The sequence below is a fragment of the Carettochelys insculpta genome, chromosome 12 (genome assembly GCF_033958435.1).
Source record: "Carettochelys insculpta isolate YL-2023 chromosome 12, ASM3395843v1, whole genome shotgun sequence".
Classification (NCBI taxonomy): Eukaryota; Metazoa; Chordata; order Testudines; family Carettochelyidae; genus Carettochelys; species Carettochelys insculpta.
In genome coordinates this window covers 24,842,562-25,095,109 of record NC_134148.1, presented here as the reverse complement: position 1 = coordinate 25,095,109, position 252,548 = coordinate 24,842,562, and the positions used below count along the sequence as shown (strand labels likewise).

The following is a 252,548-nucleotide window of genomic DNA, read 5'->3' as shown; positions in this document are numbered from 1 at the left end:
ACACTGAGCTAGTCAATTGACCGTAGGTCTCCAGTCAACAAGCAACTTAATCCACATGCTAATTCTGAAAAATTCATTATTTACCAGCTAAATTGCAGATGCTTCCAGGGAAGAATGAGTATCTTGCATGTATGAAGTTTTCTGAAGAGTTATCTAGGCATTTGTTTTAAAGTATGTTGACACCCTCGTAGGCCATGGTTTCCCAGTCAGGAACAGTGTTCCTCTAATTTTTCCAGTCCCTAAGCGGAAGGAATTTTTGTTATGTGCCCTGGTGTAGAGGTGATGTGCAACAACACTGGTGCATGTAACAAAATTAATGTGGTGGGGGCAGGGCTAAGGGGTTCTACATTTGGAAGGGGGCTCAGGGCTGTGGCAGATGTTTGGGGTGCAGGAGTGTGAGAGCTCCAGCTCAAGGTGCGGGCTCTGGGGCTGTGCTGGAGTTGAGGGGCTCAGAGCTGTGACAGGATTGGGGCCACGCGGCTCACAGGGAACTTAGTTCAGGGGTGTTGTGACCATATAATTAAATAGGACAGGGAACCCCTTTAGGTGTAAAATGATTCTTGGGGTGGGGTGTGTGTGCCAAGGTATGGAAAAGTGAGAATCACCAGCCTAGACCATCATGCATATAAAGTAAGGTGCAATCTCATTGGCCAAAGAGTGCTCCGCCTCTATGCTAGGACCTGCACAAGTCTCCATGATGCAGTAGACTCAACTTGCTGTCATAGTGGGGAACCACACTGTTGTAGAACAAAAGGGCTGTGTGGGGTAAGGTACTATGTACTGAAGATAGGAGATGATCTCAATCATTGAAGTCAATGAAAAGAATGTCGTCAACCTCCATTATCTTAGGCCCTTCATATCTGATGAATCCTCTCCTGGCCCTCAAAGACGAAAAATTCTGCTACCTGCTCCACGTTCTATTGTAATCTAAGTGCAAATTGGAGCCTCTCAATGTTCCTTTCGGCTTGAAAGGGCACCCGTAGATTTTATTTATTTATCATTTCCACCTTTCAATCAATAAATTAGGCTTTCATCCTTTTCCTTGTGGTTTTACTCCTGAGGGGTAGGAGTGGGAGAAGTCTGCTGTGCTATATATACAAAAATGTTTTTCCTTTTCAGGCATCTCCTGCCCATGAGTATTTTTCCTTGGCTCTCCCTTGTGGGTGTCAGATGACACTTCCTCTGTTGACTGTGTGCCTGCTCAACCTCTGTTCTCATTCGTCTGAAGTAATGTGGTATTTTTTTTGGTGTGGACAAGAGTTCACAAAGTTAAAAGCAGTTTTCAACACTTTTAGTTACAATTTGTGAAGTGTCAAAATCTATCAAGGTTTTGTTTTTTTTTTTTAAAGAAAATAAATAAAAACTTAACTTCTGCCGGTGATGGTGTGCCTACCCTACACAAGGCTGGAAGGGGCAAATTAGGCCAATTTGCCTGTAAGTTGCATCTGGAGGAAACTCAGAGTGCTAAGGCCTAATATGTTGATGAAATCCACCTGTGGGTTGGGGAGGAGAGGGGCTGGGCTTATAAAGCCAAAAAGCTGGAAGCAGAAATGGGGAGGGGTGCGGGGAAATAGGGTCCTGTCATTCCCTGGGCAAAGGGAGGTGTGTAGAGGCTACAGAAATGCATAGCCTACAGCTATGCCGAGGGAGGGAAGTCTTGGGGCTGGCAAGCCCGGAGGAGGGGTAGATCCAGAAGGTACAGAAGAGGTTCAGGGAAAGGCAGCCGAGTTCAGAAGGGTATAGAACTTGGCTGCTGACTAGAGGGTCCCTGAGGTGGATTAGAGGAAAGGCTTGAGGGAGTGTGCTTGGGGAAGTGAAGGAGAAGACTGCCCAAGATTGCTGAAGAAACACTTTGATATTCTGAAAGGGGATAACTTGTAGTAGTCTGGCTATAAGACCACGTCACAAAGAGACAGCAGTAGCTCCTAGAAAGAGAGTGACAGACAGCGTACAAGTGCAGAAGGGGGTGTTAGTGTGACAGCAAAACCCCAGAGCTACCAGGAGGTGCCATCCAGCAGTTGGTAATGTGCCCCCCACCAGGCCCCACTCCCTAAAAAACCCTAATATGAACACCAGATCTAGTGCTGGTAATAACAGGCAAGTCAAAAATTTTTGTTCTGCGAAACCAGTTTCCCCCACACTGGAGCCATCTGCATGTTATAATTGTCTTCCCCACTCCAAACTACACTCTTGGAGGAATTTGTATTAGAAATGTGTTAGCAGCAGTATATCACATAAGCAATTATTGTACAAACCAGGTTAACATAAAAATACCCTTTTACAGTTAGACAGTCTAGTATACTAAGTCTAATTCATCTCAGGTGTACATGTAGCAAACATGCTTTTTCTTTCAATACTACTAGGCGCTACATTTGGAACCCAGTCCCTCACCTTATCCATTTCCTTCAGTAGACCTGCTTGTACAAATAATGCTTCACTCCTGACTCTAATTGGTTCTTCCTTCCTTTTCCTTTGCGCAACTGCAGTATTTTCTTTATTACAGTATCCACACCTTTCATGCCAGTATTTTCAGGAATCATACTGTTGGTTATGAAATATAGTATACGTTTTTGGATACATCTACATTTGAGCTGTATGGTATGATTACATAGACATATCCGCATTACCTCAGCACATGCCAGTGCATGAAACGAAGACAACGTATCTGCAGTGGCACAGATGACCACGCGAGGTGGCTGCCCCAAACTGAACCCTGATGGCTGCCTGGGTAAACACTTGGGTGCCTAGCCTGAGATGCTGGGAACATGCTGTTGTTTTTAGGTGCAAGCTTGAGCAGAACAAGTGTGTGTGTTACAGCTGAGCAAGCTAAGACTTGCATCTCCCAGCTCAAATACAGACATAATTGAGGTTGTGTCTAGACTGCGGGGAACTGTTGGCAAAAGATAGGCAAATTGTGGTGCACAATTTGCCTATCTTTTGCCAACAGTTCTGTTGGGAGGGGCTTTTCCGACATTTGGCCCATCCACATGGGGCCAAATGTCGTGGGAAAAAACAGAGCCAAATGTCAGGGAACAAGGTGTACAGGGATATCGACAGAAGGCTCCCAACCAGCAGATCTCTTCAGACAGATCTGCATTCTGGACGTGCACTGTGTTGACAAAACCCTGCAGTCTAGACACAGCCTCAGAGTGTTTCTCTATGTCTGTGCGTAAGTAAATAAGACACATAACGAAAAAAACCTACACTAAAGTCAGTGGAGTTTTTCTATTGACTTCAGTGGGTTTTAGATCAGGACTTAGATGCACTTAGGTGGCAGTATTTTGAGTCCTGCATCCCATAATATAAGGGTGCAGAATACTGAAATATAGGCATTGTGTAATAAAGCTAAAACATGGTTTCTAGCACACTGCATGAAAGTTCTGATACTCTTCAAAGCAGTTTGAGGCAATGAGTGATTTTCTGAAGACTGGCTAATATCAAATCTGGATCTGATTCTTAATCAGAATCACCACTTGGCTTTTAACTCAAAAATTAGCAGCTAGGAGAAAAAAAATCCCCAAATGGGTTAACACCCAGTAACAGGTGATGAGACAATCTGATTTGGAGTCCACTTAGTTTCACCCGGTATCTAGAAAACTTGAGGACATGAGGTCATATTTTGGAAACTGTTACTGGAAAAGTGAAAGTGCAGGCTCCAGCAGATCAGCACTATGAACTGGCTGAAGACTGAACAGAGCTGTGTACTAGAGCATTGCAATTGCCAAAGTCGTGGCACTTGTGCTTCTCAAGTGAAAGGCTGGGCAGAAAAAGTTTTGTGTCTACAGGATCTAGTCCCAGGTCTCTGTTCTACATGTTGTTTAAACTAAGTCAGTGGGGAAACTCCCACTGAACTGAACCATCTCATTGCCAGAGGAATGCTGGGATAGAATGTTGCAGCAGAGACACCCAATCCCACTGCTGTCAGTGCTGTAATGAATGGTGCCTGGTCCTAAAGCCATTACTTGGGTCAGGGAGAAGTTATGCACGAATGAGAGCAGCAGAAACACACCTAGCAGTTCTCAAGCTGTGGGTCATGACCCTCTTTGAATTGGGTCACCATAGCTGGATTACACTTGCTGGGACCGCACTGCCCAGGGTTGAAGCCAAAACCTGCAGGATTCAGCCCTGGGCAACAGGGTTCAGGTTGTGGATCCCTTGCCTGCAGGTGAAATCCTTGAACTTCAGCTCTGGCCTCCCTATGCAGAGCAGTGGGGTTTGAGGTTTTACCCCCTTCTCACGCCCCATACCTTGGGCAGTGAGGCTTGGGCGGGCTCAGACTCTGGTCCCCACTCTTATGGTCATGAAATAATTTTTGTTGTCAGAAAGGCATAATAGCAGAATGAAATTTGAAAACCTTGCACTAGCAGATGTTGTCTTTCAGCTGTTTGGAATGTAGTTCTTTTAGTTGAAAAAGGAAGCCTCATCCCTTTTGTTCTGCACTTCAGTCTGAAAGCTCACCTAGTGGCAGGTATGGCAATTTATCTTTTGGCTCTTAACCTAGTGATGGTTGTCATGCTACAAAATGTTATCTGCAAGAGTCCAAAGTAAGTCCCTACCAGATGGCTATTACTTGGCTTAAGCTAATGCTGAAGTTGAGCATGCTGATCTGCAGACTTTAGTTGGCCTATATTGCCATGTAAGTCAATAGTATTTGTGTTTGAGTGATGACTGGAGGACCAGAGAGAACATGCAATAAACACTTCTTGTTTGTAGCTTACATAGTTCTCAAATCTGCATTTAACTTTTTACATCTAAATCAAAGAAACAGAGCGTGTAGGGATGATTCCTTTGTACACTGTGTTGTATTGGGAATATGTTAAGCCACCATTGAAGTTTGGGCATTGCTTTTCAACGCCTTCTCCAAGCTCCTTCTAGGAGAGTTTTAATTTTGTGTGTGACTGTGTCAAAGTAATCCAGTTAAAATAGGTGAAACTCCACCTTCCATGGGGGCTAGAAGTATCAGAAAAGCCCCACATGCTGGATTTTTTTCTGACTTTATTAATAAGCCTTTAGTGTAGGGATGCTCATGAATAACTATGTTGGTGTTAATAGGGGCTTGGATTATGTTGTCATCCACTACTAGGTGATGATGTAATTTCCTTTTCTCCAGAGGATAATGATTTGTTTTAAAAACGACCTAAGAGAAAAAACCCTAAAATGTGCTAATAGACCCCTAAATATAAAAATGTAGACGTGTTTCAATTTGGGCATCTCTTCTTTTCCCTGTTGCTTTTCATTGTTATCCTGACATGAAACGAGGTGTATTTGAGAATCAAATGCATTGGTTTTCGGTAGACCTCTGAGAGGGCAGTCAGACTGCTGCTTGCTTCTCCAGTTCTCAATAGGGAGTCATCCAGCTCTTTCAATTCTATAAAACTCAGGTTTGTTTTGCTTGAAGGAATACAAGACTCCAAGCTGTGCAAGCATTTCACCTTGCACAGGAAGTAATAGCAGAAGAGAGAGACTTTTTTGAGCTCCCTGTCAACTGGAACACTTTGGTCACAAGCGGGATAGAGCTCAGGGCTTGTTTGTGCTTTTGGATAAAGACCAGAAAGAGTGAGCTAGACAATGATAATCTTTACTGTTTTCTGTATTACAAAGGCATACATAGCACTCTGCTTAGCAGTCTGTCATTCAGTGTCACGAAGTGACAGATGTGCTCTCTAGTAGACACAGTCTAACAAATTGAATGGTGCTGCACTAGTGTAGGAGTTCAATCTCCATCTTTACCAACTCAGCAGAGAAGAAAACTTCAGACCAAAATGAAAACTCACAGGAAAACCATAAAAAATAAGTAGCAATGTGTAGCCTCAGAGCCACATGTCTCCAAGGAGTTTTCCCTGAAACTCATTCATATCTTCTTGTGTCTAGTTACAGATGATCTGGCTGTATGTTGTCAGGAAAAAGAATGATTTACTGGTGACTTTCAAAGTTCACTCTGGCTTTTGAAGATTTAAACCAGCCACTTAATCTAACTTTGCATTCAGGCAAAACCTGTGTTAATACTATTTGTACTTCTAGACTACTTACATTTAAAAAAATCTTTCCCACACTATTTGTTTTCATTGGCATAATCAAGGTTACTAAGAAATATGTAGCCAATTGAAGTAAGATATCCAGACCTTTTCAAAAGCATGAACATATTATTTCTGTCCATGTCAGTTGCAATAGATTTACAAAATTTACAGGTCTAAATGTTCAGGTAGTTGCACTTGAGGGGGAAAAAAAAGTACACTGCTAGCTAGCCAGAGACCAGTACTTAATTCTGTCCCATTGTCTCTATCACAGATAAAAAGCATTGCAGCTTAAAGTATAATTGTTTAAGTCAATATTTGGCTCTACAAGAGGGGAGAGAGATTTTTATGCTGGAACAAAATCAACTGTCTGAGCAGTAAAAGTTCAAATGGAGGGAAAGAGAGTGTAAGGAGACTAGCACTTCTGAACCACCAATATTCCAAACAAAAGTCTGTTCTGTGTCTTCATGAGACACGTACAACAGAGTAAATTAGGGGTATTTGTCTGAAGGGCAATTATGCGTTAAGCCTCTGTGAGCAATTTAATCGTCTTTCAGTCAAATCATGAGACCATCCTAGATTTACGGGTCCACCCCAAGAGAGTTTAATATTCAGAAAAACAGAATAATTATCAATGAGATGCCTAAGGACAAATTTCTTTTAACATATTCCATAGAACACAATTATAGACCAAGGTTTTTTTAAGTTACTACATAGTTGCCTGAGCAAAAGAATCTGTAAGATTTAGCCAGTGTAAGTGAGGGGGGGGGGGGGGGGGAAGCAAGTTATTTCCAGACATGCAGACTCCTAACAGAACTAAAATGGAATTACAATTGAGTTTACTTGGAGAGGTAGCTTGGTACAGCTGGTAGGGGGGAATGATTTTATTGTTGTTTTAATATCTCAGACACTTTATAAAATGACCCGAACCATTTATGTATAACTCGATTTGTGCTATGGTAGAGACTAGAGGCCCTATCAGTGTTGTGTTGGGCACTGTACAAACATGCAGCAAAGAGATGGTCCCTGCTTCAGACAATTCAGAGTCAAAGCAATGGTTGAGAACAAGAAGACACTAAGGAAGTTATGCTGATGAGCAAGTTGAGGCCTTCGATGATTGTGACTTTTCTTAAAGATGCAGTCTTGACCTTTGCAAAAATAATCTCCTCTCTTTGATTTCTGTCGGATCCATCACTCTGTTTCCCAGATGCTCGTGGTAGCACACACATTGTGCCACCCAAAACCTATGCATTAACTCAGTTAGCTGCCACTGTTCCTTTTTGCTGTGGACTGTGCCACCATAACCCACACCCTTGGTACCTGCAAAGCACTCTCTTTCTGGCTACTCCAGAAAAATCATCTGGAATTTTTTCTTGTGAGTGAGGTAAGTTGTCATGAGCATGCAATACTGGTATTACCAGACCTGCAGTGATTACTAGTGTACTTCCAGGTTCACTTCAAGGTGTTGTTTATGCTCTAAAAAGTCATCAGTTATCTGAATCTGTTATCCAAGAGAACAGTTCTTCCCCAGTGGACTGTCCCAGGAGAAGATTGAATCATAGGTGAATCTTGCTGCCTGTTCTCAGAGTGAAATAGTGAGTGGATGGCAGGGCATCATTGTTGGAGGGCCTAGCAAACTCTTTTCTAGATGTGTTCTAGAGTCCACATTTGTTTTAAGTGACTGTGATAGAGTTATCCATTCTGTATCTCTCTGGTTTTCTAGCAAGGATTAATTAATTTAGTAGCACAGAAAATAACTTTTCTGTTAAAACTTCTGATTTGGAGAAGGTATTTGCTATTGTTTGGCTTTCTTTTTAAAAGGGATCTAAAATGCCCAGATTGCAGCTACTGTAAATGTGTACAAAAGTCAAATATTTCTCCCTTAGTGAGTATACGCTGATGTCTTTAAAAATGCCATGCACTGAAAATTAGAGCGCTCTATATTTTCCTGTATTAATTGATGGGACAGCCTATTTATCATGTAATATTATCTCATATGCTGTAATCTACATTTCTGGAAGAATGTAAAATACCAAACAATCCATCATAAATGCGTCATCAGATATCAGTCATTAGATTTTGATTAACTTGTTTTGCAGGCTGGGTGACTTGTTCACTAGCTGACCCAGAACTCAAAAGCAGTTATAACTAAGAGACTCTGAGTCCAAATAAATAAGTACCTGTCAAAATAATACTTTTTATGTGTTTTTTTCCTTTTTGTGTACTTGTGAATGCTATACATTTGTATCTTTTCCATTACAAACCTCATTAGTCATTTTCTAACTGCATTTTTATATCAATATACAGTAGTTTGAAAGTGCTCAGCTTCCAGAGCCACTTTAGTAAGGAAGTATATTTTGCTACACACTGAGCAAGCCCAAAGTAACCAACGGAACCAAAGATGACTGCTCAATTGCACACTTTTGATCTGTAGTCTTCTGTAGTTGCAAGAATGCAGCTACTGCCCCAATCCCCCATATCCCATCTAATTTTCCTTTGTTAAATAAGTTTTTGTCATTACAGAAGGGAAGCAATATCCCATGCACAACCCCTTCTCCTCTCTTGAGCAGTTACACGGATATTTATTACTGCTCCAGAGGATAGTGTTTTGGGCAGGGGGAGATCAGAATGAACAGCTGTAAAGAAATTAGTTTCTTTTTTATGCTCAGAATGGGTTCAGTATGAGTTGCATTGGTGCAAATGTTCTCTGCAGTGTCACATGTAGATTAATGAGCTACAATAAAGTACAATGCTCTGTATCCCATTGCCCATGTAGCTGGTCGCAATATTTCAATTTGTATCCATATTCTACCTGTCCGTTGGGATATCTCACCGTTTCTGTAAATGTAGCCTATCTGGCCTGTGCATCCTTCTTTTTTTGTTTGGTACTTTCTGAGATGTCCAAGTTTAAGAGATGTGAACTGCAAGGTGTAAGCGATTTATTTAACATCAGAATGATCTGGAAGAAACTGTAATATTACTGTTTAAAGTTGGCGGATGATCTGATTATGGGGGTAAATAATAAGGACCAGGTGAATGATTCAGCGCAATCTGGATCACTTGGTAAACTGGGTGCAAGCAAACAATATGGCTGGATCTACACTACAGTGTTTTGTCGACAAACGGCAGGGAGTGTCTACACACAAAGCATTGTGTCAACAAAGTCGCGACAGAACTCTGCATTTTCCTTGACAGTATTGTCCCTCAAAAATTTGAGGCATAACGATCTCTGGACAGCATACCGTCGACAAAAGTGCAATGTGGACACTTCTGTCGACAGAAGGGGCTTCCAGTCGCCTGGCAGTCCTCTTTGAAGAGCTGCCATTCCACTTTCTAGCACCAGAGGGCAGTGCGGTCTGGCAGATCTCTGTCAACAGAGCAAATTGCGTGTAGATGCAATCTGTTTACAGAGGTTCTGTCGAGATTGCCCAGTCAACAGTAACGTCTGTCGACAGATGCTTCTAATGTAGTCGTAGCCTGCATGTTTTAATATGGCTAACTGTAAATATGAACCTGGAGGAACAAAGAATATGGGTAACACAGGATGGGGGATTTCATTCAGAGGAGGAGGCAGTGATTCAGAAGAAGAGTTAGGGGTTGTGGTGGATAATTTTCTGGACGTGAGCTCCCAGGGCGACACACTAGCCATACGAGCTAGTGCGATTCTGGGATGCATAAAGAGGGGAATCTCAAATAGAAGCAGAGAGGTTATTTACTTCTGTTTTTGGTATTGGTATGGTTTCTTCTGGAATTCTATCTCTAGTTCCATTGCCAACAATTCCAAAGGGTGCTGATGAATTGGAGGGGATTCAGGGAAGAGACCAAAATAATTGAGCTCTATCATCTTAACCAAAAGAAAATTAATCAAGGCAGACTTTAGTCTACACATATTTATAAGGGGCACAGATATGTAATAGTGGACTTTTATTTGTAGCAGTGAAAGGCAGACCACAATCCAATGGGTGGAATTTTATTAAGAGGATCAATTAACTGTATTTGTACACCTCTCCTTTCATTTTGATCTTTCAGCATAACTAATCAGTTAACACTAAAGGTATTGACAAGCATACCTATGAGACCATATCCCAAAAGGTAAACGTTTTTCATAGATTAATAAAACCATAAATTCCAAAGCCAGAAAGGACAATTGTAATCATCTGGTTCTAGTCTGTCCTCCTTAGAACTAATTCTTGGGGCATATCTTTTGGACAAACATGCAGGTTTTAAAATTTGTTGCTGATGAAAAATCTAGCACGATGCTTGGTAATTTGTTGCAATGGTTACTTTCACCATTAAAAGTTTAGGCACTCTTTCCACATTCAATTTGTCTATCTTCAGCTTCCCACCCGTTGCTGCGCTACCTGATTAAATCACTTTCCTTTTGTTTTTGCTTTATATGTTGGTTTTTGTTTTTGTTTTTTGTTTATGTTGCATAAAAATATTGTTTGGTGTTCTGTGGTCTCAAAAAGGTGAAGGAATGCTGACACAAAGAATTGCTGTAAAAGACATTTTGGCTCTCCACAGTCTTTTCAAGTGGCATTCATCGTGGTTTTGTTCTTTTTTTAACTATATTAGAGGTGTAAGCACATATGTGCAATATGTAACCATAATAAGCTTTCCATTATGTAAAATTATACTCATGGCACCAGATGTAGAATACTTTTACCTAATGCCTACTTTGGGCAAGGTCACATATAACCCGAATGCATGCTTCATGCAGACCATGTGAGGGTGGTTGGCTACTTGATGTAAGGTTGTGCAACAAAACCTTCCCCAGGGCTACGGGTGGGGAGTGCTGGCAGCTTCTGCTTTTCTGGGGCATGGAGCACCGGCGGCCGCCACTTCACCAAGGCTTCAAGCCCTTCATATTCCTTAAATTCAACATTCGTGAGGGTTCTCAACACCGCACCCTCGCGAATGTTGCTACCCTACTGTGCTTGTTGTAGGGCTCTGCATTAAAACACCTATGTAATGGTGTTCTGCTACCCTCCAGATAGCATGTATTCCAGGCTGGTGTCTTCTGAACAGATGTGATGGCAGCTCCCAAAAAGGCTAAAGGACTGAGCATTTGAGAATGAACAGCCAGAAGAAAGCATGTTGTGAACCCCCAAAAAGAATAAAGGCTCCAGTGGATTGGGGAGGGGGAGGGAGATGAGGTTTTGTTTTGCAAGGTGACATGAAAAATAAACAAAAAGCAATTATGTAGCACTTTAAAGACTAACAAAATAATGTATTAGGTGATGAGTTTCCATGGGGCAGACCCACTTTTTCAGATCTGGAGATAGTGCTGTACTGGAAATAGTGCTGAAAGTAAATTGGCCTGATGATTATGTAAGAGAGAAATACAAACAAAATGAGTGAAATAAAAACTGACAAATCAGGTACACAGGACAGAAGGGTGAAAGGGGAGACAAGGGGGGAGAAAGTTACTTACTGCAATTGTCTATTAGGTGACTTTTTGTGATCACTATGAATATCAAAGATGGGGAAATAGTCTTTCTAATGCATAAGGTAATTGCTATCTCTACTGAGGCCAAGGACTGAATCTGAGCATTAACTCCAATTCAGATGTTTTCCTTTGTAATCTGATGTTAGTCTTTGTTTTAAGACATGCATTCTCAGGTCTTTAACAGTATGGCCCACTCCAGTGAAATGCTCAGTGACAGGCTTGTGTGTATTCAGATTCTTAATGTCTGCTTTATGTTCATTCATTCTTTGTTGAAGTGATTGTCCAATCTGTCCAATAAATATACATAGCAGAGGGGCATTACTGGCACAGGAGCTGTGAGAGTCAGGCTACTGCCACTGACAGGAGCTGGGAAATTGACCAGGGCAGCCATCCTGATCAGTTTCCTGTCTCTAGTGAGCACCTGGGAGCCAGGCTGTAGCTCTGCGCCACTCACAGAAGTGGGGAAACTGTCCAGTGATGCTGCACTGGTCAGTTTCCTGGCTCCCCCACCTAATGCGAAATTTGATTTACGTGGAGTTGCACAGGAACACAACCTCTGCCTAAGTTGGGGGGTCTACTGTGTATGTTTTAGAGAACTTGTCTGTTTGATCAAGAACTCCTAAACAGTAAAACTAGGACTACCAATTTTGGTATTCAGCTTATCATAATGTAAAGCAACATAAGCATTTGGTTGTGCCAGAAAAATGGGATGTACCTGGAATGGGATTGCCTCTCCTAACACCAGGCAGACAAGACACAATCACCAAATCAAGTATTTGTCCTCAAAACTGACATAACCAAGTGGATGCTGAAAGAGACTAAACAAACATGAGCCAGAAAAATAGGATGAACCCAGATAAGGATTGCTTCTCAATAAACCTTATAGAAAAGAGATAAAGCAGAGAAATTTGGAGGAGTGCTCTGTTTTGGCACAGCTAAATCAGTGCTAAAGGTTTGAAGCTAGAAGAAAATATTATTGGAAACCAAACTGACCATAGTCCTTTTTTGTTAAAATATAGCGAATGATAAAAGTTTATGGGGATGAAGACAAAAATACACTTAATGGAATTCCCATTTAAAATTTACTAAAAAAGAAATCAGACAAATTTTAATAATCCCCCTTAAGGCATCCAAAATAAAAATTAACTTCATAAAAATAACACAGTACATACATTTTCTTTTTTTTTTTTTTTTTAAAGTAAAACCATAATTGCTTTAAGGACCCAAGCAATGCCAGGTAAAATCTGCTAGTTCCAATAGAAAGATAAATGGTGAGTTCTGAAACAAGCAGTGGATTCTTGGAGGATCCATATTCCACCTAGAATGCAGTAGAATGTGTGCAGACTTTAAATCAGTTAAATGAGAGATTGTATAGGCAGTTTGATTTTTATCAGTTTTAGGGTTCTATAGGGCACATGTAAGATTATTTTTATGTGACTGTCTTCACTGTAAATATAATTGGGTCAGTTTTAAGGGGTGCTAAAGTTGACTTTCTTGTGCCACCCTTCTCAGGAGGAATAATGCCAAGTTCCAATTTAAAAGGTTGAATTAATGCTAGTGTGGAAACAGCATGATTTTAAATCTATTTTATTGGCCTCTGGGGCTATCCTACAATGCCCCCAATGTGTCCATTGTACGTATTTTCACCTCTGCTGCTCTCCAGAGCTGCGTCTACACGTGCACGCTACTTCGAAGTAGCGGCACCAACTTCGAAATAGCGCCCGTCGCGTCTACACGCGTCGGGCGCTATTTCGAAGTTAACTTCGACATTAGGCGGCGAGATGTCGAAGTCGCTAACCTCATGAGGAGATAGGAATAGCGCCCTACTTCGACGTTCAACGTCGAAGTAGGGACCGTGTAGACGATCCGCGTCCCGCAACGTCGAAATTGCTGGGTCCTCCATGGCGGCCATCAGCTGGGGGGTTGAGAGATGCTCTCTCTCCAGCCCCTGCGGGGCTCTATGGTCACCGTGGGCAGCAGCCCTTAGCCCAGGGCTTCTGGCTGCTTCTGCGGCAGCTGGGGATCTATGCTGCAGGCACAGGGTCTGCAACCAGTTGTCAGCTCTGTGGATCTTGTGTTGTTTAGTGCAACTGTGTCTGGGAGGGGCCCTTTAAGGGAGCGGCTTGCTGTTGAGTCTGCCCTGTGACCCTGTCTGCAGCTGTGCCTGGCATCCCTATTTCGATGTGTGCTACTTTGACGTGTAGACGTTCCCTCGCTGCGCCTATTTCGATGTTGGGCTGAGCAACGTCGAAGTTGAATATCGACGTTGCTGGCCCTGGAGGACGTGTAGACGTTATTCATCAAAATAGACTATTTCGATGTCGCAACATCGAAATAAGCTATTTCGATGTTGGCTGCACGTGTAGACGTAGCCCAGGTGTGCAGGAAGTAGGTAACAGGAAGCATGAGAATTTGGATTCATTTTCTTTCTGGCCAACATGACTAGCAGACCTTGGGAGCACACCTCAGGAGTGATTGCATCTAGCCATAAGTTCTCAGGGTTGCAAAAGACCCCAACTGTGGAGCCATCAAGAGATGCAGGATCTCATTTCTGTGTGTGGGGGGTGGAAATCAATCTGTGCTAAGTAAACTGTGAACCAGTAAAAGAAATGCAGACATTTCTGGGAAGATTTCCCAAGTCATGCTGGGGAAAGGTTACACCAGCAAGGCTGGGTCAAAATCAAGAAGCTCAGGCAGTTTTATCAGAAGGTGAAAGAAGCCAAGGGGCCATCTGGGTCATCTTCCAAAACATGTTGCTTTTATGAGCTGCTTGATGTGATTCTGGGTAGGGAGCAGCCATGGTTCCCAAGAACTGCATGGACTACACAGGAGACACTGCTCAGAACTCTGGTGAGAACAGCAAAGATGGGGAGAAGTTGGCTTATGAGGAAAACTCTGAGTAAGCCAGTCAGCAATCTAGTCAGCAGGGGGCCAAGGAAGCTTATTCTGCCAGCCAGGAACTCGTCACTCTGGAGGCAGTCCCCTCATCACAGGATGCTCTGGAGTCCAGCAATGCCGGAGATGGCTCTTTTGTTGAGTATATTTTTTTAAACTGCTACAAGCAGGTTGTGGCTGGGCGGAGGTGGATCTATGAAGCTGCAGCTCCGGGTTCTTAGCCCAGCTTGTAAATGTTTCTGGGGATGGAGTGCTTATCCTTTTTGGAGATCTCCATACAGGTCTCAGCCAAGTACTCTTATTTTTCTCACAAGGTTCTGGGGGAGGCCTGATTTACTCTGGCTTCCATGATAACACAGTAAGTAATCTGGTATCAGGGCACCCCCCCGCAACATTCTTGCAAATTTTCCAGCCCTGTGCCTGCACATATTTTCTTTTTCACTCTGTTATTCTTAGGAGGCTGATGTCTCTCTTTACAACCTAGAAGATTGCTTGTGGGCCACAAAGAACAATTCCATCAAGGCTCAGATTGTGCCACACTCAAGCCTGGTAGAATGTGATATTAACTTTCCACAAAGGAAAAGCTTTAACATTAATCATTGGTTTCACTGTTCCATTTTATTTAATCTTCCGGTTGCAGGTTCCATCTCCTGGTTTGCCTTGTATTTCCACATGGGCTTCACTTGGACTCCTCTAGCTTCCAGTAACCTAGTCCATAGCCAGCACTGTATTCGTTATTCAGGATTCTCCAAGGTAAAATCAACATCTGTGCAGTTTCCCTTATAAGGGAAACACAAATGCTATTCTGCTTTTAAGCCACTAAATCAGACCTAAACTGTGGCACCTCGAGCACGCATGGTCGCAGACTGAGGCTAAGGACTCTTGTTTCTCCCCCGCTGGGGTAAGGCAACAGTTTTTAATGGGGGGGGAAGAGGGATGCTGCTGGGGGAGGCCCTGGCTCTGGCATTTGGTTATTACTACTTCAAGACAGGGGCTGCATCAGCAGCTCTACTCCCACCTGCTTTCATAGGTGGCCGGGGCTTGAGGACACAGGCGGCCTCAGCCCCGGTTGGATACTGCGAGAACCTACGGCTCTGTGCCAGGTGCAGGCCAGAGGTTACCGCCGCGCGCCCGCCCTCGCCCGCGGTGCAGGGGGAAGAGCCTCGGGGCGCTTCTGTCTCTGCTGCTCTGGTCCCAGCTGCCAGGCAGGGTGGGGCCCGGCGGTGCTGCAGGCCCCGGCCCGGCGCTCACCCCTTTCCCTGCGGCTCCCCGACGCGGCCAGCCGGCGTTCTTGGCGCAGGTGCCGTGCCCCCCTCCCGGCCGCGCAGGCGGCCGAACCCCTGCCTGGCACCAGAGCGCGCTCGGCTTCCCGCCGCGCCAGGCAGCCGGGGCCCGGGGCGCGGCGCGCGGGGCCGCCCCAGCCCGGGAGCCCCGCGGACGGTCTCAGGAGCCGGGGTGGGGGAGGCTGCCTGACCTGCCTCTCGCGAGACGCTGCGGCGCGGACGCTACTTGAAGAGGAGGGGAGAGGGAGACGGGAAGGAGGGGGCCGCCCGAGCAGCGGTGGGTGCAGCGGCCGTGGCGGCAACAGCGGCTCCAGTGGGTGAAGGCAGCGCTTGGAAGCGGGGTTCCCCGGCTCCTGGGGTGCTGTGGCCGGGCAGGGGTGTCAGCGCCCACCCGCCCCGTGCATGGCTCGCCCGCGCTGCCCCCCGCCTGACACCTCTCTCCTGCCGCCTTAGCTTCCCGGTTGGTTGGGTGCCGCTTTGCAAAGCCCGGCCAGGCTCATGCTTGGGAGACTGTCCCAGCCCCAGAGCAGCCTCAGCCGCTGCAGCCGCCGCTCGGTGCGCCGGGCGGGCGGGACAGCCCCGGCTGATGCTGGCGGAGCGGGGAAGGTACGGTTGCGGGAGCGCTGCGGAGCCCGCCGGCAGCCTGGAGCAGGGGACCGGGGCAGGGGTAGACCGCGCAGCGGAGCGGGGCAGCGGCGTGGGGAATGGCCGAGGTCTGGCTCCGTGTCACTGACACCCCTTCTCCCCTCTCCCTTCTCGTGCAGCTGATCGGGAGTCGGGCGGCTGGGAGGCAGGAGAAGCCCCTTGCAGCGCTCCGAGCCCGGGGGAGCCGGCTCAGGGAGGCGGCGCGATGTGGCTGGGGAGGCTGCTGAAGTTCGCCCTGGGATTTACAGTGCTGGTATCGTCCTATCCGAGCGAAGGTGCTGAAGGGAATTTGGAGCCCGAGAGCGCGAAGGAAGCCAGAGCCAGCAGAGCCAAGAGGCGAGGGCAAGGAGGCGGCGGCGGCGGGCACGATGCGCTCAAAGGGTAATTGGCTTGGGGCCGGGGGGGCTGTGTTCGGACCGAGCAGAGCCTGGCACCCTTAAAGCCAGACCGGCTGCGGCGGGCGCGGCGTTGGTTAGTGGGCTTAAGCCCAGGCTGGGTCAGAGAGTTGGGGACCAGCAAGCAATTCTGTGGCCCTTGAGAGACTACCACGTGTATTAGTGGGTAAAACCTCCTTCGTTAACAGAAGAAGAAAAGTCCCTTTTGTTAGCCAGCCTGGTGAGACTTTGTGCCGCTGCTATTCTGCTTTCCTGGCAGCCCCTGCTGTTGTCAGGAGGTGAGATCTGGCTGGCTGTTCCCTTGTGTTTAGGGTAAGGTGTTCTGGCCAGGGCAGTCCCCTTTTCAGCTCTGTCCTGCCAATCCTGTTTTGACAAAAACAGACATTTACTCTTGGAAAGAGCGAACAAATGCCCAGTTTACCAAAACAGTTGTGTCCCCTGAGCAAACTGTGGGGAAGGTGGCAACATGAGGCAGCAGGGCTGGTGGAGTCAGTCCCAGTGGCAACCACTGGCCCTATGGGCATTGGGTGCTCAGCCCCAGCTGTAGGCAGCATGGGACACAGAGGTCGGCCAGGAGGCGGCGGGGAGGCAGCACAGCTGGGGCAAACTCTGTGGGAGAGGAGATGGTTTGCAAGGAGACTTAGTTTAGGGAGACTTTGGTGGCAAATATTTCTCTTGAAATCAGAGGGAGTTTTGCCTGAGTGAGAAGTGCAAGCTTGAGCCTTATCTTTTTTCATTTCACTAGTTGCCTAATAAAGAAATGCTACAGTTTTCTTCTCAGAGTGTTAGATGCATGGAATGAATTTCCTTGCCAAATTACCCATATAATGATTATGATGAATAGGTGAGAATACAATGTGGTAATTTTATAGGTATTTGAGTGAGGAATTGTTTCAGGTTACTTTATTCTTTCTGAGCATCATCTTGCAAAAAACATACTCAGGTGATCAGTATTTACTCATCAAATAGTCTCAACAATCTGCATTTGCATGGTCAGGCCTTGTTTTATTTCCAGATGTCTTGTTACCATAGAGAAAGTTGGGCAGTACACTTTCTGACCTCTCTCTTACTTGCGTAAGACAGCTGTTGATGGCAAGGACTACAAGCAAAGATGGCAAGGATAATTGTAAATAATAAAAGCTCTCAAAGTGTTAGAGAATTACTTTTCAGACAGATATTTACTATTCATACCGCTTTTTTTTGTCCTTTGCGTAACTTGAGTTCTGATATAAAGTATCAAGTTGAAAAACACTGTTTCTTAATCACTGGGCCAAATTCTGCATTCCAATACATGTGGTGTCTCCATTGACGTTAGTGGGAGATGCACGTTTGTTTGTTGGAAGATATAATTGCTTTGAAAATAAGCATCACTGTCTCTTTTTTGTGGTTATTTAGAAAGTGATAAAAAACAAGCAAGACATTTGAAATCAGCTTTTTGGAAGGTGATATTGCAAGTACTAATTACAGCTGAAAACTGAAGAAATAACAGAACTGTCTTGCCTGTGATTTGCTTCATGACTTAGAAATCTTGCATTTATAAAGTATGTTGAAGCAATTACATATATACAATATTTGTATGTAAGTTTGTGTATTTTAGACAACATGAAAGTTCAGAGTTAACAGCAATATTAGTTCTAGACATTCCATTTAACCAAGGCTTGATTAATCATTTGGAATATTACAATTCTTATTTAGTGTCCTGGAAAGCAGATAGTTACACTTACAGAATTTTGCCAAAAGGGTCTAAGCTAGTAAAACTCAAAACAAATCATTAGCTCATTCAGTCATCATTACTCCATTTTTTGCACCTCATACTTCAAGCTGATAGTAAAATGTGACTGGATTGTTGAAGCATTTGGAAACCTTTTCTTCTGTTAGCTATATAAACATCTTTATCATTGTTATGGGAGTCCTGGTGGTCACTTCCAGTTTGGAAATCACAATGGCTTTCTTTGGTATTACAATCTAATGTACAAAATGGGTTTCTTAAAAAGAGCTGTCATTTTAGGGTTGGGACTAATTCTGTGGAGATCCATATGTAAAATAAGCATTGAACATGTAAGAATTGCAGATACATTAAAGAATCATTGGTTGTTAAATAGATTTAAACATTCTTAGAAACTTCATTTTATTGGAAGACTTATTCATATTTTTTTTTCATTTGTCCATCAGTGCAAATATCTTTAGAATGCAGAGAATTATGCTAGAAATTATAAGCAGATGCTTGTAGACTTAGTTTTCATATAACTGTAATTCAGATATTTGGGGGGAGGCAGTAAGTCTGAATTCGGGTTTACACAGTGTTTTCTGCTATTGATTGTTAGTGCGTGGATGTAGGAAATTTTCAGAAAAAAAATCAGTAGAAATTTCATTAAAGTATTTGGTTAAACTAACATTGAAAAGCATTTAGCTTTTATAAATATTAAGAGTCTCTGGGCAAATATTAGTCTTTTAAGAATACAGAGTTTATTGTCAATTTGTATCTAACTTAATACTAATTATTTACTTCCTCACTGTCATTGCTTCACCAGTTATGCTGAGGAGACGGCTGAAAGCTAAAAGAGGACTTTAACTGTAGCATTGATGCTCCTTTCTGTTAGCTCTATGTGAAGACTTCAAGCCTGCTACTGTCTCGTAATTTAGAATTCTAACTTAGCCATTCTGCCAATGGCATTTTAGTAAAAGCTGAATCCCTTGTGTATTTAAATTAGTTCCCCTAATCCAGTCTTTCGCAATTTTACTTGGCGATGGAACCTTTTTAAACTTGAAAGAATTTTGCAGAATCCCTGATGATAATATTATATACGGCTTAACTCCTCTCAGCTCCAAACCTGCCCCTCCATCTCCAGGATTAATCCGCGTCAGTCCGAAACCAGCCCCCGCGATTAACCCATCCATCCAAAGAGGCCCCCTGCCTAATCCCTCCTGAACAAACTCCACCTGAGTTAGCACCTCCTGTTACCTCACCCAATTTGTCAGACAAACCTACCTTAGCCACCGCTGCTCCGCTGACTCTAGTCCCAAGGGCCCGATTTCATTGGCTGCCCATGGCAATGCAAGAGGCCAGTTGCAGCCAATGAGAGGTGAGGATGACGCAGGAAGCTCTCCCCTTGCCCCACCCCCATTGTGCTCACCAGTTAGTTTGAAACTCTCTGCAGCTCCCTGTCCTGCCGCCACTGAAATAATGGAATTAAATTCAGCTGTTTTAATGGCTGGATTCCTCCTGCTGGACATTAAACCAGTTAAATTTAGTTTTGGTGTTTCAGCGGTTGCAAGGCTGGGAGCTGCAAAGGAATGAGTGGCGGGAGTGTCCAGAGCTGCAAATGACTCCTTAGAGCAGCATGCGGCTCAAGAACCATGGGTTGCTGACCCCTAATCATTTTCTTGTGAAACCCTTATTTTTGCTTTGTGGAACTCTGGGGTTCCACAGAACACCATTTGGGAAAACTGCTCTAATCTAACACGCATGTTTACATGCTGGTTTCATATTGCTATTAGTTGATCAGAAGACTATTGAGGTGGTAGTATTTTTTTTTTTTTTTTGGAAAATATAATTTGTGTTTAATATGTCAATTCCCCATCCAAATGCATACTTCTGTTTACCATATTGCTGTATCTCTGGGCTCCATTATTTTTTACCCCATGGTATGTTTTAAAATAAACACTTTACATGTATCTAGATAGATGTTTTATTCAGAAGAGTCCTAAGAGCTTTGAACACTGTTAATATATTCTGTTGCAAAGGTTTTATCTTGTAGCTCTTGAACTCCTAAAACTCTCATTATTGTCATTTGTGGTCTTTCCCAAGTAAGGATTGCAGGATTGCGGCCCCAAGGGGCAATTCTTCCTAAATAGTATACACTTGAAGAACATGATCGGTAAAATTAGCCCTTGGCTATAAAGCAAAATCCAGTTATTTCTTGTGATTTGATCCCTTTTGGACTAAGTGGCAGAGAGAGACTTTTTGTTGTTGTTGTTATAATTATGGTTTCCTACATTGATTAGAATTTCTCTGCAAAATAAGAACAACCTTGTAATTTTTTTTTAAAAGTGAAACAATTATTAAAGCAGACAGCAGTGGTTATTTGTGCCTCTCAAAGTGTAATACTTTGCTTAACAATCATTTGAAACTAAAATTTTAAAATGAGTAAGGTTTCTTCATCGTAGCTGAACCATGAGGTAACAGATTAGTTTAAAGACTATCAATAAATTCATACTAGAATTGTATGTTCTTTTAAAAAAAAAAAAAATTGGAAAGGATAGTGAGTATTACAGTACAGACAGAATTGTCACTGATCTGATTTGTGAAAATGAGTGAAACAAAATTAAATTGTCCCACAGTAGATTATCCTTCTGGTATTAAGTATTGCTTGCCCTACTTCCAAATGCAAGATGCACTGGTTTTACTGGGGCTAAATAAACTTGAATAAACCAGGCAGGATTTGGCCTTTCATTTGCATTACTGTTCACTGAAATAAAATAAGTCTAACAAATCTATAACATAAATTCAGTTTTCTAATATATAATTAAGGCTTCTGGTTTTCATTTAAAACCAATACTTGCCACTAAAAGCCTGTTGAAGAAAAGCAGACTTACCGTACTGGTAAATATTGGTTTATACCAAAAACCTCAAACATTTTTCTTACCACTTCTGGCCTGCACACCTCTGGCTGTCCACTTATACCACACCCAGTCAGTGTCAGACTCTGGATCTGAGTGAAACTGAAAGCCGAGAACTTTGAATTGGGAACAAAGTGGAAAAGAATGTAAATGCAGGGCAAATTGAGCCTTTTGGCTTCAGAGATATTAGCCAGTATGCATCTCATGTAAATTGCAGCATATAAGAGGGATCAACTTGAAATTCAGCCAATTTTTAAAAATATAAACAAACTGCTGAGGCTTTTTTTTTTTTTTTAAACAGCGATAGCAACCAGTCTGTGTTTGGTGCTTTAAAAACACAGAGGAAGGCATAGTCCCACAGATCTGACAGTTTAAAGCCACTTTGGAGCCCTATGGGTGCTGGATTCCTGCACTAGCAGATAAAGTAATTTTGGATAGTAAATCTGTTCCTGTGTCTACTTGCCATTGGTGGTGGTTGTTACAATTTTATCTTTTCCTCCACATGACTTGAAGTCTAAATTAGGTCAGAGTGAAATGAGTGAAGAGGTATTGGCTTTGTCCTTAATACACGTGTGGGTCCCTTGTACCTAAAAGGCAATGTGTGATACCACTAGTTAAATATGGGATGCAGGACTGGGGAGCAGGTACAAAGCCTTGCAGGAAAGCATGTGTGAACTCTACCTCTGCTATGGCTAGTGCTAACTGGTGCCAACAGTTTCTTGAGCACAAAAGAAAGCGTAGAGTCAAATGAAGTAAAAATCTTAAATGAACCAAACTGTACCACAGAGTCTGTATAATTCCGTGCTCTAATGAGAATATTGCAGTAGAGCTATATTATCGACCACCTGACTGATGATGGTGATGAATGTGAAATGCTCAGGGAGACTAGAGAGTCTATAAAAATAAAAAACTCAATAATAATGAGGGATTCTAGCTAGAGTACATGTCACCTCAGGAGAGAGAGAGAGAGTTTCTTGATACCTTAAATGAGTGCCTCCTGGAGCAGCTGGTTCTGGAACCCTCAAGAGGAGGGACAATTCTTGATTTAGTCATATGAGGAGTAGTGAATCTGGTCCAAGAGCTGAATATAGCTCTACTGCTTGAAAATAGTGACCAGAATATAATTAATACCCCGATGGTGGAAAAAACACCACAGCAGCTCAACACTATTGCATTTAATTTTGGAAAGGAGAGCTACACCAAAACAAGGAGGTTATTTAAACAGAATTTAAAAGGTACAGTGCCAAAAGTGAAACCCCTGCAAGCTGCATGGAAACTTTTTAAAGACAGCATAATAAAGGCTCAACTTGAATGTATACCTCAAATTAAAAAACATAATGAGAACCAAAAAAGTGCCACTGTGGCTTAACCAAGTGAAAGAAGCAAAGAGAGGCAAAAAAGAGATTGTTTTAAAAGGGGAAGTTAAGGTATTGATTGGATCACTAGCTGCCTGCCCAACAGGATGGGAGTTTCAATATGCATTGTCTAGTTCGATACCCTGGAAAGTGGGACTTCTCTTAAGACAACTCCTGGCTACCTATGACCAAATGATTGGCAGGTCAGAAGTGAGGTCTTGCTATGACTCCTCTTTACAGGGCTAGAGCTGTAATGGGACTTGAATTTGTCTCTACATGCCTGTTCCACTGGGTCATTTTCCTGTGGGGATGTGTAGGGTGTATGTAAAGGATTTTGGCTATCCATTGCTTAGCATCATGCACAAGCTATGGTTTCTGGTTTTGTATTGATGCCTTTTTACTTCCTCTATTGTCTTGCCCATAGGACTGTTTCTTTTGCTCCATGTCCATCTTCAGACTGTTTACTTGTTGCAGTTTATCCTGTTAGGTCAGATGCTTGCCCCAAAAGGGGCAAGTAGTAACCTGAGCATAGAAAGTGCAGTTATTTGTAGTGGGACTGGAGGAAGTCTAACAATGACAGAATAAAATCTGATTGTAGCAACCTGCATGGAAGGAGGAGCATCGGTTGCAGGAAAGAGGAGTTTGGGAAGGGTGTCGGGGAGTCAGTCTGTGTGCATGTGGCTGGAATGGTAGCTGCAGTTACAGCACCTGTTTGTACCTTTTAATAAAGAGACAGTTCAGTGTTAGAAACATGGAGGCCTCTCATGCTAGTACCCAGCACATGGTATATGAAGTACTAACTGTTCTGGGTTGGGGAGGGGGCAGTCTGCACACTAGCTTCTAGATTCAGCCTGACCTCATACTATAGTCTCATTACCAGGACCAGGTGGTCTGCAAGGGGCTTAACACACCTATGTTGGGTAGTCTGGGCCTGTATTTGGGCTCAGGGACCCTGTCAATTTGATACAGGCCTTGGTCCCTATATGGCTTTCTTGGAGGCTTGAGTTGTCTGCCTGCCTTCTTATATTGGCTATAGCCGAGTAAAGTTACAGCCTTTGTTTTTCCACTCAGGTTCACTTGTCCCCTCATTGGCATGCTGCCATTCAGCAAAAAAGTTGCTCACTTAGTACAAAGAATATCTTGTTTTTTATGACTTGTGTTCTATATTTAACTCTGCATGAACTTTATTAAAGTTTTCATCAGGATCATTTTGGACACATCTGTGCATTTAGCTGTGTCTGATTACTAGCACATTGACAACAGGAGAAACTAATGAGTACTATTGAACTGTTTGGATGACAAAGCAAAAGAGAAACATTCTCATGCAAATATAGTGAGCAAACACACTTGGGCCATATTCTACCACTGTTCAAAAAAACACTTATAGGAGCTAATAAATTTCTATTCATAAAGGCTCCCAGGAATCATTCTGGGGTGGGGGAGAAATTTATATTCCACCCAACTTTCCCTTCCCCACAGCTGGAAGCAGGCTCGTCTTCCCCTACACTTGCAGGTACCTGAAGATCCGTGAAGAACGATGGATACACAGAGGAGGCAGAAGTACATAGATGAGAGCCTATGTAACAATTTATTCTGGGTTGTTTGCTCTACTCCCATATCTAAAGTGAATTACAAAGTACCTTTCAATTACTTTTCTTGAGAGCTCCAGCTCAGTCCAGCTATTTCACTGCGTAATGTCATGCTGTAGCTTACAGCAGTATATCAACTTAGGAACAAATATTCTTTCCTTTGGTAGCTGGAAGTCACTTTGGGCACATGGCTGGGCTAAACAGAATGGATCACACAAAAGGTGAGAGAGAGAGATATCTACCAGTCTGCACAGATGCTGAAGTTACACCACCTCTCGTGAGGAAGGAAGCACTCCCAAGATGAATCCGTATAGTGTTTATGCAGTGATACATCCTCCTCCTGCTGCTCTTCCCAGGGGCCACAGATTCATCTCAAACTGTTGCATTTCATGTGGATCTTTTTGTTCTTGTTGGAGATAAGGGGAGAAGTATGGAAAACAGGTTCCTTGGTGTCTGCAACTGACTTTCAACGACAGGGAGGTTCCTAAGTGCTAGTTATGCCTTTGAAACTCCCTCTCAAAATCATGCTGTTTGGGCCATCTGTCTGCATTCTGAGCTCCCCTTGCCCAGTAGCTTGAAAATTCAACCTTCAGAGCACACACATTCAGGTCTCATTTCCCCTCTGCTCCTGCTCCCGAACTTACCTCTTTCCCTACCATTTCACGGCTGTGACCTCTTCCTGCCCCTCCTTGGCAGCTTCCTCCAGCCCTCCCAGTCCTATTCCTCGCTGCAACATCCTGCACCTCTAAGCCTCTGCCAGGCTCATATAGATACTACCAGACTCTACACCTCCTCATCTCCTCCTTGCCCAGCTTCATGCCCTATGGTGTAGATGAGGCTGAGGCTGCAGCTGCTGTCCTCAGTGAGGGGTTGTTCAGCAGTGTTGTGCTTTTGCCTGCTTCACTCAGATTACACAGGAAGTCTGAAAGCAGCCTCTACTGGCCAAAGTGGGAAATGCTGTCCAGATTCCACCAAATTCCTGACTTTTGTTTCCTTGGGAGGCTGTAAGACAGCGGTGTCCAATAGGAATTCAGAGATTGCCACAGTTGTTGTGGTCTTTCCATATTCGCCTCATTCCCTGCACCCAGCGCGGAATAAATGCTCTCTCCCTCCCCCTCAACCAGGCACCCCGACCTCCTCACCCCCTGCTCTAACTGAATGCACTCTCCTAGAGCCAGGCTCCCCCTGCCTTTCCATTCTAATTCAATACTGGCAACTCACTGGAGCCACTGACAGAACTGCTGTTGCAGCCCCCACGTGCTTCTCCCACCAAGCTAGGGTTGTGCACATGGAGCGGATGGACGGCACTCCCTGCATGCAGCTGTCGGGAGGAGCCACATGCAGCTCGAGAGCCGTATTCGCTGCAATACGGTGTCCTATTCGCCTCATGTGGTGAGTGGCAAGCGTATTGGACACCCCTGCTGTAAGAGATTCCCAAACATGATTCCAGTTCTCAACACTAGCAAACACTTTGAATTCTGGCAAGGGTGCAGAAGCCTAGACCAATCCCTCCCTCACTCCTTGTCTGGACCTGTGTTGGGATCACTCTAGCCCTGGAATTAGAGATCTGTCTTGGCTCCTAAAAGGTGAGGTGAGAGGAGGGGTTGGGGTATGCCATCCCTTGAGCATGTCTGCAGTTCTTGCTCATGGAGTGCATGGGGGCAGGGGTTTCATTTCCTTTTATAGTCCTTGTTTGGTTTTGCGTTATTTCCCATGGCATGCTGGGTCTAGATCTAGGACTGGGTGAGTGACATTATCATACCGAACAATGAGAGAGTGTGCCTAAGGATTTGTCATTCTACAGTGGAGGATGAGAAAAATGCCTGGCTGTCAGGTCAGATGAATCTGTCCTTACAAAATGATGACAAGAAGATTCTGTGAGCATCTAGTTCCCCAGTGTCAAATACCATCACCCACTTGTCATATTTGGTGGGCACAGTGTAATACGAGCTGGGTTAGCAGGATGTTCTCTGTTGCTGAAGGAAAGATCTTGCATGTCATTTTGAACTCCTGACATGTGCATTAGCCTCCGGATTGCAGAGCCAAGGACACCCGTGGAGCTACTAAGTCTTTTCTTTCTTCAGCTGAACCGAGCCAGGATTCTGGGACAGTAGTACCATTCTACAGGAGAAATATCGTGTTAAACTCACTGCATGGAACAGACATATCACACACTCACGCTATAGGGAAGAAAATTACACAGTCCTAAAAGATCCTTTGTTGTCACACATACATGTGCATGAGACATGGTACACAATTTTGGTGACATGGAGCAGATGTTTAATATCTTATTAATGGGATAATAAGTGCAGTGGCTGAGCACTTGGGTAGTTTTATACTCAGACCTGGATGTTTCTGTGGATTTCTCTTCTACACAGCTGTTTATAATTTTCAACATTCTCCCTCTCTTCCAACACCTTCCCTCCTCCCCCGCACTCCAAACATCTGAGGTGGACCAAAGCCCAATAGTGAAAAAGCGCCATTTTGCTAGTGGATGAAAATTGGTGAAATTAATTTGATCATCAGTAGAATGTAAGGAAAATACATGATTGTTAAAGCTCTAGTTCATTGCTTCACAGCTTTCTTGGAGCTGAGCAAATAAATTAAGCATAGACTAAAACTTCAGGACCAACATAATCAACACTCAGTAGCACCACCCTGGTTCACATTACCCATTGCAGGGTGCTGGGGAGCTCTGCATGTGGGCTGGCATATAAAAATGTTTGCAAAGCCATTTTACAGTAAAAGGTTATGATCTGATTACAGATGGCTTTAAACAGAGTAATAAGGCCAACCTGCACACATTTAGAATTCTTTGGTGGTATTTACTGGCATGCTGGATGTACTTCAACACACTGAGCCAAATTTGTGAAGACCAGGTACTTTTAACTGCATGTGTGAAAGTGGACACTTAGCCAAGGACTGCTTTTCCATTCATATTGAAGTAGCATGCTTAAGTAGTCCATGTTGTTTCTGAAGTTACTTTGTGGGTGTAGTAGTTGCAAACATCATCTTTGCTCCCAAAAGGAAGAGGGTAGATAGAGGCCCCTTTAAAAATCTGGCCCATCATATTAGTTTGATTTTTGTTTTTGGCACCAGGAAACTGCTGTTTTGCATGAAGCATAGGCCAACTGTTGGAGCTAAAGAGTTAATAAAAGGCCATCCTTAACCTCAACCAACTTCTCCTTGAAAACAGGTATCCAGGTGCATTTTTGTGGAAGAGGGTAATAGGGAGCAGAGAAGTTAGAGATTTCACCCTGTGTATTACAACATCCTGCCCCTTAGTCCAATTTAGCTAACTACTTTTTCTCCCTCTCAGTTCAGTCTTTATTGGGTGAGCAAACTGTCTCTGCTACTCTCCCAGCCTTGCTCTGCCCACTCTGTCTAGCCTCTAATTTATTCCAAACCCACGCTCTGTTCAGCACTGGGTTATGCCAGCTTTGACTAATGCATGGCAGGGATCCTGGCAGATTGTCTCCCTGTGGTCCGAGTCCCAGCAATGCCAGCAACTCTCATGCACAGATGGGTTGTGTCTTCCCCTGTAATGAGCTGTGCTTTCTGTGAAGGGTCATGGCCAGGGCAACTAGTGGATGTGAGCATTCAGCACCACCCTGGGCCAGACTTTTACCATGGGGCTTTTACACTAGTCTGGCTACATTTCAGAGCTGCCTTCTCCTGTCAGAACTGCGGGAAAGAAAGCAGCGTACATGCCACCTACGCTTTCCTGGAATCAAATCCTCCCCACTTCTGCTGCTGCTGCCCCATTAAGGCAGAGCTATTGAACACTTTCCTTTCCCCGTCACCCTGTGTTTAACTGTTTGCTGTGATATCTATCAGAGGAGTAGGCAAGTTAGTCTGTATCTTCAAAAACAAGAAGTCCCTTGGCACCTTATGCACTAACATAGTTTGGAGCATAAGCTTTCGTGGGCAAAGACCGGCTTTGTTAGATGCATGCATGATTGATATCAGAACAGTTCTGCTACCTGGGTCCATGGACTCTTCCTTTCTCTTGCAAATACTCAAATGGAATTTCTGTAAGCAAGTTCCATTCTGAGAAAAAGCAGGCAGTTGCCCCCAGCTGATATTTCATGGTGAAGGTGAAGGGGGAACTGGTGGATAAAAGGAAGGCAAAATGATGGGACATCGTAGAGAAGAGGCAGGTCGAAGATGTAAGGTAGAGACAGCTGACAAATACTATTGTGCAAAACTTCGCTGATGAAGGGGCACTGAACAATCTCTGCTCTCAAGCCGATGATAGGGCAGTAATAATAAAATACTAGTATAATGCTACAAAATAAATTAGGATTCATTAATGTCAAGCATTTCATGATTAGAGTTGGCTAGAAGGGTGTTGATTTATTGCTTCTGTTTTAGATCTGTGTTAAAACTGTGAAGAAGGAGCCCTGTATGTCTGTGCCCAGGTCCTTGCACATGCACCAAGTCTGAGATTTTGATTCAGGTTACTTCTGTGGCAGTGGAATTCTCACCTCCCAGTAGAAATGCTCTGCTTTGGCTCCTGCAGCCCTTTCTACTGCTGCACACCTCCACGGAGGTCAGTAGCTGGTGAATCTGCATACCAGTATGTCTTGTCTTTTTGCCACTGCTTCACTTCCACCCTACTCCAATTCAGCCATGTAGGGAATCACCACAGAACCAAGCATAGTCATACATAAGAGGGGAGTGGCCCATGTAGTGGCCCAAATCCTGTACCCTCTTTCTAGACTAGTTCTCCTGTGTGTATGTCCTGGCAGACTCACAGAGATGGGAGCAGGATTGAACTCACAGATATTCAAGATCACTTCTCATATGTACCTCTGTGGCTATGTCTACACTAGCCAAAAACTTCGAAATGGCCATGCAAATGGCCATTTTGAAGTTTACTAATGAAGTGCTGAAATACATATTCAGCGCCTCATTAGCATGCGGGTGGCCACGGCACTTTGAAATTGATGCGGCTCACTGCCATGTGGCTCGTCCAGACTGGGCTCCTTTTTGAAAGGGCCCTGCCTACTTCGAAGTCCCCTTATTCCCACCTGCTCATAGGAATAAGAGGACTTGCAAGTAGGTGGGGTCCTTTCGAAAAGAAGCCCTGTCTGGGCGAGCCGCGTCAATTTCGAAGTGCCGTGGCCACCCGCATGCTAATGAAGTGCTGAATATGTATTTCAGTGCTTCATTAGTAAACTTCGAAATGGCCATTTGCATGGCCATTTCAAAGTTTTTGGCTAGTGTAGACATGGCCTGTCTGTGGTTAAAAATCCTTCACTTTCACCTTTCACGTGTTCAGAGTGTGTATACTTGCGATGAGTCCAGATTACTAAACACGCTGCGAAAAGTAAGAGTGACTGTGAGCATTTACCTGATTAGAACAATTGTGACAAATTCCAGAAGGCTTTCAGAACTGTGGAGACCAAGCAGCAAGAGATGGAAGATGGATTTTAAGGTGGACCATGGTTTCCTTTTACTGCCAAAATACCTCTCCACCCACCTGTATGTATTCCCCAGACAACAGGAGTGTAAAGCTATGTCGACATGGTGGGCGCTGTCTTGGGACTACTATAAAACTTAAACTTCTAAAATGCAATGTCAAGAATTTAGATGGTGTTGATGTAAAAAGCTGAAAGCTGCTATCATGTCCCCTCTCAGCCACCCAGTTCTTTTAATCTTCTCTTATAGGTCATTTTCTAGAACTTTAATCATTTTAGTTGCTTTTTCTCTGGACCTTCTCCAGTTTCTCCACATCTTTCCTAAAATATGGGGCCAGTAGTCCAGTTGAGACCTAATCAATACAGAATAGAGTGGAAGAATTACTTCTCGTGTCTTGCTTACAACATTCCTGTTAATGCCTTCGAGAATCACGTTTGCTTTTTTTACAACAGTGTCACACTGACTCATATTTAGCTTGTGGTCCACTATGACCCCCTAGATCCCTTTCTGCAGTACTCCTTCCCAGGGAGTCCCTTCCCATTTTTTGTATATATGAAACTGATTGTGCTGCCCAAAGTGGAGTACTTTGCATTTGTCCTTATCAAACTATTTTCCTCAGACCACTTCTCCAGTTTGTCCAGATCTTTCAGAATTTTGGCCCTATTCTTCAAAGCACTTGCAACCCCTCCCAACTTGGTATCATCTGCACACTTGGTAAGTGTACGCTCTATGCCAATATCTAAATCATTTATGAAGAGATTAAACAAAACTGGCCCAAAAACTGACCCCTGTGGAATCCTGCTTGTTATTCATTTCCAGCCTGATGGTGAACCATTAGTGACTACTCTCTGTGAACAATTATCCAACCAGTTATACGCCCACCTGATAGTAGCCCCGTCTAGGTTGCATTTCCTTAGTTTACTGATAAGAAGGTGATGTAATATTGTATCACATGTTTTACTGAAGTATAAGTATATCTCACCTACCACTTCCCCTTTATCTACAAGGTTTGTTGTCCTATCAGAATAAGCTGTTAGGCTGATTTGACATGATTTTGTTCCTGACAAATCCATGCTGACTGTTACCTGTCACCTTATTATTTTCCAGAAGTTTACAGATAGATTCCTTAATATTTGCTCTATTATCTTTCCTTAGGAGGTTACTTACCAACATTCTAGGGTAAGGTTTTTAATTTATAATTAGTTAAAAAATATACAGTGCTCTAGGCAGCTTTCATGGAAATTAGCTGATTTCATATGCAAAAATGACAGCTTTGCTGCTGGTGATGCTGAAGGCGTCTGATTTATACAATTAATGGCTACTCCCAAGACACATTGAGCCTGTTGCTTCACAGAGTGCCCTCTGACGATGGTGAGCAGTGAAACCTCAAGTCTAGTCATAGATGGAGTATATTCCTTTTTTTGCTAACCACATACTTCTTTCATTCTTTAATGGTACTGTTATCAAAACAGTTTTCTTTGAACTACTGTTTTCAAACATCAGACACGTAAGTATCACCAGTTGAGCAAGTCAGTCTCATGTATCAGTTAGTGGAAATGGATAGAGAAAAACATTTATGCACATTTATCAGTTTTCCAGTAGATGACGAATATCCTTTGACATTAATTCAACTCATCTAGCTACTGCATTTTCACCCGCGTGTTATTAATTGAAGACAGAATTTGTTTACTTTGGAAGGCTTTGAATAAAGCTGTTGGCTTTAGTCATGGCTTTGTTTCGCCACCATGCAATCAGTGAAAGCTTTTTTTATGGTTTGTGAGTATATATGTAACTCTGAAAAATGTTTCTTGGTGGCCTCCTCCCCTACTTTTTTAAGGCTTTGAAAATCTGGTCATCTAAGTTTTCAAAAAACATGTGGTTCTCACTTTGGGCCAGGTTCTGCCATCCTCCCTTGTGCTGGATTGTGTCTCGCTGCAGGGGTGGTTGCGTTGACTTTGACGGAACTACTTGAGGGAGAAGATGAAAGTAAGAGTAGCAGAATAGGGCCTGGAGTTTGAAGATTTTGTGATGCTATTCATGTTTCTCATGAGCTATGGTGAGGGTGACTGTCCAAATCACTCTTTTGTTCATCAGCAGCTTTGGGGAGAAGTATGTGCTGCCTAAAATGGCTTTGTTCTTTTGTATACAAATTCTTACATTCCAACTCTAATTAATTACAGTTGTTCAAAAGGGTAAGACATGCACTGTGCTAGGTGCTAAAGAGACAGAGGAAGATGCCATCTTTGCTTTGGAAAGCTTACAGTCTGAAAGTTAAGGCCTAGACCCAACATGGGGATGTCTGTAAATTCAGGAAGATGGTTCATATTCTGTGTTTTTGAAGTACAGCTGATATTTGTGCTTAAGTGGGTTGTCTGTTTCCCCCACTCACTTTGCTTGGAACTGCTTGGAATAGATTATAAAAATAATAAAACATTTAAGATTACATTAACAATGCCTCTCACTAGATAAATATAAGTCAGTCGTTTGGGACATGCAAATAATTGTTTATAAATATCAAGGAAGTTTAGAAATCTGTCCTACACCAAGCAAGGCACATGTTTACTTAGACATTGTATTACTATGTCTGAAGAACTTTCTGTATCTATATTTCATAGTTTAAAAAAAAAAAGCTAAAAAAGTTCAAATAATATCCCCAAAAAGAATGTCATCAATCTCTATGTGTTAGAGTTAATGTCAAGGAATACACGTTTATCATTTTTGGCACACTTCACTCATTTTATTGCCTGATTAAGTGTTATAGGATGTGACACCTAATAATGTTGTTGTACCTAAAAGAAAAATATTGTATTCTTGTATTTGGAGCAATATCTGGTTAGTCAGCCTTACAGGAGTAGGTCCGTTGACTGGCTGGGACTGGGTGATATGAGCTGGCTTTGACTCTAGGCAGATACAGAACGGTGATTTCACCTTGTGGATTGTCACTACCTGTTAACACAAAACAGGAGGACCCAATCCTGCAAACTTCATCTTCCACTTCTCTGGGAAATATGAATTTGAAGGATTGCTCCCTGTGGTTCCTATGTCTAAGAAGTGAGTAGCAATAATAGGTTCTGTGTAAACCAAGTGCCTTTGTATTTAGTTTACAGGCATTGTTTTTGCTAATGATAACATTTTTGGTGAATATATATTTACGTGTATTGGCTATTTAATACACCTGATGTTATACTTTACTGTTATTCAGGTCAAGATAGGAGTAGTTTAGCATTTTAAAGCTGGATAAAGACATGGAGAAATTACATGAAGCTATTAAGAGTCATGGGTTATCATTCTGGGAACACTGACTTTCTTGATGATTACGCCTGGTCCCTCACTCTATTTTCAGTGGGAGTTCTGATGCATGAGGAGTGTAGGGTCGAATGCTGTACGCGATTCTGTTTCCTAAGTTAAATTAACAGTATCCATATGAACAGTAGTATCTGAGTTGCTGGCACTCTTTTGCATTTGCTCTTTTGCTTTCTAAGTAGGTTTAACTACACTGATGAATTTTGCATTTTTGCAATGTAATCTTTGGCATCACAAGAGGGTAGTCAATGTTAAAGTCAATAGCTAGTATAAATACTTTCTGTTAAATATTCATAGACATGTATGCTCGGTGCTGATTCCCATTGTGTACAACACTGATTTTATTTTTGACATTTTCAAATATTGGTTATTAAAATGTATTTTGGAGGAAAAACAAGAACCAATTTTTCTTCTAGACCCAATGTGTGTGGATCACGTTACAATGCCTACTGTTGCCCTGGATGGAAAACATTACCTGGTGGAAATCAGTGCATAGTCCGTAAGTTAATAACGTTGATCGTTATGGCCAAGATTTATCTTTTCTTGTAGCTTGTGTGCATGTTTGTCTTGAGTGTGGAGGTTAAATTTATTGCTGGTATTAGTCCAATACCTGACATGCTGCTTTTATTTAACATATGCAAGATAATACACAAACCCCTCTATGCTACCCTATAGCATATATGTGGTGTGTTGACAATATTTGGACGTGAGTGTCCCACAGGTATGTGCCTGCTGAGTCTGTGGTAAATCCTGTGAGCCAAGCCATATTCAGGCTCCTCAGCAGTTAGGAGCTATGGAATTTGTTCCTTTGTTCCCCCATTTAAACAAAAATGCCTTTTCATAATATAGGAGGGAAGCAGTACCACGTGGCAAGGGAAGTTATGCTATGCACAATTGCTGGACCACTTTATGTTATAGTCCTGAAATTTACGCAGAGGGATATAAAATACATTTGCAGCTATGGGGTGTGGGGCGGGTGTGAAGGTACACCCTACCAGCAACAGCTGACACAGGTGTTTTGACTGTGGATGTCCAAGGCAGGGAGAGTAGTCTATGAGGTGACAGCTACTACATTGCTGTGTACATCTCTGGTGCTGCATGAAAGGTGCAGGCCAGCATTCGTATCAGCACCATTCTTCACAATTGATGCAGTAAGCAACACTGCAGTGACACAGATCCTAAAGTGTGTTCTCTTTTGGGTATTTACTGTTGCTACTGGTGATCCTAACACTTGCCCTTGCCATGGTCATAGGGAGCAGGAATGTGAGCTTCCTAGCACTACACTACAAATAACAGGTTGCATCCCCTTTGTGCTCCATTCCTGCTTTCAGATTATGCCTTCTGCATGTTAAGATTTTGTTTGCAGTGTGTGCTGCACTGATCTTGATATTAGTGGGGAATGGTGAGTGAGGTATTATCTGTTGCAAAAGGAGAGGGCTGGACACTTCAGCACAGGTGATTTGGAGGAATACGTGGTGTGGGAATGTGTTGGTGTCAGTCACACTGTAAATAATATGGACAGTGAGTGGAAGCCTGAGTGGGTCTCTTGTGCTGTAAGAAGTTCGCTGTAGTCAGAGTGTCTGATGCAGAGATACACAGAGCACAGACTCTGAGTGTGATCTGCATGCTTCTCTGTGGGCGTCCTTGTTGGTCCAATAAAAGATATTACTTTGGCCACTTCATCTCTGTAGCTATTTTAGTAATTTTACTTGATTTGTACTGTGAATCAGGCACCTTTTGCGTTTTTTTTTTGTTTTTTTTTTTACAAAAAACATATTTTACAACCTTGTTTGTTTTATGTACAGCAATTTGCAGACATTCCTGTGGGGATGGATTTTGCTCAAGACCAAACATGTGCACGTGTCCAAATGGCCAGATAGCACCCTCCTGTGGTTCAAAGTCAAGTAAGTATTCTGCTGTGCCTTCTGTTCCTGATTTGAGTCTGTCAGACTATCAGCAGTTAATAATGTTTCAGACGACTAACCTCTGAGTCACTAGACTAGACCTACTTACCACAGCAAAGAAGGCCTAGTCCCCTGTGATGATCACTGAAGAATGACTCAGAAACCAGCTATGGGAGCTACTCCTTTTTGCCAAATTAAACCCAAATTAGTTGTATTAGAAACTGTGTTAGCTTGCCAACAGTATTTTTTTACTTTCTGGAAAATTCATTTTCTCTATTAGACACCAGACTTATACACATGGAGAGTACAAAATGCATCATGTTCGACATGATATTGCAGACAATTGGGCAAATTCTATTTACTTGTATAACCCCATTGACTCATATGGGACATTAGCAGGACAGAGTCTTTTCTTTGCCTGGTTCATCCCACTAATTTCAGCAGAACTAACTAGGTGTAATGGAGCAGAATTTGGCCATTTCATTTAAATACATTAAGCACTTGGGCTTGCCATCCACCTTCTGGGGCTGATCCTGCAAACTGTATTCAGAAAGGTGCTGTGATTGTCGCAAGTGTCCAAACCTGGCAAGGGGAGCAGTGTTTGATTAAGGTCTGCAATGTTACCTTGTCTCTTTGTTACAATACACTGAGCCTCCACTTTGTGGATCTCTTAATCTTCAGTGGGAGTTTTCAGGGTGGCACCTCCGCTTTTCCTCACTCTTGTTTTTATAGGTATAAGAGCTTTAAGATTAGCTGAGCGCTTTTGTCTGTGGTTTTAACCTCCTTTTCATGTAGAAGCATCAAAAGAAAATGTGGAATGTATTATAATAGTGATTGTGCTTAATGGCTCAAGCTCTGAAGTGCTTACTTTGGATTTTGTCATTCCTAGCAGGTACAGCCCTGCATTGGGAATTGTCTGAAGCCACATAGTCCCAAAAGAGCTCTGGGAGGAATTCTTCCTTAAGGAGGAAAAACTTTCCTTCTGAGGCACCCAGAGCTCTGGGCAGCGCTTGCTACTGCATTGCTACATAGGGTGCATTGTACTGCCCTAACTATGTGTATTGACCCCCTTTGAGGTGCACCAAGGGAGTCATCCTTCAGTCTCTTATGTTCTTACACGTGTGTAAGGGCCAAGCACGACCTATCCCTTACACTCCCTCTGTCCTTACTTGGGTAATGTGGACATGAGTGGAATTTTCTTCTGAGTTATGAATTAAAAAATGAGTGAAGAGTTGGGTTTGGTGCAGTAATTTTTTTTTCCTGTTATAACCTGCCATTGATTTCTGCACAGACTCCCAATGGCTTTCATGCAAGTTCTTTGCATGGCTACAAGAGGTGGGAGGGTCTGCTGAAGTTATGAATAATGTAGCATTTAAGGCCAATACTGTTCTGTTGTCAAGCTATTTCCTGTTTATATGCTAGGGTATTACACTAACCAGCAATTTTTAATCAGACTGACAATTTCCCCTTATATTAATACGTAGCGTTTGGCTGTTTTAATACTAGGGATTTCCTATGTACACTATAAAATGCTTATACTTTAACTTTTATATGCAGCTTATGTTTAAAAAAACACTTGGACTTTATTTAAATGGTACAGTACTTTTAGGCATACCTTTAGAGACACGCTGTTTTTAATCAGCAAAGCTAACCAGTGTTAGTAAGAAATGACTGTTATGTTAATTAGAATAGAGGGTACTGCCCAGGTTAGCTTTTATGTAGTAGCTTTTATCACCAAGGACTTCAACTGCACAAGGACTATACAATGTAGATTTTGTGTGAATGGTTGGCACCATAGGCAGATTCCATGAATATACATGTACACAATAGACCACACTAGTTTGGCGTAGCTGTTAAGAAACAAAAGGAAATGTGACATTAATAACCTGTTTAACATTAAAAGGATATAATCATTTTAAATCTGATTCCAAATTAAAGTTTTATATAAAAAAATCACAGGCAAGTAGAAATGCTCTGTGAATGAGGCTAACAAAAATAAATATAAATTCTGATTTAAACCAATTGTTAAACCAATAATTGTTGTCCTACGATTTTTGAAACCCAGATATTTCAGTTTAAGAACCTGAAACAGCGATATAAAGAAAAGTGAAATAAACTTCATTGATTTTTTTTTTCACTGTCCCAGCTGAGAGAGATGCAGAAGAAAACATGCGGTGGCAAGCTTTTTGGATTTAAGTGCTGATTTCTCATGGTGTACAGTTGGCCGGTGCAAACCTTATCACTGTTGAGAACTCACTCATCTGTGTGGTCTTGTTGACTTCAGTGAGCTGGCAGGTACTTACTTACTGACTCATACAAGACAACCTGAATAATAAATGCACAACTAGCTCTTCAAGTGCCATGGGTAAAGACCTTTGTTTGTTCACATCTTGAGTTTGATTCAACAGTATATAAGGTTGTAACAGATTCAAGGAGTAATTCAAAGTTAAGATTGATGTTCTGTCCATAATACATCCTGTGGGAGAGGGGAGTACACTATGGGGAATGGATCAGCCTCGATGTTAATCAGTTGGCATCCTGCACCCAGGCCTTCAAATTTCCTGGAACCTAAGTTGCTTAATGAAAGAAAAGGTATTTACAGAAGTCATCCTTCTTTCAGAAGTTAAGTGTTTGGGCTCCACTTATGGGAGTACTGTGGAAGAATACTGAAGCTCATCCTTCAGTGGGTCATAGAGTTGCTAATCTTATTTCCCTCAGAACAGGTTTAATGCCTGTGGCAGAAAAGTGTGAACCTCACATTTTCACATGTATCGATTTTTTTAACTAAATTAAATAACTACGTAAAATATAACATAAATACAAACAAATTAAATGTAAAGAAAGTAGGTTAATAGCAAATCATCAAATTAAACTAATCATCATGTTGATTTAATCATATCAAATAAACCAGCAGTTCCCTGTAAGCTTTATGTAATTGTTTGGGAAGGCACCATTCTTACTTATCAGCCCTCTCCAGCATGGAAAGGCATTCTCTAGCTCAGTGTTTCTTAATCTGTGTTCTGTGGAACACAGGTGTTCTGTGTACAACTCACAGGTGTGCCATGTGCGTCTGACACTCATTTGATATCATACACTGCTCATATATATTTTATGTTATTAAAACCATATGTAATGTTACTTTTTCATTGCTATGACAGCTAATTAAATTACTACTTTTTGGTTTTGCTGTATATGTTGCTGTTTGGAATTTTTTTTTTTTTCCATGTTGGGCTGACAGTTTTTTAAAGAACATTTTCATTAGAGTTCCACATTAAAGATGTTGTTGTTGGGTGTTTCGTGGTCTCAAAAGTTTAAAAAAACCTGCTCTCGTCAGTGCCAGTGGATATATTTGTGTCCCAGTCATATAGCTGATACAGGGAGAGCCCTAGCAAATGAGGCTTACAACTCTGCTGCCAGGTAAGGCAGCCTGCCCAAATAATTACTAGAAAGTTGAAAAAGAAAACCAAACCAAAAAAGGTTGCTGTTTATGCAGGATTGTTGTCCCAACTATTTTTGTTTGGTTGCATTCAACTTTAAGAATCTGGTTACATAGTTGAAAAGATCAGTAGGTGATTTTCGTGGCATAGATGTTTTAATCCAGCGATGGGGAACCTTGGCTAGTTAGTGGTCAACCTGAGTTGCCCTTCTTCTCAGTGGGCTGCAGGATTGGCTTAACCAAGACGGTTTCACAGAATACGGTAGTTTTGCTAGCTGTTCCTGTGTATCTAGTATTTGTGGCAATTGAACTGTAGCAGTGCCTGGATTGGATGCAGTGGGAGTCAGCGTTGTGTGCAATTAGCATTCACCTCACTTCAGATGTCCTTATTTTGTGTGCATGTCAGTTTAGTAATACCAGTAGAAAAAAACCTACACAGATGGAAACCAGTGGAAACTGACAACACTGCATGTGGGCAACAGTAGACAAAATGTCTTATGGGCCACACATTAAACCCCAATGGTCCACATGCAGGCCCTGCTTTAATTTCAGTAGATTTCCTGATGGACTAACGATTACTTGTAAATTTCAAATCTTCAGTCTTTAATGCGGCTGGATACTCACCCCTACAAGGCTGGAGGAAACACTGGCTTCTTGTCAGCCATAGTGGCATTCATGTCCTCAGGCCAGTAACTAAAGGCAGTTGCCATTGCAGTCAAGGAAGTCAAAAAGCAAAGGCTTCCATTTGATATTTTAAAATGTTTACATGAGTAGTTCCTCCCTCTTGGAAGTTCTCCTAAGGAGCCTCTTGGTGAATTGCAAAGGGATTCTCTGAGGTCAGTGACCTCACCTGGTGGGTTTTGATTTAAGTCACCTTTCTATAAATGACACACATCCTCCTTTGAGTCATTTTGCGCTTGACGAATTCCCCTATTCAAAAATGTATCCAGTCAATCAGAAGGTCTGTAAGCAACTGAGATTGTTGCAGGTCACGGGTCAATCCACAAGCATTATTGCAACCACCGCACAAAGCCATGACTAAATTGTCATATTAAAAATGCAAGGTGAGCAGAGAGACTTCACATTTTGGGTTAGGACTGTGCCTTTCTTCTTTTCTGCTTCCTTCAAGAGGAACGATCTAATCTGAAGTTATGAATGTTTCCAGGGCTTTTGAGGCCATCGCAACTTTCCCATTATGCTCTATAAAATGGAGTGAGTCGGAATGTGCTTTGTCTTGTGTTCAGTGGGTATAATTCCATGGCTTAATGTCCAGTGCCTGCAGAAAAGCATGCTTAGACAGTGCATACTGTGATGGGTTATGTCTCAGAGATCCTCCTGAGACTGTCATTTGACGGGCTGATCATATCACTGAGTTCACCTACCTGCCTTCTGGAGTGACTCACTTCTCATTCTGCTGAGCCAGAAACTCTGGTCTCCCCCAGCAAAGCACAGAAGTGGGGTCACAGCCCATATCAGAGCAGTGCAAACACTGAAAGCAAGTCAGCTCTGGGAAGGCTCAGGCATCGGGACTTGACACAGTACCCAGGTGCACAGCCCACTGGAACCAGGACGCCAGATAAGTTCATCTTACTCTGCAAAACAGTTTTATACAGAGCAAGCTCATAAATTGTTCATTACCATTATCTGTGAAAGAGATACACAGCTCTTCTCTCTCCCCATTGCAATTGTTTACACTGTGCTTATTAATAAATACAAATGCTTTTTATTAAGTATAAAACATAGGATTTAAGTGGTTGCAAGTGATAAGAAAGATCAAAGTATGTTACTAATCAAAATAAAACAAAACATGCCAGCTAGGCTTAATACTCTCAGGCCTTGTCTACCCTAGCCCCCTTCTTTGAAGGATGCATGGTAATCAGCCCTACATACATTGCAGCACCTCGTTAGCCTCCTCCAGTTGGGCTGATTGCCATGCCCTCTGCAAAGAAGAGGATTAGTGTAGACGCAACCCAAGGAAATTGTTACATTCGATTTCTGACACTTTTCCTCTTTCATAGTAACAGAGAGAGAGCTGTGCTAGTCTATATACTATCAAAACAAAAAAGCAGTCCAGTAGCACTTTAAAGACTAACAAAAACAGTTAGTTTTTAAAGTGCTACTGGACTGCTTTTCTTTTTCAGTCTTGCAACTGCCAACTCCCCCATAGTTTGGTCGCCTACCTATGAATAGATTTTGCCTAAGGTGGGAAACTTTTGTGTTCAGTTTCCACCTTTCACACCCTATGGAAAAGTACCACATTAAAAATGGGTTCTAGCATCAGGTGAGCTGGCCACATGTCTTAGCACGGTGGACCCTAGTCCATTGTCTTGAGCATGAGACCATTAAGTTCCTTAAGTAACACTAATGGCTTTCCCTAGCACACCTAAATCAATAAAGAGGTTTATACTTCATATTTGTAATTTCAGATACAGGAATGATACATTCACACATGTATGCATATTAATAGGATTATAAGCTCTTCAGTGATAAGTTACATGCCCCATTTTGCATAAAGCATGTTGGTGTTAGCCATACTGATATTTAAAAGCACGTTTTCATAAAAATATGTGGGCACAACATTACATATGCCTTTGCATTTGGATTCCCATGAAGATCTTATTCCACATTTACAGCTGCTGGTGGACCTCTTCTACACAAAGCTAGGTTAAAGTAGAAATGTTTTTTGTAACAGAATTCTATGTAAATAGCCACTAATATTTTTTTCTGATATCCCATGCTTGATCCTACAACATGCCCCTTTCCAGAGATATTGAGGCTGGTGCTTTCACACTCAACATCAAAATTGAAGACCCATATATTTCTCTGCTTTAAGTCATTGACCTGACACTGTGTGTATTACCTTGTTCACATTTAATTATCTTTTAAATGCGTCTTGGAGTGCATCAGTATGATGATATGCTATGGAAGCTGAGCGTGAAGCCAGATCCTGAGGTTCTTACTCATATTCACTAGAAGCTTAGTTAGAACTTGAGGATTTGTTACTTGTAAATTTGGTGCCCATTTTTTTCAGTTTGTATAGCAACTTGAATGTTATTTATGCATAATTTTGAGTATTACTTGACAGCCTTATCTGCAGATTTATAAGGGCCTTTTCTTGCAGCTACTGCTGCTGAAATCATGGGGAGCTCTGCGTGTTGATAGATTTCAGGTTTGGGCCTGAAAGAATAACGCTTTTGGGTCAGGAATTTAACCAGTGCCAGTAGCCTGTTTTTTTAACCATCTTAGATATAGTAAAACCATATGTACTAGCTCACTAGCTCCAGGTAATTTTTCTTTTTTTGTTTTGTTTTGTTTTTGTTAGTGGCCTAACTGATCAGTAACTTGAATCTTTCTTAGCTAGAATAACACCATTTAATACAAGGGAATTGTTGGTGTGGCCAAGGGAAGTGTCTGGCTCTTTATTAGTTAGGTTGGTTTTTAGAATTTCAAGCCTAGACCCAAACACTGGGCAGGCCACACAGATGTTTCTGCAAACATGTGGAAGATTAATATTCTAGAATATTCAATATGGCTTCTTACAGGCATTCCCAAAAACTTTCAAAATAGGATCCAAAGTCAGTGCTGAGATTCCCTGCTGTGCGCCACTGATTCTGCTGTATAACACTCGGGGAGACTGCCCGTGGTCTTGAATGGGTCATTTTAATAATGATGGCTGTGGGTACCCCCAAATCCCATCAGTGTATTTTAAAATGAGGAGAGGTTTCATTTTGGAAATGGTGCTTTGAAAAGTAAGACAAGTGATGGAAACTCTTATATTCAGGGTTATATGCAAAACCATTCCTTTTCCCAAAATGCAGCAATATACTTTTGCTTTCAGCTTGAACAAATAATATAAAACTTAGCAGTTAAGCTACTGTTAACCTTTCTTTATCTCAAATGTAGTTCAAAGTATTTAAATGGCTTTGGTGCTCATGTGGGAATGGAAATTAGCTTTTGGCATGACTTACTCTAATTGAAATCAGTTTGTGGTTTTTAAGTTCCTACCCTGCTTGACAGATGATATCATTTCCTATGCTTTTTCTAATCCTTTCTGTTTTTCTAAGATTGTATAAAACTAAGTTGAGCTACACATTTTAAAGTAACTATACACCTTTTTCTGACCTACTTAGGATGCTGTCCAAAAACCTTCACTGGACACTTACTCTGAATATTTTCAAATATTTTCACTTTTTGATGAGGAATGTTATTGCACTTTGTCTTGACTAAAGTACTTCCACAGCAAAACAAAGATGTATCACAGCTACTAGAAACATGGGAAATTTAAATTCTAGCTTTAACCTTGTACAAATTAAACATTAACAATATGTGTTTATATTGGTGGTTATATGACAGAGTGGCAGTATATGCCTAGGGCAAAATTTTTTGCCATTTATGGCAACAGTTATTATTTCTCCTCTTTAAAAAAGAAAAAAGAAAACTACAAAGCCCCCAAACCATCTCACTTTCATCTTTGTGGAACTTCCATTGCCAAGGGGTCTAAGGAGCTTTGGCTGCAGCAAACTTTCAGCAGTGATTTGCCATCTGTCAGTAACATTCACTGGTTGCTTGCTCAGTCTCTCTTCCTCAGTCCTTCTGAGCATTTCAGACAGCATAGTAGGTATGCTGTGCTCCGTGCCAGTCTACCAAAATGCTAATCTGACAGTAATCCTATCCGGGGAGGAGCCTTTCATGTGGTTCCTGTTAAGAAGAAAACCATTTCCTGGCTACATATTCAGAATGTCTGCCTCAATTGGAATCTGTCAGACAGTGGGAACTGTGAGGAGAATTAAATCTGGAGGCCTCTCTGCTTCCGTACAAACGAAGTGCCCGATATTTAAGTGGTTCCTGACATCTTAGTTGAAATAACGTATTTGTCATTATTAGAAAAGTGCAGTGCAGACTTTTCAGCTTTATTGGCCTTATATGGAGATTGCATGTTAACTGTTAATAAATGGCAAATGCTTAGGTATGGAGGAGCATGGGCACGCTTCAGGCGGCACTGCTGCGCACACACCTCCAGAACATCAGCACCTTTGTCTGGTGATGTGAAGACCCGTCACAGGAGAAAAGTTGCGTGGCAGTTCCCCCTTCTCCCACAAAAGACCCATAACCTTTCAGCTGCCCTTCCTGATCTGTGCATGTTAACAGGAACAAGGGTATTGCTGGCTCCCCCAGTGGTCCTGTTCCCCCATTGTCCTGGTGCTTCTGCCTGCTAGCGTCTGCCAACATCTTTACTTTGTGTTTTCAGCTGGCCTAGTTTCACCACCGCAAACTGGGGTTGTATTCTCTGCCCATCATTTGCTAGTGAATTTCTAGATGGTTCAGTGAATAAGAGCTGGAGGTTGGATCCTAGTTAGTCTCTGGCACTGTTTTGAGTCTCTTAATACTGAAACTTACTGCTGTTTTCTCTTTCATTTTCTTCATTATCAGAGACCTAATCCTAAAGGGTGCTAAGCACCTTCTCTTTCTAATGACTGCCAGGATGTTTAGCTCATCACAGAATCAAACCCTAAAATAATCACTGAGCCATTTAGTTAGTTCCTGACCATTTTGCTAACATGTAAATTATTATTTTTCATTCAAGTACAACACTGCAACATCAGATGTATGAATGGAGGTAGCTGTAGCGATGACCATTGTCTCTGCCAGAAAGGATACACAGGAACACATTGTGGACAGCGTAAGTAACCAATATTTACATTTGTAGATTGAACAGTTATGCAATATTAAGGCACATTGATCAGTTACAGTTCAAATCTAGCTCGTTTCAGCCAACACCGGACTCATTCTTGGTGGGCTATAGTGGAATTTTGCAGGAACACATGTGACTTTGAACTAGATGCCCAGTGAATTCTTTCTGATCAGAACTATTTAAAAACCATGAAGTAGATTCATAGTAATTGGATATAACCTGATCCTATAGTTCTTATGCTAGCAAAATTTGCATTGGCCTTCAGGGGTTTAAACATTGCAGCAGTAAGTCCTATTTCAGTATTATCAGGAGATTCAATTTCCATACAATAGACTTAAGATTTTTTAAAATATTATGCTTTTGTGTAATATTAGGATTTTTAAATATTGAATTATGTCACGTATCTGATTTGTTTATTTTGGCATTGTCTAATTCGGGTGCTTGACATAGTTACTTTCTTTGACCAACATATTTTGCATTGAATTATATTAGCTATTCTTAGTTGTTGTGTTCAGACTGGAGATACACCAAGTAGGCAATACATGTAACCAATAATGCCTTTCATGTAAATGCTACTCTGTTAAAGAAACCTATTGCTGGCTTAATTGAGGCAGCCCTGTGTAAGATCTGTACAAAGTATGACAGGTGTTCTTTATTTCTTTGACAGGATATTTTCTAGGACTAGTGAGATCCTGTATAAATTCACCCCTCCTCTCTAACAACCAAAAATGTTGCAGTCATGGGAGAGTCTCCACCAGCATTTCAGACTCAACCATTTGAAGAGCACCAAAGGCCTGGTGCTGATTATCTCTTTCCCATCAAGGCTGCAACAGTCCTAGTAAGCTCAAGTGAAAGTTCAGTGCTCACTTTTGAACCCAGCGCTGCCATGTTGCTAGTATCCAGTGAGCTATTAGTCCTGCAAAGAAAATTTATTTAAATAGAGACAAAAGCATTTCTTCCTTGGTCAAGAACTAGGGATAAAATCCTGGCTCCACTGATGGCAATGGCAAAACTCTGGTTGAGTCTATGTTGGACCAGTATTTCACCATAGGAGTTTGAAGGGGTGGGGGAAGAGAACTTTGTGTTGAATGAGCAAATGGAATCTGTGTGTGTGGTTTGGATGTGAAGTAATAAGTAGATGATGATCTTGCAAAGCATGCTGTAGATGCTTCCCTCCATAGAGTTAGGGTTACTATGACTCACGTCGCTTAAACTGAATCACATCAGAGAACAAAAACCGTGGGACTACTCCATCCAGAAACAGACAAGTTGTTGTTGTTTCAGTGGGTAGTAGAGCTACATATACGCTTCCAGGAAGATTGATGCTGCTGCGGTCTTTCTTCTGGAGTTCCATTTTGTGCACTTGGTAGGGATGTGCTAAACTGAACTTCAGCCCACTTCAGCGCTGGTACTCCTGCCCCTTGTTAGGAGTAAGGGAAGTCAATGGGAATGTTCACTTCCACTAACCTCCCGCAGTGGAGATGGTATGGAATTATGCCCATCGACCCCAGCTACATAATTAACGCAGCTGGAATTGCATGCCTTAATTTGACCTTCCCGTTGAGTATAGATCTGAGAAAACCCATGTTTTATAATGTTTATATGAAAAATCTAGTAGGTTTGTTTCATGTGAACACTGCGTTCACTGATTTTCTTCAACAATTGGAACTCTGTTTTTGGACTTCCGTAGATTCTTCATCTCATGATGCGTCCTAAGTGTCTGCAAGACCTGGTGTACCTCAGTTCAGATCCAGACAATGAAACCTTAACAGCTATCTGTTCTTATTAGCCTATCTGATACCATGATTTTCTGTCTGTTGACAGGAGACCCTGGGACATTTAATCATATTTCTGATAGGTCGGAGTGAAGAATTCAGTCTGTTAATTTGTCCCTGGACTGTACAAAGGCCTGGATAGAACTTGGAGGATTTGTAAATAGTTTCCCAGGCCTAGCCTATTTACGCTTTAGTAATTGAAATTTACTGGATTATGGAAAATGTAAAGGGATGTCTGAAACTATGATACAGTCTAATTGTACTACAGGGTAAACACCAGAAGCCCAGAAAGATTCTGATTTTTAAGGCGTTTGCAATAGATGCTCTTGGAAGAAATTAATATGCTTCACTCAGTGTGGCTGTGAAGTTGTGTAAAAACTGAAAAATAAAAATTAAAAATTCATTAGATCCCCAATTTTGAATATTTTACTTCAAACTGGTAAAACTGCATCTATCATGAAGACAAGTCATTTTGTAGGTAACATAGTTAATACATTCTTTTTTGCTCTCTTTCACTTGCAGCTGTCTGTGAAAATGGGTGTCTTAACGGAGGGAGATGTGTGGCTCCAAACCGATGTGCTTGTACATATGGCTTCACTGGACCTCAGTGTGAAAGAGGTAGGTGAACTAGACCACCAACGCTGGTGTGTACGTTAGCATTCTACTGATACTGGTTTAACACTTATAAATGTAAATTGAAAACACTGATGATGTGACTCAATTTAGACTGTAAAATTTTATTATTGACTGAATTATTAATGTGAATTACATTCTTCTAGGAGTACAGCAGTCCAAGAGAATTGTATATGTTTTGTTAGATTTATGCAAAATTATGCATGTGATCACTGAGGATGCATGATCTATCGGTTGATGAGATCCTTGTCTTCAGTATAGCGCTAACTGTTCCATCACATGTTGTTTTAACTTTCCATTTCATGATGGATGGCATGGTTCTGTAGTCCTGATGAAGTCTGATAGTTTTTTTGCAAGTCTCATTTTATTTTTCTGTTGCAAATCTTTCCATTTAATTGGAGTTGCTGGGGATGTGGATATGTCACATTTTCCCCACAATGGAATGAGGTTTTTTTAACATTTAGACTGAAAATAAATATTCAATGTTAGTTATAGAAGTATGTAAGTTTGGTTTAAATATAGGACCCAGAATGAAAGGCATATGACATCGATTAAGGCTTTTGTTTTGTTCCATTTGTGATGCTCATAAAGACACCTAGATCCAAGAGCTGTCAAATAAAAACATCAAAACATTTTTTACGTAAGAGTTAGCTCTGTGGTTAAATTATGGGAAAAGCTCTGTTGTTTTTGTATCGATCATACTGATGCATTTAATTAACAATGATAAGCAACATTTTGAATCACTTTGTTTTGTTTTGGGTTTTTTTGGCAAGATTTACTTAGTTCTTTACATCTTGTATGAATTTGTTGTTACTGATTTGAAACTTGTTGCTTAGAAGTATCCATAGCAACAAGCACAGCTGTTTCCAGATGAAAACACAGCCATGCCAACTGCCTTATCTGCAATACTGGGTTGTTTCAAGGAAATTAAATCAGTTTAATGGTTCACTGGGGACAGAGGCCAGGCATTTTTGTTGTTTCCCTGTAATCCTCAAGTTGAACACTTTGTAGTCTGGAAAATAACATTTATTTAAATTTGCTAAAATGATCTATTAATTTGATGCTTTAGAAAATTTCATATGTATCACACGTAAAATTAGAATTCATTATATGCTCAATATGATTAAAGACACACGTTGTAGATATTACAGAGGTATTTGGGGCCTGACCCCCAAGAGGTCTTGATCATCCAAAACCTGCTTTGACTTCAGTGGGTGTTCTAGATGTTTGTACCTTCAGGATCAGGCCCTTAATTGTAACTGGCTCTCCTGTTCCAGCAGAATAGATGGTTACCTAAAGCAGCCCTATTGTAGAGGCAGCAAAATATGACTGTTCTGTGTTTGATCATGGGGAGGACATCATAAACATTTCCCATCTTGCTTAGGACAGAAAAAGAACTCGTAGATGTTCAGTGAGAAAAGTCTTGCATAGCATTCACTTGGGTATGGTTTTGCTCCTGAGGTTTTTCAAAGCTGCTGGTGAAATATTTCTGCAAACTGCGTGGTTGCACCATACAAATTCCTGTTTGGTTTCTTTTTCCATCAGTATTTTAAACTGGTGATTTCTGGAGGTGCTTCTAGGTAGATTGATACTGATATATAAGAAACAACAGTATCAGCTTCTGTGGGAAGTCTAAAGGATATACATTTTGCATTTTTCCATGGCGCCCTCTGTATGCACACTGCACAAGCTTAGATTTTCACCTATTTGCTGAGGTGTAACTTGGGTTCCCTTAGCTGTCAAATTTCAATTCGTCTCACTTGAGTGTAAAGGAAGTTGGTGAACATGGCCAAGAGGCTGTAAGAGAGAAGACTAGCAGGAAATTCTCCCAACAGCTAGAAGATGTATGAATGTATTGGAGTGCCTTTCTCTAGCTTTTTTTTTTTTTTTAAGTCTTCTTTCCCCTCCTCAACATGGAAATTATGTGCCTCTGTAGACACCATAGATGGCTGTACAATATGTGTCTCTACAACATTTGACTTGCCACCTCTGAATTTGACCATTACCACTGTGGTCTAGATCAGGGCTCAGCAACCCCTGGCACATGTACCAAGAATGGCACACAAGCCTATTGGCAGATGAGGTGGGTGCTCAGCCCTGCCCCTCCTCTCCCACGCAGCCAGGAGCTTGCTCAAAGCCATGCTGCCTGTGGATTAAGAAAAGACCAGCTAGTGCTACCAACCACCACCTAAACGGTAAAGCTCTGCATCTTTATTTATTTACTAATGAAGTTATTGTAAGCAGGACTATTAGTTACTTTAAAAGCATCACTGGCACTCTTGCAATACACAGAGGTCAAAAGGTCAAATTTTAACACTCTGCCTTGGAAAGGTTGCTGACCCCTGGTGTAGATTGTCAAATTTCATTTGTACAAATAGGGTTTGTGTGGATCCTGTTTTGTGTTTGTGCAATGGGAAGTCCCTTGCAGCAGCTTTGGTAAATTGACTCAAGTGCAAATGGATCTGTGATTAAAGCCCACTAAATGTATCTTAGTGTTGCATTGTACTCATGAGTACAGGGGTACGGGCTGTTCATACAGCCTTGCCGATAGTCAGCTTGTTGTTGCAACCACTGGATAATGTTGCTTTGGATTTGTTGAGGCTTTGCCTGGTGTAGGACCTGAGGTCGGCTGCTCAAATATGGGTCTGGCAGTAAAAGCTTGCAAACCATGACACTAGCAGGGGGCTGTTGGAACCAACCAGCATTCTGGCTGTGCCCCACGTTGCCAGACAAGTTCCCTACATCAGCAGGGGCTGGAAGGGAGGGGACGGGAGGGGAGAGGGTAGAGACCTGGCTAAGCCAGTCTTTATGCTATTGTGGAATATGGTCAGGCATCTGAGGCAAATCTAACATACTTTGTGCTGACGGGGGGACTGGAGCAAAGCAGTTGCTGCAGGGGCTGGAACCTGGCTTAGTATCTTCACTGTGTATGCCTTTTCCATCAGGCTTTTCCTTAGCACATATGTTTGATTGTATTAGCATCTGAAAAAAGAAAACTGCAATTAATACACTGTAATTGTTCTCATTGATGACTATTGAACAATAGAGGCCAGATAATATTTTATCTATGGATCTTTGAAATTTGGTTTCTTTCAAGTATGATACACTTATTTCTTCGCTGTAGCATTGATATCTAACCTGAGGTAATATATTCCTGTTCTCCAAAAAGAGTGGGTGGGGTTCCAGATCTGAGTCATATTATGTCATCAGAAACAACACTTGGTTCTGAAGGGAACATTCTGAATATTAGTTAATACCGAGCTTAGCTGGAATAATTTGCATGGGTCAGCATCTGCACCTGTGTTGTCACTAGGGAGTTATCTGGCACTTTGGCTGCATGTGATTTTTACACATCTGTCAGTTGAATTAGAGATCGAAATGTGCACACCAGCATCAAGAACGTAATGTAGGTTTGTGATGCTCCCTGGAGGGTGTGTGTGTGTGTGTGTGTGTGTGTGTGTGTGTGTATCAAATATAAATTATGTGGATGGATGTGATCCAGTGAGTGGATTAGAGTGAGATGCATACGACGTAAAATGAAACAGCATTAATGTTGTTCTGACAAAACCTGACATGTCCAAGGGGATATCACCTTTATCTACGTATGAATAAAGTGAGCCCTATCTGTGTACCCATTCCTTTAAAATGTCTGATTTTTTTTTTTTTTTTTAGGTTGAGCAAAATAGATGCACTTTTCATGGCCGACAATGCCATTCTGAGGTGAATGCAATGGCAGATGGGATGACAGGGTTTTGTGGTATGTGCCTTGCGCGCACACACACACATTTGGCAGTGGTTTGTCTTCTGGGTTATGCCAATGTTCTAAATCATGTATTATGGCTACATATTATACAGAGGTTCTCTACAAACATTAATCATTGCAGTCAAAAAAGCATGTTTGTGGCATGCCGTTCAGTCCATGTAAGGCACATGCCAAAGAATTCTGTGGCCCCCTACTGCATAATGTTGCACAGAATAGCATTCTTATGCAGTGTGGTGTGGGACAAGTTAATACATTGTTTGAAAGAATCCAAAAAATCTGAGGTGGAAAACAATGAAAAAGATCCATTGTAGCAAAGACTGTGTCATTTTCTTAGATCCCAAGGTATGGTATGTGGTTCTTGTCTTTTAATATTATGCTTTTTTTAAAAGGAATTTCTGTTACGCACATTTTGGTCCATATGTGTAATGTGAGGTAAGCTGGATTTATATTATGAGTAAAATGCTGGCCATGTGCTTGCTAAATGAAGATCTATAAGCCCTTCCCAGAGGCCAGCTCCTTCAGGCACTGGGCCAAACAAATCAAAGGGCCTTTTACAATAGAAATCCTGCTAACATGATAGCAGAGTGATATCTGTTGAAATCTGTGGCGTGAGTACTTTTGATTTGGAAAGGGCAGCATCTGGCCCTGGAAATTAGCGCATACAAATTATATTCTGTATGGATCAGTGGAAGTCTTCCTGACAAGTTAAAAAAACATTTAAACTAGGTCAAAGGGAATGTTGTTTGTTTACTTATTTTGCAGGAAATCTTCAGCACGTTGTGGGAGGGTATGTTCTGTCACCGATGACATACATTTGCTTGGAGCCTGATTTATTTGATAGTTATGCCATGATTGCATTAGTCATATACCTTTATTGACAACTCCTAAACTGTTAACTACGGTACTTGGCTCCTTTCCAGAGCAGAGGACACCTACAGAGCAAAGTGCCAAATATATGCAGATGCATAGTTATAAATAAAACTGACCTGGTGTTTCTTTGGAATAATGTTTATCGGACAGATTGACATGGCATAAAGTAAGCAAGGAAAGGGTAATGGAATTGGAAATGGTTTCTAAAACCTTTTAAGGCAGCTTTAACATCTATTAACTAGGATGGAAAATATATTATGGTGCCCAACTTAGTTGAGAGGATTTCAGCTTTTAGGGCTCCATCCTGCATGGTGTGGAGTGCTCAGTTTCTGATCCAGTGAAGTACTTTAACATGTGCTGAACTTTAAACCCAAGAGACTTATGTGCTTGCAATAAAGCTTGTGCTTAAGCACTTTACTTGGTTAGTGTCCAAGTGCTTAAAACATGCTTAACTTTAAAAATATATGGAGATACACCTCTCATAGAGCTGAAAGGGATCTTATGAGGTCATTGAGTTCAGTCTCCTGCCCTCTTGGCAGAACCAAACTCCATCCCTATTTTTTAATCTATTTTCCCCAGATACCTAAATGGCCTTTCAGGGATTGAACTCACAACCCTGGATTTAGCAGGCCAGTGCGCAATCCACTAAGCTATCCAGTTTCTCAGGATCACATTGGTAGTGAAAATAAATTCCAAATAATAGATTAATAAAACAAAAATCAGATTTCCTTCTGTAATTTAAGATAGCCCAACCTGTCATAAAATTTATTTAAAAAAATGTAGTTCTCAAAAAAGCAGTATAAACGTAATGATCAGAAATCACCTTTAATCCAATATACGTTCAGATCTTCCACTGGCTGCTACTTACAGTAAACTTTCATATCCCGCAGCCCCGGGACTGGGAAGTTGCCAGATATTCAAATATTCTCGATAATAGTGAGGTATAACTAGCAATGCATAACACTAAAGAAACCCAATATTAGCTATTAAGAAATGAACAAAAAATATATGTAGAGTACTTTATTTACCAATAAGAGTAGTATTGTATACTGTAAACTTATACTATATTTGCTGTATATATTTATATTTGCTTTCGCTATGCTGAACTTTAGGGTAACATAACTAAAATTTACTTATAGATAAAATGCCGGTTATTTGAGAGTTCTGGATGATAGAAATGCTGGATATGAAAGAATTTACTGTACATTGAAAGCCCCCTAGAGTTTTTGAACATATCGCTCTCCCCATAACATTCAGATAACTGTATTTAAAGAGAGTGAACTGTATATAATGTACAATTGATGCTGTACGTGGTTGTGTACTTACCAGTACAAAAAGGACCTGAAAACCCTATTTTTGCTACCTAGACCCATTTGGAGAAACACATTGAAAGCTCTTAAAACATGATCAGCCCTGTTTATTTGTTCAGGTCCTTGCGACAACATATAGAATCCAATCCTGCTATGTGCTGGCTTTTTGGCATTGGCTTCAGGGGAAGCAGGATGGGGCACAAGGCAGTTCAACTATAATTTAAAATGTATCATGGTTTTTTCTACCCCTGTCCTCTGAATATGAGCGAATGAAGGCTTTTCCTGTACACCAAGTCATTGCTGTACGTTTGTCCTCATGCATATTTAATTATGTTTGGCCATTATTAAAAACTCCCAAAGTGAATGTCCTGTATAAAATAATCTTTCCCAGAGATCCTCTGTGGCAGTGTGAACACGGTGTTCAAGCTAGGCCTGAGCGCTGTGCATATTTTCTTCTATCTAAATATTACAAGTGCTACAATATGGTGTTACAGCAAGGACGCTGAATCCCTTAGTGTGCCCCGTCTCTGGTATTTAGTCTAAATGGAAAGTAAATAACAAAGTGTAGATAGCAGTAAAAGTATGTTCTCAGAGCCTTATGTTGCATTTAAAGTAGTATTGCAGCATATGGTAACTGGCAAACATTTGAATAAACTTGATTTTTGTAGCTGCCTTCCAAGAAACACATCTGTTAGCATAGACGTAATTTCTGCAGTCCATAACATTAATGCATGTACTGTATTGTAGCAGTGCACTCAAGCACAGCTGTAGTGGAAGGACTGTAATAATTGTAGTTATTGTAGACCCTTATTTTCACGAGTTTATAAGTCAATCATGAGAATTTGCCCCAAGCTAAAATTTAGTTGATTCAGTCTCAGCATTGGAGTGACTTTTCAAATCCTTTCCATTTTAAAACCAAACTTCCAAATGAGCTAGTGCTTTAGATTATTTTTGTGCATGAAAGAGACGTGGATATGTGGGTAATCCACTTGAGTTCTTTCACTTCTGGAATGGAGGTAGTAGCTTACTCTTGTGGACGATAGTCCACATTACAAAATGAACACGCCTAATTTAAGAAGTTTTAAAATACACAATAACATATTGACTCTTTAAGCCAAGGTTTGATAAATTCAGTTTTGATTCAGCAAAAGCAAAAAATGTTGCAAGAATTTTGAGTAAGGCAATAGCACACTTCAGACAGGGTAAATTGTAATAAGCACCAGTAATGCCTGAGTAGCGTAAGGGACTTAACTATTGTTTTCTTCCTTGCATATGTGTATCTGACATAATAATCTAATTCTATCTTACCCTGTACCTTGTGCATTGCCAGATATTAAGTAGCATCTTTTAAAAGTGCTTATTAAGAGAGATGCCTAGAGCTGATCGTGATGCACATGCATCAGTGCAGAGGGACGTACGACTTTGGGGAGGAAGTTAGTTCTTCATGCATAGTACCTTTTTTTTTTTAAAAATGTTCTGTTGATATCGAGGCACTCTTTGGAGAAAGGAGACATCACATGCATTCACCTGAGTCCCATCCAACAACCCAACATCCCCCCACCAAGACAACAAGAATTCCTGTGTTTCTTCACAACTATCACAATAAGGTGCAGAAGGAATTTCGTTATAAAAATCTCGACCTTATCGCTAGGTCAGTGACCTCCAGATACACAATGATGTACCTGGTTTTAGGGTTTTCTTAAATTGTCTTGGTAGAGCTGTGTGACAATTCAAATGCAGATCAAGGTTTCCACACTGGGTTCAGTGTAGAAAAGATGGGACCCATCATCAACAATTAAGTGTATCAGGGTATGCATACAGACTGCATACATCGTAATATAGATATTTTAAAAACAATAATGCGGTGAAATAATTCTAGGAGTTTTGTTGCCCAGATTATGAATCTAATCCTGCAAAAACTGAGTAGTTTACAAATTCCTTTGGGGTGTGCATGTTTGTGACTCATAATTTTTACATAAGGGTTGGCTTCTGCTTCCCCTGATGGCAGTGACAAAGCATTGATTGACTTGTGTTGTATGTCATCTAGACCTTAGTGTCTAAGAAGCCTTCTGTGCTTGAACATATTTACATCAATGGTTCTGTTGAAATTATATACAAGGTGTGCTTGACTGTGAGATTTAATGTTAGAACTGATCTGACTTACGTACAAAGTACAGAGAGGTGAAGGATGTAACTTCCCTGAAGAGCTTGCAGTGCTTGCCTTGCACTTTAAGTCCTATAGGTAATTTGGAGGTATCAAAGTACATTGTGTTATGAAGAACAGATTGTTCCATGCACTGAAGGAACTGCAGGAATGACTGTTCTTTGCTTTTGAGCTATCTCTGGCCTTCGGAATCAGCATGAAAAATTCAAGCTATTTTGACTTTTATTTTTAATCAGCATTACAAATATAGTCCCCAGGTGCCTACATTTCAGGTACCTCTCAGCTTATTACTCAGTACATATTTCCTATAACATACAATAGTGGAGGAAAATTTAGGAGCTTTGTCTAGAGAGGTGTTTGGCTTCCTAAATGGTAACTCCTTGGTTTCAAATAATAAAGGGGATGAATAAATAAGACTGAGACCCTATTTAACTGTGTCTGTAGCCATTTATGGGGAAAAGTGTTTGTTCTGCTCTTGGACTTTATGTGTTTTGCCATAAGAAAGCACAAATGCCTAGAATCCCTTGGTTTTTTTGCTGTGAAAATGTTTTCTTTGTGAATCACCAAGAAATTTTATGTGAATATTTTCCATTCATACTCTCCTACCCCACCGCGCACCCCCTTATTGAGCTATTAGGCTGCAAGTTTTCTTGCTTCTGCAACAGAAAGAGACAGAGTATTGAAATTCAAGTGCATAAGATTCTCAAGTAAGTGAACATATAAGAGTTTTTAGATGAAATGATCCAAGGCTTGAATAAGTTTGATAAAGTAAAGACAGCCTATTTCAGAATATCTCAGATCATGCTTTTAATGCGAAGATAAACTGACAAGGGCATATCCAAATAAACAACTCAGGTCAGTTGCAAAATGAAGGTTAATGAAATGAAAATAGATCTTAACCAGAGGTGGTCAGAATGGTCAGTGCACCTTTCCTGTCACAATCCCTTACAATCTAGTTCTAGTGAAGATGAATTTTTTCCCCCATCAAAGTCAATGCTTTTGTGCAGTAAGTATTTTCCTTGTTTTCATTTCAGCAGAAAAGTTGAAAATGAAGGTAGGAAATAACTACTTAAGGACGGTTACAACAGCCACATTCATGCTTCTCGTTAGCCTTGGGAAGTTTAGGAATAATGACTGAGTGGTTTTTATATTTTTCAGTGACAGCATGTACTGTTTGGCACTCTGGAGCTATGCTGTAGGAAAAGAAAAGAGGCCTAAATAAGGTTTAAAAAGGAAAGAGCCCTAAGAGAAAGATCTGTCTCCAAACTCTGCTCTGCTATAAAATAAAAAGCCTAGTTTTACATGCTTTAACCAGAGAAAACTCCTGTTGAGATGAATAGGCATTTTGCATGAGTAAAGAAATCAGGATCGGGTATTTCTGTTTGTAAAAAGATTTTAGTGCCCAAGGATAGGGGGAATAACCAATAAACCTCTGCTATTGTTTAAAAATGAACATAAAACTAGAAGTTTTATAAAAACATATTTGTTCTAAAACAGTATCCATAACTCTTTAGCTAGACTTTGGCAAAAGAGAGCCGCAAAATTCAGCTATAAACATCAATATTCATAGACAGCATTGGATAGGAAAACTATTCATCTAGCCGGCTCACTTACAATCATTCAAGTCCTAATGTTGAGCTTCATCATATGGTTCTCCACTGCATCTGCTTGCCACCTGTGTGGTTTTTGCATTGGAAAGACGTTTCTGTGCTGTAGCAGTACTCCAGTTCTCCACCGTTTACTCTGAAAATCAAATTTCTTATTCATTCTGTTTTATTATTTTCTTTTAATATGTTGAAGTAAAGGTAGCTGTTCAGAGAGAGCTGGATGAAGGCTTATGGAGACTAAAATCCTCTCTCAACAGTAAAAATCCAGTAAAGAACTCCAGCTGTGCATGGTGTCTTCACATCGTGATCCCAGTACCTCGGCTGTGACAATGTATGATTGTCAGATTTTCAAAAGTGATATAGGAATGTAGGCTCCTACATCACATTGAAATTCAGTGAGATTTAGACCAGTGGTTCCCAACCTTTTCAGTAATACAGCACACATTAATGAGATGAACAATTCCACTGTGCACCCATTTAGGTCAGCTGAATTGGTTGCTCGTAAACGCTACATTTACTATTTTATGGTCTCACTAGAGAGGTTCACAAAGTAGTAATGCATACAACAAGTGAAATAAGGATCAAATGCGTTAATGTTTCAAATCCACTGCAGAACACACCGTCTTCGACAGGTCAACAAAAATGCGGGCAAGTGAACGTGTGCCATGTTAGGGATATTGAGCAATCAAATAACTGCTGAAGTTTTCAGCAGTTACTCAATTGCTTTTGGGAGTAGGGCAAAGAGGAGGCTGCGGAGAAAAGGAAATCCTCTGCAAAGAGCCATGGTGAGGGGATGGTTTGGGGAAGGGGGTGGGAGCTGGAAGGGGAGGGTTGCTCTCATTTCTTTTGAAAACCAAGCGCCTAATAAAATTAGGGTGACCATATCTCCCTGTCCCAAATATGGGAAGCAGCCCCCAGTGATCCTCTGGAGCCCCAGGGAAGCTGAAGGTAATGGGGTTGGGGGTGGGACAGCCCATATACGGGACAGTGAATCCCTTTGAAAAAATAAGTCGGAATGCCTTTTTGGTGTCCAAATACAGGACTGTCCTGCCCAATATGGGACAGATGATCACACTGACTAAAAGGTATGTCTGCAGGTCTGTGGGGTGATGTCCATTCCAGAGATGTTTAGACCTTTATTTTAGTGTAAATTTTTGGAAAGTGTATGTCAGCTGGAAGAAAACAGAAGGGAGAGGATTATTTCAAAATAATACTTCAACTTTTGAGAATGAAACAAATGTTCATTTCCCTATAATTTGTGGTCAGCTGATGGCATCAGTGGAGTATATTAGCAGTCTAGCAAAGATCTAGTGCCCACGTTGTCAAACTGTTCATAATCCAGAATGTTTTGAGTTCTCTCCTGTGCATGTGCTGGGTTATCCAATGAGTGGAGCAATGATTCATTGAGTGCTGTGGAGGAAAAGCACATGTTATACTGACAATACCTAATACACTTGCCTAATAAAATCTTGAAAATTGAACAGCTACTTTTAAAAATTTTAAGCTGACAGAGTTACAGTGGTTGATGGGGGAAGGGGTCACCTGCTTTCTGACACGTGTAGGGTATGTAGTCCTAATGCCTTTTGACATCAGTGAGATTTACACCTGTAAACTTATTTGTGGTGCCGTTGCTTTTACTTTTGAGCCATTCATTTTGAGATCTTCCATAATCTAATATACTCGAACAAAAGAACTTCAAAATGGCCATACTGACTCAGACAAATGGCCAGTTTAGCTCAGTGTCCTATCTCCCAACAGTTGGCTGGTGCTTCAGAAGGAATGAACAGAACAAGACACATATCACATCTCTTGTCCAGGCCCAGTTTCTGACTGTCGTAGGCAAAGGGACACTCATAGCATGAGATTGCCTTCCTGACTAGCTTGGCTAGTAGACCTTGATGGACTGATCCTCCATGAACATATGATTCTTTTTGGAACTCAGTTATACTCTTGGCCAATGCCATTTTTATATGTATTTAAAAAAAAAAAAAAAAAGAGGGGGAGCCAGTACTCAGCCAGCTTGCCATTGCCACCCCAACCAGTCCCATGGCTGGGGCTGCAAGGTGCCAGTACTCAGTACCAGTGCAAAAAGCTTTGCTTTTGGCTTTTGTAACATCTCTTGGCAATGAGTTCTACAAATTTGTTTTGCGTTGTGTGAAGAAGTACTTACTCATATTAATTTTAAACCTGTGGCCTATTATTTTCATTGGATGACTCCAGGTTCTTGTATTATACAAAGAACTGAGTAACACTTCCTTATTCACGCTCTCTACACTATTAATTATTTATAGACTTGTGTCATATCTGCTCATAGTTGTTTCCTTTGTAAGACGAATGATTCCAGTCTCTTTAATCTCTTCTCATGCGGAAGCTGTTCCATATCCTCCTCATTTTGTTGCCCTTCTCTGTACTTTTTTCAGTTTTAGCATATCTTTTTGAGATGTGGCAAGCAATATTCAAGGTGTGCCCATACCACAGATACTATATAGTGGCATCATGATATTTTATATCTTATCTATCCCTTTCTTGAAATGTTAGTTAAGCTTTTTTTGTTTTTGTTTTTTGTTTTTGTTTTTTTTGCCAGACACTCCACTTTGAGTTGACGTTACCTGAGAACAAATCCATGATAACTCCAAAATCTTTTTTTTGTATGATAACAGCTAATTTAGAGCTAAGTTAGACATCGTTGTTTTGTATGTATAGTTGGGATTGCATTTTCTAGTATGCATTATTTGCATTGTAAATCCAACCATGTTGTTGTGGTTATGGACTGGTCATAGCATAGTAATGGGTGAAGGATGGGTCAGAGTATCTGTGGAATTCATCTTGGTAACAAGGATGCCGAAGACTACAATAACACCCTGTCACACTTTATTTTGATGTAGCATCTGTGAGTTATAGGAGTACTCTCCTTGAGTGCTGAGGGGCCTGGGAAGATCATTGCGTGTGTGTTTGCCTGATATTGGAAGTCAGTTGAAGATGAACACCAGGTTCAGCTTTGGTACTTGCTGTCAATCATTGTCGGCAATTGGTGCAGCTGAACATAATTAGCTACAAGCATCCAGATTGCACAAGTTACCAAATGAGAGTGTTCCGGATTAGAGAGGTTCAACCTGTAGTTGCCAAAAAGTAAAGGAATGACTTAAACTGAACTGAATTCAAGCTACTTAAATTCTAAGTGAAATTGTCTGCCCAGAAGTTTAATACGTTTAAACTAATCCACACAGTGAATTAGTTCAGATGAATTTTCCTGAGTGTCCACTCTAGAGAAGCTCTAAAAAGGAGGTTGGAATCTTATCTGAAATCACTTCTTGATTCCAGCTGAAACAGGGAAAGAACCTCACTAACTTGTCTGACTACATGCCTATAGGACAGCTCCTCAAATTGTGAGAGAATGTGTAAGTGAACTTCTTGGTGTATTGGTTTTTATAAATGTAGCCAGGCCAGGAATCCTCCTAGCATAATTATGGTAATAGTGAAGTGCTTTTTCCATGTGAATGAAGTTTCTCTTCTCTCAAGAGCATGATTTCCATTATGATTGTTCACACTCATCCTGTAGCTGAGGAGAACCTAGGTCTCTTTTCCCCACGCCCCGCCATGACAGGTGTCCATTCTTTTAGGAATAGCAACAGGCTGAAGAAATCAGAGTAACCCAACTTCCCTTCAGTAACATAGCATCAGAGAGGGAACAGAACGCCAGCCCAAGAGTAATAAGGGTCATATGGGTGATAAAGTAAACCAATATAGTGTTGACTGCTAAATGCCTGTTTTCATGCTATGGTCAGGTTTTAGATTAAAAGAGAGACAGTTGTGACCATATTGATTCTGCTCTTATTACAGTTGATTACACATATATATAAGGACACAACATGCTGAGTGATCAGAAGTTGCAGAAGACTGGGCATAAATGATACTTCCTTTTTATCAGCTTACTTGATCCTGGCTCTATTCCATAGTAATTGGGGAGGAGAGAAGATCTGAGTGACATGAATTAGTGCTTACTGTGGCCTTCAGGAGGGATTTGACTGAGAAGGCTGAGGATTGGGGTACAAGATGGTGTACTAGCAGGTGTCTGCTGCAGACCACCAAACCCCATAGTTATCAAAAAAAAAAAAAAAAAACACATATTTTTTGTGCACTGCTTGAAAATTGCTGAGGTCCTGGCAAACCATTTATTGATCTCTCCAAATGTCTCTCCCACTTGGCAGCAGTTACTGAGCTGGGAAGGAAGGGGAATCTCTCCAGCCAACCATTGCGTGCAGCCGAGACCTATCTTATGGGATATGGTTAAAAAGTCCTAATCTGATTTGAAGAGGAAGTGAAGTCAACAAATAGAAGAAATATATAAACATATAGAAGAAAGGGGATGTTTCTTACCCTACAAGTATGTCTACACTGCATTAAAAGACTGTGGCGTGGCTGAGGCTAGTCCAGACCAGCTCTTGTGGGACTGTGGGACTATAAAATTATAGTGTAGGTGTTTGGCTGTGGGAGTCTTTGAGCTCCAGCTCTAGCCTAAGCCCAAACGTCTGCACGGCTCTATTCAGACCCATGTTTGGAGCCCCATATACCTGCATCAGCTGATCTCGGTTCAGAGGCCCATAGTTATGGGGTTTTGATGGCAGTGTAGACGTACCCTTTGAGGCCTGGCACACTGGAAATGGAAAGTCGTTCTGTCAGTTGGGGGTACCATGAATTTGGGACAGAAACAGATGAAGGGAAAGAGAAGCAAAAGGGAGTGGAGTTCATAACAAAGGGGATAAGAGAGAAGTGATAAACAGGGAACTTTTGATGTTTACAATGTGTCAACATAGCTAGTGTCAGCCCATGGCAATGGGTGTCAGAGCCTAGGTCTACTGACTTGGGCTCGCAGGCTGATGAGGGGCTCTAAAAATAGCTGTGCAGATGTTTGGTCTCAGGCTGAGGCTTGCCTGCTTTGCCCCCATTCCTGGGTCTCTGAGGCTCACTGTCACGAGCTGTATAGACGTACTGTAGACGTGGGCAGAGCTCTGGGGAGCTTTGAATCATAGACCTGTAAGCTAGAAGGTACTACAACGGTCATCTGGTCTAATCCCCTGCCAAGAGACAGGATTTGTTGTGTGTAAACTAATACATACAGCTGGTTGTCTAGCCTTCTTTGCAAACCTCCAGTGAATGAGCTTCCTCAATCCCCCTTGACAGTCAGTTGCATTGTCTTACACATCTTATAGTCTTTCCTTAGATTTAACTGATGGCCACGAAAAGGAGTTTAGGCCAAGTGGTTAGACAAGCAGGAGGTGGGACAGGACAACTACCGGACATGCGTTCTACTCATGTAAATGACAGTTCTGTTAAAAACATTATTGAGACACAAACATAACCAATAAAAGATGAAAGCCTCTGCAAGCTACCTAGCTGGGAAGTTATCCGAGCCAATGTTTCTTAAACTTTTTGAGACCATGGAACACCCAACAATGATGATAATTTATGCAGAATGCCTCTGAAAATGTTCTTCAAAAAATAATGTTGTCAGCCGGGGGCTGGGGAGAGCACAACCAAACAGCAATATATAGAGCAAACACAAAGTGAAGTAATTTAATCAGGTATCATAGTAATGAAGAAGTAACACTGTATCTGGTTTTAATAGCAGAAAATATATACCATCAATGTATGATATCAAATGAGTGCCAGATGCTCATGGCGTACCTGCAAGCTGTTCGTGGAACATCAGTGTTCCATCGAACGTTGCTTAAGAAACACTGATCGTAATAACCTATGTGGTTATCCAAATAATGTGAAGTATTTCTTTTGGCCTGAGACAGCATGGCTGAAGTGAGGTGCCAAGCATTCTGCCTCATGCTGTCATGGTTTAAGGAAATGATCGCATCACTATTGCCTTCTTGTTCCAACAGGAACCTAATAAGACATGTCAATGTGAAAGGAAACTGATATACTAAAACAATCGGAACAAAATTAGTTCCAAATATGGTCCAGGGAGTCATGTGTTTTAGAACCCCATCTTGTATCTAGCACCCATGTGTCAGCTGTTTGCTGACATCCGTCTAGGACAGGAAAGAGCACTTATTATAGCTGCTTTCTGACAGGAAGAAGAGAGGTTCAATTAGGTTAGCAGAAATTTTCAGTGGAGTAGTGGAAAACGTGTTTATTTAATTTGTCATTAAATAACTGGATTTTTTTAAAAATTGTGGCAGTAAAATGCTCTACAATTTTACTATTTATTAAAAACAAATTATTTACTTTTTCTTTGTTTTTAAAAATGGTGAGTATCATCACATTCAGCTGTAGACTCTCTGTTAATCCTCTTGGGGTAAGACCTGAGCCACCAATGTGTGCGAGAATGATTCTGCTCTTATTACAGTTGATTACAGTGAGTTCTTCTATAAAGGGTGGAGACACTTGGTGGATCTCCAAAGAAAGTGAGTAATAATTGACCTAATGTACAGTGCACATGAATAACATATTCTTTTGGTAAGAAATTTATGTTTTACAGGGTGTGCTAGAGTTCACATCCCTTTTTTACGTCTTCAAAAAGATTTTAAAATACTCGGCTGCTCTATTAAATTTCTAATTCAACAAAGACTCAAATGCAAAGTATGCATTAGATAAAACTCTTGAGTCAAGTCCAAATGCTGAAAAATCTTTTAATCTGCCTGGAAAGCAGCTGTTCAGAATTTTGAATAGAAATAATAATTTTCCACGTCATATATTCTTGCTCTTCAAGTCAGTCCCCAGTTGAGATATATTTCTTTGTTACACGAAGTTGAAGAATTTCTGCTGTTACCAAATATCAGATGTCTTCTAAACATACCAGTATAGCTAGCTGGGCTCCAGTTAAGTCAATGAGAGTTTTGTCTTTGACTTCAGGGAGGGATGAGAAGCAGTATTTCACCCCACGTGGTTTGATTTTCTAAGACGACAGGAATTGACTTAGATTCCTTCAGCGCCAGGCTCATGAACGTGGCCTTGTTGAGGTGTTGTTATTCTTCATGACTATCTTGTTCGCTTTTAATAGTACTACTTTTAGTCCTTGTGAACACACACAAATAAGGGGCAAGTTCTTTAATTTTATGAGGAGCTGGCATATCAATATTTTTAAAAAGACTTCTCATTTATTTATGAAGAGGATTAAAACGAAGCTTTAATCTTCTTCATAAATAAATGAGAAGCCTTTTTAAAAAATATTCATGTACCACCTCCTCATGAAATAATGTTAAGTAAAGTTGAATTCTTAGGTGAATATCTATTACACTCAAAGAAATTACAAAGGAATTCAAGGTGGCTGATATGGTAACAGTGAACACCAAAAAAAAAATTATTTGCCCCTTGAAAAATGATGCCCTGCCCGTACTGGTCTGTCTTGCATTTATTTCACAGCTCTTCATTTTGTCACACCGAGGAGATAAATTCTACATATGTTTCAGAAAGGAATTGGTAGTATATGAGAACACATGAATACTTTTTAAAGACTGTGGAATAAAAGTCCTGTAATGTCAGGAGAAATAAAGACGGGCTTAAACCCATCTTTGACTCTGGCTCTGATTCCAAGCAGTGAGAGTCAGAGAAAGGATTCAACTTCAGAATAGTCAGCTTATGTCAGTCAACTTCAGTGAGAGGTGTGAGGGAGCTGGAGACCCTTTGTTCTGTGCACAGGCACCTGTGCACTTGCGACAGTCCATAATTTTGAATATGTGTAAGACATTTTCAAATGACATGTACAGTTATGAATATAAAATCACTTTAGGAAAGAAGAATTATTTTTCTGTAGGTAGCCAGATGGGGATTGCCATTGCAGGGACAGAGGAGCTTAGGTCATATAACAAATGGGTGGCTATATTTAAGGAAATAAAATGATGGCAAACTAAGTAGGTGTGCAACTGTTATAACCAATAATTGTCTGTTGGTTCTTTTGGGCCAAGAATCCTGCATTTGAAACATGTCTTCTTTGTGTTATGTGTGTTCTTTATAAATGGGTGTTTCTTGGGCGTTGGGATGGTTGTATATGCCTTGGAAGTCATGTAGAGAAATGTGAGAATGCAGTATCTGCATTGTGTACCCCAGACAATATCACAGCCCCAATGAAAAGCAGATAGCCAGTTAACTCTACAAAGGGGATATAAGCATTTTTACTAGGGCCCTGATCCCGTTGCATCTTTCTGCGAAGTTCAGTGAGCTTTGCATCGGGGCCTGACTTTGGCACATGGAAGAGTCTTGAGTTCTCTTCAGCAAGGACGCTTTAGTCAACCCAGTACCTGGTTTGCAAGTACACTTAGGCTTCATCTTCACTGCTTCAGAAGATCAGCCCACTTAGCGCTGAGCTGGGTTCAGTTCTGCATATCTACTATGGACACACTAATTCAACCTCTCGGGTCACAGTCGACCCCTGTACTCCTCGCAAGACACAAGGAGTAAGGGAAGTTGATGGGAGAATTTCTCCTATCAACCTTCCCCAGAATAGTCAGCCAAGTTGGCAGAGCACAGATATGTAGCTAGAATGGTGTATCTGTGGTCATCTTACTTTGCCTACTGTAGACGCACATACAGGGCACCCCCAGATGTCATTGGACCCCATGCATGCAGCCAGGAATAACCTTTGGTCCAAGACATGCAACATGTGCTGTGTTTTACTTCCCTGCAAACAGGAGAAAAGTTTGTGAAAAATCAAGAAGATCATTTCTATGAATAGGGTTGTAATTAGCTGTTTAAAAGATATGGATTCCACTTCTAATTCCTTATTAACTGAGTAGGAGGGAGTGGCGTATCAAGGCAGACTTTTTGCCAAGGGAGGGTTCCAGTCCGGTAGTTATCTCATTTTAAACATGTGGCTTAAGCTGCGTTATCTTTATAATTTAGAGTTACAGTATATTCACACACTAATAAAAGCTTTGTGTTTTGGGCAGCCTAATCACATCAAACTGATTTTATTTTATGACACTAAACAATTTAATGCTTTACAAGCATTTTTCTAATGCCAATTCAATACATCTATTGGAATTATGGCATGAAAAGTGAAGCTTAATTATTTAAATAAGGGTTCAGGTATTTTCCTAAGCCAAGCACCTCCTAACAGGAATGACATGGATAAATGACGTACTTCCTGGGAACTTGCCTTTTGGATAGAATGCAAAATAACTGTGATAAGTGAGAGGAAGATTTCTTTGCTGCTGCTGTTTCCCAAATTATGGGCTTTCTATTTTATGGGACGGTTTTTTTTTTGTTTAGCTTTTTAAAGCCATCTCAACTTTTCCCACGGTATTGATGTGAATGAAGCTGTAACTTAGATTACCAGACAAAATAGTCTGTTATGGGGTGTATGTGTGCGTCAGCCATCTAGTTTGAGGTGGGCAATGAAAATGTGATGGTCTGCCAGGGTTAATCCCAGTCAGGCTGCTGCTGCTATATTTACCTACACTTCTGCAAGTACAGGTGATTGCAACTCTCATTGGCTGCAGATTGCCATTCATGGCCAATGAGAGCAGCACAAAGTGGTGTGGACTGGAACACTGCTTCCTGCCATGCCCAGTGGCCAAGAACAGCAATCCATGGCTAAAACGAGCTGTGATCGCCCAGTCTGTGTGGAGAAGGAGCAGGTAGATATAGAGGTGGGGGACCACCTGCGACTAACTCTGGCAGACCAGATCTGACCCATGGGCCGGTATTTGCTCACCTCAATCTAGATTCCTAAACATTCCCATTCAATTACAAATTCAAGCCAAAAATTTCCTTTCAAACGTATAGTTAATTTTTTTTAAAGCACAAGTTTGAATTGACACTCTTATTGCTAAATCTTGCATTTCAGGCAAATGCCAGAGCTCCCACAGAGGAACTGTATATACTGCACTCTATAAGCTTGCTCACTTTAACACTTCCATTTGAAGAGTTCTGGTTTATTGTTGGTTAACCCCATCAAGTTCTCCATTTTCTCCACACTCTTGCTAACAATTGTGGGAAGCTCCTCTACTCTCCTTCTTGTAACTTCATGGTTCTCATGTTTTAAATCCCAGACAGAAATTGGCCCATAATAAGCATAATATCCACAGCCTCAAAGGATGAATCTGTACTGGCTGAGAGGTTGGGAGATTTAGATTTGGCTGGAACCAGGTTCCCAACTACTAAACACCATGGGCTTGAGTCGAAGCCTGTTAAAGTGATAGATTTTCACTGACTTCAGGTTTACTTTTGTTTGCCAATTTACTGCATTTGTGTGTGTGTGTGGGGTGGGTGGGTGGGGGTTATATCACTCAAGGCATATGTCATCTCTGCAGCTGGATTAAGCCATTCCTGATGTAGTGTGCAATCTGTTAACTCTTTCTTGATCTTGCCATATATCGTGAATGTAGCATTTATTTTTTCCATTATCTGACAATGAAGTATGAGAATAATATCGGGGCAAAACATTTGGACCACATCAGCTGGAGGAGAACAGGCCAACTGTCTGCAGATGGGATGTGGTCCTTTTGGAAAAAATGTAGTTAATAGCAGCAATTTATGTAACTTTGTTTATTCATATGTGGTCACCTAGTGCTAGCTAGTACATAGTATTTCAGAGAAAATAGCCAGATGAGATAGTCGAGTGTATTAGGTTAATCATCACAGTGCTTCATTGTTGTCAAGTGGATACCTTTCTGCTAGATGGAGGGTGAACAGAACCTTGCTTATGTCCCTTGCTTCCTTACAAATCACATCCATTAAGGCACGTCATTCCTCTCTCAGGGTAGAAACAAGACTTTTTGGGGTTAGTCTGATAATCAGGTTCTCTTCCTAGTTGGCTTGGTGTGGCAGGCTGCTCCTTGCACCTGGCTATGCCTCCCTGTTAAGCAATAGTCTGGCTGGCCTCTGCTGGTCGGCTTCCCTCTGGCCCCTCATGGTTGGCTGACCTCTCCCTCCTTGTTCTTCTCCCCGCATCCCTTCCTCCCTCAGAGTCTCCTCCTTCCTTCCAACACTTGTCTCTTCTCTTGCTCCCCTCACCACCTCCTTTACCTCCCCACCTGTTACATTCACTTTGATCCTTTCTCTCTTGCTACATCGCACTTTGCTAGGCTCTCTTTCTTTGTTGGCTGTTTATCCCTGTTTCCCTCACACCCATTCTCAGACCCCCTTTTCTCCCATATTTTCCCTCTTTTTCCCGCAGATTTGCCCTACTCCTCCCAGTGCACAGGGAGCACTGCCATGGGAGCCTAGCCTAGCAATCACTTTTAATAAAAGGGGAAATGATATTGTTACTAAAAGACTCTGAGAATCTTTGAGTGTTATTTTGGGGTGTGTGCAGTTTCAGCCTTAGTATATGCCTCCCTTTCCTGAACCTCATGTATTTGTGAGCCCAGGCTACACTCAGGCAAATCTTACTGTTGTACATCTGATAGAAACCCAGTTACCACATCACATACTTCTTTGTGTCTTCTTACCCATCATTGTTGTTTACCAAGAAATCTGCCTGTCAAATAACAGTTTTTTTCTTCTATAATTGGCTATTGTTTCCCACAGGGTGCCTTTAGAAATGTTTCAGCCCACTGTTTCGGACACTGCAATTGTGGTCTCACAAACACTTCATTACGCTAGTGTGGAACAAGAATTTTTTAGTGATCAAAATGATGGGAAAGGAAGTACAGGCAAAGGTCATGGCAGCTGAACAGAAGTTTGCTGAAGAATGTGGTATTTAAAACAGAAGCTCCTAAGTAAGATGAGGTGCTGCCTTTCATAGGTTATTACTTTCTCATGTATTTCAAGCTCAATCTTGCTCTCTGTACGCCATCAAAAGCTCCCACTGACTTCAATGGAAATGGTGCCTGATTAAGAACTGCATGACTGAGCTCCTTATTAGCTGCTGTGTAGGTTGTCACTTTCCCTCTGGCTGAAAGCTATGTACGTATAATCAATACTGATTGATGGATCAGCCCTTAGGGGTCCTATTTGGGCAACTCTCTCAACATTATGCTGAAAAAATGCCCCCAAAACTCTTCTGTCTCCCTGATTGTGTTAAGCTAGCTCTCCCGTCAGAAATATGAATCCCACCTGAGATGTCTCTCCCAGACGGCCATGCATCAGCAATGCCATCACCTGTCCAGCTACCAAAAGATTCTGAGGATTTGTGAATTTCCTTTCCACATATGCCCAGGCGAGGTACATTTTTGTGCAAAAATTGTTAATGCAATTTACCGGGTTGGAAAATTAATTAGACTATCTAATTGATTGCACATGAATTCCCCTGAGGAATGTGTTCTCTTGCTGGTGCTTTTGTACAACACAGAAAATCTCAGGAAATAATTCCTGTGGACTTTTGCGAGAAGCTGTTGACCAACTGTGAATAGAAAATCAGAGTATCTTAGCATGAAAAAATGTTGCTTGGAAGTTCCCACTGATTATTTGTATTACAGTGGTGCTGAGAGATCTCAAATGAGTTTGGAGCCCTATTGTGCCAAGTACTGTGTAAACATAGAATCATAGAATACTAGGACTGGAAGAGACCTCGAGAGGCCATCGCGTCCAGCCCCCTGCCCCAATGGTAGGACCAAGTACTGTCTAAACCATCCCTGATAGACATCTATCTAACCTGTTCTTAAACATCTCCAGCAATGGAGATTCCACAACCTCCCTTGGCAATTTATTCCACTGTTTGACCACCCTGACAGTGCGGAACTTTTTCCTAATATCCAACCTAAACCTCCCTTGCTGCAGTTTAAGTCCATTGCCTCTTGTTCTATTCTCAGAGGCCAAAAAGAACAAGTTTTCTCCCTCCTTCTTATGACACCCTTTTAGATACCTGAAATCTGCTATCATGTCTCCCCTCAATCTTCTCTTTTCCAAACTAAACAAGCCCAATTCTTTCAGTCTTTCATGTACTAGCTCTTTGCCCCAAAGATATTACAGTCTCATTAGAAGGAACTCGCATTTGGTATGTGTATATGAAGGAAGTACTGTTAATTTTTCTGTGCTTCTATTCTCCTTTTGTAAAATAGAAATAAAGTCAATTGTCCAGTGATGTATAAGAAGTCTGTAGCAGTGCTAGCAATTGAATCCAAGTGTCCTGAGTCCCAGCCATCTGCCTTAAACATAGGAGCATCCGTCCTCTTTAATAACTCACTCAGTAAGCAATTACCAGCGTATTACATACAACACTTGGTAAAACTATCAAGTGATACATGTGCATTAGACAAGCATCTGGACCTCAGTTCCTGCAGCTGCTTTTACCTGTTAGCAGCAGTATGCTATGCAGTTCATAACATTTCCCAAACTGCTTTTATCTATAATAGGTTTAGCAGTGGGCCATAAATAATACACATAACTATGACAAATTTGAAATGATATTAAAGGTATAAATGTATTTTAAATACACACTCATTACCCCATGTGCCCCCTACACATACTCCATGCTTTCAGTAGTGTTCATGTTATAAGTTCCTGCCAGAGCTCATTTCTCATGATGAATTAACCATGATACATCATGCCTGGCTAAGTACTACATGAGAGTCTGTTATGTTACCCTGGAGAAGGAGACAGACAGAGAAGGGAGAGGCAGGTTAACGCCACTCTACTTAAGTGTTAGGAAGTCCCACACCGGGATTTAGTGAGGTTTCCAACATATATAAGGCCTACATCTGAGAGAGTCTCTCCAATGGTATCAGCACTGAAGTGCAATTGGATTCTATGTATACCCATAGCATCATAATATATAGTTCAGTCAGAGTGTATATACTATACTATGAAAATAAATAGTACTACAGGTTGAACCTCTCTAGCTTGGCAAACTCTTGTCCGGCAACATCCATAATCTGGCATGATTTTAGTTAGGTGGACAAGTTTCCCATAATTCCATAAAGTTTGTTTACAGTCACCGATCCTAGGTCTCCATATTCTGTGCTGTTATTTAGCTCTAATTTACCTCCAGATGTCTTCTTAGAGCCCAGTAAGTAGTGGAAGTGTTGATAATGATGATGATATTGCTAGATGATATTGGCCTCCTGTCGTCTGGCAAATTCTCTCATCCAGCTCCGGTCCAGTCCTATGGGTGCCAAATGATAGAGGTTCAACTTGTATATACTATAATATATAGAATGTAGCAAAGAATATAATAAAATCAAAGCTTTTGCTTTAGTCACATTGTTCCCCAGCAAGTACAGGGGAAAGGAAACACAGCACAGGCTCCTTTGCATATATACTGTCCATTCTCCTTCAATGGGGACTTCATGCTTTTTAGTGTAGAAATGACAGTACTCTGTGTAAGCAGACAATGAACAGAACTCCATATTCATGTCAAATAGTAACAGAGGAAGCCGTGCTAGTCTATACACTCTCAAAACAAAAAGCAGTCAAGTAGCACTTTGAAGACTAGCAAACTAGTTTATTAGGTGAGCTTTCATGGGACAGACCCACTTCTTCAGACCATAGCCAGCTGTTCTGGTCTGGCTGTGGTCTGAAGAAGTGGGTCTGTCCCATGAAAGCTCACCTAATTAACTATTTTGCTAGTCTTCAAAGTGCTACCTGACTGCTTTTTGTTTTGAGAGTATATTCATGTCAGTGTAGTAACTGACTTTGTCCTGAGAGCATGCTTAGTTTCTTGAGCCCCCTGCTCTCTGCATCTGCATTTGAAAAAATGTTGCCATTTATTAGTTCCCATTGACATGGATTCTGGGAGCACAACCGTTCTGGATCAACTACTTGACTCCATTAGATCCAGATAGTCTACATATTTACATTGACACATTTAAATGATTGTCCTGGCAACAAAGAAAAAGTTCAGCTTTGAAGGAGCATTGGGACTTACACAGTGTGCAGGTAAGAAAAGCCTTCATTTTTCTGCAAGGGCTCTTAAAAATAAATAGCAAGGAATCATCCAGAAATAAACAAGGACTCATGCAATGGACCACTCAGTATAAATGAAGATTTCTAAGCTCTTGACATTTGCCCAGGATATGATCATTAGTAAAATATAATTGGACTATGTCATTTATGATGAAACAGATTATGAGCCTAATTTTCAAGAGCCTCCTAACATTAGGGGGTTCTGTTTTTGGATGCAGAACTGTTGTCCTATAGCTTGAAATCTTGTCCCACTAAAACGCACTTTGAGTTTTGCTTATGACTTCAGCGGAGCCGTGGTTTCACCCATAGGGACAGGTTGTCATAAGTATTGAGCACCAGCAGCTCTCCTTGACTTCAAATGGAAAGGAATATGCTTAGCATCTCTGAAAATGAGGATGTAGAGGTGATATTTAAATTGTTGTCTTTGCAACGAATTTTCATTGACTTCACTGAAGCCACAGACTTCACCACAGACTTCTGAAGTTGAGCGCTTTAGATGCTGACATCGCTCAGATTAGTAGATACATTTGAAAATGCGTCTGAGTTGTTTGTTTACAGCAATTAATTTTAGTGCAGAAATGAAATTTTGGCAAGTAAAAAATGTCTGATGTAGGCTCCCCATGGCAGCAACTGTCTTCTGGGATCTAGTGGCAAGGCCTGGCAACAAATGTGGGTCAAATGGAGTCTTGGAACTCATTTTTCCACCAGGAAGTAGAAGGAATTGTTTTGAATGCTTAGGTAAATGATAGTTTTGCAGCACTTGTTGTATAAGAGTAATGTAGACATAGCTAGCAAGAAGTCTAAGGAAAAGCAATTTACATCATCACAGATGTTATACCAAAGTCAGGAAATGTAAAACAATATTTTGAGAATGTGGAATTATGTGAACATACTGAAGAGCAACAATAGTTCTGCCATAGTCGGTATGCATGCAAAAACCCAAAGCCTTTAGGAAAACTTATCATTCTGCTTAAACCAATATGTCCAAGTTTAACAAATACTGAATACATTGCCTACTGGGAAATTCAGTAAGACCTCCCAGCCAGCATGCAAATAAAGGTATCGTTTGACCTGAAATTTGGTAACAGCCTATGGCTACAGATTCCTAGTTTGGGTTTCTATTTTGACTGGTGTTTAGTTTTGACAAGCTTTGATGCCTTTCTGACTCCTTAGAAAAATTGGATTTTGTAGGTTTAATCAATGGCAGCAACATCATTGAGAGTTGAAATCAGTTGGTTTCTTTGTCCCTGTGCACATCACATAGCTGCATTGGTCACTCAGATTATATAGCCATTCCCTGCCTTTGGAGCACTCCCTCACACAATAGCGCTTCACAAGCAGCTCTCCCTGAACTGCATCCCATATGCCTGCTGTGCATGACCGAGAAGTGAATGCCTATTAGGATCCTTTCAGAGCAACATTGCCACTTTCCACTTGTATGCAAGGTTAGTTTTTTCTAACCAAATATTAGTAAGTTAGAATAGTTTCATAGGTTGCTTCCAAAAAGTATAGAAATTCACAATCTCAATACATAACATAGACTTTTTAAAATTCATACACTCTTGTTTGTGGAGCAATATAACACCTTAGACAATATCATTGGACAACATTAAAAATAGAAAATAAAGTTACATGACAGTGCAGTTGGATGCACCGATGACCCCCAAAAGCCGAGGAGGATACAGAATACGTAATTGATATGCAAAGTTTTCACAGAGGTCCTTAATATCTCTTGGAGCAAGTCCAAAGCTAAATAGTATAATCGGTGCTTTTTTTGTGCTGGTACTGAGTACTGGCACCTTGGCAGCCCCACCTGTGGGAACCCCAACTCAGGAGCCGAAGGGCTGGGGGACCCCAGCTACCCCATGGTGGAGTGCTAGCTAGGGCTGGTGCCCTGCCAGCAGCCTCAGCCATGGGAACTCCAGCAGGGGTGAGGGTCTGGCTAGGTACCAGCTCCTCTTTTTAACAAAACAAATCAATAAATAAATAAATAAAGCGCTGAGTGTAATGAATCTCATTTTCATGCAAAGGGAGAAATCTAGACTTGGTGTAAGTGGGTACAACTCCATTGAATTTTGTGAAATCACAGCTACTGTTGATGATCCTGAATTCAAGCCTACATTTGTATAGGTTACAGTGATATGAAGGTGGATCAGCTCTTATACTAAAGAAGAAAAGGAAGCATTTCCTAATCAGCATATATAATGAACACATGATTTATTCTCCTTCCTGTTTTTTGCTTTTCAAATTTCAATTTGAAAAATCAAATTTCAAAAATCAAAAATCAAATTTCAGTGATTGTACAATTAAAGTTACTCAATAGAATTAAAATGTCATTACTACATGTATTCATTGTTAAAATATATGTTAAAATTAATCATACTTTCATGGCTAAATATGATAAAACAGATTCTGATTCATATATACCCAGGTAAATACAAATAACTCCTCTGATGTCAGTAGATTTACTCCATATTTGCAGCACTGTGAATGAGATCAACATCTGGCCCTATGATGCAGTGTTGCTGAGTGGTGTTAAACAGTTGTTGAGATGAATGGTGTTTAAAATTACTTGTCTATATAGCAGTTTTAAATGTGTAAGATGCTCCTGAGATTTTTTGGGATGCAAGGTGTTATGCAGATAGAAGATCATTACCAAGGACACACTGAAGATGAAATAGAATACTTGTATATTATCATTGTCTCCAAATAGTGTGTTTCATGCATTTAATCAACCAGTTACTGCACTGAATTTTATGAGTTTCCAGAAGCTTATGGAAAAAATGGTGATAGTTTATTGCTTATTGGCACTGATAATTGAACAAGTTGAATAATGAAGGACTTAAATAAGCACAGCAGATCAAATCTATGAAAAAAATCAAAAGTTTCTAAAATGCTGAGATTTTTAACATGAAAAGCTATACAACTCTGGCTAAAAATAGTTGGATGGGTGAACATGTGCTGTGTGTCAGAGAGAGAGTCTGCATTCCTGTATAGTCTACATGCTTATTATTTCTGCATAGGGAAAACTTTTCCATAACTGTAATTTCCCATGAGTACTTATTCCAGTTGGTTATGGTGAAGAGGGAGAGACTTTCTCTTCCCAATCCAGCTGATTTTTGGCAGCATTTAGAAGGGGTAAGACGAGTTTGGCGCTTGTTCTAATGATCTCATTAAGAGAGTGCCAAAAGTCTAGAAATTCTGTATTTCTGAGATGGGATCACAAAATAAATTATAGATCATGCAAACATACACCTATCAAAAGCTTCTGTACCACATATTTTGCTATCACTTTAAATCATCCAATATGAAATGTAAATTCTAATTTCTTTCCCACCATTTCCATTGTGCATTCACTCTCTGCATTTCACTTAGCTTGGACATTGAAACTGGCCAGTTCCCTTCATCTCACCTCCTTCTTTTGTTTGTAATCCGTTTTACTTCTGGACTGGGCCTCACCCCAGCATGCTACAGTTGTACTTGGCTTCACGATACAGCAGAGGAATATTTATATTTTAAAAAAGAAATGAAGAGAGCATTCTAGATTTTTTTTTTAAAACAAAAATTATCCCACCTCCTTTCAAACAAATTGCAGATGTAGCCCTTTAAGTTCTGGGTGTTATGTTGTCTGTATAAGAGCATTTCCTCATCTCTTTCCCTCCTCCTTCCTTCTGCCCTAGGGATTGCTCTGTTTAAACTACTGTTGCTCATTAGGATATATTTTTCTTACTTACTTTGCACTGCATTTGAATACTCTAAACTGTTTTAGAATCAACATCTTTTGAAGCCAAATAGAAAAACTGACCCCAAAGAATCAGTCTACTAGTGTTCTCTGTACCTTGCTGTTTAATAGTTAATATGTGTGATGTGTTGGGAGAGTTTCTATAACGTGGCACTTAACTCTTTTGAAAAAGAAGTAATAATTGCAGCCAACTTGTTCTTTTTAAGTGGAACTTCCAGACTATTTAAATTGAACCCATTCTCCTTAATAATCACACATGCTCGACAGTAAATATGTCACCAAAATTTGTTGTTTTTTGCAAAAGGCAGAGAGAGAAAATCAGTTCAAATTTTCTTCTATTATAATATTTTGAAAGGAATTGAAAAAATGAAAAGCTACAACAGAGCATTCCTTTTCAGGGTTTACAGGAAATGTGAAAGGGAGGAAGAATCTGTCAGGTAACTGATTATTCAGAAATGAGAAGGTCGCCGTTTGGTTGCATTGCTTACTGTTTTCTTCATCATGGAAAAGAATAAAATGTGGTAACAATTTTCTGTATTTGGACTACTGCCGCACATAATTGGGAACAACAGAGTAAAAGCCTTGATTTTGGTGAAATGCTTAGTCTGCATGTTGGATTAAAATGTGTGCAACAAATCACTCCAATTCAATGATCATTTTTGGATTTTTTTTCTTTTTAATTTAATGTTATTACTTTTTAGTGACAGACTTTGAGAAGTGGGTCACTTGCAAGAACAAAACTGGCATGAAGAAAGTTGACTACTTGGTCTTGAACATGGATTGCCAAAATACTTTTTTAAAAGGGTCAGCCTGATTTATTCTGTGCATCAAATGCAGCTAGTGACCAAAAAAAGAGTTAAGCTTAGGTGGTTAATAAACTATTATTTAAAAGTCCTGTACTTTAACCAGTAGTCAGAAGTACTAGATTGCATTTGCTAAATAAACATGTTAAAAAGATCATCTTGCAGAGATGGATTTTTGAAGTAGCTTACAGAATGGAAAATAAGTTTAGACTAAACTGTGCCAGTAATGCAATATATGGCTACAGTACAAGCAACAAGCAAAGGTGCTGGAGACATGGGGAAAGGGGGTCAATGGAGCTATAAATTAAGGGATGGCATTTGTGGCGCTGCAGTACATGAAACAATAAACAACTTCTGTGGCTGAGGAAATGCTGAAGCAGAGCAATATAAAAACAGCAAAATCAGTTTGCTGGAAGTACTGTGAGTGCCCACATCATGATAATTATTCCTGTTCTGAGTAAGGAAAACAATGCAGCAGCTAAGCATACTTAGAAGTTGTATTAAAAATATTTACTAATGTTGCTGTTTTCTTTTCTCACGAGTGTTTGAAAGCCCCTTGCTACTTCTGCCATGGATTGTTCAGTAATGATACATGTAGGTCCTGGCTAGGATTAGTGTATATGTTCAGCAATTATAATTTTTAGAGGAAAAGGCCCACGTAGAAAAAAGAGTGTTGCAGTTGGGTGCAGTTATCATCAAATAGAATTTCAGTGACATCTGTTACAAGATAATCATTTTAATTGGGTGTTCTGGGAGGTGATTGGTTGAAATGTTTCTTGCCATATAGTTTGATACGCTATTAAAAGGACTTTGATACAAAATAGGCCAGAGGATGAAAGGCAGGACAGGAGAACTCGTGACTCTCTGGTGTGCTGCTGACTTTGAAGTCAGTGGAGTAGCATAACCAAATTTAAAACCGTATATGTGGTAGTGGCATACAAGCAACTGAGGGGGATGGTTTTGTAAGGGAAGTAGGAGTGCAATGTACTTGCCTTCCCCACCTCTCTGTTGCAGTGAAATATATTTTATTGCATTATTTTTGGAGCAGAGGGGAAAGTTAATGTGTGAAGCACAGTATTTTAAAAAAAATAGTAATACAAGTTCACTCTTCTCTGCCACAGGACCTTGAGCATGGCTGAAATATCTAGAAACACTCTGAGGCTATGTCTAGATTGCTGGATTCTGTCAGGAGCCCAGAGGTCCCCCTACAGAAGTCTGCCACTCCGGGAGCCTTCTGCCAACATCCCTGTCATCCTTGTTCCACCAGGAAGAAGGGAGGTGTTGGCAGAGGTGGTTTTCTTGACATTTGGCCCCTCCTGACAGAACTGTTGGCACGAGATATGCAAATAGGTTGCACATATTGCATATCTTTTGCAGGGAGATCTCTTTAATCTAGACATAGTCTGTGAGGCTGAAGAGCACTGCAAACAGAGGCCCAGCTCCCAGTCTTTCTTTAACTATCCATAGTTACATTCCAATTTTCTGTCACTTTCCCATCAGTTCTCACCCTCACAGTAATTTGTACAATGCAACCTGATCTCATTTTACTCATAGTGTGCATATTGCTTTCCGGAAAGAGGCATGTTGTGATCTTCTCTGTCATGTATAAGTGAATAGCTCTTCCTTTTTGTTTATATTTTTATAAAGACTTGCATTAGAAATAATTGGAGCCTGATGGATGAATTTATATCATTTTGTTCCTTCCATGTGGTTATGTTGTTCTTTGAGTTCAAGAAAGAGACAGTTGTGACTGAAATGCTGATGGAACATGTGGTAACTGAAACTGTGTTTCTCTGTTGATATTGTAGCTGGTAAGTGTATATTATAAGTGAGAATGATGCAACTAGTATTTTACGATATTGGTCTTGAAGGCCTGCCTGGCACAAAGGTCCCCATGGCAGATGGCTCCTTAGTTCAAGACTTCTAGACAAGTAAGTCGATGGTATTGACTTGTTAAGAAATCAGCCATGACGGATGGATGATAGTGAGGTCTTGGTGTATGTGTAAGGCAGCTGTGCCCCAATAAATTATTGGAGCACACACTCTGCTGTACAACATGTATCCGATGTTCTCTATAAACCATAATGTTAATGTGCAAAACAACAGTTAGGAACATTCTTACTGCAGTTTAGGGGCAAACCTAATATTTTTTTCCAAGTAGGTTTCTGTGATTTAGATGGAATTACTTATGCTTTATGCTGGTTTGAGAGAAATCACATCCGTATCATTGCTTGCATTTAATGTTCATGGTTTTTCAAGACAAGAAAAGGGGAAAATAAAAAATTCTTTTTTTTTGTATTTGTATTTATTAATTTTCATTCTCAGACTAATATCCTCTGAGTTAAGAGCGAGTAGAAACAGAGTGTCTCTCTATGGTGTAAGGTCATCAACATCATCTGTTCAATAATTAGTGAACTCTACAATAAATCAATGGATTGGATATTTGCATTGTCTTGCCAACAGAGTCACAAACCACCAAATAGATAAAATACAGATTATTCAGAATAATATGATGGCCCAAGGAATGCACGTATTGTTTACACTATACATATATCTTGTGCTGAATTCTACAATTTTCACTCAGGCAAAATTTTCTTGTCCTTTGGGAGCTTTGTCTGAATGGGAGTAGCAAAAATTGTCTGCATATTTTTACTGTATGTGTAAAAGAGGGGCAGTTTTGCAACCCCCACCCTCCACAGAAACCTTGTAGGTTGCGTTCTTTTGGGGTTGTCAGTCATACCTGTTTTAATTAGTGTAAGTATATTATCGCACATCATAGGCCTTGCTACACGAGATTGTTTACAGACTGGAATTCTCTCCTACAGAATAAGTATTGTTCTCTAACATTAATTTGCCAGAAATGCCACTTTTGTGCTGCTGTATTTTTCATGCTAATTAACTCATTACAGAAAGCATTTTGTGCTTGCGGGGTCACCAGGGTTAGATTTATCTTGGCATGAGCATTTAGCTGAGATCTTTCAGTAGGAAGAGTCAAGTTAGGTACTTTTTTGGAGTGATATTTCCTTTTGCTCCAGTGTTTATACTAAGGTGTCCAGTGATTGATAGATTCTCACTAATATTTACAGTAGAAATGGGCTAAAGCCACAATTTTTGAATGTTTCACAGGAGCATTTTGAATATCCTGCAGCTCAGAGCTTTACAGATGTGCACTCTTGCTTTGGTTCATTAACAAGACCGGGATTCAGTTGCCAAATCAAGATCTGTATCTGGGCTTGTCTACATTTGTCCCCAGCGTCAAAGGGGGCATGTTAATCAGGGTGATGGGAGATTACTAATGAAGTGCTGAGGTTAATACGCAGCACTTCATTAAGCTAATTCTGCCCCGCAGCAACTTCGAAGTGTTAGCATGCGTGTAGCTGCGGGCACTTCGAAGTGCCTTTACTCCAAAATTTTTAGGATTAAAGGCACTTCAAAATAGCACAGGCACTTCAAAGTGCCCATAGCTACATGCATGCCAGCACTTCGAAGTTTGACACTTGGAAGTTGCCGTGGGGGAGAATTAGCCTAATGAAGTGCTGCGTATTCACCTCAGTACTTCATTAGTAATCTCCCATTGCCCTGATTAACATGCACCCTTTGGAGCTGGGAGCAAGTGAAGACCAAGCCTCAGTGTTTTTGGATTCGAAGTTTTGATTCCATCCCATGTCTAGATTGCAATACTGGTGTATTTGGTGCTGATTTTATTGAAACTTTGCATCTGATCTAGAGTCTTTCCTACAGTCAAAACCATCATCATCCCATCTCCATCATCATCAGAGAAGCACAAAATCAGAAAATTAAGAGAGCTCATGTTACATTGTTACGGGTGTTAACAATAATTTCAAAGTAACATGGAAATATAAGCTGTTTGTTAGAGAATCTTAGAAGCAACAGTGGGCCTGAAAGATTTTTAGTGGCTTAAAAATGAAGTAAGAGACTCCTTATAATGACCGAAGAGCTGAACTTTCCAACTCTATCAAGAAATAATGTTTTCCCAAAGAATCACAGCTGTAACAGGTAATATTTACAGCAACGTTCACATTACTGCTGTGTGCTCATTAGTTTCAAGCTCTGTAATAGTACATGATAGCATAATTATGCAGTTATAGCTTTGCATCATCCTCTGAGTTCATTTTTCTTTTTTGGCCTCTGTGAGCACTGTGGGATCAGGTCCTGACTTTGGAAATTCTATCATGTCATGGGTCTTCTTTGTAACAGTCTAGGTAAATGTAGATGTATGTTTAGATACATGTAACTTGCATGAACATCTGTGGCTATATTCCTTGTGTAATTGTATATTGTTTTTGAAGTACTCTGCTACTTTACAGTCAGACTGCCAGACTGCAAAAGTGGAAAAGGGGTATTAGTTTCTAAAGATGGCTTTTAAATTAGAGGTCCAAAAATAAACTTGGAAACGAGTCAGTTATCTTCTCTTTCAGCCATGCCTGAGGCTATGTCTATACTAGTCATAGAAGTTGACCACCAATGCACAATTTTATCTACTCTAATTGGCTATGTCTACACTTGCCCCCTTCTTCGAAGGGGGCATGGTAAGTGCTGTGATGAATATGTAGCACTTCATTAGGCTAATTCTCCCCATGGCCACTTCGAAGTGTCAGACTTCAAACTTCTGGCATGCCATGTAGCTGTGGGAATTTTGAAGTTCCTGCACTACTTCAAAGTGCCTTTACTCCCCAAAAATTTACCCCTAAATGTCTGCCACGAGCTCAGTAAGCAGTGGAAGTGTTAGTAATACTTCTAGACAGTTGGCCTCCTGTGGTCTGGCAAATTCTCTTGTGTTGTACTGATCAGATCCCCAGGGTGCCAGATGAGAGATGTTCAACCTGTATCTGTGAAGAAGTATCCTGTCCTCTCCTCACAGACTTTTCCATGTTTCTTTGCTTCCTTAAGCCGTTGAAATTGAAACAGAATTAGTTTGCTAGCCCTTTTTCTGATGAAGCAATAAACAAGGGTTCTGGTCCTTCTCCCATGAAATTCAGTGATAAAACTCCCACAGACTTCATTGCCATGCGGTTGGTTTCAAAGTGCAGAGTTAATTCTCTATCATCAGACTGTGCATTCAGGTGAAGATAGAAGATTCACCATATTCCGACATTAATTGTTAAACCATAGAGTGCCATACCTTGGATTTAAATAACAAATCCAGTTCAAAAGATGGACAGATATCATGTAAACTATACTTGCCTTCCTCTTATTTTTGACACTAAATGAATTATTTTGTACCCCTCCCACCCCTTTTTTTTTAAGCTGTACTGGAGAAAGGGAAAGTTAGCAGGTTGCATTGCTGATGCTGGTTTTGTCTCTTGTTTGTGGGGCATTCAGAATTTACCCCTATGGAATGTTGAAAAGCTATTCAGAATGCGCCAACCGTCCATGTGGTATAGTCAGTTCCTTTGCTCAGGCAATGGTTTAGCATGTGGTTCTGACTAGAAACCATAGTATTAATGGAAAAGGTGGCATTCATTTTATCATGCTGTATATCTTTATTACATCAAGACTTCTTATTTTTTATTCCTGTAATGTGACTTTGCCACAGCAAGAAATTCTGTGGTTTTAGGGTGCAGTCCTGGATGGTACTAAGCATTCATTAACTTGAGTATTCTTTTCTTGACAATGTCTGAGACAAGTAAACAGTAAGCAACTGTGTCAGGTTGCTGGTCCCTTTAAGGGGACTCTAACCCTGGGCTATCTGAGACAAGCTGATTTAAGGGGACTGAGGGGACTTAGTGGAATAATAAGCACTGGAGCCTGATGAAAGGCCATCGACGCTTAAGTATAATGAGAAGCTCACACAAAGAGAATTCTCTGGAAGGAAAGCCACTCCCTGAGAAATGCAGACCCCAAGAAGGGCACTATGCAGCCCTGAGCCCAAGGGAAGAAACTTAAATTCAACTAAATTTGAAATAAAGTAAGTAGAATCCCAGTAGGGATATTTTATCTTGGATGGTATGGAGTAATTAGAGGGCTCTGAGGAAAAGGGAAACTGAGGCAGACAGTGGCTATGACATCATGCTAGATCAGTAAAAAGTGCCGTAGGGCAGGCACGCCCCTGAGACAAACTGCCTTTGGAACTTACTTATGCAAATAACTAGTAGATGCATGAAAGGGGTAAAAAAAAAAATTGTCATGCCCACAAAGCGATTAATGGCCCTCTCCAATAATCTGGCAAGCCTTTACAGTAAAGTGCTGAGTCCCATTAACTAGAAGTAGGTTAAAATGTTTGAGTTTTCAACGGCAAAGGTTTGCAAAATTAAAATATATTTTTAAAGCTTTTTCTCTATTTTTTGGCCAGTTTATAGAAAGGGTCAGATGTTAACTGAAAATTTTCAGTGGGAAGGAAATTCTTATTCTTTTTTCCTGGCATTTTTTCAACTAGCTTTATTCTCAAATCTTAATTTAGGGCTTGATCATGGGGACCCTTGATGTACTTTGCTTATTAAAGTAGATCCATTGACTTGACCTCAAGAAGATTCCACATGCAAGGACAGATTACATATAAAAGAATGTGAGGAGGGGTTTGCAGGATCAGTGGTAACTGAGTGCCTTGTAGAAGGCAGCCCAGGATTTGTAACCTTTTTTGAAATCAGGATGATTTATAAAGCCAAATGCTTTTGGGGGAACAGTGAGGGGGCAGTAAGTAATTGCTAATAGCTCTAGTGATTTTAAATTAGTATGGGGTAGGTAGTTTTGTCATCCTCTGCGTGGAGGTGGGCCTGGACTAGGTGACCTCTCAAGATCCCTTCCAGCCCTACGTGTCTATGATTTTATAATATCTCTACTTATTCTGCAAGTAGAGTTTCTCCTCATGTTTTCAAAGGGACTGTTTTTAGTTACTTTTTAAAGTATTCACCTTGTACTGTGTCAGCATATTTTAGGGTCTGATCCAAACCTGACTGATTTTAGTAGTAAGAGTCCTATGGACCTCAGTGGTTCTTGGATCAGGCCCTTACATCAGAAACTGGACCTGAAGGAAAGCCTGGGCTCCTCTGTGGCAGCATGTTAACACAAGAATCCAAATTATTCTTTTACAAATCCTTTTTATTGGCCTGCAGATTTTTCCATTAAGAAGTAGTGGGGTGTTCAGGGAGAGTGAGGAATCTTCTGTGAAAAGATAAAAATTTTATTTGACAAGATGGGTCTGGCATGTTCTGGAGACAACAGGAACTGGTATTGTTGTTTTGTTGTTGCCCTGGGAGAATGGAACACAATAAAGGCACTAATATTTTATTAACATCCTGGGTTAATTCTGTCCATTAAATAAATGAACTGTCCTGCCATAAACAAATCAAAGCTGAGGTATTCCACATGCCCTCAGTCGGGCGGCAGGCAAAGTTTATCCATATGCTTGGTAGGGAACATGGCTGTATAGCCTTAAAATCTTCATGTAGAGAACAAACCCTTGAGACCCATTTAAATAAGAGATGTGGAAACAAAGAGAACCTAACCTGTTTTTCAGGGGTGCTATCAGGACTGTACTAAATATTAAAACAAATATCATTCAGTTTGATTTCAGTGCATTAGTAGAGATTAAATCAAGTTCCCAAGTGACTCCAAATGTAGAGCTTAAGGTCCACATAGCATGGGAGTCGTTCAGCTCCAGGCATTTTCCTTCTGGGACCATTGGAAATACGGGCGTACATGAAGCAAAAAAGGCGCACAAATGTTCCATCAGATTTGCACCTGAATGCCTTTCAGCAGTGCTTGTGTCTGTTTTCACACTGGCTTTCTGTAAACATTTGAGGGGTTGAATTTTTACTGATAAAACCATTCACACAGTGGGACCTGCTTAATTGCATTTGAAATAACAACTATGGAGACTGATTTTAAACTGACCTGTGTAAAGATGCATCCTCTCAAGGGACTAACAATATGATCTCACTTTTCTGACCAATTATAAATAAGCCTGAGTGGCTGCCATTTTAGAGATGTATGCCCTATTTAGGGTGGCCATATTTCCCTATGTTGCATATGGGACATCTGGTAAAATTACTCATTTTCAAGAGAGCTCAGTGGCAATCGATCGGAGCTATGTAATACAAGCGTTCAGATTTTGACTGAGACCCTGTCAACAAGAAATACTACGGAGCTGGAGTCTTTTATTTACCTTCTTATCTTTAAGGTTTGTGTGGGGTAAAGCGACACCCAAACACACCCATATACCTTTCTCACATCGGGATGGGGCGACTGAGTGACCTGAGCCAACCTGCCCAGCCCATGCTCCCTACCTGCCATGCCTGGCTGGGCCCCCAGGATGGACTTATCTCTCCTGGTACCATGTCTTTTCAGGGCAATGTGGGGAGACAGGCAAGGTCACTGGGGTCCTTTCCACAGATTCCTGTCGGGGTTCATTTCAGGAGTCTTTGGCCGCTGTGCAGGAAGGAAGTGGTGGGAGCTGCTTCCAGCCATAGGGGATGGGGTGAAGGGTAGGGAGCCTGTTTAACGAAGAGGTCATCTCTTCTCTCCTGCACCCAGCCCACCCTTCCCCGACCACTCTAGCTCCTCTGTGCTTGAATGCAACTTGTCCCTTCCAGCCTGCGCAGTGTTGAAAGGCAGATAAGCCCTCCAGGATGTTGCTGGCCACTAACAAAACCCAGCCACCTCCTGGCCCCTGGCTGAAGGATGGGTAGGAAAAGGTTAAGCCTCAATGATACTTTGTGCTTCAGGACTCATAGGATCTGCCTGCAGGAGCTTCAATGAACCTGGGCAGAGAGGTGGCTCAGAATAATAGGGTCCCTAGGGGACAGAGGAGTCCCACAGGCAGAGCCTAGGGCAGGGGTAGTGTGCGGAGGAGACAGAGCTCTGCCTTGGTTGATGCAGAAGCAGTCTGGAAATAGCTTCCTCACTGCTACTGCAGGCCTTAGCTGAGGTGTGGATGAGCTTCCCCAGGCCAATGCTGTGTGGGGCATTGGCACATGCGAGGTTTGGCTCCTCCTGGGCAGCAGTCTGGGCTGTGGGATCTTGAGATTTCCTGTAGCTTCCAGTCCAACCAGAGCCAGTGGGAGGAGGAAGAAGCCCTGCCAGCCAGGCTGCTGAGTGCCAGGAGCAGAATGTACCTTGCTGGGGGGATATGGAAGAGCAGTGGTGCTGGGGCGGGGGAGGGCAGTGAATGGACACAACAAGGGAGAGGACACTGAGGGAGAAGCATGTAAAGGGCCAATGGGTGGGTAGCAGAGGTGATGTGTAGCTGGCAACCACCAGCCCATGCTCACCAGTGCCAGCAGCCACAGCCAGCTGGAAATGGGTGGGTGAGACCCTGCTACCCAAGAAGCAGCATGAGCAGGGACCACACTCATGGACCAGCAGGGGAAGCTGCAGCTTTTGTCTAGCCGCCAGCCTTGCACTCCCACCCACTTCATCCACCACTGGATATCCCCCTCCCCCGCCACCGCCACTCACCACTGGTGGGTGGGCAATTGGTGAGCAAGGATCCAGCCATTAGTAGGATCCACCAGTACTGATGGGAGCAGAGAGACAGAAAATATGGGACATTTTTCTTCTCGCTTTTCCCCTGTCATTCAAGCACATGCAGGCTCTATGAAGAGCCATGGTAAGAAAGCTAAGCCAATGAAATGGGGCTTGTGTTTAATCCTGAAAATTCTGTGGAGCCTGGGAGCATATTGGATCTCAAATAATCATGGTAAAGTCATTGTGAACGGTGCACAGAGATGCTTATTTCATATTCAAATATATTGACTGTTAAGAATAAGCAAAAGAAACTATGTCCATAGACAATCACTAGTGTGGAAAGTGGGATGTGGGTGGATTTTTATGGGGTAGTAGCAAATTATTACCCAGCTGTGCCTTATTATGAGCTATGTAACTTATTTCTAATGTGATGCTGACTAGACTTCCTTTCTTTGGTTCAGATTATAGAACTGGCCCATGCTTCACTTTGGTGACCAATCAGATGTGCCAAGGACAGCTCACGGGAATAGTCTGCACAAAAACCCTTTGCTGTGCAACAGTGGGTAGAGCATGGGGCCACCCCTGTGAAATGTGCCCAGCTCAGCCTCATCCCTGCCGCCGGGGTTTCATTCCAAATATTCGCACGGGAGCCTGTCAAGGTAAGCTAGAGGCAGAGCTTCACCAAGAGCTGCTGAAATTGTTAATGGCTTCATCTTGATTGAGTTACACTGCTTTGTATAACTGTCCTGAGACATTCTCTGTAGTACATGGGAAGATTGGAAAGCCAGTGTCATATACATTACTTTGATTCACTGAGTGTATGATGTTCAAGTAAAAGCATTAGTAACTTACGTCATGTGAGAGCAGCCAGGCTTTTAATGAGTTTCTCACTGCCAAGAACTTCTTCATTGGTGTTTCTCTTGATACATGCAACCACTGTGAAGGTTTTGTTCAGTTTCAAACTGTACTTGGGGGGGAGAGAAAGCCAAAGAAGTAACAATATTATTCTCTGTACTTATTTATTTTTTTGACTTGTATTTGATGGCATTTGATTCAGTTTATGTCTTGTCTTTTGAGCTGCTTTCATCTGATCTGGAGAAAACTGCATTTCGTGCCTTTTAAATGGCCTGTAATTAAAATACCCAATTGTAAATTTTAACCAATTTTGGAAATATATTTGCATTTGTTTCGAATCATAAAATCCACCCAGATGTAGCTTGCTCCTTTCTGAGCATGCCTCATCCTAGAAAGTCCTTACACTGCCTTTTTTGGCTTTTATTCTAGTACTTCCAGCTGTACAAATTCTTTTATTGTCTGGATGTCTGGCAGGAAGCAGGAGAAAGTTAAGAGGGACAGCCATGTACTACACTGACGTGGATTATAAATTCCCAAGGCTGTATTGTTGCGATTTGTTCATTTAGACCCCTGAAACATCTTCTCTGTTGTGAGAACAGAGGAGATAAACATTATAAATCTATTACTAATTTTATTTAATCTTGGAATTCCCATGAATAACGTCAAGACATTCCATTACATTAAAACATTTAGACATCTTGTACCACTGGCCAATTCCTGTCTGGTACTGGTAAACAGGCATGGTGTGTCTCTAGATGGACACATGTTCTACAAGAGTAGCATTAATATGTACCTATGTTGATCTCAGCCACCCTAGGGTATGGTCCTCTCTCCCTACGAAAGAGCAGGGGTAAATTGCAGAGGGCTGAGAGTTGAAGTCTTTGGCAGGTTATAGATTGTACCTGCATGAATGTGTGACCCATACCCTGAGCTTGTTCCTAACACAGGGAAGCAGTAGTATGACCACTAATGATTTGTATGGTCCGGAGTAAGGTTTCTTAGCATGCATCAACAAGAAAATCAACCCAGCTTTGGCTCCTTAGGTTTGAGTTCAACAGTAGTGCTCTTCTCTTATAATCTGCCCATACTTTCAAAAGAGCAGCTATGGAACCATATGTTAGCTTTATTCTTCACAAAATTGCCTGGCATCCAGCCCTTTTCAAATCAGATAACATCCATTAACATCAAAAACATTTAAGTTATTTCACATCCATATTTCATCTAAATAGTGAAATTAAAAGGAAGTTCAATAAAATCCAGGCTTGTTTATCCAGATTCTCTGAAGAAAGAACAATCCCATGGTGTTCAACAGACAGTTACACAAATGGACACACAGATACAGGCAGACACGCACAAATATGAATAAATATATAAAATTGTTTCCCACTGTTCATATTTACTCTCTGTTTATCTGGCATATTTTAAAAATGCAGCTAGTTCCTTAATGAAGAGGCGTGATTGAGAAACACGTGCACTGCAATAATCTAGTTTTACCAGCAGCAATGGATTCCCCAACGAGAGCCTAGAAGAGACTGATCATGGGGCACAGCTGGTGCAAGAGTGGGAGGACCATTCTGAACGGCTTCCAAAGATGGTGGAGCTCATAGTCCCACTTGCAATGACCATGCAGCCTTCAGATGTATTCTAGATGAGCTTTCCCAAGGCTCCCACTCCTGCTTTGCTCCTCCTCCCTTCCACTGTCCCATGCAGCTATTGCTGAAAGGAACAGTCTAACCCAGGGGTCAGCAACCTTTCTGAGACAGAGTGCCAAAATTTGACCTTTTGACTTCTATGCATGGTCCACATGCCAGTAATATTTTAAAAAGTCACTAATAGTCCTACTTACAAACAGCTTCATTAATAAATAAATAAAGATGCAGAGCTTTACCCTTTGTCATTAGCTGGTCTTTTGTTAATTCACATGCGACATGGCTTTAAGCAAGCACCTGGTTCACAGGTGACATGTTGTTCTTGGCACCGTTGCCGGGGATTGCTGACCCCTGGTCTAGCCAGACTTTTGTACCGTAATATTTATGTGCAGACTTTCTTGGTTAATGTTGATGTGGGAACAGAAAATGGGATCCCTTGAAAAGTTCACATTTAATTTCCAACTCACAAGGTGCCATCAATTTTGCTGTCTCTCATTGTTAAAACCAAAGGTTAAATATAAAGAGGAGAAAAAAGGAAAAGTATAAAAGCCAAGTCATTAATGCCTACACATGGTAAGTCATAAATGTCAGTCATAGCATCTTAAATCAGGTCCTAACCATCACTTATTTAAGAATAGTTGGTGGCTTGCCATGTGGGGTGAAGAGTTAAAAATCCCTGTCAATATTAGACTGAATACCACAAAGAACAAGGATCCCATTCCACAGGTTATAGTTTGCAGCTCTCTCACACATCCAACATTTCTGCATATTCCTCATGTTGGATGACCTGCCAAAATTTTCAGACGGGCCTAGTGATTTTGGGGTGCCCAATTTGAGATGTCTTAGAGGTCTGATTTCCAGAGGATAGTGTTCTCTGCAGTGAAAATTTCCCAAATATTTTGAAAAACAGTTAAAGATGTTACAGCAATAAACTGAAAGACTGTGTCCACACTGAGCCCCAGTAATGACACTTTGATGCAAATAAGCAGTCTCAAAATACAAGTGTCTAATTTACATATACACACAGATAATGTGCATATTCATTAGGCTAATTTGCATATTTGCCGCAAAACTAAGGCCATGTAGACATGGTTCTTTCAACAAAAAACCCTTTTGTCAGCAGAACTACATCTGCGTGGGTTGAGTTCTGCTCTGAATATGCAAATTAGTCTCATGAATGTGCATATTAGCATGAATATGCAAATACCCACCATTTTGCATTTTCAGGTTTGTTTATTTGCATCAAACTTTTGGCATAAACACAACCAAAGGGTAAAACAATAGTAGACAAGCAATTTCTTATGGAAAAGTGCTTAGAGGATTGTAATTATTCTTTCTATAACGTAATAGAAAATCAGTCTCTTCGGTTGTCTCTACACTAGCCCAAAATTTCGAAATGGCTGTGCAAATATGGCCTATCTGCTGATAGGAATAAGGGGATTTCAAAGTTGGTGGGGTCCTTTTGAAAATGACTCCCATCTGGATGAGCTGCAGGAATTTCAAAGTGCCGCGGCCACCCACATGCCAATGAGGCACTGAATATGTATTTCAGTGCTTCATTAGTAATCTTCAAAATGGCCATTTGCCTGGCCATTCTGAAGTTTGGGGCTAGTGTAGACGTAGCCTTCATGGGCAAGAACCATAATTTTGTGATGGGATGAGCCACAGATTCAGGCCTATTTACTTAGCTTGTGCATGGACAGATTGTTATGGCTCTTTCTAAGAAATGAATTAAATGTCCTTATTTTTCCCTTATTATATGATAGATGTGGATGAATGCCAAGCCATCCCTGGGATCTGTCAAGGAGGAAATTGCATTAATACTGTTGGATCTTTTGAGTGCAAATGCCCAGCTGGACACAAGTTTAATGAAGTGACACAAAAATGCGAAGGTAAGAACTTTTGTCACAAAATAAGGGGGGGGAGGAAATCTTGGGTTTGACACCAGCTTTGTTTAGAACATTGTTGTAAATGTTTGTTTCTCGTGTTTTCTTGCATACACAAACAATACTGCAGGCAGCACATATGAACAATATGCCTTTCTCCTTCTAAATCAGGGAATCTTAAATATTGGCCCTGCAGCTTTTTCCAGTTTTATTCAGGTAACATTTTGCAAACTTAAACTCAAAGTACATCTGAATCAAATTAAACATGAAAACATACAATATTTATGAACTAATATTTTGTTTTGAAATATTTGAGGCACATGTCTCTGCACACTTTGATTTATAAGAATGCTTATATGACGTGCAGGATCCAATTCTTCTCTCTCTGCTCAGGGTAACACTCTATTTGACATTAATGGGAGCTTGGCTTGAGTAACAACAGCAAGATTAAGATCTAACTGTCCTTGGAATTTTATATATTTTGTGTGTTTTCTTTTCTGCCTTAGAGGAAGTGTTCTGTCTTCCTTTATCAGTGCTTTGGTCTTCTTCATGTAGATGAGTGACTCATTACAAACGTGACTGGATGAAAGTGGACAGGACCAGTGTCAGGAGCTTGGAGACAGAGTTGGTGTCAAACAGAGACTCAAAACTGGAGTCAGAGTTGGAAGTCAAGCATGGGTCAGAGCTCGAGACAGAGACAGGATTCAAGTTGATCCCTATTATCAGTATTGGCATTGGGGTTTTGGAAGTTGATCAGTGATCAGAATCCAAGTCAAAGTCTAGGTCAACCAGCAGAAGTTCAGAATCAGGGAAACAGGACAGTCATGGCAGCTAACTAGGGATCCACGTGATTATGATTTATTTCCCCTTACCTACAGCTTTTTATCCTAATAATGTTCGTTTATGGCAGTGATACTCAGCCCTCAGTGGTTCAGAAGCCAAATTAGCGATGAACCGAACGACAGTTGTGTTGAATTCTTTGCTTTATTTCCTATAGTTCTATATATTCATATTTAAACATTATGATAGGGGAAATATTTAGTGTGTGTATATGTATTTCCCATTATAAGAACATAAGAATGGCCACGCTGACTCAAACCAAAGGTCCATATAGCCCAGTATCTTCTGACAGAGGCCAATGCCTGATGCCCCAGAGGGCGTGAACAGAATAGGTAATCACCAAAGCGATCCCTCTCCTGACATCCATTTCCAACCTCTGACAAGCAGAGGCTAGGGACACCATTCCCATCTATCCTGGCTAATAGCTATTGATGGACCTAACCTCCAGGAATTTATCTAGTTCTTTTTTGAATCCTGATAAAGTCTTGGTTTTCACAGCCTCCTGTGGCAAAGTGGTTCCACAAGCCTTCACTGCACTAGGTGAAGAAAAACTTCCTTTTGTTAGTTTTAAACCTGCTACTCATAACACACTGTATACATTATGCTCAAACAGGAATACATAGGAATCTATAAATATGACTGACCAAGTATTGCTCTTTTATCATTTATAGTTGGTTAATAGCATAGTAAAAGCATCCTGACTGGCTAATCATTTAGATTGGTTAATAATTAAATCACAGTGTTTTATTACCATGTGCTGCAAGGAACTACAGGAGGCCCACTGAGGAGCCACTTGTAGTTAGAGAGTACCATAGATTTGGAGTGCTAGGTTTTAAAATAGTTTCATGTTAATAGATGTAGGAAACCAGGTCTACGCTTTTCAAAAGTGATTAATGATTTTGGGTGCCCAACGTGTACCATCTTAGAGGAACCTGATTTTGAGAGAGATCTATCATCTGTACGTCTGCCACCTTTTAGGAATCTTGGGTCGGGCACCCAAAAATGGAGGAACCCAGAATCACTGGTCATTTTTTAAAATCTGGGACACAGTCATTTAGGAGGAAAAATCCTTATTTTGAGAAATAAATATTTTACAAACATTTTAGTTCAATTGTAGGGTTATTGAAAGCTATTTCAGAAGAGTTGTGTACAGTATGTTATTCACTTTGGCTGGTGAGGGGGCCTGGCAGAATGTGGGCTAAATTCCAAATAGCAGAAACCAACATTGAAAGTATTTCCTTCTGGAGTCAAAGCACTTAGAATACGAAAAATAATAGAATGAACTTAGATCTTGTGAAATATCAGTCTTTCTAGTGGAAGAACCATCGGAAATGTACGTAATCTAAGTAGAATGCAGCTACTCGGGTTGAAAATTTGCTAGGACTGATGGGCAAACACGGTAGTTTTTAAGAGATGCCATGGGATAATTGTGATGGGATCCCTGAGGTACAACCTGGAGCTGAGGGACCAATCTTCCCTCTTAGTGCTCCAACCTGGACTGTCTCTGCAAAGCCTTTGCCAATAAAAAAGTAGCGAACCCCTCCAGGTATGGTCATTACTCAACCACTAGCTTGCAGAGGCACATACAGCTAAACTGTATGAAGGCTTCTTAAGCCTGTCATGAACTGTACACAGGGAAACACCAGCAAATCTCCCACGTATTGTGTAACTGCCTGGAGGCAGACTCAAATCTGGGACCTCTGGAGCTTTCAGTGCAGATGCCTCTACAGCTTGAGCTGAAGGCCAGCTGACTCTCCACTTAGGCCGTAGAGGACACTCATTCTTTCTCTTTGAAGTAGTGTAGCTGCCACTACATGGGACATACCACCTTGAACTGCTCAGCTCTTCCCTTGCATGGTGTAAGTTTACTAGCTCGGTTACCATTCTGTCAAAGGAAAGCAGGCGTGCACCAGCCTTTGTAATGAGCAGTTTTCTGAATCTCTTTAGACAAACTCCCTGGTAAGGATAAAACATGAAAATAAACGTATTGACTATAGAAAGTTATATTTTAAGTGATTATAACTGGTAGGCATAAAAGGTCAAATATAGTTGTCAAAAATGAAAACTAAATATGCAGACTAAATACTAAATCCACTCTAGATAGGTTACAGGCTTTAATAAACAGACTTTCCTTTTAACTCGTAGACCAGTAACCTTAGGTGAGGTCTTTGTCTTCCCAGCATTCTTGTTGCCCTCAGGATAGGTGGGAGAGGAGGAGGATAATCCCATGATGCTACTGTCATTACTCTCAGTTCATGTACCTGAAAAATATTAGCCCAAACATACCTTGTTGGGCCTTGCTAACTCACAGAGTTAAGCAATCCCCACTGAGGTGGCCTTGTGCAATTCTCTTAAAGAATTGTAAATCCTGTGCTTACAGCTGCCCTGCTGATTAATGATTGTTTAACACCTCCTGGGTGCCAGTCACCTCCTTGCTTGTTGTCACTGAGGAACTAGCAGAGAAAACTCTCAAACTTGTGAAAGATTTCAATAACAAACATAGAGCAAAAATGATAACTTCCTACTTACTAACAATATCCATATTTTGGGTTCCAGCAGCGTCATGACCTTTCCTATGATATCGTACATGGCATGCTTTGTATGGAATATCACAGCCATGTGAATAATGAGTATTGGGAGTGAAAGGGTGCAGTTTTGGAGTACAGTGTGTCACAGTCATTAATGATCATGAGTTACCAGCTAGGCTCTTGTATTCAGGTTTAATTTAAAATACCATACTTCTAGTTGCTTGCTGTCCTCAGTATTATGCTGAAGTTTGCCTCAATAATGACTGCATTTTCTGATAAATTGAACACCAAAGAGGAGACTGGCTTTGGAATACTATTATCTGTGTGTTTTTAATCCTAAATGATCTAAGTGCCTTGCAGACAGTACAGGTATTTATGCAGGAATCATTTTATTGAAAGGAAGGATGGTCTGCAGGTAAGGTCCTGGACAGGGACTCAGGATACTTAAGTTCACTTTCAGGCTTTGCCATGGACCTCCTGCTGTGTAGTCTTGGGCAAGTCATTTAATGTCTCTGTAAAGCAATTCTCCATCTTTAAAATGGGGACGATACTTCCTTTATCCCACCTTTTGTCTGTTTGAACGGGAAGCTCTGAGACAATGACAGAGTCTTACTAAATGATTGAACAGTGTCCAGCCTTATTCTCAGCTGGAGCAAAGCACATAATTAAAAATAACATTTCAGCTCCCTCTGGTGTGAAAGGAGATGGCTGCTGAATAGTTTACAGCGTTAGCACACCACATTTCAAAACACTGAAGAGAGCATGTAGCTAAGCACAACATACTTTCCTCAAATCGGAATCCTTTTTAGGATGCCCCAGGGAGCTGTAATTATCACAAGTGGTCAAGTTCTCGGTTCTGAGTCTTGTCTGTTAGGTAGCATCTCTGGCAGCCCTAATACAATCTCTGGCATTTGTACATCAGATCTGGCTCACCTAACTGCTGACTCACCAACATCATGTTTCCTGCAGTACTTATCGCTTCCATGGAGGTCTTCCATCCAAGTTCTGATCAGTTCTGACCTTTCTTAACCTGTGAGGTAACAGACTTAGTTGAAAAGCCAAAAAACTTTTAGCTGTTATGCTATTTACCAGGTCAGAAGATGGAAGATTAAATTTAGGACATTAAATATTTCACTGCTTCATGCCATCACTTCTAATTCAGTTTCACTAATGCTAAGTTTGGTCTTAGCATTAGTGATGGTGGGTTGGGGTAATTCTTTCTGCAGTAACTTTTAGGCCTCCAAGTACCTCAGGCATATTTACCTTTCATAAAACTCACCTGCTTAACATTGATACTGCTGTTTATGTTAATGTCAACAGTAATATAAACAGTGAAAGGCTGTTTGGGGGTGGGCTCCACCTAAAACAAAGAGTGGTGATTTTGCTTTTAAAAAGTTGTCTCTATAAACAGTGAGAACATGGACTTTAAACAGTCATGAACTTGATTCAGAAGATAACTTGAATCTGAGCTGCGTATGCCTGCGTTTTTCTCTAAGTGCATTTCTCTCTTTATTTGAGACCAAAATTCAATTTCTACATTTTTGTTTCCTGAGACTCTGGGGACTCCCATGGAATATAATCCTGGTGCAGAAGCCAAAAGTTTCTGAGCACTGCTCCCTGGGAGCTCAGATCCAAGGCTTGGATAACACTCTTTAAGTAGCCCTGAACAAGAAGTCACACCTTTCCCATACATCCATGTGTGGAGTCTGGCCCACACAAATGACATAACAGCTCACTGGGATGCTCAGAAGAATGTATTCTTGATAGACATGAGGCGGACTGTAGAATGAAGCACTCTCTCTATACTCTTAAATGGTCTGTACTCTCCTACTGCATTTCATTACAGGTTGATTTAAAGCACCTGATTCCAGGCTGATAATGGCAGGAACACATGAAAGACATTTGTTTTTTGCTAGCCTTGACACCTCTGATGAGATGTGCAACTGAGATCCTTTCTATTTGTGCACATTAAGATTCTGTGAAGATTTGTAAAGACGTTAGCCCAGCTGTTGTGGCCAAACTTCCCTCAAGTAATTTTTAATGCATAAAATACATATCTTTAGATATCTTTACATAGTGCCCTATCTTGTTGTGTGGTGCAGTTGTTAATCATCTTCAATATTTGACTAATGGGAGAAATTATTGCTACCTAGTACAGCCCCTTTTTGTCTTGAGAGAAGGTGGTTAACAGTGGTAGTCAGGATCTGTGGGCAGTGTTTGAGTCTGCAGCTTCTCTCCTGGCTTATCCATCCAAAATTGGATTTACACGGTTGATTGCAATAAACGCATGTCAGTCTATTTTTGAATTCTTGAGTCTGAGACTTTTCCTTTCTAAGACAAAGTTCTTTCATGTAGCTTGCCCATATACTATCGAAGGATGATGTGTCCTGTCGTAGCATTTGCTGCCAGGTATTTTGATCTGATGATGTAGATTCCCAGGATTTTGGATCGATGTTGAATTTTTTCATGGCATTTTTGCAAGTATCCTTGAATCTTAGTTTTGGTCTTCCTCTTGTTTTCAACGCACATGACAGTTCACCAAAGAGGATTTCTTTGGAAAGACATTCGTCATCCATTCTTTGCATGTGGTCAAGCCATCATAGCCTTCTGCTGTTGAGGATATCTGTATGCGAGATCTTGACAGGACATCTGCATCTGAAACTTTATCTTGCCAGTTGATATTCATAATTCTGCATACGCATTGAAGATGGAAGCTGTTCAGTTTTTAATCCTGGTTCGAGTTGGTGGTCCATGCTTCAGAACCATAAAGCAGGCTACTCAATACACATGCCTGGTAGATTAGTATCTTTATTTTCACTGTCAGCTTAGGATTGTTCCTTGCTCATTTTGTAAATCTGCCAAAAATATTAGCTGCCTTCCCGATTCTGATGTTCAGTTCTTCATCCATGGATAGGTTCATGGTGACAGTAGATCCAAGGTAACAGAATTGTTGACTTGCATCTAATGGGCTATTATCCAGAATGACATTGGATCACTGCGGTATACCTGGAGTGACTACAGTAGTTTCCTTCATGCTTTTTGTCAACGGAAAACAACTTGTAGGCTCTGGACAGAGAATCCATCAATCACTGTAGCATGTCTTCATTATGAGCAAAGGGAGCTGCATCATCTGCGAAGAGGAATTCCCTAATGAGGACTTTCTTGGCCTTAGTTTTAGCCTTGAGTCTTGCCAGGTTGTAGAGAGAGCCATCTAATCTTGAGTGGAGAAATACATTGCTGCGTGAGTTCTGAAATGTGCAATTTAGTAGAACTGCCTATGCATGTATTAAACTGGTTTGTTGAGTTGTATATCTTTGGTTGAAAGGTGCAACGTTGTCCTTGCCATATACTACACAATCAGACGCACAGAAGCCAAGGGCATTGCCCCTTCTTTTCCTTTGCTGTGCCTAACAGTAACTGTTCCTTCCTGAAGTTGATAAATTGGGTTAAGCTTCATCAGAAACATGATTTGAATTTGACACCTTTTAGTCACTTATTTTCCCTACCTTTTTGATTAATCTGAACCTTTCATGCTATGTCTGCAATTGGATTCTCATAACACTGAGGGCTGCATCGATGTTGCAGACATTTAAACAGGCATGTGTTATTGTTTTTAGTGCACCTTCTAGAATTCAGACTTCCTTTTTATGCCTGCCAGAACACTCTTCCTGTTTGCTGATAGGCATGTTTTCTTATTTTAAGCACTTGCCTGGCAGATGATGGGAAAAGTTTTCTGTCTTTCAGTTCCTGTACACTTGGGGTCCCTAGAGTCCTGACTGGTGCCAACTGAATACTGGGAACACCCACAGAAACACAAAGGGGTGACCAACTACTAACAGCTGATTATCTCCAGCAATTGGTGAACAATTGTTGTTGGCTTAAGTTGAAACTGACTTGACACTGCAGATCACAGAATCCCCTAGCTGTGGAGGGAATAGAACCCCCAACATTAGACTTTGTTATTGGTGTCAGCCATCATGATCAGTGGTAGGGAGGCACTGAAGATCTTCCTGTAAATGGTTTGTTGCTTGAAGATTTTGTATATGGGCTACAAATCTCCTGAGCAACATCTACGCTAGAGAGTTTTGTCAACAAAACTCGCAGAGCGTCCACACTAAAAATGCTTTCTGTTAACATGTGGTCGACAGAATTCGGCACTTTTGTTGACAGCCTTCTGCCTCTCCCCCATGAGGCAGAACACTTCTGTTGACTGAATCTGTCAACAAAAAAGCCATGTGGATGCTCTAGGGGTCCCTCTGTCGACACCAAGGCTTCAGGGTCACTGGGGAGCCCTGTCTGCTGTGCTTCCAGTTGGCCTTTCTTTTGAGAGACTGAATCGATCCACTTCCATGTGTGGACGTGATCTATTGACAGCAGCTTTTAACTTCTATCAACAGGTCGCTGTAGCATAGACATAGCTCTGGAGGTTGCGTCAGTTGCATGATCCTTTTGTTTAAAAGTGATGATGAATGCATGAGATGATCGTAGGTGTAATCTATCTTCAGCCATCTCTGTTGTGATATTTATTTCATTACTGTCTAGACATAGCACATGAAAACCGTTATTTCAGACCAATATTATAGACTGGTGAAAACATGTACAGGTGGTACTAGGGCAATCTTATATAAAGATGGAAGGTGTGGCAAGTTTGAGGTTCATTGCTTGCCTTGTGCTGTGGTGCTGACAGGTTTTATTAGTTAAACTGAGTCTGTCTGGTAATGCTTGAGTCAGAGGCTTCCAAGTAAACCTAGGCATGGTAGGAAGTGGTGTTGGTGATTCAGTGAATGGTATGCTTCCCTTTGCGCCAGGGTTGAATTACTGCCCAAGCATAGTGTTAATAACACACTGTGCATCTGGAATTACTAGAAGACATAAAATGGGGCTCTTGACTGCTTGTGGTCATTAGGTACCGTGGCAATTTTCTGAAAAGTAGAATGCTAACTTCAGTGTACTAGCTAAATTTAAATGTAGGATGCTTCATTTTGCCTACGTTCAGTAAGTTCCTCAACAGTTTTAAATCAAGTTTCAGAGTTGAGCCCATTGTTATTAACCAGGGAAATATACTTTCTGTGCATCTGGTATTGGAAAGAATTATGTTTCCTTAGATTCAAAGTATTTCAGAGCTAAGGCTGTATTTCATATATATTTATAAGATGCCTAACCATTTAAGGCTTTGCTCCCACTTTAGGGCTACTGTTTGATATCATGTTGTAAACATTGATGGCATAACTCCATGGTAGTAAAATAAATTGATCTTAAAAATAATAATAATAATAATTAATAATTAATAATAAATAACAATACTTGAATGCTGGCATCTTGATATTTAAGCTGATCAGATCTCTCTTTTTATTGTAGATATTGATGAATGCAGCGCTGTTCCTGGAATCTGTGAAGGAGGAGAGTGTTCTAACACTGTTAGCAGTTACTTTTGTAAATGTCCACCTGGTTTTTATACAGCACCTGATGGTACAAGATGTATAGGTGAGTATAAAACCATAAGTGTTGGAGCAGTAGACACACTCATATGCATAAATCTGTAAAAGTAGATAATAGCACACAACATATATTTAATAAACTATAGGAGTTCTCTTGAGAGCAAGGGCTCTCAGCCATCATCAAAGGTTACCGCTCAATAGTTTATTATATATATTAGATGTTTGTTTACACAAAACAATTCACATTATTATAGAGATGATGTAAGATCTGCATTTTCACTTCAGGGTAATGTTTGTTAATATTTTGAATATAACCTTACTGTAGTGCAGATCCTGCTCTTTTGTAGGTACTGTTGAGTCAAGGTTGTCTGATGCCATCACTCCCATTAGATTCCTACAGATTTTCAACCATACTTACTGTTCCCTCCCTCTATTTCCAGGCAGAAGTAGCTTAGTTTAACCATTTGGCATTGAAGTAATGACAAGAAGCCTTGCAAATAATCTACCAGGCCTGAGCTGTCATTAATGTTCAGCATTGTGTCCAAGGCAAAATGTGCTAAATGTGAAGCGCTGTTAATTAGCTGCACAGAATTTCAATTTGTCCAATATGCAAGCTGTCTATTTGCAATATGAGCAAGAATATAGTCAAAATGTGCATTAGAATTAGGAAGAACATCTACTGTTGTTTTAGTTGCTGTATACGCGTCCTCCAGGGGAAGAAAGCATTAGTTAATGGAGACAGGGAGAGGCTTCTGAAAATTATATCCCTTCTGGCCTACAACTAAAGGGGCCTGAAGGAAGGAGCAGAGATTAGAACTACTTCTGTCCCCTGTCATCTTTTCAAGTCATCATAATTCTGAAACTGCACAATAGAATGAACACAGAATGGAGTGCATTACATAGATGTTTAATCTGTATTTTCCCAGTCTGAGATTCATTTTAAAATGGTAGAATGTGGGAAAAAATTTGGGTTGTGGGTAAAAAAAAGATTGAGAACCCATAGGACAAATGACCTTATAAACTTTTTTCTATCTTAAATTTTCATGGATCTGTGATTTGAATTGGATTAACTTAGAGCCAGGGCTGACTGTTTGCTGTCAGCTGTAGTACGACTAATATCTTTGTTTAGGTTTCCAGCTAATGAAAGGCAAAGCCATTACAGACTGCCAATGGATCATTGAATAGTATTAGTTCCTTCAAAATAATATGAACGTTCCCTGGATTTTTGTACAAACTGTAGCATCTCAGCTGCTAGACGCTAGATAGCTGAGGTGCTGGACAGATCCTGGATGCCTGAAACACTTTGTTCATTATGTAGAAGAAAAATGTGGACATCTTCTATCAGCATGAAATTTTCTTACACTTTAAAACAATCTGATTTATTGTCCAGCCTCAAATCATACTATAACCTGTTTTAAACTGAATTTTGTTTGACATGATGTAACACACTGTGAAGGAATTGCTCAGAGCTGCAGACTGTATCAAACACTTTGAAATGATGTTTGGGTGTTTTTCTTTTCTGCCTTAGATGGGAGATGTTTGCAAAATTTTGCTAGAGCTGAAAAGGTGGGCTCTGGGTATGAGCTATTCTTTGTAGAACACCTGCTATCCCATTTTAGCTATTAAGCTAGCACGTCTCAATAAACAATTTAATGGCACCTGTTGTAATTGTATTATAATTACAATATACTTTCTTGCTCTGCCATCAATATGGAATTTTAGTCATCACTCATTTCAACTTTGAACACCAGGACTAATGAGAAATAAATTAATATGTGGCTATGTGAGCTCTAGCTCTTGTTACTGTAAATCCACAGACTTTAAATCAAAGCTGAAACAATAATTATTTGATGCTGCTTGTAATAATGTGGACAGTTACAGAACCATAGGAGGTTTCCTGTGAAGGCACTGAAATATGTTTTATTAAACGTAGAATGAACTTTTTCATTTCTACTTTTTCTCTGCTCCTGCAGTGCTGTTATACATGTATTATTTTATTACAATATGGGACTCTTTGCTCAAGTGTGGTGTGTTTTTTTTTTCCCTACCTCACAAGAATCCTTCAGGGATTTTCTTTGGTTTTAGTTCCTGTATGGTTTTCATCACTGGCCTTCAGTTTAGTTTTCAGGTGGCCATGGCGAACTTCAGAATTCAAAGCAAGACCATGGCAGTCCACCTGTTCATGAAGTGAAAACATGACTCTGGCGGTGGTTTGATAGCTCAAAAGCAGGTCCAAGTTGACACAAGGTTTGAGAATGTCTCAAGAATGCCTTCTTTATGCATTCGCAAATCAAGAATCAGGCCTCAAATGTTCTGAGGTTGGCTTAAAAATCATGAGATTCTAAAAACAATCCCTTTGGGATTCTTTTTATTTGCTTGTTGCCTTTTGAGTCCTTATGGTTTGCTTTGTCACACTTCACTCTGTAACAATGAAGACTAGATAATTAGGGATTTTCAAATGAAAGCTGAGATTTTCATGTAATCATCTAACTTCAGGGACTTTACACAAAACTTCAAATGTGTTGAAAATCACAGTAAAAAATCCTGAGAGTTGGCAGCACTGAGACCACTTGAGGAAGCCGTGCTGTGTTTTAAGTTTTTAAAACTCAAAATCTACCATATCTCACCCAATTTTTTGTTTTGCTATTAACTTTTTAAAATTAACATTATCGATACTGAATTGTTCCTGATCCTCCAAGAAAAATCAATACTTTTGCTGTCAAGACAGCATTAGGAGAACTAGATACTGGCTTTGTGAATCAAAGATACATATTTTACAGGACCGGTAATTCCATGTGCCTTTCTTTCTCTCATTAGATGTGCGTCCTGGGTACTGTTTCTCTTCTCTAACCAATGGCCGTTGTGGCAATCAGCTCCCCCAAGTTTTAACTAAAATGCAGTGTTGCTGTGACACTGGACGATGCTGGTCTCCTGGGGCAACAAGTGCCCCTGAAATGTGCCCAATCCGAGCTACAGGTATGGATCATCTTGCATTCTTACGGTAATGGTTTAGCACTTACGCTGTTTTGTAGGTGATGTTTGGAGTGTGTGCTTAGCTGAAATTTTATGAAAAGGGTCATGGCTAGTGATGAGCAATCTTTAATGGAATGCATGTTCACTCCTTTAGGCATCCTCAAAAACCCTGCTGAAAGGAACTAGTCACTCTTGCCATAATCCTGCAATAGGCTTAAGTTCCTTCCCATCTCTCCTCTGACCGTGACCTTCCAGTAGTCTTTGTCTCCTTTTGTCCAGTCTCTCAATCTTCTGATTGGCTCCTTCTCTCTGAAGGCCTGTAACTGCTTAGGGGTACTTTCATTTTAGCACCGTTCTGGAAAGGGAAGCAGCCGAGCTGGCTTTTATATTCAAATTCGGCACATTAACACATGGTTTAAATCGTGATGGGAACTTTCTGAGTCACTATAGGGGCTCGTCTGCATACTTGGCTCAACCTAATTCTTGACCTTCCCTCCCACCCCTCCACTCTCTGGTTTGCTCACCTTGATTATCTTTTTCTGATTTGTCCTCCTTGCTTACTGTTTTTGGTTCTCTGTGCCTTAAATATTTAGTCTGTTCTGGTCTGGCTATGGTCTGAAGAAGTGGGTCTGTCCCACAAAAGCTCACCTAATAAATTATTTTGCTAGTCTTTAAAGTGCTACTTGGCTGCTTTTTGTTTTGATAGTGTATAGGCTAGCATGGCTTCCTCTCTGTTACTATTCATTTTAGCTGTGAGAGTCCTCTCTGCTGGTCCTGACTGTCACTGTTGTTTGCTCCCCATTGCTTTGAGTATCCCAGAGAAAATGGAGTCAGAGCTTGGTAGGGCCCAGCAGAGGTGTAGTAGAAGTGAAAGAGAGTGGGAAGGCTCTGCTGGAAGGTGTTTCAGAGAGAAAGGGGACTGAAACCATACAGGAAAATCACAGGAAAGAAGAGTGCAAGAGATGAGGACGATTACAGGGGAGCACTCACAACTAAATCAGGAGCTAGGGAGAGGAAGGAGGTTGGAGTGGAGCTGGGGAGCTGTCTTTCTGCAAGGTGATGTAAATATGAAAAAGGCAGGTTTGGCTCACAGGATGAGGGAATATTTACAATCCCTATTTTTTAAGCATTTGAATGAGGGAGTGTGGGCTAGTGGTTAGGGTCGATTCGAAACTCAGAACCTGGATTTTGTACCTAGATCTGTCACCATCTTATTGAGTGATGTGAATAAGACATCACATTCATTTACTACTTTACATTTCAAAGCAGTGCACAGACATTTACTAGAATACTACATTAATATGAGGTATTATCGCCTGGCTATACAGTAACCCTTTCATATCCAGCATTCTGTTATCCAGAACTCTCAGATAATTGGCATGATAATCATAAGTAAATTTTAGTTACTTTTTCCATAAGTGCAGTATACAGAAAGTCAATACAAATAAATACAGCATAAATTTACAGTGTACAATACTACCGTTGTGGGTAAATAAAGTACTCTTCATACATTTTTGTTTATTAAAATCTAATCTTGGTTTTTCTTTAGTGTTATGCATTGCTATTTATACCTCTCTGTTATCCAGAATATTTGAATATCCAGCAACCTCCCAGTCCCGGGGCTGCTGGATATGAAAGTTTGCTGTAGTAGATTATAGGGGATTGTAAGAGATTGCATTTTCCAAAGACGGGAAGGAGGAGAGAGAGCTCCCATAAGCTTTTAATGCTGCCTACTTTTCCTTACACAACTCCTAATTATGCCCATTAAACAGTTGAAGAAACTAAGGCAGAAAATGATTTGTCAAAGACCACACAGTAACTCAGTGGCAGGACAGAATTTAGAACTTACGCATTCTTGACTCCCAAATTTATGCTAAGCCTGACAGCTCCTGCTTCCTTGAGCAAGTCTTTTAGCTTCTGTGTGTGTCTGTTGATGTCTTTAAGGCCTTTACTGGCAACAACGTGGCGGGTACGGTGAAGCAACATGCAGCAGTGGAAAAACAGGCTGTGCCCAGACTGTGATGTGTAACTACCCTTGGCAGTGGAGAAATTCCCAGCAGCCTTACCATACCTTACCTTACCTTAGCTATGCCAGAACCTTTTTCTACTGTCAGCCTTTTATTGTAGTGGGGAACGTCTCTGGCATGGGGAATGCTGTGGGACACTGAAAACAACACGTGGGTATGGGAAGCATGTAGTTTATAGTGTGGAGAGGGCCAAGCAGGGTACAAACCCTAAGATATTGGTGTATTTCTACTCTCCTAAGCAGTGTTTCACCTTCTGCACTGCTATTTATGCACAGAGCTCATGAAATATCTGTACTGTGTATGTATCTGAGTTAGTCTGTGTGTTCAAAAACAACAAGAAATCCTGTGCCACCTTCTAGACTAACAGATATTTTGGAGCATAAACTTTTGTGGGCAAAGACCCACCTCTTTGCCCATGAAAGCTCATGCTCCAAAATATCTGTTAGTTTAGAAGGTGCCACAGGACTTCTTGTTGTACTGTATAGAACAGGGATCAGCAACCTTTCCAAGGAGGAGTGCTGAAATATAATGTTTTGACCTCAATTTATGATCTGCATGCCGTTGATGCTTTCTAAATTCACTAACAGTCCTACTTACAACAGCTTCCTTAATAAATATATGAAGATGCAGAGCTTTACCATTTAGGTGGTGGTTGGTAGCATTAGCTGGTCTTTTGTTAATCCATAGGCAGCATGGCTTTGAGCAAGTTCCCAACTGCATAGGGGGGAGTGGGACAGGGCTGAGCTCCCACCTCGCATGCCAATGAAAACTGGCTCATGTGCCACTCTTGGCACCTGTGCCGGGAGGTGCTGGCCCCTGGTATACACCATAATGTAGAATTATCTGCAAAATGGAATTAGTTGTTTATATTCACCTTTCTAAACTGCTTTCAAATTCTCCTATGAAAGGTGAGATACACCCACAAATTCACAGGTGCACACAGACCATTATCATCAGTAGTATCACAGGCTCACTGATTCCTAAATATGTCCTAAAAGTGAGCCCAAACCAAGAACTTTTAGGGCTGTCAGTGAATGACATTCGTAAGGCCAAGTCTCTCTAGCTCTGATATGGAAACTTAATGTAATGCAGAGTAGAGCACAGGTTGCATAATTGGGCAGTTGCCTTGTCAATGTGGGCAGTAGACCCTCTTGCAGCTGTTACTATAAATAGGCTGTTTAAGGCTGGCGATTGTACATGGCGATTAGGGTGCCAGTAAAAAAGAGTTGCATGATTTTCTACTGCATACCACAGCAATAATTATTTATACTGAAGAGCAGGATTCACTATTAAAACTATAAACATTTTTAAATTGATATCTGAAATGTTCAGCCTAGTAGGTCCACTTCTCACCTGAACACTCTCTTAGTATTGTGTCTTGGCTCCATTGAGTGGACTGCTAGCAGAGGGTGCAGTGATTTGCTTTAGTGCAGAGGGGCTGCTGCAGTAATAGGTTATACTCAGCTCCTTCACTGATAGATAAAACACAGTTTTCCCTTTCTCAGAAATGGGTCTCATGGCCTACACACATTTTTTTTCTTTTCTGGTGATTTCACATAACTAGATTCCTACTAATGGACAATTTCAAAAATGCTGTGATCTGCTAAAAGCACGCTAGGCATCCATGGCATCCAAGTTCCTTGTGGTCTCTCACAGGTGAATTTTCTAAAGCAGACACTTAAAATAGTATATTCAAATGTAGGCCCTTCAAAAAGGGGATTAGATCACTTATTCGCTGATTTGAGCACAGATAAGGGATTAGGAGTTGCAGTATAGGGGTCTATCTTTTAAAGTTGGCCTGATAATCCATATTTACAAGGGGTTTCCAGTATAGCCACTTTTACACTTCAGTCACTGTAAGCTATGTAACAGCAACGAAGGGTCCTGTGGCACCTTATAGACTAACAGACAAGTTTTGAGCATGAGCTTTCGTGAGCACAGACTCAGTTCATCAGATGCCCAGACACGGCTACCCCTCCGATACTTGTAAGCTATGTAGTGTCCCAATGGGTAGTCAGTGTTGTTCTCTTGTTTCTCCATTTTTGGATACTTCCCTTGGTCATCTCTCCTCTTCCGAAGATGCCCTTGGTCATTAATAGATATTTAAATCTGTGTTTGCCTGCCTTTTTCTCAGTGTTCCTTCAGAATGTTTACCCTAAAAGTTATTTTATAGCAATTAGACTCACCAAAGCAGATTCAACCCATTTTCTAAATGAGGAATAAAAAAAGAAAAATACAACAAATCCCATAACCTTAAAAAAAAAAGACCAGAAAGAAAAACTAAAAATTTTGTATCTAAAAAAATTATTGCGACTTTACAAATAACGAGTAGTGAACTAGAATATAATGAAATGTAGGTCAGCCTGGCTGATCTACAGTAGCAAGACAAATCCAGTGGATCATGCTGCATGAGAGACTCTTAGGCTAATATCATATTTAACAAATCTACTTTTCCATATTGAACAGCATAAAAGATGTTGGACAGACAGACTGAAAACTAAAGCATTTAGCTTAACTTTCCTGGGATGTCCTTGGGAACAGGTTATACACTCAACCCTTGTTTAACAATTATTTTACTTATGAGTACTCGCTAAAATGAGGGATGCATATACTTACCAATGTTCACTATTGCAAGTGAACTTCCCCCACTCATACAAGCTGTCCCTGGCCGGGGCGCTGGGAGACCCACAGCCCTGTGGCTAGAGCTGAGCCCACCACAAGATCCTTGGCCAGGGAGTGGGGAGACCCGCAGCCCCCGTGGCTGGAGCGGAGCCCGCCATGGGGTCCCTGGCCGGGTTGCGGGGATATCCTCAGTCCTGCCCAGCCCAATCCCGACACTCCCCCTGTGGCAACTCCCCGTGCATCCCCACTCTCCACCCAGTCCCAAGATTCCCCCAGCTCACAGGTTCCTGCACAACCTCTCCCCGCAGCCCACTCCCAACACCCACCCCATCCCCTTCCAAACCTCCCTGCCTGCTGCATCACAGCCCCCGACCCAGGTACCTCTGCTGCAGCTGGGAGGAACAAGCCACCTCCTCCTCCACAGGAGCCGCCTACACGTTTTAACCCTCCCTCCCACTCATAGCCCCAAACTGCCCCCAGCCTTTAACCCTCTCCAAACGACCCCCAACCCGAGGTTCACTTGCCTTTCCAAAGCAGCACCACCTGCTGCCACTCCTTCACTGAGTTTGGAGCATTAGGAACCAATCAGACACTTTTACGTGTATTTTAATGGTAATTTAATGTCCGTCTTACAAGTTTTCGCCTATGAGCAGAAAGTTTGGAACCAGTTGTGCTCATATAGTGGGACGGGAGTAATTTTCTGTGTTAAATAGTAACAGAGAGGTAGCCATGTTAGTCTATACTCCAACAAAACAAAACAGCAGAAATGTAGTGCTTTAAAGACTAACAAAATGATTTATTCAGTGATGAGCTTTTGTGGGACAGACCCACTTCATCAGATCCATCCCATTTGCAATACAGACTGATATTTAGAAGTACAGAGGACCAAAAAGAATTGCAATAAAAACTGACAAATCAAGTACATAGGACTGAAGGAGGAGCCTGAGAGGAGAGGGGATATTAAGTGTCCTGCCTGAGATAATTACAAGCATCAAAGGAAGGGAAGCAGTCCTTGTAGTGCGTGAGGTAATTGATGTCTCTGTTCATAACGTGTTAGTGTTAAATTTTAATATGAATTCCAATTCACAAATTTCTCATTGTAATCTGTTTTTAAAATCTCTGTACTCTGGGACACAAATTCTCAAGTCTTTAACAGAATGGTCCACTCCATCGAAGTGTTCACTGACTGGCTTATGTGTATTGAGTTTCTCGATGTCTGCTCTGTGTCCATTTATTCTTTGGAGAAAGTTTTGCCCAGTCTGTCCAATGTACATATGACAGGGCATTGTTGGCACATAATGGCACGTATAATGTTGCTCAAAGTGCATGAGAATGTACCTTTGATCTTGTAACTAACATGGTTAGGTCCAGTGATGGTATCCCCAGAATAAATATGTGGACAAAGTTAGAAGCAGGGAAAGCTGTTGCAAGGAAAAGTTCTAGGATTAGTATTACTGTGGTGTAGCCTGTGATTGCTGGTGAGAATCTTTTTTAGGTTAGGAGCTTGTCTATAGGAAAGGACAGGCTTGTCAGCTAGGGCCTTCTGGGATGTAGCATCATGATCTAGAATAGGTTGTAGGTTTTTAATGATGCATTGCAGGGGTTTGAGTTGGGGGCTATAACAAGTGGTGTTCTGTTATTGATCTTCTCAAGCCTATCTTGAAGTAGCTGGTTTCTGCGTATTCGTCTGGCCGTGTCAATGAGTTTTTTTACTTCTTCCAGTGGGTAATTAAGTTTTATGAATGCTTGGGAGAGGTCTTGAAGTTTTCAATCTGTGAGTAGGATCAGATGTGTTTGTATCTAAGAGCTTGACTGTAAATGATGGATCGTGTAGTGTGTGCTGGATGGAAGCTGGAGGCATCCAGTTAAGTGTAGAAGTCAGTGAGTTTCCAGTAGACAGTGTTGTCAGTGTGGCCATCAGTGATTTGTACTGTGGTATCCAGGAAATGTACTTCTCGTGTGGAATAAGCAAGTCTGAGCTTAATGATAGAGTGTAGTTAAGTGTTGTGTTTTGTATATACACGTTATTACAACTTTATTTTTTAGGAATTAATGTATCTCTTAGCATTATTTTTACTGAACTCCATTATTTGCCCCAAAGCCTACAGATTTGCATGCACCAATGACTTTTAGTGTGTATGTGTTCTCTGAACATGAGTAAAAAGTCCAGTTGAAAATGTGGCCTTGTGATCATCCATTATACTAGCATATTATAGTTTGAAAATAGATGTAAAATTGTTTTTCATATTTTAGGTTTTGTTACTGTAAGTTAAGTAGCCTTCAGGTTCACTAGTCTCATTCTGGGCTAAAAATGGTATTTACAGCTTGAAATGCTAATGAGAGACAAAACTTCAACCCCGGAGCCTTAAAATTTCACTTGATACACAGCAACAAAGTTTTATTTCTTTTTACTTTCTTAACCCAACATCAGTGTTTTTCAACACTGCGGGACAGGATGAACTGTAAAGACTTCAGGGTGGTAGTTAATTTGGGGCCTAGTCCAAAAGTTCTTATATCCGTTGAGTTCATCAGAGATTTTGCCTGAAAGGGACTAAATAAATAGAACAGGATTGGTTCCTGGATGACTGCTCCTGGCTTTCAGGTGTAGGTTTCCAATTATATGGTCTCTCTTTATTGGCAGTATTTTGATGAAGCGTGTACTAATTTCTACTTTTGGCTGGAAGGACAATTCATAGATTGAGGTCCATTGTTACAAAACAAATTAATTTAGTTTCCACTTTCCAGGAGGGTATTTCATGTTTGTGATCACCAGATGAAAATGCTGTGTGTTCAATGTTTCAGAGGAGTATCGCAAGCTGTGCGTGGTAGCTGGTCTAACACCTGGGAGACCTGAACTTCCTCCAGTCCCTCCTGATGGAATCCCTCCTCGCCCTGATGTTCTTTATCCTCCTGTGATCCCTAGGGAACCATATTGGCCACCAAGTGTTGTTCCATCACGTGGTCCACCGCCACATGGTAAACATTCAATATTAATTCCTTCCCTGCAGAATACTGAGGGGTAGAGAGTTGGGAAGGGGGCAGTTTCATCACATTTAAAAATATGAATTTCTTGGGAGCAATGTGCTCTCTCCTGTTGCTCACTTGTGCTTGCTTTGGGTAATGGCTTGTGCACTGACTGAGTTATAGGGTAACAAGAAAGGAAGCAAGTTGGAGTTCAAGAACTACAGAATGATTTCCCTAATGAGTCATCTAGGCAAGGTGCTAATGACGATATGGACTGAGAAACTGAGATAGCCGATAGAAGAACATCTAGTGGATGAGCAAGTGGGATCCAGGAAAGACAGATGTACCAGACAGCAGATATTAGCACCAAGATTGAGAGCTTAGGAACGAAACTGAGTGTCTTGAAAATGTGTGTATTCAATGAAGTGTAGTACGAATATGAAACATGGGTGATGATGAAAGAGTCGAAGAGAAGGATATTGGAGTTCGAGAGGAGTTGTTATTATAGAAAGATCCTGAGAATATGAGGGATGCAGAAGGTCACCAACAAGGAATTATTTAGGAAGATACAGCCAAAAGATAACGTACTGCAGAAGGTTATACAACGCAAGTTACAGCTCTTCAGGCTTATCTACAGAATGAATGATGAATGAAAAGTCAAAACCCTGCTATTCCGCATAATGTATGGTTCAAATAGGAGAGGCAGACTCCACAGAGAATGGGTAGATGATATGGTAGATTGGTGTGGGGCTAGTCTATAGAAACTAAGCCACTCTGCACAGGACAGGGAAAGATGGAAGGAAATAGTGAGGGAGGCATCAGACACCAACTGGCACTGAGCCCATAGTTGTCGATGATGATGATGAATTAGCCTTTACTATTTCCTAGATATTCAGCAATTTCAGAGTAAGCAGGGAATCCTCTTCTTTGAACAGAGAGGGAAAGCCAAAGCTCCATTTTCCCCCAGCTTCACATTCTCCTCCGTGCATGGCAAGTGAGCCGTCATAGAGAAATAAACCAAGTTAAGGAGAAACTTCCTCCCCAGTCTTTGGTATGTCTGGTGCAAGGAGGAAGCAGGAAAAGAATTGGGACTCTTGAGAGGCAGTTGGTTCCCTGTCCTGTTCTTTACTCAGACTGGTTTGCAAAATACCAAAGCAGCCAACAGTAAGCACTGATACCACATAATTACCACATTAATCTTCTGAATGTCTGTGCAATTACTAGCTATAAAAATGGAAATATTTGAGGTATCGTGCTGCTCTGTAGCTGCTATTGGCTAATGATGAGTGTTTAAAGTCCCTATATAGTGCCGCACACCTACTTTATTCCTGATGTATCTCTGTATATGTGGGTGGGTTTAGCCATTATGTTGTGTCATGCACGATGGCAAAGCAGAATCATAAATGTCACCATCAAAAAAAATCAACATTTCTCTGCCATTCTCAGGTAGTGCTGTCTCGTACATGGTACCGTTTTTCCACGTGAAGTGTTAGCCAACTTCTCTGATCTATGTGGTGATGGGAAGTAAAGGTTAACTTTTAATGGAGAACACTGTATGAGTTGTCTATAACATAAAATCAGTATTTATAACCTATTAATCTACTTTTCTAACTCTTTTCAGTGGTTTTGCCAGTTAATTTCACTGACTATTGCCAGCTATTCAGACATCTCTGCCTCAATGGGCGCTGTATTCCAACTCCTGGGAGCTACCGTTGCGAGTGCAACAAAGGATTCCAACTAGATGTCAGAGGCGAATGCATTGGTATGAGGTTTTCCTTGTGCTCTGTAAATCAGACTGTGATAATTATATTAGACTGTTTTCCTATCTCACATGATATAAAGAATTCATTCATTTCTCTTTAAGACAAAGAAAAAGCCTCGGAAGCAGGCTCCATATTTATAATGGCTATTACACTTAATTTGATTTCAGATGTAAACTCGTATTTGTAATAATTTTACCTCTAGTGTACTCTATGTAAAATCAAATAAACCTTCTGATAAATTAAACTCTCAGTAGCCTAACTATGCTTAAAACATTAAATTAAAAATTAAAAACATTTTTTCTCAGACATATAATGTGGTAGATTGTGGTTAAAACATAATCAGTTTAAAGAGTTGCCTGCAGCCTAAATGTCCAATTTATAATCCCAGATTAAAGTAACATTTATAAATATAAGGTCAGATCTGGTACTCCTCACTGAAATAAAATGCCTAATGACTTCAATGACTATTGATTTATTGGCATTATGACCAAATAAGCAGTGAATGAGGAGGCTTTAGCCCACTGTAAAGTGAAGAATATTGTAAAATAATGTAAAATACAGATTGCATAGATCTGTTGCTAATAGACACATTTATAACAGCATGTTTACAAAAGTCCCTTTGCATTTGTCTATGACTAACAACTTGATTTAGAATATGCAGTTCTAGAGGTTAATCCAAATATTTTTAAAATATAAATGCAGAAATTTACACAGAGGTTGTTCCATGTTTTGATTATACATGTATAAAATTTACCTGGAAAACACTAACAGACTTAGTGAGCAGTACCTGCCTACAACTTTCCATTATGAAATACTATATATAAAACACAAACTTTCATTGGTGAGGGAAAAGATTCCTAATGTTTGAGTATTGCATAATAGAGTTTATAAAAAGTATGTTTTGCTCGTATAAAATAAACTAATACAATAGCCCTCGGGACATGAACACCTGCCAGGCAATGTCTGACTAAAAACATCATGTCTATATTTTACAGATGTTGATGAATGTGAGAAGAATCCTTGCATTAGTGGAGATTGTATAAATACCCAAGGATCGTACATATGCCAGTGTCGTGCTGGATATCAGAGCACGCTAACTAGGACAGAATGTCGAGGTGAAGTACAGCATTACACAGCTAGATGTATTCCTGTGTACACACCAGGGAGGGAAGATGTTTGTTATTGTTCAGCAAAGCTAAACATAAGCATTTAATAAGAATTTTTAAAAATAAAACTTTTTTCTTTAAAAAATCCTTTCAAAAAGGCTGACCCAAACCTTCCTGATGGTTGAGCTGGTAGCAGAAAGTACTAATTCTCAGAGGCGGCCAGCATTGTGAAAAGAAATTTGAATTTGGGGAAAATTTCTCTGGCAGTACTACCTTCCTCTGAGATGCAAGATGCATTTTTCACCATTCTCAGGCCTTTCTGAATGATACTGGGATGTGAGTTTGGCTTTAAAGGTGAATCTGTTCCCTTGTTAGTTAGCTGGTTTATTAGACACTTCTGCTAGAAAGCATTTGACTACGCTGTAGTGATATATTAGAGGAAAAGAGACATGCAAATAGGGTAAGTTTGAAAGCTCAAAGATCCAGATTTGTCTTCATTGTGTTTCCCTCTCTGTACAGAGAAGAGGATTCCCTTCCTACTCTGAAGTTGAATGGGGTAATGGAGATTACTGAAACCAAAAAGAAAAGTGGGAAGGTCTCAGATTCTTCTGTCTCTTCACTGAGTAGCTTTTACTGTCTACTGAAAAGTCCTCATGTGAAGTGGAAGACTTTTTCTTTCAAATAATTTAAAATTATCACCTGCAATCTGCTTTATCAGCTTTGTTTTAGCGAGAGTCTTGTGCACTGTTTCTTTGGCAAACCTGTAGGATACACTTAGTGACCATTCTGGGTGACATTAAAAAGAGAGACAAGTGAATTTATGTAAAATGTGGTTCTGCTCCAAAAGGTGACTGGACTGGATCTTTTCCTCCCCTCTGGCCTCTTTGTTACTGCAATATGATAAGACTTCCAACAGGCAGATTTCCTAGGAAGGGACTGAGTGGAACAGAAGACGAGTGAGATGGATATTCTGATAACTGTTGGTTATGATAGCTCAGAAAATTATTTCTCCACTGTGCAATGAAAATAGTAATCAAAGTCAGAAGGAGGTTGTGAGCGGTCATTACGGAGCCTAAGACTACAGTGACTGTTTCTAGTATGAGCTACTCCCTTTTGGGAGGCCAGGATTGGGCGTCCGTTCTCCTGTCTCACAACCCCAATGCAGCTAGGCAAAGAGCAGTGGCTGATGAAAAGCTGGGAGATAGACTGTGTCTAAACTACACCTGTGCCACTGTAGCACTTCAGTGTGCAGGCTTACTAGAGCAATGGGATGAGTTGTTCATCACTGTAGGAATCCTTCTTCTCAAGAGGCAGTAGCTAGGTCAATGGAAAAATTCTCCCGACAGCTACTGTTGCCCTTGGACTGTCTGCACTGGGGAAGGGTGGGGTGATAGCTCAGCTTACGTGGGTCTCCCCATAGTATGGACTTTTCATGCCACTAAAAAGATGCAGCTGTGCCAATATAACTTTTCAGTTTAGACCAGCTCTTAGCGTATTCTACATTTTGCAACAGGCAAGACCAAATGAGCAAGTGAAGATAATCAGCAAAAGCAGTGGTGCATAAACTAGTTATTTATTGTATATGGCATGGGTGGGCATAGCGCATAGTGAGGTCAGAATTGGAAACTTGTAACGCCATTACATACAGAAGCCTCAGGCAGAAGTAACTCAGGGCTGTTATGCTTAGTTGAAGAAATATTATAGGACACTCAAAAGAAAGCACAGTTCGGAAATCCCAGTGGGATTAGGGGATCAGAGACAGAAGCAAAGAATTAAAAACAAAGCCCAGAGAAAACCTCTGCAAGCAGCCCAAGCATTGAGGAGATGAAGGAGATTCATAACCAAGTGTCTCATTGCCAAAACGCTTGAGGAGAAAACCACCAGCATTGGTGTGGGATCTTTTCTTTTTGACTCCAAAAGACAGCAGCAATACACACAGCTGTTTGCAGAGCAATCAGGCATTCAGAAAAAGTGCCAGTGGCGTACACCTTCAGGAATGTCTTACATATGGGCCTGCCAAACCGCCATGACAGTCAGAGCCAGTCTTAGGGGCCAGCAAACGGGGTGCTGCCCAGGGCCTCCACTTTCAAGGCACCGCCAAAAAGCCAGTCCGGTGTGTTGGGCTCAGCTGATGTCTCGGCAACTAGCGTTCCCTTGTACCATGCACTCCAGAACAGGCACTCAACTCCAGGCCGGCCCCCGCTGCCCTGCCCATGCTCCTGGGGGGTGATCCGCTCCTGGGCAGCCCCCGCCATGCGGTGTGCTCCAGGATTGAGTCATCTGCTGGGTGTGGAACTGGGGTGGAGTGTTGGGCTTGGGGTTATTGTGGGGGCTGCTATTTTCAAGGGGACACCAAAATTTGCCCAGGGAACCAATTGGCTTGGACTGGCCCTGATGCCAGTAATGTGGTAGAATCACACTGTGCCATGCAATCAATCAGTTAGTGAAGCAGTAGTGAAGTGGAACTTCAAGGGATGAATTTATTCAGATCATGTTTGTTACCGTGCGTTACTTTGATTGGCTGTGAATCATTAAACACATAAATGTCTAAGGCCTGGTGGCCATTGTAGTCAGAGTGTCAGAATTATAGTTGGTCCCTTTGCAATCCATGGCAGTTCTGCTTGTCATGCTATAATTTTAAAATATGCTAAAACAGGCAGAGCCACTTTTATATAAAGGGCTTTAAAGAACAGTTACTCAAAACTGTTTGCCACAATGTGGTGCTTCTGATGTAATTATTAAAGATAACATGGGAGATCCCACAGTACTTACTCAGCTGTTACTGAAATTTCTAAGGACTTCACTGGGAGTTGGGCTGAGGAAACTCTGAGTAAAAAATAATGAAGATCTTAAATTTTGGGCCTAGTAAAAAGTTTTTTTCCTGACTAAAGCTGACAGCTCTGGGATACATGATTGAAATCTAGATAATATCGTTTAGTGTCATAAGGAAGCAAGTAAAAAAGCAATGACAAACATATAAAAAGTGTTGCCAGGATTGACCGTGAGAGGCACGTGTATCTGGGAGTCTCAGAACCCAAAGCGGGTTATCTAATTTCATCATGTTGTTATGCTACAACCTTTCAGAGAACCAGAGGGGATGAGTCATGCATGGAAAAGGTAGAAGTTAGAGAATATGCCTGTCTCTTTCAAATGAAAGATTGCTTTGGCTTGGTCTACAATAGGCAGATAAGTTTATTGCAGATTAGTTGAGTGTAGCTACGCAATTACCTGGCTGTCTTCACTAAGGAAGGTTGATGGGAGAATTTCTCCCATCAACCTCCTTACTCCTCGCAATAGCAAGGAGTACGGGTCAACTGTTGGGCCCCTTATGGGTCGATTTCGCACATCTCCGCCAGGCACACAAAATCGAATGCTGGAAGATCGACCCTGAGTGGGTTGAACTTCTGAGTAAAGTAGACGTAGCCTTTGTCACTGCTAATAGTTCGGAAGTGATAAATCAACAACAGTGTTATAATTAAAAACCACAAGTGGAACAAAACATAGTGTTGGGTCTACTGACAGCTAAATTCTTATAGAGAAAAACAAAGCGACAAAGATTATTTTCTTCACCATGAATCAGATACTAGCAGGTAAATACAAGTGAAAAGCCCTAAGACATGCCACTGTAGTTACCTGAGACCAAGCCCCACACTGAACTTTGTAGTAGAAGACTAAAGAAAGCAACCCACAAGGCAATAAAATTCCACTTGTCTCATTTCCTGTCCATCACCTCCGTCAGTCTGAGGTTAGGTGTCCCGAAGCCTTCACAGAGTTCTCAAGAATCATGGGGAATGGGATTTTCTGGGGCAGAAACTGTCCATATGATAATTCTTGCCTCTGCTGGTCCCTCCATTCTCTGGTGGCCCAACCATTGAATGTGTTCCTGCTACTGGTGTGCAATGGAGTTGAGTTGCCATGGAAGAGAACTTTGGATTTCGACCACCATTAATTCTGCCTCAGAGATCAACATCGGTAGGAGGATACATGAATCTGAAGTGTAATCTCTTCTCTGCTCCCCCATCCCTTTTGGACTAAACCCCTCTTGAGGGACATGTGAGGAAGTGTGACTGGGTACAGGAGAAGACATCTGCACAAGCTGATTAAGATCTTTGTGCACAGAGTCCCCTGAGTACAGGAATCTCTGGGACGTGATCCAGTCCTTGACAAAGAACACTGAGTGATCTAAAAAATGTCTAGACAGCCTTTCTCAGCATCTTCTCTCCTCTCATTTGGGGAGCTTGTGTGATATCACTAGACAGGTCCTCAAACACCCTGCCAAGGGCTCCAGCAGAGACTGGGAAATGAAGATATGATATTTTCAATATAAAAATAAGTAGAAAACATTTTGGGTGTGGGAAAGTCTCAAAATTTACTACTATATTCCTACTTCAAACAGAAGTGGCAAAGGACAAGTTTTTGGTTTGTTTAACCTTTCACTTTTAATAAGTTTAGATTTCAGTAAAAACCATTTTTGTAAGGAATTGAAATGCAGAAACCCACATATAAACAGCTAGAAGGAACCAGACCCCTCTTTAAGCAAGTCTGTTTTTTTCTGAACAAAGGCTGTGGTCTTACTGCAAAATGAAATATCTTTCAAACTGATCATTTGATACTGGTAATACTTTTCCCACCTTCTTAATGTTCAGTTATGCAAATCAAACTTTTCCAGGCATAGGTAATTTTTGTGTGGAATCAGAAAACTGAAAAAGAAATGGCATTTACATGTTTGGCTTTTTGCTTGGCTTTCAGATATTGATGAATGTTTACAGAATGGCCGGATCTGTAATAATGGACGGTGCATAAACACAGATGGCAGTTTTCACTGTGTTTGCAATGCTGGCTTTCATGTGGCAGCCGATGGGAAAAACTGTGAAGGTAAGAGGTTTTTTCTATACTTGTTTCCCATCAGTAATGACAATTCCAAAAATTTACTCATTTAAAAAAATAAAAAGACTTTGGGGTGGAGGGAGAGGAGGAGTTGGGAATCAAATTTCTAAATACCTTTTCTTGTGTCTGGGAGGGCAAGTAAATCATCCTTTTCATCCAATTCTGGAGCCTTGGCTGGAGCCTTGACTTGGCAATCAGCAACAGGCTGTCTATCCAGCAAAAGAAATAGTACATACCACTATCACAAAATGTAGAGTTCCTTTGCGAGGAGTGGTGTATTGAAGAGTAGAGCACAAGCCACATGCTGTATGATCTTACTGTGAGATTAACAGCATGCTTTATGGGACCTTGCTGGATAACTAGTAATGTCCTTTATGTGGCTTTAGTTTGGTTCAATATGGAAAAAAAACTAGGTTTCAAAATTTTAACATGTGAACTTAATTGATGTGTTCCTACTCATAGACCTATAGTGGGGAAAAAATGTAGAATGTTCTTTATCATGCTTCCCAACTCCTTGGGAGAATTCCCAATGATCTGTTCAGACGTTAAAAGAATTTCAAGCATTGTTCTTAGAAATGCTTTTGGCAGAATATTATCTCAGTGATTCAGCTCAAAGACTTAATGCCAAAATTCCTGGTTGGGATAGATACACAATTTTTTTAAAAATCATAAATAATTTTGCTCAGACCTAGCCTGTAAGTAAAAAAAGAAATGAAGCCATGTCTAGGACTGTAATTTCTGTCCAAGACAGCTGCAGAATTGAGAAAAATAGCATGATTCTGAATATATTGTAATGCCATTTTGATCCCATGATTTTGTTAGCAGTAATTTTGTAGGTATTTTAAGGATCTGTTTGCCTTGCTCCCTTCAGCTTTAATTTAATACTATGGACTTTTTTAAATATCAAATATGTAACTATGTCATCTAAATATAAATGAAGAGCCATTGTTACCCGAGGCTTGACTTCTTCCTTTCTCACTAAATTCCATAAGCTAATAAGAACCAGTGCAGTGTATATGACAATCTGCTAAAACATTTGTCACTCCATTCAGCACATTGCCAGAATGTGTCTGAACATCTTGTATTGAATCAGCTTCTAAAATCATTGTGTGCTGTGCTGTGCTGTGCTGTGCTGTACTGCAATGGCTCAAAGTTTGCTCTTGGAGCCATATACATACAGTAGTCATGAAAGAAAATTGGAACTGTTTATGTATATGTAAGATCTAAAGTGTAGCCTTAGAGACTAAACTGAAGACTAGTCCCAATCTTTGATATATTTAATGGACCTAATCCAGTACCATCCTACACCTTGTATGCTCATTTATACCAGTGCAGAATAAATGCAAATTGAGTATAAAATGTTGACAAAATAAGAGAGAGTGCATTTTACTTCCACTTTGCATTGATATGAATGATTGCAGAAGGTACAGGACAGCAACACATTGACTCCATTTATCTATCTTTTAGTACACAAGTTAATACTTCACTATACGTGTAAGAGCTATGGAGACTTTGTCTATTATATTTCTATTTTGTTTGTCAGTATTAAACAATAGATTGGTGTGAAATATTAAAAATATAAGTACATTGAAATGGCTTTTACTTCATACTGCAACCTAAACGTTTCTCAGATGATAGCAAAGTATCTTTCATGCCATGTAACTAGATCACAGAGGATTCCTGATGCTTGTACAGTTCAGTGGTTAGCTGGCAAGTAATCATAGAATCATAAAACACTAGAACTGGAAAGGATCTTGAGAGGTTATTGAGTCCAGTCCCCTATCCTTGTGGCATGACCAAGCTCCAGTAGACCATCCCTGATAGATGTCTAGCTAGCCTGCTCTTAAATATCTCCAGTGATGGAGAGTCCACAACCTCCCTAGGCAATTTATTCGTGTTTAACCATCCTGGCAGCTAGGAGGTTTTTCCTAATGTCCAACCTAAACTTCCCTTGTTGCAGTTTAAGCCCATTGCTCCTTGTCCTATCCTCAGAGGCCAAGGAGAACAATTTGAGTTATGACCCTATCCTCCAAATCAGTTGTAACCCCTCCCAGCTTGGTATCATCTGCAAATTTACTAAGTGTACTCTCTATGCTGTGACAGGGTGGGACCAGGAGGGGAAAGGCATGAGTAAAAAACAGGGCTGACAATCAAAGTGGTAGCAGCTGAGGAGTAGGCTGCCCTAAATCAATTAGGACTAGCAGATTCTACTCGGGGCGACCTTTATAAGCCCTTCTCCATGCAGGGCAAGGGGGGAGGAGAGTTTGGAAGGTGAGCAAGGTGAGGGAGGGACGCTGGGAGGAACACCAGAAACCACAAAAGAGAGGAGAGGAGCCTCAGCAACCCAGGGGGCTGAACTACCCCAACCCAGGGGGCCTGAAGCCCAGCCAGAGACTGTGGGGGAACTGGTCAGCCGGAGGAGCCAAACGGAGGAGGGGACTTGCTGCCACAGCTACGACTAGCAGAAGGAGGTACCAGGGGGAATTGACTGGGGAAGTGGCCCAGGGAGAGGAGCTGCACAGGCAAGGGCAACAGGAGTCATCCCTCGCTGGTGGCAGCCATCCAGGGGTCTCTGGGCTGGAACCCAGAACAAGTGGGTGGGGACTGGGTTCCCCCCAGACCACCCCCTGTCCCAGCAAGGGTAACGGGGTTTGATTGGTGGGGCCAGTGGACTGATCAGAGGATCTGGGGCCCAGGAACGAGAATGACCCTGCCACAATGCAAATATCTAAATCACTGAAGATATTGAATAGAATGGGTCCCAAAACAGACCACCAGCGGAACCCTGCGTGTTATGCTCTTCCAGCATGACTGTGAACAGCTAATAACTATTTTCTGAGAATGGTTATCCAGTCAGTTATGCCTCATCTAAGTTGTATTTTCCTGGTTTACTGATAAGAAGATCATGCGTGACTGTATCAAGTACCTTACTAAAGTCTAGGTGTACAACATCTACCTCTTCTCCTTATCCACAAGACTTGCTTTCCTATCGAAGAAAGCTATCAGATTGGTTTGACATGATTAGTTATCACCTTATTTTTGTCCAGATATTTGCAAATGAATTCCTTAATTACTTCCTCCATTATCTTTCCCAGCAGAGAAGCTAAACAGTCTGGTTTAAAGTTTCCTAGGTTGTTCTTTTTTTCCCCTTTTTATAGGTGGACACTGTATTTGCCCTTTCCAGTCTTCTGGAATCCCTCCTGACTTACAAGACTTTTCAAAGATGATCTCTAAAGGCTCAGATAGCTCCTTGAGTAATCTAGGATGCATTTAATCAAGTCTGGTGACTTGCAGACATCTAACTTTTTCTAAGTAATTTTTAACTTGTTCTTTTTTTAATTTTACCTTCTAACCTGCCCCCTTCCCCCTAGCATTCACTATGTTAGGCATTCTTTCATCAGACTTCTTGGTAAAGACTTTGAAACAAGAAGTCATTAAATACCGCTGCCATTTCCAAGTTTCCTGATATTGTTTCTCTGTCCTCACTGAGCAGTGAGTCTACCCTGTCTTTGGCCTTCCTCTTCTAATATATTTATAGAATTTCTTCTTGTTACCCTTTATGTTTCTAGTTAGTTTGAGTTGTGCCTTTGCCTTTCTAATCTTTGCTCCTGCATGCGTGCATTGTTTGCTTATATTCATCCTTTGTAATTTGTCCTAATTTCCACTTTTTATAATACTCCTTTTTGATTTTGAGATCATGCATGATCTGGCTAAGCCAAGTCAGTCTTTTACCATACTTTCTACCCTTCCTGCACAAAACTTGCTTTTGGGCCCTTAGTAGTGTCCCATTGCAAAAACTACCATCTCTCTTCAGTTGTTTTTCCTCTGTCTTGCTTCGTAAAGGGCTTACCTTCCAGCTCTCTGAATTTACCAGACTCTGCCTTCCTGAAATCCATTGTCTCTATTTTGCTATTCTACCATTCCTTAGAATCATGAACTGTATGATTTCCTGGTTACTCTCTCCCAAGCTGCCTTCCACTTTCAAATTCTCAATCAGTTCCTCCCCTATTTGTTAAAATCAAATCTAGAACTGATTCCCCCCAGTAGTTTCTTCCACCTTCTGAAATAAAAAATTGTCTTCAGTGCAGTCCAATAACTTAATGAATAGTCTGTGCCTCGCTGTGTTAGTTCCCTAGCATATGTTGTGATAGTTGAATTCCCCCATCACCACCAAATCCTGTGCTTTGGATGATTTTGTTAGTTGTTCAGAAAAAGCCTGATCCACCTCTTTTATCTGGGTAGTTGATCTATAATAGAACCCTAGCATATCACCCTTGTTTTTTACCCCCTTTAACCTAATCCAGAGACTCCTGATGTGTCTGTCTCCTGCGTCCATCTCCACCTCAGTCCAGGTGTGCACATTTTTAATATATAAGGCAACATTTCCTCCCTGTTTACTGTGCCTAGTCTTCCTGAGTAAGTTGTACCCTTCTATACCAACATTCCAGTTGTGTGTGTTATCCCACCAAGTCTCTGTGGCAGTTATACCACAGCTGGTTGGTGGTTAGGACTTCAGGTTCTTCCTGCTTATTACCCATACTTCTTGCATTTGTGCATAGGATCTAAGATACTGATTTGCTTTTGCCTCCAAGTTCTACCTAGTACCTTTTTTTTTCTCTGCTATTATAGCCCATGATCCCTTCCATTTCCAACCCAACTCTCAGGTCTCCAGGTTTTTTACTTACTTGTGGGCTTTGGTCACCAGTCCCCATCAAACCTGGTTTAAAGCTCTCCTCACTAGGTTATCCAGTCTGGATGCAAATATAGTCTTCCCCTTCCTTGAAAGATGAACCCCATTCCTGCTTAGCAGTTTGTCTTGGGATTTCATCCTGTGGTCAAGGAAGCCAAAGGGCTCCTGGTGACACCAACTTTGCAGCCAGGCATTCACCTCCAGGATGCACCTCTCTCTTCCTGGAACCCCATCTTTGACAGGAAGGATTGAGGAGAACACCACCTGCGCTCCAGACTCCTTCAGCCATACTCCCAGAGCCCTTGCAGTATCATTTGTGCCCACGTGGATGAGTAGCATGGGGTAGTAGACAAAGACTGGATAAGTCTCAACAATGCCTCTGTAATGTCTTGGATACAGACTCCAGCCAGGCAGCATACCTCCCTAATGGACATCTCAGTGACAGATGGGTGCCTCTGTCCCCCTCAGAAGAGAGTCCCCAAACACTGCTACCCTACTTCTCCTCACAGTGGTGGTAGAAGACCTTCCAGCCCTGGGGGTAATCTAATAAGCAACTTGTCACATAAAGAAAGTTGAATTTTAAATGGAAGCTGATGGCCACAATGTTAGCATCTGAAGAGAGCCCCGCTCCATTTTCCTGTGCAGGTTTGAGCAGCTTTATGGGGAGCCTGTGGAACACAAATCTGGGACCAACAGTGTTAGGGAAGCTTTCACTCTAGCACAGTATTCTCCACCCACATGTAATCCCCAAAACTGTGATTTGCCATTCAGTCTGGAGGTTGCCTGTAGTCAAGCTCTCACACATCTGAAAACCATATTTCTCTTCACCGGGGAGGTCTAGGTCTCAATTTAAAAAAACCACAAGTGTTTACCCAGGTGGCAGTTTCAAGGGTTTCCATAGTCTAAATGTCTTGTGTTAGGTTTATCAGTGATTTCAAACATATTTAAACATATTTCTTCACTTTCAAATGCTATAAATGAGTAATTTCTCTGGGACACCCTCCATGACAGGAATTTCAGTTCCATCACCTGGTGATATTTATCAGAGATCCATGTAGCCACATAAGAGGTAGGTTTGGGCTAGCCAGTCCATTATCTTGAAGAGGTTTTTAATAGAACCTGTTACTATTTCATCAGTGTGAACATTTGTATCCATTGTTTACCATTTCAGATATGGATGAATGTAGCATAAGGAACATGTGCCTTAATGGGATGTGTATCAATGAGGATGGCAGCTTTAAGTGTATTTGTAAACCTGGTTTCCAGTTATCTTCTGATGGACGTTATTGCAATGGTGAGTATTTGACAATGGTGATTACATTAAATTAGTGCTTTCAAAGGGCAGATGGTTCATATCTACGTGACAGCTTAAAGAATCACTGAATTTCCACCTAAACTTCCACCAGGCACTGATCCTTGAGACCAGGAAAGATTCACCAAGATTCCTGTCAATTAAGTGCTTTTATCACCTGAAGAGATCTGTCATTGACCACAGCAATTTTTCCCATCTGCAGTGTTAACAACTCTCCCAAACAATCAGTGGGAAATGTTGCTTGAGCAAACACTGAAAGGTTTAGCTAATGACTAGTTAAACAGAAACTAAAATCCCTGGAAGCTGCATGGAAACTGTTTAAAGACACCATACTAGAGACCCAACTTAAATGTATACCCCAAATAAAAAAACACAGTAAGAGACCTAACAAAGAACCACCATGGCTTAACAGCCATGTTAAAAAGGCAGTGAGAGAGAAAAGGGCAGCTTTTAAAAAGTGGAAGTCAAATCCTAGTGAGGAAAATAGAAAGAAACACAAACACTCCCAAATTAAGTGTCATAATGTTGTAAGAAAAGCCAAAAAAGATTTTGAGGAACAGCTAGCCAAAAATTCAAAAAATGATAGTAAAATGTTTTTTAAATACATTAGAAGCAGGAAGCCCGCTAAAAAAGCAGTGGGGGCCTTGGACAATAAAGATATAAAAGGAGCGATCAAGGAAGACAGTGCCATTGCGGAGTGATTAAATGACTTCTTTGCTTCAGTCTTCACGGCTGAGGATGTTACCGAGGTTCCTAAATCTGAGCCAGCCTTTTTAGGTGACAAATCTGAGGAACTCTCCCAGATTGAAGTGACATTAGAGGAGGTTTTGGAGTTAACTGATAAGCTGAATAGTAACAAGTCTCCAGGACCAGACGGTATTCACCCAAGGGTTCTGAAAGAACTCAAATGTGAAATTGCGGAGTTATTAACAGTGGTTTGTAACCTATCCTTTAAATCCGCTTCGGTACCCAATGACTGGAAGACGGCCAATATAACGCCAATATTGAAAAAAGGCTCTAGAGGAGACCCTGGCAATTATAGTCCGATCAGTCTTACATCAGTACCAGGCAAATTAGTAGAAACAATAGTAAAGAATAAAATTGCAAGGCACATAGAAGAGCACAAATTGTTGGGCAAAAGTCAGCATGGTTTCTGCAGAGGGAAGTCGTGTCTAACTAATCTATTAGAATTCTTTGAAGGGGTTAATAAACATGCGGACAAGGGGCACCCAGTGCACATAATATACCTAGATTTCCAGAAAGCCTTTGACACGGTCCCACACCAAAGGCTTTTATGTAAATTAGGCGGTCATGGGATAGGAGGAAAGATCCTTTCATGGATCGGGAATTGGTTAAAAGACAGAAAACAAAGGGTTGGAATAAATGGTAAATTTTCACAATGGAGGGGGGTAACTAGTGATGTTCCCCAGGGGTCAGTCCTGCGACCGCTCCTGTTCAACTTGTTCATCAATGATCTAGAAAATGAGGTAAGCAGTGAGGTGGCAAAGTTTGCAGATGACACCAAGTTGTTCAGGACAGTCAAAAGCAAAAGGGATTGTGAAGAACTACAAAAAGATCTCAGCAAACTGAGTGATTGGGCAGCAAAATGGCAAATGAAATTTAATGTGGGTAAGTGTAATGTAATGCACATTGGAAAACATAACCCAAATTACACGTACAACATGATGGGGTCAAATTTAGCGACGACAGATCAGGAAAGGGATCTTGGAGTTACAGTGGATAGTTCTCTGAAGACATCCACGCAGTGTGCAGCGGCAGTTAGTAAAGCAAATAGGATGTTAGGAATTATTAAAAAAGGGATAGATAATAAGACAAAAGATATCATGCTTCCCCATATTAAAACTATGGTACGCCCACATCTTGAGTACTGTGTGCAGATGTGGTCACCTCACCTCAAAAAAGATATATTGGCATTAGAAAAGGTTCAGAAAAGGGCGACTAAGATGATTAGGGGTTTGGAATGGGTCCCATATGGGGAGAGGCTAGAGAGACTGGGACTTTTCAGTCTGGAAAAGAGGCGATTGAGGGGCGATATGATAGAGGTATATAAAATCATGAATGGTGTGGAGAAAGTGAATATAGAAAAATTATTTACCTTTTCCCATAATACAAGAACTAGGGGACACCAAATGAAATTGATGGGTAGTAGGTTCAAAACTAATAAAAGGAAATTTTTCTTCACACAGCGCACAGTCAACCTGTGGAACTCCTTGCTGGAGTAGGCTGTGAAGGCCAGGACTCTATTAGGGTTTAAAAAAGAGCTCGATAAATTTTTGCAGGTTAGGTCCATAAATGGCTATTAGCCAGGGATAAAGTATGGTGCCCTAGCCTTCAGTACAAGGGCAGGAGATGGATGGCAGGAGATAAATCACTTGATCATCGTCTTCTGTTCTCCTTCTCTGGGGCACCTGGCATTGGCCACTGTTGGCAGACGGGATACTGGGCTGGATGGACCTTTGGTCTGACCCAGTATGGCCGTTCTTATGACATTCTTGGTCTTTACCTACATCTTCTGCAACTTGATTCTCATATACTTTCCTACTTCCTGTCTCCTCCTGCCCCTCTCTATATCTGTCTGGACATTCTGACCCTGCCTTCTCTGGGTTTTTTTCTCACACTCCTGTCTGTGGTTCCCACCCTACACAGCACTCCTGGGAAGGCTCAACACCCTGATTGTTGGGGACTTGGCTTCTGCAATGCTCTCATCTAAGTATTTCCCCTTTGCATCAATAATTTGGTCTCTCTGTCTGGATGACAATGTGACATTCTGTTTGCTGGCTGGGTCATCATCATTTCCGTCTTGTCCCTTAAGGGACTGGAAGTTTTCTGTGTGTAAGTCTCATATTTCAGCAAGTTTTATGGGCATGAAGCAGAAGTGGAAGCAAGGAATAAACATATACTATGCCAAGTTACAGTTTTTCTGTTTAAAAATTGCAAATGTTTTAGCTCTGGGGAACAAGTCAACAATACCCCAGGGTAAGTTTTTAAAAACAATCCAGCTCATTGGATCACATTTGAGCTTGTTTTTTGTTCCCTGAAGAGCAGAAATAAAAGTCATGGTTTTGATTTTCATTAATACTCTGCTTTTTAAAAGAATCACAAAAGAATACAAAAAACAAATGAATACGAATCCGTGACTTAGGTCTGGAATGGAACCCACACATTGTCTGAGAACTTGAACCCAGATCAGGTTCAACAGATCTGGTAGAACTCTGAACAGCAAATGCAATAATAATTTGACACCTCTCCTAGTGAAGCTGCAAGGGGGATCTTTGCAAGATTCAGGAAACAGGCTGAGAGGCACATGTTTCATGCCCGAGAGCAGCTTATTCTCATTGAGTCCATAGGGTTGTTTAAGACGGTCATTGGAGAAACAATTCTCCACTAATTTCTCAAACAGATAACTCCATAACACTACCACCACCACTCCAATTCTGCCCGAAGGTCTCCTAAGCCTTGGAACTTAAAATCACTGACTTTTGTCTTTCAGTCCAGTTTTGTTTTGATTTTAGAGAACAGGCACTTGGCCTGTGTCTGTTGGGGTGGGAGAGGGAAGGATGATATGGATTTAACTAGGGGTATGTGTATACTTGCTGTGGGAGAGGTCGATGCTCCAGGATCGGTGTTGCTGCGTGTGTGAAGATGCAGCAAATTTGATCTCTCTGGTCTTGGCCATCAACCCTGGTACTCCACATTGAGTAAGGGATGTCAGCATAAGCCTGAAGATCCCTGATCTGTACCAGGGAACAAAGTTGATCCTGATACGTTGATTCTAGCTGTGCTGCTGGTGTGACTAGAATTGGGTGTCTGGGCTTGACTTTGATCCCTAGTGTAGACCAGACCTAGGATGTAGAAAACAAAGAACTTGTCTGAACAGGCAAGGAAAGGAAAGGAAAGGAAATACAAACATGGGCACAATACCAAGACTTAAAGCCCAGTGATAGTTATTGTCCTTGTCTCAGTACCACTGCCTAATGCCTGTTGGGGACACACAGCGCTGATGACAAGTGACTGCTGCGGGCACCACAGCCGTCATCACTAATAATGTTGGTACCTACCTGCAATACTATTCTTCCATCTCTTAAAGCAGATGTGGCCAGTAACACTGTATCTGTATTTGCCATCAACCTAGAATAAAGGGAGACGGGGCCAGTGCCAATGTTCTAGCTGGTCAGGGTGCAGAATGGCAGTGGAATGTGGGCTCATACACTGGGTTGGTAGAAGGTTGCCATGGCAGAAGGTCCCCCAGCAGCCATCTGCTGTAGAACATGAGTGTCACTGGCACAAAATTTGACATGTGGTGCCCCCAGCAACCAGAGTCCTCCCCCATAGGGACTTATTCCAAAAGCTCTCAATGGCTTTCAATTTCAGCAGAATTGTCTGTTAATATTTTAAATATGAATTTCTGCAAGGAAATGGTGTAGTTCAAAAGTACAGTAGATACATTGACTCACATTTGTTCAAACAAACAAAAACCAAACAGACACATGATTCTCCACTTTTGCCATCCTCAGTTGCGTGCCTCAGGGCCAAATAGGAGTTAAGGATCCAGACCAAAAGGTATTCCTGGCTCAGTGAAATGTTACTTGTAGGCAGCAAAGGGAAAAGTTTTGAATGTTCTCCAAAATTTCAGGCAACTCAATGATGCCTGCTGAAAGCTGGAAAAGATTTTGGAATAAAATAAAGGGTTTCCTTCACTATCTTTCAGCACTCATAGAAAGCCTGATTCTCTAGGAATTAGCACCTGAACAGCCAGAAAAGGTGTGATTGTTAGTCAAATTCTGTTTCCTCAAAATTAAAACAAAAAGCTGTGACACCTAAGACATCTTTGCATTCAACTTTGTGATCACTTCAACTGTCCCTCTTTCCCACCCCCAAACATACACCGTCCTGAAACAGCATTTATTAGCTTTCACAAATACATTGTGGTTAAATTTAACATAATTCCCTGTTCAACTTTTATCATCACATTTCTGGTTACACGTGTTTAAAAAAAAAATCTGTTTGACTTTTCCTGTGGATGTTATTGCTTGTTCTCATTAACTCCACTCTGTGTATGATCTTACAAAGTAAATGGTTTCTTTTGACTTAAAAAGTAGCATTTTCAGTAAATAAGCTTTTATGCTTTTAAATTTGTGATCTGCATGCATGTGCCATATATAAACCACATACAATTGCCATCTCAGATCTGGCTTCTCTTCTGATAAATCTCCATTGAAGTCAACAGTGATACATCCATTAGCACTAACTGAGAATATGCCATTGCACGTGCAAGCTGGCTCTGTGTGCGCAAACATTATTTATGTGGCAAACTGGCTAGACTTTTGCTGTGAAAGTTGACAAGTATTTTGTCAAATGTTTAGAAAGATGGTAATGTTTACCTGTCTTTGTAAAGTGTGTTGTGTTGTACAGGAAGAAAATGTTTTATATTTCCATCATCATAAAAATAAAGTTGCAGTACACTTTAAAACCCCATTAAAATGGCAAAGGAAAAATACATGTGTTTGTGCTTGTTCAGTTCTTTCTTTTAAATAATCCCTAAAAGAAGTTTTTAGCAAATTTTAAGCAGATGTTCTATAGAATATGTGTACTTACTAAAAGACTTTCCTGTTGTCTAGTCAAGAAAATTCAGCACTGATACACAGTGGGCTAAATCTTGCAGTTCTTCCTCAGCTTTTACTCAAACAGAATTCAATGAAGGTCTTGTCTGACTAAGGACTGAGTGTAAAGTAGGAAGGAATTCCTGGTTTATCTCTTTGTTTGAAAAAGAACAAAAGCTTGCAGGCTAACTGAAATGACTTTAACGCATATATTCAAAATGTCTGGGTCTACACGAGCCCCTTCCCGCTAATGAGCGGGTTCGAAAGATGCTAATGAGGTGTTGCTATGACTATGCAGTGCCTCATTAGCATAATGGACACAGAGGCGATTCGAAAGTGTGGCTATTGAATCGCAAGCCACCTGTGGAGAAAAGGACCTTCCGAAAGGACCCCCCCCAGTTTTCGAAAGCCCCTTCTTCCTATCTGGTGTTAGGAAGAAGGGGCTTTCGAAAACTGGGGGGTCCTTTCGGAAGGTCCCCATCTCCATGAGCGGCGTGTGATTTGAAGAGCCACACTTTCAAATCACCACAGTGGCCATTATGCTAATGAGGTGCTGCATATTCATAGCAGTGCCACACTAGCATCTTTTGAACCTGCTTATTAACATACCCCTTCCAAAAGGGCTCGTGTAGACACAGGGTGCATCTACACTTGCATTCCTCTTTCAAAAGAGGTATGCAAACACGGTAAACCGAAAATGCAAATGAGGTGTAAATTTACATACTTGACACCTCATTTGCATATTCTACTTTCAGAATAGCTTCTTTTGAAAGAAGAAAGCCAGTGTAGACACTGTTCTTTCGAAAGTAAACCCCATCTTCAAAAGAATCCTTCTCTCCTTTTGGGGTTTACTTTCGAAAGAACAGCATCTACACTGGCTTTCTTTTTTCGAAAAAAGCTCTTTTGAAATTAGAATATGCAAATGAGGTATCAAATACATAAATTTTATACTTAATTTGCATTTTCAATGTACCTCATTTGCATGCCTCTTTCGAAAGAGGAATGCAAGTGTAGATGCACCCAGGGAAAGGGTTTATATCATATAAGCTATGTTTTATGCCAGATACCACAACCCAAGAAAAACGTAGAGGTGTTTCATTCTAAATTTGCTCTTTTAAGGTCAGAAAAAAGGAAATTTGTCATCCACTGTGTATATTAGGCAGAATTGTTCTAAAGTGATTACTTGATAAGTGAGATATATGTCAGTAATCCCTAAATGTAGAAAAGTAGTATGTTCCCCATGTCAAGAATATGCTGTCTCTTGGAGTAGGATATGCACTCTCTGAAAATGTTTGACTAATTTGACATCACAACCCATAAGTTCAATAGTCTTACTCTTGTGTTTCAGTGCTACAGTACTTATTGTTCCATGGGGCTATTTTTGGACAGTGTGGCAGCTTGTATGTAACAGTTGTTCAGGGTTCAGTTCATTAAACAATTCTTTACTAGGCTGCTGTGTAATTTTCCCATTAAAAAGTGTGTGTGAAGGACTGTAACAAGCATCTAGTATAAAAACCCAATTGTCATGCAGATCAACATGGGGCCATAATGTGGGCAGGGCTTAGATGCTTAACGTTCAGAAGTGCTCCCAAAAATGAACCCACAGCAGGGAGAAGAAAATTCTTTGGGAGCCCTGTGAAAACCAGTTATAGGGGTCAAAGCTTTAATTTGCAATCTGGCCTGATTCTTTACAGCACAAACTAAATGATAACACAAAAATGAAATGCCCCTTTAAATACTAATCAAGTCCTTGTGCCTTAACAGTCATGGTTTCCTTCTTCCTCCAATTATGTTTTGTCTCACTGACCCTTATTTTGGATTATGCATCTCTAGGGAGCGTATTAGGAAAATGTGGCTCTTTGCACTAGAGGTAAACATGCACAAAGAGCAGGATATTTTTTTACACTGAATTTTGCTCTCTGCTTCATAGATAAGCTAATGTTGGGTTATTTTTAAAAAAAAAATTGCATTAGTATAGCAATTGTGGAAGTGGTTTTTGTTTTTGTTTTTGTTTTTATTGAATGCATTAAAATTAAACCTTACAAACAAAAGTTTCAACTGGACATTGAAAACTGTTTAAGAAAGCATGTTATGTTCCCTAACAGACATAGATGAGTGTGAGACAGTTGGAATATGCATGAACGGCCGCTGTGTGAACACCGATGGCTCTTTCAGATGTGAATGCTTCCCTGGTCTTGCAGTGGGACTCGATGGACGTGTGTGTGTTGGTAAGACAAGCTCATTGTGAGAAAAGTCACAATTAAATAAGTTAAAGCATTAAAATTGCAATAGTGGACACGTCATAGTTCAGCGAATAGAACATACCACCTGATGCTTGGTTGGTAGGTGTTTGCAAACTAATAAGTTCGTGATGCTCACTAAAGTTGTTCACTTTTCATTTTCCTTTTTTCCTTTTTGAAAAATTTCTCAGCAAGCTTCTCAGCTGAAGTTAATCAGTATAGCTCTGTTGAAATCAATGGAGCAATATCAATATCAGCTGAAAAACTTGCCTCTTGATTTTGAAACAGGTGCACAAAACTATCCATAAAAAATACCTCCTCGTAGCCCATCACTGCTCTCCTTCAGACAAGAGAGAAATGCTCCCAACATCTCATGATATTCTTCAGTTTTGTCATTTAGGTTATAAAGTAAAATTTTCCTATGAGATAAGTTTCTTCTGTGTCAACATACCAGTTTTTTTTAAGATGGGACATGAGAACTTTTCCAGTGTCTGGAGATCTTTCTCTGCATAACCAAGAAAAACTGCAACCCGTTTCAAAATAATCTCTAGTCTCTTAGATTGAAAATAAATAAATAAATAAAAACCTACCACATATGGGCCTCAATCTTGCAAAAACACAACTGCTTAATTTTATTCATGGAAGTAATCTGATTAACTTCTTGTTTGTTAGTGTTTCAAGTATCAGGGCCAGAGATCCTATTCGTCTGCTTGTGTTATGACCTTTTTTTTTCCTGTTTACTATTACAAAGTACGTGAACTTCGAAATGTATAAGACCTTTTTCTGCTGAGCCACAGTCATCAATTTAAAACAAAAGCATCCATGTTTTTGCTTTTGTGGGTATTCGGTCTAAGAAACAGTGAAGTGGATTCACTGTGCCTGCAGATGCTCTCTCTGTTTTGGTGGTAGCTTGTTGTCCATTTGGAAGTCAAGCTGCAGGATGGGTTGGCTCAGCTCAGCATTTTGGTCCTGACCCTTATACGGCACAAAATACAGACTCACAAGGCTTAAGCTCTAGAATTTCACGAGCGATGGGTTTGGGCCCATGGTGTTGGAATCATTTGTATATTGGGAGTGCAGAGCCTCATTGAACTGAACTGTAAAGCCTATCTAAAATGGAAACTACTTTAAACCAGGGGGTGCATGAGCACCCCCAGTTCCAGCACCTATATTTGGGCCTGTGTGGATAGAAATAGGGTTACCATAATTGAACGTTCAATAAAGAGGACACCCCTGAGAGGGAGTGTATCTTTATCAGTATCTACCAACTCACATTATATTAATATGTTATAGTGTATATATAGAACATTAATGCAATATGAATTCGTGGATACTAATACAGATACACTCCCTCTCAGGGTGTCCTCTTTATTGAATGTTCAATTATGGTAACCCTAATCAGGAACAAATAATACATTTGGAAAGAAACAAAGGGAAAACAGTTTAAAGGGAAGTCCATTCTCTATGTCTGAGAATAAAGTCGAGCACTGCAAAATAACAGTGTTTATGTATTTTTTTTTCCTGCAAAAATGATGTGATCTGAGACTGTTGATGATGTGTGCTAATTTTCATTCCTGGAGTTCAGTTGCATGACATGGGTCAAGTTATGAAAAGTTAATGCCTCTGTCACATTACAGTCTCCCAAGACTACTGTTCAGTTTCAAAGCCATTCTGTCTTTGAATTTATATTAATACAGGGGTTACCAGTTAAAATTGTAATTACCATGCCATTAAGTAATGATAATGACAACACAGGCATAGCCACATACATACAATCTTCAAATAGATGTTGCAAGATTTCATTAATGAATATTTGGAGATGAAAGGTACCAAAGTAATGTATAATTATCTCTTGTTTAATAGTGTGGCCAAATTATTCAGGTTTCCAAAGGTGGTCTCTTTTTCTGATAGGCTGTCTGTCCAGAGGCTCAGCTCAGTAATATGGAAGCTTATTTTAGCATGCACTAGTTCTGAAGAATTGATTTTCCTCAGCATTGTCAGATTCTGTCAGGCTTACAGTGTGAGGAAGCAGAATTCTTTGCAGTGAGTTGAGTGCTAAGTGATCTGAGAGGTTATATTTGAGTGAGATCTACTGAGAAAACAATGAGCAAAAATTACATTTGACAGATATCTCACAGTGTTTAAAATCTAGCTCTAAAGGTGTGGCTGAAATATGTTTTGATTAATGGCATCATTCTTGTGACCTATGCTAGATCTCTTATGGATTATGTTTCTCATTTAGATACACATATGCGAAGCACATGCTATGGTGGATACAAGAGAGGTCAATGTGTTAAACCGTTGTTTGGTGCAGTTACTAAGTCAGTATGTTGTTGTGCCAGCACCGACTATGCTTTCGGAGAACCCTGTCAGCCATGTCCTGCTCAAAATTCAGGTACAGTATTCTTAAGAGCTGTGAAAGTTAACCTAAACTTTTCATTCAATGATTCATTTTTACAAATGTCTCAATTCTGACTCTAGTAAAATAGAAAATCCCATGCATTGATCCCATCCTTCATAAGTCCTGAATCTGGAGAAGTTTCAAATCAGGTGCTCGGTCCACACATTGCTGTGTTTTGAAGAAGCATTGAAGGGGTGAGGTTTGTTTTAAAGAGGTCATAAAGAACACCACGAATCTGACCTGTGATTGCTTCATGTATTGTGCCTATTTTCAAGCAATAGCCTCTATTGTTGTCAACGTGAATAACTGTGGACGCAGTTTTGACCTCAAAATTATTTACGGGCGCATTTTAAGTAATTGAGGTGTCTAGGTATCTAAATTACATAAATTGTGTCCTCAGGTAAGTCAAAACCATGTCTTCCAGTTGTGGGTGGAGAAAGGGGAAGCCAGTTAAGGATACCTGCACTTTTCACTCGAAACTTCCCACTGTTCACTTCTTTGGAACACAACTATTCTCTGGCAAGCTTGCAATCCTAGTCATTTTTTGCTGTGGAAACAATGATGCTAGAAAAACCCTTTTTACGGGATCCGTGTGCAGACATGCTCCCGGGACTGAAGCCAGAAAATAAGACAACAGGGCTCCACAGGGATGCCTCTGCAGAGCCAGTTGCAGAATAAAGGCCATCTATTGGTTCTCTTTGCTGTCCCCAGAGTTGTTGTATCCAAATGAAATGCGCTGTAAAATGCATAGCATAGAGTGATCTCAAGCTAATCTGTTTTCTGCTTTGCTGGAGAACATAGTTCAGGATTTTTTTTTTATTTTAGCTTTAATTGGCAACCTTATAAAAAGGGACAGGGAGATATAACCAGTTGGAATAAAATAGATCTTGCTGTTCCCCATTTGATAATAAGCCCCATTACTTAGAATAGTAACAAAACACTGGACTGTTATCAAAGCAGGAAAAAACCCTTTCCATCAGTGTCTGTTGATACCAAAGCTCCTTTCTTTTTGCTCAGTACAGTTAAAAAAGGGCCTAATGCCATTGGCGTCTGTTTTCTATTTGAATTAATTTAACAGAACATTTACACACGTGGAAGTTATTTCTTCTGGGCTCTTTTGCCCTCTTCTTCTGCTGTTAAAGATGCCAACTCATGAAGGGTAAAATTTAGGGATATCTTCAGCTTTCAGAGCGGGAAGGAAGAGAGATAAGTTACTGTTTCAGGACCTGAAGAAATTCTTCCAAGGCAGAAGTTTGTCTCTTGTTCCTCAGAAACTCCTCCCACACCAGCATTACAGCTGTCTTCTCAATGTAGCCTTTTGCTGACTCAAATGTGTATTATATTTTTCATCTTATATGAAAGTGGTTATGAGACTCAAGGCAGAGAAAGCAATCTATTTTAAATTTCTGTGTGTAAAATTACTTCAGGGCCAATCTTGACATGGGATTTTGCCATAACAAGGACTTTAGCAGAGTCCCTTTGCAAGACATTTAACACAGCATATCTTTGTTTCAGTTTCTTTGGGTTCAGGGTGCAAACTCTTGATCCAAGTTGTTGGCTGATTTCATGAGCTGGATTGTCTGTTAAACAGAGGGTTTTTTTGATGCACAAATTATGTTGCTGGTTCTGATGACGGTGAAAGACATTTTGCATCTGCCAATACTAAAAGGAAAGAGGGCAAGAGTGCTAGACACAGAAATCAACTGTCAATACACAATTTTAGCTACGCCAATTGCATAGCTAAAATCAATGTGTCCACGGTCAACTTTCATGTCCCTCTGCATGGAGGAATGTTGACGGGAGTGTTTCTTCTGTCAACCTTCCTTATTCCTGGCCTCTCGCGATGGGTACAGCATGGGTCAACATTGACCCCTAGGAGCATCATTTTGCACATGCGCAAAATGAAACCCCAGAAGATCAGCCCTCAGTGGGTCCATCTTCTGCTGTAATGTGGCTCTAGCCTACGTTTAGAGTGGTGGCTATTAAACAAATTAACAGCAGTGTAATTATCTGGGCAGTTAGCAAAATACATGTGTACTAGAAGGTGTGACCTGTATCTAGGGGTGGTTTGTAGTCTGGTTAAGAGTGTACAGCACATTCTGTTGAGCACTTTGAGAACATCAGAAAATTTTAGGCATTTACAGAAACTTGTGAGACTCTTTGTAAAAATTAGTTTCTGTGAGTGCCTGAAAACTTTCCTGCTTGTCCACCTTACCGTTAAGCACATCTCACTGTGGCTTGGATTTGTCACAGAATCCACATACACGTGGGCAATGTGCCTTGGCACTTTGTGTATTTTGCTAAAATGGCTCTAAAGATCATCAGCTTTAGAGCCAGGTAATGGGAATGACATTTTTAGAGAGATGGCAAGTATCTTTGTTGCAATGGAATAATCAGTCTGCTTGTTGATGATCTTGCCAACAATTAGTTTGAAAGAAACATCTATTTTAAATATTTTTCAGCTGAGTACCAGGCTCTGTGCAGCAGTGGACCAGGCATGACTTCAGAAGGAAAAGGTAAGAGCACATAACACTATCACTTGCCCAGGGTAAAAGTGTCCCAGAACTGAGTTACTGTACACTATAGCAATGAAGCATCTAATGAGCATCTGATGAAGTGAGTCTGTACTCACAGAAGCTCATGCTCAAAACTTTTCTGTTAGTCTATAGGGTGCCACAGGACCCTTCGTTGCTGTTACAGATCCAGACTAACACAGCTACCCCTCCGATACTTGTATATAGGAAAGTAATGAAAGGGAGGGTCTCTGAATGGTTTGTAGCACATTCAAGCATGTGCAAGCACAGATGCTCTTCAGACATACATAGGTGTGCTCATCTCCTGGAACTGTTCCTGGAAACCTGGTAAATTACCTGTTACACCTTAAATGCAGAGCAAATGTTCATGAATTGCCTCACAAATAACTGCCTTGGTGTTTATTACTCATCATTTGCAACACCATAGCTGTTACCAGGAAGACCAACTGTGAACAGAGGAAAAAGTAGAACCATCAAAGAGTAAAAATAGTCCTGTGCTGTTGATTCTGTCTTAATCCAATGATCCCTTCTGTTTCCAACATACCCTATATTGAGCAACTGACTCAGGCCCACATTCTGCAGTGGGATCAGGAGCAATGTGTACTCAGCTGTTCATAATTCGGTGACTTCAATTTAACAGTATTATGGTTCTGCAGGATTAATCAGAGGTTTACACATTCTTGTGCTTCCTTTTGAAGCCCAGTAATCTCAGAGCCCATTCCTGTAAAGCTTTACTATTGGTGTCAGTGGGACTGTGCTGCAGAGAAAGCAGACTGTGTTCAGAGGAAGGGCTACAGAGCACTACTTGCTGCTGTAATGAGTGGGCTGTGCAGGGATTCCTTAGCACTCTGTGTTGTCATATAGGAGACCGTAGTTTAAATGATTTTGGCTAATCTCCAGCTGCTGTTTACCTCTGTGAGACTTTATAGACACCTCTGGGTTAGTGGGGGTGGTTACCTACCATGAAGGTAAGGTGGGTGGTCTTCATTCTTAGGGATGGAGAGGGTGACTTTCTGTATGGGAATTCTGAATTATAAAGACATCCATGTGAAAATGTGGAAACTCAGTATTCTTGATATTGACATAAATGACTTTTGCTGGTTTAGTGAATTTGATAGGCCAAAGGAAATCCTGAATTTAGTTGTGTTTGTGCAGATATTAATGAGTGCGCACTGGATCCTGATATCTGCCCCAATGGAATCTGTGAAAATCTGCGTGGAACATATAAATGCATATGTAATTCTGGGTATGAAGTGGACGCAAGCGGGAAAAACTGCATTGGTATGAAATTTCCATTGTTCCCTGTTAAAGATGTGAGGCTTGACTCCCTCTGCTCAAGCATTCATTGATCCTTTCCCTCTGCTCTGCTGAGATTCTCAGATGTTTCCTCTGGTTCTCCTGTCTTCCTTTCCACGCTCTCCTATGTTCTTCGTGCTCTCTGGCATGCTGCATGCAATTTCAGTGCCCATCTCTACTTATTTCATCTGTTTTGACCTACCCAACTCAGCGATCTTCCAAGCCTCTCGCCTGAGCCCACTTCTTGTTGCACCAGTACATTTCCATGCTTCATCAGAACTCTTGTCCCATTCTCCTGCAGTCTTTTCCCTGGCCCTCTCCGTTTACTTTCCTGGCCGCTTTTGACACATTCCAGAATTTCTGCCTTACTTCCCAGCTCTTCCTGCTCTTTGTAATACTTCTGTGGTTCCCAGCTACTGTGTTCCCATCTGTTTTTCCACAACCTTTCCAGTTTCTCTCAATACTTTTTCAGGTCCCCGACACATCCACCTGACACATCCCCCACACATCCACCTAGTTCCGCCTAACTGCTTTCTGGGCCTTAGTCATGTTCAGCTATCCTTTGTGGCTCTGTGCCACATTCTTGCAGCTTGTCTCAAGTGATCAAACTCATCCAACAATCCCCTAAGGAGTCTCGAGCTTTGACTTCTCAAAGAGCCCATCTGCACTGACATTTTTATTCAAATTTCTTGTCACTGCAGCTCGCATAGACTAGTCTCTTTCACCACAGCATCTAACCCAGTCCAGAGCAGGTTGAGAAAACATGAGGGCTTAAATGGCTGGGACAGCCAAGCTAACCTAATGATCTCACCATTTCCACTATCAGTGTAGCAACTCCAGCGGTAGTAGGAAGGGTGAGAAACTTTTGAAAAAAATGTGTGGTGTAGATAAGAAAAAAAGATGATTTTCAGCATTATGACTATACCAAATGGATAAAGCTTTTATAAAAAGAGGAAATGTTAAAACTTTACTAGGTTGATTAGTTATTTAAGTATTTGAGCACTGAGGAAGGAGGAAGAGGGAGCTAGAAAAATATTAAGTTTTTCAAATTTGCCCAACTTTCAGAAGAATGGACTAAAATGGAAAGAATGAAATTTTCTCTAGAAGATACCCAGGTAGCTTAAATTAATAAATCTGTTACACTTATTTTCATGGCAAGTTATCAGTAGTTAAGAAATAAAGTACAGTAATTGTAAAATGAAGGGATACACCAGCTTGCTTTTTTACTTTGTGGTATGGCTGTGGATATATTTATAAAGGCATTTTTTAATTTAAATAATTTCAGGAGTCCTACCTGTAAGCCAGTGTTTCCCAAACTTAAGAAATTTGCATAGCGCTTTCGGGACTTAAGCCTTGAAATCTTTTCGAATACCACCAGTGGTACGTGCACCACACTTTGGGAAACGCTGCTGTAAGGTGTTAAAAATCTCCAGAAGTTCTGCTCTTTCACTGGCTTTGCAAAATAATTAACGGCATCTCTCTCTTCTCTCTTTTTCTATCTCTCCTCACCCTGCCTCCACCCACACAGATGCAGGAAAATCTTCTTCATGAAATGCGGCTGCTTGGAAAGGGACATCTTTCATGGCCTCTTCCCAAGGAGTTTTTTTTTTTTCCTCATAATGTTTCTAATTTTCATTGTAGACATTGATGAATGTGCGTTAAACAGGCTGCTGTGTGACAATGGACAATGCAGAAATACCCCTGGAAGCTTCACCTGCACCTGTCCCAAAGGATTTATATACAAGCCTGATCTGAAAACATGTGAAGGTAATTGATGATAGCCTATTGCAGTCTAGCTGTATTAATTGCACTTTAAAACATTTTACCATGTTACCAGAGTTCTTAATAGCTCAGTATTGTTTGCCAGCAGTTGATACCATTTCCAGTTAAGGCAGAGAAGAATACTTATATAATGCACAGAATCTAGTCAGAAAAAATTCAGTCCATGAAAACTTAAAATCTGATAAAATCTCCAATCCAAACTAGTAATGTATTAGCCTACTGAGAACAGACTCTAGATTGCCAGTATTATACCTTTCACTTCAAATTTTTCAGAGGAGAAAATAAGCTAGCTGTATTCTTGAGAAAGTTTTGGGGGTGGGGTAAGATTTTAACTTCTGCTGTGCAGACACCTGTGAGATTTACATACCAAAGCTTCTTGCCCTATTTATTTAGTATGGGCGATGCAGGTAGTGATGCCAAAGGGTAAGGTTTTTATTATTTAACATGTGCTAGTGTTGAAAATGTGCCCAGTATATTTCAAACACCCAGGGTGAGACAGTGTCTGGCCTGAAGAGTGTGCAATCAAGAAAGACAAAGGGAAATGACAGGTGGGGGGAAGGAATGCAACACAGGAGGCTTAGACAACATGATGGTAAAAACACCTGTGTCTGGTCTCAATCCACACTGCCCCTCTCACTACTGACTGTGGAACTGCACAAATGCTTGTGACAGCAGTGCGGATAGTGCTAGTGTTAATGAGGCCTGAGGGCATTAGAATAGGCCGTGTACATCCAGCTGAGCTGGGGGGGTCCTTGTTACAAATCCGGTTTGAGCCACAGGCTTAACATGTGGCCAAAACACTTGATCAGCTCAGTCAGTTCAACTGTAAAACTGGGCAGTCGCACTTCACTAAAGAAAACAGATGTGGCAGCTGAGTAGAGCTTTCCAGTCAATGTAATGAGTTAGCACATTTTTCTGGTCATGCACTCCATCGCTCTTCTAGGAAGAGCGCTGTAGCTAGAAACCAAAATATGAGGAGAATTTCCTGTCAGGTAGGAAGATTCTTCCTGTTTTAGCTACATTAAAGGAGACCTTTTGAAGTCTTACTGGCCTTGGCGGGTACTAATGTGAGGCTGTTTCTCTCTTTTTCTAGATATTAATGAATGTGAGTCTAACCCCTGCATTAATGGAATATGCAAAAATACACTTGGCTCATTTGCTTGTGAATGTAGCCTCGAAAGTACTTTGGATACAACAAGAACTGTCTGCATAGGTATTTATTTTTCAAAGATTGTATGTTCGCTCGTTGAAAATGTCCAATGACATAGAAATATTGTACACCAAGCCCAGAAATAACTTGAATAGATGAGTTTAGTGGAAGATCTCATCACAAAAAATGTTTAAAAATTATTTGTTTTCACAATTATCTTGGGTACATGGCTCTAGCGGTTTTCTTTGTAAGTGGCATTGGTGTCACTAGATGGGACAGTGCACTATACCCAGAGTGGAGTGGGTTACACTTACTCCTTTGCAATTCCTACCCACTTGCTCCAAGAAGGCAGGACACTAGTCCAGCTTGCTATCATGCTCCCAGTCCAAAGGATCAACTAGGGGCCTAAGATGAGTTTGTTTTCCCTCCTGCTGTTCTTATGAGCATATTGTTTGAGTCACAATAAATACACTGCTTCAGGTGCTCTCTGGTGCCATTGGATCAATAGCCATAATGTCAGTGTGAGGTCTAGATATTCACTGCTGAACTAAGTCTTAGAATGTAGCCCAGTATATTTTATTAAGGCTATTTCCTTCTAATATTGTCAATTCTTAGTTTTGCATGGTGATGTTGAAGGGCATTGGCCGATGTATTAAGGATTATAGATGTGTGTTTGTGAGTATATGCAATGCTAAGTACTCTTGTGGTTTTTTTCCCCCAATAGAAACTATTAAAGGCACCTGTTGGCAGACTATTGTGAATGGAAGATGTGAAATAAATATCAATGGAGCAACTCTAAAGTCCCAGTGCTGTTCCTCACTAGGTGCTGCTTGGGGTAGCCCGTGTACACCCTGTGAACGAGGTAAGAACTCTGGTTTATTCTGCCAGTGCCCCCATGTTCCTATTTAAGCATGGTGATAAGAACCGTAATATATCTGCTTCCTTCTCTCCCCTCACGTTTTTAATTTATAAAGCCACTCAAATGCATGAATCCCCTCGCATTTTATCCAGATGGGCTTGATATAGCAAGGTAAGACTACAAAAAGGAGAAGAGTTCTGGAAATCCCAGCCAATTTCACACCTAGTTTACACTTTTAAAGACTAAAACAGAGGCAAATAAGCATTTATGCTACATTAAAAAGGGATAGTAGACATTGTCTTAATCTCTAGACATCTAGGGCCAGCTCTGCACAAATGCTACACACTGAGTGCAGCCTGCATGGCAAGGAGGTCAGTTGGCATTATCTGGAAATTAAAAGATGCTTCGGTGCATTGCTTGCCCTGTTAAGACATGGTCTAAAGTTGTAGGTGTACAATGACAGGCACTTGAAACTAGACATACCAGTACTCAGTATTTCTGAAAATTTCAGCCAGTTCTGGTTCAGAGTAAGGCCGACTGGCCTCAAGAGCATCCAGGCACAGACTGGTAAAATTTGCATCACAAAGTAATGTTGCTCACTCTTTTCCCACCCAGCATCAAAAAGAGCCAATTTAATACTTGAGGGGCAGCAGCTGGTCACATAATATGCTGAAGTTGGAGCTTTAATTCAATATATTGTGCACTTAGATTTGAAGGCGGACCCAAGCTACATTGGGTGATGCTTCGTGTTGCTCTGTTATAGTTTCTCTTAATTACTGATAGGGGGACCGTGCCAAAGCAACATCAGAGGGAGGGCTCCAGAGCTCCCACTAAAAGGTGAGCAGGCATATGGGCCTTGGTGTAGTCATGGAGGCTCTGTTGTAAGAAATCCTGGATTACTTAATAACATAGTGAATCCTACATCTGAGGAAGGAATAGATTGAGACCCTTGTCTGCTTGCTTGATAATTAGATCAAAGCGTGCAGTGGAAATACTCTGATGCAGAAAACAGTGGATAACTCACACATTAAAAGAGGATCCTGTCCTGTATAGGATGAACCTTGCCTACTGTTGAAGTCTCTGCGTTAAATTCATCCATCAAACTCTTATACTAGTGAGAAATGTGACTCTAGGAGCTTAATGAACGTAATATATTGTGACCTCTGTAGACTAACATTTTAATGTAATTAATGGCAATCTATGAAGCCGGAGTTATGTAACTCCACCTTCAGTTTAGTCAGGGCTGCTGACATGAGGAGGCAGATGGGGCAATTTCCATGGGGCCTGGCAATTCAAAAGGCCTTTGGGCTCCTGGCTGCCACAACTGCTCTGTGATAGGTCCTTTAAATTGCCATGGGCGTGCTCCTCTATGGAGCTCTGCAGGCTGGCTGAGAGGAGGGTTCAGGGTGCAGCACTCTCCAAGCCACACTGAGGGCTGGCTGCCCCCCCCAGTGCCACCACTCCTGACTGAGGTCCCACCCCTTCTGGGAGCACAGAGCAAGAGCCCCCTCCATACCTCACCTAGGGGCCTGGCGAGGCTGTCAGTCCTATTGAGTTTAGTTTGGTTAGTGAGGCAAGGATCCAAGGGGAGTAATTGACACATCCCATTGTTCATGTAGTTACCCTGTTCTGTGCATTCATTAACTCAGAAATTACTTTCCTGACTCTCATTTTTCATGGGAAGAAGTATTAATGTTTCTTTTGTGTTCATAAAGTAAATCACAGTAGCAAGCTCTGGACTCTGACCATTCACATTTGTTTTATTTACAGACCCGATCTGTTCAAAAGGTTATTCAAGAATAAGGGGAACATTATGTGAAGGTATTTACTATTACTTTCAAACATAAATCTTGTTTTGGATGATGAAATGTTGGTGTTTAGGTTTAGTGTTATTTGCCAAGGAAGTACAGAGCCAAATTCATCCCTGATGTTACTCCATGGGCGTCATCAGATTTACACCCAGGATTAATATGGTCTCCCTGGATAATATATGATAATGATAATGACTGATGATTCTCTCACACAACACACATCTTTGCAAATACAAATTAGAATGGTATATGGAGATAGTTATACTTTTCTAATATTGTTACTAAGTGTGAAGTAACATACTGGTCAAAATAAATTATATTGTGTGTCTGTAATAACAATTACAGAAGTGTAGCATTGTGATATAACAATAGGATTTTGTCGTTAAACTCCATAATCATATACAATAAAACAGAATTGTAAAAAGCAATTTTTAACTCAAATTTTAAAAATTATATATTTTTAAATAATTTCCAACTTTGGATTTCAGTAATTTGCTTGTTTTATAAGGAATCTGTCTCAGGCCATGGTAAAACATTCATTAAAGAGGTTGGGTTTTAATACCTTTTTTTTTTTTCCGCAGTGTGTGAGATCATCACATATTATGAAGTGAAAATGTAAAACCCCAACGCCCTTTTCCCTCCTTATTGTGGATTAATTTGAACCTCAGCCAAAGAAGTGCACTGTATATTTCCCTACTATGCACAAGCTCTGAGAGTCTCAAACCGTATCAGGTCATCATGACTGACAGAATCTGACATGACACTGCAGTTAAAATATTTTAAAAACAAATTATTCCCATATGTGGCTTCTAGAAAGCAGCACTTTTTTGACAAATGAACAAACTAAACATAACCAAAAAAATCAAATAAGTAGAACACCCGCACATGTATTCTGCACTTTCCAAATGGTGACTGAATACCTTGGCACTTCTATACCACAGACCAACTGTATAGAACTTATCTGACCTCAGCAATACTTTCTGGAGTGTGTAAGTGAAAGAAAAGGGGAAAAAGAGTGGCCCCACCTATCACTATTCATAAGGAAAGACTTAGAGCATTTTCAACACTGCTGGGATGGAAAAATTATTAATCCAAGATGTGAACACCATGTTTTTAGCAGTTCTTTTACCAGCACTTTAGTTTACAACTCTTACATGCTTTAATCCTTCTCATTCCACTAGGCCAAAATAGTTCAACTTTTCACACTTTTTACCCTTCCTCCTAACATGTTTAAATAGTATTTGGCCTCCACAACCATAACGGCTGTTCATATCAGAGGATGCAGGGAAGATATTTGCATAGGAAATTTATTTGGACGGGAGGGACCAAATGGTAACAGGAACTTCCCAAGGGTAATATAGTCAGTCAGTCCTCCCACACATGATTCATGCAAAATGGGGTTTGTTAAGGGAAATAAGTTTAGGTATGGTGGATGGAATTACCAACATGCCTCCAATCCACAGACAAGCCTTGGAGTGGGAAGTGTCCACGGGTTGTCTTCCATGTTGTCCAATGATGGCTGTTTCATTTGTTGCACGTAATTGTGGGTCCGAGGGACTTGCTTTTTGCTTTCGAGCCCTCATGGAGCTGTCACGCCCCTCTGGAGAGTGCAAGGAATGCAAAGGTCCCCTAGTGGCAGCCCTGACCACATTGCCCTTCTCCATCCCTCAAGAGTCTTGTGTGGGTGTGGGGCACACCACAAGCAGCACGCTACAGGAACCTGGTAGAAGGCAAATATACTGGGAGCTGGGTCAGTGCCTTTTTGTTCCCCATCTAGGCTCTCAGAGGGCAGCCCAGCAGCTAAGGTGAGCAGCTGGGGCTCATTACGAATCAGTCTGCAGCAAAAACGCTATCAGACACCTGCTGCCAGTTAAGGCCTCCTGGCTTGCTATGAAAGGTTTCCCCCAGGTGAGGGTGGGGAGAGAGGAGTAGAGGAGCAGACCAGGAAGAGAGACTGGAGGGCTGAGGTTTGGCAGAGAGAAATGGCTCAGCCAGGTGCAGAGGGGAAGGTGCTAGGGGGAAGTGGTAGAAGAAGTGGTCCAGGGAAAGACTGCTCTGTTTGGGGCAGGGGAAGAAAAACCATCAGCTGCCTCCCATCTAGGGTACCCCCTCTTGGACTTGCCTGTGATGAGAATGACTCAGTAAATGGAGACCCTTACCTCTAGAAAGACCCAAGGCAGTGGAAGGGCCACCGTGTGTGTCTGAGGCACACAGTAATATTCTGAGAAGAAGTACAGGACCCCTAGGGACAAGGACCGGACAAGGGACTTGTCACAGTTGTTTCCATACTATGAATTTCTCCCAAATAGCCTAGCCCAAGGATTCATGCCCCAAAAATCACGTGTTTCAACTCAAAAGTCATCTTTTAAAGAAAGATGATGTGTTATGGGTCTGTCTTTTAATTGTTGAATTCACTTTGCCTGCCCTGTAGCATTGCCAATATTCTCAAATTTATGAAGAAGATTTTGGCCCCTGGTGCAGTAGCTCTCACCCGCATGTCTGCCTGACTCCTTGTTCATAGGAGGAGAGGAGGGAATAGAATCCCCTGAGCCTCTGGATTCTTTCTACTTCCTCTTTCCCTTCCTCCAGTGATAATAGGATTGGCTGCCTAAGGGGATGTGTGGAAAGCTCGGCCTGAAGCAGCTTTAAGAATTGGTATTTCCCAGGAGAATGACAATGGGGAAGACAGCCAGTCAGTAAAGTTTTCCCTTATAAACCGGTATTTTTAATTGGTCTGGAGCTTCTCCTCTCCTAGGCAGCCTAGCTCTCATGTAGGCCAGACTCTCACATTCACATGAAGATATTGCAAGAGTCAGCAGCACTACAAAATCTGAGCGAACAATTTCTTGGCTTTTCTCTATGAATGAGCAATTGAATGGCAGGTTGTTAGAGCTTTTCCATTTATATATCCTGGTCTCCCTGCCTCCTAACTTGCTTAAATTTCTGATGCTTCATCTTGGTTTACGATTTTAATTTCAAAGATAATTTCAAAGAAAATTGGTCAAGCTATTTTTGCCTCAGAGGGGTAGCCATGTTATTCTATAGCTTCACAAATAAAAAGCAGTCCTGTAACACCTTAAAGACTAATGAATTTATTAATTAGGTTATGAGCTTTCATGGGTGAAACCAATTCTTCCGATGATCAGAGTAATCTCCACCTAATAAATGTGTTATGCTTTAAGATGCTACAGGACTGCTTATTTTTGTGAAGCTGTTCTTGTGTGAAATACAGCATGCTCCACAAAAAGAGAAGGTGGAAGGGCATTACAAACCAATTATTTGTATTCAGGCCATCATCATTCAGCAGGCTGAATTATTGTTTACACCTCATCAAATTTTACGTCTTAAAATTCTTTTGCTTTTTTTACGCAATCAAGTTGAATTCCATGCTCACTAAGGACACACTCAGGAATTTAGGTTAATCCACAAACTTACAAGTGGATGAAAAAGCCATCATGCTAGATTTTGAAAAGTATATAGGTGCCATAAGATGCTGACAGGATTTCCTAGCAGGATTTCCAAAAGCACCTAAGCATTTGTGTAATTTTGTTTCATGAGGAGTAACATACCTAGGAACTGCTGAACTTTCCATTGGGAGGTGTCTGACTGCATCTTTTGGCTCCTGAATACTTTTAAAAAGTGCAGGGCAGCTTTTTCTGGTGACCTAATTTTGTTTGATTGATCAACCTGACTTCAGCAGACACATCACAGGTACAATGATAATGCTTCAAATGTGTTTTAATCAGTTGCACATGGCTGTAGGTAGTTCGGTCTGACTTGCATAGAAAGCCCAAGAGTTTGGGATTTTGCCAGGCCTTGCCCATTGCGATGCTTTTGTAATCAGCCCTAAAACAGGAGGGTTAAGATGTTAACCTTTTTGTAATTTGGGCATATTCCTTTCACTGATTTTTTCATTTTTAAAATTTTGTCTGGAAATAGATGTAAATGAATGTGAAGTGTTTCCCGGAGTGTGTACCAATGGCCAGTGCGTCAACACCTTGGGTTCCTTTGTTTGCCAGTGTCCTAGTGGAATGATTTTGGATGCCTCTGGACGGACATGTATTGGTAAGTATTAAGCTATTTTGGGGGCCTTTTTATGTTTCAGGCACTAACCCCAAATCTCTGTGTATGTCAAACAAGGATTACTTTCCATACTTTCTTACAAACAGGGAAATTGATTTTATTCAGAATCATTTTAAAATGGGATCAGTAATTGGGTACAGAGCCATTTAGCTTCAGGTTACCAGCTGGAACACGGACAAGATAGGACAATTAGTGACCAAAGTTTATCTGATGAGGGCTCAGAAACGTCTATGAAATGAGATAGGAGGCTTGGTCTGTTTCCTAGAGTGCAAGTGTCTATGTTATAACTTAGCCATGATTGGCCACCCTTTTATTGGTTGGCCTCAGCAAGAAGCAGAGGATAGAATGGACCTGGAGACGAGTCCCACTCATCCCTGAAGATAATCCCTCCAAGCCAGGGCTGGTATATATATGTATTTGAGGAAGGCTGTACTGAGGATTTCATTTTCAGGTGCTATCTATCGGCTTTATCTACAATGTACTCACCTCCTTTTAACAACCTGTCTCTAAGTTTCGTTGACAAAGAGATGGGTTAGGGCAGTTCTGAAATGCTTGGAACCCTCTGTTCTCTGATTCAAAACTCATGTCAAATGCTGAGCCCCATTTATTGGAAATTTTTAAGCCTATTAAATTTTAAAATGTTAACTCCAGAGCTGAATGCAAATAATTGCAGTGACAAGAGCTATCTGGCATCCCTGGTGCATGCTCCTGAGCTCAGGAAATAGAGCAATGCCCATTGAGAGGGGATTCTGGGAGAGGACTCTCATGTTACGCTTTCGTCCATATCCCCCAGCTTTTTGTCAAATGCACATAAATTCAAACACTCATTAAGTGCACACACATGCATGAACACACATAATTTTTCATCCACTCATTGTTTAATTGCCCAACAGACATTCGCTTGGAGACTTGTTACTTAAAGCATGAAGATGAAGAATGTACGTTACCAATAGCAGGCCGGCACAGAATGGATAGTTGCTGCTGTTCTGTGGGTGCAGCATGGGGTCCTGAATGTGATGAATGTCCTTTGAAGAGAACACCTGAATTTGAAGCTCTTTGTCCAAGAGGACTTGGATTTGCTACTAGGGGAGAGATTATAAATGGAAAACCATTCTTTAAAGGTATGTAAGGACGTTTAATTCATTTGTAAAGCCATTGGGGGCCAAATCTTCGTGGTATTCCTTAGTTTTTACTCTTTCTTTACTTGGGTTAAATTCTTATGGACTTCGAGTCTACAGGAGTTGTGGCTGGATTTAGGATGTAATGGTAACTGAGTAAGGACGTATGGCCAGATCTTCAAATGCATTTAGCCACCCTAAGGTGCAGGTAGGCCTCTAGTTGGATTTTTAAAAGTAGCTAAGCACTAAAGCTGCTCTCTTAACCTAGTAGGTGCATTTGAAAGTTTCGCCAGCTGCCCGTCTGCATCTTTTAGGTATCTAAATACCTTTGAAAAGATACATATAGAATATAAATTGAAACATAATGAGTAGCCAACTTTGGAATGATTATAGAATCACTGGCGCTTGATATTAATGTTTAAATGGCCTTGGAAAGCAAAGGAGAAAGAAACTCCAAACACATTTGAAAATACTTGCACAGCTGTTGTAGGCTGAAGGAAAAAACGTACCATGTTCTGTAAAGATTGCTTCTGCCAGGCAAAAGTAAACCTACTGTAAATTCAGAGTTTCTGACTTTGTTTGTCAAATGATTATATTCTAATGGTAGAAACAGTGAATGAAAACTTTAAGTCATATTGTGACTGTAAGGTAGATTTCGAGCATTACACAGAGTGGGATAATGCAGTGTTGGCACCCCTTTCGAAAAGCTGCTCCCCATGGTTACCAGTTAGATAGAGTAACAAGGTGTAAAAAGTGAAAAGGGATGGGGATGTGTTTGGGAAAGGCATTTAAAGAAACAAGTTAACCATATTAGAAAGAAAGGGGAAACCCAAATGAGAGTGACAATTGGTAGTGATTGTTTCAGGATCAGTTTTATAAACAGTTACCAGACACTTAATTATCCATAAAGAAGTGAGATGTGCTTTTGTTTATGGCAATTATATTTTCTCTGACTCATGGAAGTCTCATTTTTCTCAGAAATCAGGAGATGGGGAGGTTCTTTTGTCAATTCTCCATGGCCATTATCGGCATGATCCAGTGCTCACTGACACTAATAAGTCTTTCCATTTGACTTCAGTGAGCCCTGGATAAGACTCTGTTAGATAGAGGGAAAAATAGCCATTAGTGACAAAAGAAACATGGGGTCAGCTTCATGTATGGAGGTGAATAACTGTATGAATTCTCTGGGTGGTCTTCAGGCTGAGAAAGAGGTGGGGTTATGGTAAATGTGATTCACTGAGGTCTGAAAGGAGCGAGTCCTTTGTACTGCTCTATATTTCATGTTTTAGGCCAGGGTGGGCAATTTTAAGATGGGCCCCACTTTTCATCCCTGCAAATAGCTGCCCCCACCCCTGCCCCCACCTTTGCAACCTGTCTAATGTAATCCAAGCCAACAGAAATTTCATTTATGTTCATATGAAAAAAAATCCCTTTCGACAAGTGTAAGAAACTAAGTACGTAGAATGTAAAAACTTTTTATTATTTGGTATATACATGTGACTATACATACATAAAAACAATAACATGTATCAACATTTTTTAATGGGATGGATGAACCTGAGACCTGGCAGTGGGTCGTGCTGCGCTCCCCCATACCAATTTTCCCACTTTGCGCATCCCTGTTTTAGGGGGCAGGCTGGCCTCGTTCCTGCTGTCACGTGCATGGAGAGTCAATTACAAGAACTCAGTAATACAGTCTGTTAAGAAGATGTGAAGTCAAAACATTAGATCACCGGTTGTCTTAGTGCTAAATCCTGCCTCCCAGAAAACCCTTCTTGTGTGGTGCCTGATCATAGAATGGAAAGAGATAGGAGGTATATGGGACTTGAACAGCTTTACATTGACTGAAGGCATCTATTAGAACCTAGTTACATAGCAAATGTTGCTAATCATACTGGTAACGCCTTACTGGTTTCCAGAGTTCCACTCCCTCTAGGAACTCAATGTATGCAATCACTTTACTCCACCTCCTACTGATAGCATTGTCTGTAAGGTCTTTGTGTTCACCTGTAAAATCATAAGAAGGGAATGAATAACTTTTTAAATCGACAGGATCAAATTTTCACAAAATCCTGCAATCATTCTCTACATTTGTAAATATATGTTGCCAATACATTTTTTTTTTCCGTATAAATTCGTCTAGTTTCCCAGATGTCCAAATGCAGTTTAAAAATGCTGTTACCTCATTTTCCCTATATCTGAAACTGGACTAATAATACATTCCTATTTTGTGAAGCCTTTTTGAAATCTAGGGTGAAAAGGATTATATCTTTGCTTAAGTGTTGTCCATATTATTTGAAGTTAGTGGTTTTCATGCAAAAAATGATAGTTGCAGCTTTATTGCTTGATTTAGAATTCTGCAAACTTTAGTCTCTTTCAATGAAGTTTTGCTACATTGGATAGTAACTGAAAATAACCAATCCTCTCTTTGTCTCATTTTAGATATTAATGAATGTAAAATGATCCCAAATCTTTGTACTCATGGAAAATGCAGAAATACCATTGGCAGTTTTAAGTGTAAATGTGACAGTGGGTTTGCACTTGATTCTGAAGAAAGAAATTGTACAGGTAAAATTTTACCTTATCCAATAGCTCTGAGAACATTGTATTGAAAACACAGATGTTGAATTCTATTGTAACGTGCTTTTAAAATTATTTGTATTTCAGATATTGATGAATGTCGGATATCTCCTGATCTCTGTGGCCAAGGCATCTGTGTCAATACCCCAGGGGACTTTGAATGTCAGTGTTTTGAAGGCTACGAAAGTGGGTTTATGATGATGAAAAACTGCATGGGTAAGTTTTATGTCATATACTGAAGAAGGGTACAGAAGCTATGTGTTGGGGTTGGTTTTTCTAAGCCTTGTTACGTTTTGTTTTGGAAACTGAAGCAGGACTCTGCCAGAGTGATGTGGTCTAGCTTCCTTTTTACTGAAAATGCAAATGACAGGTTTTGTTTTTGTCCCATCTCCACAGTGGGTAAACCAGGCTGGTTTTGGATTTGCAAAATCTCATTAGTCAGATCCATCTGTTTGGTCTTGGTACATTTCATCTGAACTGCTGAAGTTCAGGGGCTGGGTTTGGGACAGAGTCAGAATAAAAGATCCTGGACTTGGCCTCTCTCCACTCAATGGTTTGTTATTACAACATACGCTGCATCCATTGGGTCTTGTGCTTGAAATTTTAAATCAACATTTAATTTTCATTAATTTTATTTACCTCATTTCTGGGCTAATCCTAAAGTGGGCACTTAGGTTTCACCCCAAGAATGAATTTGCTGCCCCTCTAGGGTGCCAACATGCAAATATGCAAAGAGCAGGGATTCCCTATTCATCCCTGAGATCCCCATCGCCCAGTCAGCAGCACAGTCCTGCATGGGATTGTTAGTAGCAGTTCTTATAGTACTTGTCATCACTATCAGTCAGACTGGGCCCTGACTTGTAAAGCATAATGTGATGGAAACCAGCAGAGTTAATTCGGTTTGAGGAGTGTGTGATGGAGAGCAGAATGTGACTCTTTGGGGGCAGAGGAGAGGGGCAGGGAAGGATGACCAAGCAGGTCTATATTTAATTGCTGAAAAGCTCTAGTATACACTATAAATGACTGACGCAGGGCCTCAAAACATGTAGTGACTGTACACAGTGACATGAAATGGTGTTTTTGAAAGGATGCTTCTTTTTTAGGAATGTGCACACTAGTAAAGAGAACCTACCAACCTGCCCACCCACTCTTGGAATACATCTATTTTCTGACCAAAAAGTGTACTAAGCGGGGTTCCATCAGGAATTAAGGGCTTATCAGGCTGGGGTGCTTACCCAGACTGAATCTCGTCTTGCTCTGCTTCCTCATTGGTTGAAAACCTGCTAGCTGCTGACTCAGTCTGAAGCTAACTACTGAGTCTTCAGCCAGCAAAAAAAGTTTTAAGTGGTGGACCTGAAGCATGTGTCTGGGTGGGGAACGAGTTCCAAGCAGAGAGGGAAAAAAAGAGAAATGATGACTTTGTCCATGGGGTAGAGAGGAATAGTTTTATTGATTCTCTGAAGGCATAGGGGTAGGTACAGATTGAATCTCTCTACTCCAGCACCCTCAGAACCTGACCACTGACAAACCAGAGAATTTGCCAAACCACAGGAAGTCAAAATTGTTTAGCAATATTGTCGATCCTTCCACTGCTTAGAAGACATTTAGAAGTAAGTTAAAGCTAAATACCACCACAGAATTCTGAGAGCCAGGACTGATGACTGTAGGAAACTTGTCCATGCCCATGATAAGTGGACATCAGGCTAAATAAAATCATGCTGGATTACAGAGATTGCTAGAGCAGAGAGTGCCAGAATAGAAAGGTTCAACCTGTACCTGGGAAGAAAGTATGCCTTGTGAGATAGGAGGGAGCAGGATCAGCAGCTGAAAGAAAATGCTGTTCTCAAGAAAGGGAGCGATACATACAGGCCCTTTCAGAATTCAAAGGATCGAACAAACACCTGTTCCTGATGTACTGTTTCGCACCAGCACTTCCTTTTCTGTTGCATGCAGTGATTGTGTTCTCTCCCTTTTACAGACATTGATGAGTGCCAGCAAAATCCTCTTTTGTGCCGAGGTGGTGTTTGCATAAACACAGAAGGAAGCTTTCAGTGTGAATGTCCCCCAGGTCATCAAATCGCTCCAAATATCTCTGCATGCGTAGGTATGATGTTGCCAGCAAAGTGTGCGCCATATAGTGGTCACTTCTATATTTGCGTTCCGTGGCTCTAGTTGTGTGTGCCTTTATGGAATTTACTCAAATGTAGCAGTGCTGAGACTTAAAATATGTTGCCTTTGTCTCTTGAAACAGACATCAATGAGTGTGACCTCAGCCACACCCTGTGCAGAAATGGACATTGTGTCAACCTGATTGGAAGGTATCAGTGTGCCTGCAACCCTGGATATCAGTCCACACCCGACAAACTATATTGTGTCGGTAAGAACTTGATCCTCAGAGAAGCTATAATTATTAATGAATTAATACTTGCCACTTAATTAACAAGAATCAGTGTAAGGAATTGTTTCTAATAAAATACAACTACATCTGATTGAATAATCTTGGGCAGTGTCAAAGCACTGTGAAGTAACCTGAAATTGCACATCCCCTTATTTGAGGTTGAGGCGATTACATCACTGTTTCTAATCTGATTCTTACGCCTATGTTTTCTTTGCCATTTGCCCAACAAACAAACCCAGTATTTGCGCAACGTACTTATTTACTGGATAACTTTGTTTGATAAATTGAGCAATAGGTATAAAAAAGCTCAATGACTTTGTAGGTGGTGTAAAATACAACTACTAAGCACATGTACATACACTGACACTCCTCAGGTCTGTGTTTTATTTCATATTGGCATTATTGAGCTTGCAGTACATTGGAAGAGTAGACTAATGTGTGCAGCTCAGTGGTGTGCATCCTTAAACTAATCTGTAAATATCTCTAGTGTATAACATTCCACAGTCAGTTTCTTTATAAACCAAGAGTTCAGAAAGGGCTTTTAAGCTCGTACCAGATTGTGTGCGCAAGCAGTAGGAATGCACTTTTGGTAGTTTGAAAAACTCTGATGTACATGCCAGAACAGTGATCCTGCCTGAATAAAATACACATAGGCCGTGTCTACACGAGCCCCAAACTTCGAAATGGCCATGCAAATGGCCATTTTGAAGTTTACTAATGAAGCGCTGAAATGCATATTCAGCCCTTCATTAGCATGCGGGCGGCAGCGGCAGTTCGAAATTGACGCGCCTCGCCGCCGTGTGTCTCGTTCCGACGGTGCTCCTTTTCAAAAGGACCCTGCCTACTTCGAAGTCCCCTTATTCCCATGAGCTGATGGAAATAAGGGGACTTTGAAGTAGCCGGGTTCCTTTCAAAAAGGAGCCCCGTCGGGATGAGACGCGCGGCGGCAAGCCACGTCAATTTCGAAGTGCCGCGGCCGCCCGCATGCTCATGAAGCGCTGAATATGCATTTCAGCGCTTCATGAGTAAACTTCTAAATGGCCATTTGCGTGGCCATTTCGAAGTTTGGGGCTCGTGTAGACGTAGCCATAGTCAGGCACTTTGGCCCAATCCTATACAGCTCTACACAAACTGCTCCTGGGGGAATTCTGCACCCCAGCACGTGCATAGAATTTGTTCCCCAAAGACGTCTTTGCTTCCCCACAGAAAAGAATGAATTTCTTATGGGGAAGAAAAGGGAAGCCACAATAGTCAGGTGACCTTCCCTAGCTATATGTTTCAGTGCAGTTGGCAGAGAGGGAAATCACTAAGGGGCAGGGTGTGGGACTGGGGAAGACTCGTATGATGGGTTCTACCCTGCCAGGCTCAGCTGCTAGTCCTGGCTGGGCAGGACTGCATGGGACTTCCTCTTCCTCTGCCTGGCATGCAGGGCTGGGTCAAATCCACTCCCAGATTTCTCCCTCAGTGGTAGGAGGTTCTGTAAACTCCCTCCACCCCCACTTCCTGCATCTATCTCTCCTTAGCTGCAGGGGGAAGGATCATTCTACGGCGAGCTGCTCCTTCATCCATTCAGCCACCATATACCCAGATGCCCTCATACCAAGATTCTCCAGCAGAGCCTTGCCCTCCACCCATCCTCAACCCCTGTCATGACCATCACCACTCTCTATACCTGGGCCTCCCTAATTACCCACCCATATGTGCATTTTCACCCCACTGAGCCCCAATCAACTGCACCTGGATTCCCACCTCACTAAGCCTGCCCCTCTCCAAGAATCTGAATATCTCACTGAACCACCCCAACATCCATACCCCCTGCCAAGCTTTATTCCTGCCCCTATCCCACACACAGACCATTTCCCCACTGAGCCCCAACCATCTTCGTCTGGAGTCTCTTGCATTGGCCCATTACTGTTGGGCCTTCCCCAGTAAGGCCCTGTTAAACCAGGTTCCTCCTCCCACAGATCCCTCTCAACCCCGCCCCCCACATCTGAATCTCTCCACACTTGGACTCTTCTGGACTGAGTCTGCCAGCCTACACCTGGCATAGTGAGCAGGGCCCTGGGGTTGTTTTTTTTTGGGAGCAGGGCTGGTCTTTGCGCTCTGTGGGTATGTCTACTACTACTATGACTTAACCATTTTACACCACATGGAGCATAGGTCAGGTCTACACTACGGAGTTATTTCAGAATCACTTATTCTGGAGTTATTATTCCAAAGTAAGCTATTCTGGGATAATGCAGCCACACAACAGAGAAGCCCCCAAATAAGCAAACTTTATTCCAAAATAGCGTGTCTACCCACAACAGAGTCTTCTTCCAGGAACTCTAATCCAAAATATCATGTCTACACACCAGCTTTATTTCAAAATAAACTATTCTGGAATAGTTTATTTTGAAATAACCCTTATTCCCTCTAACGCAGCCTCTATTTCGAAATATCTATTTCAACATAGGCTCTATTCCTCATACAATGAGGTTTATTAAATTCAAAATAATATTATGTTTCAAAATAGCAGCTGCATTTTGTAGGTGCTCACAAAGTAATTTTGAAATAGCAGCTATAGATGTACCCCACAAGAATTTGGTGCAGCCTCACCAATGACTGTGGGGAGCTACAGAGTGATTTCCCATCTCTGTGCAGCTAGTGGCCTGTGCTCCCCACTGCCATACTGGAGCCTTCACATTCATTTGACAGTTGCAGAATTTTAAAACATGGCACAAATAATTTTTTAATTTTTTCACAAAGACTGTCCTCATGGGTAGCAAACATGTCTGTTGACTTTAGGGCAGGGGTCGGCAACCTGCGGCTCCGGAGCTGCATGCGGCTCTTTAAGGAGCCACTTGTGGCTCTGAGCACTGCCGCCACTGACTCCACTTGCAGCTCTGGAGGCTGCCACCAGTTAAACAAAAAAAAAACTAAATTCAGTTGTTCACCATTAAACTGACTGAATTTAATTTTGTTTGTCTAAGTGGCGGCAGCCTCTGGAGTCACTGAGGAGTCAGCTGCAGCAGGGAGCCCCAGAAGTGAAAGCCATGGCAGGGGAGGGAGTTGCTCCATGTGGGGGAAAGCTAAACCAGCAGGAAAGCTGCGGGGTGGTGATCAAGCCTACCCCTGACAAAGCCGCGCAGCCTGCCGAGAAGGTGGCAGGGAACAGCAGAGGACCTGTGTGCACTGAGGCTAGTTAATCCTGGGGGCTGGGAGGGAGAGAGGTTGGGGCTCAAAGTTGTTAAGCCTGGGGGATGGGGGTAACTTAACTTTCTAACTCATATAAATCAATGTGTGTGCACTGTTCTTAAAAGAGGGGTGACAAAAATACAATTTGATGTTATTTATTAAGGACTCTCTCATATTCACGTACATTGTGGCTCTTGAAGGATTGATTTTGTAACTGAATTTAAAAAAAAAGCTCTTTTTGCTGTCTTGGTTGCAGACCCCTGGTTTAGGGGATTCAGGAACTACAGTAATTGGGACTATATAGGTACCTAGAGAGAAAGAAGTGCAGGATCATTTGCATATTCAGTCAGTTAATTGGACATCTCATTCCCTGAGGTTTGTATGTATATGCCCACAAGGGCATCCAAGTTTCTGAACCTGTAAATGCAGGTGTGGAAAAAGTGAGCAGAAATTGTGTGGGCAAATGTAGATGCTATATTAAAACACCTTTTTTAAATTGACCCAGACAGCATCCCTGACATGTGCTTAAAAAATAAATTGTGTGTATGTGTTTAACTTTCCTTTCTTTCCTTCTAGATATTGATGAATGCGACATAATGAACGGAGGCTGTGACACCTTCTGTACAAACTCAGATGGCAGCTACGAATGTAGCTGTAAATCAGGCTTTGCACTAATGCCAGACCACAGATCTTGCACTGGTAAAGTATCTTTGTGGACATTTGTACTGAAAGCTCTTCACTTTTTATTGAAAAACAAGGTGAAGTGTTAAGAATACAGAGTGACATCATTTGTACCAATTTATCTTCTTTAATGCTTAGAGTTCTCCCAGTCACACTGCCTAAAATTCCGAAATGAATGTTATGATTAATATATTTTATTAAGATAGTTTATGTAAATATTACATCCAGTAAAAATAAATAATGCCTCTAGATGTTATGCATGACCGAATTTGGTTCTCCGGTGAAAGAATACAACACCACAGACACAGTCTCATAACTGCTTGCCTAATAGCTCTCAGGGGAATACCTTTCTTTCAACAGAAGAATACATGTTGTTAGCTGTCCATTCTACATCTGGCTGTAGCCGTATTATTTCATAGCCTGTTCTTGTTACAGGAAAACCCAGTGTCTGTTGTGAGCCTAAGAGTAAAGATAATTTCATCTTCTGCGGGGCCACAGAGAGTTTTTTGGGGGTCTGGGGCAAAATCTGAAACTGAGGGCTCCCCAGCCTAAGATATCAAAACACAAAGGTGAAACTCCAGAGGAGAGGGGTGAAGAAGAGTAAGTCTGCCCTGCATTCACCCCACAGTCCTATGGACTGAGCCTGGCTTCTTAGTCTGGGTGTTATGACCTAGCACATGGGGTTGTAGCCGTGCTAGGGTTTGGCCCAGTCACTCCTCTGTCATGAAGGAGGGATGGATGGGCCAAACCTGAGTGGTGTTACCACCCTGTGCACCAGGTTGCAATTACACTCAGTTAGGGAACCCTCACAAACAGTGACGGTGGAACCGACTGTCACTTCTCCACCATCTGGGCAGCCCTTATCTTGTGTAGAGGGTGAATTATGCCCCCCAGTGCAGAGTGTTACCTTATGTATTAGACGTAGGCTACGTCTACACTACAGTGGTCTGTCGACAGCAGTTGCCATCAGAAAAGATCTTCTGACTAAACTTCTGTCAACAGATCAAGTCCCTACACAATAGCAGATCAAAAAAGCGATCCACTCTCTCAATAGTGTATGCCCAGATTGCATGGCCGCTCTTTCAACAGAACGACCAACTGGAAGCACAGCAGACAGGGCTGCCAAGTGACCTGGAAGCCCTGTCTGTCGACAGAGCCCCCCATCCCCAGATGTCCACACGGCTTTTTTGTAGGCAGATTCTGTTGAGAAAGGTGTTCTGCCTCGTGGGGGAAAGGCAGAAGTCTGTCGAGAAAAGTGCAGAGTTCTGTCAAGATTATGCTGACAGAACACATTTTTAGTGTGGACGTTCCATGGGTTTGTCAACCAAAACATCTGTTTTGGTTGACAACACCCTCTAGTGTAGATGTAGCCTTAGTGTCTGATCCGAAGCCCATCAGGTTAATGAAAAGTCTCCCACTGCTTTCAACAGGCTTTGAATTACACCCAACATAAGTATTTTCAACATCAAGTGAACAATTGGGAACCAGTTGTAGTCACCATAGATATGTATGTACAGTAGTGGTTAATCTGGTGAGGTGGGATGTCTCAGTGGTTAAACCCAGGGTTGTGATGCTTAGGAGCCTAAGATGTGCCACCATGTCTGGGAGCCGCACAGAGCCAGGGCAGGCAGGGAGCCAGCCTTAGCCCCACTGCACTGCCAACTGGACTTTTATTGGCCTGCTCAGCAGTGCAAAAGCCAACATTTCTACCTTTTGAAACTTGCAGTTTCTCAATATGTGGTTAGTGAAGTAAAAGATGGAATAGATGCATGAATATGTGGATGTAGTAGTTGCAGTTCCTTTGAAGAATTTGGCACCTGCTCTTTGAACCTCTGTTGAACTTGATTTTAGAAGCAGTTTCCAAAACAACAGAGCGGGATCCCTATAAGGAGCAGTACTATCAGTATTTGTCACCTTTTTTAAAGGATTGACATTAAGTGCCAGATTTTCAGCTTCCGGCTTTTATTACAGGTATAATTTGGCATCCACAATTTATTGCATCTCTGAGCCCAAATACAGTATTAGTAATTAGATGACTCACCAAGCATTTTCTTCTACAAATCAGTCAGCTAGACAGCTTGCTAGCAATATATATTTGTGGTTTGTAATGCATTGTGGAGAGAAAACAGTAGCTACAATCTGAGGAACTGGGTGCTACCTCAAATTTTAATGGGCCTCCCTCACAGAGCTTGCAAAATATACAAAACAAAGTCTCTTCTGCACATTCGAAATGTGGAATTGCACTTGCAAATACTGAATTGCCAAAAAAATAACATGCACAATTAAGGATGTCTACTGAAAATTTGGCCCCAAGAATCTTATTTAACAAACAGTAAATGTGCACTTAGTGACATTCAGTAGCCATTGGGATAAATGTGTGGTTTGCTATAGAACAGTGTGCGACTGTGTCAACAACTTGACCTACATTTAGTGGCACTGTGTCCTGAGTATAAGGAACGACGATTTTCTGTTGTCTTTATACGTTGTTCACAAATTTCTTTTGTCTGTAACATCACATAGGTACAAGTCTTTGCAAAATATATTTCTTCCTAATTGAACTGCTTTGAGTTGCACTCATTTTAATAGTAGGTTGGGTTGGTGAAGTTATGCATTAATAATATTTTCAGTTAGGAGAAACAATAAACTCTTTGTCAGCCCGTTGTCAAGCCTGGCTGTGAATGTAAGACGTTGGCAATATAGTGTATAAAGTTCTTTATATTTATAAAATAATTTCTTTGTTTGTGGTTCCTATCCCCATTTCCAGCGCTTATTTTGCATATAAATTAACATTCCACTACCAAATCTATATTTTCAGGCTAATGTGTATGCCAGCATTATTTGATTAGTAGGGTAAACAGTAAAGAATCAGCTTTTTCCCCCCCATGTAAGAGATAATTGTCTACACAAATCTTCGTTGCAACCATTTCTGTTTTCCTTTTCTTAGTTACTCTTTTTCTATATTTCTAACATAAGATTCTAGCACAAACAGTGAAAGGGAGTTGGTGTTCTACAGCTGCATAACTATCAAAATCTACAACAGACTACCTTGATAGCGATGCACCCTTTCCGTCTCAGGGGGTTCTCAATTCATGGCCTTGTTTTGCTGTTTTTATTTCCATTCGGTTGCTAGCGAAGTCTTTTGGATCTCAGCTGTGCTGGTATATGTTGTTTGATTAAAAAAAAAAATCTGGAGAATTTTAAAAAGACATTCTACCTTAAAAAGTCCAGATCCTAACATGGCTGCAGTAAAAAGTGAAGTCTTGGTACCTCAGATCAACACTAGTGATGGCTGCTGGGCTGATCAGAACTGTATTTTAAATTCTGGAAAGTAAAAGATTATAGCCTGACTGGCCAGCAGGAACAACAACAAAATCCAATTAAATTACAATATTTTAGTGAAATAAATACATACATGTTAATTATTCTAATATTGGGGCTGATCCTGCTTGTGTAGGAGTTGTGTGTTTGGAATTACTTCTTAAGATCACTTAAGATCCAATCTGTCTCTCACTAAAGTCAGTGGCAAAAATCCCAGTGACTTGAATGACAGCAAGGCTAGACTGAAAATTGCTGATTGTGTGTGGTTGTATGGTGTGAAAAAGTTTCTTCAGTTGGTTTTGTTACAAGTTACATAGATTATATTCATATATATTACAAAGCATCAAGAATATTGTTTGCCATGATTCATTGCAGGGCATTTCATGACTATCAACACATCTCTAAAGGTGTGTTAATGTAAACTTTCCCTATAGATATCGATGAGTGTGAAGAGAACCCTAACATCTGTGATGGAGGCCAGTGCACTAACATACCAGGAGAATACCGGTGTCTTTGTTATGATGGATTCATGGCATCTGAGGATATGAAGACATGTGTAGGTAAGTGAAAGCATCTTTTCTCTACTTTTTCAAACAAACCATCTTCCTTAATTAAGTGATCAAAGATGATAATGTAGTTAGTTTTATTTAAAATATGCAAACAAAAGTAACAATGGGTGTCCTGAGAAGAATGAGTCATTTTGCATTTTAACTAGCTATGATCTCCTGGATGGCCCCTCTGCACAGATTGTTTTTGTCAGTAGTGAGACTCGTCTGTGTGTGTTCAGAGCCCCTGGCTGAGTCACGAAGATGAGATGATGAGATGAGATGACCAAGGCTTCTCCCTTTGGGTTCCATTGCAGAGTGTCCCTGTGCTGCTCAGATCATAGAGGGTGCTGTAGGGGGGCAGATTTAGAGGTGAGCCACAATCGGAATTCTGTCTAGAACTTGGCCCAAGAACAAAACGCATGGGAGTTCAGTCACGTTAGAAGAGCCAAATACAGGTTGAATCCCTCTAGTCCAACACTCTCAAGAACTGACCAGTGTGGAACGGGAGAATTTCCCAGACCAAGGGAGGGCAATATTGTCTAGCAGCTTTATCAAGACACCCACTGCTTACTGGGCTCTTAGAAGAGATATATGTGTGCCATATTGGTGACATCTGGTGTGGGTCAATTACAGCTAAATAACAATTACAGCTAAAAACACAGAGCCAGGACTGGTGGCTGTAAACAAACTTTATGGGACTACAGGAAACTTGCCCACACCCATGATAAGTGGTTGTCTGACTACATAAAATCGTGCTGGATTATGGATGTTGCTGGACGAGAGAGGTTCAGCCTGTGCTGGAAGTCAGAATTTTCTGCATGGCTAGATGGGAAGAAGTTTATTTTTTCAATTTTAAAATTGAAACTCCCTTAGTGCCCTTGTGAAATATCTGTGCTGAAAACACCAATATATTTTGAAAGGACAGATAAAAGGCCAAGCTTATCCTTAGTGTAATCTCATTGAAGATGGGCTTTTGTAATTATGAATGGAAGTTAGAATTAAAGATCAGGGAGGCTGGAAAACAAATACCCAGTGTAATAACATAGCAATACTAAATGTGATTTGGAAAATATGTAGTATTTTACATTGGTAACAAATATTTAATCTTATTTTTTTCTCTGAACATGTAGACACATTTTTGTACCAATATTAATGTCTCCAAGACATTGGGTTAGTTATGGTCTAAGAATTTTGTAAAATCTTAGAACTGTGTTTTCTAGATGTCAACGAGTGTGACCTGAATACAAACATCTGTCTGAGTGGAAGCTGTGAGAATACAAAAGGCTCCTTTATCTGTCATTGTGATATGGGATATTCAGGCAAAAAAGGAACCACTGGTTGTACAGGTAAATTTTAATGTTAATTATAATCTTCTGATTCTTCATTTTCCTTTTCTAGCCTTAAAATCTCTCTCCAATCTGTTTTGTTGTCTGTTCCCTGTGAAATGTTACACTGTACAGAATCACTGAGTAGATACTGTGTTTGTATGGTATAATATTGGGCCTCATTCTTCTCCCATTGATGCAAATGACAAACATCCCACTGAGAGGAAAGATAGGCTTATTTTTATAGAGTTGCTGGGATGACCGAAAAGAATGCGTAATTCAGCGTAACATGACAAGACCACAAGAAGACCACCCCATTGGATTTAGATGAGGTAACTGCACCACAAGAAGACCACCCCATTGGATTTAGATGAGGTAACTGCATATGCAGACAAGAGGCATCTATTCCAAATGTTATTTTAGCAAAGGCTAGTAGCTTTAAATCTATTCTAAAATGTATTTTCAGCTTTTGCAAAGTGGCAGTAGTACAGGTATTTGATTAGCCTAATTATACACATACTTTGGCAAAACCAAAATATACATGGCTTGATATCTGCAGCCAGCCTGCAGTGCTGAGGTTCAAACATACGGGCTCAGAGCGCATTCGTATTAATAACATACGACGCTAGTGTCTGAACCAAGGTGGTGAGAGTCATGAGCTTTGCCCAAAATATGAACACAAACATATGCTTAATTTGCCTTTGAATATAGATTTAGCATAAATGCAGTTCTGGCAACCTTTATGGGACAAGTATATACTCTGATAAGCCTGTCCTTATAGAAGTATATTATTAATGTTGTACAGTACCTGTCAAAAATAGATTATGCTGATTTTTTCAGTGGGGAGCTGGAGTTTTACTTGGTATATTGGACTGCCTGAATTAATGCATTAGTAACAGCTGCCGTTTAAAGAAACGTGAACTGATCTCAATCCAATAAGTCCTTGATTTTTACCATGTAGACCAATACTTCAGCATTCTTTGTTTCTACTCTAAATTACGCAAAAGGATCCAGAGCTTTAGTTCTGCAGAGCTGAAAAACCTTTGTGATGGTCTGTCATGCCCACCACAGCTGTCGCTCTCAGGGAAATGAAAGGTGATGACCCAAATATTGGTTTGTGACATCTGCAGGACTACACTGGTGGATTAGAGCAGCCAGGAAATATTAAGTAATTGGTAGGAGATGTAAGGGCAAATAAAGGTCCTATAAGGAAAGGATCTGGGGTGTTATTCAAAGGAAAAGTTTCTGGAAATTCCTGCCATATTGGTGACATCTGGTGTGGGCCTACTGGGGAAAAATACTTCACTTGAAAACCCATCTCTGATTGTAGGTTTACTAATTAAGTAAGGCTGAGAAATCTCTCCCCTTCAGTCCCATTCTCTGATTCAGTCACTGATATTCAGCTAGAAAGAAGCAGCTAATTCCAATACTTCCTTTTTCTGAAGTATCTCATTAGCCTCTCTTTGTCCTTCCCAAAGAGAGCCACTCCGCCCTTTCCCTGACCCATCCTACCTAATTACACATCTAGACTTTGAACAGTAACAGAGGGATAGCCGTGCTAGTCTATATACTATCAAAACAAAAAAGCAGTCCAGTAGCACTTTGAAGACCTAATAAAATAATTTATTAGGTGATGAGCTTTTGTGGGACAGACCCACTTCTTCAGACCCTGGCCATACAGAACAGACTCAATATTTAAGTCACAGAGAACCAAAAATAGTAATCAAGGTTGACAAATCAGAAAAATATTATCAAGGTGAGCAAATCAGAGAGTAGAGGGGCAGAAGTTGTGGGGAAGGTCAAGAATTAGATTAAGCCAAGTATGCAAAAGAGCCCCTATAATGACATGAAAAATTCCCATCGCGGTTCAAACCACATGTTAATGTGTTGAATTTGAATATAAAAGAGAGTTCAGCAGCCTCTCTTTCCAAACTGTTGTGAAAATTCCTCTTCAGTAAGACGCAAGCTTTCAGGTCATTAACAGAATGGCCCACTCCACTAAAGTGCTGGCTGATGGGTTTGTGAATCAGGAGTGTTTTTATGTCTGTTTTATGCCCATTAATTCTTTGTCTAAGAGAGTTTGAAGTCTGTCCAATATACAAAGCATCTGGGCATTGTTGGCACACGATGGCATATATGAAGATCTTTACCAAATATTCATAAACCTGAATTACCCACCAGGAGAAATAAAAAAACAAATCGACAGGGCCAGTAAAATACCCAGAGACCAGCTACTCCAAGATAGGCCCAAAAAAGCCAAGAACAGAACACCACTGGTCATTACCTAGAGCCCCCAACTCAAACCACTGCAACATATTATTAAAGACCTACAACCCATCCTTAATCAGGATGCCACACTCTGGAAGGCCCTAGGTGACAGGCCTGCTCTCTCCTAGAGACAACCTCCCAACCTTTTGAGGATTCTCGCCTATAACCACAGTTTATACCTCAAGAACATCAGTCCTGGAACTTTTCCTTGCCACAAAGCCCATTGCCAACTTTGTCCACATATCTGTTCTGGAGATACCATCACTGGACCTAACCAGGTTATTCACAGAATCATGGGCACATTCTCATATTCCTCAACTAACCTCATATATGCCATCATGTGCCAACAATGCCCAGATGCTTTGTATATTGGACAAACTTCAAACTCTCTTAGACAAAGAATTAAAGGGCATAAAACAGACATAAAACACTCCTGATTCACACACTGGTCAGTCACCACTTTAGTGGAGTGGGGCCATTCTGTTAATGACCTGAAAGTTTGCGTCTTACTGAAGAGGAATTTTCACAACAGTCTGGTAAGAGAGGCTGCTGAACTCTCTTTTATGTTCAAATTCAACACATTAACATGTGGTTTGAAACAGGATGAGAATTTTTTACGTCATTATAGGGGCTCTTTTGCATACTTGGCTTAATCTAATTCTTGACCTTCCCCACAACTTCTGCCCCTCTACTCTCTGATTTGCTCACCTTGATAATATTTTTCTGATTTGTCAACCTTGATTACTATTTTTGATTCTCTGTGCCTTAAATATTGAGTCTGTTCTGTATGGCTATGGCCTGAAGAAGTGGGTCTGTCCCATGAAAGCTCATCACCTAATAAATTATTCTGTTAGTCTTTAAAGTGCTACTGGAGTGCTTTTTTGTTTTGACATCTACACTTTGAGATGGAGCTATTCATTCCAGCATAAGCAGACATCTTCCCTGCACACGTACACTTACTAGTTGTGATGAAGCTAGAACACTAAAGCTATGGTAGTGTGAGTAGTAGGAGAGGCTAATTGTTCTGAGTACAGACTTGTCCGAGACATACTATTTGTAGTGTGCAAGCTTGATCAGAGCTAGTGCAGGTGTATCTCCTCTAGCTGGAATTTACATCTTCTGCTTGAAGCCTTGGGCTACTCTCTCTGCCACAGAGGCAGTGCAGGGGAGCGGGGAGGAGGGAGAAGTGGCTTGGCGCTCTAAAGGACGGTGAGGGAGGCTGAAACGTCTTGGCATCTGAAGAGCAGCTTCACTCTGGGAGGAAGAGGGTGGCAGTAAGGGAGGTGTCTGAAACCTTGAAGAGAGTTTCCTTTGTCTCTGCAAGTTATAGGGGAGAGAAAGTGTAGCAAACCAAGGAGAGAGACATCTGGCAGTCCTCCTCAAGGGGTGCAGCTATGCAACTGTTTAGTTAGGTCAGCAGCTCACTGGGCAGAGGGCCGGCGTCTACATCAACTTGTAGTGTGTGTAGAGGAGCAGATGGGGCCAGGCTAGCCTTTGTAGTAACCAGAAGTACTGAGACCTCATTTGGGGTGAGTGAAGTCTCTGCTCTACAGCCTCAACTGAAAGCCAGCTGGCCTTTAGCTCATGTGGTAGAGTGCAGGGCTTTAAACCGTATGCTTTCAGTTTCTATTCCTGGTACCGGCAGCCCCGGGTCTGTTGGTGTTACACCTTACTTGGCACTGGCTTTGTATACACATACTTTGGTCAGCTGGTTGCTCAGTTCAGGCGAGAACGTTATTGAAGGAATCCGGGCAATGGAACAAAACTAGAGACAAGAAAATCTCAGACTGTTAGAACAGCATCACTTGAAGGCTGGGTCCATTCCAATAGTGCATGAGCAAAATATATATGCATAACTAGCTTGTGCAGTTACTGCACTTACAATCTCAGAAGCAGCCACCACATGAACAAAAACACAGCTACTGTGTGTGTCCATTCTCACACTGCCGAGCCAACAGAATCTCTTTTCCTATCCCAGCTGTCTCACTGCTCTTTCAGCGTCATGTCACTACAGAACACCCAGCTAGTGGGCTGCAAGTGAAGGCAGAAGGGACATGAAGGCAAGGGCTGGCAGCGTGTGAAGATGATGGTGGTGTGAAGGGTCAGACAGAACTGAATGCCATCCCAAGCTGATGGCCTGGAAGATTGATGATTGACTGCAGTGGGGACTGTACAAAATGTGTACATTCCTGTGCATTACAATAAAAATCCCTGTTTGCCTATAGAATGTGGAACTCTGCCACCGTTCTCTGCACAAATCTAGTGTCACAACCAGATTTCTTGTGCCTGAGCAGATGGGCATTGCAGAAGCAGCAGTTAATGCTACTGTCATAGAAGGGATTTTGCACTTGTGCTGAACAATACCACGGTCATAATGCTGAATTCTTTCCCTGTTCAAGACAAATCAAAATCATCCACTTTCTTAAAAGAACATTCACTGCTGTGGAAAAAAAATTACAAAAATGTGTATAGCACTTCGAAGGGGAGGTTCTGTGTTCCATGAGAACAGCGAAGTAATGTCCTCTGGGTTACATTACAGTTTTGTCTAAATATTTCACCTCCCTTGTCATTACTGATTGTTTCCATTTTAACAAATAAACATGTTGTTTTCCCCAATCGTTTAGCAGTATTCAGAATCCACCCACTGACTTACATTCCCATCCCACACAGATGTTAAATTTTTTTCCCTTCAGTTCTCAGTAAGAATGCAGACGGAGTTTAGGAAAACATTTTGTTTTATGCAAAAATATACATAGCTATGAAGCCAGTCTAGTGAGAGTGCTACAAAAGTTTCATTTTTATTTAGGTATGAACAGGCTTTCCCATGACTGAATTAGGTGTTAAAAAGAATGAAACTTCTCAGCTTAGAAAAGAGGAGACTAAGAGGGGTTATGATAGAGGCCTATAAAATCATGACAGGTATGGAAAAAACGAATAAAGAAATGTTATTTACTTGTTACCATAAGAACTAGTGGTCACCAAGTGAAATTAATAGGTAGCAAGTTTAAAACTAACAAAAGGAAGTTTTTCTTCATGCAGTGCACGATAGGTCTGTGGAATTCCTTGCCAGAGGATGTTCCAAAGACCAGGACTTTAATAGGGTTCAAAAATGAACTGGGATACGTTCATGGAGGTTAGCCAGGATGGTTATCAATGGTGTTCCTAGCCTCTGTTTGTCAGAGGCTGGCAATGGATGCCAGGAGGGGGAATCGCTTTATTGATTACCTGTTCTATTCACTCCCTCTGGGGCATTGGCAGGCTGCTGGATGGACCTTCGGTCTGAACCAGTATGGCCATTCTTATGTAGGTGAGCTTGTGTTAATTTTTCATAAAGAAATAGGATGTATTTACTAGAGAAGAGGACTATGGGTCAGACATTGAGGTGTGTAGAGCCTGTCCCCTTCTTAGAGGTTGTCCATCTGTCTGCAAAATTTTTCATCGCTGTGCGTGTGTATAGTACATGATGGGAAACACAAATCCTTTATGTTCTTTCACAGGTAAATTCTTGTTTTGGCATAAACTCACCTGCTCTTTGGCTTCAACCCTGTGCCGTGGATGGGTGGGAAGGCTTGGGCTTTTTACCTTTCTACCCTGTGCCCCAGAGTGAGTCTAAGGCTTCCCCTGCTGAAGCCCAAGCTCCACCAGAGGAGCTAAATGCAAAGCCCAAGCAACTTAGCTTTGTGAGCCCTGAATAAGGAAATGAATTGGAGCAAAAAGCCCCCTTCTTCCCATCCTTGTGACGATGATTGTATATAACAGAGCGGGTCAGTAGTTAATTATTGCATATCTGAAAACAAAAGCATTGCAAAAGAGAGTGATGCTTGGTATGGCAAAAGAAAGGATCAGCTATGCAATGGTCATGTAAGACTAATCCCATTGACTTAGAGTAGCCCTAACATTGCAGCCTGTAAAATGTGCTGCATTCTTAAGCCTGCCTCTCTCTGTTGCTTGGTCCCTCCTCTAGCTTCTATCTATTAAAAACACAGTATCCCTCAATTGGTGGCACAGGAGAGCTCTGTCAAAGAAACACACACATTTCCTGTCATAAATTTGGGAGCTGGGAATGTCAAGTCCAATATTAAATAATGATAATATATCAAAAGAGGAAAGTACAGAAAGCCAGTGGTATATGTCAAACAAATGAACTTTCCCATATAAAACTGGGAGGTGCTTACAGTTGAATAAAAAGCAAGACAGTTCCCAAAGGAAGGGAATGGATTCCTAGGCCATTCACTGCTTGCCAGAGTCAGGGGATTAAGACTAGGAGCAACTAAAGTTTTCTCCCCCATGTTTCTCTAGTTGCATCAGAGCTCAGTTGAAATCCGTTCTCTACTTTTCTACCCAAATCCTTTTCCTGCAAATTGCTTCTGCTGACCCACCTGCTGACACAGGATTTTCTCCATCAGGCATAGACCCAGGAGAACACATGCCATATGATTTCTATGTGACCTTCTCCATGGGATCTGGGCGCAAACTCAAAATACAAATGGAACATCAGTCTGATAAAGTTGGCAGATTTGCAGAAAGAGACAATAAATCAGAAAACCCTTTAAAATAAGTTTGCAGACATTACAATGATCTCAGCTAAACAAATCTGGTTCCCTGGCTGATATTGAATTAAATGTACCCCCTATAAATATCATACTCCAGTCCTTCTAGTCTACTTATGTCCACTGAAGCTGTTAATGTGAAGCGTAATGGTTCATAGACCTTTTCATGGGTTCTGTGTCTGGGAACGAATGTGTAAGTGGTCATGACCTTTCAGTGCATTATCTTCAGCATGATACAGCTATCCAAATGTGAAAAAATCATTTATTCATGCCTCCTTCTGCACCACCCCTGCCAGCTCTGGTGGCCTGGCTCCTCCCACTCCAAAGAGGTGTAGAAGAATGCACAGGCTTCCCAAGGCTTGAGCAAGGCTCTGATGCACCACTAAATCACTCTCTGCTTTCTGCCCTGGATTTTCAGAACATGCAAACTGCACATATGTAATCAGCGTGTGTAGTCATTGTGCACACATAGTAGCTGGTTATTTGTTCCTGGGGTGACCACTTTTGAGGACGCTGCACAAGCTAGTTATGCATATCTATTGCTCATGCGCAGTTACAAACATTTGTGCTTCTGTGATTAACTTCTCATATTTCTTAATGTGTGAGAAAAATAAATATTAGGAGATGTCAAAAGGAAGTAACACCACAATAATAAATAAATACTGACAGTTTGTCCCCATTGGGCCTGGAATTGCTATCATATCAGAGCAGCCTATTACTTACCATGAGCCTAGTCATTTGTAACAGTCAGACTGCCCCCCCCCCATGTTAATGGGAGTAGTAAGATTGCAAAGATGAAAACACATGTGCTGCGGTATCCCTGCACAATGGGACCAGCTGAGGATGCAATGTGAGCCTTAGATTGAAATTCCATTGTTTTTGTTGGCTTCTCACAGCTTTATGTTTTAAAGGGAAACTTTCACGCTGGAGAAAATTTAGGCAAACAGAGTGGGTTTATACAGATCAGTGTCTCAACCCTGTGCTCTTTATTCTAGTAAAAATCTCACTGAAGTTGATGGGAATTTTGTTGGAGTAAAGTGTGGTGTTATATTCTGATTTGGCTAGCACTTTCCTGTGTTATTTTTTAGCCTGGTTCTGATATGCTTCTTCAAGCTGAGTGGTGCCTGGTGCTCTGAGTAGTCCCATGCAAATGGGATTAATTGAAGAGTAGGGCACGTCATACTTTGAGGGAAGCTGGCAGAATCTGATCCTTTGCTGTCTTGGGAGAGATCTGTTTCAGTAAAAGCTTTCCACTTTCTCCTTTGTCACCCTGAGAAGCCTGAATTCAATACTTATGGAGTCCTAAGGCCAAATTAAGCCCCAGCATAACTTGCATTGCTTTCACTGCTGCCTTTACACATGGCTGCCTTTAGCCTGTAAGGGGGTTTTGGAAATAATTGTGGTCTAGGTCAGTCTTCTGTAGTCTGGGCTTCTGTCATCCAGCAACATATGTGGTCCATCCTCTCCATGGGTGCTCCAGGGCTGAACCACTCACAGGGACAAGTCAGGCCCTATGCTCAGCAACTTCTTCTATCCCCTCCCAGAGCTCCTGGAGTATTGTAAGTAGCTCATCTGCACAGTGCTGAAGTCCAGGGAGGGAGGGTAATGAGGGGACACTCAGGGGAAGAAGGAGGGTGGCTGCAAACCCTTGCTTGGGGGCCAGGAGAGCAGCTCAACTGCCAAGGGGCTCGTTACACTCCCACGGGGCTCTGCAGGCCACCCCACCTTTTCCCCTGAGAACCCCCAGTCCCCACTCAGTCAATGTTGGCTGCTCTGCTGCCGCTGGAATGGAGCCCTGCAGCTGGCAGCAGCAGGGGGCCAGCACTGACTTCCCCTCATCAGTGTTCCTAGAAGCTGAGCACTTCAATGGCCACCCTGGAGAGATTCAGATGCCGCCCAGCTGATTATCGAAGCACGCACAGCCAGCAGCATATGTTTCCAGTGGCTGTGCACATTTGCACTTCCCTCGGGACACATAACAAAATTTATTCTGCCCATGGATGGAAAAAAAGGAGATTAGAGTGCACATGGCCCCTGAGCTAGCAAATTCCCAGGTTTGGGACTGTTCAATTCCTGAGGGTGCCAAATCAGTGAGGTATGGCCTGTACAATAAATTGAGGCTTATGATTCTGCTGTGGGATGAAAAGAAAGACGGCAAAGCAAAATCTTGGTTAAGAAGCAGGTAACTTTGAAAATAAATAAAAACTGGGATGAGTTCGAGGTTGGTATTTGTACATCTAAACCAGCTTTTGCCTGAGGACCTAAAGCACTTTACATGCATCAGTCCAGTTAACTCATAATATCGCTGTGAAGTTGATGCTACTAGGAAGTAAGGTTTTAAGTCCTTGATTTGCCTTTACGCCAGCAATAGTAATTTATGTCAATAGAATTGTCTTCTAAATAAAAGTTGAGAAAAATCAGGATTTGGCTCAACTAAGCAGAAAGGCATTTCTGTGAATGTCCCTATGTACTCTAGATATGCTGGTTTCATCCAGTAAAGGATGCAACTTTCAAAATATGCATCAAGTGCACACACAAAAAAGGTAGCAACAGAAGAATGCATTCAGTATATCTGTGCGATTTAGTGCTTCTGCAAGATAAAGAGCCCCTCCTTCAAGGTGTGATAACTTCAGTGGGAGTCAGGGATGCATTCTACCTCACAAGACTGGACCATTAGAATTATAAATAGTAGGATATTACTACACCCAAGTGAAGTGAGTGTCTGTTAATTCCTTGGCATTATGGAACATGATGAGAAAATCAAGCTCCAGCTTCTAGCTTTATAAAAGCAGACCTCAGTAGGCCTGAAGATGTCAGTAATTATTCTTTCCTCTTACATGGATGGATCCTGCTCCATGTATGGGTTAATGGGAGTTGGACTCTGTCTGTGATCAGATGATATGTCTGTTTACTGTTACTGAAGTAGTCTTACAAAATTTGAATCTGTATATAACACAATTGTAGCATAACAATTGTATGCAAGTTTCCATTTGGTGTTTACTGGTGGTTTAAAAAATTTTTGGCAGAAAAATCTGGCATGTTGTTTTTTATGTTGTTGTGCTCATAATCTTGTAAACAAGCATGCAGTCATTTGAATATACTGTGTCAAATAATCAAATACAGAACTATCTTAATATTAACAGTAGTTTGTTCTTAAAAAGTTGTTTATCATATAGAATTCAAAAATGCTGTTTCCTTGCCTGTTTTTTCGTGTCGCTATACGGCATAGCTGACCTCTGGAACTCCTTTCCCTTCACTTTAAGCCAAAATTAGCTTTCTTGACCATCTTTAACATGCTCTGTTTTCCTGCCTAGGGTAATATTATCATCTTACAAGTTTCTGCGCAAGCATAAGGACAATATCGTGTGTGTTTCGCTCCATTTTAAAACCATTCATGTGATTTCTAGGATTGCTATGGTTAGTCTGGATTAATAAGCAATGGACGCAGGCTGCCAGATTCAGATCTAGATGTGGATCCCAGCAACCAAATTTTGAACCCACCCAAATATTGGAGATGTTCATCTCAGGGTTTTTGCTTCCGACTTATTTCAGTAAAAAGACAACAGAAAAAGCTTGGACCCTACCTCTTTTTTGTTGCTCCACACAGGGGAGCAAAAATAACACACAGCAGGCTCAATACTGTCACCAAACCTGGGATTTAAATTACAGAATGACGGGAGTTGACCTGCATGTCATCTGTTCCTTTCCTTTTCCCAGAGTTGCTAGCACCACCCCTAAAATGGGGAGGATCTGGGAAATGGTTTTCTTGACAGGTGTACTCCCCTAGGAACCTATAACATCTAGAAGGTTAATCCTTGCATAATTCAAGTCTGCTCCTTGCAGCATTAAGTTACAAACCTTGGCTGCCATCTCCTCTGATGGGCAGGTGCTGTGCACTGAAATTGAAAACCAGTGCAGAGAGGCAATAGAGCCACTGCATATTCCTGAGAGTAGGGGCATAAATATTGCATGGGTAAAGTGTGAAGCAATAAACATTCTGTATAAATACATGTTTTTTCTGTTGATGGGTTTGTTTCCAGTAGTACCCATGTGCTAGGCACCATGCAAGCATTAGGAAGGGCAGAGAAATTACAATCTAAAAGGCAAACAAGGGATAGAGGTAAGGAATACAAGAAACAACACAAAATCAGCAAGATAATGTTTCGACATAACGTGATGATATGATAGTTAGCTACTACATGTTGAACCTCTCAGTCTGGCACACTCTCATCTGGCACCATCCGTAATCTGGCTTGATTTCAGTTAGCTGGAAGATCACTTATCATGGGTGTTGTCAAGTTTCCCATAGTCCCATAAAGTTTGTTGACACCCATCAGTCCTGGCTCTCAGTATTCTCTGCTGTTGTTTAGCTGTAATTTACCCATAAGTCTCTTCTAAGAGCCCAGTAAGTAGTGGAAGTGTTGGTAATGTGCTAGAAAATATTGGCTTCTTATAGTCCAGTGAATTCTCTTTTTCAGCCCTGGTCAGGTTCAGAAGGTGCTGTACTAAGAGGTTCAACCTGTACTTCCAAAAAATTAGAACAATCAAACTCTCCCCAATTGCTCCTCTTCCTAACTGGTATTAGTTGGACAGTTTCTGGCAGGCATGATAGTAGACACATTGAGATCTTTGGATTTGGGGCTGGGAATTCCCATGGTTCCTATTTGAGACCCCTCCACCCTTTTTTAATCTCTCCCCGAAGAGGAGAAAGGGTTGGGTTCTCTGTTGAATCATGCAGAGGTTTTTGCCCTCATTTTTCCTGTCTATTAGCTGTTGTGCAGAATGAGATGATTTGGCCTAAGCTACGACTCATGTCAGTTAAAAGGTCTGGGAACAGCTGATAGAAACTCTAAGAGGCTTGGTGTGCATTCTAGACAGTTTACATCCTGTATGGAAGCAGAACAAAACACAACTAGAGTGCTAGGTTACAGTAAATGTTGTAAAAGCTATGGCTCGTGTGTGTGAGAGAATTCCTGCAGCATTTGTTTTAGTTACCAGAAATCAGTTCTGAAAACATTGTCTTTGGTTTATACATTCTCCGAGTGCTTAGGTTAAGTGTTAATATTGTGTTTTGATAAGGAAAGAGTGGCATTGGCTTTATTTTTTTCTCTGTACATTTTTACACTGCCCAAGAAAAGGGAAAAGAAGTGCTGAAATGGGTGCTGTCAAATGCTGTCAAGACTGTAAGGTAGAGGATTAGCGTAGCTGGCCCATAACTTGTCTTCTAGGATGGTGTCCTTTTCTCCCCTTACTTTGGGGCTGGTGAGTTTGTAATAAGTATTACTCTGAGAGTGCTCGTTCCTGTGCTTTGCTCCTATCTGTCTTCATGAGAAGACCAAACATAGTGCACTGAATCCTCCCCGCTCCTCTGCTTCGTTTGCTTTGCATCACGCCAGCAGTGCAATTAGCAGTCTCTGGTTGGTGGCGGATGATTTCAGCATGGAGGAATCTGCCAGTAGAGCAGGGCTGGCATATAGTACTAACCCCATTCCTGGTGTGGGTTAGCCACCCCCAGCATGGATGCTAAGAGTAGCACATGAGCTGATGTCCATCAGCACACAAGGCCAGAGCTCAGCCCTGCCCCTCTTCCCCCATGCAACTGGGAGCTCATTCAAAGACCTGCCGCCTGTGGATTAACAAACAACCAGATAATGCTACCAACCACCAGCTAAATGGTAAACCTCTGCATCTTAATTTATTTATTAATGAAGCTGTTGTAAGTACGATGATTAACGGCCTTAAAATTATCACTGGCACTTTGACTGTATGTAGAGGTCAAAAGGTCAAATTTCGGCACTCCGCCTCGGAAGTGTTGCTGACCCCTGGTCTAGGGAGTGTGCCCAGTGTTGTGTTCCAGTGATCCCTTGCTGGAAGAATGGCCTCTTGGGGCCTGCAGCCACTCAGTGTAATTTAAAGCAGCCCTGAGACCCCTGCAACCCTGCCACCCCCAGCGTTTGGGTGATAAGAGTATAATGCAAACTTTGCCTCCCTTTCATCACAGAGTTGGTCATGTTAGTCTGTGTCTTCACAAAACAAAGAAGCAGTCCGGTTGCACTTTAAGATTAACAAAATAATTGATTAGGTGAAGAGCTTTTGTGGGACAGACCCACTTCGTCAGATCTGGAAATGAAGGACCCACTTCTTCCAGATCTGAAGAAGTGGGTCTCCCACACAAAAGCTCATCATCTAATCAATTATTTTGTTAGTCTTTAAAGTGCTACATGACTGCTTTTTTTCCGTTTCATCAGCTACCAAGCTCAGTTCAAGATACAAGCTGGTGGCAAGTTGGTGTCTGCTTAATGTAGGATGCAAATCTTGATCCTGGCACCAGGTCTAAGTGTAATGAGGTTAGCCAAAGGGCTTTCCAAGGCTCTTTTGGGGAGATGGAATCTCAGGCCTGGAACATCTGCTCTAGTGTTCTCTGTGGCTGTCCCCCTTCTTTTGAGAGGCCAGCACTGTTCCATCATCACAGCAACGAAAAGAACAAATATGGATCTCTGCACTGCAGATGGCACGGGGGCTTCAGAGTATATTACATCATAGGGTTCCTAGCTGCTGAACGCTTCAAAAGTGCTGCTTTAAATAATTGTTCAATGCCCTTCCTCCCCCATAAAACACAACATAATAGGCCAATATATGTGTGAAATAAGCCAACTCTTCCACAGAATTTTTTTTTTGCCACTAGTCTGTTTCTTTTATGTCTACTTCCGAAGGGTTACTAGCCGTTAAAAGTAAGTTAAGAAAGAAGCATGGTTTTGCTGGATGAAAGACAAGTTGAATATGTGACTCTTTCACACACCCCTGCCCATCTTTTTACAGATATCAACGAGTGTGAAATCGGCGCCCATAACTGTGACAGACATGCCATATGCACAAATACGGCAGGGAGTTTCAAATGTGAGTGCAGCTCCGGTTGGGTTGGCGATGGCATCAAATGCACAGGTGAGTTGCATGCGTTATGTGTGACTTAGTGTGATAAGCCATCAGCAAAAGCGTTCAGACAGCTATGGAAAGCAAACTTTAAAATAAATGATCCCATGCTAAAGATGTCAGTTTACCTTATGCTGCAAAGGAAGACTTGGCTGTCTTATGGGACACACATCAGCATAAACAGTTTCTCTGTTGGCCAGTAAGGCTGATGGAAATGAAGCAAGTTATGGAGATAGTTTGTACACTTGTAAGGATATCCTGACTCCATTGAATTTGGGTGAGTTTTGCCACTGACTTTAATGGAGTTTAATGTTTTGCCATGGACTTTTAAGGATTTCACCCTCTGTCTTCAAGGAGGGTATCTGGGTGTCCCTCCCCGACACAGACATCCTACCAAATTTCTTAGCTAAGTTGCAAATATGCTGTAAATTGTGTTTTTCTGGCAGAGAAGAATATGTGAGTGGGGAAGGGAAGTGCTTGTCATAAAGGAAAAAGAGATCTCCCTTCAAGAAAAAGAACAGCTGGACTACCCAAACCTGCTGAATGCACCAATGATAAATGTGCAGTGATAAATGTTGAATGTTTTATTAAAGTCTGTTAAAACACATCGAGTAAAAACTCAAAATGTGTGTTCTGTTTTTGTGTAAGATTATTTAAAGTAGAGTTGCCCTGTGCCACGAACTGAGAATTTTAAAGCTAACATTGATGATGGATTTGGTTTTACTAATGCAATTTTTGTTATGTTAAAGATCTGGATGAATGCGCCAATGGAACACACACGTGCAGCTCACATGCCAATTGCAAGAACACGATAGGCTCTTTTCGTTGCCTTTGCAAGGACGGTTACACTGGGGATGGCTTCACTTGTACAGGTGAGGTTTTCTGGGTTTTTTGGAGTGATGCAACTCTTGCCTGTTAGTGAATAGTTCTAGGAAAAGGTTACCCCCTACTTACAGGTAGAATAATTTAAATATGCAATCTTGAGTCAATATTTACCGCCTCAATCTAAAAACCTGATCCTGAAGTCTTTCTATGCTCAGAATTCGTATTGAATTGGACTTCTAAGTGTGGATCAGTTAAAGGATCAGGACTGGACAGCATGAGACAGGAGACCAAAGTGTTTTCTTTGACACTTTCCAGCCTCATATTACAGAGTATTATATGTCAGGTTACCTGGAACGGGAGACATCACAACATCATTTGACTAGTATAACTTGACAGCATTTTTTTCCCTTGTGAGAATGGAAGATTTTTATGACTGTTGCTTGTAAAGAGATGTGGGTGGCAAACGTATTAAAACAGTGCAGGGAGGTATGACTGGACCAGTTAATAAAGCAGATTATCGGCCACCCACATAATATTTGAGTAATGGGGCACATCTGTTAAAATTCCTTTGAATAGCTGCCTAACTTTTTTTTTTTTCTTTTCAAAAGTGAGTGCGTATGTGCTGCCCTCTTATTGCAAGATTAGCATAGTACCCTCAGGGTGTGGTATTCACACAGGGATAGGCCAGAGTAGGTAATTTTAAATAGTGTCATGTAAATTGTCCCCAGAGACATTTTCCACCCAAACTTAAGTCTACTTTGGACAGCACGTTAGCTTGTCTCATCAGTCACTAGGGGCTATTGCTACTAATTTGATGTAGAAGGTGATACAAACTTGATAGAAAGCAGTATAAAACCCAATAATATATAGAGATAAAAGAGTGGGCCAGATCCTCAGCTGGAGTAAAATCAGCAGATCTCTGCCAGCTGAGAATCTAGCATCCTGCTTAAAGTTAATTATATTTGAATTATTCTGTTAATACTTTTTATACAATTAATTCCTGAATCAGCTTCTCAAAGGCTCCATTTTCTTAGTTTCTATACATCATTCCTTAATTTTAAGGCATATATGAACTGTATCTTCTTTAAAATGAGTATTACTTACATTTCTGGACTTTAATAGAACTCCTCTTGAAATGCTTGTAATGCTTATTGTTCATGAATTTGAGATTTGGGTGGAGCTCACTAGAGGAGGTTAGTACTATGTAGTTTTTCCAGCGTAACTGTGGCAATGTGTGCACATCATTGTTGAAATGCAATACCTTTGCTTTTCCAGTTCTGGATTTTATAAGCTGCAACTGCCAGCCAAGCAGCATCACAGCAAATATGCAGTTTCTGTGGTACAAAAAAATGTTGACTACAGGCCAAATTCTCTGAGAAGCAGTGTAGTTCAGGAGCTAGGGCATTGTTCTCAGCTCTGCCCTGGACCCATTGGGTGAACTTCTGTCTTCACTCCCTCTCTGTCTATGTCTTTTTTTAATGGAAACTCTTGGAGAAAAGATGATCTCTTACCATTTATTTGTACATTGTACAACACTGAACATGGCAGAAGCCTGATCTGGGCTGTACTGTTAAACAGTAGTCACCAGTGTCTCTTCACTTCTAAACTTATAAACATCTACACCTACCGCTGATCTTTTTCTTCTGTGGCTGTGTCTAGACTAGCCCCCAATTTTGAAGGGGATAGTAATTAGGGTGTTGGGAGATTACGGCTAAATCTCCTGTGTGGCAGCTTCGAAGTGTGAAACTCTGAAGTGCTGGCTTGCATGTAGCCGTGGGTCAGCCACAGGTACTTCGAAGTCCCTTTACTCCTCAAAATTTGTGCACTCCAGCACTTAATTAGTAATCTCTGAACCCCATAACTGCCATGTCCTCTTCGAAGTTGGGTGCTAATCTAGACACAGCCTTTTAGAAATTGTCTTTTCAAAGTGACAGAAATGCCACAAGCCTTATTATGACAAGACCTGTACAAAACCTGACCACAATTGCTTCTGCAAATGTTCTCAATTAAGGTGACAGTTAAGACTTTTGGATATACAGGTTGAACCTTCCTTGTCCTGCACCTTCGGGACCTGACTGGTGCTGGAGGAGAGAATTGCCAGATGATGGGAGGTCAATATTTTCTAGAATATTACCAACACTTCCACTGCTTACTGGGCTCTTAGAAGATATTTAGGGGTAAATTACAGGTAAATAATGGCACAGAGCACTGAGAGCCAGGACTGGTGGTTGTAAAACTTCATAGGACCACTGGAAACTTAGGCTCACCCATAAGTGGTTATCCAGCTAATTGAAATCATGCCAGATTATGGAGTTTGCTGGATGAGAGCGTTCCAGATTAGAGAGGTTCAACCTGTATATGCATCTTACCTGAACTGAACATCAGTGAGAAAAAATATTTACAGTACAATTCTCTTTCCTTTACAGACCTTGATGAATGCTCAGAAAACCTGAATCTCTGTGAGAATGGGCAGTGTCTCAATATCCCTGGAGGTTATCGCTGTGAATGTGATATGGGATTTTCACCAAGTCCAGATGGGAAAGTATGTGAAGGTAATTCACTGTCAGCTTTAAACAACACTCAACAAAATCTGCCCAAATTATGTTTTATATCTGAAAAATGTTGAAATTGGTTGCAGTTGTGTTTACTGTTTAAAAACTACATTCACTTTGAAAATGTTTTAGGATGAAATTTTCGTTACTTTTAGTTCATGCATCTAGACACTGGTTTTGGTTTCAAAGCTCTAAACACACAGCTATGAAAACCAACAACAATAATTTAAGGTATCATTTACACCCCAATCTAGTTATTCACTGATCTGAATGGTGAGCCAAAGACTTTTCAGACACTTTTCCCCCTTGAACGCTTTTTTCCTGTCTCCCTTTCCGCTCACGTCTCTTCAGCAAAGATTGTCTTAATATTGCCTTTAACCTGTAGGTGGGGTGACCACATTTCTGTCTGTTGAAATTGGACATTGGGTAAAATTGCTCATAATCAAGCAGCAATCAATCAGAACTATGTAATACTAATGTTAAGATTAGCATTAAGTTGACTGAGTCCCTGTTAAAAAGAAGTACTGCATAGTTGTATGCTTTTTCATTATCTTTAAGGTTTTCAGAGGGAGAGGTCACATACACACACTCTCTCTCTCTCTCAGGTATGGGTGGGGATGACCAACAGACCTGACCTGACCCTCCCTGCCTGGCACACCCTGCCCTCCATATCTGGCTGGGCCCCTCAGATGGACCCACCTCTCCTGGTGCCAAGTCTTTCCTAGACAATATGCAGGGTGGAGAATATGGGATATAGGGTCACATGCTCTTCCCGCCCCATTCCCCATCCCCAGTGATTTGTGCCAGGGGTTCACACCAGAATGTGGCCAGCAGGAGTCTTCAGGCACTTTGCAGGAGGGAATGGATGAGAAGACCTGGCCCATGTCTCTTCAAAGCTCATCTCTTCCTCCTCACTCTCACTCCCGTATCTGGAAGAAGCTTTCCCTTCCTGCCCACGCCATGTAGAAGGGCAGCTAGCATCTTCAAGTTGCTGCTGGCCTCCTCCTGTCTCCTGCCTACAGGATGGGCAAGAAAAGGTTAAGCCCTAGGAATTCGTTGTGTCCCAGGGACCAGGAAGTCTGACTGCAGGTGCTTCGGTGAACCCAGATAGAGAGGTGGTTCAACTAGGAAGGGTTGTTAGGGGATGGGGCAGCCTCACACTCCCCTGAGGGCAGAAACCAGCTCAGAGAGAGAGGAGGGTACTGAGGGGGGCGCTGCTGTGGAGCCTGCAGGGTTGGGGCGTGAACAAGTTCAAAATCACTTCCCTCTCACTGCCACTTCAGAGCTTAGCTGAGTGGCAGAGAGGCTTCACCATGACAGCATTGTGGTGGCTTTGGCACATGTAGACCTTGACGCCTCCTGGCCAGCATCCAAGGCAAGAGTGTGGTGGGCTTTCCTGAGGCACCAGCCAAGCCTGAGACAGTGGGGGAAGTAAGCAGCCTGGAGGCCAAGCACTTGGAGAACTGAGCACTTGGATCAGGCGGTGGCTCTCTTCAAAACGTCGGGAGTGGGATGTGCCCTAGTGGAGGAGCATTGGGGTAGGAGGTGGAGAGGAAAAGCAGGATGAGGACAGCCAGAGGGGATGAACAGAAAAGACCGACGACCAGGCAGCAGAGGTGACGTGTGGCTGGCTTATGTTTGCTTACACACACCAGTCACTTCAGTGAGCAGCTAGTGCGAGCCAGAAATGGAAGAGGTGGTGGGGCGGTGCTGGCCGAGAGCCAGCACTCAGTGGGCAATGCACTGACACACCAGCTGTTGGAGTGAGAAGCCCTGCAGGCTGCAGCTTTGCCTCCACCATCCACATTGTTGATCACTGAACACCCCCACACCCCATTGCTGGTTGGCAGGGATTGGACCAGCAGAAAGACCTGCCAGTACTGATTGGGGAGAGACAGAAAATATAGGACAAGCTGCCTGTTTTTAAAGGACAAGTCATTTAAAAATGGGTTGTCTGGTGACCAGACTTAAAGGTAGAGCAGTCTGTGAGAAGCAAGAAACTGAGCCAATTGCCACTGAAGTCAAGTGAAGGATTCCCAGTGACTTCAACAGGCTTTATCTAAGTCACAGATCTGCCGGTAATTGATTTAGCCAGGCTACTCTAAGCAGCTTCTGTGATGTCCCAAAGAATATATGTGTCAGTCCTGTGGAAGGGCACAGTTACAGTGTGTATTTGAGAGTGTCTGTCAGTCTGTTCAAGAACTCCTGAATGGTAAGAGCTGGGACCACCAAAGTCAGCATACAGCTTTCTCTTATGATAACTTAAAGCAAGGTAAAGGCTTGGTTGTGCCAGGACAATGGGATGCTCCTGGAATGGGATTGCTCCTCATAAAACCATACAGGAAAGAGACAGAATCACCAGGTAGATGAAAGAGGCTCTCTGAGTGATGCGTCCCCTCCCCACCAGATTGCGTTAATCCCCAACCTCATTCTCCCAGCCACCCTTTAGGGAGGGGAGGGGGCACTGAAAGGCCCTTCCACCCCGCTCCCCAATTTATATAGGAACATTGCTGCCTGTTCCCCTTTGTCAGGGAGCTGGGGGAAGTGCACAGTTTGCCACATTCCTCACTATGGCTGGGTAGTGCAGGGGGCAGACGAACCTGGACCAGCCCCAATCGGGGGATGTGCCCGCCTCCTCCATCTGTGCCCTCTGGAGCTGCAGCAGCCCTGGACAGGCTCTTTTCACCTGGTCTGAAGCTGCTGTAATGAGAGAGAGCTGGGGTTATCCTCTCTCCCAGGGCAGCCTGCATACTGAACCCCTCCTCCCAGCCCACCCCAGAACAATGGTTTAAATGAAGCATGTACATTGTCAGTTAATTTTCCAAAAAATGAGTGTAGGAACTAAGCAATGCCAGGTAAATCTTCTGGTTGAGCTAATAGACTGGCAAAAACTGGGGAAATAAATCCTCTGTGTGTGATCAGACTCAGGAGTGTCTGGCCAATCAACTATGGCCCTTTTGGATGAATGTTCAAGTACTAGAGCTTTGCTAGCACAAGTACTTGGGAAAAGCAGGTGTTCACAATCGTTTCAAATTGTGTATTTGATTGTAACATTTGAAATCCACAATTTGTGCTGTAAAAATTAATAATTAAATAAATCAATTCAAAGAACATGAGACGCTATTTGATAAATAACCTAGACAGCATAAATGTGTAAATTTAAATCTTGAAATTTCTCAATTGTTTGCAAGCTACTCAGACAATTGGGAAGTTATTTAAAAAATCACAAATAATTTTGAGTGTTGAAAAGACATTAGGATTTTGCAACTTGTTTGCTAAGTGAACAAGGAGAGAAACATAACTGTGTGAATTGTTTGCTCACATCCACAATAAAATGCGTATATTCCCTCAGCTGAGCTCTTACAACCCAGCGAGCCTGAATATATTATAGATACTGATACCTGATGAAGTTCCTGAGTATTTTATAGATAGGATTTGGTATTTTTGCCACCAAAGGCTCCGTGTATGGATTCTGACTAATAAAGAAAGAGGCATGACTTCTGAAAGTTAAAATTCTATGTAAACTAAACCAAAGTTAGATTTCTTAGTATTACACCTATGACACCATTTATTTTCAAATTATGTAATCTTAAAACTAACTTTAAGCAGCCTGCATGGTGCCTCTCTCTTGTTGCTACAACAATCTTCTCTTGAGGTCTCTGGTGTGTATTCTAACTGCAGAAGTATTTTGAAGTCCTTTGTAAACATGTTCTCTTTGTTATTGGATCAAGTTAGTCATTCATTATGCTTTTCACATACGTATACTATAAACAGTCAGTAAGATGCTTCAGTCCTCGGTCAGATAAAACGCCACAGGAGTTACACCCAAGAAATAAACACAGAATATCTAAAAATCTGTCTTATGTAGTAAAACTGAGTAAAAGGTGAAATGACTTTGTTGCAGAAGCCTGTGCATCACTTAAGTCCCACTTAACCTTTCAGCCACCAGTGCTGGCTATCTGCATAGAACTAAATTCCACTTCCAGCTCAATTAAGTATTGGGTTCTAGGTCGGACCCTGTTGGATACAATGTCAATTCTATACATTAGTATTTCAAATCTAAAAGAGAGTTCACAAAGCATGCAGGCACAGTCACTAACCAGTTCCATTAGTTTTCTGAACACTTATTCAGATAAGATCTCAGTCCTCAATTTTTAGTGAAAAGATCACGTAACCTAACTTCCCCTCCTTTTTGTTCTTACAGACATTGACGAGTGCTCTCTTCCTAGCATTTGTGTATATGGGACTTGTCATAACCTCCCTGGTCTATTCCGATGCGAGTGTGAGACAGGCTATGAACTGGACAGAAGCGGTGGTAACTGCACAGGTAAAGACAGCCTTTTCGGAACAGGGCCGCAACCTAGGGCATCTGTCCTGTTAGGTTGTGGCTGTGCCAAATGTGAAGGGTGTTATGACCCAGTATGTCAGTGTAACCACCCACAGGCAGACTTGAACCTGGGACATAGGATCACAATGCCTTTCACTCAAACACCAAGTCCGCTGCCCTACTACTAAAAGGAGGTGACAGCACACTGTAGTTTTGCCTAGAGTGGCAAATTGTCTTGAGTGGCCACTGAACGTAACTGTTCTTATCTTGGTCAACTCCTAAAGCAAAGCTTTTGCAATATCACAACAATTAGATTATAATTAAGAAACTGTAGAAGTATGCATTAGGTCCTTCAGTGCAACACAGCACAGTGGACCAAAAAAGGACAGTGGGAAGTTACACTGATTTTTGGGGGCTGTGAAGTCATCCCTGAATCTGTTCCCTGCTGAGGTGGGAATCCCCAGAATTCCACTAGTCGAGCAGTGAGGGGATTGGTGGAAAGGAGTTGTCACCAGTATTCCCTGTAAGCTGTGGGCTTGGGAAGTCACTCAGGAGAGATGCAAATGGTACCCAGATGATCAGGAGAATGCCCACAGCTAGATTTTGTGTTTCTATTGGTGGCGCCCATTCGCACACAAAAAAGTTTATTCCACACATGGATGAGAAAAAATCCATGCATGAATGGGAAAGGTTACAGGGAACATTGAGTGTTATGCTGCTTTTCCAAATTTCCCGTAGACTAGGATCTGCTGGGTCCTATACTTTCTGCTTCCAGAGTCACGTGGGACAATATAGCCCTCAAAATGATTTCTCTCTCTGATGGGTTTGACTAATGGGATTAATGTTTTGGCTTCTCTTACATTGCATTTCTTTTGGTGGACTTATTCTTTTCTTGGCAAAAATGAAGTATTCTGTGGTGAAATATTCAATTAATGTTAGATTTGTGCTCTGCTTTCACAGTTTCAGTGGTAGGGTGGGGTGGGGTTTTTTTTGCCCCCCACCCCTTTGGTCGATTTCTGTAGAGAGCACATATGCTTCCCAATAAGCAATGAAACTGATTGTTTCCAGAGGCTGACGTTCTGACACCTGACATGTTGTTGGTTGAGCTGACATGTTGAGGAATTCACTGACTGCCCCTGTTGTTGTTGCAGATGTTAATGAATGCGCAGATCCCACCACCTGCATCAGTGGCACATGTGTCAATACCCTGGGCAGTTACACCTGTGAGTGCCCTCCCGATTTTGAGCTGAACCCCACTCGTGTTGGCTGTGTCGGTAAGGTGCCATTTCCTGTCTTATTTAAAACATGAATTGGCCCAAAGGGATGGTAACTTGAGCTTAAACAGCCAGCTGAGGATTCCCAGGCTGTGGTGGAAAGCTCTTGGCACAGACTGTGTGGTTCCCGCCCTACTGCTCCTGGCTCATAGGGTGTGGCGGTAGGTCGGCAATGTGGCCTGAGCAGTACAGCATTTCAGCCATCCCCTGCTGCCAGCACAGTCCTGTGGGGCTTATTGCAGCTGTATGCAATTTAGAAGCTGCTTTAATTTGGGCAAAGGCCAAACCAGCCTCTGTCTGGCCTGAGGACTGAAGAAACGCAAAGGTGTGGCATAACGCCAGCATGTACCCTTGGATCCTGCATTGAGTGCAACTCAGACTTAATTATCATTGTCAGTGGTGATACTCTTGTGAGTAAATTCTGGAGGATTCGGCCTCAACTGCTCAGAACCTCCCTGAAGCACTCTGGCCCTGGATTGCTTTGTTCAGTTGAAATGCATTTTCATTTCTAACTGTATATGTTGAATAGATGGTTTCATGTGTAAATCTCATTATGTCAAGAGCAGGAGGAAGTAGCAGTTCTTCAGATTGGAGCGGGGTGCTCAGACAAGTCTGGGAGAACAAGAATAGGCAGCCACATTGTGAAGAAATGGGGTCTGCTATTCTTGCTCAGAAATTCCTCAGTCTTTGAGTAGTCCCACTAACTGCAGTTAGACTGTTTGCAGAGTAAGGTGCCCTGCTGCCCACTGTAATTAGGACAGCAGGACTTTCCAGGGAAAAGTAAGTCACTTCCAACCACAGCTTTCTTATGTGAAATGGAGTTCCTTTCTAGCTCTCGCTCCCTCGACCGTAAGGCTTCTCAGACATTATTAATTCATTTGTATTACCATAGCACATAGAAGCCTAAGGCAAGGTCTACACTAGACCTCAAAGCCAGTTTTAGATACAAAATTCTAGCTATGGCAGTTGCGTAGCTAGAATCAACTTCTCTTACGATCAACTTGCCTGGCTGCCCTCACTGAGGGAGGTCAACAGGAGAAACCCTCCCATTGACCTCCCTTACTCCTTTCGAGATTGAAGAGTACAGGGGTCAACTGTTGACCTGTGGTGGTTTGATTTTTCATGTCCCCACTAAGTGAGTGAAATTGAACTCCTGAAGATTGACGCTGACCCCATCAGTCTTCCAGATAGTGAAAACATACCCCTGGTCATGGACCAGGGCCCCACTGTGCTAGGCGCTGTACAGAGCACAGAACAAAAAGCTGGCTTCTGCCCCTTTGAGCTTACAAGGGAGGCTTCATAGAAGAGACAATAGGTGGGGAGAGATGAGACACAGGGGAGTATAAGGAAACAAAGCTTTCTTCTCCTATGTGAGATGTCATGTTTGGTTTTGTCTGCATTTCCAATAGACACGCGATCTGGCAACTGTTACTTGGATATTAAACCACGTGGAGACAACGGTGATATAGTCTGCAGCAATGAGATTGGTGTTGGTGTTTCCAAAGCCTCGTGCTGTTGCTCCCTGGGTAAAGCTTGGGGGATTCCCTGTGAACATTGTCCGCCTGTAAATTCATGTGAGTCAGCTTTGCTGGATTTTTACCGAATAGTGTATACTTTTAGTATATGTCTGTCTGCCTTTACTTTCTGTAAATGGTGGGGTCCTAGTAAAATCTTGTCATGGGTACCTACAAGTAGTAACCTGTCTGAAAAATATACTGTTCATGGTACAAAATCTGCTGGCTTTTAAATATTATCAATCAGCAGAAGCATTGTAATGGCTCCAGCCTTTTTGTGCTATTGCTTGGACACCAGGCTACGTGTTAGCCAGTGAGAAAAGCACAACCTGGTTTTGTGCAGGGGGACTGTGTTTTAGAATCAGCCTATTGTGTAATGTTCTATCATAAGCTTTAGAAGTTCAACTACCATTGCAGTGAAGATGTTTCAACTAGTTTAGGTTCATAAAATCTCTTTTGTTTTCAGCTGAATATAAGGTTTTGTGCCCTGGTGGGGAAGGATTCCGACCAAACCCTATAACTGTTATATTGGAAGGTAATGCTATTTTTTTTCGTGCTTTACATGTCTTAAATTGCAATGTTTTATGACTAACTTGATTCTTCATAGCATGAAGTAATCTTGATGTTTTTATATTTTGATAGATATTGATGAGTGTCAAGAGCTACCGGGACTTTGCCAAGGAGGAAAATGTATTAATACATTTGGTAGTTTCCATTGTCAGTGCCCACAGGGCTACTATTTGAATGAAGAAACTCGTGTGTGCGATGGTATGTAGTCTTACAGTTCATCTGACATTTGCATTTATTTCTTACCAAGTACTGGCAACTGAGCAGGCATCTAAATTCTCTTCCTTAAAAATGCACCAACAGTCAAACTAACAGTGTAATTGCAGAAATAGTGGAGTGAGTCAAAAATTTTCCTTCAAAAAGTTTTTCAATAGAAAATTCCTTTCTAATTAAATGGAAATTTTTGCTAATGTTTGTCTAACATTTTCATCAAATACGCACAATCTAACAGTTTTCAGTTTCCAGTAGCAAAAAATATAATTTCTTGATTACCTCTAAGAAATAACAGTTTGCTGATGGACAGTGTAATTCTTTACGTGATCATAACAGTAAAACCAGCAAGCTACTCGTGTGTGGTGGGCTGACTGAAATGCCAACATCCATTTTAACTACAGCTCATTGTATGTCTGGTAAAAGTGTAGTGATCTGAATCTCTGACTGAAAATATCTGTCATATTGCAACCTTCTCTCCCTGTCTACTCCCCTACAGTAGGCACATGCATTCAGTACATCACAGCTGTGTACGTAAACCCAATCCCACAGCCATCAGGTTGTGTTCTGCACAAAGTTTTAGCCCAGCTTCCCAGATCTGATCACTAGTTTTTCATTTTCCAGGTTGCCTTCGGCCTCGCAGCTCACTGCTACTGTAGAGAATTTTATTGTTTCCCATAGTGCCACAACTCATTGAGCCCCGTGCAAACCTATAGGAAAATTTATGCTCTGAAAACCTGACAAATTAAAAATCAGACATGCAGACTTTCTGAAGTTCTGCCTCCTTGTAGAACTCTGCATCTGGTTTCCTTTGCAGTAGAGAAGAGAGGTACATCTATCAGTCCCTGGAGAGTATTTAAAATGCAGAAGGCTACTTAGTGATATATGTATTAATATAAATTTTCCAGTTTTATGCTGTTCCCTTGTCTTCAAACTTCTTGATGAATTAAGTGTGGCATTATTTATGGGTGCAGCTCTTTCACCTTCTCTGCTCAATAGCTCAGTCTCTCTACAGGCCTGAGCAATCAATGCGGTAGCATCCTGTATCTGATCAGATTGGTCTTTGTCACTGGTTGTAGGACCTGATCAGACTTATAAATGCAGACACACTGGACAGATGGATCACTGAGCCTCCTTGTCACAAAGAGCTGGAGAGACTAGGAGCGTAGAATGTATGATCCATCCTGATTCTTCCTTATTTCTAAGCATTGCCAAAATACTTCTGGACAGAAGATGTGGAGAGGAGGTCTTAACCCAAATTCACTGATTTGCATATCTATCTATCTGTCTGGCTGTCTGTCCCACATCCTATTGCTGTTATTTAATATCTTCTTGTTTTCTTATAGATATTAATGAATGTGATACACCTGGAATCTGTGGGCCTGGCACTTGTTATAACACTGTTGGGAACTACACCTGTATCTGCCCTCCCGATTACATGCAAGTCAATGGTGGCAACAACTGCATGGGTATGTTTTTTTTTTTTTTAAAGAGTTCCTCTGTATTGCATGTCAGGACATCAAATGATGTAAGTCACCATAGCTCCATGGAGTTCTTTTATACAAAAGAATTATCACTGACTTGAAGAGAGTTAATGCCAGTTGACACCAGGAGAGGGTCTGGTCGATTTCTTTATTTTTATGTCACTCAAGACAGGTTTCAGTCAGAGGTTTACTAAAACCCACAATTCACAGATAGGCCATGTTCTTTGTTCCTTCCAACTGGAACAGACAATGTTATATTTACTTTTTTTATGGATTGGATTTCACAAATTTAATCTCCTGGCAAAAATGAGTTTTCACGGATGCTTAGAGCCATACCATGATATCAATGTGTGTGCAGACCTCCTCACTGGAGAGTTCATTGGAAAAAAGATCGATGAATAGCCGTAATGTTTTTGTGGTGCGAATTCCTAACAGCAAGAGATTATTGCGAGTGGGCCAACATTATGCTGCAGAAGAGTGATAAACATAACTTTGTAGAGTGTTAGGGCCAGACTGCAGTGGTAAAACCACTGGCTGTATTAGGGATGATGAATGCGACACCAGTGGAGCTCACAAAGGCATTGTTAGCCATGGCTGCATTTTTGTCCTGTGTCTCCCACTTTGGGGCATCCAACATCAGTGGTGCTAATAAAATCTCAGACTCCTTGTGCTGCCCTTCCTTGTGCTCAAGAGTTGTTAGTGCCTGGCCCTTGCCCCAGAGCACAAGATGGAGGCACCCATGACTTTTCCCTCACAACTTTTACAGGGCTGGACACAATCACACCCTGAATCTGTATTGTTGAGAAATAGTCTGTAGAGTAGAAATCTGCACTGCTGGGAGGACAGCAAAGAAGATTTACCACATACTCCAATTCTTAACACCACGCAACCCTTGAACTGTGGCAAGCCAGGTCAGCACTCTGAGATAAAATCAATTTTAGATGCGTAAATCCCACTACAAAAATTGCATAGCTGGAGTCAACATAGCTAAAATAGATTTTTGCCGCCATCCACACAGTGGGAGATTGACAGGAAAAACTCTCCCATTGACTTGTTTTACTCTTTGTGAGTGCCAGGAGTACTCGAATTGATGGCAGCTCTATGACAGATCAATTTAACGTGTCCCCTCTAGGCACAGTAAATCAAACCCCAGAAGATCAACCGCCAGTGCGTCAATCTTCCCAGAAAGTGTAAACATACCCTCAGTGAGTAGAGATGTGGGGCCATCTCTCAAGATTTATCACAACATGAAGGCTTTGTATTAACTCCTGAGATTTTGAGTGGTTTATTGTTTCTTTTGACTTCAGTTGAGCTGTGTTGAGTCCCTTCCATCTTTCATTTTGTCATTAGTGCTCATATAGACATAAGATCTCTGAGCTAAATTTGGGAAAAACCTCTGAGTTTCACTTGGTTTTGCATCAGAATGATGTGAAGTCACAAACTGCGCATGATTTTAAGATCAGTCACAAACGTGCTCAGGTTTGTTCAAGTCTGGGCCCAGGTTTGCAGTCCTGAGTGAAACCCTTGGGACTGTTCTGAGTTATGGCCCATTTTGTGAGGGTGTGATTTTTATTGGAAATTTTAGGAGTGACTTCGTAGTGGCTGGCAGGGGCTGTCATATGAAACACTACAGAACAAGCTTTCTTCAGCAACCACTTGAGGGACCTACAAACCAGATGTTTAAAAGAGGTGACCTAGTAGGGATAGCGCAGAACTGTGCTCAGCACAGTTGGGAAAGGAGGCTGTCTAATAAGGGTGGTCTTGTAGACATTTCATGTTCTTCAGCAAAGCTTCTGATACACAGTACCATCATATTTTTGTTTTCTTTACAGATATGAGGAGGAGTCTGTGCTACAGAAATTATTATGCTGATAATCAAACCTGTGATGGAGAACTGCTCTTTAACATGACCAAGAAAATGTGTTGTTGTTCCTACAATATTGGCCGTGCATGGAACAGGCCTTGTGAACAATGCCCTATCCCTAGTACTGGTGTGTTGAATTTGAAACCTAGCTGAAGGTCCCCATTAATGTGATTACTGCAAGCTGCTATAAAATTGTTAGAGGAAAATGTTCTGTATTGTGTGTGTGTGTGTGTGTGTGTGTGTGTGTGTAAAATGTATAAATATCATATGATAAAATCTTCATTATACTTTGTGGTATGGAGAAGGATTAAGGCACAAGAGTAGGTCATTGAGAAGAAGTCTGCACTCCTGCTGGAATGTACGCCCTAGAGGACTTTGTTCTGTATGACTGTCCATCTGTTGCCTTTGACAAGCATATATGGCTCAGATGCTTTGGGCCACACAAGCTGCATTTTGCATGTGACTGGGGGTGGAGGTGCTAAGCCATTTGGAAGTTCCCCTGATCCTGGGGTAGCCAGGCCACAGATTTTAGTGTGCCTCATAAAACAGAACTGTATTTTAGCCATCCCTGCCAAGAGCCTCAAGGAACCTTTCCAGCAGCTGGGATTACAGGACACCTCCTCCCCTTCCAAGGATGGTCCCTATCTGGGGTACAGGAATTCTGTGGCATAGAAGTCACTTGACAGTCCTGTGCCACTTCATGAGTCTTCCACAGGGGGGAATCATCAGCCAGATGTTCCTCTGCTTCATGCTGATGAGCTGGCACAAACCAGACTCAACAGGCCCCATCCTGGTCAGTGGCAATTTTTAATAATAATTTGATGATTTCCTAATTACAATTACAGGCCTGGACCAGTGTATACAAAGTTCTGTGCGCTCACATAACCTGACAAGTGTGTACCTAATAATAATACCTACATAAGTGTCAGATCCAAAGGCCACTGAAGCCGGTTAGTCTTTCCATTGGCGTCACTGGGCTTTGGATCAGAACTCAGTCCTGCTTCCAGCAAGGGAGCTTGTACTTCTGTAAGGTGCATGTGCCTCCTTTGAAAATCTCTCTCTCAAAAAATACAGAGAAAAGTGGAGGCTGTACTTGGGAGCTTGGGGTGAAATTAATCACTTAATTTGATACATTTGAGATAATTGGGGTTTCTCTTCATCTACAGATGAATTTTCGACACTCTGTGGAAGTCAAAGGCCTGGTTTCTTCATTGACATTTATACAGGTTTACCAGTTGGTGAGTTGTGATTACTCTGCTTTGAGTTAAATGCCACACTACCTATGCACTGGGGAAAGGGAGGCACTGTTTTCACAGTCAGCTCTTTCCTGCAGAGGAATGAAGACTAAACAATGCCACGAAATTCAACTCTCTGGGCAACCTTAAGCCTTGTCTTAAATCAGATCCTGCAAACTTTCTGCCCAGCTCCTCCTAGCTGGCAGCCCTGACAGTTGCTGCCTGTGATCACGGTAATGGAAAGCTCTCAAGAAAGGGTAATCGAGCTAGATGAATGGTCCGTAGACATCAGAGAGGTTCTGGGAGCCAGGCCAATCAGCATTTGGTTTTGGAGGAATTAGGTGTGTTTCCTTTTGACTCGAGCACAGATTTAATCTGACGTTTCACACCAATTCCTCAGTGTATTGAATTAACCCAACAATCCCTTTTTCTAGGCCACTGGAATGTTTCTCAGATGCGGTGTCGTGTGTAGCAGTGGTATTGTGTGTGACAAATGAATTCCTCATTTTTCTCTCTTTTGTTTTGGTTTTGTCAGTGAGGCCAAATTCATCCTTAGTGGGGGATTCCTTTTGTTTTTATTCCCACAAAAAGCCAAATAAGAGGTGGAGCAAGAATTATACAAGAAACAAGCAGAAATACAGTGTTTAGACAGCAACCAAGTGAATTATCATCCAGATACTCTGCTAATGGGCAACAGAGAGAGCCTACAAAGGTAGCTTATAGAATAGCTCCTAGTGAGATACAGTGTATAATGTAAAAAAAGAAAAATACTTGAGAGATATGACATATAGTGTCATGTTCTGTTGAGGAGCAAAGCACCAGATCACTTACCAGAAGCACTTGTTGACCAAAATCATTGTGCATGCCCAGCAAATTAGATTTAAATGATAAGTAGTAAAGTGCAGGCCCCATCAGCTGCTCAGAGAGAGGAAGTCATGGGAGGCTGTGCACAGCCCTGCATAGTCTCATTGTCTGTGGAACATGATGCGATGTGTACTGTGCGAAGGAGGATGGAGTAATGGTAAACGTGCGCCACAGGCAGACCCTGCAGTAGCAATTAATAGCAGGTGTTGCAGCCTGTACCCCCTGGCAGCTGTAGTATTTTATTCTGCTAGCACTGTTCAACCTGGTTGCAGCAGCCAATGCAGCTGGCTTTTGGTGTATCCCCTAGCCACATTGGCAAGACAAAGGTGCTTACTCGGGCCTGTCAGCGGGGTGGGGGCTAAAGGGGCAGCTGCACCAGAACCTGGTGAGTTAAAGGGCAGCACTAAAGGCTGGGGATATATGGCATAGTGTGCTCTGGGCGGCAGTGAGGGCTGGCTGTTCCCATCGCTGCCCATTCCAGGAGCTCCCAGCCATCTCACCGAGGGTCCTTTCAGTACTTTGTAAGCCTTTCTGGGTCGTGATACCAAAACTACTCCTTTCACTTCTTCAGGAGGGCAGTGGTGGTCTCTCCACTTCTTATACACACTAAGTTAGTGGGTCTCAACCCACAGCCCTCTTGTGGCCCAATCAGCGCACAGCTGCAGCCCACGATACATCCTCTGGGCCGCACACATAGTCTATGTAGTGTGTGGATGTGACCCACTGGGAACTCAACATGTAGCCCACAACGGTAAATAGCTTGAGAGCCACTGCAGGAGCGGTCCACGTTGCCTTGTGGGACCTGTTAACATTATGTTTAGGTTCCATTTTTTTCCCATCAGAGTTCTGCTTCCCTCTTGGTGGGAGTCAGAGATGGAGTTAGGTTCTGCCTTGACTCATCTCTTTTATAATCAGGCTAAAAATCAACAGCCTCATCAAATTTTGAGTAGGAAATTAAAGGCTTGGTCAAGGAACAAAACTGGTCCCTTCGAAGTCAGAAGCAAAATATCTCAATTTTGAAGAGAGCTGTGTAGCGTATCCCTTCCCATAATGTTTATTGGTCTCTGTGGATCCCCACAGACTGCATTTTTTTCCTAAAGAAAAAGGCTTCTGTGGATTTTTCTGATCTGTATGCTGACTTTAGGCTTCTAAGGAGACACATAACTTAAGAGCCCAGTAAGTGAGATTTGCCGTATTTATGTTTTGGCTGCATTTTTAGGGACAAAAATAATAAACTGCCTCTCAAACCTGCTAAAACAGGAAAGGCAGTTGCTGAATGTAATCAGTGCAAACTCGTAATGTTACAGGCATTTAAAATATTATTAGTCGTTGGTGCCTTCAGGACTTTTCTAAAAGGGCATAAAACTAGCCAAAATTTAACAGATTATGGAAGTGGATGTAAAATTGAGTTGTAACAAATGCGTGAATTCCAGCCGACTTTGTTTCTTTAAGCTGAAGGACAGAGGTCCACATCTAAAGACCCGCTCTTTCCATTGAGCTGGCTCTTAGAGAACAAAGAGCATTTTTTTATTAGTACAGAAGAAGTTCAGTTTATATTACTCTCAACTAACAGCAGGATAGGTTAGACTGGATTCTTTCGTCCCCTAAAGACACATTGTTCCATGTGGTTAGCACAAAGGGGCCTCAAAGTGAATTGAAGTGGCAAGTGGATAATTGCCTCCCTGCCAGGAAACTTTGTGCAGGTATACAGGCAGTTGATGATGGCTCCGCTGTTTTTTAGCCCTGTAGCCTCACCTCCACCATGATAGATAGCAGGAGGTATGTCGAGGCAGGAAGTGGAAAATTGAGGATGAAACTGAGGAATTCTATGCTGGACTAACTTGTCATGGGCTGGGCATATCTTGGATATAGTGAAGAATGAGAGCCATTGAGTAGACTGTTTTTCATCTTCCAAGACATGTAGGAATTACTGAATGTCTGATACCTTTTCACGCTGTAACCGAATCATGTTGCTAAACATTGCGATAACATTCTCCCATGAGAATAAGAAAACTTTTCTGTGGAAGGGGATTGAATGAACTGACACTTTCAGACTATTTAAAAATCGATTTTTCCAGATATTGATGAATGCCGAGAGATCCCTGGAGTCTGTGAGAACGGAGTCTGCATTAACATGGTTGGAAGCTTCAGATGCGAGTGTCCAGTGGGATTCTTTTACAATGACAAGTTGCTGATCTGCGAAGGTAAGAGACTTATATTTTTGTCACAAATAGTACACTCATCCCTCGTTAAACGAGTACTTTATTTATGAGTACTAGCTTAAACAAGGGACACATATACCTCCCTTAGTTCACTCAATGAGTGAACTCCTTCTGCTAATATGTGTAACCCCTCCCTGCAGCTCCAACCCACTGTAGTCTGACAACAGCCCCGCAGCCCCGCCCCACAGCCTGAACCTCTACCAGCCCCATGGCACCAAACCACAGCTGCCTAACCGACCCCGTAGCCAGACACCCCACCCACCCACACACAGCCGGCCTCACGGCCCCAAACCACGGCAGCCTAACTGGCCCCACAGCCAGACCACCCCCACCAGCCCTGCCACCCCATAACACAGCAGCCTAACCGACCCCGTGGCCCTGCAGCCAGAACCCCCTGTTGGACCTGCAGCCTGCCCCCCACAACCAGCCCCTTGGCCCCAAACTGCAGCAGCCAGACCTGCCTGCCCCCTGTACCTCCCGGGGACGTGCAGCCTGAACTCCCCCTCCCCCCACACACAGACCCAACCAGCCACTAGAATCTAATCCTCTCTCCAGCCTTTAACCCTCCCCAACCCAAGATTCACTTACCTTTCGAAAGCAGGGCCACATGATGCCACTCCTTCCTGGCGTTAGGAGCCCTTAGGAACCAATCAGAGACTTTTACATGTAATGGGAAGTCAGTGTCCTTCTTATGAGTTTTCGCCTACGAGCTGAAAGTTGAGAACCAATTGTGCTCGTATAGCGAGGGAGGAGTGTAATCAGTGCATTAGTCAATTGGTAACTCAAATGGAGGCAAATTGGGTGTACTTGCAAATTTATCCATAGTAGTATCAGAAAATTGGGCCAAACATGTCTTCATGAAAACATTTTGTTGTCCGGCTGGAAAGTTTGGTGCCATATTTCTGGAAACAATGTACCAGCTTTTCCAACTAGCATAAAGGTCTTGAGTGAGTTTCCCTTGCCACAGCTGGTTGACAATCTTTTTACTTTTCGTGGTCTGGATGTAACTATGAGCAGTGGGTGGTCTTCCCATGTCAGATCAAGACCAGGGTTCACTTCCAAGTTGATATTTTGTTCCTAATGAAAACAAGGTTTGTGTAAGTATTTCAAAGGTATGATCAAAAATATTTTAGTGGATTTTCATATCAAGTAAAGCTGAAAGTTCTCTAACAGTGTGTTAGGGCTCGTCCGCTCCCAGCCTCTGGCATGGAATTGCATCCTTGCTTATCTTGACTAATAGCAATTGAAGGACCTATCTCTCATGAACTTACCTAGTTCTTTTTTAATCCCATTATAGTTTGGACTGTCACAACATCCCCTGGACTATGCATTGTGTGAAGGAATTCCTTTTGCTTATTTTTAAACGGCTACCTGTTGATTTCATTGGGTTGCCCTTGATTCTTGTGTTACATGAATAAAGAAGTGTTATTTACTCCTTTGCTTTTTACTACACTAGTCACCATTTTACAGACCTCTGTCATATTTCTTCTTAACCACCTTTTCTTTATAAAATGAAAAGTCAAGTATTTTTAATTTCTCTTCATATGGAAGCTGTTTCATATCCCCAATCATTTGTATTCCTCTTTTCTCTATCTTTGTTTGGGTATTGGTATTTATCTTGCAGCAGTTTCTGTAAGATCCCAGTCAAGATCAGGGCACCGTTGTGCTAAGCATGGTGTAAGCTCATAAGTAGGTGCAACACCTAGCTGAAGAGGTAACACCAAGCCAAAAAGATTAATAAACATGACAAAAATGTGCATAGAGGCTTCTCCACGGTCATAGATTGTAAGTCAGCCACACATCCAGGAACAGAATGCATGTCTAGTCCTGGTCCACTTCCCATTCTACTTGATTACACTGTTTGTCCATATGAGCATCTGCAGTATTCCACAGGTTAGCTGGTGCATCCCATAGGTTCGCTGATGCTATTTAATGGCTAGTCAGTGGCTGCTGCAGTTATCAAGATTCAAAATAGAGTCTGGAATTAAAAATGTATATTTTTTAAACCTACTGTATGATTTAAAAAAAACTGTGGCTGCCACACAAACAAAATGCTTTGTTGTTTTCTTCTTGAAGAATAATGTCAGTTGGTTTGGGCATGCTATCTCTTCAGTGTCTCACAGCTGCCAGGGTGCAGGAACATCCCCAATAAACAAGACACCCTCCCCAGTCAGGTCCCAAGGGTGCCAGGCATGCGAGGTCAAACTTGTCCATTTTGTTTTCTTGTCCACTGTCAGTTTATCCTTAAAGTTGTATTTTTTCTTGCATTGAAAGATATTGATGAATGCCAGAACGGACCAGTGTGTCAGCGAAATGCAGAATGTGTCAACACAGCTGGAAGCTATCGCTGTGATTGTAAACCTGGCTATAGGTTCACATCAACAGGCCAGTGCACTGGTGAGTATTTACGGGTTTGTTGGAAGAGCATGGCTTAACTCTATGCCTTCTATAAAGGCTACAGGACTGATGTGTCACTGTAAGCTAATATGTTAAGAGTGCAGTGAAAAGATGGTGTTGGAGGAAAAAACAGTCTTCTACTGCAGTGGTGCCCAGAGTTTTTCCTCATGTCCTCCAGTAATGTAGTGTATCACACCCTCCCCACATTCCCTAGGCTGAGGAATAGAGCAGGAGTGGGGCCACAGACAGGCAGCTAGCATGGGGGCTAAATGCAGGAGGTTGAGGGCTGAGACTGGGGAGCAGAAGCAGAGCCAGCGCTGCAGTTGCAGCCAGGGGTGGAACACACCTGGGGACAGAGTGGCACTTCCATCCCCATTGGGGCTGGCCTGGGTCCCACCACACCCCCTGGACATTCCTCCTGCTACCCTCAGACCACAGCTCTATTGGAGCGTTTGCATGTTCTGGTTTTGAGCTGTGAGGACCTACTGCCTGACAATATACAAAGGTTTTGGTAAAAATTCTTCTTTTTATCTCTCTCATGGTTTATATGCTTCACGCCTGCAAAAATCCAGGTGTGTGATTGCAAAGTAAGTCTTATCGGAGAATCTCTGGGGAGAGGTTTTGAAACATTATCTGCCAAATGAGCGTATCATTTGAATCCAATACTGAATACAGTATGGTCTTGAACGGTAGCAGGTGAAATCTAACTAAAAGCCTTGATGCATGTTTAGTACAGTACATAGCTAGTGTTAGCTGCATGTACCACCGTAACAAACCACAGTGGCAAGATATGGAGTAGCATACTTATTAAGTCCAGAGCCTTGCACTCATGGCAAGACCAAGCACCATCTTGACCACTGGTAGGCAATAATAATAATACATAGTGTACAGATTGGTTTTTGTTTGACTTTCATATGCAGCCATATAGTAATTTTTCTAGCTTTTATTTAATTAGCCTTAAAAATGAAACTGAGTAAACAGAGCTAAGGGAACTTATAAGTGGTCAGTGTTATAGTCAAAAATTCATAAAGACTGAGGGGCTAGGTATCTACGTAGGCCATTTGTACCCACCTATTCCTAAAGCTCCTTCCCTGAACTAACTCTGTTGAGCTTAAGCCTTCACCTATGCTTTATCTGAGGAGATGAAAACAAGGAAAACTACTGTTTTCTGACCCTGAAAAGGCAAAAGCTTCCTGGGGAATATGTAGTGTTTTCCCCTGCCTGGACATAATTATTGCAGTTTGCATTGTCACTTGCTAAATGTGTTACAACTCAGGATATAGTTTAGTCACAAGTCACAGATTCTCTGATGTCCTCAGCTGTCAGCACCTGCAGCTGGAGCTGGGACGGTGCGCCTGGGGCTATCAATGGGCTGGGGCAGTTCTTCCACCCCCCATGCCAAGGCTTGGGCTGTCAATCCCTCTCCCCCAATGCCGAATGGGACTCCAGCTGTCATTCTTCCCTCCTCTGTCCTCTTACCCCCACAGTTATGTTTACTGACATCACAGCCAGGTCATAGGCTGCTGTGAATTTCTGTTTATTGTCTGTAACCAGTCCATGAGTTATACTAAAAATATCCGTGACAAAAATTTAACCATTACCTCTCAGATTTTAAAAAATGGCTGCCGTTTAGGCATCTCTGATGGCAGCATAGTTTTATTCGCTAGGTGATGTGCAATAGCTAGCTTAGAAATTTTAAGAATAAACTTTTCACTGTTCTGTGGACTTAAATAAGACCTGGATATTATTTTAACATACTTATTTGTCCAGGACTATAGATCTCTGTTCCATTCATTCTGTTTTCCAAAGATAACATAATAGCTAGGGTTAGGGTAGGCATTCTTGTTATCTTGATTACTTAAAGAATTGGGAAAGTTTTACCAAGAGCTGTGTGCTAAGTAGCTGTAAACATTGTATACATTCTGGACAAAATAATAATTACAAAGGAACTTGGTAAAGTTTTCCTTGGATTTTCTTCTCCTATGCTTTTGAGTTTTAGGAAGTATGCTTTTTATTGCAGGGCAGTTTTGCATTGTTTTACAATGCTTTGTGGGAAAAGGGTGTAGGGGCAGAAAAGAAATCACTTTGAGAACCAAAGCTTGTTTTGTTTTGTTAAGGTACATGGTAACATGTGCAAATGTTCAGTGTGTCGTTACCAGCATTATTGTTGTAACTCCTTCTTTATAGCAGAACAGGAAGACCAGGAAAGGTTCTGATATGAGCCACAATACCCTAATACAAATTGGCACAAGCATTACTTCCCTGTATTTTATTCTTGTTTTATATTTAATGAAAATAAGGTAGAACAATCACAGTCAACAGAAAAGTGGTTGATGAAGGGTTTTAGCCTGCAAAGCCCCATAGCAAAGGGCCCAGCAGCCGTACTGAAGTCAATGGGGGTTGCAGGTACTACTCACCATGCAAGATTGGGTCCAAGGAGCAGCTAATACTGTAACTATTCCATTTTGTGTTTAACAGATTAGTCTTTTATTGCCAAGAGAGAACAATTGTCATTTTAAATTATACAGTAGATCCCTGATTTCTCGCAACCCCTGCATAAGTCAAATTTCTCGCGCCACATGGGAGAGCTAGGAAACTGATGAAGGAACCAGCCCTGGTCAGTTTCCTAGCTCCAGTGAATGGAGAGGAGCCAGGGACCAGGTGGCAGCCTGGCTCTCAGCTCCCCTCTGCTTGTGGTAGCCCCGAACCTGACCAGCGATGTGCTGGTCAGTTTCCTGGCTTCCCGCCGCTCTGGGAGCCAGGCATGGCTTCTCCCCAGCTTCTTCCAGCTGAAGGAAGCCGTGGAGAAGCCACCACAGTGCGGCTGTCTGTTTGTCTTTTTCTAGCTTTGTGGTGTACAGAAGAATTTTCAGGATTTCTTTTATTTACAGATCGCAACGAATGTCTGGAAATTCCCAATATCTGTAGCCATGGACAGTGTATTGACACAGTCGGAAGCTTCTACTGCATTTGTCATTCAGGATTCAAAACCAATGCTGACCAAACCATGTGCATGGGCAAGTATTAAGTTATGCTGTTAGTTTAATGAATAAGGAGTTTGCGGCCTTTTCTCTGTCACAATAATTGCTAAATTGGAATAGACCAGAGACATTTTTCATCTAGTTACTTGCTCTGATGGTGAGCAGCAACTGATGCTCCAGAAAAGGGATCAAGAAACAACTTAGTTGCCAGCTATGGATCGAACTAGACTAGATATGCAGTAAACCCTCAATTTTTACGGACCTCAATTTAGCAGACTACAGAAACAATGGATGTCCACCAGCCCCACCCCAATTGTTCCCAAAGTCCACTTAATCGGCGCCCCTAAAATACTAAGTCCCACCTGCTCCCAAAAAGTAAGGTGACTTACCAGAGCCACCACTTTCAGCCGCCGAACCCTCCACTGCTGCCTGGACCGTGGCAGCCAGAGCTGCCGTGCACATCTCCCACCAGGCAAAGGGCACTCGCCTATGAGCTCCACCTCTGGTGGGAGGCGCACATGGTGGCCCTGGCAGCAGCAGCGGTGGCTTTGCTCCACTCAGGGCAGCTCCAGCCATATAATGGGACAGCTCCAGTCCTGGTGTGGGGCAGCTTCAGTGGCCGTGGTCCCAGTGAGTTGCAGGCATTTTTGGGGGAAGGCCGAGGGGACTGGGGCTGGGGGAGCCTGGACGGGGAGGTTGCTAAACCCTCCTGTTTAATGGACTTTCAGGTTTAACAGACACTCCTCCTCCCATTAGTCCATTAAATTGAGGATTTAATGTATTCTGCATCAGTTAGTGGTTGTCTTGTGCCCTGAAGAATAGGGAGCCTATGACTTAAGCTACAGCTACGCTACCAGAAAAATTTGAGGTTAAGGCAGTCAGCTTGATTGTACCGAGTGACTGTCTTCACTGTAAATATGATTAGCTCGATTTAGGGAGCCTTAGCATCAATATCGTAACATCATTAAAACCAGCTGGGTGTAGTGCCAAGCTCGAATGAAGGCTGGTGTGGAAGTGCCGTGTCTTTGAATCAAACTCATTAGCCTTCAGAGGCTGAATGGTGCAGCAGCGCTAGTCAGTTTCCTGGCTCCTCCGAGTGGAATCTCCCAGGGTCTGTGAGTGGTGTGGAGCTGGGAAACTGACTGGCACTGCTGCACCTGGCACCCTGCTGTGGCGAACCAGGCACTACTGGTCAATTTTCCAACTCCCCCAACCTGCGGAGACCCAGGAACCAGACAGCAGGGTGAGCACTGCTGGCGTTGGGGGTGCAGCAGGGGCAGGATTCAGAATGCAGGGCTGAGGGAACTGTGGGATAGATTCCCACAATGCACTGCTGCAATAGTCAGTGGTTTGGCCATTCAGTATGACAACTGAACTCTTTGGGGAAGTGAGGATACTCAAAGTCGAATTTATAAAACCCAGCATTGAATTCGATTTTATTAAATTTGATTTTATATCTGGTAATGTAGACGTAGTCTTAGAATATAGAGCGTATGACTTAAGAAGTATTCTACTTCACAGAGGTGCAGATGCGGGTTTTTTTTCCCCCTTCATATAAATGTCTTTTTTAGGATTTTACTAACTCTCTGATTTCAATCATACCTTGGAGAATTGGGTTCCACAGATTAATAAGTGCAACTTTGCAATGCACTAATTATAAAACTGCCTAAAGATGATGTATATAAAGGCCTGATTTCATGCCAGGCAGAAACACAGCTCATATTAAGCCCTCTAAAAAGCTACAGCTTTAGGGCCAAATTACCTGCTGACTTCAGTGGTCTTATGCCCAGTTTTGCTGTCCATTAATTCAAAATAACTCTACTCCATCTGAACTTCTAAGCCTTTGCTTCTGTAGTGCTCATCTCAAGACTGGTCAGATAGGGGCCAATTTGTCCCTTTTCAGTGGAAATGTTGTTAGAGTAGGAGAGAAGAAATGTACCCTCTGTCTTGAGTTTCTTCTAGTTTTCTCACTGAGATTTTGGGTGTGTCCCAGTTAGAGGTAGCCAACTCCCTAAAAACCGCTGAGGAAACTGCAGATCCCTTAAAGACGAGGTCAGCTTATCCTTCCATTGGAAAGGACAAGGTGTCAGCTGCATATAAACAAGTTGTGGATTGGCCCTTGCTCAAGAAAAAAATCTTTTGACATTATCATTCAAATATATAACCCTGTCTCAGACCTTCCTTTTTTAGGAAAGCTTAGTCTTTTTTTCTCTCATTTCCTCTTTTAATGACACAGAATTTGTTAATTTCTTCTGCACATTATTAAGCTATTTGGCCTCCCTCTTCATTGTAAGTTAGTAATTAGAGTTCTTGCTCTTGCTTCTCTTTCCTAGATATTAATGAGTGTGAGAGAGATCCATGTGGCAATGGAACATGTCGAAATACCATTGGCTCTTTCAACTGCCGCTGTGACAATGGATTCATCCTTTCACCCAATAATGACTGCATAGGTAAGGAGGTACTAATACTGTAGCTGAAACCAATCCAGACTGACTGTTGTCCTAATTGCGCAGGCACAGTCGCCATCTTTTTCCATTGAACTAGAATCCCAGCTGTAAAGTCAGTACAGTTAGAAGTAAAGAACAATTCTTTTCCTCTGCAACCCAGTTGATCAGTCTGATACTATGTGCAGTGCAATGGTAGTTGTGCCAGTCCCAGGATATCAGACAAATGATGTGGATGAGATAATACCTTTTATTGAACCAAAATCAGTAAAACAGAATTTGGCCCAATAAAAGATTATTACCTCACCCACCTTGTTGTACTAATCTCTCGCCCCTCACTTCTGGCAGCTACTTGAACATGTGCCTTCAAAAATACAGCCTGTGCTAAGTATCTGTCTTTTTGGGGGTGGGGGGGTCCCACATAACAGTCAACTGGCTGCAGTTTTTCCCCAGTAGTTTTTGAGAAAAGCAAAACCATTTAGGATACAGAAGAAGCTGTTCTCATCATCCTCTCTGCAGTTTCAGTGAAGGGATTCTAAGGGGGTGTGAAAGGCTGTTTCAGCCCATGGCCCTGCTGAAGGCAATTGGGACTCCGGTTGGAAGGAAAAACCCATGTATGCATATTGCTTTGAAGGATCAGGGACCATATTGGGGAAAACACTTTACATATAGAGACAGATAAAGAGGTGTGCCCCCTGAATGTATCAATATTGTGCTGTGAGGATACGAGCAGAATTCCTCCTTGCATGTATGTAATCCCTGTGGCTGTTTGCCATTTGTTTTTCATGTTAATTTTTTGGTTTAGATATGGATGAATGTGCGAGTGGAAATGGGATGCTCTGCAGGAATGGCCGCTGCATAAACACCATTGGGTCTTTCCAGTGTCTGTGCAACGATGGGTACGAGGTGCCCCCAGAGGGCAGGACTTGTGTTGGTGAGTTTTTAATCTATCATTGGTTTACTATGTCAAAGGGACCATAAACCCTCAGCCCATGGTCCCTATTAAAATGATGAGGAAGAGGCAGAGTAGAGAAGAACTTCCCTGGCTATCACTCTGCCTTTTAAAGAGCACAAGTTCTGTGGGAGCGTGTGCCTATGTAACAGTTAATATCCCAAAAATAATCATTAAGGTATCATGCACCCAGCCAGGAAGGAAATTTGCTCTAGGACAGGCTAAAGTTATCCATAGTTCCTCTCTTTGGTGGGGTGAGTGGGTTTGTCAAATCCCTTGTAGGCCAGTGCCTGTAAAATTAAAAACCATTTTTAGAATAACATCTTGCATACATTTGAGGGAAACAAAAGGTCCAGGATAACAAGAAGTCCTGTGACACCTTATAGACTAGCAGATATTTAGGAGCATAAGCTTTTGTGGGCAAAGACCCGCTTCATCAGATGCATCTGATGAAGCGGGTCTTTGCCCACAAAAGCTTATGCTCCAAAATATCTGCTAGTCTATAAGGTGTCACAGGACTTCTTGTTGTTCTCAAAGATACAGACTGACAAGGCTACCTCTCTGATAAAAGGTCCAGGGACTTTCCCAGATCTTCCGCTTTCATTGGAGTTGGATTTCACTTCATTCTTTTATAGTAGTTCTTAATTAGCACATACATTGCTCTGCAGATTACCATGGTACTTTACAAACGTGTAATAGGGCACCTTTCCTGACCAGCCTGCCCCCTTATGCATAGGGGCCTGGTCCGGCAGGGCCTTTCTCCCTCCTGTATGCTTGCTTCTTCGTATAATCCCAGTGACTTCAGTGGCACTGTGCACAGAAGTGAGCATACCTGCAGATGGGTTTTCAGGAGCAGGCCCAAAGGCAGACAATCAAAATAAGACAATGGGACAGAGAACGTGTCAGGGGAAAGGGGAGTTAGTGGTGACAGGAAGAAGGTAGGCAGGCAAGGCCGTCCTTGGGATTTATGGTGCCCTTTGCAGTACTGTTAAGCTGATGCCCCTGTGTCTGACTTGCTCTCAGCAATACTAATAGAAGCTTAAAATAATGGAAAACTTGCCACATTAAATAGCTCTGACCAGATAATAATGTTCTTTTCCTAACAACTTATTCATTCTAAAAGCTGATCAAGGGCAACACTGTAAACTGCTGTCCTGCTTAGTTCACCCCTGCCCTGCTGGTCCGATTGCAGTAGAGGAGATAAGCAGAAAGGTGTGGAACCTCTTGGGGTGCAGAGGGGCAAAAGCTGCAGCAAACCTGGGATCAGGTCACGCCACCAGGCACTGCTGCCAGCACCACAGTGACATCTGTGGGATGGGAAGATGGGAGCTGCGGCCACTCCTCCTGCCCATGTAGTGAGTGAGGATCGGGCACAGTGAGGGGTGCCAGAGAAACGGGAGGATACTTTGAAGGGACTGGGGGGCAGAGGGACAGTCAGGGGAAGGAAGGCAGTGAGGGGGGAGGGGAACAGGGGGAATTGTGGGTGTAGGGAAGGTGATGAATGGGGGACAGACAAGGGAATAGAGGGATGGGGGGGCATCCTGGGGCCAGTGGAGCTGGGAGGAAGAAAGGAGGAGGAGCAGGGAGGGAGGCACGGCACTGGGTGGGCAGCTGTGGGCATTGACCTACTCAGCACTTGGAACACATGGCTGGGGCTGGCTGCCCAGGAAGCGTGAGTCACTCACTTCCCCAGCTCCTCAGGCAGCCAGCCACAGCCAGGCTCTCGTGTCTCAGCTGAGCCACCAGCACTGAGCTCAGCAAAGCTGTCCCCTGCCCAGGGAGTGGGACTAAAGGGTCCCCCACACTGCAGCTTCCTGTTGCCCTGGGCCAGGGGAGTGGGGACTCCACCCTGCCCTTGGCTCCCCGCTTCCCAGATCTGTGCATGTGCACTTGGAGCAGAGCAGAGGGGCAGTCTGGCTGGCAGGCTGGGAATGCAGCCAGCCAGCTGTGAGCAGAGCATTTGCAAACCCTCTCCCTAGCCAGGGGAAGTCCATGGCTTCTGCATTAGGGGATCCAACCAAGACTGAGCCCAGGTGGCTTACTCCCCTCCCTCCCTAACCCCCGTTCCCAGTCTCATTGAAATTCGTCCCCAGAATGTGCTGGTGTATTCAACTCCCCATCCTGCTCTCTTACCTGCTTTCCCCTCCCCCGGCAGCTGCTTGGTGCCTCCAGTGTCGTGGAGCCCTGCACAACCATGTACTTTGTGGATTGGTAGGGATGGCCCCATAGGCAGGACACCTGGAGGAAGACAGTTTTAGAGAAGATGAGAGCGGATGCCTGGAGAAAAAGGTGGGGTAGGGGGCTGTTTACGGCAAAGGGAGCAGCATAAGAGGTGATCTGTGGTGCTTAATAAAAATGTTTCACATTTGGTATCACTTCACGCTTCTTGTGAGCCTGCTCCCTGCCAGAAGTATTTAATATGTCTGATTTGGGGATGAAATGATGATTCTTGGGATGAAGAATAGTCTGTCCTCCTTGATTTACAAGGTAAATAGCATATGAATCTCCTCGTAAAAAGGGGGACACTGCCTCCTTGCCCTCCCAGAGCCTTGTGAGCAATAAATACTTCCATCCTCTTCACCAGGAGTTTTGCACTTAACTTGATGGGAGCAGGACAGTTCTGAATGTGAGCTCATTGCACCTTCATGTCTTTGCTTGCAGATATCAATGAGTGTGCAGTGGAGCCTGGTAGATGCTCGCCTGGCACGTGTCAGAACCTGGATGGGACATACAGATGCATCTGTCCTCCTGGCTACGTTTTGCAGAATGACAGATGTGAAGGTCGGTAAAGGTCATTTGTATTTCATCATGGTAGCTGGGTCAAAAGCAGCTCTCTGTTCTAATAGTGTGTATAGTCACACCTCTTGATGGGCCTTGAGGTGTCATTTTTAACCATCAACTGTCTGAACCTAATCATATAATAGAATCATTCCAATAAAATTAAGTATCCTGTGAACTTTCTATACATGGGTTCCAGGGCTGCTGACGAGGGGAGAGACCCTGAGTCTCAGCAGTTTAAAAGGGCCCTGGGACTTCCAGCTGTCTCTGCCGCTACTGCAGCAGCTGGAGCCTGGGCCGTTCAAATCACTGTCAGAGCCCCAGCCAGCATAGGCTCTGCCGTAGTGTAGGGCTGGCTGGGGATGCGAGCCCCAAGCGCAGACATCTCTTTCAGGCTCAAAGCTGGCCCCCTACCTTGCTCACAGGCCTGGTTATTCTGTTGACAGCCCTGGTGTGTGCTGTATAATGTATGTGAGTATAAATGGTTTTAATTTTAAAAAACTATATTTAAATTAGTTCTTCCAGGCTAAGCAGCCACAGAGAGTTTTACTCATTTAGGAGGCAAACTGTTAGTCTGTGTACGTATGTATCACTGTGGTACCTGAATAACCGGTTGTACTTTTCTCTTAGTAATGTGCAGTGCTGGATGGCCTGAGCTGTCATCACTGAGCGCTACCCAAGCATGAATCTGAGTTTTGCCTGACTAAAGATGGTGGGATGTGACCAGTGGGCCCTTTAAGCTGAGCGCTTGGGCAGCCATCCAGAAGAGATTCAGGTGCCATCCAGCTGATTAGCAGAGTGCCCACAGCTACCAGCAGCATGTATTTCTATTGGTGGTGCACATTTGCAAATGCCTTGGTGCACATTACAAAATTTATTCCACCCATGGATGGGAAAAAATAGAGGGAACACTGGATGTGACCCCAGAAAGACATTTTTAAAAACCTGTATGACCTAGAGAGGTCTCATTATGTTGGGCTTGTTCACTGGAAACATCTTTGGAAGTTAGTCCCAGATTATACACCTGGATTTATTATCAATAGAGAACTAAAGTTTATTTTCATTACGGCACAGGAATTTTCTCTCAGCTGAATCTGTGCAGTGGAATGCCAGCTAGATCTCAGTTACTCTGCCGGGTATTGTCCATTATATTTTGTGTTCTACCACTGCCCATGCAATAGTTTTGGTTGCTGAAGTATTGTCTTACTTTTCTTGCAGATATTAATGAATGTGTAGAAGAGCCAGAAATCTGTGCCTTGGGCACATGCAGCAACACTCCAGGCAGTTTCACATGCCTCTGCCCTGAAGGGTTTATACTGTCTTCCACAGGAAGACGATGCCAAGGCAAGTTGTTTCATACTTATGGGTCTTCATATATTTATTTGCTTTAGGTTTACAAAAAAATTTACTAGAGACCTGTTCCTAATGCAACAGAAAGGCTGTGGAATCTTGAGTACATCTACACTACTTGGGAGATTCACCCTGCCAGGGTTGATCTTCTGAGGTTTGATTTCATGTGTCTAGTGGGAATGTAAGAAATCGAACTATCAAGGGTCAGCATTCGACCCTTGTACTCCTCAGTCTCACAAGGAGTTAGGGAGGTTGATAGAAGAGTTGCTGCTGTTGACCATCCTGACCAAGGATAAATACATAAATTGATCATAGGTACATCGATTCCAGCTACACAACTGCTGTAGATGGAATGGTGTATTACAGTCAACTTTAAGGTCTAGTGTGGACCTAGCCCTAGTCGTGTTATTCCACAAGGAAAGTTTGATGCTTGTGTACTCTGGCCTAGATTCTCTCCCACACTGTCTCCTCAGCACAAGAGAGAGAGTGGCAATTAAAAGTTAGGTAATAAAATCCTGTCTCCTCATACCTTTTCCTCGCCCACTTGGAGAATAAGTTTAGAAGTCTTAGAAGGAAAAAGCTGAACATAAAGACAGATGGCTGCTCTGAACTTTGAACACACACAAAGGGTATATATGGAAACTGAGGGTGAATATACAGAAGAGCTTATGTTAAAGTAATACTAATGGAAAAGATGAAAAGAAAAGAGTGGATGTGAAAAAGAATTAGCAGTTGTTAAATAGTGTCAGATACAGACTATTCCTCAGCAGGAAAATGTGGCAAAGAAAAGACTAGAAGACCCTGTAGAAGCACTATTGTAGGAAAAGTAAAGGCCTCGGGTTAAAAAGGTTTAGATGCCTTTGTTCTACCAGAATCACATGCAGTGTTTTGAGCATAATCATGGAATTGATCAAAAGCCAAACAGCAAAGAATGAAAAGATGTAGGCCTGTTATTACCTGCACATAAGTGCAGCAAACTGAGGTGAAGGACTTTGAAGAAGCTCAGGTAGATATAAACTTCCCAACTCACAGACATCCAGTTTCAGAAATGCAATGCACAGTAGGCCCAGCAAGAATCACCAGTGACAAGGATCTCTGTAGTCCAGTTTGGCCCAAGAACAGGGATACTTGTTGAAACCAGTGTGTGTTCTTTATTCCATGGTAGCTAAATGAGATTGTGGTTTTGGTGCGGTGAATCTAACCTGCAATAAGCGTTTGGTTTGGCAGTGTGAAAATAGGGGTGACAATACTAGCGCTGTCTGAGCTGCCCTTACAAAGCCCAGGTGCTATCCATCTTCTGAAAAATCACCCACAAAGCAAAGCAGTTAACTACTCAACTAATGCAACTTTACCTTATCTTTTATCAAAGAGGACAATTATTTCTTGTGGCTTGTCACAGGACTGTTAATTTATATCTGTACTTTGGACTTCAAGCAATGAGTATTTTCTGAAGAAGGTTCGGGTTTTTGAATGTACTGAGCCAAACAAGCTTCTGTTTAAAACTTAACATTACCTAAAGCTTTTCTGAAATCTGGCCGCTGCCCAGCACTGATCTTACTGCCAGAAAACTGGATGAGCAGCTGCTGCTGCAGCTGACCCTTATGCTGTCTGAGTGCCAGCCTGAGGAGCTGCCAACTGTCTGCCTGCTGGAGGCATGCAATCTCTGATCTCACTTGTGTGCCAGTATTTGGGTCGCCTAACTCATAAGAGCACAGTGTGGTACCACAGAACCAAGGGGCCTGTTGAAAATTGCTATTCTATTACTTCTTACGTACAGTATTATCATCCAGGGTTGAATCATGCCTTTCAGTGTGTGTGTGGCTTATTAACTAAAGATCGTTGCTCTAACAGAATATATATGAATGAAGTGGGGCTACAGGAAAGGGGAGTGAGGTTGGGAAGAGCACAATTCCTCCTCTTCTCCCTAGTTAGATTAGCAGCTGTGTCCAATGGATCTCATCTTCCTTGGCTGGGGTAGGGAAGGTTCTCTCTTCTCTTTCAATTTACTGGAACCACTGGCCACAGCAATGCATTTTAAGATCATCCAGATGGAAGCTGTCTTGTAATTAGCCTAAGTTTTGATTTTCACATACCAGTTGCACGAAGTCTGAAGGTTTTTAATGCAGAACTGTATTACAATGTGCTTTTGTTCATGCAGATCTGCGAGTGAGTTATTGCTTTACCAAATTTGAAGATGGCAAATGTTCAATTCCCAAATCCAGAAACCATTCCAAGCAAGAATGTTGCTGTGCCTTGCAAGGACAAGGATGGGGTGATCCATGTGAGCTTTGCCCAGAGGAAGAAGATGGTATGTTGTTATGCTTAGTCTGGAAGAATTAATTTAGTTCCCAAGGAAGGGTAGATTGTTTTGTTTGATCATATCACGTAATATTTCTTTTAATAAAGTAAAGGCCCTTGTGCTATGGAAAGGTACACAATATACCCATTTGTCAAAAAATATCTGTACCATTTCAGGGTTTTTATGGGAAGTATATACAATTGGGGTATGAGTAATCTGCTCTGGAGCTTTCTAATACTGTACATTTTGTTATTTTAAATTTAGGTAAAATGGCATTATGCCCTGGCCAGGCTGTAAAAAGGGCCACAAAAGCTTGAAATGTAGTCAGGCTTTGTTTTTAAATTGTCGCTCTAAAATTCAGCTCAGCTCTTACCCTCACCTCTCGGAGTCTCCTTGCCAGTCATTGTGGGCTTACAACCATGTTTTCTTATTTTGAAAAGCTTTGCTTCATTTTTTAGCTGTGGAAGACAAAACACAGGGGAACAGGAAAATCGATTATTCACGGTGGCCCTGACTTAGGAAAGTGAGTCAGGCAGTCGTGCTGACAGCCTCTGTGGGCCCTGGAGTGAAGCGGAAGGAGGCCCTGGCTCCACACCCTGGAAGGGGTGGGGCCAAGGGAAGTCAGCCCTCAGGGCACCCCCGAACTTCCTCACAGCTGCATGTAGCTGGAGCAGTGCTGCCACAGCACTTCAAAAGACCCTGGAGCAGCACTCAGTTGAAGTGTTGATGGACAATTTCTTACACAATAGACACCTATGGAATTTGCACTGTCAGTGCAGTTGTGTTCCAGGTTCATTAACTCAGAATGACCAGTTGTGATTACCAGCATTACTGTTTGCAATGACATATTAATGCATTCAGCTCCTGAACAAATAGGGGAGATGTTGCTCAGAAAGAAAGAAAATATCAGTTTTCCCTATTGTGCTAGTTGAAAACTTCTTCCCCACTGCCCACAAGGGTGGTTAAATTATGCTATTTCTGTGCAAACCAAATGGGTAGAGTGCATTAGAAAAACAGGGTGAGCTTTAGAACATTTTCCTTCCTCACATGTTTGTCCCAGTCTGAAGCATGGGTGGGAGGGGTAGGGGTGGTTTTGGATGCAACCTCAAAGCTTCAGGGTTTATTTGTTCTGGGTCTGACTCAAAATCAGATGACAAGATCAAGGCTCTTTTTTTATCTTTAAAAAAGGAATTGCTTTCAAATTTCTGAGCCTTGAACACCCTAAGCTTTCTTACCCTGGAGGATGCAGAATTCCTTTAAACATTCCTTGTTGACTTTCTCCTCCATGAGAAATGTGCCCTAGAGCAGATGGTCAGCCTAAAGCTTATGTATCACTTACAACTCATTTTAAGCCCTACTTTAAAGGCATGTGTGATGCAGAGACCTTATAATGACCCTCTACATGGAGCTGAATTTCACCCTCTCTGAAGAGCATCCAATCAAGATCTTGGTTGATTTCAGTGCTGTCCTACACCACTCTGTTTCACTTTATTCCCCTTTATACAGTTGCAGTGAAAGGGAGCAAATATGTTAAAGTTAAGCCATAATACAGAACTTCTACAACTGTCTCTAAAACAATACAAATCTGCTGCATTGGAAGCCTACTCATAGGGTGTGTCTACACTTCGAAGTTAGGCACTACATCAAAGTAGCCTGCAGAGAGTCTACGCACATTTTTTTCCCTTACTTCGAAGTTAACTTAGAAGTAGGGAGCCCAACTTTGAAGTCCTTACTCCATTCCTGGGAATGGAGTAGTGCCCTACTTCGAAGTTTAACTTCTAAGTAGAGTGTGTGTAGATGCTCTACTTCGAAGTTATTTTTGTAGTGTAGGCACAGCCATAGTGTACTGAAATACTGTATCTTGTGGAAGGATCAGTAACAGTCTGAGTGTAGAGTAGATTGATAATATCTCAGTATGGGCCTGAACTAAATCTCAAATCCAAGACTCCACCCACCTACGCAGATTTTATGGGTGGGAGAGGTTCACATGGTTTTGGATTCAGCCCCAAAGCTTGTTGGGGTTATTTGTTCTGGGTTTGACTCGAAATCAGAAGGATTCTATCTTCTGAATCTGAATTGATGGAAATCTTGTGAGCACATTCATTTTGGTTGAGTGTAATAGAAATTAATGATGATTCAATTTATTTTTGAGTGCCCAGTGTGCTAAGTGACTCACATAAACAAGGGAAAACATTGCTCTCCATGCCAAAGAGTGGACAGCAACCTGATCGTGCAAGACTTCTGCTATTTGAAATCTTGCAAAAAGAGCTCAATTAGTTTGTTGACATTGAACTAACTCAACCTCAGTCTGTCTATAATAAAAGCAGTGCTTAATATATAGAAGACAGCTATTAATCTGTGGCTCCACAGGATTCCATATATATTGGTTTACAATCAGATCAAGCTGTTTTCTCCAGAAATTTTAGTAACAAGAAACAACAGCACAGTTACTGATATTTTGCTGCTTTTAACAGTAATCTTCTAGTTAATGGCTGCCATAACGATAAAATAAACAATGCTAGTAGTAAGTTTATATAGGCTCATGGTAAAAATGAAATGTAAATACAAATACTTTACATGTACAGGAGTACAAGTATGTATAGTTTATTGCGTTCGAGTGTGTGCATGCACCCAGCTTTCTTGAATGTTATCTAAATGACAGCTGCCTATCTGGAATGGTAAGAGTGCATCCCACCATACACTAACCTGATAATAAATGCATTGCATGTATTCTTGTGATACGGTTTAACATATACATTTCACTTACAGAGGCATTTCGTCAAATTTGTCCATTTGGCATTGGCATCCTCATTGGACCAGGAGATGTACGGCTTGGTAAGTGATTGGTGCTCTGAACATTACTGCATGGTCATAACTCTGGTGGGCAATTTCCTGTCCATCAGCTGCTCTCCCTTCCAATTAAAAATCATTTCTCTGCAGCGTTGTCGAAAGCCCTGGGTTTGTTTTGTACAGACCTTCAGCAAGGAGTTATTTACAAATGTAAAATTCAGACTTGAACTTCTCTCTCACTCCATTAATTAACCTAGAGGAGACCATGTCCGGTCTTACGTTACATTGATCAGACATATCTGGAGAGAGAATCTAGGGAATGGTTCCTCACTGTATCCCCTTCTTACAGGCATTATACCCAAATCATCTGTAAGAAATGGTTTTAATCTTTTTAGTACTGAAACGAGTCCAAATCCACCTGAACACATTCTTGAGTATTATTGCATCTGGAGACAAACAGGACTCTAGCCCAAAACTTGTTGGAAACTTTTTTGATATCCAGAGAGTGAGATGGCTACTATATCATGATGCCTTCTTATTATGAACCACCTTAAGAAGGATCTTTATCCATTCTTTAAAACAATTGCAAATTATGTGCTACCCTTAGCAAATTTGGCATGTAAGTTCCTGTTGATCCTTATCTGAGCTAATTGCCTTTCAAATATTTTCATTGTGAGCTGTGGAATATTGCATTGTAAATTCATGTTTATCATCTAGATTAGTCTAAAATTGATTAATTTCCCTAATTGTAGCCCTTATATTTTTATTTCTGGGCTAAGATGTGGATGAGTGCCTTGATCCAGATAACTGTAAATTTGGACAGTGTATCAACACAGATGGGTCCTTCCGCTGTGAATGTCCTTTTGGTTATGTTCTTCAGGGAGTCCAGTGTGTAGGTAAGTATACCTATCATATTCTGTTTAAATGACTCCTAATACCCCAAGTAGAACATTAAAAAGTAGTTAATTGCATGTGTGAGTCCGGTTTAGGACCTGATGGAATCTTTGGTTTTAAAGTTGGATATTCATGAATAATGAAGAATCCTTGTAGGTAATGAGAGTCAAACGCTTGCAGCTTCCACTTCCTGTGACATACTCATGCCTTGTTTTAACGTTTTGCAGATACCGATGAATGCTCTGTTGGAAATCCATGTGGAAATGGAACTTGTAAGAATGTCATAGGTGGCTTTGAATGTACCTGTGATGAGGGATTTGAGCCAGGACCAATGATGACATGTGAAGGTGAGTTTCTTCTCCAATGTGGAGGTCTTTAAATCACCATTTTATAGTAAAACATCAGTATCTTCAAAAATAGTTCATAAGGTTACAGGTGCCAAAGCAGGCAAACTAAGGATACTTTTGTGCAGTGTCTCCAAACATGTATGGCAGACCTTCCCCTCACCTCCACGCCACATACAGGAATATATATCACGCTTGCTTCCTGCCCAAATGAGAATCCTTTTACCAGGTTACCCTTTTTCTACCTGGAAAGATAGGTTAGCAGCTTCTTCACTTTCTGAGCTAGTGCCTGTTGATGGATCGATCACTTGGGGTAACATAACCGAGTTCCATTCAGTACCCTTTTCAGAAATGATATTGATTGTATTTACTTTGCATGAGGCTTTGATGTGAGAGTTCAAACCTTTGGGCATAACCTAGTTCTCTCCAGCAGTGCACAGGAGGGTAATTTTACCACTAGATTGGCTTGTGCCACTTGTTATAAGCACTTAGGGCCTCATCCAGCTTTTAAAGAAATCAGTGGGAAAATTCCCATTGACTTTAGCGACAGGTAGATGAAAATGTAGTTATGTTCCGTTAACACAGCATGTAAATAAATATGTTTCAGTCACTGATGGTTGCAATTAAGATAATATTTTATGTTGTCTTGTTGGTAGCTAAAATAAAACACCTCGAATCAATGACATGTGTAAGAGTAAATGAGATCTGGAACAGGTGTTGATTTAACACTAGTTGGATTTTAGCAGCTCAAAACTGTAAAGTACAGCCATTGCCAGATTGATGCTGCAGGCAGTGATTTCTGCTGCCTTGTTCACATAAGGAAAATCTTGGCAAGTCGGAATATCTGAGGCCCTGCTTCTATGCAGAAGTGTTCAGTCAGTCAATAGAATCACAGATCTGTCAGTAAAACTTAGCCCTCAGCAAGTTGTCATCTCTGACTTATAACCAAATTAAACTACATACAGTCTCAGCTGGTGTCTTTTGCAAAAAGTAAATTTCATTGTGCATATGGTCGTTTGTCTAAATACAGATGTGAATGAGTGTGCTCAGAATTCTCTATTGTGTGCCTTCCGTTGTGTAAACTCCTTTGGGTCATATGAATGCAAGTGTCCAGCTGGCTACATTCTTAGAGAAGACAAGAGAATGTGCAAAGGTAAGGTTTCACAGTTAGTTGATATTGTGATTTCAGACAGGTGGAGCCTGGGGGCTCGGAGGGGGTACAATTTTCTCTGTATAAACAGTCCCAGATACAAATTCCCAGGAAGTCCTAGAAGTAGAAGATGAAAACATTGGGTGAAATGCTATGAACTGCCATCATTATTCAAAAGGTCAAAGTAGTTGATCATATTAATTCCTTTGACTCTTAAAATATATGAATTAATGTAAAGTATTGTATTTCAAAGGGTTTTCCACCAAAGTGAAATCCGTTACCTCCAGGCCAGTAGTTCCCTATTATTAATTTAGAACAGTAGAAAGATGTTGGTGATTTCACTTTCAAAGTTCATTATTGTGCGTTTCCACGGGAATCTCTCACTTTAAGCACGTCTAATTCTGTATTATTAACACTTTCAGATCAGAATGAATGTGAAGAAGGAATTCATGATTGTGACTCAAAACAAATGGAGTGTAAAAATCTGATTGGCACGTACATGTGCATATGTGGACCAGGATATCAGCGCAGACCGGATGGCGAGGGCTGCATAGGTGAGTGAAACTGAGGTGTTGAAATTGCTGTGATAATCATTACCTGAATTTCAGGAAAAAGAACCAGATTCTGTGGAAAATTGGCAATGTGGGTTTTGACTGTTTGTTTAGGAATTTAGGGGAGAAAATCATTCAGAGACCTGTAAGATTGTGCCTATGAGTACAGGTAAAGGATTGTGCAGAGCCCACTTTAAATCTGTAGTCACATGTGGAACATAGGTGTAAAATGCTACCAATAGTGTTGGTGAATGGAGAATTTGAATTGTGCAGTATGTACGCTCCCTTTGCACAGAGGCTAATGACTATACAGGCAGTAGAGAATCAGGTCCTCAGACAAGATGCATTCAAAATTCAGATATACCCAACATTCAAGCAGGTGAAAAGCAGAAAAGACCAGACAAATTTGAGTATTTCAAAATATTTTATCCAAAACAACATGCTGTCTTCTGCTTCCCTCTGCCTGCAAGTTACAGTCTCCAAAATGAGCTGTCGTTTGATTTGAAGTAATTTGTGAGCCACAGACTCATTAAACATGATCATATTTTCTTCGTCTTTTGACATTTTTATCAACTGGTATTAAACTGTCCTTTTCAGTAATCTTTCTGTAGAATTTCTTCTCTTCTGTAGTCAGACATTCTGGGCCAGATTTTCAGGACCTGTACATCAGTGCATCACCACAAAATGTAGCCAAGCTATGCTGATGTACAGAAGCCAGTGGTCTGGCCCTGTCTCCTTTAATGATGTCAGAACACAAAAGGAAAGATAGGTCCCTCCCTATGAAGTCCCAAACCCTGGAGACATGAAATACATATACATTGGATAGATTATTTTTCCTATTATAAAGCACCTTTATATAAAAAGAGTAAATAATATAGTGCCCTAAGCTATAGTGAAACACAAAGTTAATCAAAATAAAATAATAAAAGTTATATTTTATATGTTTAATAAAAATCCTCTCCCTAAGATACCATACTATAGTGTATCTTGGCTGTAATTAATGTGACATTTGTATTGTTTTTAAACTATGCATGGAACTCCAGGAGATGCCGAATGAATAAATAGCATGTGGTATGTGTTTACCTGTCACCTACTTTGACATTTAGTGTTTCAAGGGATAGATAAATCTAAGTGTTTAAAAAATATCATTGCTTATATCTGTTCCATTTTTTAACCTTCCTCAAGTTTCACCAGTGAAAATGCACCATTTAAATCTAAGAATGGCCACAATGGGCCAGACCAATGGTCCATCTAGCCTAATAACCTGTCTTCTGACAGTGGCCAATGCCAGATGCTTCAGAGGGAGTGAACAGAACAGGCAATCATAAGGTGATCCATCTCTTGTCATCTATTCGTAGCTCTGGCAAACAGGCTAGGGACACACACAGCATGGAGTGGCATCCCTGACCAACCTGGTTGATGGACCTGTCCTCCATGAATTCAAAACTTCATTCTGATGTTTGACTCCTGAACTGGCATATTTATGGATATTCTTTTTTGTCACAATTTTTTTAAAAAATACAGATGAAAATGAATGTCAAACCAAACCTGGGATCTGTGAGAATGGTCGTTGCATCAACACAAGGGGAAGCTACAGATGTGAATGCAATGAAGGGTTCACTGCCAGTGATGCCCAGAATGAATGCCTTGGTAAGTACCAGCGGGATGCTTTAGCAAACTAACTAGCATCTCCTTCGATACTGGAAGTTGAGAGGTTCCCATATCTCTGCTCTGCAGTAGGTTGGGATTATTTCACTTGGTAATAATATATTACTATTTATAGAGAAGTACTCAAGAGTTTGACCTCAGTGGGATAAGCCAGGGTAATGTTACACACATAACTGTCTGTAGGAGGGAGCCCTTCATAACCAGGCACCATCCTGGCACTAAATTCTTCCTTCGCTAATTGTATACTCGTATCAGATGGTCAAATCGCACTGGCTTATTGGGAAAGCCTCCTGTTGGTTAGAATTAAGCAGCGTGGAGCTAACACTGTCCTTTTCGTCTACGATGGCTCTCTTTTCACATAGCCCTTCATCTCTGGGTTCAGAGAGAAGTACATCTTTTCTAGGCACATTAGGACTTCACTCCTACCCTCTTACTAAACTTCTTGTCTCCTTTGTTTCCCTCAGACATCTCCTCTTTCTTGCTGCTGCCAGACTTTTATTCTCACTCCTGCAGCCCTGGGGTTAAGTATACTTCTCTTTCTATGCTATTTCTGACTAAATTCTAATATGTCATGACCCTCCTACCGTTATTGCAGCTAGTGCTCTACTTGCAGCATAATTTGCCTTTCAGACAACAGAGAAGGCTACTGCTTCATGGAAGTGTTACAAAGTCTGTGTCAGATCGGCTCGAGCAATAGGAACTCTGTCACAAAGTCTGAATGCTGCTGTGATGGCGGACGCGGCTGGGGGCCGAACTGTGAGATCTGCCCTTTCCCAGGCACTGTGGCCTTTAAAAAGCTTTGCCCCCATGGTCGAGGCTTCATGACCAATGGAGCAGGTATTTATTCTGTCTGTAAAAGTTTAAGGGGAAGCCTGAAATCAGGGACTATGGAATGAAGTGTTAAAGTATGAACTCCATTTGCTGTACTTTTGAGCACGCTGAAATCTTGCGTGTCACCCATAGATATTTGCAAGCTTCTCAGTAGTGAGAATGCAGAATTTGCTGCAGCCCCTAAGTGCATCAGCAAAGAGGTATTTGTGCAGCCAGCTCAGGTGGCTAGGCATCAACTCCATCCCAAATTTCGGCAGCCACCCCAAATCCTTTGCTCGCAAGGTGTACATCTGTACATCTGATAGGCATATGATGTTTGCACACTCATGTGAGCTTTGGGCCTGTGCATAATGGAGGACAACTGACATGTTGATCCCAGCATTTGTGTTTGGTGTAGTTTCCTGTTTGGTCTGATTAAAGATAACTGGGCAAAAATATATGAGGGATTTACCAGGATCTACCAAAGTGGCCTGGGGTGGAGGGTTGCAAAGAGGGAAGTTGCCCTGCGACCTAGAGTTTCAAAGGGGCCTGGTGCTCCAACTGCTGCCATTGCTACTTTGGCAGCAGCAGCAGCAACAGCAAGATCTCTGGGCCCCTTTGAAGTACCATGGCAGTGCTGCTATGTAGCTCCATGCTGCTCTGGGAGCGACAGCACCAGTCCAAGCACTGCTAAGGGCTGCTGACCTTGGCCATGCCCCTTCCACCCTTGGTCCCACCCCTTCAGAGATCATGGGGCCTCTCACCTTGCCCACGGTGGCTGTCAGCCTTGCTGAGGATCTATATTTTAACACGTCACTGCATACTCCAGATGACCCAGGTACAACGGACATTTCAGGATAAGAGTCATTAATGCTGAGCATTGATGTTTTTCCCCATCTCTTAAAAGTGTTGTTCCTTCACCACCCCAACATCTGGGGCTCCTACTCAGTGCGATGCCCCAGTATGCTCTTGGTCGCATACGTGTACCCTGTGAACAATGCTGGCGCAGTAGAGACAAGTCCTCTTTAGCAGTATTGCACCATCTGGTGAAGTGTTCTGTCCAGTGTGTTGTCCTTTCCCTGGGCTTTTAGCAAGCACAAGGTGGAAAACTTCCTTTAAAATACACAACATTGGAAAAGTGGGAATTTAGCTTGCACTAGATAGGCCCGGTGATGTTCAGTGGTGTTGCAAATGTCAGCAGCAGGGTTTATGCTGCTGTTTCACTCAGCTTCACAGACCTCCAAAAATTGAATACATTTTCAAAAGTTCTTAGCTCACTTTGGCCGTGTCTACAGTAGCCCCAAACTTCGAAATGGCCATGCAAGTGGCCATTTTGAAGTTTACTAATGAAGCGCTGAAATACATATTCAGCGCCTCATTAGCATGCGGGCAGCCGCGGCACTTTGAAATTGACGTGCCTCGCCGCTGCGCAGCTCATCCCGACGGGGCTCCTTTTCAAAAGGACCCCGCCTACTTTGAAGTCCCCTTATTCCCATCTGCTCATAGGAATAAGGGACCGTCGAAGAAGGTGGGGTCCTTTCAAAAAGGAGCCCCGTCTGGACGAGCCGCGCGGTGGCGAGCCATGTCAATTTCAAAGTGCCGCGGCTGCCCACGTGCTAATGAGGCGCTGAATATGTATTTCAGCGCTTCATTAGTAAACTTCGAAATGGCCATTTGCATGGCCATTTCAAAGTTTGGGGCTAGTGTAGACATAGTCTTTGACTTTTGAGTTAGGTTCTTCAGTACATACAGGCCAGATCTGTAACGGCAGATGAAGAAGCAAATAAATGCCTACTGGAATTTTCAAATGCATCTATCTGCATTTTTAGGCACCTTTTAAAATCTGGCGTTATGTAATCCCTCTTTGAAAATGTGACTTGAACTCATAAGTCACTTAATTTTGAAAATGTTTCAAAGATTTCACGTGCAAATGCACAGATCTATCTCTGCTAATTTTCTTTGGACCAGATTCATAGACAAAAACATGAGCTTCACCATTGGCTTCAATGGGAGCAGGCCAAGCCTTTTATTTGGGGTTCTTGAGAGCGTCTCCTACTCTAGTTCATTTGCATTTAAAGCTTGCTCATTACATTTAATTGTTAAACTTGTGCTGGGTCACATTTTTTTTTCTAAAGATGTAAGCCTCCAAAATGCATGGAGCATTTTATTATGTGTACTTTGCATTTTTCATGTCAAAGCACAGGAGTCACACCAATATCAGATACAGTAATTGGTGGTATTTGTCCTCTCTCTCTGAACTTATATTTTTTGCATTGCAGATATTGATGAGTGCAAGGTTATTCATGATGTCTGCCATAATGGAGAATGCATCAATGAGAGAGGCTCATATCGCTGCCACTGTAAAACTGGCTATACTCCAGATATAACAGGCACCCTTTGCATAGGTAGGTTTTCCATTGTTTTACACATGCTGGTACATAACTGCAGAGATAAACATGGAAGGAGATTTACAGGAATAAAAAATGAAGGTTTTCTGTCATCATAAGAAAACAAAACATCACTTTGTTACCAGACTTGGGGAAGATATTTTTGCACAAAATATTCTCCTGGATATTTTTAAGTCTTCATTAGCAATCACCAAAGAGTCTGTGTTTTGTTCTTGTTTTAGATCTGAATGAATGTAACCAATCCCCTAAGCCTTGCAATTTCATCTGCAAGAACACAGAAGGGAGTTACCAATGTTCATGTCCAAAAGGGTACATTTTACAAGAGGATGGGAGAAGCTGCAAAGGTAAAAACTGAAAAGGAAACATTTGCCTGGTGGAATTTTACGTTACTCAAACCAATAGCTACCCAGAGACCTGACAAAGGGTCTGACTCTGGTGTAAATCAAGAGTATCGCTGCTAAACTCAGCTGTCTACAACTGGAGTAAACATGAGAGCACAGTCATACGCAGAAACATTGTAGACTGCTGGAATATTCCAGCAACAGTAACTTTAGCAGCAAGTATTTTTTCAGATTTTTCTCTCTCAGTATTTGCTCCATGGTAGAAAATAACTTCTCTCCTGATTTAAGCCATGCCATGCAATAATTAATTAACTTTAATTAATGCCAGTTATTGCATCTCAGACTGAATGCTTGCAACAAAAAGACCAACTAGTTCTGCAATGCTCTGTTAAGTAGTGTTTAACTATTCCTTCAGTGCTGAATAAGAGAGGGCAATGCAGGGGAGAGAATTAAAATGTTCATTGCATTTTGATTTATTTATGTAATGCCTTTAATATCAAAGGGCTGAGTAGAGCTGATGTAGGAGATAAGAGCAATTCTAAACTTGGCATACGAAAGGCCATTTTACCTTGTTATTATTGTTTAAGTATTTCCTTTGGAATTACAGCTCACTTCAATTAGATAACAGCTTATATCCTGCCCAGGCAGCTTTGGGAGACAATTGATTTCACTGGGAGCAGGCACTTATTATGTAGCACTATCTTTCATACAAATGATAATGATGGCCCTGATGCTGCAGTGTGTTCCCTTAGTGTAGAGCATAACGTGCATCCAACATACTATTTAATATAGTAGGAGTGCATGTGAAGGGAACTAGGAGCTATTGCAGGATTGGAGAGTTGCCCTAAAAATGTTTTCACAGGATAAAGTACTGCAGACCACAGGACAGCACATGACATAAATTAAAGAAATTCTGGACCAGATTTTCAAGTGGGTGTGGCTCATTTGCATATATATATTTAAAAAAATGTGTATCCAAAAGTGTTCCCACAATATTGTCAGGGTTGTCCCTAGGTAGGTGTGGGATGTGGACAACCTGTCCCCCAGTGCCACAAGCCCAGGGCAACCCCTGCTACAGGCCCTATTCCTGCGCCCCCTCTCCACTAAGGAATGCAAGCCAGGGGATTACTAGGGAGGCCTGGTGAGAGGCGGCATCAGGTGTTGGCTGCCACCACTCACTGCAGTGATTGAAGCTGGTGCAATCTGGCAGCCTGCTCCTCTTTGCCCTGCTGTCCTCTTCCACCCACTGTGCTCTGCTTCACCATGGCAGCATGGCATTAGGAAGAGGAATGCCCCTGGACTGGGGCAGGGCTTTCTGTTTCCTGCTGCCAGGAGGAGTTGGAGTGCAGTGGGCAGGGAGAGGTGGCAGGATGGAGCAGAGCAGGCTGTTGGGTTGATTTAGCACCCCTGGCCACAGTGAGTGTCAGAGGGAGGGGCTGACCCCTGCTGTCACCCCACAGTGGCTCCCCCACGTAATCCCATTGGTCCTGTCCATAGGACAGTTGAGGTGGCCACCATGGGGTCCCTAAAAGCATGGGACCTGGGGAGGCCTTCCTGAATTGTCTTATGTATGGGACAGCTCTGGGTATTGTGCATCTTTACCAGAAGTACTCATATAATTGGATATTGGCAGGTGTAAATAAATATTTAAGTGCACAACTACCTAATTGCATATGCAATTGCAGTAAATGTATGTGCACTTGCAGATGTGTAAATGCACAGGTAGCTGTTTGCAGATGGAGCCCCACCTCTCAGCATAGAATAAATTAGTTCTGTAGGATGAATACATGTTAGCATTCAGCCATAAAGCCAACAGCAAAATGGAAGTTACTGGTCATAGAGAAAATTTCACCATTTTTAAGATGAAATTTGAAGAGAGATGGAAATTGGACAAGATGTAGCAATAAAGACTCTCCCAGGTGTCAAACCCTGCAGAGAGAGGGGTCCCTGGGACCCTTGGTTTTGTGAAGAGAGACAAAGAGGAGGCAGGTTGCTAGAAAAGCAGAGCCAGTGGCATGGAGGAGAGGCAGAATATCCCTGAACTGGATCTGCACGGGGCACCAGTGCAGCTGTTTGAGAAGAGAGATTGATTGGTATTTCCTCTGCGTACTAATGTGAGGGCAGGCAGCAAGAGTGCAGAGCTTGACTGTAGTGCACTGAGACAGGAGAAGGCCGCAGAGCTAAAACCTGCCTTAGGCAAGGGGAAGAGAAATGAAGACACAGATGAGGACTGTGGATGAGTTGGAGTCAAAGCAGTTACATGTCTAGGCATTATAGACTCAGAGACTTTAAGGCCAGAAGGGATGATCATGATCATCTAATCTGGCCACCTGCATGTGGCTGGCCACAGAACCTCACCTGCACACTCCTGCAGTAGGCTGTAACCTCTAAATTATTGACTCTTCCTGCCAGAAGACAGCTTTGTAGACAGGAGAGTTGTGGAACAAAGATCAAGGTCAAGCATGATGCCAAGATTATTCAGAGATGGGCATCAACGAAGGAAACAAACTGTAGTTTCCTCTTATTTACCTGAAGCTCTCCTGTCCCACTAGCCAACGATGGGCAAAGTATATGCCAGGCAAAGTCCTCTGCCTTCCAGCACATTCTGCTCTGCTAGAGCACTGGGCCAAGCCTGTGCAATATACTTCTACATTTCACTCTTCTAAGAAATATTTGTACACTGAATTGCTAACTTGCAGACAGCTCTCAGCGTCTACTGCACTGAAATGGGTCAGCACCTTGGTAGGGACTGAACATGGAAGGAGTGTTGGCTTTCTCTTCCAGATCTCGATGAATGTGCAACAAAACAGCATAACTGCCAGTTCCTGTGTGTCAACACTATAGGGGGCTTCACATGTAAATGTCCTCCTGGTTTCACACAGCATCATACAGCATGTATTGGTAAGTGACTTTGGATGTTACTCTTCGTTGAGTGGAAACTCCAGTTTCAGGGTTCTTAACACATTTCACTGTTGACAGTGTTGTAACAAGATGGTGAGTTCATCTTCCAGAAAAAACAAGGTGCAAAAACTGAGGCTGTTTAGCCTGAAATACTGGGCCATACTCTGCTCCCTCTTTCACTGTGACAACCGCATGGGATGAATTTGGCCTAACAGGTTTGTACAATCTGGATGTTCACCTCAGTATTCTTTGCTCCCATCGCATCAGTGTCCATGTGGGGAGAAGAATGTCAGTCAAGATCCAGGATGGAGATTTCAGAGTAGTTTCCTTCACAGTCTATCTCCTATTAGTATTGTCAAGTGGAAAGAGGGGACTTCTCTCTCCTATTTCTTTGGTGCATGGTGCACAATGGAAAGGAACATGCTGTCGGTGTCTTGTCACTTACATTTCTTTTCTGCTTTTCATGCACTCTTCTCCTCTAGACATTCCTGAATGATTGTCTTCAAGATTAATAATCACCTGGCAGAGTGGTGCTAACATTTCACTTTTTTTCTTTTAGATAATAATGAATGTGCCTCTGAAATCAATCTGTGTGGGGCAAGAGGTATTTGCCAGAACACACCAGGAAGCTTCACTTGTGAATGCCAGCGTGGCTTTTCCCTTGACCAGACTGGAGTCAGCTGTGAAGGTAAGCACAGAAATAGAATGGACAGTTCAGTGTCTCTAGTCTTCTCTTGCCTAACATGAGCAGGGGGCATCCAACACCCTAAAGTCAAAGAAAACAACATATAGGCTGTGTCTACATGGGCACAAATCTTCAAAATAGCCATATATTCAATTCCATATTCAATTCAGCGCCTCATTAGCATTAGGACACTTCCGGCCGCAGTGCTTCGAAAGCGCGTGGCTGGGCGCGGCTACATGGGAGTCCTTTTCAAAAGGACCCACACCTTTCGAAATCCCCTTATTCCAATCAGTGAGTGGGATAAGGGGATTTCAAAAGGTGCCAGGGTCTTTTTGGAAAAGGACCCCTGTGTAGCCACGTTGAGCCACGCGCTTTCGAAGCGCCGCGGCCGGAAGCGTCCTAATGCTAATGAGGCGCTGAATATTCAATTCAGCGCCTCATTAGTAATCTTCGAAATGGCCATTAGCATGGCTATTTTGCAGATTTGTGCCCGTGTAGACACACCCATAGATTTGCATCTCTTCACAGTGAAATTTGGGAATACGAGAGTTCTCCCCAGGGCATAATGAGATGATGCACTTCCGTTTGTGTGGAGTCAAGTGCCTCTGCTCCAAGCGGAACATGGCAAAGTGGCTTCCTGCTGAATTTTACCTCAGTACCTCAGTATTCGTGAAATTCTTTCCTTCCCATGCATAGGCAGTGAATTATATGGACCTGGCGCCAACCATAGTTGGGCTTGTACCTTCAGAGTGTCCTGTCCATAGCCAGAGGGACTAGCAAAGGGCCTGGCGCCAGCAGCAGCAAGTGACCTGGCCCTGTCCTGCCCAGCCCCACTGCACCAGTTCCTGACATTGCTCGGGTCAAGGGGGCACAAGCTATAAAGAGGAAGGGCAGAGGTTTCAGGGAAGGGGTGGAATGAGGGAAGGGCCAGGGCAGAAAGGCACTTATCCTGGGCTCTACACTCCCCTAGAGATAGACGTAGTGTGTCAGAGGAGCGTGGGGGCAGGGGGGCTCATCCAGGGCAATGGGGGGTTGTTAGTGGGGCAGGATCATCCTGTGGGAGAGAGGGACAATCCCCCTGCCTCTACCCCCACTCCACTCAAGCCTCCATCCCACCTCTTTCTGGCTTCCATACCCTCCTCCGAGCAACATCAGGAGTCAGTCAGGCAGGCTGGGGCCAGGTCACTCGCTGCTAGCAGTGCAAAGCCCCCCAGAAACTCACAGTCTGTCCTGAACCCCCGTGTCTCACTTGAAGTGTGGGGGCCCCAAAAAACACAGGGCCTGGGGCAGTTGCCCTTGTCCATCCTATGGATGGCATGACTCTGCTTGGACCAGTTCTGGGCACCACCAAACATTATACAAACCTAGACCCATGTTCCCATGGGAGTTACTGCCATTTGTAGATCAACATTGACATATGTTCCAACTATAGGATGTCTAGAAGGCAAAACATAGACAGTGGGTTTAGATTTTCTGATGGTTTTGTCTGTGAGTGTGAAAGGAAATTCTGCTGTGTGGTCCTGGTGACAACAAAGACTGCTCGACCTAGTTCAATGGGATATGCCAAAAATCAGTTAGGCCACATATGCATGTCCCATAGAAGAAGGAGACAATAACTGTATTTGATGTAAGTATGTAAAAAAAAAACTCACAAAGATTGGTCTCAGGCTGCTTCGACACTCATCTCCTCCTGTCAGAGGAGGCATAGTAATGAGGCAATTCGAAGCAGGCTAATGAGGCGCTAATGTGAATACTAGGTGGGAGTAAGGAAATGTTGAAGTGGGGCGCTTATTTTGAAGCTGCCCCCCTCTGCACCATCAATCTGCAATTCGAAGTCTGCACTTTGAAATTTGTGTGGCCGCCACTATGCTAATACTAATGACGTGCTGAATATGCATGCTAGCGCCTCATTAGCCTGCTTTGAATTGTCTCATTACCATACCCCTCTGATGAGAGGTACAAGTGTAGAAGCATCCTCAGCTATGCATTTTCACTTCCTTCGGAATAAGCAGGAGCTCTACTCAGTTATTTGCAGACATTTGCATCCATGGGCCAGTTTAGAGTAGTAAGCAAGTGAATACAACGCCATTGACTTAAACCAGCTCTGAATTTGGCTTTCCAAGGCTAGTTTAGAAGAAGTATTATAGTACGACGCACAAAGGAGCACTGTACAAAGTCATTTTCAGCATGTAATTTATTTCTTGCATGTGGAACGTAGAAGTGTGATTGATGAAGGGTAATAGAATTTGTGAAGAAAAAGTAACAGAGAGGAAGCTGTGCTAGTCTACACACTATCAAAACAAAAAGCAGACAAGCACAAAGAATCAAAAACAGTAAGCAAGGAGGACAAATCAGAAAAAGATAATCAAGGTGAGCAAATCAGAGAGTGGAGGGGTTGGGGGGAAGGTCAAGAATTAGACTTGGCTCAATCTAATTCTGGACCTTCCACCCAACTGTTTTTGGTTCTCTGTGCCTTAAGTATTGAGTCTGTTCTGGTCTGGCTATGGTCTGAAGAAGTGAGTCTGTCCCATGAAAGCTCACCTAATAAACTATTTTGCTAGTCTTTAAAGTGCTACTTGACTGCTTTTTGTTGTGAAGAAAAAGAATCAGGAAGCTAGAACCTGAAATTTTTGATAAAATCCAGTCCTTTTTAATGACAAATTTTATTTAATCTTATCATTTATATTTAAAATGCACATTACGTTCTTTCTTAAATGGGCCTTCATTTAAATTTTTTTCTGCCAGTGCTCCCAGTGATAAAAATCTCTCTCCGTTTATAAGGAATGCAACCATATTTATTGTATACAGCTTAAATTCTCAGGAAAATTTCCGCTGTTTCTAGGATACCCTATTTTCAGTTTTTAAAGTATTTTAAAATAGATGATCCCATTTTGTGTCATAAAATAATTCCCAAATGATGAGAGAACTAACACAACAAGCCAGTGATGTTAACTTACTCCTTTTCTGGTATTCCTGTCTGGTAGTTTTATGCTGCCCTTCCTGTTTGCTCACTTTTCTCAAATTCTCCTCACTAATCACATGACACTGCTTTGGAGGATAGCAGGAGTATAAAGAAAAAAACCAAGCCATGGAAAATACTGTATCATTTAATAACTCTGCTAAATAGAGATAATTCTTACAACTCAGACTGTGTGTAACCCTTTTAGATGTTGATGAATGTGATGGAAACCACCGGTGCCAGCATGGTTGCCAGAATATAATTGGAGGATACAGGTGTAGCTGCCCACATGGATATCTCCAGCATTACCAGTGGAACCAATGCGTTGGCAAGTCATTTTTCATTAACAAAATAAAATACAGCATAACTGTGTTAGCAACAAGACTGGGAGGGGTTGTCTCTGTATTTTTTAAGCCATGTGTTTCGTTAAACTCTGTCCAAGAGGATGCAAACCTGGTAAAATACTGAGCCCCTCTTGTGACATTCTGAGCACTCTCAACTCCCACCAAAATCCAATGCTTAAAGACTGGCATTAGCACACACTTAGCTCTTAGTAAGTAGTTTCATTGACTTCAAGGGACCTACTACTCATATGCCTCAGAACTTGGTTGACTCAGACATGCCCTGAACGCAGCTCACCTGGCTCGGCTACCCCTCACTCAGACCAGACGCTCACTGAGACTTGATGACACGAAGGAACAGACAAAATCAAACCCTGTGTTTTGGATTGTGATAGACCTGTAAGATTAAACTTCAAGCACCATACTTCATAAGCATCTAGTATTCCAGGACAATCCTGCTCCATCTGCTCCTCTGTGTTTTAGCTGCAGTCCCACAGGCGGACAGTTGTGTCTGAGCGCTAGCTTTAAAATCTGCTGCGATCATATGTGTGAGTAAATGGTTCTCCTAATGCTTCCTGGAGGTTTGTTCATATTACAGATAGGAAACATGATTTGTCAAAATTCAGGCAGATTTGACTGTGCCTTTCTCAAGATACTTCCCCAAAGCCAGGGCCATCCTTTGGCATACGCAGAACAGGCAGCTGTGTGCTCTGTAGGTGGGACTCCAGCTGGGCATAGGGCCAGGGCCAGTGCTACAGGCCCATGTGGCAGATGGAACCCTGGACACAGGGCTGGCGGCAGGTGGGAACACACACAAAATGTGGGAGTGCCGCAGAACCCCACTAGTTCCTATACCTTCTTGCCCATTTCTCGCAGCCCTAAGTGATGTCCCCACCCCATGGAGAGGCCACTGCTCCTCCGTTCCTTCTTCCGCATCCATGTAGGGCTCTATAAACCACAAGGATGGCTCTACCGAAAGCTTAGGGGGAAGGTTTGCAAAGAGCACTTGCCCAGCTCTGTTGCTGCTCTTGGTTCTTCAGTATGTTAAGAAATAGTCACCTGCAGATTAAAGTGAAACATTTGCTCCCCTCTAAAATTTGGTTTTCTATCCCAAGTCTCTGTGATCCACATTAGTGAAGTTGCTTAGAGGACATTACTCTTCAGTGTGATTGTAGCAGACAGATATACGCCCCATGCGTCTCAGATGTCATTGGAAAGAGCACTGTATTATATTGCAGCGGGACACCAGGAACGCGCTGTATACAAATAAGAGACACATTGAAGTTTTTTCTGCTGGCTTGGATTACAACCTGATTTGGCTGGGCTCTACAGAAGATGCAGTTTTACATGGGTGGATAAAGCAATATGTAGGATAACCCCACTTTGAGAACTGAGGGCCTCATAACTCTTCATTTGGCTTGGTTTGCTTTTAAAAGTATATAAAAATGCCTTAACATTATTGTTCGGCTGCTCTAGGGAGGTCTCTGCTTTTAATTATGCTTACCAAACTTTCTGACGTATTACACAGCCCTGGATGGGGAGTCTGGATGTTTTTGCTGCAATGCTCACTGTGTTTTACATGTAGGGGAATTTGAGGTTAATTCAGAAAGTGTTTGGTTATGGAAAGATTTGATTAAATGTGGGAGGAGTGGGAGAGTTGATTTAAATTAGAATTGAATTCACCCTTTTTAAAGCACCTGAAAGTATAAGCTGTAATTTTTGTCTGTCTTGAATATAAAGGCTGGAGGAGCTCTTTCAAAAATCTTTCAGGGGGACCTTTATTGCTTGCAATTGAAACTCTCATCTGGCAGGGTGATTCCACAATTCATGTGCTACCAATTTTTATTAGAAATAATGAGCCCCTGATAAGTAAATCTGATGCAAATGGATCCTCTCTAAAGGGTATATTTGCTATATCTATTCTTCCATTGGAATTTCCTCCTCACAATCCCCCTTACAAATAGAAATCAGTAAATTCTAATCATTCAAAATTAGGTAAAATGAGTTCACCTTGCCTAGGTGCAGTGCTTGCTGTAAACTTCTTCTAGCTCGAACTTACTTTACTTCATAAAGTGGGCAATATAAACATGAGTTCAGCTGCAATGAAGCATGTAGGTTCAAGCCATAGTTAGTGACGTAGAATCCAGACCTGCCCTAATTTTAGTTAATAACAAAACTCCCATTGACCTCAGGGAGTCACGATCAGGCTCTAGATTTTAATGTTTCCTGACTGTAAGAATACAAATGTCTTCAGTGTGGTTAGATATTAACCTGGGGGCCCTGGGCATACCACGGGAAGAATTTGTGTCATAGGCTTTTGCAAGACCTTTCCTTCATGTAATTTGGCAATCTTGACTCTGCAAACCATGTGTCTTTTTGACCCTATTACATGAAGCGTACAGGGACTTTTTGAAGTTTCTGCAACGCACATTTAGTTAATCACTGAAGAATGCTCTGGTTCCTCCCATGTCTCGTACAATATACGATTGCTTCTCTAGCCCAGGCGATTCTGTTGTGTGCCAAGCCGTAACTCAGTATTGCAAGAAATGTAAGAGACTGCTTTAGCTATTTGTTCTATATTTTAAACTTTTTCACAGAACAGCAGCAGTCATAGCATCAGGCACCATGTCTGAATTTGCTCCGTTATCCAGGTTAGGCCTTTCTAAAGCTACAAAGGAGAGGGATAGGTTGAATTAGTCCTAAAAATAAAAGCCAGTCTCTTATCTGCTGTTCTTTCCTTCCAGATGAAAACGAATGCCTCAGTGCACACATTTGTGGAGGAGCATCTTGTCACAATACTTTGGGAAGCTATAAATGTATGTGTCCTACCGGATTTCAGTATGAACAGTTTAGTGGAGGTTGCCAAGATGTCAATGAATGCAGTTCTCCACAAGCCCCATGCAGTTATGGTTGTTCAAATACTGAAGGTGGCTATGTCTGTGGATGTCCACCTGGTTACTTCAGAATAGGACAAGGGTAAGGGCTTCTCATATTTAAACTCATGGACCTTGGGGGCAAGAGCTGCTCCCTTGCCTTTGGCTTTGGAGTTGCAGAACCACTGGCAGCAGAGCTTCTGGGAAAGGGGTAGGATTTGGGAAGGCCTGCAAGAGTGTCACTCTCCCTCCTGTGCTTGGAGCTAAGCTCTGCAAGGGAGATGAGGCAGGGCCAGAGGAGTGGTGAAAGAGGGGATGCAGTATCTACAGCCATATGAATTCTCTAATCCTTGCCAAGGACGTTTGGCTCAAGGACACAAACGATACAATGAGCTGGAGTAATGTCTGCTGAGCCACTCTTGTGAGGAAGGAACATTCGTTTCTTCCTTTTGTTTTGCTACAGAGAACCCAAGTGCTGAGCCCATCTCTAAGGACAGGGGAGTTGCGTAGGTCTAAAGACAATAAAAGTTACCCCAGACTTTTACTGATGATTATTTGAATGATATAGCCTTACTTTGGAATGATCCTGACTTTCTAGTTGAATGGCATCATAGATCCAAAGGAATGAATTTCTGTATATCTTTATGATGGTGTGAGCATTAGAGAATAATGCTCATGTGCAACCTGCAAAATACAGGCCTGGGTCTGTAACACTATATCCACAGACATTATGAATCTTATTTTGAGTTTAGGGTGCCATGTAGACATAGCCTAAGTATTTTAGCACCTAAAATTCTAGTAGCTTCATTGGGACTTTTAGGTGTGGGAAGAATCTAAGCACAGGCCCTTTGGTGGATGGGACAAAACTCCTGGCTTAAAATTTCAAAATGGACAACTGATATCTGGGTGTCCAACTTGAGGCACTTGAGCTGAGAGATTCAGTGCTTCCTGAAGGCCCCATCAAGGTGTCTCAGATTGGGCATCTGAAAATCACTGGCTACCTTTGAAAATCTGAGCCTGTGTTTATAAATCATTAAGCATTAACATGGGGCCAAACACTGCAGACCTGTCTTTAGGCAAAACCCCATTGGGCCAGTTTCTCTGAAGCCAGAGTATCACTCAGAAGAGAATTCGACCTGTTGGTTACAAAAGGAATTTTGCCTGAGAAAAGACTGTTGAATTGGGTATGGGTTTTGTGTGTGTGTTACAGTGATATAGGTTCTTAAGATTGTATGGAGTTTGGGGTTTGTTTTTTTTTTGATGGGTGGAGCTAATTTCTTGGAACTAATTTGCACTTCCTAATTCATCAGGCATTGTGTTTCTGGAGTGGGACTGGGCAAAGGTCATGGTCAAGAGTTGCTGGTCAGTGGTGAAGTAGATGACAATTCTCTCTCCCCCGAGGCGTGCTACGAATGTAAAATCAACGGTTATCCCAAGAGAGGAAGGAAGCGTAGAAGCACAAATGAAACCATTGCAAATGAAGACGAGGTAATTGTCCTTCTTGGGGAGGGATTTGGGCTGTTTTCTGAGAGCTAGAATGAGGGTCAGAGGGTGCACAGAAAGAATCCAGAGGGAACAAGTCAGACCGCAACCAGACATGCCAATTCAGCATCACCCAAGGAGTTGATCTGGGCTCGTCTGTGGGAGACTTCCTGAAGATGCTCCATCAGGAAGAGGTTAATTGCAGAGTATCCTAACATTCTTGCTCATGTTGTTTTCTTGTCAAACATGAAAGCTAAATGCCCACTGAAGTCTCCACCAAGGGTTGAGCTGAAGAGAGGGACAGGTCTCAGTGCCAGAGGACAGCATGAGTGTGGAATGTGTTTGTGACCTTGTGGTCTCAAAACAAGGACGCTTAGTTTTAGAAGCGGGCAAGTCCCCCACTGAAAGGGACTAAGCTGAGCCTGGAATAGGTGGGTCCCTCCAAAGAACATACTGTATTCTAGAGGCTAACAACTGAAACTGGGTGGATTCTTATGCATCCAGTCATAGCAGCTTTTCACAAGGTATGGGAACGTGCTTCTGGTCACTCACAACTCTGGCTTCAGGCCAAAAGCTGTCAGAGACAGTTCTGCAAATAGTGTTCTCCCTGTGTGGCCCAGATAGCAGAGCTGGAAGCTGAATTTGGAGAATTGTTGGAAGGTCACTGGAGTGAGCAGTTGGTTTAATATACTACTTTTGGTTGGGTAACTGTGAAATTTAAATAACTGCAACCTGCTGTGATACTCAGAGAACTCCCCCTCTCTATTTTCATTGGCTTCTTGCACCAAAGAATAACAGGTGACGCCACCTGTATTTATATGAATAACAGTGTCGTGTGACTAGTTGTATCTATTTACAAGTCCCCTTTCACTCAGCACAGTGGGAGATTGTTTTCTTTTCATTTTTAGCAAGCACTTCTTAAAATAGATTCAAAGGAAAACAAACACTACATTGACCACATCCTAATGGTTTGTTTTGAATTGACAATAGCAAGAAGCTTCAGTGTTAAGCTGCTATAAGCCTATTCTGTTCTTCACCTACCTAGTGCAAAAAAAAAAAAGTTTAGATTCCTACTGTTTACAGCACTTTACAATGCCTTTGCACAGGAAGCCATAGTGGCAGGTTCAATTTTGCATGTATGTTGACCAACTGCTTCATTTTGACTTAGGAAGAATTCTCACTCACCTTGATGAGAGATTTGTGTAACTGCAGACTTCAGGATGTGGCTTCTTTCATAGTTTCAAAGGCCAGAAGGGACCATGTGATCATCTGATCTGAACTCTAGTATAATGCAGGCCAAAGGACTTCCTTCAACGGAGTTATACTATGAACTTCATGTTGTTATTTTTCAGAAATTTTAATTATTAGAAATGGCAGCAGATCCAAGGTCATTTAATTCATCCCCGTCCATCTTCTCTAGCTGAAATAAAACAGCTGTAAACTGACAGTGGCTGAATTTCCATTAAAATGCACACAGGCTGCAAGGGAATGGATGGTTGCTATGGTCATAAAAAGGTATCTTGGAATTGGAAAAGCTTCAGAGAAGGGCAATGAAAATGATAGGGGTATGGAAAGGTTTCCATATGAGGAGGGATTAATAGGACTAGGCCTTTTCATCTTGGAAAGGAGATGACAAAGGTGGGGTATGATCTGAGTTCTGCAAATGGGTGACGGGATGCATCACTTGATTCCCTGTTCTGTTCATTCAGTCTGGGGCCCCAGGCATTAGTTACTGTTGGAAGACAGATACTGGGCTAAATGGACATTTGTCTAACCCAGTATGACTGTTCTTATAGTCTTCAGGTTATATGGATTTCTCATAATTCTGAAAATACATTTCTTTTAGTTTTGAGTTGCACCTCGTGATGGGTGTAACCCAGAGAATTTTAAAGGGCCTCCTACAATGTCCCTATCCCTCGTGCACACTTAACAAGCTATGTGTCCTATATGCTTTCATCTTACATATATTTGTACATGCAGATATTTCATCTTTTTCTGTGTTAACACTGGGTATCAGGGATGACTTTCACACATGTAGAATAGGTCATGTTTGTGTGAGCAATCCAACAGTTGTATACATGGGTAGTTGTTCCTCATGTGCAAATATAAGGGAGGTTTGCCCACGCAAAGGGGTTTTGGATGCATTTTTCTGGACCCCTAGAAATTGGTGAAAAAATGTGTAAACACACAAGGTCAATGAATTAGTAAATCACAATAAATATACTTGAAGAAGAAGCTGTGAAGAATGTGAAACAAGCTGGAATGCTCCAGTTTGATAGCTGTTCCTAAAAATCATCAGGATATCAAAGCTTAGCATGTTTGCTGGCAGATGAAATTTAATATAATTTCAGCTGACATTCTTTTATGGTTCCTGAAACTCTGCCTTAGAGAAATATTGCTAATATATCAATGGAGTTTAGCTTGTCTTACATGAGCTCAATCACCTTGACTTAGACTAATCGGCAATGGAGCCACAGGTATAATTTCGCCCTTAGATAGATGTACACACACTGTCTTTGACAGAGTGATGGTGCTAAAAACAGTAGCATAGAAACTGCAGTGAAGGTGGTGGGAGACATTAGCCAGCCTGAACACAATCCCATCCAAGACTTAGGTTGTATTCAGGGTACTTAACCCTCGTTGGCACTAGCAACAACAGCTAGGCTGCTATTTTAGTGCACTATCTCAGTCAAAGCCAGTGCATATACATCTGTCTAAGTAGGAAAACACACTTCTGACTTCAGTGTAGGCAAGAGATAACCCATACACAGAATGCTTGTTGCAAGTAACTTAAGACTTTCTCTTTTGCCTTCATCCACAAGACAAACTGCATAATACTGCTCTGACCTAGACCTCAACAATTCAGTTGGAGCTAATGCAATTGCCTGGGGTATAGGACAGGCACCAGTACAGTTTTCAACTTTTTTGTTAAATGGCCTCCTAAGTTGGAAAGAAATATTTTATAAATGTATGAAACTGTTTTCTGACAAAGCAGAAACTAATGTTATATTTCTTGTACAGGATCAACCTGAAATGGAACCAGAGGTCAGCCTGGCCAGTTGGGATGTTGAAAAAACAGCCATCTTCTCCTTCAACATTTCTGGGCTTAACAACAAAGATCGCATCCTGGAACTTCTTCCTGCTCTCACAACACTGACAAATCACAACCGATATTTAATTGACTCTGGAAATGAAGATGGTTTCTTTAGAATCAATCAGAAGGAAGGCATAAGCTACCTTCATTTCACAAAGAAGAAGCCAATGCCTGGAACCTACTCTTTACAAATCAGTAGTACTCCACTCTATAAAAAGAAGGAACTTAGCCAGCTTGAAGACAAACATGACAAAGACTACCTCAGTGGTGAGCTGGGAGATAACCTGAAAATGAAAATTCAGATTTTGCTTCATTAATTCATCAACCAAAGACCAAATAATTAAAACCAAAGATAGATAGATAGACTGAATGTTCCACCCAATCAGATTCTCCATATCATAGGTACAGTCTTTCATGAGTACATTTGTCTGTATGAGCACTATTATATCATTACATAAGTAAGGTACAGGATGAATACCCTAGCTCAAAACAACCACTTTCTCAGGCTTCTTAAAAGTGTAGCTGAACTACCTTGATATGTTGAATCTTGAAAACTGGGACTTTTATCATTGGAAGTTGGCCACTCATGCTGAGACACATCCTTTCAGCAGAGGTACAGGAATGTGCTTTCAACTGATGGACTTCTCTATTTTTGTAATTCTTAAACTTTGCTTCTCCAACTACAACTTAATAGGTCAGCCATTTATGATATCCATTTGGTGCTAGTAAATTTTCAACCTAGATTTATAAATGCACTGTAATATTTACACAACTTAGAAGCCAAAATTGCAGTTATTCAGTCTACATACTTCAATCAACCAAAGTTAGCTCAGTAGTTTATCTCAGTTATGCCTATAATACCATACATGTAAATTAAGTGTGTGTATACTGTAATCATACTATTTTTATCAATGAAGCATTTGTAAACTAGATTAATAATACCCTTAATGTGAGGGTTTGTAATGGTGCTTATAAAGACCAACTACTTGTTAACTGTATACACAAACCTGATGACGACATTTCTGTGACTTACCAAAATGCACTGAGGTCAGTAGGGACCATTAAACACTCTCAGAAGTCAGATGACAATCAGTGCCATCCTACACCATGATGTTATGTAATAGATGTCAAGAGTACCCATAATCATTCATATCAACAAGGGTCCAACGTCACAATAAAACAGTGGGTTTTTTAGTTTATTCTGTGACTTTGTGTTCTTGCTAGTCCGTGTTCTTCAGTATGCTAGACTGAATGTTTGTGCTTCATGCATTCCTGTATAGTATGGGATATATTGTGTGAATAGATGATTCATTACTGAACACATGCATCTGTAGTTTATTCCGTCTTCCTACAGAGGAAGACAGAAGAGAAATCCAGAATTAATCACCAGACTAATTCAGGGGTGGTATTCTTTAAAATTAACATGTGACTCCCAAAGGGCAAGTTAGAACATTTCCAACAGTCCTGTCAGTCATTATTTCTAATAGCCAGAACATGCAAAATCAGATGTTAAATCATTATTTGGAAAACATGTGCCTTTCATTTCAAAAGTCTTGTCTCCAAAAGCCCCACTGGCGTGCACAAAGTATTCCATCCTTCTCTCTTCCTCCCAACATTGGTTGTCAAATAATCTGAGGCTGAATACAAAGAGATAATCCAATATTGAAATCAAATGCAAGTTGTATGACGTGTAACGTGAAAGTGTCAGTATTTGTCTGTAACGTGGTATAAGCTACCTCTTTATCAGGAAAAGAACATTCCATCGATATGTGACAATGTAATACTCCCCAAAAAAGAAAACAATTCATGCACAGAAAACACAGTGGAAAAACTTGATTGGACAGCATTGTAGTTGATATATGGAAATATAATGAGCCACAATAGTTTGTGGAAAGGAAATGTTCTGTAATAATCACTCAGAGGGGTATTTTCTGTAATCAGATTTCATCTTAGATATTCTTCTCCATAACTAGGTTAATAATGTGAAAAGAAGTTGGCACACAGAGGGTCACCATGATGTTTTCAATAGGCCATGTCTGCTTTTATTTACCATAGTGCCACAGTTTTGAACAGCATATTTTCCACATGTTGAATAGCTATAGCAGTTTTACAATTATAATGCCATTCCTATTTCAACAGAGAGTGTGACCATTTTTTTTACACCAGTGAAGGCATGTATATTAGAGTTTATAAGGCTTTTTTTTTCCTTTTCCTGTATAAAAACAACTGAGAGGAACTAAAAGATATTATTTTGGAGAGCTCTATAATGACACTGTCGAGCAGATTTATTGATTAATATTTAAATCTTTATGTAGTACCTTGTCATGCTGAACCATGTTTCATTGTACTCAGGTAGCCTCAGTGTTATCTGCACAACTCTGAAAATCTTCTTTGTTAACGGAAACAGGGAAGGGAAAAAAGACAGTTGGGAATAGGGTTACCAACCCTTCAGAAGGTTCTCTCTGTCAGCTAAACAGAATTTTTAAATTATTCCAATGTTGTGCTACAAAATTTTGACAATATCCCTTTAACAAAAACTAATGCCCAGTTCTGCAAATAGATGTGTGTACAAACACCCATGTCTCCCTCTTGGCAGGACTGGGCCCTGCATTGAGATTTGTCTCTGTATTCTTGTCAATGTCTTTTAAAACTATTAACTTCAATAATTACTGATGTGGGTTTAATTGTTTTCATTACTTCTGGCTTGGGCTGAACAGCAAAAAGCAATATTGCACTAACCCAGGGGTGTCTGTGGAACCTACAAGAGCAATTAAATACAATTGTTTTCTTTTGTTTGACTTGGTAGTGAGTTCACAGAGACTAACTGTAAGCAGAGGAGATGATTTAGTCTGGTTTTGTATGTAAAAGTTAGTTTTCATATTAGAGTTGGGGAAATGTTGATACTTTTTTTAGCTATTTAAAATATTCATGTGGCTTCTAGCCAGTGACTTTGGGCATAATTTATATCCATGTGCCAAAATAATATAATTTCTGGGTAACATACAGCTTAGCAAAAATGTCTTATTACTATATATATCAACCTGATCTCTTAGCTTGCTGTGTATTGTAACAGTATCTTGTACGCTTGACAGATGATTTGTATTTTGGCAGGACTTGACTATTTCCACAGTCGTCTTTTCAAAGTGTCTTGCAAAGAACCCAAACTGTTAATTTTTCTTGTAGCAGTGCTGAGACCAATCTCCAGGTAGCTGTTCTTTCTGGGATTTCCTATCAAAGTAATAAGTTAACACACATATTTCTAGCTTGTAGTTTAAGTGGGGGATCTATTACAGGCCACATAACTCGGAAAGCACAGGACTTGGTGCTAATGGGAAGAGGTGGTAAAAGTAACCGGAAAGTTACTTGAGTAAAAGCATTTGGGGAGATATACTTAAGTACAGGTCACTGGTGTCTCTCTGGAAAACTACCTGAGTAAAAGTAAGGACATGCGTGCACTCACATCACATCTTTATTGTATGCAAGTATCTGGAAGTGAAAGCAGCTGCACTTTTACTCAAGTAACTTTTTGGGTACTTTTTTCACCTCTGGTAATGGGGACTTCAACTACCCACATATCTATCGGGAAAATAACACAGCAAGGCTCAGATTATCCAACAAATTCTTGACAGGTTTTTACTTTAGATGGCTGTGGAGTTGTAGAAGGGAGAAGAGCAAAATAAAGGCAATGGATTTCAAGAAGGCAGACTTTTGCAAAGTCAAGGAGTTGGTAGGTAAGATCCTATGGGAAACAAGTCTAAGAGGAAAAGCAATTGAAGACAGCAGTTTTTCAGAGAGACATTATTAAGGGCACAAAGGCAAACTATTCCATGGCATAGAAAGTATGGCAAGAGACCACACTGGCTTAACCATGAGGTGTTGAATGATCCAAAAATCAAAAAGGAATCCTACAAAAGGTGGAGACTAGGTCAAATTACAAAGGATGACTAGAAACAACACAAGCATGAAGGGGCAAAATTAGAAATGGCAAGGCACAAAACAAACTCAGACTAGCTAGAGACATAAAGGGTAACAAGACAACATTCTACAAATATGTTAGAAGCAAGAGGGAGATTAGGGAGCAAGTAGCACAATTACTTAATCAAAAGGGAAAACAATAACAGAAAACAGTGGAAATAGCAGAGGTGTGCCTAATGACTTCCCTGTTTCAGTTTTCACCAAGAAGGTTGTTGGAGATTGGATGTCTGCCACAGTCTGACACTGAAAATGGGGTAGGTTCAGAAGCTAAAATAGGGAAAGAACAAATTAAAAATTACTTCCAGGGCTTAGAAGTCTTCAAGTCACAAGGGCCTGATGATATTCACCCTAGGACACTCAAGGAGCTGACTGAGGACATATCTGAGCCATTAGTTATCATCTTTGAAAAGTCATGGACTATCGGAGAAATTTCAGAAGAGTGAAAAAGGGCAAATATAGGGCACATCTATTTGAAAAGGGAAATAAGGAAATTAGGATAAGGCAGGAAATTATAGACCAGTCATCTTAACTTCTGTACCAGGAAAGACGACAAAACAGATAATTAAGGAATCAGTTTGCAAATGTCTAGAAGATAATATGGTGAAAACAGTATGGCTTTCTCAAGAACAAATCATGTCAAGCCACCCTGATAGCCTTCTTTGACAGGATAATAAGCCTTGTGGATAGGTGGGAAGTGGTAGATATGGTATGTAAAGACTTAATAAGGCATTTGATGCAGTCTCACATGACATTCTCATTAACAAACTAGGGAAATCCAACCTAGATGGAACTACTATAAGGTGGGTGCATAACTGGTTGAATAACTGTTCCCAGAAAGTAGTTATCAGTGCTTCACAGTCATACTGGAAAGGTATAACAAGAGGGGTTCTGCTGGAATCAGTTCTGGGTCTTGTTCTGTTCCATATGTTTATCAACAATTTACATAATGGCATGGAGATTATGCTTATAAAGTTTTCTGGCAATACTAAACTGGGAGGGGTTGCAAGTGCTTTGGAGGATAAGATTATAATTTAAAAGGATCTGGACAAACTGGAGAGGTGGTCTGAGGCAAATAGGATGAAATTCAATAAGAACAAATGCAAAGTACTGTACTTAGTAAAGAACAATCAGTTGCCCACATACAAAATGGGAAGGAGTACTATGGAAAGGGATCTACTGGTCATAGTGGACCACAAGCTAAATGTGATTCAACTGTGTGACACCATTGCAAAAAAAAAAAATTCTGGGATGTATTAGCAGAAGAGTTGTAAGAGGGTCAGAAGAGGTAATTCATCTGATCTACTTTGGGCTGATTAGGCATCAGCTGGAGTATTGTGTCCAGTTCCAGGCACCACATTTCAGGAAAGATGTGGACAAATTGGGGGAAAAAGATTCAGAGATCAACAAAAATTATGAAAGATCTAGAAAACTGGGTTTTTATAGCTGGAACAGAGGAGACTGACAGGAGACGTATCAGTTTTCAAGTATCTGAAAGGTTGATACAAGGAAGAGGGAGAAGATTTAATTCTCCCTAACCTCTGAGAATAGGATAAGGAGCAATGGGGTTAAATTGCAGCAAGAGAGGTTTAGTTTGGACAGTAAGAGAAACTTCCTGTCAACGTGGTTAAGTCTTGGGAGACTGTGGAATCTTCATCATTGGGGATTTTTAAGAGCAGGTTAGACAAATACTTGTCAGGGATGGCGTAGAGGGTACTTGGTACATGAGTGCAAGGGACTGGACTTGAGCTCCTGAGGTTCCTTTCAGTTCTACAATTCTGCTATGGGACTGACAACTCTAGGTTCCTCAGCACAGGTAGAGCTCGCCCTCTAGGAGTGTGATACATTTGATCTTTGCCTGCTGCTGTAAACTGACTCTGAGCACACCTTTCTGTAACTCTTTCGCTTACCCATATTCATATGTCACCTGTCTTTAAAGATACATGTGATGCTAACCAGTCTACATCAAACTGGTGACATTCGAGCTCACTTTATGATCAAACTCGGTGAGAGCAGCATTTTACCTTCTGAGCCTTTTGCATCTTTCTAGCAAATGCCAATTTTTCAAAGCAATCTCTAGGTTCCCCCTTTTAAACCTCATAATATGACAGTGAATAAAGCCTCACAACAGCATTAGGGGGTCAGAATTCCAACTGAAGTTCAAATGCCTCTTTTTCACTCAAAATAAGGACAAAAACAAGACCAAGAAAGGTCTATCTGATGTCCATGTTCCAGTCAGCATGAAGGTACCCACACCATTTGTGTACCACTGCACACGCACTTTACTCAAATGAAGAGCACAATCCTGGCAGGGGAGGAGACCTAAGGGAAAATGGAGTATGTTCAAAACCATGTGGCTCATGACCTTCTGACCTCATTCCATACCATCCTCTCTGGGGTATTTCATGGCCTCCAGATGTCAGGGGAGCTAGGACTGAATGACCGTCACACTGTTATTCAAAGTGGCTCGAATTTTGTCCTTTGTAATATTTGGGCTTTAACTTTAGTTGGCTAAAAGAAAAAATCTAAGCTCAATGTCCCTTTAGAGTGCTCTCCAGACCAAACCACTAATCATGCTTATATGATCATAGCAAAACACTATCTCAGATAAAATGTTACCATTTAAAAAGTCCATCAGCTTCTGCCCCAATATGTGTGTGGAAGGAACACACAGATACTTGGCTAAGCCCCAACTTTTTATTTTGGGTAAATATGCATGCCCCCAAGTTTGCACCTGAGCAATGACAATCTCTGCTCTGCACATTCTTAGAGCTGTTACCAGATCTGGTGCACAAAATAGGTTAACAAAAGGTGGAGTCACATTGGCTGGCATGCTGTGAAAAACAAGAGCAAGCAATACTATTCCAAGAAGGAATAAAACCAAAAAGACAAGAAAAGAGAAGTTACTCACCTGTGTAGTAATGATGGTTCTTCGAGATGTGTCCCCGTGGGTGCTCCACAGTAGGTGTCGGGCTCGCCCTGGCGCTGCAGCTCAGAAAATCTTCAGCAGTCTCCGTCGGGTCGTGCATGCGCCGATGCACGTCGGCTCTTTGCGCGCTTACGGTCACGTGCGCGATCCGATCCCCGCCAGTTCCTGATCAACTGCTCCGGACGCCCCTGAAAAACACACAAACAGAGCTCCGAAGTGGGGAGGAACGGGTGGGTAGTGGAGCACCCACGGGGACACATCTCGAAGAACCATCGTTACTACAGGTGAGTAACTTCTCTTTCTTCTTCGAGTGGTCCCTGTGGGTGCTCCACAGTAGGTGACTACCCAGCAGTAACCCCCCCCCCCCCGAAAAAGGAGGTGGGTACCCGATTTATGCGCAGCTTGCCCGTGAAAGGACTGCTGTCGACAGGCGTGTATCCTCATCAAGCATCCTGTGCATGGCGTAGTGCTTGGCGAAGGTGTCATAGGAAGACCATGTCGCCGCTCTGCAGATATCTCTCAGCGCGATGCCTTTGAAGAAGGCCGTTGACGCCGCCATCGCCCTAATAGAGTGGGCTCTTGGCGGAACTGGCAGAGGAGTCTTGCAAATATCGTAACACAGTCTTATGCAAGACACAATGTGATTTGAAATCCTCTGTGAAGATAGCACTTCTCCTTTTGACCTGGATGCAATGGACACCAGGAGTCTGTCCATTTTCCGGAAAGGTTTAGTTCTATCGATGTAGAAGGCCAGTGCCCTTCTTACGTCAAGTAAGTGCAACCGTGACTCTTCATTTGAGTTGTGAGGCTTAGGATAGAACGAGGGCAGCACTATTGGTTCATTGATGTGAAAGTCTGAAGAGACCTTCGGAACGAAGGCTGGGTGTAATCGTAAGACCACCTCATCTTTTGAGAAAATCGCGCAGGGTGGTGTGGACATTATGGCCGCGAGCTTGCTCACTCTGCGAGCTGACGTGATTGCCAGGAGGAAAGTCGTCTTAATAGTAAGTAGTCGAAGGGGGACCGTAGCCAATGGTTCAAAGGGCGGTCCCGAGAGGGTGTGTAGAACTAGGTCTAAACTCCATGATGGCGGTATTGGTTTCCGAGGGCGGTACAGGTTCACCAACCCCTTTAGGGAAACGCGAGACAACAGGATGGGCAAATGTGCTTGATCCATCCTCTTCATGCCGAAACGCTGATATAGCCGCCAGATGCACCTTTATAGAGGATAGCGAAAGTCCGTTTTGTTTGAGTTGTAGCAAATAATCCAGAATCGTAGGTATGGTGGCGTCCTGGGGTATTAGTTGCCTAGAGGAACACCATTCGGAAAAACGCAACCATTTGTGCTGATAAGTCTTTCTGGTGGAAGTTCTCCGACGCCATTCAAGGACTTGTTGTACTCCCTCTGAGCATGTAGCCTCTAAGGCGCTTAGCCATGGATTAGCCATGCTTGTAGCCGAAGTCTCTTCGGGTGTGGGTGCAGTATTGACCCCCGAGCCTGAGTGAGAATGTCCAGTACTGTTGGTAGGGGAAATGGCCGATGCTGAGCCATGCACAAGAGCAACGGGAACTACTGTTGCCGGTCCCAGGTTGGGACTATGAGAATCATGCTTGCTTTCTCCCTTCTGGCCTTCTCCAAGACCTTGTGTATAAGTGTCGTGGGAGGGAACGCATAAAGTAGAGGGCCCTTCCATGGGATCATGAAAGCGTCCCCCAAAGACTCTTGTCCCATGCCCACTCTGGAGCAGTATTGGGGACATTTCTTGTTTTCTCGGGTGGCGAACAAGTCGATTTGGGGAAAACCCCATCTGCAGAACACCTGGTGAAGTAGGTCTGGACGGATCTGCCACTTGTGAGTGGGCGCAAAGTGTCTGCTGAGTTGGTCCGCCTTGACATTGTGGACCCCCGGTAGGTATGAAGCCTTTATGATTATATTGTTGGCGATGCACCAGTTCCAGAGTCGGACCGCCTCCACACAAAGCGTACGAGACCTGGCTCCCCCGTCGGTTTATATAAAACGTGGTGGTGTTGTCAGTATTCACGCCGACTATTTTTCCACGCAGATAATAGTGAAAATGCCTGCACGCATTGAACACTGCCCTGAGCTCTAATATGTTTATGTGCAGTGTCTTCTCCGCGGGGGACCATAATCCTTGAGTGGTTTTGTTGTCCATGTGAGCCCCCCATCCCATATGGGAGGCATCTGTTGTAACGAACACAGTAATTTGCGGTTGGCGGAAGGGCACCCCTGTTAGGAGATTCTTGGGGTTTCCCCACCATGTTAGCGAGCTTCGTGCCTTTGTTGTAAGTGACACCCTCTTGTGGACGGTGTGGATTGAGGGTTTGTATACGGTTGCCAACCAATGCTGCAATCCTCGCATATGCAGACTGGCGTTTTGCACCACAAACGTGGTGGTTGCCATATGCCCCAACAGTTGTAAGCACGTGAGAACTGGAACAGTGGGGCTGTACGTTAGTAGCTGTACGAGAGATTCGATGGCACGAAAATGAGCCTCGGGTAAATACACCCTTGATGTGACTGAGTCTATCCGAGCCCCTATAAACTCTATATTTTGCGTGGGGTCAGTCTTTGACTGAGAAATTGATGATGAGGCCCAGTGAGATAAATGTGTTTGTGGTGATGTGTATCATCCGTAATACTTCCGCCCGGGAAGCTCCCTTTAGCAGGCAATCGTCCAAGTACAGGAAAATGAAAACTCCCTGTCTGTGTAGGTATGCTGACACCACCGCTAAGGTCTTGGTGTAGACTCTGGGTGCTGAAGGGAGTCCGAATGGGAGGACTCTGTACTGGAAATGATCTGTGCCCACAAGCAACCGGAGGAAATGCCTGTGGGCTGGATGCATTGCGATATGAAAATACGCATCCTGTAAGTCGAGGGCTGCAAACCAATCGCCATGGTCTAGTGCCATGATTATTGAAGCCATCGTAGTCATTTTGAAGAGCTGTTTGCGTAGGTACTGGTTCAGGGCGCGTAGATCCAAAATGGGTCTCCACCCTCCTGTCTTCTTTTCCGTCAGGAAATACCTGGAGTAGAACCCTTTGCCTTGAAATTGTTCCGGTACTCTCTCCACCGCCCCTATGAATAGGAGGTGGTCCACCTCCCGCCTTAATTCCGCTAGGTGAGAGGGGTCTCTGAGAAGGGGTGCGGTGGGAGGATTTGGTGGAGGTAAAGACTGGAAGGGGATCGTGTGTCCCGTGTTTACAATCTCCAATACCCACTTGTCCGACGTGATGCTTTTCCATTGTGGGTAAAATGGCTTGAGTCGGTGATGGAACATGTACTGAGATTGGCACTGAGGTACGGTCTTGGCTTCGCGGCCCTCGACATACCCGTCAAACTTGCTGTCTTGCACTTTGCCCTGCGGAGGCGTTGCCCTGCTGAGGCTGGCGCCTAGGGCCCTTATAATGTGTGTGTTGATGACGTCCCTGATCATACCCCCGTTGAAATTGGGTACGTTGCTGTTGGTAACCATAACAGCGTTGCTGAGGATAAAATTTCTTCCTTCTGAACGGAGGGGTATATATCTCCAAAGTCCGAAGTGTCGCTCTGGAATCTTTGCTCGCGTGTAGGACTGAGTCAGTCGATTCAGCAAACAATTTTATGTTGTCGAAGGGGAGGTCTGCAATTTTGACCTGTAACTCCTTTGGAATGCCGGATGTGTGAAGCCATGACTCTCTCCGCATTACCACTGCAGTGGCCACGGCGTGGGACGCTGTGTCCGCCACATCCAGTGCAATTTGCACGCCCGCTCAAGAAGCCGCATAGCCCTCTTGCACAATTGCCTTAAGAATTGGCCTTTTATCCTCCGGAAGGAAGTCCATGAGGGCAGTAAGCTTGGAATAGTTGTCGAAATTGTGATTCAACAAATGAGCGGCATAGTTGGCCATGCGGAGCAACAGAGTAGAGGAGTAGGCTTTTCTACCCAGAAGATCCAGCTTCTTTATGTCTTTGTCCAATCCCCCAGATGTGTACTGGGACGATTTGGACTTGTGTTGGGATGATTCAACCACTAGCGAGTTTGGCTGTGGATGACTAAATAGAAATTCCATACCTTTTGCAGGGACAAAGTACTTTTTGTCCGCTCTTTTGTTGGTAGGAGGAGCGGATGCTGGAGTCTGCCATATATTAGTGGCTGCCTCCATGATTGCATCGTCCAGAGGAATAGCAATTTTAGAAGAAGATGGAGGCCTGAGGTTTTTAAGGAGTCTGTGGTGTTTCTCCTGCACCTCTGCCACTTGAATATCTTGGGATTGAGCTACTCGTTTGAACAGCTACTGGAACTGTTTCAGGTCATCTGGGGGAGAAATGTCTCCAGGGACCACGGCCTCGTCTGGCGAGGATAAGGACGCATCACTATGGTATCTCTCCTCCAATTCCTCTGGATCCTGGCTGTATTGATGTGATTGCCTTTGTGGAATTTCGAGGTGGGGTTCAATGTCTTTAGACCCAGCCTCTGTTTGGGGAACTCGTGGTGTTCCCCCAGGTGGAAGCAGAACACTGTGGCATTGAGGGGTGGTCAACGGGGATCCATAGTGAGACGTCGACCTCCTATGCTGACGCCCCGCATAATGATGGCGGTCGTAGCAACAGGGACAGGGGCCTGGCGATGGAGACCTGGACCATGACCCAAGGATGTAAGGGTGGTGCCTGGAATGTCGAGACCTCCGAGATGATACCGACGTACAAGGAGAGCCTCTGTGAGAAGACTCGTAGGGATCTCTGCTAGATGATGGAGAAAAGCGTGCAGACCCCTGGGATGGACTCCGAAGAAAAGGAGAAGGACGTCTGTGGCAGGCTGAAGGTGTTGCTGCCCGTCGAATCTCCGGTGGTGATCATGGTGACAGAGGCAGCGCAATTACCTCAGGAGAGGGGCTGCGGTGCCTGGTCTTCGTTTTAGCCTTTACCCTCTCGGGTGGTCTTATCGGTGAGCTTGGTACCGGAGCAGGTGTCATGCTGATTTCCACTGCTGCCGGTGCCGTCGATCCCAGTGCCGTCGTCCTCGGTGCCGTTGTCTCCGGTGCCTCTGGGGAAGTCTTGATCGGTGCCGCAGTAGCTGGTGCCGGACTGACTAGTGCCCGCACGGCTCTCGGTGCCGTCTCCCCAGTAGCTGCAGGGCCTTGAGTGCTTGCATGCACCGCGGCTTTACCAGTGGAGGAAGCCAGCATGTGTGGGCCCTTTGTTACACTTGTCCCGCTCCCAATAGTAAGGGGCAGGGATCGAGTAGGCGAGGCTCTTCTTTTCTTCTGCGCAGAGGAGGTCAAAGAGGCAGCCTTCCTCTTGTGCGATCCTGAAGAGCCCTCCGCATGCGTTGTCTCCGATGAGGCAGGCTGAAGTGCTTTGTCAACTAGCAGCATCTTCAGCCTCATTTCTCTATCTTTTCTAGCTCTATTAGTCAACTTGGAACAATGGGAGCACTTCTGGGGAACGTGCGTATCCCCGAGGCACCGTATGCATCTGCTATGGCCATCCGAAGCAGGCATGGCCTCCCGGCAAGATTCACACTTCTTAAAGCCGGGGGATGGCATTGTTAAAACTTAAGTCTGAGTCCTTAGGTGCTAATAGCACACTTCACAGTCTATTAGGTGATGTTAATAACCATTGGCCTTTGAAGGCTGACAAACAAAAGCAGCAGGCCCGCCCAGAGGCGGCCACTGCGGTTTTAAGATAGTCTTTAGCTTTTAACAACTTTTAACAGAGTAACTAACTATAATAACTATAGAACTGCTAACTATGAACTGTTAAAAACTATTAACACGAGAAAAAATAAGATTTATCTGTCTCCGGCGTTGGAGCCGGAGAGGATTCCGTCTGCAGCCGTTAGCGGTTGAGAAGGAACTGACGGGGACCGGATCGCGCATGTGACCGTAAGCGCGCAAAGAGCTGATGCTCATCAGTGCATGCGCGACCCGACGGAGACTGCTGAAGATTTTCCGAGCTGCAGCACCGGGGCGAGCCCGACACCTACTGTGGAGCACCCACGGGGACCACTCGAAGAAGAAATGTTGTTGCGGTTCTCACAAGGCATTACGCACCAAACACAGGTTGCAAAAGAATGTGTCTGTCACACGAGGATTCCAAAGGCAAAGGTTGTCAAGTAGGAAACTCGTACTTTCACTTTACAATTAAGTCACAACAAAATACTTAGTCATCAGACAGAATTACTCTCATTGCCATTGGGGATTATAGCTGGTAAAGGTTGCATGTTAGTTGTCATAGTGAAATGTAGCTATTGGCCAACAGTAACATTAAGGGTTCAAACCCTTCAAACAATTATTGCAGTCAAAGTCTTCCTGATGCTCAGATTTAGCGCTGAGGCAAAAGTCACAAATTATGTGCTTCACTCTCCCTCATGCACTCTTGCTGAAAGAAGTGTTCTTTTTTCCCCCAAGGCATGAAGTGATATAATAGACCAGACTGATTTCAGTGATACCAGTGTACAGCTAGAGTAATTTCTGAGGCTATATTACAGTTATTTGGTGTAACTGAGCTCAAAATTAGGCCCATTGTATGAAAGCTGTCTAATACCCAGGAATGCCACTAAGTGTGCAGACCTTGCTCTGCCTGACTGTGTTTAGCCCTAAAGGCCAGTTCAGCTGTGGTTCTTGGGTCCCCTAAACTTTCATTCTGAACCACTTTTCACATTTCCAATGTGAAAATCTGAGGGAGCAGGTCTTACCCGCGAAAGCTCATTACCTAATAAATACTTCTTCTTCGAGTGTCCCCGTGGGTGCTCCATATTAGGTGTCGGGCTCGCCCGGCGCCGCAGATCGGATCGTCCAAGCAGTTTCTGCTGGACCGTGCATGCGCCGGTGCGCGCTCCTGGCCACGTGCGCAATCCGGTCCCCGCCAGTTCCTCTTAACCGCCGTCGGCTGCAGACGGAATCCGACTAGGCTACGGCCAAGTTAGTGTATTCAATGGTTTTTAGCTGTTTTTCTTTAAAGTTTTCAAGTTCTTAGTCTATTCTTAAGTTAGCCAGTTGTTATTTTCAAAAAAAAAAAATAAAAAAACCAACAAGAAACAACAAGCGGGACAGAATTCAGTCCAGTCCTAGTAACAAGCGGAGCACCGGAGGCCAGGAGCCTAGGGCCATTAGCCCTCCTGCCGCGGCAGGCTATCCGAGAGGGGGAAAACAGCACAGGGAAGGTGCTAAGTACCCCATTAACAACTAAAAGACTCACCAACAATGTCCTCTTCAGGATTCAAGAAATGTGAGTCTTGCCGAGAGGCAATGCCAGCGTCTGATGGGCACAGTCACTGTATAAGGTGCCTTGGGGAGTCCCATGTCACGCAGAAATGCTCCTTCTGTGCAAAATTAGCAGCCAGAGCAAGGAAGGACAGGGAGATGCGGCTTAAAATGCTGCTATTCGACAAGGCCCTCCAGCCAGACGTGCCGGAGCGGCTGCAGCAGGAGGGACCCTCCGGGGCCCATAAAAGGAAAGCTGCCTCCCTCACCCCATCAGCGCAAAAACGGAGGAAAGTCTCCCCAACCCGATCCCTGCTGGCAGCAACAGCGAGCGGGACGGGAGGAGCGCACAGCCCCCAGCCGCAGCAACAGCTGATCGGCGGCGGCACGGAGAGCCACGTGGAGGCGGCTCAGCCTCTGATGATCAAACAGCCGCCCCGCACCGCAGGCAGGACGGCGGCTAAACAAGCGCTGGTACCGGCGGTGCAGAGCACGCAGGCACGCAGCCTGCAGGCACCGGAGGACACCAACCGCGTGGCACCGCCCAAGAGCGTGCCGAGCGCGGCGCGGACGGGGCCCAGATCCCCTGCACGTCAGGGGGCGGAGCCACCCCCTCAAGGGAGGGGGAAGGCTGCACAGAAAACAAGGCACCGCAGCCCCTCTCCAGACACGGCTGCAGAGTTGCTTTCTCTCAGCCCTCCGCTCATGCTGCAGACTCCAACTAGAAGGCAGGGGTCTCCCCTAGCCTACCCGGAGCCTCCGTCTCCATTTTTACAACCAGCCTCGCCCTGGCTGGGACCACCCTCACCCTTTTTGGGGTTTGAGCCGCTGGAGTACTATCACAAATCGCTCTCTCCAGTGTCCCATGTCTCTCGACGATCTCGCTCCCCCAGATGCAGGGGGTACGCACCAAGGGAGTGGTCCAGGTCACCTTCCCAAGAACAGTGCCCATGCTGCCATGGTCGTCCCTATCACGTGGGGCATAGACACCACCGGTATTCTACCAGGGAAAGATCCCCACAGACGGTCCCGTATCCCCGAGGGCAATTGCGAATGGGGACAGAGACTCAAGTATCTCAGGGGGAACTGGTTACGGAACCCCGAGATTTTCCCTCGCAAGCTTCCAGCAAGCGGATGTACCATCGCCAACAGGAACCAGAAAGGTCCAGAGAGGCGTATCCTAGTGGTTCCTCGCTCTCCTCCCCGGACGAGCCTACGGCCCCAGGGGACATCCATCCTCCGGACGATCTCAAACAGTTTCAAGAGCTGTTTTAAAGGGTGGCCTTCATGCAAGGCATCCAGACAGCAGAGGTGCAAGAGAAACACCATAAGCTCCTCAAAAATCTGAGACCTCCGGCCTCCTCCAAAATAGCAATACCGCTTGACAAAGCAATCTTGGAGTCCGCCACTACGATATGGCAGACCCCTGCGACTATTCCGCCTGTCCACAAGAGAGCGGACAAGAAATACTTCGTACCGGCGAAGGGCATGGAGTTCCTGTTCAGCCACCCACAACCAAATTCCTTGGTGGTAGAGTCGTCACAACAAAGATCAAAGACATCTCAATTCAAGACAGGGGGAACAGACAAAGATGCCAAGAAGCTAGAGCTGTTCGGCAGAAAGGTCTACTCCTCCTCCACGCTACTGTTGCGAATGGCAAATTACGCAGCGCATCTAGCGAACCACAATTTCGACAACTACACTAGGTTAACCTCCCTCATGGACTCGCTTCCAGAGGACAAGAAACCAGTGCTCAAGGACATCGTGCAAGAAGGCTACGCGGCTTCGAGGACGGGAGTTCAGATCGCCCTGGATGTTGCGGACACAGCAGCACACTCCACAGCTACGGTAGTGGTGATGCGAAGGGAGTCCTGGCTCCAGACTTCGGGTATACCGAGGGATCTGCAGGCAAAGATCGTTGATGTTCCCTTCGACACGCAGAAGCTGTTTGCTGAATCAACTGACCCAGTCCTTCATTCCAGTAAAGATTCAAGAGCCACACTTAGGACCCTGGGGATTTACACCCCTCCATACAGAAAGAAAAAGTACTAACCTCAACAAAGACGGTACCAGTACCAGCCACAGCGTCCCCAGTACCACAGGGGTTACAAGCAAGGGTGACATCAACAGCACCAGCAGTATAGAACTCCCAGGCGACGTTCCCAAGAGAGCCGTGCGTCCTCGGGGCAGCGCCAAAGGCCACAAGTTTGACACACAGATCCAGGGCTGCGCCATCACTACCATCGCACAAGGTCATCCGAAGCTGTTATTCCACCATTGCCTCCGACCATTCTACGACCAGTGGCAAAGGGTCACCGCAGACAAATGGGTGCTGGAGATCATAGCCACGGGGTACGCCATCCCCTTCCAGTCGCTCCCACCGCCACGACCTCCACCCAGGCCCCACCTCCAGGAGGCCTCCCATGTAGCGAGTCTCAAGCAAGAGGTAGACCATCTCATGCTCATAGGGGCAGTGGAAAGAGTGCCGGAGCAACTGCAAGGGAAAGGGTTCTACTCGAGGTACTTCCTCACGGAGAAAAAGACAGGAGGCTGGAGGCCCATCTTAGATCTTCGAGGCCTCAACCGGTACCTGCGCAAGCAACGCTTTCGGATGATCACAATCGCCTCCATCCTTACGGCACTGGACGATGGAGGTTGGTTCGCAGCCCTCGACTTACAAGACACGTATTTTCACATAACTATCCATCTGGCTCACCGACGATTCCTCCGGTTCATGGTAGTCAAAGAACATTTTCAATACAAGGTCCTACCGTTTGGCCTCTCCTCGGCCCCCAGAGTCTTCACCAAGACCTTGGCAGTGGTGTCAGCCTACCTGCACAGACAGGGGGTATTTATATTCCCATATCTGGACGACTGCCTACTCAAAGGGGCCTTGAAGGAAGAGGTACTACGCATGATACGCGTCACAGCAGGCACGTTCTCTTCGCTCGGCCTGGTTATCAATCTGGCAAAATCAAAGATAGACCCCACACAGGACATAGAGTTCATAGGGGCACGAATAAATTCTATTACAGTGAGAGTGTATCTACCAGAGACACGCTTTCGGGCTATCGGCTCCCTCGTGCAAGTCATCACCTTCAGCCCTACGGTGCCGGTTCTGACGTGCTTACAGCTGCTGGGCCACATGGCAGCAGCGACATTCGTAGTACAGAATGCCAGGTTACACATGCACAGCATGCAGCACTGGCTGGCGAGCATATACAAACCGGCAGCACACACTGTTCACAGGGTGGTGTCGCCCACGACAGAGGTGCGCAAATCCCTGCAATGGTGGGTAAACCCCAAGAACATGCTAACAGGGGTACCCTTCCATCAACCACAAATATCGGTTTTTCTTACTACAGATGCCTCCCACATAGGGTGGGGAGCACACATGGGCGAAGAGGTGACGCAAGGACTGTGGTCCTCCACGGAACAGTCACTGCACATAAATATACTGGAGCTCAGAGCAGTGTTCAACGCCTGCAGACACTTTCGAGACCATATACAAGGCAAAGTAGTCAGGATCAGTACAGACAATGCCTCCACCATGTTTTATATAAATCGGCAAGGAGGAGCTCGGTCCCGTGCCTTATGTGTGGAAGCAGTCCGGTTGTGGAACTGGTGCATCGCCAATAATATAACCTTGAAAGCCTCGTACTTACCAGGCGCTCACAATGTGAAGGCAGACCAGCTGAGCAGGCGTTTCGCACTCACGCACGAGTGGCAGATCCGTCCCGATCTGCTACGACCTATTTTCCAAGCATGGGGCTTTCCCCAGATAGACCTGTTTGCCACTCTACACAACAAGAAGTGCCCACGATTCTGCTCCAGGGCAGGACTGGGACGGGGGTCCCTGGGGACCCATTCGCGATCTCCTGGAGGGGCCCCCTGCTTTACGCTTTTC

At 42.1% G+C, this 252,548-nt stretch overlaps 1 protein-coding gene across 5 annotated transcripts; it reads left to right on the top strand.

Annotated features, from left to right (window-relative positions):
• The first annotated feature begins 15,020 nt into the window (after positions 1 to 15,020).
• On the top strand, positions 15,021 to 235,732 carry FBN1 (fibrillin 1). 5 transcript variants are annotated; one of them, XM_075007180.1, is made up of 66 exons: positions 15,021 to 15,111; positions 16,406 to 16,667; positions 33,389 to 33,471; positions 34,778 to 34,876; positions 43,897 to 43,992; positions 46,302 to 46,397; positions 85,355 to 85,552; positions 89,164 to 89,289; positions 98,010 to 98,135; positions 100,907 to 101,065; positions 108,514 to 108,687; positions 110,297 to 110,437; positions 111,434 to 111,553; positions 116,294 to 116,419; positions 122,293 to 122,415; positions 130,160 to 130,282; positions 132,537 to 132,689; positions 135,158 to 135,211; positions 136,385 to 136,510; positions 138,167 to 138,292; positions 139,401 to 139,520; positions 140,182 to 140,319; positions 142,087 to 142,137; positions 146,067 to 146,192; positions 147,104 to 147,331; positions 149,771 to 149,896; positions 149,996 to 150,124; positions 151,887 to 152,012; positions 152,160 to 152,285; positions 156,060 to 156,182; positions 159,917 to 160,042; positions 161,251 to 161,376; positions 174,993 to 175,115; positions 175,853 to 175,975; positions 178,355 to 178,480; positions 182,685 to 182,807; positions 183,959 to 184,081; positions 185,491 to 185,655; positions 186,062 to 186,130; positions 186,238 to 186,363; positions 187,719 to 187,841; positions 189,689 to 189,847; positions 190,887 to 190,958; positions 193,898 to 194,023; positions 196,316 to 196,438; positions 199,330 to 199,455; positions 201,753 to 201,869; positions 202,669 to 202,797; positions 205,477 to 205,596; positions 206,812 to 206,937; positions 209,102 to 209,251; positions 212,012 to 212,077; positions 212,812 to 212,928; positions 213,154 to 213,273; positions 214,301 to 214,423; positions 214,843 to 214,974; positions 216,496 to 216,621; positions 217,270 to 217,476; positions 219,729 to 219,854; positions 220,079 to 220,201; positions 222,983 to 223,099; positions 223,659 to 223,787; positions 226,952 to 227,071; positions 229,829 to 230,060; positions 231,268 to 231,445; positions 234,461 to 235,732. In XM_075007180.1, exons 2-66 carry the CDS (start codon positions 16,492 to 16,494, stop codon positions 234,848 to 234,850), a joined length of 8,625 nt encoding a protein of 2,874 aa, XP_074863281.1. In that variant the 5' UTR covers positions 15,021 to 15,111; positions 16,406 to 16,491; the 3' UTR covers positions 234,851 to 235,732. The 5 variants fall into 5 exon arrangements, with proteins under 5 accessions (XP_074863281.1, XP_074863280.1, XP_074863277.1 ...); XM_075007179.1 differs by lacking the exon at positions 15,021 to 15,111 and adding an exon at positions 15,527 to 15,658; XM_075007176.1 differs by lacking the exon at positions 15,021 to 15,111 and adding an exon at positions 15,891 to 15,954.
• Positions 235,733 to 252,548: the final 16,816 nt, after the last annotated feature.

What these genes read in the sequence shown, in the direction of transcription:
- FBN1 (XM_075007180.1), top strand. Translation starts at nt 16,492, where the DNA reads ATGTGGCTGGGGAGGCTGCTGAAGTTCGCCCTGGGATTTACAGTGCTG. An exon ending in ACGTGGTCCACCGCCACATG is followed by an intron (nt 108,688 to 110,296) that starts GTAAACATTCAA and finishes AACTCTTTTCAG; the next exon opens with TGGTTTTGCCAGTTAATTTC. An exon ending in CGATGGCATCAAATGCACAG is followed by an intron (nt 175,116 to 175,852) that starts GTGAGTTGCATG and finishes GTTATGTTAAAG; the next exon opens with ATCTGGATGAATGCGCCAAT.